This window comes from Danaus plexippus (genome assembly GCF_018135715.1).
Source record: "Danaus plexippus chromosome 16 unlocalized genomic scaffold, MEX_DaPlex mxdp_23, whole genome shotgun sequence".
NCBI classification, from domain to species: domain Eukaryota; kingdom Metazoa; phylum Arthropoda; class Insecta; order Lepidoptera; family Nymphalidae; genus Danaus; species Danaus plexippus.
The window spans coordinates 2,070,288-2,294,238 of record NW_026869851.1 but is presented as its reverse complement, the minus strand read 5'-3'; the positions used below and the strand labels follow the sequence as shown (position 1 = coordinate 2,294,238).

Below are 223,951 nucleotides of genomic sequence, written 5' to 3'. Positions count from 1 at the left end.
TTATTTTCAGGTTATACTCTCTGAAATGTCAAGCAAAGTTAAAAGACATAATAGCGTTAATTATTTTTCTAACTACCTTAAATTAGATAATTTTATATAAAATCTGACAAACATATATGAAGGTATGAGCGGTCATCAAAAGTATTTAAGATAAGAAAATTTATACGTCTATACATTAAATAGTATGTATTCTGCATCATTAAGATTTGTTGGATAAAACTGTCGTTTATTTTCTTAAAATTTTATTAACTTCCAACGGAGATCGTTCCTTCCAAACCACTTCTACACTACATTAGCTTCCTCTTTATGTTGTCCAAGTTTTTCCTCATATTTTTACTTGCATCGCCATTGAAATAAATTGATATGCCTAAAATTATCACAATATACAATTTTGACAGAGTACAATAAAAGCTGATAAGAATCAAAGCATTTGGGAGCACTTTTCTCCAGCTCGTTTGGGATAAATCGAGGGACTACAACCCTTTCCACGAAAATGGGTGTTGTGTATTTTATGCTAACTGAAGTAGTACCTTCATTACATCACTCTCACTAGTTTCCTGCAACTCTATACAATTTCTTTCATTCCATGATTAGTAATTTTTTTAAATTTTTATCGACTGCCCTACTAAGAAAACAATTTATTACAATTAAATACGTCAGTTTAATAATAATTTATAAAATGTTTAGATACTTTTTGTATGTGACTCGCATTTTTATTCACATTTTCACTGATACAGACCTCGTTTCGGTTATTTAGTATCAACCAATTAAGAGATTAGATTTTCGTTGAGTAAAATGTGAAATAACTGGCAGATATAAATCTGAGAAAGATTAATGATGACCTGTGAGGGAGAGTGGGCTCATAGATTTATCACACCAGTGATAAACTATTAGGCTGATATAATTTGTCTTAATAAGAAAATATATATGTATAACATATGAAAATTCTTATCTAAATTTCATAACTCAAAACAAAAAACAATATGTTTGGGTTTAAAAGCAATAGAGTCTTTTTATTATATCTCGTGTAAGCAGATGAATCGTTTAAAAATAAGGATAATGACTGGATACATTCCATAAACAAGCTGATACCAATCCAAATAGTTAAATATGAAACGTGAGGCTGGTTTTGCTGGAATATTTAAAATTTAACATTGATCTTCTCCCATTGGCAAGCCACAGAAGTACCATGCGTGATCTTTATTACAGCTGTACAGATATCTTAATACATACTTTATTTTATCTTTGAGTAATTGAATAACAAAAATCAACATACAAAGTTTACCATTTCTATCATTAGTTGGAATAACAGTGAATCATTAGCAAATAATATTTATAACACGTTATAATTTTTGCGAGTTTAAATTAAACCATTAATACCTTCTTGGTTGAAAAATAAGACATTATAGATGTTTTTTAGATTAAGTTATTTCAGAGTAAATAGTTTCTTATTTATTGTTTATTTTCGCTTAAAACAATATACAGTTTGTTGCAAAAAAAAATGGAATTCCTATTTAACTGCATATATTTGTTCGTTTAGGTTATTCTAAATAAACTAAATAAATCAGAAAAATAACATGCAATAGAGCAAAGTTGGCAACCCTATCACGAGTAAGGCTTTGTTTGTATGAAAACGTGGCTTAACATGACGTGTACCATACGCGTTCCGCTTCTGTTTTGTTTTTTATTACAAACCAATTTAGTATGCAGTTAAATTTTTATAGCGATTACTGTTCTAGTGACTCATAAAGGAAAAATTCTGATATATGTAACTGTCACAGCTAATAAGTAGTTTATAACTAAAATACGATAAAAACTTGTTCTCGCTCTGCAACAAATGCATGACATTAAAAATTCCCAAGATAATGTTTAACGAAAACATTAAATAAACGAATTAATTTTTGGATAATCGTTTTACTCCAGGATTTATTTTAAGGTTGAAACAAAACAAAGTTCAAAGTTTGTTGTTTTTATTACAGAAATATTTTTTTCGCAATTGATTCCAAAAAAGCATTCTCTTTTCTTCGGGCACATTAACCATTTTTAAGTGATGTCCCATATTCAAAGCTCTTATAGGTCTCCTTTCTTCTAACGGCAACCATTTGAATGATCCAAAGATATTATTAACACCTCGAGGTGTTGGGAGCCTACACATGTAAAGTAAAAAAAAATAACAAACTTAATAGACTAATGGCACTGTTTGAATGGTAGAAAATTTCTCAAATATTTACATTTGTTTGTTATTTGTTTCATAAAACGGAGATATAATATCAATAATCTCAGAGAGCATCGTAAAACTATTATATCCCACAACTGTTTTGCTAATGGAAATTACCTCAAAATGTTAAACTTACCCAAATTTGACAAAGTTTCCAAATAGTCTAACAATCCTGCTAATAAACCGTGTTTCATTTACCTTCCCAATTCTATTATAAGTTTCTAATTCCGATTTGCATTTGAATAGGTAGCAGATTTCGTCGCCTGAAGTAGCACCTTTCCATTTCAGATTGGGTACAAATTTTCTCCACCTCATATTCAACGGTCCGTTGAGAGGAAGTCGATACAAGTAAACGCTCCCTTTTGATACTTTGGACTGTAATACAGCTTGCCGAAGCAATGGATATATTGTCTGGTCGGAAATATATTTTGCATACCTTTTGAAACTAACATCCGTTATAGTTCCATTTATGAAATAAAAATTCATGATTTCCTTTCTTATTCTTCTATAGCGCTTGGATCCGTATTCATCACATTCCCCCTCGAACGGCAACAGATATTGAAAATTGTAATTTAAATATTTCAACAGTTTTCTGTTTTTAGAAATGCCGTCCAATTGGAACAGCGATGGAAATGTTGTATATCCGAAAATAACATTTATTTTGCTGACATTTTTTCCTCTATAAACATCAACTGGTGATTTAGTCATAAATGCTCTCTCACCAGAATTATTTTCAACTGTACAACTAAAAGCGTTTATTAATCTCTGTTTATCTCTCACTTCCGTGCTGTCATAGAGTTCGCGAGAGGCTAGTTTTAATTTGGCAGCTGAGGAATTTTTAAGTATATTATACAATTCTTTGCGATTGAACTGATCCCAACTCCCATTAAATTTCCAAAATAATTTGTTGGCAACTTCAAAATTATATGGTCTATAGTCAGCAGGGGATAGCGCACTTCCGTCCATGATTATCGCTCTTTGGAATAAAGTTCCAGCCACTCTCGTCAAAAGCATAGATGCCACGGACGTCGTTGCTTCACCTGAACCCATTATAGTTATTCTTCTGGGATCACCATTAAATATACTAATGTTATCAAGCAACCACTTAAGGGCGAGTAAAATATCTTTGGCTCCCATATTGCCTTCAGCGAAATCATCTTCAGTATTCAGAAAGCCAAATATTGAGGATCGAAAGTTTACGATTACTACTAATACCTCCTCGTCTATAAAAAAGTCCGGGCCATATTGACTGACTGACTCTTGAGGCCACACCAAAATCGGAAAATATTGACTTAGGCTATTTAATATTGGTGTAAAAATTGTTAAGTGTAAACAATTCTCGTTGATAAAAGATGTATCTCTGTATAATTTACTGAATTCATATGTTTTATTTTTATCAAAAGTTTTTAATTCTTTAGGAGCCTAAAATAAAAAAAAAGATAATCAATAACAGTTCCAGCTTGTTTTTTACGACTATACGGGAACTGTTATTAAAATAATATTTTAAATATTGTTCTAGTACCTTAAATCGTAACTCTCCTACGGGCTGTTCAGCGTACGGAATTCTGTAAAATGCCCCGTATTCATTGCTATGATAAATAGTTTTTAGCCTTAACCCAACTATAGTTAAACCGTATTTTTTTATAAAAAATTTCGAACCTAATACTACATTGAGTAATAGAAATATATAGTAACATGACAGATGCATAACTGAATGTCAAACGAGATAACGGTACTCTGAAACGAAAATATTTAAAAAAAGAAACTGTAAACTATTTTCAAACCGTGACTATATTATAAAACAACACTAGCAGTACTCTACAGTTTAGTCGCAAAATATCATACGATGAAAGAAAAGTATTATTAATTAAAACTTTTTATATAACGCTTCATAACAAAATGTTTTCGTACATCAAGTACGTTTGAACATAGAGATAACACATGACCATTCACCTGATGCTTTGTTAGCAATAAATAAACAAACCCAATACGCATCATATTTATTCGTAATTTATACGAAATCCTTTCGGTCATTTATTTGAATGCTAAAATAGAATATGTAAATACTTTATTCATTTTCTATGCACGGTTTATTTTAATGTCGCACGCGGCATAGTGAACGAAAAAATGTTTCATGATTATCAAAAAAATAAACTGTGATATTTGTGAGTGATTTGAAAAAGACTTATACGCGAAATATTTCTAGTAATGCTTTATTTCTAGTAACGCTTAATAACATATAATAAAATGATATATCTCGTAATAAAACTAAATTCAGTAAAGATAATAAATTAATACTTTTCAGATAATTTTTTGTATATCACATGCCGTGTTTTTAGAAACTTTAGTGAAAAGATATCGCTTATACAATAATAATGTATGGACAGTTAAAATTATATTTGTATTTATCGTTATTAGGTTTTGTTTATAATGATGAAGTTAAAACCACACATGGCATTGTATCTGGCACAACTTTCAAAACAATTTACCAGCAGAAAACATATCACGCGTTTATGGGAATACCCTTTGCTGAGCCCCCAATAAAGGATTTAAGATTTGAGGTAAGTTATCGTTTATATATTAGTAAAGATATTATATTATAAAACGCTATATATTTTGTTACAGCCACCACAGCCTATTACGGCGTGGGATGGTACACTTAGTGCCCATAAAATAAAGCCCGCCTGTGTCCAAAATAATTACAATATTCTTAAAGGTCAGCCTATAGGGCAATATGGCGTTGAAGACTGTTTGTATCTTGACATTTACACCCCCTCGATTGACCATAACAAACGACCGGCTGTTGTCTTCTTGTATAATGACCGCTTCATAAACTCTTATAATAAAAGCAAAGATTATGCTCCAGATTTTTTTATTGAAGAAGATATTGTTGTCATAACGATAAGTCATCGTCTTTCAATGTTCGGTTTTCTTTCATTTGAAGACGAGACATTGTCGGGTAACGCTGGCTTAAAAGATATAGTTACGGGTTTGGAATGGGTGTCCCAAAATATACATAACTTTGGAGGAGATTCTGGAAAAATCACTTTACTTGGGGCACAAGGAGGTGCAGCTGCAGTGGATCTTCTTATCCGTTCCAAAGCAAACGTATTATTTCGTTCGGCTATACTTCAGAGTGGTACTTCACTGAGTTCTGAATTCTTACAAGAAAATGTAAGTAAAAGAGCCAAAGAACTGGGTGAGCTGTTGGAAATTCCAACATCGAGTAACAAATATCTTTTAGAGCAACTAAACAAAATTAACACGTTAAATTTATTGCCAATGGAATTAAAAGCGTCTCCTGCCGATTATTATAAAAATAACCAGAGAGGTGTTCTCACCTTCGGGCCAGTAGTTGAGAAGGATTCAAACGGGCTCATAACAGAATACCCCGAAAATTTCTCTGACAAAATAAACATGCCAATTCTGATTGGATCTAACTCTCGGGAGGGTTTACATTCATCTTTAACGTATCTAATGCAACCGCATTTCTTTAATAACGTAGAAAAAGATTTTCATTTCTTAATGCCCCTAAGAGTGAATTTCAAATTCGACCCCAATCATGACAGTTATTATGAAGCCGTTCAAGACATAAAAGATTTCTATTTTACGGAAGGTGAAGTAAAATTAGCGAGTATTTCACAGTACATTACCTACATGAGCGACTTGAAGGCTTACCCCATCAACGTTGCTGCAGAAATTTTCTCCAACATAACCTCGGGACCGGTTTTCTATTATCATTTCGATTACTACAGCAGCTTAAGCGAAAATAAAAACAATATTTTAAAATTGTCATCAACTACAAACGGAATATTCGGAGCGCCCACTGGAGATGAGCTCTGTTATTTATTCAGATGTCCATCTCTGAATGATAAATATATTAATCAAAAAGGCTTAAAATCCAAAACAATCGAAGTACAAAGGAAGATGATAAAACTGTGGGCGAATTTCATTAAATACGGGTACGTTTTAAATTGTTACTTTAAAACACGAAACATAATGTTATTTTAATACCCCGGAGTAAAACGATAGGTCTTATATTTTTGACGTCGATGTGTGCGTCTGTGTCTCTGTATGTGTGTCTCCAATTACTTTATGAATGAGTGCTCAATAATTTTAAAAGATGTTGTCACATAATCTACGTCGCTCCCTCGTAAAAACATTCTTCGACGTTTATTTTTTTTTTTTAATAAATCGTTAATGTTTATTATGCTATGAAAATTTCTTCCAGTAACCCGACACCTGCAAACGACAATCCATTAGGGGACATAGAATGGCCAAGCTACAGCATGGACACCAAGAAATATCTCCATATAAATGAAAATATAATAGTCAAGGACAGTTTATTACGGAACAGATTCCGGTTTTGGGATAAATTTATTGAAAAATGGGGAAAAAAATTAGAGAACTTAAGGTTCAAAAAAGATGAGTTATAACGTATTGTCGCCGATCGATTTTTATTTGTTAATAAAATAATTAAAATTATTAATAAAAATTATTAATGATTCAGTATTAATTATCATAATATAGAAAGAGCAGTTTGAATTCACTATTTTTATATTCTGTTTTATTTAGTAGTCTAATTTATTTATCAAGTTATAAATATATATGAGTCGCTTAGGTCAAAGGTCCTCGAATGAACCCCTACTAAACAAACAGGAGAGCGGGCATCGTAGCTAAAGTTAGGGAAAGCCTGTGTCCACCAATGGACGAACACCCTGATTGATAATGAGGATATAGGTATATAAGATGAGTTATATAGAATATGAGAAGTCAGTAATTACGTCTTACATATAAATAGATATTAAAATAGACTCTATATATATAAATAAAGTTCAGACAGACTTTAAAGTGAGAAAATATTACATACTCGCATATAGGGATCGTATTACGCACATATGTATTTCTAATACAGCTTTTAGAACTATTCAAATAGCAATTTCATCTCATTATATCATCTTCCACTCACAAACATATTGTATATAGTAATATATTTAATGGAATTATCGATCGAACATAAAAGCGAAAATCAACAAAGAATTCCATTTTATTAATTCATTCGCGTTTTGATGATAAAACAAAATGTTCAATATAAAATAGAAATTCTAAGCAATGAAGCAGGACAACTTTCTTAACAAAACATCAAAATACACATTCGAAGACCTATTCCACGCACCGAAACATCTGACCCATTTTAAATTCCATTATAAATAAGTTAACATACAAATAGTTCTTATCACGACCGAAGAATTAAAGACTTACTCAATATTATCAGTTGCTATAATACATTTGTATCTACACTTATTAGTTATCAGAACCGACCGATTAACAATCTAAGGGACACGTCACTGATAACATGTGGACGCTCTAAATGTTTTTTAATCAAAATGTCTATGAATGTTCGTGTTTGTATAATAGTGCTGTTTGTAGTTAATATTGTTAACGGAGATGTGATAGTTGAAACTACATCAGGAAAAGTAGCTGGGAGACAAGTTGATTCAATACTACCTAACGAAAAATATTATTCCTTCCTAGGCATTCCGTACGCAAAACCACCAACGGACAAACTTAGGTTTATGGTAAGTCGTAATGTTTATATATTAAAAAATATTTTTTTTTATATTAAGGTATAATGAGTATGTGTTGCATTCAGTCATGAAATGAAAAATTGCTGGTGCTATGAGCAGTAAATTATGACAAAATCTAGAATTCAATGAGTTAAGTGAATATTCTTACTGATCGCTTGTTTATTTCTTCAGCCCCCAGTTCCACATCCAGCTTGGGACGACATTTTACCAGCAAAAGTAGAAAAAAAACAATGTTCGCAGTTCAATTTGCCGCTAAGAAATTTAAAACAATACGGATATTTCGGAGACGAAAACTGTCTTCATTTGAGTATCCACACTCCAAAAGAACCGAAAGATAATAATTTAGATCTGCCTGTTATAGTTTTTCTTCATAATGATCATTTTAAGATGTCATACAACGGTACAAAAGCCTTTGGACCCGACTTTTTGATGAAAGAGAACGTCATACTAGTAACTATCAGTCACAGGCTAGGATCATTAGGCTTTCTAGCTTTCGAGGACAAATTACTTCCCGGAAATAATGGTATAAAAGACGTTGTACTAGCTCTTAACTGGCTCAAAGATAACATAAGGAATTTTGGTGGAAACCCCTCCAAAGTGACTCTGATGGGACATAAAGGTGGAGCCGTGATTGTGGATATTTTATTACACTCACCAAAAGGAAAGGGTTTATTTAGTGGAGCGATATTACAGAGTGAGACATCATTTAGTTCTATGTACTTCGACGAACACCCGAAGAAACGGGCAATCGAATTATCAAAACACCTAGAACAAAAAGCGACCACCAGTGAATCTCTACTTCAACGACTATCAGATGTTCCCGCTCTGAAGTTAACTGAAGCTGAACTTTATTCTGTACACGCAGATGAGCCTCGATCTATTCAAAGAGGAATCGTTCCCTTCGGACCTGTTGTAGAATTTGAAAACCCTGAATCTATTATTTCTGTACTACCGGAGAGTAATAAAAATGATTTACCCGTCCCAATAATGATCGGATTCAATTCTCGAGAAGGAATCGGTTTATCTTCCCGCTATTTACAAAATCCTAATTATTTAACATACGCAGATAAAGATTTCTTAATGCTGTTTCCTATAAGGGTCGGGTATAGTTTTAAATTACATGATAAAGTATATGAGAAAGCCGTTCAAGAAATAAAAGACTTCTATTTTGACGAAGGTTATGTGAAAGTCACTAAACCTTCCGAATATATAACATACATAGGAGATGTTACAAATTTTTACCACATCGATTACACCGTGCGAGCCTATGCAAATATTTCAAGTAAACCCATATATTACTACATGTTTGATTACAGTGGGGAATTGAATTTTAGAAAGAAATCAATCCTCGAAGATAGCCTGAGTATAGATGGAACATGGGGTGCGTCGGGTGATGACGATTTATGTTACGTGTTCGTATGTCATCCATATAAAAAAGTATATAAAAAAATATTGGGAAGCGATGATTCTGAGGAATTAAAGGTCCTACAAAACATGGTCAAATATATAACAGGCTTTGCAAAGACTGGGTAAGAACAAATACTATTAAAAACGTATTTATGTATGCCTCTTAGTATATAATGTACATAATTTATTTGACAATCATTTTTTCAGAAATCCAACGCCCCCAGGTAGCTCAAACGATTGGAAGCCAGCAACAAAAGAGAATAGACAATGTATGATAATTAGTGACGAACCGAGGATGCAGAACAACATTTATGAAAACAAAGTCACTTTTTGGGATAACTTTATAGAAAAGTATAGACAACTTGCTGTGAATGGAGTTGTTAAAGATGTGCATGAGGAACTGTAGTATATTATTTTGTATAAATACCATACTAACCTTTTAAAAAATAAAAAAATATAATTTTATTTAAAAAAACACATTTTTGTTTAAATGACTGAATCTTGTAGTGTCACTGTCTTTCTGAATTTAATTAAAACTTACATAATTAAGAAAAAAAAAAACAAAAATATACCTGGTCCCAATACTTTTTTTAAATAATTTGACGTTTTTGCAGCAATATAAGTAGGTATAACATTAAAAAAATTTTTGCCCTGGCAATACGATGTTACTGAAATTTAAATACAGATAATTAAAAGCAGGTGTTGCTTTTTGGGCTGAATATAATATTATATGGATTGAAAAATGTTGTTATTATTTAAATATTTTATCAACTCGTTAAATAAACCTTTCAAGACGTTTCAAACTATTAAATATATTTCGTATTAACTGAATGCGGGAACGGTTATCGACTCCATGATATAATGATAACGAAATCGTACTAAGTACTGTTTTATCGCTAACATTATTTATTGGTCGAAATTAAAAAAAGGTGATGCACGATCTTTAATACACGTACGTGTTTTTGTTACAAAATGAATAAACATATAATATATTTCTTTTCACTACTTACGTTCAATTTATGTGCATCCGAAGAATACGAAATCATAGAACTGCAATTAAATCAAGGTATTCTAGCCGGGAAGTTGGATAAAACATTTTTGAAACATAAAGGTTACTTTACATTCAACGGTATACCATTTGCCGAACCACCTTTGGGTGAATTGCGTTTCCAGGTATGTTCCACTTTTTATTTATTGCAATTAATTGAATGGTACAAAAATTACTAGATTTTATTTTTTCTTTACTTCAGCCACCCGTCCCCCACAGAGGTTGGAAAGGTGTTTATGAGGCATTTAATAAAAAACAAACATGCATTCAATTCAATTCCAGGCTGAGAATGGATGACAACTACGGCTTATCTGGTTCCGAGGACTGCCTGTATTTAAATGTATTTACACCTAATGTGAAAGGCTCCTCCCCGGTTGTAGTCTTTGATTACAATGACAATTTCAGAACTGGTTTTAACAGTACGGATACCTATTCACCCGATTTTTTCATTGAAGAGAATGTAGTAGTTGTTCATATAAATCACAGGCTTGGAGTTTTAGGTTATCTAACAACGGAGGACGATGTGATTCCCGCTAACGCTGGCATTAAGGATTTTATAATGGGATTAAAATGGATTAGAGATAATATAAGCCGGTTAGGCGGAGATCCGAAACGTGTAACTCTAATGGGTAGTAGAGGTGGCTCAGTTTTAATTGATATTTTATTAAGAACAGAAAAAGCGAAGAACCTTTTCAGCTCAGCCATATTACAAAGTGGGACGGCGTTAGAAAGTGTTTTCTTTCATAAAAATCCAAGAGAGAAAGCTTTTAGACTCGGCGAAGCACTGAACATTAAGACAAATGATAGTTTAAGATTGCTAGAAGATTTACAACAATTGAATGTCAGCGTCTTGTATGATAAAGAAACGTCAGTTCTTGATCGCGATCAAGTTGACAAAATACAAATGAGTATTCAGCCTTTCGCACCCACTTTAGAGCTGGACACTTCGGATGCAATCGTGACATCGCTACCGGAAGATAGCAAATACTTTAATGATGTCCCGGTTATAATCGGAATGAACTCCAGGGAAGGGTTGGACTTAGCGTCCCATTTCATCATGGAACCCAGACTTTTAAAAGATATAAGCTATGACCTATTATTTTTACTGCCAATCAGAACAAACTTCAGATTTGATAGAAATAGCGATGTACATAAGGAAGCAGCTAAAGAAATATTGGACTTTTATTTCGAAAAGGGTTATTTTTATTACGAAAATATACTAGAATACGTCGTATACTCCGGTGACATGGTACAGCAATATGCTCTGAATAAGGCTGCCAAGGAACTATCAAGAGAATTAGAATCACCTGTCTATTACTACTTATTCGATTTCAGGGGCTCTATAAATGAAAATAGTAATTTTATCGCTTCCAGATCAAGATTCAGTATAGAACATTGGGGAGCCACTGTCGCCGACGAATTATGTTATTTACATCTTTGTAATCGTATAAGAAATAATTATATAGAACTATCAAAACTAGTGAGCGATCAACCCGAGTTCAAAGTTTTAAGAAAAATGGTACGGCTTTGGGCGAATTTCGCTAGAACGAGGTAATCTTGACTTATTATTAGTATAATATATTAGACACGATGTATTTAAAACTCAACTATAACGTAATGTGAACAATCGAATTGATATTGATCGCAAAATATCTTTTTAATACACAAATTATTATAATTATGACTAGAATTTTCAGTATTTTGATTAATAAAAGTGGCTCACTGAAAAATAAAAGTAATCATACAGTCCCATAATGAAATTAATTATTAATTAATTTTGATATAATTAAACAATAATTAATGACCTTCGACCTGATCGTCTGAATGTCAAAAATTACATTGTTAATTACCTTTCGAATTGACCTCTCTTCAAACAAAGATTAGTTTATTTATTTACAAAGTAATATTTTTATTAAACCACCTTAAAGCTTACAATAAAATGACTGTCCATTTATTCCATGCTTAATCGATATTTCAAGTGACTCCTTGCCAATCTATAAGGGAACTTTTAAAGATAATTGTATCAAATCACTCTTTCCAGAGACCCGACCCCTTCGAGCGGGGACGACGTCCTAGGAGATTTTAAATGGCGGCCCATCGTTAAAGAGAATAATGAAACAAATTACCTCCATATAACAAAATCGCTTAATATTAAAACCAATCCCTTGGGCGAGAGAGAAAAGTTCTGGGATAGATTTATAGCTAAGTATTCGAGTTTAGCGGTCGATGGTCTTGTGCTGAAAAAGGAGAGTCGCGACGAGCTTTAGACTATTTAAAATTGTTAACATTTTAAACACGCAGCGTAAAACTGTAGTAGTAATTGTATTTAAAGTTATAAACCTTTTTTATATCAATATTTTGAATTAATATTTAAAAAACATCTCATTTGACGTGAGTTATTTATTCGCGTTAGAATAGTAGTGCATTTATTACCTTAGAATGATCTCCCAACTTTGTATGAACTTTGACAAACTAGTGAAATTACAGCTACATATTAAATGATACGAAACTAGCCAAAGGCTGTAAAGAGATTGTTGAAAACGAATCATTACATTTGTTATAGTGTATCCTACCTAGCAATAGTACACAACCATGCAAAACAAAACAAAATAACCAAAGAGAGAGTAACAACATTATATTTTGCTTTTATTTCGCCTCTTAAAACCACACCTCGTATTTAAATTAGCTCATGTGAACCGTGTTTCTCCTTTAACCACTAAAAACAGCAAGAAGGTATTTGCGAAACACTATTGTAATAAGTATGGACCACGAATAATTATATTTATCTGTTAATTATACAAATTACAGTATTCTCGCGGGTAAAGGAAAAACATGAAACATATGAAAGATCACAACTAGCGACATCTAGTTTTACACATCAACTTTTAAATTGCCTTAGTGATGACAGAGGGCGCTTATAAAAAATATATAAATGATTTTATTTATTTCTTAGGTAACTCCTATTTATTGTATCCAAATAAAATTATTTTAAGTGTAATATATATATTACACATATATATAAATGTATATAAAGTTGACATTGAAAAGTAGTGTGATTATTTGAAAATATAAGAAAATATAAAACGTAATAATACTTTGAAACATAATATTTTGCCCTTGGCATAAAATTTAAGGTAATATGAATCAAAGTTATACAGAGATTGATTGTAGTCACGGTATTAAATATTAAAAGCCTGCTTGCGAAACTTAATTCTTTCTTAAATAATGCTGTATATACATGTAAATGCGTTCATATATGTGTAAATTCAAATCATAATATTTTTCACAGAGAACTGACATGTTGTTCGTAGATTATGTATATCAAATGAGTAGTTTATTTATAGCAATTCTAGAGATATTTCCTGTAATTAAAAAGCAACATAATAACTAATTACATGCACATGGGTTTCTTTTTAATTACCGTTCGTTATATCATTGTATCCTTAGTGTACACTCTACTATATTTATTTATCTGTAGGTACGTAACCAACTTTTATTGACATATATAAAATCCATTCGGTACTAATCTTGTTTAATTAAAAAAACACTATTTTCGGTTTACTTCGGTGTTATTTTATTATTTTAAACTACACACTCCGGATGTCTCAGCTACATTGCAGCAACTGTGATCACGGGCAGACGAGATGAAAGTGTCTGCCCGTGATCACGGCTGCTGTCAAAATATTAGTTTTATTTAAATGAATACTCTCGTAAGTCTTAGATCACATTAACCTTGTTCAATATTTTAACACAGTAGCAATTTTGTGGTAAAACTTTAATTAAGGTTTCAATAGAAAATATAGAATTAAAGATCATTTAACTGAAATAGCCATTTTTCTCATTACACGCATTACGTATACTTACGTTATAAATTCTAAAAACTGCCAATCTTTGTATTAATTTGGGAATTTGAGTTAACAGAAGAAAATTTGTTATTCCTCAATTATTGACATTTCATAACAGTATAAACAAGACATGATAAAGGAAATAAAATATCTAATTACAGATTATATAACGTGATATTAGAATAAAGCTAGTGACAAAATTATTTTAATAAACCTTATTTAATACATTTATTGTCCTAACTCGTCACCAAAACAAAAATAACAATTTAATCGTTTATATCACATGATATGTCTGTATTAAGAAAAAATGATATTTTTTGTTAATTTTCTCTGCCAATTAATTGTATTTATTAAAATAAAACTGATATTTTTCGGATTTACTACGCTTTTATAATTATTTTTAACAACAAACTCCTTACGTTTCGATGACTTAGCAGCAACCGCGGTCACGGACAGACGAGGTGTATTTATATACATATTCATTTGGAACCTTTTAAGTATGATGTAATATGTTTTAGGACTGAATTTCATCCTAACTTCAAGAGGGCGATGTTCTTTTCTATCCTCACTTGTTTTTATTCAGACAACTTGTAGTTGGTGTTGCCCAAAGTCGGTCTTGGTCTTGTTCTTGAATTTTAGCAAGACCAAGACCAAGATTAACTGTTCAAGATTTAAGCAGGAACAAGACTAAGCCTGCGAGACACTTGCTTCAGGGAGTGAGTACAGGGGTTCGGGGTATACGCTGAGAGACCCTAATGAGAGGCAAAATATATATTTATTTATTTTTTTGGAAAATTGGACTTATGCGAATTACGAACATGAGGTACCATAAACAAACGTATATAGCGAATGAAAATATCCATTAAGAGTAAAAAGAGTTCATCCCTAGTTTTGACCATCGGCATTGAGTGTGATAGTGAGCGGTGCTTTGTCGGCATCATCAAAGTGCCGGGCGGCCGGCGGCGGCGGCTTCTATTGCGCATGCAAACAATAGCCGCTGCCGCGGCGCACGCGCAACATTTGACACTGTTTCATTGCCGCCAGAAAGTACAAGTGTTCCAAAGAATAAAATAAGTTTTTGGGTGCTTAGAATAGACACAAATTCATTATGCTGATCTGTTCTGGACGGTTTTAAAACACAAAGTGCTTAAATATGTCATCACTCATCACCCATTTAATAAACATTGTAGACATTTTTTATACATTTCAAACTTATAAAAATTTTCTATTATAGTAATCGAATAATATAAAAAGCGTGCAATAAGATTTATGTCCTGTTAGGAGCCCGAATATAATAATATATGTTTAAATAAATAAATTGAAATAGTGACTGTGGCATCACAATATATTTTTGAAAATATGTATTCATTTACATACATGTAAAAAATATACAGTATTTGAACAACTTTACTTGAGAAGTAAACTCCAGAATAAGTGGACCGGATGGGGTTAATTTAAATTATATACCTATATAAAAGAAGTAATTGACACATAGAAAACAAACAAAACTTAAAAAAAGTACTGGTACATAGAATTTTGAAGAAGAAATATGCAGAAAATATATAGGAAGACAGATAATGTTATTTAAAACACAGTCAAGTTAATGTCATTAATATCTATATGTTTAAACCATATTTAAGTACATTGAAGATTATTAAATGTAAACGTTTATTAACAAACAGACTGGCTCCCGCGGGACACAGTTGATAGCTCAGTTGGTTAGTTAGAGCATCGGCACTGTTGGCTGAGGTCGTGAGTTCAAACCCCAAACGATGTCAGTTGATGTTTTGAATTTCTCATGAAATGTTTAGACATTTATTAATTTGGTTGGTCTTTATCATGGCTATGTTAATTTCTAAAGTAACGTTTAATAAACAGCGACAGGATAATAATTAATTACAAGACTTGCGACACTCTTGCTGCAAGACCAAGACCACAACCAAGACTGGCCAAGTCTCGTCTTTTTCTTGCATTTGGGCAACACTACTTCTACTTTTAAATAAGTTAACTTAACATACGTATATTAAATAAATATACCTTAAGTCTTAAACATCAAATGAATAGTTGTGATTCCTTAAACATTTTTTTATTATTGGAAACAAACATTAATATAGCTAATTTGGTGGGCTAAATCAAGACACAAGGAATAATGATTCACACCTTGTAATACACACCTTGTATTAATACACCCCATGTACAAAGCCAGTCGATTGACAATCGATCATAGATTCTAAACTCTATGCATAATTTCCATCTATCTCGAACTAAGATCATGCTAATACCTACGTTTGCTATTTGGATGCTGTGAGAACCTCTCAAACTTGATCGCCTTCGAAACTTCTGTATTCGATCTTCCTCACAGCGCAAGTTTAATCACGTTTCAATTCTCTTACCGTGAGCTGTTAACGTCACACGACGAATTTAACTTTTTTTTTTATATTACTTTTATACTGTCATAGAATATATATGATTGAAAAACTTAAAACGCTCGGTACTTAGTACAACGATGCAAACGTAGTAAGGATAGGTACTGATTACCAAGTCTCTTCCTATTTGATATCGCCCGACATTTATAACAGTACAGCGAGAAAGCTATGACGTTATACATAAAAATAATGAAGATTTATATATTATCTGTTTAAATGCGTATTTTAGGTTATGTTTAAATAGAATAATGTCTTTTATTTAAATGATTTTTTCCAAGTGACTTTTCACATTTTTTTTAAACGCTTCATTACCGCTTTTCCTTTTCACCTTTGTTGTCACTTAATCATCGTTAATGTTAATATCGTAGTTGTCTGCTTTTAGTGTTTTTTTAATTTTATATATTATGCATATATTGAATTTGCTTTTCTGTACATAATATGTTCATAAAATTTATATCTGCTTATTATATGCGTCTATTATTATAAAACGAATTATTTTCTCTTTTAATTATGACTTTTAGTTGTTAAAATAATACTTGCATATGCATTTCAAAAAAAAATAGTATACTATTTCTTTTTATTATAAAAGTAAAATGCTTTTTATTTAATTCTGAGTTCAGCAAAAGTGATTCTCAAAGCAGAAGCTATGCTTAGCACAATGTTGCACTCATTACATACGAAACGTTTCTCGTTTGCCATTCAATAACCTACCTTAACACAATACCATGCATAAATGGAATTATTAACTCTCCATATATATGTTGTGCAGAAGAGCACTTGATATAATCGTAAGGTTTAGTTAATATGATTAAAATTATGTTTAAACAATATAAAACTTTGACATTGGCAGAATATTCCACGATGCCAATGCGAATGAAGCCACAGCATAAAAAAAAAAAAAAAAAAAAAAAAAAAATAATACTAACTTTTTTATGATCAAATTGCATTGATCGTTTAAATATTAATCATTATATACATAATATATTTTGTAGCTGTGACACATTGCTTTAATATTATGAAAGAAGGAAGCGAAGATGTAGGGCGCAATGTTTCAAATACATCATTTGTAATATGGAAGCAATATATGCAAAAACATTACTTTTCGATTGTGTAGAAAAACGAAATTGCACGCTCACCACAATATGTCATTAGATTATCATAATTTAAATAAAGAGGTTGTTATATTTATAAGATTAATAAAGAGGTATTATATTGCATAGTGCAGCAAACTTGATTATTTGTTGTACCCAAATTAAATGCAACTCTCAACGGGGTCAAGATCTTCATGCAGTTAAAATGAAATACGAAATCCAATTGCAAACTTAAATACATTTGTGTGAAAAATAATGTACAGTTATGTAGCTCACGGATATCAGATTAAGATATATTTTTTTATAGAATCAAAAAAAACGACAGTTTTTTTTTAAGTAAATGAAATCCGAAAAAGTATTTATATTATATACGAAATTGTTATGTAAATTTCTTCATATCTGTTAAAGTATACGAAAATAAAACGATTTTTAATAGCTCAATTATTTGTAAATATGTTTTAATTCACTTATTATTTTACTATTACGTTGACTTCAAATACTGTAATTACTTAAATTTATACATGATAACTAACACGACATTGTTCTGTTTTATGTCATTTAGAAATTGGAAGACTTCGATTGCTACCTTTAAGCTGAAAAGATATAATTAATTTTTTTTAAAACAAACCTATTCATAAAGGTATGTATTTGATTTTGGTAAGTAGACTTGACATTTATGCTTAAAATCGATTACTGTAACCAAATTCAAACTAGGTAGTAGCTGTAGGTTTTATTTGTTTACCTTACCATTTTTCTATAAATAAGAAAAAAAATACTCAAAATGATGACGTTTTAGACAGTAATAAATGAAATTTTCATCAGTTGCTATTAGTACAGATGTGACTGTGACTTATTACTAAGACAAAGTTTAAGTTTAAATTGACCCAACGTAAACTAAAAGTACTGATTGATCATTGTTAAATAGATATCTTAGTAAGCTATAAACTCAAAATCATCGTTAGATAACAAATAGAACAAGAAGATATTTAAAATAAAAAAAAAATAATCACAACATTTTTTTTCTTATTTCTGTGTAGAAATTTAATCTCAGCCTTTTAGTAATTTTCCATTGGAGCTCTCTTATGTCTGAGAATTTCTTAGAGTTTATTTAGAGTTTTTTTTTCCTCATAACTGGTTCTTTGGCTCCACGTGTAAGATACGGTCTAAATGTATGTTTTTGGATCTAACCGATTAATTCTGGAACCGATGGAAAAATACTTATCGATTGATTCCACCATAACCTTAATGTCTCCATCAAGAAAGCGCTCCAAGATATTTCTTTTATTCTCTTCTATTCATATATAAAAGTTATACCTATAAGATTACAGTCTTTTCCAATTATATTTTGTTTCCTCTTCTGCCTCTTTCAAAAAAGTATATTTAATATCTGTGTTATAAATTTGACCTCGACCGGTAATGATCTTAAATTATAAGTGAATCATATTTTTTTTAAACAAGGTTAATTTATGATTCGGATACTAGGATATTAAGAAATGTCTTCCGTATTGTATGCATATAAATATTGTTTTATCAAATATCACTTTTTTATATGTTAGTTTATAGCCTATTACATTTTAGTTTTTATGTATTTTTTTCTTATAAATCAAACAATCATATAATGATATTTATATTTATTTCTCAAATACATTAATTATGATATGATTAAGATGCTTATCCTTTTTTTTACTTAATACCTTTGACATTCAGACGTCACATACATCTATAACTAAAACCACAAGTGATTATTACTTCGTACATATAATTTTCGGAAATAAATTTTTTGTTTGTCTGTATGTTCTTTTTAATTAATTTATATTAATATTAACATAAATTAATTGAAAAGAACATACAGACAAACAAAACATATATATATAGATATACATAACAATATTAATATATTAAATTCAGATACATTTCCGGGGTTTTGCATCGCTTTCAATCTGGAAACATCAATGTGAAGGAGAATTTCAAGGTCTCAAAGATTCTGCCAAACGTGTTCGTGCGAGCAATAACATTCATGACCTTTACTCGACATTGTTAATTATGTTTTTATTTAATCAATATTTATACCCAAAAATAACGGATTCAAGAATTCGACAGCATTTTCCCGACACTTCTAAGAAATCAAGTTTTCCACTCCGCGTTAATCCTAGCAAAAATTAAATTTTAAACACCTGCCTTACAAAACATTACATTAATATCCAAATATATATATATATATAAACCGTAGGAATATGACTTTCCAGTAACTTTGAGTTTTTCATTTATTATTAAAATGTTAATTAACATATTATCTCAACATTCTTAAATTTATAAAAACATTACATGTATTATACATATTGAAATAATTAAAAAGAAATTATAAAAAATGCATTTCGATAATCAACATAATGACAAAGTGTCGCTCATTGTGTTAAATATAATATATTATGTATAGAAATTACAAGTAAACGTACAAATTAATCGAGAATTCATTCGCATTACGTAACAGATTATATAAGGTTGTAGGGTCGACATAAACCGGTGGAACGCGTCGTCCTTATACAGCCAATATTGGAATACAGATCGTATTACGATTAATAAACTGCACTTTGAATAATGTATATTCCTGTGGCATAAATTGAGACAATCCTAAAATTATAAAAAAATATCTCGACTTACCAAGTTTATGTTATAATACTACATTAATAATTAAATTTTTTTTTACCTCTTAATTGTTCCTAAAATTATAGCTTTAGTAATGGAGGTTACTGTAGAAGGTTAAATTTTTTTTCACAAAGGGCATACATACAGCAGTAATAAAAAGTATGTTACTTTTCATTATTATTAGTATATTTTTTTTTGCTTCGGTCTTAATTGATCAGTCCCATCTTTATACAGGTACAAGAAGACATTAAGGACTGTCGATATATTTTAACGGCTATAAAGAATACTTTTGATTAAGTCCAATAATTTTAAGCGACATCTGTGCGGAAAATTTAAAATTAAAAAATATATATTCATTATTATCAAATTAATAAAAATTAAATAAAAGCAGAACCGCATACATAAATACGTTTCATATAGTGGCCTTCGTAAGCGGCTACTGTGTTTAATAAATAAAATTATTATTAGAGTATATGTGACCCCTTTCTATATTTTGAAAAAGATTTTTTTATTCATTCCTTGCTTATTATGTCATCAGCACTTACAAAAATATTTATCAGTTAATCAGAGATTGTTAACAGTATTCGTAATTTACATAAAAATTCGGGGTTGCGTGACTAAATTACTGTTACAGATTGAAGACAGATTAATTATATATATTACATACATATATATCATTTCATTAAGAAAAACATTGAGTGAAGCAATACTTTACAAAGTATTTTAATTTCTTATAATTCTCAGTAGTTGGCAATAATATTTTATTAGACTGGCAACAAAGTTATCTCAAATACCAAATTAATTAGAGTCTAGAAATAGCATTAAAAATGAAATAAAATAACAAGACTTAACACCAAAGTAAAATGTGCTTCATAACCTAGCATCCGTTTACTTGTATACGTATTTATCTTAATATTAATTAATATAAAGTAAAATATTTTTATTTCATTAAATAAAATTAATAGATATGGCAACAAATCATTTATATAAAAGTGTAGAATGTAGATCCTTAAAGTGTAACATAAAAGTGAATATAAACCGTTGAATTGATTGTACGATAGCTGCCTTCAGTTTTTTAATATTAAATCAACTTTGACGTAACGTAACGTATAAATTGTGACCTAACATTAAATATTAACTTTAGTAAAATTCCACAATCTTGTACTCATTTTACTTGACAATGCACTTTCCATTTTTAATATACAATTAAAATTTCTCTTTAATATAATTAGATTGTGTAAAGTACACCATTTACCGTACAATTAACTAAAACGATTAAATCACAAACACAATCATAAATAAGTATTTAATGTTTCGTAATTTATGATTATTTCATCTGATTTCTTACGTTTATTTTTTAATTAATGTAATATAATAATATAAATATAAATTATTTGAAATATATATACATTCAGTTTGCTGAATAATATCAGAAATACTCATTTATTTGTTCATTTTATTAATCCACTTCACATATACATAGTACACACGAAAGATTCCAACTAAAATCGCTAATTGTACGAGTTTAGTTGTAAGAATACTTGAAACAATATGTTCTAAGCCTTAAATCATACGAGGTAACAACAGAGTACAATTCATTCGAATTTTGGGTCCACAGACTAAAAATAAATAACACTTAATAATCAAGGAAAGAAAATATAGAGACTGAATTATATAATTCTTTATTTAAACTAACGTAAATAACTATTATATGCTACATTCACAAATGTGTTTGGAACATACTTAGTCTTTTCAGAAACCACAAAATTTATCGATTTTCCAAGAAATACTCCCTGAAAAGTATTTTTTACTTGTCGCTACTAAGCGCTAAACAGACAGAGTGCATGGGCAGAGCTATATTCACGTAAATATCATCACAGTATACGGCGATTGATTTATAAGTAGATATTCTCATAACATCTACTTCTAACAACGTAATCGTAAGACGTAATTCCACTAACATGCTTGGACTAAATACAAACGGGTGCATGTTACATCTATACTACTAGTAAATGCTACCACGATTCATGTTAACCACGTAATTGGAATAAAACTAATATTTTCGGGTTTACTACGCGTTTTTTTTATTATTTTAAACTATTTTTTTTTTTACATCTCATCTACCCGTCGAGAGGACGGACGAATAATAAAAAAACTCGTAGTAAATCCGAAAATATTAGTTACTTTTATTTAAATTAATACTCGTAAAAAACTTAGATCTCATCAAGTTATCGGAGTTAACTTTAGTAACTGTACATCTTCAGTTTTAAACAATGTTTCATTCAGATGAACAAATATCAGTTTAATTTTAGTACAATTAATTGCCATTATGTATTGTTATTATTTATAAGTATGCGGAGTCCATTTTATGACGATTAATAATATATATTTTTTGCAGAACTCATTTAATGAAAATTTATGTGGGAAACAATGCATGACAATCTTGTAATTATTTTACTAAACACAGTGCACGTTAAATATAGTAAGATCATTATAAAATATTAGAGGAATTCCAACAATAAACAATCAATTTATTTCCAAATATATTTAGAATATTATTCCATTAACTGGAATAATTGTTTTGATCTTATTTATAAATTCACCTGTCCAAAACATAAAATGGCCGTGATACCGACGCCATAAACTCCGGATATCAAATTAAAACATATTTACATTGACCTTTTACAAGTGCACGAACAAAAGGCCGTTTAGTTGCAATGCCAGCGTCGAGCGAACAACACGCGGCTAGTGACGTTCTTGTCATCGACATCGAGTCGGATAACGAAATTATCGATACACCTATAAATATGGATAACCACAACACCATGAACGGAAACGGTTAGTTCAAATTTTTGTTCATTCACTATATTATATTTCTAAGCAACACACTACAAAAAGTACCCACACTCACACACATTTGACAGATTTGTGTAAATTTATTGATAAATAAAGATATGATAACTATTTTTCAATGGAACTACGAGAGCAGGTGTCAGACATTGTATTGTTATTGTATGCGCATGCGCAGTTACGCAGACTTCTCTATTTTAGGTTAACGGAGATTGCAATTAACAACACCTTCGTTAACAAAGCAATGTTCATAACAATGTTTGACAATAAAAATCTAACAATAAGTATATCATATAATACCATTGACAAATACCTAGAAGATTGTTAATGACGACGTTTAATTCGTTGCCTCCACCTTTGTGGTTAAATTCATTAAGTCCGTCGTGTTTCGTTCACTGCTTGTTAAACAAAAAAATATGTTACTGCCCTGTCCGTTCTGTTTGATATAATGTTAAGTAAATATAAAAGTGAGAATTTTGTTGATGAACCTCCTTATATATATTTTCTGTGACATATATTTGTTATCTTTTTGATGTTAATTAATATTTAATATCTGTAATTCTTTATCTGTCTCCATTGAATAGCACAGATATTGACATTATTTAATTATAACATCTTCGGTTGGCCTTGAGCATGGCTGTTTAGTTTGTATCTAGGTTTAATAACAATGGAAAATATACAGTAAGCCTCACAGATAATGTTAAATAGAATATGAAATTATTCACATAGTTATAAGGACATTATCAATACCGGTAGAAAAAAGTAATCTTTTACTTAGTACTCACATTTGTAATATAACATTACTGACAGTTGAATTTATGAATGAAAAACGTCCTAATATTATTTTTATATTGAAGACACAAACTTGTATTAAGAGCACTTAGCATTAGAAGAGCACTTTTTTGTAATATAAACAAAAATTTATAACCTTTTACATAAAAAAATAATAATAATATAATGAGAGAGCTATCTAAAGTATACCAGTTCGTTAATATCCTTAAAATTAATCATAGAGTAAACAGGACTCGGTCAAAAAAATATCCAACTCAAACAATGCGCTCGTAAAATATAGTCTTCACGACATTCTGGTATATACACTATTGTTAACTTTCACGAAATTGATTAGTGCCAACATAAAAGAATAACAACAATTCATGCTTCCGTAGGACAAAATAAATTTCATCGAAACCACGTCCATTTATAAATAAGTTACCTACTAAAATACTAGTAAGCATTAATCGTAAACTTATAAACTATACGGAGTGCTTTAAAATAAACAGTTATTCTAAAACAATTAAAACTATAGAGAATACCATTGATCAGCTGCGCTGTTGGTTGTAGTTTGATATTGTCATTTTACATTTAATAGATATAGAACAAAACTATCTGTTATCTTCTAGTATTCGACAGCATTTACTTGACTAATAAAACTCATAGGCGTAACAATTTAGGCTTTAGAAAATCTTTAGTATTTCAGCAAAAATAAGTATTACAATTTCATCTTCTTTGTAGTCTTCTTCAATACTGAAAGAAAAGGTTCTTAACGCTCTTTCACTATATCTTTCCATAAAATTCGGTTAGTTGCTTCTTTTGAGGCCACTGTTATGGTGAGTCGTGAGAGAAGTAATTTGGTCAAACCAGCGGCTTGGTGTTCACCCAAATAGTTGTTACCATTCGACCTTGGCTACGATTATCAACTTGTCTAGATTGACTAGTTCGCGGCGAGCAATGTGACCAAAGTAGGCAATAATTCTCCGGTAACGTATCGATGAGTCTCTATTTGTTGCTTGTCCTTGGTATCGGAGCATCCCTCTCCAACACCACATTATAATCATGGAATAATTACACTCATTGTATGTTATTAATCCATGAGTATTACAATTTCATAACAGGTAAGATTAATTTCTTTCCAGCCATTTATTTCTAAAGCTTGTTGTCAATGAGGGAGTCGCTCATATAAATCCAGTTTACAGTGTGAACGTTGCCTATATTTTTTTTTTGCTTCAGCTGATTACAAATTAGCTCCAGTTTATAAGTTTTAGGGAAAACGAAAAAAAATGAAATCATTATCAACTATTTTGTGCTTAAACAACTCCTATTCAAAGCTGTTCTTTTGTGTGTAGGCTTATAATAATAGTATATTCGTCTCTAGAAACAGACAGATAAAATTTAGAATTTTCAAATACCTTGATAATTCTTCTCAGTGTAAAAATCTTTATACTTATTTTCTTGCTCCTCTTCACTCGTGTACTAAAAATCATTCTCAAAATTAAAAAAATATGTTGTCCTTCACAAAACGGTCTCCATTTCTAGTTTCGTGCTGTAGACAAATAAATACTGGTAACATTTATAATATTGTAGTAGATATTCCCTAGATGTCTTTATTATTTTACAGGAATTATTGTGTACATTTTTTGTAAATAATTCCCATAAACCGTACCTATCCGATATAAAAAGTTAGTAGGTTTCTGGCGATTTATTTAAGTCCCTATTTTGTTTTTCAGTGTATTTCGTATTTCAGTTCAGAGAACTCTGAAGCTTTTTTAAATCACTTAAAAAATGTTGTTCCATTTGTTCGCAATGAATCAGTGTCCTGTTACGAGAAATATTACTGGTTTTGAGGACGCAAATTTATTTTCAGCTACTGAAAAGCCAGATCACCCTTGCCTTTGTTATATAAGCAATTTTTTGGTTCTCACAAAATGGTTGCTGTTTTAATTCTGATACTACTCAGTACTGCCTTTTCAGATTCTTAAAAATTACAATATTATCGGCACACCAAAACTGTCAGTTTTATTCAACATTATCGCAAAACATACATACTTTTGTTTTTTTAAACGTTCTTATAAAAAAAACACATGGCAAAAAGACTTGGGACATTTTTCTATTTACGTCATAAATGCCTAAAGAAATAAATGCGTTATAAATTATAAAAGTCAACGAGATAAAAACTCAAGCTATAAAAAAAACTTTTTACTCTTAAGATTATATCATAAGGGACTATTATCATCCACAATTTTTACAGTTATATATAAAAAGTTAGGTTTTGTAAAATGAGTTTACAAAATAATATAATTAATAGCGGCGGCCATTTTAAAATATATATTTATCAAATGTTGCTGCAGTTAGAAACAAAAAAATGCTTATTGCTCTTTGTTCGTATATAATAATTTAAAAAAATTGTAGATAATGACAGACTTCAATAAAAAAAAAGAATATTTCCTATAACTTATGTAAAACACAACGTAATTGACGAAGCGGCCTTCACAGGTAGTAAATATTAATAGGAAAATTGTTGTAAAGAGGCGGTAGGTAAAGGTAGTGAAGGTTAATTTTAATATATATATATATATATATATATATATATATATATATATACATGTATATAATAAAATCATATTAGCTTATACATAAACTTATTTATTTTTTTATATAATAATAGATTTTATATATTGTAAATCCTTTTAATGAATGATTACATTCGCATATACATATATCCGTGCTAATTCACAACCGGCTTGATTTCATCTCATAACTTTGTTGAAAACGCTAAAACTATAGTTAAAAACGTCATATTTAAAGTTATACCAAACCATGATTTTTCCTCTCACGTGTAAGAATAGGCAATAATGATTTTATTTATAAACCAAGATAATTTATTTAGTACTTTTGAGGAACAGTATTACCTCTGGTATTATAGGGTTACAAGGACCGCATAACATCATGCTGGCGGCATTTTTTGCCACCGACGAAGTATAAATTAAATAAAAACAAAGTAAAAAAAGATTATGTAAGGTACATACACAATACATACTACTTCCTGCGGCAACCATAACTTGTCCCGCAGATTTTTTAGCATAATGTGATTCTACAGTATGAAAGTTTCATGAAAATCTGTCAGTCGTTTCCGAATTAAATATGCTAAAACAATTCAGTAGCACTGACTCTCATTTTAATTATTATTATTCATATCGGAATTATTATCACTACATCGTCTTTAAAAGAGTGACGTCAGCATAACTGACGTCACAAATCATTTAGATCTTGATTATCGTCAGGGTGTTAGGATATGTATAAATGTTTATTAATCCCGTTTCAAAAAAGACTGAATTCCTTGACAAGTTCTCACCCAACTAACTTAAAGCAAAACTAAAATCATTGCAATATATAAAGACTCTACAACAAAGAAATGTCTGTATTTTTTCAACGTTCATTTTCGCTTTTATTATTCTCTCGTAACTTATGGATATTTTTCTATAGCCTTTGAACTGCTGATTATAACGTAAGGTAAAGCATTAATTTCTAGATAAATATTTTACAGTCGTGATTTAGAGTGCTCTCATAAATTTCCATATTATATTAATATAGAAGTACATATTAAGTATGTTTTTAAGACAATTAATTATCTCGCTCATAAACGGTGCTGGGACATTAATATGTAACCAAAATTATTGTGATTTTTTAAAGAGAACGATAGTTTTAAGGCGAAAAACTCTTTTTTTTTACAATTATTTGATTATACAAGATATAAGTTGAGTTAAATGCAGAATAATATATATATATATATTTATGCACCAACATTTTTTTCTAATGGCTTGTCTAGTCTAGTCTAGTAATCTTTAAAGAATCTTATCATAAAATCCAAAAAATAGTTTTAATAACTTCTTAAAGTGAAGTGCAGTAGGTTGATCTCGTTTAAAACTCATCTCGAGATGTATCTCGCCAGCTGTTACTAACAGCCACACTGGAATTAATGCAGTTTTAACGAGCATGTTATATATTTCTTCTGTATTTTATTTTAGTTAAGAACAGTAAGCAACCTCATCGCAAGTTGATATAAACACACGTTAAAACTACACACTCATACGTTATGAATGTTTAAGCAAACTACTTGATGCAGCAAGCTTAATTTGACACGATTTTTAACATGATATTAATGTACAGTACGAAAATTTAATTAAAATCGGTCAGTCGTTTCCGAATTAGGTATCCTAAAACGGTTTTTTTTGCTTTGCTTTCGTCGTTGCGTAGGAGTGTTTAGGATGGTAGATAAGGAAGATGATGGTGGGGGGGTTGCCCGGGGGGGGATACCGGGAAAATTAGATTTAGGGAGTTTCGTTGCGGACGATGCTATGTCGTCGCGTCCGGGGTCGGAGGTGGGAGCCAAACGTCTCTTTTCGGAGATGTCTGGCTCCGACACTGAGACTGGGGGCGAGATTTTTAGGAGTCCGGGTCCGGTGGGGAGACGAGGCCGCGGTCGTGCCCTAACTAGGGCTCGAAAATATCTCCGCAAGCGGCAAGAGGAGGAGTCGGAGGCCAGCTTCGACTCTTTAATGGAAAAGAAGCTGGTAAGGGGGAGGGACGGAGGAAAGGCAAGGGAGAAAGAGGTCCTTCTGGACCTGGAGACAATGGGGGCAGAGGCGATAATGGTCGAGGCTGAGAAAAGCCTCGACCTTATCAAAGAATTAGTGGGAAAGAGTACCAACCTAAAAGGGGGGTACTCTTCAAAAATAATGAAGGCCTCTGCCCTTCTCAGGGAGGCGCTGGGCGTGCTTGTGACGCGCACGGAGGCGGAAGAGACCCGCCGTCTTAGAGCCGATATTGGTCGGCTCCAGCGAGAGAACGCGGGTCTCAAAGAGGAGGTGCGCGCTCACCGCCTCCAATTTGAGGAGATGCGGAGGGAGAGGGCGGAGGCGACAAAGGTGGCGTCTGAGGGCCCGATCGGCCGGGACCAGATGCAAGCGTTAGAGTCGAATATCGCCAGGTTGGTTGGCAACCTGGTCGATGGACGACTTGCCGCGCTAGAGTCCCGGCTCCCGCGGGAGGAGGTCACCCGCCCTCCCCTGGCGGGTGACAACTCCGCCGTCGCCATAGCTGCCAAAAAGGCTATCCGCCAGGCGGCCATGCAAAGAGGGGCCAAGTCATCGGCCCCTCCAACGGCGTCATTGGCACCGGTAATGGTGTTGTCGGAGGATGACTTCCCTTCTCTTCCTCCACCGTCCTCCAAGGGAAAAGGTAAGGGAAAGGGTAAGGGGAAAGAGGCGATTTGGACAGCGTTCGGTCCATCCACGTCTAGTGGAAGGGCCGAAACGGTGGCAGCGGGTGTTGGGGCCAACGCGGCGGGATGGACGGAGGTGGTCCGCCGCAAGGCCCCCAAGAAGAAGGAGGTGGTGCCGATGACTAAGAAGCCGGCGCCACAGCAGAAGAAGGCGGGCCCTAAAGAGGGCCCGAAAAAAGTGATGCTCCCGCGCTCCCAGGCCGTAGTGCTGAAACTACGCCCTGAGGCAGCGGCCCGAGGGGCGTCGTATCTGTCGGTCCTCCTCAAGGCCGAAAAAGAGGTGGACCGAAAGGAGCTGGGGATAGGGCCCCTGAAGATCCGTGCTACAGCAACGGGGGCCCGTATCATCGAGGTTCCCGGCTCCACCAGTGCGGACAAAGCAGACGCTTTGGCCGCGAAGCTGAAGTCCGCACTGGCAGAGGAGGTGGAGGTTACGAGGCCCGTGAAGTTCACTGACTTGAGAGTCACGGGCCTTAGTGATGCGACGACTGCGGACCGGCTAATAGCCGCGGTCGCGCAGGAGGGGGGCTGCACCGAGGCCCAGGTCAGGGTGCGCAACGTGCGACCTGGGGTTCGCGGCACAGGCTCTGCCCTACTGGAGGTGCCGGCTGTGGCGGCCAAAAAGTTGCTGCAGCTGGGCAGTATATTGGTGGGGTGGAGCCAAGTGCGGCTCTCATATATGGAGGCACGGCCCAAGCACTGCTTTAAGTGCTTGGGAATGGGGCACGTTGCGGCCGCGTGCTCCAGTCCAAAAGACCGCAGCGGCCTGTGCTACCGCTGCGGCAAGGAGGGCCACAAGTCCGCCCAGTGTTCCGCTACACCGCGCTGCGCTGTGTGCGCTGACGCGAGCATGCCGGCGGACCATGTGATGGGGGGTCATTCGTGCCGCCCCCCATCCACCCGTGGGAAACTCCCGGCCCAACCGAAAAGGGTGGGGGTTTCGAGGCAGGCGTCAGGAGCTGAGATGTCCGAGTAATGGCTGGACATCTCAGGTTCCTACAGGCTAACGGCAACCACTGCGCCGGGGCTCAGGATCTCTTCCTGCAGTCCATGGTGGAGTGGGCCGTTGACGTGGCGGTGATGTCGGAGCCGTACTATGTCCCTGCCCAACCTCACTGGGGGGGAGACGCGGACGGCTCCGTCGCTATCGTCACGAGGCCGGGCGCCGTGCCCCCCCTCGCAGTCAAAGCGAGGGGCCACGGGTATGTGGCGGCGGTTCGGGGGGAGATTGCCATAGTTGGGGTATATTTCTCCCCGAACCGCGACCTGCCGGCCTTCGAGAGATTTCTCGACTCTCTCGGGCCGGTGGTAGGGCAGTTAGCGCCTCTCCAGGTGGTTGTGATGGGGGACCTCAACGCCAAGTCCACGGCGTGGGGGAACCCTCACACAACACCCAAAGGGAGGGAACTGGAGGAATGGGCGCTAACTGCCGGACTGTCCCTTCTCAACACGGGGACAGTCCAGACGTGCGTGCGACGGTCGGGAGGTTCAGTGGTGGATATCTCTTTCGCCACTCCGACCATCGCACGCAGAGTGGAGGGATGGAGGGTTGAGGCAGGAGTGGAGACGCTCTCGGACCACCGCTACATACGGTTCGAAGTGTCTTCCACTCCTGCAGGTCGCCGGAGTCCAGCGTCGAGTTCCTCGTCGCCCCGGGAGAGAAGTCGGTTCCCGCGTTGGGCACTGTCAAAGCTAAACCGGGAACTGGCTGAAGAAGCGGCCGTTGTCGGCCGCTGGAGTCTCCCGGAGAGTGCGGAGTTGGGGGTGGATGAAGGGGCTAGTCGCTTCGGAGACGTTCTCCTAAACGTCTGCAGAGCGGCGATGCCCCCCGTAGGACGTCCCCCCCCGCGGGGAGCGGTGTACTGGTGGTCGGAGAATATCTCCAACCTCCGGGTCGCCTGCAACGGGGCCAGGAGGGCATATACCCGGAGTAGGCGACGCCGCCCCCAGGACGAGGAGCGAGATGGCCGGCTGTACAGGATCTACGTCGCGAAAAAGTTGATCCTGCAGCAGGCCATCTGCCGGGCCAAGGAGGCAGCCTGGCTGGAGCTGGTGGAGGGTCTCGATCGAGACCCTTGGGGCCGACCATACAAGCGGGCGCGGAACAAGCTCTGCGCCCAGTCGGCCCCCATAACGGAAGTGCTCCAGCCAGCTGTTCTGAGGAGGATCGTGGGGGAACTCTTCCCCGACGCTCCTGCGGGATTCACTCCCCCCAGAATGGCCCGGCTGACGTTGGAAGAGGGCGACCGCGTTCCGCCCACCGTCACGGAGTCTGAAATGGAGGCGATTCTGACTCGCCTCCAGAGTAAGAAGAGCGCACCGGGTCCGGACGGGGTGCACGGGAGAGTTCTTGCTCTCTCCCTGGTGCACCTCGGGGAAGCCCTCAGGGAGCTGTTCGACCTCTGTCTGAGGTCCGGGCAGTTTCCGAGGGCCTGGAAGGAAGGCCGGCTTTGCCTACTACCAAAAGGCAGCCGGCCTCTGGACTCGGCTTCGGCGGTGCGACCGGTGGTTGTGCTGAACGAGGCGGGGAAGGCCCTGGAGAAGATAATGGCCACCCGTCTCGTTCGGCACCTGGAGGAAGGCTCGGGCCCGGGACTGTCAGAGTCCCAATTTGGGTTCCGAGCCCGTCGGTCGACCGTCGATGCCCTCAAACGCCTGAGGGCGGTGACGGAAGAGGCGGAACGCAGAGGAGAGGTAGTGTTGGCAGTGTCGTTGGACATCGCCAACGCCTTCAACAGCCTCCCACACAGCGCGATACAGGTGGCACTCGAGTACTTCGGAGTGCCCCTGTATCTGAGGAGGCTGATAGGCGACTACCTCTCCCAGAGGAGGGTGGCAGTCGAGAACCGGAGGGGGTCCATAGAGTGGTGGACAGTCGAAAACGGCGTTCCACAGGGTTCGGTCTTGGGACCTGTCCTGTGGAATGTCGGGTATGACTGGGTCCTGCGAAGTCGCCTCCTCCCCGGGATGGGTGTCATTTGCTATGCAGATGACACTCTCGTCTTATCCCGGGGACGGAGCTACAAGGAGGCGGCGCGGCTGGCCGAGGTCGGTACTGATCTCGTGGTCAGCCGCATAGAGAGGTTGGGGCTTCGGGTCAGAATCGACAAGACCGAAGCCCTCCTCTTCCGCGGGACTGGGCGGAAAGGACCCCCGCCGGGTGCCACCCTTCTCATAGGAGGAGGGAGGGTCAGGGTGAGCCCGACCATGAAATATCTGGGGCTCACCCTTGACGGAGGGTGGACCTTCGTGCCCCATTTCAGGGAGTTGGGGCCGAAGGTCATGAGGACGGCAGGTGCGCTGGGGAAATTCCTCCCGAACCTCGGAGGACCCAGCGCAGCTTGCAGGCGGCTATACTCTGGGGTCTGTCGGAGTATAGCCACGTACGGTGCTCCCGTTTGGGCTGATCGACCGATGAGCCGCGGGGTCAAGGCCCTACTGCGCTCAGCGCAAAGGGCACCCGCGGTGAGGGTGATTAGGGGGTACCGTACGGTCTCCTGGGCCGCAGCGACGGCTCTTGCTGGCGATCCGCCCTGGGATCTTGTGGCGTCGGTTCTCGCCGAGGTGTTCTCTTACGTCTCGGGTAGGAGGGCTCTCGGAGAGAACCCTTCGTCAGAGGAGATCCGGGCGGTTCGCCGGCAGGGGGAGTCGCGCCTTATGCGGGAGTGGGGGGAGGACCTGGCGGGCCAGCCGTACGGTAAACGTACAACGGCTGCGCTCCGTCCGGTCCTAGAGCGTTGGATGAGGCGGAAACGCAAACCCCTTACTTTCCGTCTGACGCAGGTTTTCACCGGGCACGGCTGTTTCGGTGACTACTTGTGTCGGGTGGCCAGGAGAGAGCCGGGAGGAGGCTGCCATGAGTGCGGCGCTGCGGTGGACTCAGCCCAGCACACCCTCGAGGTGTGCCCGAGATGGGCTGCGCAGCGCCAAGACCTTGTGGCGGCGCTCGGCGGAGTGGGCTTGTCGCTTTCGAGTGTCGCGGAGAAGATGCTTGAGAGTGACAGGTCCTGGATGGCGGTGTCCTCCTTCTGTGAGACGGTTATGTCCACGAAGGAGGCATCTGAGCGGGAACGGGAGGTTGCGGCTGATGCACCCTCCCTCCGCAGACGACGGACGGGGGCGCGCCGGGGGCGATATCAACGCCTCCTCCAATAGCGCCCCTGCAATCCGGGCTGGGGTCGGGCTGGTAACCCGGCTCCTGTGAAAGCCCGGCGTCGTCGGGGCGGTCCTAATTGCCGGGATCACCCCCTTTCTCCGAGGGAGTAAGTCCGGTCTTTGCCAGGACCGGCCAGTCGCTGGTGTGCCCTGTCGCTGACAGATCCGGGGTGCACCAACATAGCGGCCGATGGCTTTCGCAGTGGTTTTAGTGAGTAGGGACCTGCCCAGGTCGAGTCTCACACATCCTCTCCGGCCCCACCAAGGCCGGTGAGACGGCTCGTAAAAAGAGTTTCCCTGCGTCATCAAAAAAAAAAAAAAAAAAAAAAAAAAAAAAAAAAAAAAAAAAAAAAAAAAAGGTATCCTAAAACAATTCAGTACCACTGCCTCTTTTTTTAACATATTATATTATACATGTCGCAGTTCTTATCACTTGGTCGTTTTTAATTTTTTAACGTCACAGATTTTTCTTCAAATGTTGTCGATTCGCTATAATAACAACAAAATAAAAATACTCTGAAAGGAATTATATCGGTTCGCAACCAGAGGTTCCAGGAAAACTACGAAACTTACTTATATTATAACAAGAATTACATATTAAAGCTTTACCTAAGACGACATGATTGCCCCGATGTTAGGATAGCAATTCCATTCCTTTGCTTGTGTGGTATCAGGAATCTTCTGGTTCACACGGCTTGGTGTTCGTTCCGCGGAGTCAGCGGCATCACTCGTTATACGATGTTTTCCCCGGCGATGTTCATTTATTTTTTAATATATTGCGCGTACGCAACAAAGGCATAAACGAAATAACGTTTTAAATATTTAAACTCATTATCGAATATTTTCAAATCATGAATACGTAAATAATCACGCATAATATATTTACAACATTAAGCCATGGATGAAGTAAATGGTTTATTGTGATAAAAAAATATCAAATATTCACATTGTATTAGGTATTTTTGTAATGAATATAAAAAAATCCTTGATTGTCTTATGATTGAAGTCCAGGCCGTCGCCTACGAGATATTCCATTATATTGACAAAAGAGAAACGACTGCATATAAAGAAAGTCAATTAACTAACAGATTTTTTGCCAATATATTATGAATAAGAAAAGTATCTGAAATTAAATATGTTTTTCTTTCATATAATATCAAATATCCGATAAAGTCATGAAAATAATCCGAAAATATTGTTCGGAAAAACGCGAAATTGTAGTTCAAATAGAGTGATAAATAGAAACATATTTTTTTCTGGTGTGCGTGTTTCTACTAAGAGATTTCAGGTAGATGTATTAGCCTAGTTTTCGCCTATGACTTCGTTCGCGTGGACGTCGGAATAAGACTCGGAGAAAAATGTGTCAAGTGGTAAAAGAATATAATTATTGTAACCAAACAGTAGCGACATCTGTACTCCGCTTCATTCGCTCAGAATCGCTTCTGATTTCGTAGCTTTTTTATCAAAATCTATTCAGTAGGTATGTGTTAAGGAACAACAAACAGTAACTTACTACTTAGATAGGTTTTCACCAATTTCCATATTTGTAAATAAGATTTATATTCATGAAAAAAGTCGTCTGTGTTACGTCTGTACGTAGTCTTTTTTTCTTGATCTTCTGTTTTAAACACGCTTTTATTAGCTTAGGTTGTATGTATGTATGTAACGGAATCTTTGAGCTTAATTTTCGCCGGTTTCTAGAAGTCTGAATAATTTGAAACTTTGCATACGTATCAAGGATCGATGACAATGCAATAATTTGATAACAGCTTTCCATTATCCGTATCAGGACCGCCAGGATTAAGGAATTCTTTGATAGATCCTCTGTAGTGGAGTGAGAGAGATAGAGCTAGTGCGCGGTCTGCGCGTGCCTGCGATTCAATAATAGTTAAAAAAAAAACTAAAAAAAAACTCCATTTTATAGCAAACAAACCAAAAATAGAAAATAATTTTCAATTACAAAGAAATTATATTACAGCAGTAGAAGGTCAAACAATTATTCATAGTTAATCACCTCAAAATAAAATTGCAATAAAATTTAAACATTTTTCATTATAACTCTTATTTTAAATATATAATATATGCAATTTTTTATTACTATATAATAAAAAATACTAATTGTAGTTCATGACGCTTGATGTTCACTTTTTATCTGACCACTGACCTTTATAACCTGGCTTAAGTAACACAGTAATACTAATACAAAGAATTATACATGAAAATAAAAAATAACTAAAAAGGTTTTTTTTTAATAATGTTTAATAAATTTAAAATCTTATTTGAAAACCCGAATATTAATATATATGTAAATAAAATAATATTTCTAACTAATTTCGACTTTTCGTTTAGGTACGATTGTACCAAACATTTGTTTCACCTTCTGCGATATTTTATCTACGAACATGATTAAATTTGCTAGGATCAGAAACAAATCTATTAGTTTAATATAACAACATAAGTACTTATACAGTTACTATTTTGCAATTACCAGAGAGATATTTTTTTATTAATTATTCGATGTTCTGGAAGCCTTAAAGAGTCCCATAGCTCGTATATTCTTCATTACAATTCATAACAGCTTCTATTTGATAAGACCATCACCAAATTAAGAAACGTTCTTGAAATAGCATATAACATTTGATAATCAGTATTTGATAAACGCCAAACACAATGTTTTTTTCTTTTATTTCATTACTAGTTTTGGCCGCGACTTCGTCCGCATTGGATAGTTTTTTTGTTTAGTAGTATGTAAAAACCTGAGCTGTACTTTTTTGTACGTATGTTTGAATTGTGCCGAGATGGGATGAGGCCATACTAAGATTAATTGCCATAGGTTAGGTTAATACATTTTAAGAAGAAGATAGGTTACTGTAATACATTTTTATATACGATGTTTTTTGTTTTTCCTTCCTTGGCAAGAAAAGTAATTTTTCCCATGGGAATGCGTTGTTTTCCCGCGGTCAAAAGTTACTCATGTCCTTTCTCGGGTATCAAAATATCTCCATACCAAATTTCGTGCAAATTATTTCAGTAGTTTAGACGTAATCGAGTAACTGACAGACAGACAGACAGAGTTACTTTCGCATTTATAATATTAGTATGTATATAATAAGAACCATTTTAAAATTGCAGCCTGTTAACGTATTACCCTATAATAATAAAAATGCTCAAAGGGCAACCGTTCTGTAATATTGAAATGCCCAAAGGGCAAGTGTTCTACGATATTAAAATTCACAAAGGCCATTTGTTATTCAAGTGTTTAAGGAGAATTTACGTTTCCACTGTTTTTATAGCAAAATGTTGTAACTTGACTTATAATTAAATATATTTCAGCGATCATTATATAAACAAGATCCAATACAACAAGAAAGACCACATATAACAAGGTGTGGTAAAAAAGCAAACACATACATTTTTCAAACGGAGTTCTGAACGTTAAATTTGTTTTACACATCATAAAGAAAAAATAATCAAAAAAATAATATATTTTGTAATTCTTGTTTCTTAGATTTGTATCCCTTAAGCGATTCGGACGAAGTCGCGGATATCAGCTAGTAGAATAAATTTCACATTGTTAAAGGATACAAACGATAAGAAAAAGAGTGGGGATGAAGGTCATCGGAATAATTATTTTAATTAATATGGTATGTAACATTTGGTCCTTGCTATAACGTTAATTTCCAAAAGACTGAGTAACAACATGAAATCAAAAGAACAGAAGAATCATCCTGGATAATCCAGAAAAAGTCCCAATTACGTAACGTTTACAAAAACCATTTGATATCCCATATAACCAACATATTTACATAAATTATTTTTTGCGCAAGTCGATAAACTTCATTTCTCTTTTTAAACGATTGCACTATAAGAATATCACAGCAAAGTTAATATTTACGATAATATATAATTTAAGATAATATTTTCGACCCCTATAGAGACACAAAATACATCTTACTAAAAAAATATACAATAATTAAAAAAATAATCCACTGATAATAATGATTCAACTAATTAGATATACAAAGAGTAAGTCGTTTAAACTTTAAATAAATGTAACAGTTAGGTGTTAGATGAATCGGTATAAAAAACTATAAAAAACAAAAAGTCTAAGCAATTTTCATTGTTTAGTTTTATTTTTTAACCCCCAGTCTGATACGTACAATTTACAATGAATTTTTAAGAAGAAAAAATTAACAAAAACTGTATCTTCTCGAGATCTAAAATCACTTTTGCAGTTGCCACCAACACGTTTAAACGCGTTAACAAACAGCACAGTTTTAAAACCCTAACCCTTTTTGGCTTCTCCACAGTCGTGTATAAAATTATAGATAAGTGTTGAAATAATCAAAATCTTACCCTCACCTTTTTATCTTTTAATAATCCTATTTTATTTAGTTGTATTTATATTCATTGTCTGTCCTTGTAGCACGAAACGGTTAAACAAAATTCATTAACAAACCTACGACAATTATTATTTGTTTTATAACTTACGTCAATGGAAACCTATCGTTTATGTACTATACTTTTATAAGGATACTATATTCGTTCATATCATTACTTGTTAAGAATATTCTATACATATTAAGAATTTAACTTAATTAATTTATTCAATTTTAATAAAATAAAAAAAAATTAATTATATTTTAATATTCCTACCCGGGATTTACACAGGCGTACGAGTCGCGAGACGAGGCACTAGCCGAAGCACAAGGTGACAGTTTAAACAGTCGCTCGAGAGTGTAGATTACAAACGATTCCAGTCTCAGTAATCTCGTAATAAGAACGGTAATTTAAGTTTAAGTGTTAATCCCGGGATTAATTTCATCAGCTACTATTACCAAAGTACCCCTCTTTTTCTCGAGGATGCCTTCATCATTTACAGATTTCCTTGTCATCGGACTACTATTTGAACTTCGAATTCCCGAACAAAACCGAAACATGAAAATCATTTCATAAAAGACAGGTTTCCATTACTATAATTTACGTCTAAAATTTATATATATGTATATAAACACACTTAAGATATTTTTAATGTTAAGTTAGTTATACTATTAAAAGTATTGAGATGTTGTTAGCCTTATTTAAATACATATATCTATAAAGATAAACTCCACACTACTTTCGATCTTTAACCATCTATACCTACCACATAACAGAAACTCCGAGAAACGATCAATCTGAACTGAACTAAAATAAGGTCCACAGATAAAACATAACATTAAAAGCTGTTAGCATTCTTCATGTGTCCGATATGTAACGTAGTGTTGTGCCACACACGCTTACTTTGCACTCGCAATACGATCACAATCATCTGCCGGCAATAAAAAACGATACTTGATCCATACAAATTGTCTATTAAGTGAAATTGCTAAAGGGACATCTTTGGACGAATTTTATTAAGTCGCTGCCTTACCAGTGCTGAAAATGTATAATATTCAAGGCCATCTTTATATGTAAATAATATTACTGTTTATTATTACTGTTTTTGGTGATTTTCTAAAGTTGTATACAAGTAGATTAGATACATTTTTGTTTAAGATAGTAATATATAGGAGTTTCAATTCACGACTTCATTTTATCTTGGGTTTTTGTTTGTGTAATAAGCAAAATTTTTGTGAAAAATATGAATTATGGATAACTGCTTCGTAGAACGTACAGCTCTAGAGGATTTTTTGCTTTTTTTTGCTCCCAGAGCACACTCGACTTGATTTTTTAAGAGAAAATAGAATCAAATACCGAGACGCCATAATATGGTAATTTGAATAAAACTAAGATTTTCGCATATTACTACTCTGCACTGCGGAGACCTGGTTGTATGCAAGTTTCTGATCCAAATAGCATTTTTAATTTATGTAAAAATAATATCCCAACTTGCACCAGTCAGTCCTTGTCCAATTCGAAGTTTCATCTCAAATATTTTATTTAGCCTATTATTTTTTTCAGATACCTGTTTTACCTTGTACGTTTAATCTGTAGTTTAACAGTAATTTTTAGACAGTTTAGAAGGCCAAATATATTTTAAATATGGCTGTTCAAATAATAACGATAAAGTTGTGTTTTTAGTTTTTTATTAGGTTATTATAGTAATGGTCACTCACTTAAAAACACTAATAATCTATACAGTATACATATCTCTTACTCATTTTTATATCTCTCTCTAAGCGGGAATAAACGTTATGTCTATTGTATGGGAGCCCTTTAAATGTTTAAATGTTTATTACAATTTATAATAAAAGTACAAAAAAAATCAGAGACAATTTTTACAGATAATGTGAAATTTTTATGTATGATGGGATGATGAATGTTCATATTATCTGTGAAAATATCAACTTTCTAACTAGCTATCACGGTTCATGAGATATAGATTGGTGACGGGCGAACAGACAGACGCACCTTTTTTACCCTTTGGTAATAGAACACTTAAGGTTAACTAGCAAACTAAACAATAACTGAACTATAGTTTCGGGTTAAATTATCCATATTTTTTTGTTAATATAATAATAAAAATAAAAATTAATAAATGTCCGAAATATGGCATATGTACCAGTCATCAATAACTCAACCATTATGTAAAGCATTTAATAATCCGCCCTAAAGATTTTTTAATTGCTTTTATAGACTAAGACTTGTTATAAGAATGAATATTAATAATTTTATAAAACTGAATATATCACTTAACAGTTTATTAAACTCTGTTCAGAAGAACTATATACAAATATATTCATTCAATTTGCAAACAATCTGGTACTAAGCTCTAGTTTTTATTATTTATTTAAGTTTATTCTCTTTTTTATTTATGCTAGGATAATTTCCGAACGAATTGTCAAAGTCAATATTTCAAATGACAAATGTCAAAGTCAACTAGTGTCAAGTGACACTGCAGAATAGCGAGTCTTTATTCTTTAGTTCATACTTTCCTAGTAGTTGGTACTGTCGTATGAATGTTGATGTTTGTTCATAAAAATCGTGCAAACAATAATACTAAAAATAAATAAATATAAAAAACTTGTTTGACTAACTTAGTTATTGATAATATTTGCAACAATGACTGTCGGTAAGTGGTTTCAAATTTATTTGAAATGAATTTTAACTTTATCTAGACCAAAGTTTGAATTTTCATAGATACTAATGAAGCGTGTTTTGTAACAAACTATTGATATGTATCTTTAAAACTATAGTTATTAATTAGTAGACATGTAAGAACATTGTGGTTTGACTTAATTTTAATTTACATTATGTTAAAATAGTACGTATTAAGCAATAAAAAGTTTTAAATGTAGGTGGTACTAGATCATCCATTTGTGATGGGCCAACAGGAGCTCAGATTTTAATTGTATCATTTATTATTCAAAACCACAGTTTCTATATTATCAGTAAGTTATTTTTGGATATGTATATATTTACAATGTGTGTTCAACATCCACTTATATCAAAGACAAACAATGAAAGAATCAATATATAAATAATTATATAATGTTTATTTACTTTTCTCCAGTTCAAAAATAAATAAATATTCGACATTATTCGGTAACAAAAAAATAATAAAAAAGCAGTATTAATATATCTGATTAAAAATTTACCACAACTAGTGTTCTTTTTATTAAAAAAAAAAAGAGTTAATAATAAAACATTTGGTCTTAATTTAAACTTTGTTACTACAGTTCTTTGACATCACATACTTATAATGAAATTGGTATTTATTTAATGGTAACACTGATATTTTTAGAGTAATGTACTCTTTTCCCAAATTTTATGTTTTTATCTTTTCATATTATTATTGTCCAAAACCAAAAGATACATCCTATACATATATACCTTATAATATTATAAATGCGAGTCTGTAAGGATTAACGGGTGTTTATTGTTCTTTGACCCAAAAACTACTAAATGGATTTCGATGAATCTTTACAGTAATGCAGGTTAGATATCAGAATGAGATATTGGCTTTAATTTATTGAGGCATTTGTATTGCATATCGAGCATAAAACATACTATTAATGTTACTGACGGTCGGTTAATATACAAGTTTATTATTTTAACACCCTTTATACATTTCTTTCCGAGCCTAAGTCCGTGCAGACAAAATCACAGCCAAAAACTACTCTAGAATAAAATGTGATTTATTTTATCATGTTGTGCTCCACCGCCGTTGATGTCAGAAGGTTAACTACATTCTTGTTCATTTTACAACACATGACATACATATGTTCGATTAAAATAAAATTGTATACTAATTTTAAATGAAAAAGTACATAAAATATATAATTTTGTTTTCCTTATAAATTATCCAATTATTTCTATTGTTATATGATGAATTCAAATCTGACACAAAAATTAAATATTAATTTGAAATATTCAGTGAATTTCATGTATTTTTTTTTATCTATATTTAAAAAAAAAAACTTCTTTGTTTCAGGAACACTATCAAGCAATAAACCCAAAGCCGTCAACATGTCTGAGGTGAGATGGCTTATTATATATGTGTATTCATTATTATTACCATGGTTTTAATTTATCAAACTCGACACAGACGGTATATATGTTTTCATTAATATATCTTCAATAGTATCATAATAACTAATAAGTTGATGAAGGAAATACAGGAAATTTTCTACATTAAGTATGACAATCATAGTAATAGCACAGTGTTGCCATACAGCATTATCATTTTCTTTGAACTTTTAACCCTGTGACCTTGTAATATACTATTGAGTCTGTGTAGAAGAAACATATATATATGTGTGGGTGTGGGTGTGTGTGTATAAATTATTATTACTAGTATCACATCATCAGGTAAAATATTTTAAAACAATTATACATATATATTTATTACAAAAAAAAAAAACTATTATAAAAAAAATAAGAAAAAATATTTTTTAAAAAGAATATATATATGTATATTTCACATTTTTTGGGTTTTAAATGCAATAAATTGTTGTTGATGTTGTTTTTGAATATCGAAAACTAAGCATTCTAAAAAAAAAACTTTATAATCGTTAAATTAATATTGTAGGTGATATTAAATTAATCGAAATTAATTATTTTAAAAGAAAGTAGTTTAAATGATTCTAAAAGAATCCAATAAAATGACTACACACCATTCGTAATATGCTCCAAAATATATTAATACTCTTTAGTGTAAAATTTTATGTTTAAGAAAGTGTAGCAAAATTCCTATAACCGTCATGTACACTTATGATTATTTCACGTTACAACTTTAGGAGTGTTGTTTGCGATGTAACTAGGACCGCTGCTAGCGATGTACCCGCATGGTGCTGGGAAGTTTTGTCTTTTTACCGTGATTTTAAATTAATAATATTCAACAAAAATTAAATTAAACAAATCTTAAACATCTTCTAAAATACAGTCAATTAACTATATATACATTTATATTTAAATTTTAATAAATAAAAAAAACCTCGTACATTAGTTGTCTTTATACTGGCACGAAGGAAGAATTTAATCGAGTAATCATAAAAAAAAAAAAATTACATCATTACTGAAGATGATAATTTTAGATTGCTGGTCCGATAACCAAATACAGAACCTACATAAGGAATCTATGTAGCATATCAAGGAAAAAACCTGCATAGAAATCGGCTTATCTGTTTAAGGACTACGATGCCACGGACACACGCAAAAAAAATGATGTCAACCTTATAACACAGCTCCCTTTGAGTAAAGTCGCTGTTAAAAAAAAATTTTCTCACCTCCAAAGACAACTGTTATTTCAACATGAAATGACTTAATAAGTAATAAGTATAATATTTATATTAAAAATGAAAAAAATACGAATTCCATTCAATGCCTATAATCCTGTAGTTAATTGAGGAGTGTTTTTTTTTTCTTAATTATAGTTTTAAAAGCCGGCATTACCACCTGAAGGTGACCTTTGCCAAGGTAAAAATATATGCAGTAATGTTTATATTTATGAGAAACACAATAATACATAAGAAGAGACAAAATAAAATAAAAAAAAAAACGATAAATATTAAATATAAAATTTAAAGTAAATTTTGCTTGAAATAACTTTTTTACTATACGTATTAGTCTTTAAAAAAATTTTAGTCTACTTGCTCTTTGAATTTTTTTTAAAGAGTTTTTAAATAAGTATTATACAATTACATCTTTAATGGTATTCGATTAAACCTATTCGATAAAATTAAATTTATATGTTAATTTTGTTTACCCTAGTATTGATGAGTCACGTTAGCTGCTGTTGAGAGGCCGAAGAGAAGCCAAAACCTAGTTACAGCTAGGTTTATCAAATCAAATCGACTACTGTACAATAGAAATCTTTGGCTACTGTTTGATTAAAAATCTACTTTAAGTAACACTGTGTATGTAAAAATTTGTAATACTAATTTCATTTGCATTCTCAACCAATGTATTATTTCTTTCGATAGAAACCTACATATGCTATCTTTTTGGTACGCCTATAACTGATAAAAAAGCGAATATATAATATTTAAATGTACCGTGGCGTTGATACTGTCAGTAATAAGTTGTAGTTGGAAACATCTACTAAGAACTATAGTACTAGTCAAATATTATTTTATCATATTAAGTGCTTTTCTTCTTCTTTCGGTTAGTGGTGTTTCCTCATAGATTTCGCCAACATATTAAGTGTTTAAATAATTATAAATCCTGTTGACAATTGGCAGAAATTTTCCTGTGACACTTGTCAAATTTGGTGGCATCTGCATAAAATAAAGATTAAATTTAATTCTATTTTGTATTAACATTCCCAACAACGCATTGGATGACCGTAAAACAGGAAAGAAATGTCCTTGACCCTGGCAACAATATTTGAATTTCAATGTGTTAAAATATTCCGTTAATTTACAATCAATAGTTATAAATTTCAACTATGTATTCTGTTTTATGATAGTTTTAAAAACAGTACATGCATAAAATAACGTAACAGATAGTACAAATACATTAATTACACAAAAAAAAAAAATAATAAAAGTCGTTGGCTTTTTGACAGTAAACTTGTATACAAATGAAAAAAATATTTGACAAATATATAAACGCTACAGATTTTGTTTAATTTCATAATAACCTTATCAAAATACATAAAACTTGGTCATTTATAATAAAAGAACATTAAATTGATAGTGTTGCCATACCTAACATGACTTCTATGTCAGCCATGACAGTAATTTGCAACATTTTATTCATATTCATTGTTTGAAAATATATGACATAAAAATCAATATATAAATATTAATATATCATCAGTTATCGCAATATTACATATATACAATTAAGCATTTATTTTTGAAACCACGTTTTTTTTATTTCATATTATTCGAAATAATGGTATTGGCTATTATTTTTAACATCTTCATTGGCTACTGAATAATACATAAAGTTTTTTACTTTTTGCACAGTCAGTCATTTTAAATCCTTAAGGTTGTCTGGTAGAGAATGCATCTTAGCACTGCCTCACCTTTCGTGCAACATTTGTATCTGTGTGCAAATAAGACGAATAAATAAATATTTTGTCCCCCAAAAATTATTATGAAACCTGATCAAAGAATCTATAATCGATTATACATTATATATATTATCGTTTTATTATAAAAGTTTTCTAGACATATCCATCGCACTTCGTTTACGTCTTCAATTTTATATCCAACGCCATCTTGGAATCTTCTCGAACAATATTTTATGGTTTTTGTACAATGTATCAGAGAAAGTTTCCTTGTGGACTTTCTAGAATAGACATTTGAAACTGCAAATAAACTACTTATAGTACTTGAATATTCTTACTTAATGTGTAGGTTTAACAAGATGTATGAAATACAATAATAAAATTTTATTCTTTTGTAAATCGAACCCCGAAAGAAATATTATAAACTGACAATGTGTAAGTTTAAACTCTGAGGTCATGTTGAAGCGTTTGACATCCAATAATGTACTTTAATGTGAAATGCGATGATTTTTAATGAAAAAAAAAACCTCTTAACTGCTCTGTCTAGTTTAAATGGTAACTTGGGTTAAGCATACAGATAATATAACGCTAAAATAATCGTAATTTTCTTTATTTATTTGTTTTTTTGTGCGCAGGTCGTAAATAAAGCAAGGGATACGTTCGACAGCGGCGTCACCAAGCCCATTGAATGGAGAAGGAAGCAACTGAAAAATCTACTGAGAATGTACGAGGAGAACAGAAACGCGATGGTAGAGGCTCTCGTTAAGGATTTAAGAAGAAGCAAAATGGAAGCTATTCTCCTAGAAGTCGACTATCTCATTAATGACATAAGAAATACTATTTACAACTTGGATAACTGGGTCGCTCCTGTGAAGGTAGGTTTAATTCATATGAAAATACATTACATTGACGTAATTTGAATAAATTTTATATATCACATGTAATTTTTAACCTAATTGCCCGCTTCTGGTCTACAGGACCGTTTATTTTAAGTGTGTACACGGTTATTGACCGATGTTGTTAATTTTTAATCGCGTAAATCGTAATCATTGACCTTGAAGTGTGAGAAAGATAAGTGTTATCATACAATCCACTATATTTTTTTTACGATAAGTCAAGCCTGTGCCATGTCACTGGCAAAAGTTAATATAGGAAACAATGAATTGTTTATTTATTGGGACAATAAAGGTCAGATTCGAGGTCACGTAAATACAGAGATTTTTTTCTACTTATATGCCCACATTAATTATATCACGTGACATTATTGTGAAATTTGTCAACGCGAAATCAGTGTGACAGTTCAGAGCCAATTAGTCTTAGTACTCGCATCATTGAAGCTATCAGTTATGAATTTTGTTCATGCATGAATAGTAATATAAAAATACTCATGCAATGAAACAATTTAATCCTATTGCAAAGTTATTAAATTGTTTTATGAGGGTTTTTTCAAATCATAGGCACATCACTATTTGCATAAGAACAAAAAAATATAATGCATAATAAATAATAAATTAATACGTAAAAAAAAATAATGAAAAACACATAATGCTCGTAAGAGTATTGTATTAATTTCACTAATATGATTTTCGTTACAAAGCAGCCACATAAGAAAAATATATGACCTTATAGTGATGATTCAGTCTTCTATCAATTTTCAATCAAGAAAGTTGATATATTTGTAAAAAAGTTTGCATAAACGGTGGCTGGAAGTGGGTCCCACACAGTTCTTGTTATCGGCGCCTCAGCAGAATTTTTTGGTTTCCTGTAAGGAATTAAAAAATTCACTCTGCTTGAAATCTAGGGGCAATCGATTTTATTTCCATATATATTGTTTAGTTGGACATACATAACTCTCAACGCCTACTGTACACTATACGAGTATGTCTGTTATCGAATAGCTCATAAACCGTGACAAAATTCTTCAGCAATTCGGTAAGAATAATCGCATAATCTTTGAGTAAAAATATGTCTACTTGTAAATAATACTATAACTTATATGCATTTGAAATAGGAAAGTCAATATATTTTCCAATGTCTTAGTTTTTTACATGAAAACTTGAGGATATTTGTGTCTTCCTGAACAACATTCTCGCTGATTTTGTATTTCTTTTATGCTATTTGCTGTAATGAACCTTAAGGGCCGTAAAAATGAAGTGAATGAGTAATATATAGGGTTATCACTTGTAATTATATTTTGAAAATTAGAAAAATATGTACTATACCATCCTTTATTATATCACTAAATAATGACAAGATTGAGAGGTGTTAAGATTTTGGGCACTGTTCTACCTATAAAGTTATTGATAGTTTGCTAAAATCACTCTTTCCAACTTTATATCGTAGTATATACTCTTATCTCTTTATACCTATAAAACGCCCAAAATTATTAAACCCAGTTAAGTGATTTTTCATAAAAAAAATTTAAAACACGGTTTCAGTCACGGCCAAACAAACACCAGTCATCAGTAAAGTTGAGGTTTTTTATATATTATGATGATATTGATTTATTACTTATGAATAATTTTGTATTTACCAAGCAGTACCAACAGCGCGGACTTTGGTCTCTCATTGTTCGACGTAATATAAACACAATACAAGCAACTAACATGAATGTTCTTGAAAACATGTTGTAAATTCCATCCAACTGCATTTACGAGTACATCGATGTCATCAAAAAAAAAAAAATTCAAGCAGTCAATGTTGAACCTATGCGAATAAATTATGTTAAGAAAAAAAACCGGATATCCGTCATTAAAGACTGTGAATAGATAAAAAAAAATTATACAAGAATATTTTAAGGCGACATAAGACATTAATGGTGCTCCCGTTATAATTTTTTATCGCTTAATTGACTGATATCGTTTTGGGTACAGATAAACTATCGATATACATATATTACATCAAATTTTCATACATATTTCGCCCGCGACTTTGCTAATATCTAAAGTTCCGAGAGCTCTAACGCATCTAGATACGAATTTCATTGAAATCATACATGAAATTTGTTTTAAAATACTCAACAATAGTTTAGTCACATACCAAGTAAATAGCTGTTGTTATTAACATGTCTGAGACATTCGATAATTGACAAATCTACTCATATATACATGTACATAAATTAACGATACATTTATCGCACGGCGAGTCAACAAGTAGTTGAATACGAGGCGGATGCATAAATTAAAAAAAACAAGCTCGGTCATATTTTGTATCTGTAAAATGTGCCCTCATCACGATGTAAGGATTGTTTTAATTGTCAGCACAAAGTTTGCATTCAAGAAACAATTGAATTGACATCTAGCTAATAATATTCTAGAAAATAAAATTATAAGCAAACCTGTTCTCAAATGTCGAGGATATGTTATTACCAACTCTGAAGGTCGTAGGAACGCGCGCTGTAAAAATTGACAGTGTTTCATTAAAACATACGCTAGATATAGGTGAACCCGAACTTTGTATTTAATTGCTTATTTGCTTGACAAGTATTAATCGGTAATTTAGGTACATAAATATTTTTATAAATTTTTCTAAAGTGGCATTATTCCTTATGACGTTTTATTACATAAATGTCAAATTTTGACCACAAACTGTCATGATGACGGGTGTTTTTTTTTCTCTTCTTTCTTCAACGTTATATATAATAATCATACAAAATTCTTCTCCAATGTTTTTTTATTAAATAGTTTAAATAGAATCATTGTGTATATTGAAGACTTAAGAATTTTTTTTAATCAGCAATGTATTCTAGAAGTTTCTGTTTTGAAATTGAATAGTTATCGAGCCGTATTGAGAGACAGCCAGCTCACAATTGTACGCACACTACGCATGCACAATCGCACAATAATATGTTCAATGTATATTTGCACAGATAACAGACACAGAAACGCATACAAATAGTGGAGAGCGCCATAAATAGAATAATTATAAAATTATACACAAAATTTATTTTACTCACTTTTCAGGTGAATCCCAAGTCTCTGTACAAAATTGGCTTAATATTAATTTTAGAAGCAAAACCACTTCCTTCCACACAAAATACTATCATGTTATTTAAACTATCGACAAATATTTTCATTCAAATAATATAGAAGAGCACTGAAATATAGTTCGCCATTTTGGATACTGTCCAATGTAGATATAAAAATGATGAAATACTAACCAAATATTGTTAGATCGATCGGGTGTTGATATCCGCTTCAAAATAGAATTAATAAATTTTTGTACAAGAAGCATACTATACTTATAGCTTCCTAAAAAAATACATAGATAATCTCCAAATTAAATAAAAGTAATATCTGTACGTTCAATTTAAGATAGAATTAACAGAATCAGATCTTTTTTGCTACGTGTTGATCCATTAATTCCCGTTGCCACATGCACGAGTACGATATGCCTAATACGTCCCTGTACATATTGATCACAATCCTGATACAAACCGACTGGTTCTTGATTCTTAAGCTGAAATACAGCAGATTGGATGCTGCAGAACAAATTAAAAGATAATCATAAATATTCCAGCCCTCAAAGGGTTTAGTGAATATGCTGGATGATGTAGTCATCTACAACGACCCCTACGGCGTTGTTCTCATCATCGGTGCCTGGAACTATCCTCTCCAACTGCTACTGCTGCCACTAGCTGGTGCTATAGCTGCGGGAAATGCTGTCATCCTCAAGCCCAGTGAGCTGGCGGAGGCCAGCGCTAAGTTCATGGTGGAAACCTTGCCTAAATATGTGGATAGTGTAAGTGTTTGTATAATTTTGTTCTAAATTAGAATGTTTCATGACATCAGTATATTTTAAACGATATTTAGGCAGGCAGGTTTAATAAATGGAAAAAAAAGTATTGTATATATATATTTTTTTACGTGGTCATATTCTTTATATTGTTTGATTAACTTAAAGCTAAATATTTTATAGCATATTTTATTCCTCAGGACGCAATAATTTTAGTGGAAGGAGGTCCGGAGGAAACATCTGAATTATTGAAACAAAGATTCGACTACATCTTCTACACAGGCGGGACTAACGTTGGCAGAATAGTTTATGCAGCAGCTACCAAAAACTTGACTCCTGTCACATTGGAACTGGGAGGGAAGAGGTGAGGGTTGCTACTTGCTTTGACGATAATGTGATATGTTACAAAGGAACGTAAAAAATTTTTCTTTTAACACTTGTAACAGTATAAAACTATTTGTGCATAACTGTTTTTTTACTCCTACGTATTTTCTTGTTAACGGCCAATATAATCTAAGTACATAGAAAGCCAATTTAACATCTACGTCTTGGGAATTTAGCCAAAATTTTGGAATCCACACAAATGCTTAATCGTATTTACAAATAACTATTCGTATAACAGAAAATCGATGCTTATTTGGTTAGTGAATTCGTTAAGGACTAACAGGTTTTGACGTCTGTTACGGCCTTAATAACCGTATTATAGCATTCGAAATATAAGACGTATATTTGAATTTAGTTATCACAAATTACCACATTAGTTAAAAATTTACATAAAAGAATTCATGTCTGATCTAGGATAATAACGTTAACGTTAAACAAATTAAACCCAATAATATTTTTAATACTTACTTGTAAACCAATCTGCATATCACACAAAAAAAATTCCTCTCATGCTCTTGCTCATGCATTTGTTGTTTTAAATCTTACTTATACAAAATCAATACACGATCATACTCTTTGGTTGATTAATTCTTCTTTGTTTATAAACACAATAGTCTATGGCTGTATTTTTTTTGTGTCAACAGCCCTGTGTACATAGATAACACAGTGGATATAGAAGTAACAGCGAAGCGTATCCTCTGGGGTAAGTTCATCAACGCCGGTCAAACCTGTATAGCCCCGGACTACATCCTGTGCTCGAGGACCGTTCAGGACAAGTTTGTGGATGCAGCCAAGAATGTTCTGCGGGAGTTTTATGGGGAAGATCCTCAGAAATCACCGGATCTCTGCAGAATCATTAATAACAGACACTTCAGGTACGGTTTCTATAACATTTTCGACATATTATAAAGACTGAAAATCTGAGAGCCATCCATATACAGTATCAAATTTTTCATCGCTTAATTAGTAAAAAAATTATAATCATTAAGGAATAACTGATGTATATGCAGCGTAAATCATTTTGTTGCGGCTTAAATGATTTTTTTTAACTATCTCTTAACTGATCGTAACACTTAAGATGGTATATTAAATTTAGGATAGCGCAAACTCAAGGGAATCTGGATTCCAAAGACACCGGAGTATAAAGTCCTAAATTAGTACTCGAATTAATCATTAAATGTGTTCCGCAACAGGGTCGATATTCTGATTTGACTAATCTACTTAAATTTCACTATCACGTTATTATCATCAATAAATTTTAAGAATAATGTTCCATAATCCATTATGCCATTACAAAAATGTATGATTCTTGAATAAGAAGTATCAATAATAATAAAATAATATAATAAATAATCATTTGTTACAGTCGTCTGCAAGCATTGATTGATGCTAGCAAGGACAAAGTCGCTATTGGCGGCCGATACGACTCGCAGGACAAATACATTGCTCCAACGATACTAGCGAATGTCACTGCCAGTGACGTCATCATGAAGGACGAGATATTTGGACCTGTACTGCCCATAGTGCCTGTGGAGAACGCCTATGAAGCCATAAAATTCATTAACGAAAGGTAAAATGGCTTCCATCACAATGAGATCTAAGATTTTCGCGAGTTTTATTCATTTAAATGAAACTAATATTTTTCACGCTTCACAATTTTGCGTGTCATCCTTGCGCAGGGGCCATGCAGAATCGTGAAGCGTTCCACATTTTTGAGATTATGTAGTTTTTTAAAATAATAAAATCCGCGTAGTATATCCGAAAAATATTAGTTTCATTTAAATGGTTTCCATACAAATACGTTTAATGACATTCGAGGTAGCCATGATAGGACTAATGAGCCCAAAATATTGGCAAACTTTAAATTATTTCTTATAATATATTTGGTCTCATTAATTTTTTTGCGCACATCTTCGCTACTTCGAATGTCTCCTAATAAACAGCGAACGGGACATAACATTACCCTCACATCATCAAATAATGAGTGAGACACGGTTTTCAGGGAGCATCAGACAATGATTGCTTTGATATACAAAAACCAACCTTATTACATACAGATAAGGCTTTAATTTATGCAAAACATCACAGATTGGCTCAGGTTTCGTTACGAATTGGGAGTGTGAATCGCAACCGAGGTTTGAGAATCGCTTACCATAAAATAACGCTATTACGCGGCGAGTAAATATTAACCTCATCCGGCGAAAAAATCTCAAAACTCAAAAGGTGTTTTCGCCACATATATCAAAGGGACAACCGTTCCAGGGAACATCCGTTAGTTCTATACGTGTTCAGTGTCCAGAGCAACATCCAACAGCTGTTCACACAGCAGACGCGTTCAGGCAGTCTGTGTATCAATGACACTATAATGTTTTATGGCGGTAAGACAGGAAACACGACCTTACTCCACCTTGTAACATCGTAACATTTGAATGGACCCGGTTAACTAACAAGTGTCTAATATAAACCACGTTTGATGTAATATATTTTTTTTTTAATAGATTTCATCAACGAACGAAAAATATTCGGCCATTTTGGGTAACCGATACTGTCAACACTTAAAATTTAATAGTGACATGTGTCAAATCAAAAAAAAAATTTGAATGTCTTTTAATACTAAATGTGAACTTACTTTTCGTGATTTATATTATTATAGCGAAGGTGCTCTGATTGCAATATATGGCAATGGGTTCTGGTATTTTCATGCATTATAAACATTTAAATGGAACTATGTTTTCGGGAAAACGCGTTTCATTATTGATGTGGCAACACTGCTGAATCGGATCGTAATCCTAAATAAATCCGAGAACATAATTTAATTTAAATGACCAGTATGGTGTCGGTTCATAGTAAAGGTGACGGTATTTGTAAATAGTTATGTATATAACGTTATGTTGTATGTAAACGATAATGTGGTGGTGGACGTCTGTAGGGAAAAGCCGTTGGTGTTGTACGCGTTCACTACAGACGAGGAACTCGCTAAACGGATAGCGGAGAACACGAGCAGCGGCGGCATGTGCATTAATGATACTGTCATGCAAATGGGAGGTATGATATGATATGATATAGGATGATATATGATATGATATGATATGATATAGGATTTTATAGGTATTAAATTGTTTACTTTCGTCTACGTCCTACGATGTTTTATATGTAATGTAAACTACTATTTAATCGTAGTAAAAAATAGTTTATTTTACGACTTATGATTTATGTACCGTCGGTGAAACAAAGATAAAGGCATAAAAATCCTGTTCTTGGATGTAATATTACTTTATTAAGTAATATTTTTTTCAAAATACATATTTATACAAACTAAAATGAAAAGTCATGTCTATCGTATTATTTGTAATCTGTGGATTAGGCAAAAAAAACTTTGAACCCAATAATATCATATTTACAGCGTGTTCTTAATTTTTTTAAATATTGATTCGAACTCAATCAACGGTATATCCTCATCAGGACTACCAAGATGGACGTTGTAGTGATTGAAATCTGTTAGTGAGATATCTATATACATATAAAGAATATTCTATTTAAAGCAAAATATTTTAAATATCAGATGAATTTAATAAATAAAAGTTTAAAATATTTCGTTTAGATGAGTTTAGAATTTTAGTTGTGCTAAAAATTATTGAACCGTAAATATTAGAGGTTGCCAGTTCATTCGTTAATTATTTCTTTTAAGGTCCTCTATATATATATATTCCTTTTCATATGGTAATACAAATTTGTTTATATGACTGCTTATACAATTAGTTATAATTTATAATATTACAGTTATTATGTAGTTATAGTTTATGCATTTTAAAATGTTTGTATCTAAAACTAGTATCTAACACTAAACTGGACGCACGCGGATAAAATAACTAGAATGTGTCTTGTTACTTATTTTATATTTCGTTCGTACGTATTTTTATTAATGGCAACTGTCTCCTTTTCCTTAATTATCTGTACTTTTACTGTAGTGCTTGAAACGCTTGTATCTCTTGATCAATTAACATTTTTATTACTTTTTGTAAATTATTATATTAAAGTGAACTTAATGTGTATTATGATAAGGTTTAAATTTCAGTTGATACATTGCCATTTGGCGGTGTCGGTAGTAGTGGCATGGGAGCCTACCACGGTAAGGCCTCATTTGACACCTTCACACATAAAAAGAGCTGCTTGATAAGGAACTTCGCTGCTATTGGTGAAAGACTTGGATCGTAAGTTAATTTCACTGTATTAAAGCTTTAAACTCGTTTATTTAGCAATTTTCTACAGGGCACAAATTAAATCCTGTGTCATAATAAAAAAAATTACATCATTTTATTACAAACCGATAAATAAAATAAATTTTTCTCACAAAATTATATAAAAAATTATTACATCTGTCATCCTAACAAAAAAGATTTAATAGACGAAACAAATTCTATCTACCAGCTACCTCTTTGACTTGACCCAAAGCTAGTGTATATTAGTTATATGACACCTTACACAAGCTATAGTTATAAAGCTCCCTTATTGTGTGTTCACAGAGGCCGCTACCCTCCCTACACGGATGGTAAGCTGAGCTTCATTACAACCCTGATGAGAAAACGCAACGGACCCTCCCTCAAATACCTCCCACACCTGATTGCCTTTGCTCTTGGAGCCGGTGTGGCGTACGGAATAGCCACTTGGCAGAAGGTAAAGAAGTGATTATGGGACAATAACTTAGGTACATACTTCGAAGATCACATAAACTGACCAGTAATTGTTATCAATTATATAAAAGAGATTAGTAGTATAGTGACTTGTGAATATTAAGTCCCGGACATGCAAAAAACAAATTAATGATTCTTTGGAAGAAAACACATAGTGACTCAATAGCACAAATGATGTTACCGAACAGACATTGTAATGTCATAAATCTGAATAATCTCCGATACACCATTAAATGCACATTTAATCATGATTTATATGCACAATATCCACAATAAGCGCAAAAAAATGCTTACGATTTTGTAACAAACAGCATATACAGTTATTTATTTAAGATATTATTGTTATAAAATATTTTTTTAATATATCTCACCATTTAAAATATGTGTTCGTGTTTTATTTTAAAACAACATGTTTGTGAGTACATAATAAATATAACTTTATTAATGATATTGCTGTATTTCATATCGTATTCTTCGTCCCTTAAGATCTATGAAGTAAAAAGATTTAATAAATGTCATTATACTTAAAAACAGATCAAATTTCTGATAAATAGCTTTCTAAACTACTATTACTTGCAACACAGACAGACAGTAAACCGATACTTCTAATTGTTGTAAAAACAAAGAAATTTGAATCTATAAAAGAAGTTTTTTATAACTTCAGGAAGCTATAATTTAATAATTAAATAAAGTAATGACAACAATCTTAATAAAAAAAACTAAATATTTACCTTACCACAAAGTCTAACCTCAATATCGTAATCTATCTTTAAAGTGCTGCCATCTTGTTAAATGCTTTTGACATATTCATTAATACTGCTTTTACTACTCACGTGTAATTTATATAAAGCTATCATCTTGTTTCCATATACATACTAACCTCACAAAATCAACTTCATAAAATTATATTTAAAAAAATCGAATAAAAAAATATTACTTGTTATTTATGTAACTCATTAAATGTTATATATTTTTACAGATGTCGTCGGAGCACCTATAGTTCAAGATCATTTTAATACTTCTCTACTGATACCGAGTATATACGAACATTATTTTAATAGTTAAGACAAATTTTGATCTTATGCAACGCAAACTAAACACTTTCCCAAACAACAGCTCAAAGAACAGCAGACACATTTAGTATTTGTCAAATCAATTTAAAGCACACTGAGAAGCATTTATTTACTTGTTTATTTTTGTATAAAGTCATATTATTTGCATTAATATTAAGGTTTATGGGTCCAAAATATTACCTGTAACTCTTGCCAAGTTTATTTATGTTTATCTATGTTATGACAATGTCATAATATATATTTTTTACGTTATATTTAAATGGTAACTGTTTTAAGTTGAAGTATCAAGAAGTTTTATTAATACGACAAGACCAAATGACATTACTAGAAACAGATGTTTCAGAAATCGGTAAAATATATTGATCTTGTACTATGTACATATGGCTAAATTTCAAATTAATCTATAAATTGCAAATAAGCTAAACATTTCTTGTGTATTGAAACCCCTTCTTTTAAATTATTTACGTGTACATATTACATAATGTACAACACGCGTCGTATAATCTATCTAGTAATGTCATTTGGTAAATATAGTTTGAATAACTGTTAAGTTTTAACTTCTATATTTAAGTTAAATTTTATATTGTAATTTGCAAATTTAAATTAATTTTAAACTATACTTAATAAAATTGGGGAACATGAATACTTTTTTACTTTCTTTGTCCAGACTTTTTCCTTTCTACACTTTAAGGAACAATTTAGCACCATTACCTCGTTTGAAAAAAAAAATAATTCAGAAAACCACTCCCACAATTTTCTCTTAACGATGACAATAATTCCCATTAAAACAAAAAAAAGGTTTTGACAGTACAGGAATGTACTAAATATTGAAAATTTTTATTCTTTAAAACTTGTCTTATGTGACATTTCTTAAATCGAGATAAGATTTTCATTATATTCTGTAATATTCTAAATCATGACTCGTCCATAGGCTTATTGCCCTAGTTTGTCGCACTAACGGCCATATGCTATCTATTTGTTTATATTGAACAACCAGATTAAAATTTCATAGAAATATTTTTATAAACACACACCTCATGCAACTGTATTAAGACTTCTAATGAACAATAGAAACACTTACTTAGTCACAATCCACTAATATTCTTAACACTTAAAGTATTATAATGATTGATTTAATTTATAAGATTAAAATTACATTCCAGTAGTTATAATTAAAGTACCTAAGGGTGCATACAAAATGTCATTCAAATATTTTCTTTTCCATGAGAATAAAAATTAATTAATAAAGCAGAGATCACACTTGACAATTTTATTCCCATGTTATTTTAATTTATGTGGAATTGTATGGTCTTAGGCCTTAGCCTAGCTCTTGAATTTTTATTTTATAAGAAATTCTATTAATAACCAAATGAAACTGAGAAGAGAAGAAAAATGGTTCAAATTTTTGATTCCATTGCATAATATGTCTCTGCTTTTTAATCATTGTAATAGTATAATCAGAAAAAAAGTTATTGAGAGGTGGATACACTGAGTGCAATGAAATTACACAATCAACTGTGGAGTTGGTGATTACTAAAACTGGAATCATTGCAGGAGTCCAAAAAAAAAGGTTCTGAGACAATAAAATTATCATTTCTCTGGAAAATCCATACCTTTATTAAACCAAACTGTAGAGATCATAGACAAGTCATAACACTTAATAGGACATCTATCATTAATAATGCAAAAAGTTCAGAGTGGCAACAAAAAAAAATAAGATCACATATTGAATTATTTTTTAGTATAGAAATTTCCTGTAGACAATTTTAAAATAAATATTCAAGTAAATCATTAGATTATATTTCACCTGCCCTGTTCACATTAATGAATTAATGGCAAAAATAATACAGAAACTGATAAATTTAACTGTCCAAGTATCACATTTGTGTGTCACATACACATTGCTTTAGATCTGGAGAATGACGGGTCTGGTGTGTATATTTTCATTTTAATCATTGAAAAAATCACAATAAACTTGTTAGGAATTTTCTGAATAGAATGTTTTATACACGATCCAGCAAAATTTTCAGAAAAAAATAACCAGAAATTAAGTAGATGTTTACTATAATAGAACTTTAGTAACAGCCTCGATATAAAATAAGATAAGCAAAACTCTGAACCGATATGTAACACGTAAGCCCCGAATAATGTAACAACCACACACCAAAACAAAAAATATAGAACAAAATTATAAAATTCACGTCACACTTTGAAAATAAGTACTGAAAACGGAAATGTAATTTTATTTATTATTTTTCTATCAGATAATTGCGATAAAATGTCGCCGATTGCCGTACTTTGCTCTATGCCACCTGATTTGGTTCCATCTACTTATATATATGTATGATACAGATAAGATGTAAGTTGTAACTAATTATTATTTCACTTATTAGTGTCACATTTAGATGAGCATCTACAAAATAAAAATCCTTTTGCATGTGCCGCGTAATAGAAAGCAATGTTGGAAGTGTTAAAAATTATGACTATATTTTTGTTCAATTTAAATATCGTTATTTAAAAGAACCTGAACGTTATTAAAAACAAATTTATCTTATTTTACAATTGATATTTTTATCAGGCTCTATATTACTATTATTCCATTACGATATTTGTTCTATGACTTCGTTATAAGGACGTTTATTTGTTTTATTTAATATTAAGAAATGTATACTTCATAGAATAGAAAATCTTTTTAAAATTCTATTTATATTAGTATACTTATAGTTCCAGTGAAGACGCTACTAAATAAAGTTAAGTCCAAACAAGTTGCTTAGAAGCCCCAAATCATACAAGACCAGTTAGTAAATTATAATATTTAATTAGTATTTTAAAAAATAGAAAAATTTAATTTCATTAATATTCGAATCGTTTAAAAAAATAAAGATTTATATTTAACATAGTCAAATAATTACGTCATATAGCAAAAATATAGATTATAAAACTTAAATATAGTTATTACCATATGGCAACATAGTTTTATAAAGTATTAAGTAATAAAATTTTGTAGTTACACGATTAAGGTTTGTTTAAAAGAGGTAAGCTTGTTTAAATAATGATTTATAATAAATTGAGAAATACTTTCTTATTAAGGAAAAAAAAAAACTAGACATGACCAAAAACAATTTGTTATGTTGCAATACTGTCCTACGAACGAAACGAAAGTGCTTGTGATGAGCAAAGACGAATAAAAAGTGTCGATAGGTCAATATTCTGCAGAAATTAGCCAGAATCTTCAGGTATCTACAAAATATATTAAATAACCACCCTCGCATGTGAGGGTACTATGTGGTGGTGCTGTTCTTCTTCCGCTAGTTCAGGTGCTTATTCACATTGAGGGCTTGTCTGACTACTCCCTTCCCATATTCCTATACGGCGGCCATATTTATAAGTCATGAAAGGCGTTGACGCTCATCATAATTATTTGCGTTGTATTCTTTTTCAGGACCGATGGCTGCGATACGCAAAAAATTAGTGATTGTTGGTGATGGTGCATGCGGTAAAACATGCCTGTTAATTGTATTTAGCAAAGATCAGTTCCCGGAAGTGTATGTGCCGACAGTGTTCGAAAACTACGTTGCCGACATCGAGGTTGACGGCAAACAGGTGGAATTAGCCTTATGGGATACAGCCGGTCAGGAAGATTACGATCGACTGAGGCCACTCTCGTACCCCGACACCGATGTGATCCTCATGTGCTTCTCGGTGGACTCGCCGGACTCGCTCGAGAACATCCCGGAGAAGTGGACACCCGAGGTGAAACACTTCTGCCCTAATGTGCCTATAATCCTGGTGGGTAACAAGAAGGATCTGCGTAACGACCCGGCCACTATCAACGAGCTGCGCAAGATGAAGCAGGAGCCTGTGAAGCCTCAGGAAGGTCGTGCTATGGCTGAGAAGATCAATGCCTTCGCATACCTCGAGTGCTCTGCTAAAAGCAAGGAGGGTGTGCGCGAAGTGTTCGAGACGGCCACCCGTGCCGCGTTACAAGTCAAGAAGAAGAAGAAGACTAGGTGTTCTCTGCTGTAATTGTGCTGTTGTCGGAAGAACTCTGATTTATGAATGGTTCGCATACTGCCTGATAACTTACGTTTGATACGACTCGAACTCTGCAGCAGTCGCGACGTCGGCCACACAGTGCTTCCTTCCGATACTGAAAGCTGACGCGATGTCGCGGCCCGCGTAGCACGCACACCCACTCAGTATTCGTGTGGCTATACTTTCACAATTGGTACTTGTATATTTTATAGAATATCTATAAAGAGTAAGCGTAATTAATTGCCTTAACAAATGTAGTCGGGGCGAACATGGTTCCTCGTCTTGTTGGATCCACTGGAATTTTTCATGCTATACTGTCCTGTTATATAATCAAGTAGCATTTCTTCAACATAGATTCCTGGACCGTTGTCGTCTCAGCGAGACTTTATTTGTTTAGTTTGGTATTTTGTATTTTAATTTTTTTCAATAAAATAGTTATGTATAAATTATGTAGGAAGTTTATTTGACATGGAGCGCAGGCCCTGTTCTAACTCAGCTAAGTGCCTGTCAGCTAGACTCGTCTTTGAGACATTCAATCTGATTCTAATTGTTTAAGGCAGTTTTATTGTAATCTATTGTTTGTGTGAAATTTTAACTTCCATATGGTTATATTGCATGCTAATATAATTTATTAGTAATTAAAGAACCCCATGTTTTAACTATTCTTTTCTAGACTTTTTGACTTTTATAAAATTTAATACAGCATTTATAAATCAAAGGTATCTAGGATGGGGGCGATATTTAAGTTAAATTCAATCATCTATGTTATGTTTTATTAGTATTGTAAGTACAAAATTATCTTTCAAATATACATGAATTAACATAATTAGACTTCCTTTTATAATTTAAGATATTTTGGATCTATTCCAATTACAAATTTATTAACTAATCAATGGAGCTTTCAATTTAGGCATTCCTTGTCATCTTTATAAGCTGAAGTGGATTGAATCTCCTCTTTGGTGTGGACATGAGCTGTATATGCTTGTTTCTTGTGTAGGTGCGGTAGGGGATGCTTGTGCCACTCGGTAGACATGTCTCTAGCCCCACTAACTCGGGACTCCAGTCTGCATACACCAAAGTATCCACACATGCTAAGAAATCGCCTTCCAATGGTGTAATTATATATAGAACCTCCTTATCCCAATCAACTCCTCGGACAATACCTGCAAGTACATACACATTATTTGCACTACACTATAGAAGTATCTATCATATTAATAATGAACCAGTTACATCATCTCTGACTCATCGGGTGGTTTAACTTGAAACGAGATAACGCAAACTTTGTTTAAATTTTTCTATCTATTTTCAATTATATTGTTATAATCCAATTATGAAATGGAAAATTTTTATTAATACATTTACTCTGCTCATATCAATGTTATCATTGATAATCTCATGCAGTAGGTAATCAAATATTTGACGACTAAATTACTTTATATATGAAAAACTAAATACATACTAACAATAAGACAAATATGATATAATACAGCACAGTCAAAGCAGAATAAACTTGCTAAAAGTGTATTTCTTGTAGAACAATGAAATTCTCTCACCGTATCCATAACATACGAATGGTTTATCGTCTAATGTAAAAACTCTATTGTCGCATTGTCTCAACAGCTGACACAGTGCCACGATTTGTCCATTGATAACTTTTGTAATACGTTCTTTCATTACGATCACATTGGTAGCGACGTTGATATCTTTCAAGTTCACCCTGAAATTTTACTTACATTTAGAAATAAAGTTATAATTACTATGATCGGTAAACAAAGTTATCTAGAGTACTTAATACGTCATGCTACAAATATTTCAGGTATTCGGAACTGTTCTGAGAAAAAGTTATAATGATTCTGCATTAACCGTCAAAAATATGAGTCACTTAGGCAGAGGTAAGCTAGGTAATTTGATTATAGCATCTATATAGATTTATATAAAATACAAAACAGTATCTCGATCATTGATGTTTGTTTCTTAACATGAGTACACAAACACCTGTTGCATTCCGCTAGATTAATGCAAAGCGCTTTACAGCTGTTTTTAAACGTATAAACGCAAGCATACAGGTTGTGTATTTGAAACACTATTCTTCAACATATGTTTAGTATAATACATTACGTTATAAAAGAAAGCATTCTAGTCAAACGATAAAAGGTCGTTATAAAACATGCTTGTTTAATGAGAATCATTTCATTAACTTTCATCGTTCATATTAATTCTTAATAATTTTGAGTTCAGTAACTTCAATAAATGAATGGTGCGAGTGCGTCGTGACATCATTAGCCGCTATGCGTCATGAATTATAAAAGAGGTGACGTGGTGCAAACATCTTCATACAAACATGTTTACTTTTGTATTGGTGGCTACAATGTATTTTATCATCGGCTAACCTTAAAAATATTAAAAACTCTAACCAATATTTAATAAATCGATATAATATTGTGATGCTGTATTAAAGGCTTTTTGGTCTGAATCAAAGATCACCGTGAATTGCAAAAAGACGTTCCATATCTAGGTTTACATAATATAGGTCAAGGTAGCGTATCGTTAGCGGTAAAGTAATTTTAGACGCCGGATTTATAACTTTTTATAGTCTATGAATTACTAATTAATATAAACTTTGGTTAGTCGTATCTACAATTTAGGGTTTAGGCTATAAGTTATTTTTATTATTTTTAATACCTACGTAATATGTTATGTCTTATAAAATATGTAATTTATTTTGTCCAGAACTCGAGAATGACACGGAAATAAGGAGAGTATTAAACTTATTTCTAGTTTTGGCAACGACTTCACTTCCGTTAAAGATTATTTTTGATGTACAACAAAAATAGTCACTAATGCTGGAGCGATGCAAAAACGATTTGTCTTTCAAAATTTTTACCAAAAAAAAATATTGCAGAATTTAAAAATCATTATTTGGTGAACTACAAAGGACGGTGAAAACCTGTTTTCGAATTCGTATTAATAGTTGGAATACTTACTGATAAGGCGTTATTTCAAGCAAACTCTTTACTTTGTGGACAGTTAGTAATTGACCAAAATAGGCCAAGAAATTTAGGTATCTCTCGTCTCTAGGTGATAAAGAGTAGCCATTTTTCAAGAAGCTATCCGCCTCGTCTGCCACTACAAACTTATAATTCAACTGCTCCGGGAAGGTGATGTTGCTGAACAAGGGATCGCTTTCATTATCTTGGAATACAAGTTTTACGTTGGAAGGTCTTAAGAAGCTTTCAAATCTTCGTTTAGAATTCTTGGATTCGTATTGCAGAAGATACGTTGGCTGCGTTAATATTACGATAAGTGTTATGAACTTGAGCCCTAGGAAGTTTGTCATCCCCATTGTGTTGACTATCCACGGCATTTCGGAGTACGGTTTGTGATTGCGGCAGTGTGATAACAATTGCTGCAGTGCTGCAACATAACGCCTCGCATTGTCCATTGTGTTTATCATGCCGATATTAAACATTCTGAAAAAGAAAATGTCTCCACGTATTTTAATGAGTCAATTCAGTTAATTAATTTTATACTCAAATTGTATATTACATATATTTGTATATTATTAAATATAATAATCTTATAGCAGCTTAAATAAGAAAACACTATTAAGCATCATTATGATAGGCTTTTGTTATTATTGAAACGAAGATATATCAAAATAAATTAGGCACTAGCTCAAATAAAATTAGTTCTTTGGAATATTTTATAGAATATCAATGTATACAAACATGTCTGGCTTCTTTAGATGTGTGAAACTTGGCCCTAATAGTGGTTCGGACACGGTAGTAGCTGATATACCACCGGCCACTGTGAACTCGGACTGCCCAGGGTCAAGATCCACAACTAAAACTGGTCCTTGAGAGATTAATTTATTTACTTGGTATCTCAAATATGTAGATTTTCCAGCACCTTTGCCGCCACAAATAATTCCACGGCTATGTTTTTCTGTAAGTAAATAATCAAATAAATAAAATAATCAAATAAATAAATAATAACCACTATAATCATAAATAAAATATTCCATACTCTAGAAAATATATTGTATCAAATATTAAAATTTTTGTACCCTGAGAATATTTAAGTGCCTCTTTCCAACTGGGATGGACTTTGAAGCATCTAGCCGGCCTTATTGAGAATAGAGAACAATTTAAAATATCAGTTGCTTTTGTAAAGAAGGGTTCAATGTTTTTCACAGATCTTACAAACAAGTTTGTTATTTTAAAATTATTTTCTACAAAATCTAAACACTGGTTCACAAGCGGCTTTAAAAGTACGACTCCATCGTGTTCCCCAATAGTAATCACTATTTCTTCAGCCTCTGCGACCGAGAGACCGGCTTCAGTTAATTTCCCGAACAACCCATAGTAATCATTGGGTTCTTCGGTAGTTTTTATACTGTGAGCGTAGCTGTAAAAGGGAGCGTATAATTTACAAGTATCGTCCTTTGGGGTGTAACCGAATATATCAATTGAGCCGTCTAAAACTTTTATTGCAACTTTTCCTTGAACAAACAATTCTGTTGGATGTTTCAATATGATGATGCAGCATTTGTTGCCATAATATATTTTGAATGTATCTATAACCTTGTAGTAATCCTCGTCCGTTGAAGATTCTTTATCGCTCAATGGTTCCGATTGCATGGTATCATCAAAAGGTACATTAGTTGGTATAGGAGTATCCGTTTCTATCGTTTCTGTTGTTGAGTCAAGATTGATTATTTCCTCTATTTCACCAATCTCGTTATCCGATGAAGGTTCAGGAGTCAAACTTCCAATATCTGTCTCAACTTTAGCGTCAACGCTCAAAGATTTATCTATAATAAAATTTGAATACTCATCCGCGGTTACAGATTTTTGTTGGGATGGTATGTTTTTTATAGTTGTATGTTTGTAATCTCCTAAAACATCTGTGAAACTTAGAAGTGGTACATCAACGGCTGAAATAGAAACATATGGAGGAGAAAATTCAGAGGAATCTTTTTCCACAGCTATGGCACAGACAGATGAGTCGTCATCGGAGAATTGTTGAACTTCTTCAGATACTGATGGAATGACGGGACCTTTTACAGATTTACTTTTACTTTCAATGACTTTTGAGACTTTATGCTTCTTAGATTCAATATCATGTTTTCTTTTGAGGTTTTTTTTCTTTTCATTGTTGATTTGAAGTCTTTGAATAATTTTTGCAGCCAGCAAACCATCTGGGTCAAATGGTTCTGAACTGTTTGATTCACTTTCTGACTTAATCAGACTATTTGCATTAGATGCCTCACTGTCTACTAGTGAAAAGACATCATCGGATTCTTCAGTAATAGAATTTTTATCCTTGCTAGCACTAATTTCAGAAGACTTATATGAAGTAACTTTATGTATAGTATTACTGGCACTTCTATCCAAGGAATCATTTTCGTCTACTGTTACACTCTCTACCAACTCCTTCCGAGTTGAATGTTCATCGTCGCCAGAATCGGTCAGATTTAAGTCTGAATATCCACTAACTGATGTAGAATTACTATCATACTCTGTTTTGTCGAGAGCCGATGACTTTATAAGATGAATATCACTTTGTTTATAGCCATGTAACATTTGTTTCAGTTGTTTCTTAACATTTTTTTTTGACTTATTATTTAAAGATGTTGCATTGCTGCAGGCAACGTGTGCTTTTTCGAAAAATTCCATATCAAAATATTTTAATTATATAAATTGGTGTCTGTCGTTTTACTCCAAACCTACTTTACACATTTATTAATATTATTTAGGCAATTCGTATTCAGAAATGATATTTTAATCATTAAGATTTCGGATTATTTGAAATACACGCGTTTTTGACTTTGACAATTATTATCATTTTGGCTGCTTTGACAGTGTAATATCGTTGGGTCAAAATTCCATACAGAAAAAAATATATTTTATATAATCTACAACATTATTTTTTACTACCATTTTTGAAATAAAATATTAAATAGTTCAAGAAGGGTTAAGTAAGCTATTCATTATGTTAATCATAGAAACAACCGAGAAAACAAAGATTTTTCTTAAAAATCTGATTTAGTTGTAAATTCCGACATCGCTCTTTAAAATTAAATAAAACTCAGTTCCTGAATTGGAGAAATCAAATAAATTGTGATGTTTTAATTTGTAATAAGTAACGTTTACTGTAATGTGAAAATTTTCCTAACGAAGATAAATCTTTATTGTGTAATATAAAATTACAAATATATTTTTTATAATTGCCATGAAACAATTTAGAATGTTTAAAAAATTAATAAAAAATAAAATTGCTACAAATCATATAAATTTCTTTCTTAATTTAGAATGGGCTCTTTTGGTTATTTGAATCTGTGGTGACATTTGACTTTCTTCTGTTAAATGACATCTCTAAATAATCAATGTTATTTTCTAAAATATAAATTATCACCTGAAAGCTGTCAAATATTTATTATGTATGTGGTTATAAGTTTATTGATATATTCTTTATTTTTAACTCATTTATTTATACTTTTTGACTTTAGAATATCACAATAAATTTTATTGCAATAGACCCGTCAATATTTCTCCAAGATATTTTAGTAATACAAACTTTTACCGTGTTTTTCAAGTTTTGTTAGCGGCATATGAAGTAAGTGTAAATATATGCTAAGACACTGTTTATAATATTTAACTTGACTCTTATCACATCATTTTAAAATAATTTAATATTTCCTTCCAATAACAAGTACGTAATGGAGTTTCTCTTAAACATGCGTAGGGGGTGGGAAGGAAAGAATCTTTATACTTTTTTTAATACTGTTCATACATAAATTTAAAAAGGGGTGATTCTCAAATATTTATTTATTCCAGAAACTAAATTGTGGAAACTCATTTGCATGTAAAGAAACAAATACATTTGTTACATTAAGAATACTCTAAGACACTATTTTTATACAATAAAAAAATGATATACATTATACACATATTTAATACACTATTTTTATACAATAAATAAAAAAAATGACATACACATAAAGTTGGAGGCAAAAGCTTGTTTTAAATTTTTAATCTTGCTACATATACATAATGAATATGGTTAAACATATAAAAAAAAGAATAAGAAAATATAAAAAAAAATAAAAATATAAGATATTAAACAAAACCTAAACATTATCTTTGTATGTTTAAATTGTGCATCTACACTCTACAGTATATATAAATATATATAAAATTAAAATTTGTAAATATGTATCCAATAATAAGATATCTTTTATAGATTCTCACAATATATAAAAAATAAACCAATACTTCAAAAAAAAAACTCACATAATTACTTAAAATAATATGTATGTATATTTAAATACTAAATTAAAAATAAAATTTTTATAATGTGTATATATTGAAAGCTATGAGGTATGGTTTATTTAATAATAATTAGTGATGCATATTTGTCTTTGCTGTCTCCATATCTTGTGATTGCAGTAACCTCTGCACTTTGACTCTGTTTATAATTGCTGGCTACTAAAACACTGATGTCTTTGCTTGATGTTATTTAATTTCATTCGTATTTTTTTTAATATATGTATATTTTTTTAATAAAATGTTTTTATCTGGTTACAATACTGCCTAAATTCATTTTTATATTCACTAAAATCCTAATCTAAATCTGTTAAGTTATTGTAGATGATTTTTGATTTGACGTATTTATTAATGCCTGAAATTTGTACAATTATATACTTATTTTAAGAAAACAGACGCCTTCAAAAAAGCGCGCGTAATCCTTAAGTATACTTTTCGAGGCATTGAAGTTTGATGCCGCCATTTTAATGGTAAATTGGCGCGTATTAGCCCGCTTTATAAACCACTTCTGATCCGTCATTGTAATTGAACATGTAAGGTCGTGTAAAGAATAAAATAAACAATTTCGTGAAACATCCAGATAGAGAACAGCAACGGGGTTATTTCCTATGGAACCCTAGAAATTGTTAGATAAATATTGAGATATGATACGGACGTACAAACTTTATGATTTATTATTAGTTAAATAAATGAATAGGGAATGCCAACAGTGTATAATGTGTTTTCAATTGTGTGCGTATCTGTGGGTGAGAGGAAAGTGTTGATAAGGTATATTTCTTTCAATAGCACCATTTTATGATATACAATAATTTTTTAGGCTATTTAGTGGAGTGTCGTATACAGTTGGGCAGGTGACTTACATAATCGTAAAATATCGTCAATTTTATTGATCGTCAACAAGTAAATTGAGATTGTGGTTCAATTTAGTTTACACTATTTATATATTTTTTTCTGATTAAATGACAAAAGTTTTTCATAAGTGTTATCATCAGAAGTAAATACATAATTGAAATTTAAATATATCGTAAAATGTTTTAACTTGGGAAAATTTTATTGAAGATAATTGTTGAGGATATAAAGATTGGAGTCGACCATATTAAAACACGATCACAGTTGCGGTAGGTTTTCTTGTGTTTCCTCCTTATGTAAAAATACCATCTTATATAATAAAAGTACAAGATAATTAGTAAAGAGAAGTCAAGAGTGATAAATGTAATTTATCTTTTTTGTTTTACAATGTCGGAGGGCAAATCGTCCTTGTTTCATAATTTAATTAACAAAAGATTTGTCTTTTCTCAATATTATTATTTTAAATTCAGTATTCACTATTAAATTACTAATATACAAAAAAATATTAAACAAGTCATGAGATTACCTACTTTTAATGAAGAAATAATTTTTAATTCTATTTCTTTGCTACCAGTTGTTAATCTTCCGATATTACGAACGATAAAATATTCACAATATTTATAAAATTTTAGAAGAAAAGTTATCATTGAGAAAATATATAATTACGGATAGTAAAATGATTTTTTATTAAATGTGTCAGTACGAATCCGACGACTTGCAAGGGGTTTTATTTTTGATAGTGTACAATAAATATAGAAATTTATAATTTAATAAGTTATGGTTTTTGTAAACTGTGACAAGAAATAGTTAAGCCTAAACCTAGTGGTGTATTCTTGGCTATTCCTGTTAACCTAACAGAAACATTATCTTGGAACATTAATTTCCTCTGCTTTAATAAATTTCAATACGATTGTTTCACCACATGAGTGAAGATTCGAGCAAAAGTTCAAGATAAATTCCATGATTAAGTCAATTAAGCAAATTAGGTTCCGTGTTTATCACATTAACCTATTACAACGTGGGTATCTGATATCGCGTGAGCTAATTACTATACTAATTAACAATAAAAGAATTCAAAACCATTAAACAACATATAAAAACTCTTTGCTTTTTTTTTTAAATTTCGAATCATAAAAAGTCGAAAACCCGTCCCTATTTACCCCGTTTAACTGTAGAGTATTTACTATAACGAGAGTGAAATATTTATTAACATTCACCCGTTCTATATATTATCAAATCAAATTCCATTATCTTTTGTTGTTTAAAGTTTCATACAAGAACCACTAAATATGCCAAGCTCAAAACCGCCGTCGTTTCGATAAAGCCAATTCATAAATAACTCCGATAAGTATTAATGTTTCATAAAATTACTTAATATGTATCTAACTAAAGATAAACTTGTTTATAATTAATATAAATATTTTACTTACTGTTGTTTTTATTGAGACATAACTGGTGAGATTTAATTATTTTATTTTTTTTATCACACGTATAGTTCAAACTTTTAACTATAAAGAGCTTGGTTTGAATGACTTGATAAAACCTCGCTTTCGGTATTTTACAATACTAATTTATAACGTCATGGCAAATTTTCATGAAATATCAAACATTTCATTAACATAAAAAATAATTTAAATTTACGGCGCTGTTTTGAATGTAATAAACTAACTCATTCTGATGGATAGAAATTATTATTTTAAACATTTTATTAGATTTCTTGGTAAATATAGTTTGTTAAGATATTTATAAAAAGTCGCCATATTTTTCTAGGTTGCGTAATGGAACTAGTGTCATTCGCCAAAGAAGCGCTCCAGGGTGCTGCGGAGCATGCAGCTAGCTATCGTTTGGGACAGACCGTGCTGCGGTACATGGATCGGGCGCTATGGGTCGTTGAGAAGAGCGCCAGATGGGCTGTGCCGCCTCCGCGTAGGTTTTATATATATTTTTCATTAATTGGCTGTATGTTTGAGGTTTGAATCATTTGATACAGGCCACTTAATTTTTTTTTCTGAATATTAATAAGAACAGGTTGTTATAGTCTATTGCATATCAGAAATTTTAAAAATATATATTTTTGAAATTCTAGTGGATCAAGACGAACGCCCTCAGGCCGAGCTAATCCGTCCCCTAAACTGGGTTCTTTTTCTGGCGCTGCTGGTCGTGCTGCGAGTTACGAGAGAGTCCATCTCACTAATAAACCTCGCTCTTGGGAAACCACCTCTTAGATCAGCAGACGTTGTAAGCATATTAATAACTATATTATTATAAAGCAATGGATATGGCAATATATCAAATATAAAATTATGTGAAAAATAAATTGACACTATCCAAATCGTGTAAAAAAGTATAATCTTTCGATGTAAAAGAAATGCCGATGGGATCAATGGGATCAAATTTAAATAAAGAACAGAGCAAAATTCGAAAGAGCGGAATTCAAAATCAAACCACAATTTCTTTCAAAGATGGAATACGAATTCAAAACCGAATAATCTGTCAGGCTAACAGTTTAAATATGTACCTAATTCAAATTTCGAACACTCAGGTGAGCTACATCCAGAGTAAGCGTCGTTACCTGCGCACCCTTAAGTATTCCGGCGGGCGCGCTCTCCGCTGTCGGACGTCTCCCGGTGCGCCGCGCTCCTGGGGGGAGAGACTCGTACAGCTGTTACAGAGGACCATGTGCTATCGGAGCTGCGGGGAGCCGCAAGGGGACGGAGACGAAGTCATGGTAACCAAATATTTATATCACTTATTAAGATTTGACATATATTTATATATATGCCATAGTCTATGGTACATATTATTCTAAAATTAAATTTTATTCTTTATATATAAAATATAATTAATAAGAAATTCCTGGAAGTATGTAATCTGGTGCACCGATTTTATTAACTTTTCAATGGAATTTATAACATCAATCTGGCGATGTCTGATGAATCCAGAGAATTATTAGTAATTTATAAAAGGTTTCTGAGAATTTCCGTAACGACTTAAGCCTACTCTATGTCATTAACCTCATACCACAAGGACTTATTTTACACATTCACCTCATCAGGTTACATACTAAGGGCTTCCTTCATAGACTAAGACGCCCAACTTCACGCCAAACCTATATTTTTGTGAAATGCCCTTCACAGAGAACGTAGTATTACAATTTTAATTTCATGAACCTTCTCACAAAATACTCCCAACTTAGGCATAACTAAATAACTGTATGCATTTAGTCGGACACTTGAATCTGTAATAAATAAACAGCACATTTCACTTATATCTTAATGACAAACCACATCTAAAATGTTTATTATTTCTTTGTTTACTGATCCATATTAATTTATATGTTCCAGGTGGTGAAACGCAGTAAGCGTCTCAGACAGGACCCGAACCCTGTACCGTCTGAGACCAGCATGGAGAGGCTCATAGAGAAGATGATGGTGGACATGGAGGACTCGGACGAATCATCGAGTTATACTGTTAGTTATTACACAGAAGTTATTTATTACTTGCAAGTTATTATATGAAAGTTATTTAATTAAAATTTTTTTAATAGTTACTGTACTGTAGAGTATAAATAAGTCTTGAGCTCCACAAAAATGTATGTAATACTAAGGTTCTATACAAATATTACTTCATATATATATATATATTATTATGATGAGTAAAATATATGAATAAACTTATTTTTGACAAATTAAATGTTTCATAGAATAAGGATGTTTTTATCAAAAACATTTTATCAGTGCTACGAGTGTCTTAAATACATTAAGTTTTTGATACCAAAGATTGTATTTAATCTTTTTACTATACATTTTATCTTTAATTTTATATTTTATTATATAATAGCGTTATTTGCTTGATTATTAGACATTTTATTGTCATTTTAAATTTATTTTATTTTAATATCTTTTTGTGTATTTTATATCTCAATTGAATTCCGTAGAATTTAATAATAGAAGGAAGGAAGGAAATATTTAATAATAGAATTAATTTGAACACTCTGTATATATAACATTGTTAATGGAAATTATTTTTTAAGCTCACAAACGTAACGAGCGCGAGAAGCGACAGATCCGACTGCACGGAGTCCGATCAAGACGCACACAAAAACACAAACGCACAAACGGACGATCAAAACAACGGAAACGTATCAACGGAACTTCACGGAACTTCACGGAAGAGAGAGCCCCTAGATGTAACGATAAGGTCGGGACTTAACGGGAACTCCAAAGAGGCGACCATAGATTTCATTCAGAACGAAACAGGCCCGGAGATTGTCGTTCAGAAACATAAGAAATTTGGTGAGATTGTTCATAACATGCCACTAGATGTCGCTGTAAATAAATTTATTTAAAAACAAAATATTACTTATTTTACAGCCAATGGACGAGCACAGAATAATTCTTTCGCTAAAGAAAGGTAAGTCATGATTGTGTTATATATATGTAGAATTGCATATATTAAATGTTATATTTGACAAATAAAATATAAAATAAATATGTATGTAAAAAAATTTAATTTCAGGAATGCAGACGAATCTTGGTCGAACAATGAAAAGTGAATCATATGTTTATATTAATAAGGTACACAAATCTTTAACATACAATTAATAAAGTATTATCGTGTTCAATTAATGTGCGAAATATTGCAAATATACTAAAATATCACCAGTTAGTATGAAGCCAGTTAACAGAGCGTTTAGAGTAACATTTTAAATGACATTTTCTTAGCTTTTTTTTTATATAGCATTGCTATATTTCATGGTATTGTAATATTGTATTAAGTTAAAGTGTTTTTAATCCTACTAAGTATACACATACATGTTAATAGTATGTAAGTTTCATGAAAATTAAAACAATATAATTTTTCATTAAGCAATTGTACTGGCATATTTGAGACACTTAATCATTTGATTATAACCCAAAATTCCCTACATCATTTTGGAAAAGAGCTGATTCTTTTACGGTGCTGGGCCGGTATTAATCAAACATAAATAAAAACTACCACAAGGAAAAAGGCTTTCAAATTTAAAAATTAATCGTGCTTAGAGAAAATTCGTAATGTTGGAACGGAAACAGGAAGTGGTAGAAGTTAATTTTTAAGGGAATTTTAGCGTTTCTTTAAGACGAACTTTATTAACATTACTTACAAGTCACAATTGATTGCCCGCATGCGTTCGAGCACCACGCATTCCCACTCGCTCTGCCTCTTTCTATCCCCCCCCTCAGATGCGTAAAAAATTTAACGCAACCTTGTTAGAAGTCGGTAGATCCATTTACGAGCACACACACATATCGATGATAAATTCATAATACCCACTTTATTTCGTTAAAAAAGGCTATTAATCATAAAGAAATTTACTTCACAGGTAAAGGTGCAGAGGATTCGTGAATTAAAAGCACCAACTGTTACCCATGACATAGGTTATATAATATATAACCGTATATATGACATATAATATATATACACATATATAATTAATATTGGTGCCTGAGACCCATATAAGGTTATTTTATTAAGTTCATCTAAGTTTTTTATCATTCTCTATTAATCACTGAACCGCAAGTGTTTAATTAAGGACACTTATTAAATTAAATTCATTAATAATTATAAGGCAGCTTTGTATTTAGATTTCTTTTAAACTATTATGCATTTTTAAGTTCCTAATCAGTTGTACATTGATCAGCTTTTGAGACGATGGCTGTTTTTTTTTTTTTTTATAAAATAGCAAAGATTTTTTTTTTATCAGCCAATAATTTAATTAATTTTTTATTACATTTTCATCATCCGATTTAATCTTATACTAAATGATTGTCACATTTTTATGTATAAGAATAATTTTGTTACAATCTAATAGGAGTATATCTTTTTTAATATAATATTATGTAAATATCAATGAACAGTGCTAATGTTTTTCGAAATTCAAAAAATTGTTATTTAACTTTAAACGTTAATATTCTTGTAAAGTCCATAAATATTTGGCTGTGTAATCATTAACAAGACTGACCAAAAATTTTTATACTGTTCCTAAATATGCTTGTAACTCAATATTTGGTATTTTTATACCTAGTTTTTATAAAGCACGAGGCGTTTTTTTAATGTTCTAATCAAAATATATTTATATGAAATAAAATAGCTTTTTATTTATCTCATCTGAAAAGTAAACAACAACTATCCTTTATGAAGATTGAATTGAAATTCTGTCATTAAGGCAGTTATTGATGTATAAATATAATTTTATTGATTTTGTTAGTGATAATAATTTTATTATATCTATAGCTCAATGAATAAAGTATGCCAATGAATAGATTTTTTTTAAATCAATATCTGGGTTACTAGTAAACAATACAATACATAAATTAATTTTTTTTATTTATTTTAAGTTTAATTCATTATTATTTAGATTTAAATCCCCCTAACATTAATATTCTAAAAACATAATTTCTTAAAAAAAGAAACGTTATAAAATTAATGGTATAAAAAAAACTGTTTCCGCCCGGGATCGAACCGGGGACCTTGTGCGTGTGAAGCACACGTGATAACCGCTACACTACGGAAACGATGTGAGAGTGAACGTAATAGGCGTACGTAACATTTTTCCTGTATCACATTATTCAGATTAAAAAAAAGATAAAAATTTACAACACTGTCGCGCGGAGTGAATCGCGACCAAGATTCCAATCACGCTTACCATAGCGAGTTGACCAAAATAATCAAAAACTCCGGTCCACTAATTTCAGGTTGCCAGTCGTCAGTCTCGCGGCCATTTCGCCCGCGGATAGTCGCGGTCACGACTCACGTCACCGTGACAGCTTATTGTCGGTGTTCAGTTAGACTAAAATATTTATTTTATTGAAAATAACACAATAATCCAACATCATGGATCCCGAGGCATTCCTAGATTTGGCCAATCAGGTCATAAAACTCAAAATGTACCCGTATTTCGATATAGCGCATTCTTTGCTTTGCGCTTTAGCAGTCCGAGAAGATTTAGGATCTGGTAAGCAATATCTTTTAAATTAAAATGTTACATATTGCATATTTTAAGATATCCGATATAAATTTTCATTATTTTAGCCGTATATCACTTATGGTTCTAAATGAAAGCGCTATAATAAGCCACCTATAGAACTTATAAATAGATTTTTCCTTTCATTTAGACAGACCACATTCATAGGATAATATAAATAGATCAAATCCCCAAATTTTATTGAGCTGACAACTAGAGTATTTTACATTGTAATCACAAGTATTTCATGTAAATATATTTGTAAAATGTGTTTGTAGTCATATTATCAGTTTAAAGATAACTTACTATGACGTGGGTAATCATGGTTGCAGCTTAAAATTGCAAATGTATTTATTATTTATGTCACTGTTTTTACGTATATAGTATATTAAGATTGTATTGTCTATAACGCTGAAAGCTGAAAGCTGTTCTTTAAGAACTCAGAATTTTAGAACTGGCTTCCACAAGATTATTGTAGATGGCGCCCGGAAAAACGTAAATAGGTTATGGGAAATGAATGTTGGAAAAGTAGAAATAGCTAATTTTAATAAATAATTACTTATATGCAATGTTTTGGTATGTCAAATCTGTTGATATTTGTAAGTAAAACGCCAAAAAAATATGTACACATTGGGCTCGTCCGGGATTTGAACCCGGGACCTCTCGCACCCGAAGCGAGAATCATACCCCTAGACCAACGAGCCATGTAGGGAATAATTGAAATTATAAATTACAAATTATACACGAAAATATATCGATTTAAAGTCTTAATAGCTAATAATTAGCAAACTCGCTAAAACATTCAAGTATATTGAAATCGAAAACGTGTTGCAATTTAATGGAATAACGGACTTTATTCAATTTCGACACTTAACTAAGTAAGTTTTTGATAACTTTAAAATTAATTATGAAATCACATTAAACAAGAGCGAGCGAAATAACATTTCATTATTAAACAAAATTTTGGTTCATTGTTCATTTATTGCGACCTACTGCTTGCAATATTTTTTTTTTTTGAAGTGCTTTAAAAAGACTATCTACTATCTGGGTTCTATTTCCAGGTGCTCAAGCGTTCTCTCGTAAACACCCCCTGTCATGCTGGTTGTCAACCATGCTGGTGATATTCTCTGGTGGCATGGTTGTTAACGGCCTTTTGGGGGAACCTATTCTAGCACCACTGAAAAATACGCCCCAACTCGTCATTGGGACTGTAACATGGTAAGTAATTCGACAGAAGTCTTATCACAAGTTCGCACTTTCGAACCACACACGAAAAATATTCAGTTTTATATTAATGAACTGAAAACGTCCAGTATGTATGTAAAATTACTACTAGCGATACTACTGAAGTTATAAATACCAAAAGAGACAGTATTTTTGGACGCAACATCTTTTAAAAAGTTATAAATATCAATACCTACTAATTATATTTCTTTGTTGGTAAATACATAACCTTTACGAGAGTTTCATGTACCTATAGAGTATCAGGGATAGTCTTTTTTACTTCGTCACATTAAAAATCTATAATTTGACTGATTTCCATTCTTGCCTTATATATAAACGTATTAATGGACTGATAATCACATTGTGATTAATATGTTATTCAAACAAGGTATATTTAAAAAGAAATTGTGATTATGTGACGTGTAATAATATGTGTAAAAAAAAATTACATTCCATATAATGAGATCTAAGATTTTCGCGAGTATTCATTTAAATGAAACTCGCGAAAATGAATGAAACGTCGGGATTATGTAGTTTTTAAATAATAAAATCCGCGTAGTAAATCCGAATAATACTAGTTTCATTTACATTCCTTATACTTAGTTTTTTATTAAAAAGCTCATCAACAATATAAACGCAAACATTTATCATAATATTCACAACAACAGTATTGCCGTATCCAGTAGGTCTTATGTCAGATATGTTATTCTAGATTGACAGACAAGTAAAACAATTCAAATGTATACAAATATAAGATTAAAAACTTCGCTAGTTAGTAGACCTATTAGTTTTCAGTAAGTCTTATATGTAAACTCTTAAATTTTACACGAGGACCTCAAGAAAGGGTCGAGGGTTCTCAGGGTTGATAATATCAACAGAACAAAAAGTTGATTTAGGGCTCGTCCGGGATTTGAACCCGGGACCTCTCGCACCCGAAGCGAGAATCATACCCCTAGACCAACGAGCCATGTATGATAACCTGTCAAGTGCTTTGCAGATTATAAATAGGGACGAAAACAAAACTATTTTTTAAATTTAAATAATATTTAGTGTCGTTTCCTTTTCAGGTATATAGTATTTTACACGCCCTTCGAGATAGGTTACAAAGTGGCGAAGTTCCTTCCCGTGAAGATCACTGCCGCAGCCATGAAAGAAATATACCGTGCCAAAAAAGTATACGACGGGGTCTCACACGCTGCAAAGTTGTATCCGAACGCCTATATCATTATGATCATTGTTGGTGAGTTCTAAAATCATTAATATTTTCAAATGTTTAATAAATTACGTAGAAAATAAACAATGTAAAACATAACACTATTTTGATGCCGCAGTCAGGTAACACTAGTATGTTTTATTAATAATTTCCAGGTACTTTAAAGGGCAATGGTGCTGGATTCACTAAGCTGGTAGAGCGTCTCATCCGTGGCGCTTGGACTCCCACCGCCATGGAGACAATGCAACCCAGCTTGTGAGTTGTAAAGCCCCTTGGTATTTTTTTAATAGAATTTATACTCAGCACTTATTTATATAAAACTTTGTGGTTATTTAAATTTAAGGCTTTGCTTCCTGTCTTGTTTCGATTATCGCATTAAGCGACCGTTTTTTAATTAATGATTAGCATAAAACTTGACAGTTGACAGCCGTATTAGACATATAGATAAGATTACTCTCGCCTCCGTTTGTCTTAGACTAAAAACAACATTTACATTAAATCCGTATTTTCTTAAAATTCCGTAACCCTGTTAAGCCAACCGTAAAATTACTCGGTTACATAATTATGTCTTTAACAAAAATGTTTTTTTATAAAAATGGCGGACTTCAGTGAGTGCGTTTTTTTTTTTAAATTTCATTCTAATTCACAATGTCGATAGTTAGTTATAGACTTCTGTTTCGGTTATAAGGTAATAGTTAGTTTTCTTACAACGATATCGCTATCTCTATTTAACTTCAATAATAAACGTAATGAATCTCAATACATTAATTATTATAAATAATTAAAACAGAATTTACACGACTTTATCGTGTATTAAGACCTCACGCACACAACCTCTAACGGTCAGATTTATTTTTATTAATTTATAGTTTTATTTCATTTTCTTAAAAAGAAATAAATGTTAAAATTAATTAATTAATCTAGAGATCTTGGCCAAAAACGTAATGTAATGTACCTGATTTACTTAAATAATACAGCGTTGTTGATTTCCTATTTAATTTACAGTAAAATAGAAAATTATAAATATATATAGAGTTTTTATGAAATCCAAAGACTTATATGTTGGATATTAAAATGGTTAATATTTATATTGTGAAATCTCTAAAACAAGTTTGAAGTCAGAAATGCAGCTCAGTGCGCTTAGTCCTAGTTGCCATCGTACAAACGGTGATGTAATAGTATTTTATTTGTAAATCTTCAGACATTATAATATGTGAGCAACACTTAAAATTTTTAGAACGTGCCAGTTAGAAACATTGATAGTGAAAATTAATTTGAATTTCAATTTTAGAACTCTTTGGTAACCTAATGTAATATATTGCATTAATTTGTTTTTTGTTTTTGTGAATTGTTGTCAAATCTAAAATTGGTTACATATGAAAATGTAACTAACGCGAGTTAGGTTGGTTTAACGAGTTTAAGCGTGGACGTAGCAAACTCAATGATGATCCGCGTGAGGGACGTCCTTTAATAGAGACTACTGAAGATAACATCAGTGCTATGCGACGCATGGTAGAGGAAGATAGGAGATTAACTTATTAGCAGATACGGGCAAGCCTGGGCATTGGTATGAGTCAAGTTCAAAAAAGATTACAGGAACATTTAGGTGTCAGGAAGCCTTGTACCGGATGGATACCCCATACTTTAACCGACGACCAGAAACACCTTCGCATGGACTGGTGTCGCCAAACCGCGGTGACTCAAATGCTGGACTTGACATCGTCACAGGTGATGAAAGCTGGATATATTGTTATGAACCCAAAACCAAAAGACAAACAGTTCAGTGAGTGTTTCCTTTCGAGGATCGGCCAACTAAGGTAAAGAAAGAAGGAAGTCAAGGAAAAAAGATGACAGTGTCATTCTTTGGTGGCAAAGGTCATTTCGCGATAGATGTGCTAGAAGTCGGAAGGACAGTTACTGCAGATTGGTATATCAGTCGCTGTTCGCCTGTTGTCTGGGAAAAAATTCTACAGCAGTTTCCTAGCAGCAGGATCCTCCTTCACCACGACAATGCTCAGCGCCCTCCGCAAAACGGACTGTTGAATATTTGACTATGTCAGGTGTTAAGATGATGAGTCATCCGCCATACAGTCCTGACCTGGCATCTTGCGAATTTTATTTATTCCCAAGAACCAAATATAAAATTCGAGGAATTCGCTTTACGAACCCTGGAGTTGCGGTGAAAGCTTACGAAAATTCCACAGAAAAGACCCCTAGGGAAGAATGGGCCCACTGCTTTTCTCAGTGGTTCCATCGAATGCTACGATGAGTAGGGAGCAATGGATATTACTTCGAAAAACAATAAAACTATTTGCAACTTCTTACATCAGGCCGTTTTTAATTTTCTAAACACTTTTAGTCTTACCTAGGTATTAACTATAAACGTAGGTTATAGAACGATAGACTGAAAACTCTTCGTATGTAGTGTGAGCTCAAACTTGGACTGGGACTAAGCATATAGAAATAAATAAAACATCTTGTTTATTTTTTTGTTCATTATTCGTCTGTGAGCGGAAAGGAAGCATTAATTTTTATATTGCCTTTAACAAAAATAGTTTTTAGTTAATACTTTTGAGCATACATTTAATTCTAGCAAGGTATTTTTAGTGTTATGTTGGAACAAACGATGTGAATTTCTAATTAAATCTAGTTCTTGCTATATTTGTTTGTTTTTTTTTTTTCATTTTCTTTCCTATGTAAGCTATTACTAATACTATACTCCATGTCGAGGAAGTTATGGAAACTACTGGCAAATTGTTTTAACCTTATTAAATAATTTATTGTAATATAAGCTGTCTGTTTCTCTATAAATAAATTAATCCCCTCTCCAGCTACACTAAGGCGTCATTGGTGGCGTCTATCATATTCGTCTTGGATAAGAAGACAGACCTCATCTCAGCCCCGCACGCTCTGGTCTACTTCGGTATTGTTATCTTCTTTGTCTATTTCAAGGTACGTTGAATACTTATAATAATAATTGTCATTCTGTAACCGAATTGTAAAAAAGTCGTATGTCAACTATAAAATCAGATGAAACATAGATAGAAAGATATGAAAGATAGATAGATGAAGTACGTCGTTTCTGGCAAGCTCAACATATTTTGTATAGATAATGGGCATATTATTTAATTTGAACGTTAATAATTATTACAATCCGTGAACTTTTTTTTTATCATTCCATGGCTTCATTCGCATGGCTTGGAATCTTGGAATATATTGTCAATGTCCAAAAAAAAAACAAGTCATTATTTATTTGTTTACATTAAATACTATGACTTATACAGCTTATAGTTTATCCATTGCTTTAGTAATAATCACAGGTCATTAATTCTGTTAAGGCAATGCAATTTTTTTTTTTCGAATAAATGAACAAGGACCACAAGAAAATATTTGGTATGAAATTATTGGTTTAATTTCATTGCCGAGTGACATTCGTAAGAGCATATATACAGAACCAACAAATTAATGAAATGATGTTTAGACTCGTAATGATACCTGTATGGAAAATTTCACTACCTAATAACAATTTTCCCTTTTTCTATGGTCATTGGGCCTAAGACTTAGTGTCGTGTCTCCGAAAAGATTGACATGATATTGTTTTTTCGCAAAATGATCAAATGGACCTGTCACACTTTAAGGACAGCGACAAATTTTGCCGATCACAAGCCAGTAATTGTAATTTGAACCAATAATGTTCTTAACCCCCAGCTGTCATCCATCCTACTTGGCATCCACGATCCGTTCGTTCCGTTCGAGAATCTCTTCTGCGCTCTGTTCATGGGCGGTATTTGGGACTCGCTCGCGAAACTGTTGGGCAAAGGCCAGCCCAAGGAAGATAGCAAAGACGCTAAGAAGACTAATTAGTTTAAACATGTAAGTATTTAAGTGTGCTAGTTGTATCTGTCCACGTATTCTTTATAATTATTAAAAAAAAAATTCTATCCTCCTTGCGTGTTTTAATTTTTTTTTTGCTTTCAGGTCGGCATTAGTCATATAATCAACTGACACCGGCTACAGACTGCGACGTTTAAGCACAAACAAATAAAATAAATAAAAAAAAAAGTAAAACCCTAAAAGCTCAAAAAAAAATGGCACAACGACCAAAGTTACAATTTTTTAACTTTAAGTATAACTAGTCATTAAGTTTTTAAGTTTGACGTTTGAGCAATTATTACTGTGTTTTGTAATGCCCAGTGAGAAATGCTCTGAATTTATAATAATCGATATTATTTTACATTTTTTTTTTATGTATGCCTATTTTTATGTGTTACCTTCCAATTGCCAAAAAATTATTAAGAAATATTAGCTAAGATTGTTGATGTATTACATTTTATTGTATTATTTTTAGTCGTGCAGATGCATAATAAGGTTTTGTTTCTATAGATTTTACGTAATAATGTGTGTTACAATAGTATTCGAACGTTGTACTTAGATATTTGTCTTTTATTATCGAAACGAATGCCGAAACCGACTTCCTTTTTACAAAATACAGAATAAAAATATCAATTTAAGTGATTATTGCTATAAATTTTATAATTTATGAAAAATCTGGCTGAAACGCATGGGTGCTAGCGTCGAGGTACATTTTTTTCTTAAATTTAAAAAGTGTTTTTTTCTATATGACTCCCCCACATTCGGGTGATATTGTCTTCCTGTCTAATTGACGTAATTGTCAAAACAAAAACCGTGATAAAGGAATGAATAAATTGTTTTTATTATATACTCGTTTCATTGACATTCACAAAATGTACTTTTCTTTATTTTAAGACACAAAATAAATATCAATAAATATATGAGCTTATTTTTAAATGTGATTGTTAAACACAATTACTATTATTATAATTATTATTCTTTCGACAACCTTACGGAGCGTTAATTACAAGGATTAACTGGTTGTGCGGCATTTATATAAAAATAGAATTCGATTCTTCCAATTTTCATAATGAAATTTATTACGAAGTAAATAATAAATAATTAAAGGTTTTATGATATTGGCAGAATCGACAAACAATAAAAAAAAAAAAAATTGTCAATGTCAAAATTGTTTTTTGAAAACGCGGTATTTAAATTGCCTTTAATTATTATAAACTTTTTCTTTGTAATTGCAAATAAAACTTGTTCTAACATCTAACGTGGGATACGCGGCCGACACGTTGCGGTGTTACGGTATTCTGGTGAGGTTAGCGAGGTCACTGTCAGTTCGAGTAGAGGCTGCGTCACTCTATCACACCGGACAATTATTTAAGCATCTAAATAACTTTTATTTCAGAAATGTAATTATGTAATATTTAAATGTAAATTTATTAATCAACATAACGACTTATAATTAGAATATTAATAATAACGAATTATAAGAATATTAGCGATCGTTAATAAATTTTACATTAAAAAAGTAAAGCAAAAAGGATTATTCATATATATATACGTATTTAAATTAAATTAACGTATATTACCTAAAGAGCGTATTGATTTATCTTTTATGTAGGTATTACTTATAAAATGTTTTACAATCTATTAAAATCGATAGGTCGGTGTGAATGCGATCTCATTGCAATCCAAGTGAGGCTTGTTCGCCGATGGCATTGTCAGTGTGATGCGCGCGCGCACCTGACGCGCGTCGGACGCTAAAGATATATATTCATTTTACACCAATTCGTTTTACAATAGTGCCAATCGGTTAATGTGTTTAGCGGTAAGTTTAACGGTTTTATGAAAGTGATTTATAACTGTGTTTCACATTTTATATTATAATAATTCATTGATGTTTTTTTTTGTTGATTTGTAACTTATAGTACACGTGTGACTTTCCTTTTCGCATCGTATCGGATGTTCCGCGGATTGTTAAAGATCATTTGATCATTTCAATATGAGTTCTAATTTGAGAATGTTGTTCGAAGCTGACTTTTTTCACCGTCTGATTATAATTCAAAGAGGTTTAATTCAAAACGTCACACCTATAAGACATTAGAGTACATAAATAATTAAATAAAATAAGCGATAATTAAATAACTAAGGAGACAAACACTTCATTTGCTCATTGAAATTATTTTTTGATATAATATTCTTACAACAAACATTTTTGAATATCCTTAATAAAATTACTTTGATAGAAACATCGTTTTTAACGTTTATTTTTTTATGATATGGCTTTAAACGCTTAAGTTACTATGGAGGTTGATTGACCGTCCTGAACCTCGCTAATACTGGACGTAATCGCGCTACATTAACATTCCCAGTCGAGTTGTATGTGATTAAAAAATAAACGCAGATACGTATCATATGTTGATAATTTTTTATATTATTCAGTTGAAATATCTAATAAATTATGTACATTATAGTTATTGGAATCTAACATAGATATAGATTCTGTTTTATTACGATTTTCATTGATTTAAACATCGACTTCTCATTGGATAAATGGACGTCTTAATCTTAATAAAATGAAAGGTTTAACTCTTTAATATAAAATAATATTATAAAGAAAGAAACAAAGTAACCAGTAACAAATACATATAAAAAGTGTAACATTTTGCGAGTTCTTTTTTTCATTGCCAGTAATTTAAACAAAAAAGGTATATTTACATTTAAAAATACAATTATAAAGCTATGAATATGTTTGTATTAAATATAATCAGAAACATCTTAGAATACCTTCATAAATGATTTTAACAAATTGTCATCTGTTATCGTACTTAGTTTCGCGAGATCGAATTCTGAGTAAACTTCAACGCTTCGGTTAGTCATAAAGCTGTTGCCGGATGTTATACAGACATGCAAACATCTGCCTCTAATACACTAACGCTTAATAAGATGTCGGAGAAAATCATTTAAAATATATAATTCTAACTGGGTACCAGCTTCGGCTTCGCAGGGGCTCTTTACATAAAATATTAAATAGCCTATTTCATTTTGAGAATTATTAAACTTATATGATAGTTATCAAATGGTACGCCCGATTTAATTGATTTAAAAAGTAATTTATAAACACTGATGTAAGCCTGAAAACGAAGTAATTTATTTTGATAAGACTTAATACCATATTTATGTAAATAGCTTTCCAATAAACGCTTTAGGAATGCCAATTTATTAGAGTTGTAAAATGGATATAGCATGTTATCCTTAAGGTATAGACATATTCTACCGCCGACTTTTCTGTAGACCTATATACCTAAGATACACAATTCTACCATATATTATTTTGTTATATCTCAAAGACTTTAGACAGCGTTATCGTCAAAAGCTCTCAGACGGCTCATATTTTCTCGACATTTTAAACAAATATCGTTAATGTACACACAAGTAAATACAAAAACTTAACAAATTATATGCTAAAACCTTCCTCGAGAATCACGCTATCGAGTGGTGATAACTGTTTGATAATCAGCGCAGTAGTTTTTCCGTTTATCGCGAACAGACAGACAGACAGACGCGGAGAGGGACTTTGTTTTATAATATGTATTGATATTGAAGAACGATGTCTTAAATGTACACAAACATCTGACAATCCACAGTTGTTTCATAACTTATCCTTGATAACTGTCAATTCACTTTTCGTTGTCACTTACTTTATTGAATACGGCGAAGGTTTTTGCTGTTCATCCTTTAATATTTGTCATATTATTCACTCACTGTTGATGTAATTCTATTTATTTATTGAGGATATATATTTTTTTAAATCCTTCCTCAACACGATTAAGTGAGCATGATTTCATCTTCACTGGAAGATAAAAGCTAAGTCACGTTCGGTGTTCTCATTAAACAATTAAAGAGTTTCAATGAACAAATATTTTTCTTTGAGGAAAACTACTCGAACATAAGGTTAACAGGCAAATATTGTACGTACAAATCAAACTCGCTTTAATTGGTTCGTAGGGCCCTTAGACAAAACCTTGTATAAAAAAGCCTATGATTCACACGAAATATGCTGCAATACAAGGTGTAATAAAAAAATATGTACTTGCAAAAAAACTTTTCGTTTTTAAATTTGGATTTCAATGAAATTATTATCATTAATTCAGCGATAATTAAGCATTTTTAATTAGTATTTAATCATAACAATTTTTAACAAAAAGACTAGGGTGACCATATCTTAAACAAGTACAAGGAAAATTTTGTGTAATAGATATCTAAGTATTTTATGGAGATAAGTCGTACGTGGTAAAAGACTTCCTCTTCACCAAACAGTCTCTAAAATAATAAAATCTTAGTTCCTCAGAATGAATTCAGGTTGCACTAGAATAAATATAATTTAATTGCTTATTGTTTAAAGTAACAATGCAATACCATTGGCAATTCGCGTTACGTACCATAGGAATAATATGGTGCGAATCATCACACAAAACGCCGGATATTGCTTTGAACGATCTTATTTTTTAATAATTCTTAAAAGTTGAACATCATTTTTCATTCATTCATCTCGTGAACGGTGATTTCCTCGCTGTTCAACAGAGGAATTAACAAATGGATTTATTTTTAGAATAACATAACGAAAATGCCACGCTTCAAGACGATCATGGTAACGGGAGGGGCTGGTTACATTGGAAGCCACTGTGTGGTAGATCTGCTTGAGGCGGGTTATGAAGTCGTTGCCATAGACAATTTCGCTAATGCCGTCGGCGACGAGGAAGGTTCTCCGGCGTTACAAAGAGCTGAGGAGATAACTGGCAAGCAGATCACGTTCTACAAAGCCGACCTGTTAGACAAGCAGCAGATAAACAATATATTTGATAAGGTAAATATTTTTTGATTAATTAATGAGATATCATTGATTGTATCTCTTCTATGAATTGTTTTCTTTCGGACGTCAATATTAGTTAGTCATAATCATATCTTTAAATTAATATTTCAGCATATAGTGGATTGTGTTATCCACTTTGCCGCCTTAAAGGCGGTTGGCGAGTCAATGCAACAGCCCCTGCTCTACTACCAGAACAACCTCTTAGGAATGCTAAATTTATTAGAGGTAATGCTAAAAACTAATATAATAAAAATTCAGTAATAATATCTGTAAATATTTTTCATCATTAAAGTTTCAGATTCCACATTATAAAGCATGGTCTACATAATATACCTACAATACATTTCAAACAATATATATAATATTATTAATAATTTTTAACATAGGTCATGCGCTCTCACAACTGCTACCAAATGGTGTTTTCGTCATCCTGTACCGTGTACGGCGAGCCGGAACAGCTCCCTATAACGGAGACACATCACACTGGCAACATTACCAACGTGTACGGCCGGACTAAATACTTCATAGAGGAAATGCTTAAGGACCTCAGTGCGGCCGATGAGGTAAACATATTAGAATGCCTTTACAATGATAATTTTTTAATGAATCATACTTTAGATTTAATAAATATAGTTTTATCAACGTATCCGCTCGCTATAACTTTGTACGTATGTTTGGACTCAAGTTATTCTTCCAAGATATATTGAAGTCGTTTTTAAGTTATACTTAGTTTGGTTCTAAAAGTTAAATATGTGATATAGAGAAATTGTATGATGCTATTTCCATGAAATTATTTAATTATTACTATATATCAAAACATTGAGAACCAACAAAAGAAAAACAATGCTATTATTGAATTTTACGCCAACCTCTCGATATCGTTGAAAGACTTTTTTCGAAATCGGACATATAGTTAACAAAAGAGATATTTTTTTATATTACATCAATTGATTCACATTCAATGGCTATTTTTCACGGCAACGCTTCAAAATCAATAACATTCAAATAAATGTTGTATTACGTAACCGTCAAAAAATCTAATAACTAACATTTGACGCAAGAGATGACAACAAAAACTTTACAAACGAGTGACAGCTTTTGTTACTCAACTTTGTAAATTTTAACGAGCCAAGGCTTCATTTCATTAATTATAATTTTTTCTCGGTAACAATTATTTCAATTTTTTAGTTTATTGAAAGTCAAAGTATATATTTTGATTTGTTTCAAGTAATTAGAATTGTATTTTTAAATACAACAGAATTTTGTGCGCTGTTTATAAAAAATATATATTATAGTGAACATTTTGAATCATATATAATGTTTTATAAATGAATTCTGTTTATTGAATTTATCCAATTTTTTAAAATGTCAAGATATTTTATAACATTTAATCTGTATGTGTCAGAATAATGTCTAGTTTTTATATTACACCTACGAAATTGCAGACATCATTAGTGACATGCATGTGATATCTGTTTAAACTGAGAATTATGCACAGGAACAGTAACTTAGATTCCACACGACACTGGCAGAATATACTGTGCACGTCTTTGCACGGATGAAGGCCATATTATAAAAAAAGACAGTTACTTAATACTTTTATAATAATAGTGTACTCTAATTAACAAATTTTTCGATATAATAACCCCTGTCACGGTCAAGTTTAGTGATGCCATTAGAATTTAGAAGATCTTGGAAACCAGTTATTGTGTGCCAAATATTTAATAAGTTCAAGGACACCATTCTCTTCCGTAACGTTGTCTTACAAATTAATTAAGATTTCTATTTACTCTTCTTATTTGAAGTTTAATGATAAGAAATTATATTATTAAATTTAATAATATTAATTTATTCAGAACTGTTGCCATTGGGTTTTTAAAATCACGTCCATTAAGGACTAATTAATAAAATTTTAGATAGATAATGTAAAGTTCTTTGTGTTACTATCGTTTCTCTTATTAAAAAACGTTAACTGTGCGTGGAGTAACTCCGCGCGGAAGAAGTGTAACTTCGTAATTTTAGAATGAAAACAGGAAGGGGTAGGTTGATTTTTAAGAAATTTTTAGTGTTGCTTTAAAGTTTAAGACAAACTTTATTCAAATTACTTTGAGTTCGAGGGCTACGCATTCCCTCTCTCTGTCTCTTTTTAACCCCCCTCTCCCCCGGAACGTTGACGTTTAACGCAACCTTTAAGATTCACTTCAATAAGGCGCGAGACGGTGCTATTAATCAGCTAAGACATTCTATGAGGAGAAATCTCCAAGGAAGTTTATGATGGATATAGAATCGAGTTTTATAAAGGAATATATATACGCCTTTTTTACTTTGGCATTTAAAAGATAAAAAAAAATAAAGAGTAATTAAAATACCTGATATTATAATTATTTTATAACTATCTTAAAATATTTGAATTTGGACTACATTGGTTTTTGTGACACATATCTCATTTTCCTATTGAATTAAAAAAAAAAAGGTCAAGAAAATCCGACACAGCAAAGGAAGAAACATTTAAATTTATCATCAGTGTGAGCCTTGTTTGACACCTAAACTTATATTTTTGCCACATTTGTTTAGTGTACTTACAAAACGATTCCTACTATGCTAACTTGTGTTATATTCATTAAGATCTTTCTAAAACTTTAATATGAGAAAAATAATACATTGCGATGTCTTTCTCACAAGTTACTGATAAAATACAAAGTAGTTTACGAAAAATATTTTTTAATTTAGATTTTTAAAATTTTCAATCAATTATATTGGTAAATAAAACCATAAATATGACATGAGTCCAAAGAACTATCAACTCGTTTTCCCGCGTTAACTAAATATTAAATTTTGTCAAATAATATAACATATTAAAGAATACACTCATAAAATGTATTTTATATTTAATTTCATTATAAAGGTAGTAACCAAATGAAATCAAGGTAATTACAGTAATAGTAGACTTTATTGATTTATAATGAAAAAATATTGTCTCACATGGCACCAACATATAACCAACTTAACCAGTTATAATTTTTTTTTTCGTTATGGGCATTAATGTAAACCAGTATCCAATTATATTTTAATATGTTTGAGTTTCAAGTCAAAAATATATTTTCAGAAATGGAACATTATCTCTCTAAGGTATTTCAATCCCGTGGGCGCTCATCCTTCCGGTCTAATCGGTGAAGATCCTACCAAAGAGTTCACAAATCTAATGCCTTTTATGGCGCAGGTGGCACTTGGAAAGAAACCTGTGCTCACTATTTTTGGCAATGATTACAATACCCCTGACGGAACTGGTGGGTGTGATTTTGTTATTTTATAAATTAAATAGTTATATCTATAATGAAATTTAAAATAAAAATCTTATCTACACATAATATATATATGAGAGAAGTATTTCAAATATATCTTATTAGGTAATGCTGGATACTTTTTTATAACCAGGTATTCGGGATTACATCCACGTTATGGATTTGGCGGGAGGTCATGTGGCCGCTCTCAATCTCCTGAGTGAAAATCACGTGCGACTCAAGGTAGTGAAAATTAGTATTAACATCGCAAGAAATTATTAAAATGAATGTGTTGAATTCTTGATGAATTGAATTGGTACTAGAATGTTTTTGTTTCAACAGGTATTTAATCTAGGCACTGGTAAGGGCGTATCAGTGAAAGAGCTGGTGAATGTATTCGAACGTGTGACCGGAACAAACATTCCAGTAAAATATGTATCGAGGCGGCTTGGAGATATAACGGCTATGTGGGCGGACGCCACGCTCGCTAAAAACGAACTAGGATGGACGACTAAACGTACCGTTGAGGAGATGTGTAAGTTTATACTTTGACATTGACAGATCGATTTTTCCAATTATTTCTTATGTTAGACTTGTATCCGATCGTCAAATGTCAGTTCAGAATACAAACTACACGGTTGGGCTTTCCAAAGCCATTATTTTGTAAAGAATTGTAAAATAACAATAATACAGAATAAATATGCATATTGAATTCGGCCATGCAAATTGTAACTAAATAATTTTATTGTAAATAAAATATCATACAATAAACTTTTTCGATAAGTAAGAGATATTAACAAACAGAATACAAATGATTTTATATCTCATAAGAAAAAAGTCTAAAGCAGCTTAACATTTTATTACTCATGCAACTAAATAAAATCTCCACAGAAGTATTTTTTCCCGCTTTTTTACCAACATGTAACGTTAATTAATGAGGCTAAGAACTGTGTTTGAAATTATCTCATTCATTATAACAGGTACAGATTTTTGGAGATGGCAAACCATGAATCCTGATGGCTATCCCAAGAAGAATAAAACAACCGTCATTGTAGTCAATGGAAAAAGTTAATTTAATACAATCAACCTCTTTACACATAGCTATGTATTTAATAAATAAGTATTCTATTTAATTATGATTTTTTTCTTTCTCCACGCTTCACCTTTAGTACTATTGATGTATAAAAATATGACTTGCTAAAAAACTAATACGGATTTAAGGAATATTTAGGTACAACATGTAAAAATTTAATATGTCACGTTTCTTCATATAATGATATATGTTGCCATTTCAAAGGCTCTAAACCAATACTAGTTGTTCTAGGCAGAAGGTACCTTGCAAACAACTCCAAAAATTGCGGCTCATCGGTTTTGATAAAATTTGTCAATAATTCTGAAAATTGTTAAATTTATTCAGCATAATTTATGAAATTAAAAAAAACATTTGAAAACCATAAGAAAGTTGGGTTTCATACCTTGTAGAGGTGGTTTATGTGAATGTAAAGCGCTTGGGATACTGGCCACTAAAACATCATCAGGTAATTCTATATTACCAACTTTACCGAGAATAATTCTTTCATATGGTTGTTTTTTACATCCAGATCCGAATACACAAAGAGGTTTTATATTTATTGTTAATTTCAGCCAGTACCATGTAGCTACATACTCCACGCCCCACTGAGGAAAAATCTTATCTTTAACAGCAGTTATATTGCTGGGTGCATTGGTACACCACACAGCAACCAAGCAGTTCTCGGACATGAGCTCCTTAACTGGTATATCAGCGATATCTTCATTGTACATCATTGAATAGCTGGAAAATATACAAGAATTACAATGAGAATTTTTTTTTTTGACTATTTTTATAGTTCAGTAACTTTATTCGATTTTTTTTATTTAACTGTATCTGTTAATGCTGTAAGTGACAGCACTAATGGATGATAATTGATAGGTAGTTTACTGCACAATATGGCTTGGAAACTTGTGTTATTAATTATGTTGACTAATTTCATTATAATGGGGTGTTATCTATGGACACTACATACAGCAGTTCCAGATCCACAACCTCTGTTTCCACTATCATGTGTACGGATTATCAAATGAGAAACTGGAAAAGCTATGTATTTTATTTGCAAATATTTGGAAAGTGACAATGACTTCATATTGTGTGTTAGCTAAATGACAGTTAGATGTTTTATAAACCTTATAAGTTATCCGGTCATCATTATTAATATAAAAATAATACAACTACAGAAGCGTTAAATTACCCGAGCTTTTCATTAGCTCCCTTCAGTCTTCGTATATATTTATTCCACCAAGGAGGGTCAGCTACAATAATGTCATATTTATTACCAATAAGCTTTCTACATTGGTCGCTTACATCTCCACATAAGAATCTAAAAATATATATTAAGATAAAAACTCTATTTATAACAAAGGAATTATTTAAATGATAAAGATATATTTTTATTTAATCACTATACCTACTCTGTTCAGGGATAAGAAAATATTGATCCTTAATTTTGCACTTCAGGGGCTTATCAGAGTTGTTCCCGCCACTGACACCAGCATGATCAAATATAGTTGACTCAAAGTAAGCTTGTGACAGATTTCTTACTGAAGACGTATCACTTACATTGTACTTATCATGAGTTTCCTTAATCATATCCGGTTGTAGCTTGCTAATTAGTTTATTATACATTTGTTTTACTTTGTTTGCCTGAAACAGTTAAATAGTTTGTAAGGACAGAATAATGATAACACTAATAGTGGGGACCATCCCTCCCTCTTGTAAAAATATAAAGAACACATTTTTATTCTATAACTTTTATAAAAAACTCTACACACATTAAAATTCCATCAAATACAAGCAGTAATATTGTATACAAATATATAGACTAAAATTTTGTGTGGCCATGTGATAAGATACTTATTTTTAACTGTAATGAATAAAGGAATTTACTTGGATCTAAAAATTTATTATACTTTTACAGAAAACAAACTATGTTAGTGGAGAAATATTTTAAGAAAAAGATCCGAGTTGGAATTATTACGCTTTTGTTCAAATATTATATTAATCTTTTAAAACGTTTACATAAACTTACATCGTCAATGATTTCTGTACTTATTCGAGGCCTTTTCTTTGAAACTACTTCTTTGCTACTATCACTTTTTATACAAAACAATTTGTTTGTAAGACTAAGATTTCTGGTTTTGTCCGAGTCAAATGAAACGTTTTTGTATATTGTGGAAATAAAATCTCTGTGATCAATAAAATATACATTATCTTCACATAATATCATACTCATGTTTAGTATTCCGAAATCAGAGTATTAGACATTAGTGAGTAACTAAAATCTGAACTCACAAAAAGGTTTGAATCTGATTAACATTTTTTTAACACAGAAAATCAATAACAACTATTTATAAATAAACTATTACGAAGTATACTACGAAGGATAATATTATTATTTCTTTTGTATAAAATATAAGCAATTTAATACCCGCGGTCATCGTCATGGCATTGAATGGTAGTCGGATATAAAAAAATATTTGAAATAATTTTATTTATTATAATTAATTGACGTTTTGGAATAATCGATGTTATCAAAGATAAAAGGTCATTGCTTTTAGACTTCTACGTATTTAATAATTATTAAACGTACAATACACATTTGCGTTATCTGGAATGGCTGCAACAGCTGTCAGTTGTAATGTCAAATCATTATTTACATTTTTCGATGTCAAAGGAGAAGGCCGTAACGTACTGGGGTTATTGTTCTTTAAGTTTATATTAACTCCGGCATCCAGATTTAAATATTATGTTCACATACTGGAAACAGATATCTCGTAATTGGAAATAAATAGAAAGTGTAATAATTCATGAGAATTTATTCATAAAATATTTATTTATAATTAAAAATAATATTTGCGAATATAAAGAAGATTCTTAAACTCGTTTCCAATACCTTGGATCCTTGATTCAAGTTGTAATGGCTGTAAAGATATGTGAGTAATTTCATTATTAACATACTTAAATTTGTAGTGTACTTTTTAAATTCATAGATATTGTCCTTAAAGACATTGCAAATTAATTTTGCTCTGTCTTCCAAGACCTTGTATTCTGGTTGATAGCAACAATAGTATTTTGTATGCCAAGGTAAAAGTTTGCTAATTTGTAATGTTATACTAAACAATTAATCTTTAAATGAGTTCATATATAAGATTTATTTTTTATACATAAAAGAATATTAGATTGATTGTTTTTTTTTTTAAAGCAATGAAAACATTTTTAAATTTTCTTTGTGTGAATTCATTAAAACTCTTTGTTGTAACATTCTTTTAAATTTTAACACATTCTCATTATTATTGGAGCATAAAATTAAATTTATTGAAATTGTATGATAAATATTTTTGTAAACCATTTAATTATTTCTATATGATATTTTTAAATCTTAAAATAAGGAAGTTGTCAAAGCCAATTCTGAGAAGAAGTTTAGTCTATTTCTATATGATATTTTTAAATCTTACAATAAAGAAGTAGTCAAAGCCAATTCTGAGACGAAGTTTAGTCTCAGACTAAACTTCTTATTAAGACTGATTAATGATTACAGTCCATTAGACATATTTATTCCATTTAATAATTATTAAATTTTAAAACAGTTTAATGTCATAAGATTAAAGTTGTTGTATTGACACCGGAGCACACACGAAGCTTTATTTTTATGGAATCCTTGACCTGCATGTTATAATTAAAAATAATACTAATAGCATTTCTGTTTTTAAATTAATTACATATTTAGAGGGAAATATGTTTGCGTACGCTTCTAACGGTGATTTTCTTTTGTATAATATTTTTTTGCATGTTATATTGTACGTATTGGGAGTAAGGTATTTTTTTTTTATTTCTAAAACGAGTTTAACCTTAAAAGTATTAAGTGCAAGGAATAGGTTGCATATGTTTTCCTATCCGTTATTGACACCAGTGATACAGAATATGTTGATGATATAGCTATTATTATCATATAAAATAAATAAATCTGTCTAATTGTTTGTCAATATGCCATGTCGGGTCATGTTATCAAAATAAATAATTAGCTAAATAAATAAAAATATTGTATAAGCATAATGTTCAACAATTCCTGGGTGGATGACGTCATCGCATAAAAATATGATAATTAAATAATGTCAAAATAATAAAGACACTGAAATTTAATTATGATATAAAAAAAAATTAAAGTAAAATCTTCGCGATTAGTTCGTTTTATTCATTATTAGTTTTGCTTGAATCATAATTTCTTTAAAAAAAAATAAACGTTCTTTCTAAATTACGTAAAATACAGATTTTGTATATTGTATACAGATACAAACGTAGCATTCTCATTGACGGGGTATCATAAAAGTTTTATGAAGTTGAGATCGCTACGAATATTGATCAAGGGTTGTATAGCGAGTGTGCGCACCCCTCCACCCCTCGTCGCTACACGGCCTGTCACAGTGGGGCGGTGCGGCAATGCGCTCATGTGGCCACGGACGAGAACCGTTCGGAACTGAACTATTATAAACAGTAATGTCCTATTCGCTGCCTACAATCGTTATCTTATAGCGTACTCTATGTCGTATTATACAGATACGAATTAATACGTCGCGCCACAGCTCCTGTGTTCTCGCAACGGAGATGGCACCGCGAAAATCAATAACACTGCGAGCGGTGTATTGGATCTGAGTCGTGACCCACAGTATATAGATGCAATCGCGTCCGTGTTGTGATTATAATTAACTTTCATGTGTTATCAGAGCTAAGGCGTGATCCCGATGTTCAATCACAAGCTACCGACTGACTTTCCAATGCAAACCCTTCGTAAGAAAACCAGCCCTTGCAAATGTGAGTTACAGTTGTAAGACGCTATTGGTCTGATTCATATTATTCGGTGTATTAGTTAGTACTGTATGCGATCCGGTTAAGGCACCCTCGCTTGAGCTGTATTATTTGAGTTGATTTTGGTTATAACATGCACGGTCCGGCCATGATCACTAACTGTCACCCGCTGCCAGCTGTGAGCTAGTCCCATGTCGTAATTAGTGAACCCTGGTTTTAAACAGAGGGTGTTTTGGTCCGAGGCGTTGGAGCGGTGTCGCGGCGGGAGTAGCTAACTTTTGAGGTTTTGTTGGGAATAATGCAGGTGTGTCATTTCCAGCACCTCCTGCGCCACTTCGGTGAGTACTGAGTAGTCCACATAGCCTCTCACGCTCCACACCACTTGGGTAGATCAGCCACGGCAACCCTCTTATGCTCTAGACGTTTCTTTTTCTGAATATTTTTATATATATATATATATATATATTTTTTTTCTCTAACTACTCAGGTGTGGTAAGTTTGTTGTAAGATTATATATGATGACGTCTTAATACCGTGTTATTGTGTGCTTATTTATAGTTTATGTCGGCCTCTGCTGTACCTTTACCACGAGTTTTACGTATACAGACTAAATACCGAGCGTTTCCAGTTTCATTTATAAATCCTCGCTCATTGCAGGATTAACGAAGCTTTGTGGATTGTAAACTGGAAACGCTAATTATGAAGATGAGTCTTCTGGTAAGCGTGGAGGTCGGAGGAGTCACGCGTAAATCTGTATTATGTGTATTATAGGGAATAATGATATCGGCTTTCACTTTGAATCTGCTAATGATATACTCATCTGAGTAATTCAATTTATCAGAATATCTATTTTCATTCTCGTTATCAGAACTCAGAACGTAACGCCGACATTATCAAAAATATGTACCAACGAAACTTTAATAAATATATTCTTAACGGAGGAGAATTTCGAAACAAATCTTATGTACATAGTAACGAATTCCGCTAGAGATTAATAACAAATAAAAAAATATTTGGAAGTTGGATTCTCTGTTATCTCAATAAAATCGAAACGCAAATAATTACGTCTTGTTAAATTTAATATATTTTAATGTTTGGCAAGATAACTTTTATTTACCGAGATTCCTTTATAATATCAACATGTAAAAAAAAAATTCTACCAAAACGCTGAAAGAATCCGGCTTAAAAATTTATCCAAATTTACAAATCAGCAACGAGCGGACCGTTTGCTTATTATGTTTTCTCAATAAAATACATAATAAATATATACAAATAAAAAAAAATAGTGGCTAGTATTTTCAGCGAATTCAAAAAAAGAATTAAAATCTAAACATAATTATTTCACTGTTAAAGGCAAAATATGAAAGATAATTTTACCTTAGTGTCAGGTCAGGACATTCAAATATTATGTTACAATTTTGATTGTTTTTTTTTTTTATATGGATACAATAGACTAATGTATCGATAATGACATTTATATAAAAATAATCCTGGCGGAAGAATTTTACTGAAAGGAGGTTGATATACGTTTAATTAAATAATGGCTGTTAAACGATACCCTATGCTTACGAAACCCTTTAAATACACCAGCTCTATCCCACTGTAACCTGAACGGGAGTGAATTAATTGATACATATATGTATACAATACATTCTTCTGGATAATATAACAAATCTTTTCATGTATCAACTGTAATAGAATAGAGTTTAGACTAAACAAAACGCTTCCCAAGGAGATTCTTAATTTAAAAACAGGAAATTTAATTAAATAGTAACTGATGCAATGTAAGCAGGGAACCAAATAGGTCGCTCAGTGCACACTTTTATTTCAATTAATAAAACTGTCATTTGGGATCGGTAATGCTAAATATTTTTGTTTGTTATTGTGGTACTGGACTGCGCCGAATTCTCAGTGCATTATTGCTGATACAAAATTATTTTGTTTGTTATTATGGCACCGCTGATTGTTAGTGTTGGAATACTTTCTGCTTCAACAGATAACCTGTTTACATTCTTGAAAATATTTCTTATTTCCATAGTGTTTTGTGTGAGGCCAAAATATACTTAATTGATTAAAAGTAATAGGGTGAATGCTTTTTTGACAGATTGTAAATACGAAGCTATGGTACAGAACTATTGGCATCTTACTAAGAGTCGTAAACTTTAACGCGATTTCAGTGCCAACATTGGGATATTTATGCGCTGAGTTTGCCAGAAATTAATTAACTTATCATCCGGATTATGAACGCTAATACAAAACAAAATAACTTACGCATTCACTACAACGTACAAACAAAATAACATACTTTAATTTTCATTGTGAATTGGTTGAGGTTTTTTCTGTACTTACTATTATATCAAATTGTCCTTATAAACCCGTCAGTATACTAAATTATTCTTATGAATGTTAGGTTTATGACCACGTAATCGTTCGATATCAATTTTATGTTTTTCGTTTCTTAAAGCTAAATACATATGTGTTTGAGAACATGCTAACCCATTCTATAGTCATATATGAACCTCTCGCAGATAAGAACGAGCCGGGTCGATTTCTGGGTGAGGGGGTCTCTTTTCGGGCAAAATTGATCGGAGTTCTCGAGGTACCGGAAGCGAGGGGGGACAGGATGTGCCAGGAAGCGCTGGCTGACCTCAAGATGGCCATCAGAGCCGCCGGGGAGCACAAGCAGAGGATACAAGTACACGTTGCTATCGACGGGCTAAGACTGCGTGATGATAAGACTGGAGTGAGTTTGTTTTATTAAATCCGGAATCCCACCATTGTAAAGGATGATTTCTAGAAGTTCCACGAACTTAATTTAAACTGGAAAGATTTAATGTTAGTGTTAATACATTGTTTTTGTCTGCCCCGCTAGGTATAAGTTAGTCCATTTAATCTTTTTGCAATTCAATATGACCTGGTTTTTTCATTTTTGGATGTTTCCACAAACTCCCATACTCCCAAACCGTATTACGAGACATACTACGGGAGTCTATTAAGTGTGAATTTATAAGGAAGTTACTGCTGTCCCGTAAATATTTTAATCTTGCTGTGAGCTGTGCTGTTCTAAAATATATATACATATATCAACTACAGATAAATTATAGCCTACTGCTCTGAAGGCGAGAGTCCTACATATTTTAATAGCAATGTTTAATTTTCTTTATTATATTTATTTTACAATGATCTCATGAACATAGTTAATGCATTTTGTATTACTATCCCTCTAACCTCTCGGAGCACCGATACATTCAATGTAGGTAATAAATTTAATGTGCGATCAATATTTGTATATTGATTATTGTATATAGTTTTATGGTTTGTAATGTCTCTAAGGAAGTTCTATTGTCTATTACTATTTTGTACCATTTATATGTAATAAGTATATTAACTCAGTCTGTATCCTATTCATTGTCTGGGTACATTAATTTTATTGTAAAATATTGCAATTGGGATGGTCTTCACTGATTAGCAACGCCTGGTTATTTGAGGTGCGGCAAAAATGGCACTCATGGTGTTGTTAAAGTAATCAATACAGAGTGACGCCATAATACTGATTTTGCATTAATTCTTAATGTTTAATGTAACAATTATCAGTTTTTTGTCTCATGGCATAGGACATTTAAAGGATCCCAGAACCGCATTGGGGCAGAAACGCAGCATTCAGTACAAAATCATTGTATAAATATTTTCTCTCCGCAAAAATCTCTTCCAGGATTCTCTGTATCATCACCCAGTCCACAAGATATCCTTCATAGCCCAGGACATGACAGACTCCCGGGCCTTCGGATATATCTTCGGATCACCAGACACTGGACACAGATTCTTCGGCATCAAGACTGATAAAGCTGCTAGTCAAGTATGGAATACTATTATTATTAGACTTCAAAAAAAAACTCACTTTAATTTAGTCTTTCATTCCTTATTTCTTTATAATTATCTATTTTTCCTTTTTCGCGCGTTAAAAAAGATTAACTGAACTTTTTTTTTTTTTAAAGTTATTATTTGAAATAGCCTAACTACCTACCTACTAACGGTAAGTAAAAATAAAGTCGTTGACATTTAACGCTGCCCACCAGTAAAAGCCTACAAAACAATAAACCATGGAAACGTGACCTCGTGTTTCTTACGTATAGATATCACAATTAAAATTAATTAATTCTCGTCATATTAAGAAGTCGTTGTTTTTACAATGTCATTTCAGTTTGTTTAACAAAGTGTGAAACGAAATGACATTGTAACGAGACATTCCATAAATAGAAGGGATATGCCCAATTGTGAGGATAATCTCAATTACAACGGACATATTTATGATCGGGAATAATCTTACTATGCTATTATATTATAAATGCGAAAGTTCTCGGGGAATTGAAATATACTGAACAGATTTTGATGTAACTTCCCAATAATAATAATGTTTGCGCCCCTGAATAACATATATTGGGTAATTTATCCCTTCACTATGTGTAATTTATAGGGAAAAAAATTATAGCAGTCTTATGTAGCATGAACTCGCGTGATAGATCGATCACAGAGGTTAACATTTTTATTATATTGAGTAAAAATTATTCATTTGTCTATGAATACGATGAAGACAATGCGGAAGAAGTCGCGGACAAAACCAGTAAAGAATTTAATACGATTTTTTTATGTTAACATATTTCAGGTAGTTATAGCGATGAGGGATCTCTTTCAAGTGGTTTTCGAATTGAAGAAGAAGGAAGTGGAAATGGCGAAGCAACAGCTCGAGGGGAAGACGGTTAGCAGTCTCGCTAGACATGCCGCCGTCACTGCCACAGATAAAGCCAAGGTGTGGTGAAGAAATTAACAAGAAAACTAGCTTCATAGACATTTTTTCATGGTTTATATGACAAATGTATCAGTCGTTTTCTAGATAAACGGATCAAAATTACTTTATCTGCTCATTGAAGGGCTTAAGATTTTAAAATTCGTTTCTACAAAGACATTTATATCATCGTGGTATGTTATCGATCCATGTTAAGTAAAATATTCATCAAATATGTCTGCAGTGGGCCAAAGTTAGATTTGGGTTCGATAGAAAAGTTAGACTTATGAAGACCTCGTTACGGTTAATCCTAAAAATGTCTCGCTTGAAACGTCTAACACCTTCACGTAAGCGTTGTCTTAATTTTGTACGTAATACAAAATATTTACTCTACAAACGTTACTTGTTTTATTTAGCGAACAGCAACGGCTTTAGTTTCAACGAATTAACTTCACGAACAATAGGATTGAAGAATTCAATCGGCACGACTAAAACAAACAGCTGCATACCACGACCGACCACAGCAGTCGCTCAATGTCGGTCAAAGTAAGATGAGAGACAGGCGGCAAATACGACGGTTGAGATGTTTCTGTAAACAAAAATACGTGAGATTTGAGAATGCGCTCGATGAAAACGAATCTAAAGCAAGTTGTCGTGTAGGTTCCGTCGTGTTTGATTTAAACTATTGCTTGTTTGTAGCTTCGGGTTATCGTTCGCGTCGAGATAGTTTATTTAACAAGGATCGGTTGAAAAAGAACCTTATTCACATTCAGAGCGTTCCATCCGGGGAGAGCGCTAAGACCGAGGGTCCGGAAGGAGGAGTGGCGGAGCTGGTAGACTTGGAGCAAGAACTATGTTCACTAAGACGTGGTCTCACTCAAGTTGAAGGACTCACACCTAGTACAGATCCTTTCGGTGACTCCTTTATTGTACCAGCTCAGGTAAGCTTCACGTGCTTTGTATTTATTTACAATAAATACATGGAAATTCGTGGCATTTGATGGTATCTTAATCGTTATCTCCAGAAGGGCTTACTGCCTCCTCCTCCTCGAGGCCGTGCTCCCCCCCGAGCACCATTTTCCCCCAGCAAGCCGAGCTTCGATCTGACCTCCGACATCGAGCCCAAGATAGACTTACCGGATATGGAAATACCAGAACTGCCTGATCTGAGGGAGCCTAAAACCACCATGGTATGTAATGATAACATCTAATATATAAAAACCTGATGACATTTATCCGTCCAAGACTTAGATGCCAGTTAAAGTACGGATTTAACAGTATGTTTGTTGACGCGAAGATATTTACACGATATAAAGGTAAATTTAATTTACAGTTTTGCGTTTATCATCAGCTATATAACGATCCATATCTCTCACCCATCCCAACAACGCTAGATAGACGCATTAACATTTAATAGGTGACGGTCATTGTAGCGCTAGTAAGCTTTAACACACTCATTGAAGCGCTGTATTAGAGTATATATAGCTCGGAAGCTAATCTAACAGTCTTTGAACCTAACCTAACTTCAGTAGAAAATCTGTGTAGCATAGGTCCGGTGTTGCGTCATGGTATGGTGTGTGTAGTGGTTGTAATGGTGGCTGTTGCAGGTGCGTGGTGGTGGCTACGACGTGTTCACGGACCTCGACCCACTGGGCACCGGACGGAGTAAACCTTACGTTGACAAAAAACTCTTCTTTCAGGAGCTCAAAAATCCACCAAAGAAAGTGCTCAAAGACCTCGTACCGACGACGCATTCCCTTCTATCAGATATCTTGCCGGTAGAGAAATCGGATTACGGGCCGCCCACCACGATGACGTCACTGACTCGTCACTCAGGAGGCACGGTCGCGGTAGCGAAACCGACTCAGCAGACCTTCTCACCGAACTTCTTTACATCGGATCCGTTCGCCGAGACGGATCCCTTTGATAACACGGACCCCTTCTCAGACACGTTCAAGGACGATCCCTTCACCACCATGGCTGAATTCCCTAAGATCAGCACCCTGAGGATGGAGGAGCCGAAGAATAGGGCCAAGGAATCAATACTTGACAAAGACAGTCTGGACGTGGATAAGAACGTGTTCAATGGACCGCTCCAAGTGTCTCTACCGCCGGAACCCACGCCCAAATCCCCGAGACTAACCAGACAGGTACAAGCTTGACCTTAAACGATAACGCGCGTACGGTGGCTTGGCAAGTTTTTATATATCCATATAATATGATAAATACTTAGTTCTATTCTATAGTTCCTAATTAAGAGAAACCAAGCGCATAATAATACGAAAGCTAATCATTAATTGCCATGACTAAAGTGCGTTCTAAATTCCATAAAAGGCATGTAACATATTATTCCTTATAACTACTTACTTATTTACTTACCACGATATAGAACACGGACACAAGCACGATACGCCAGCGACCGACGCCTGGTCGTATTAGTGGTGAGGGTGCATCCCCCCCTCCCCCGCTCCCCCCCAAGAAGACCGACGCTGCCCCCGCCCCGCCCCGGCCCCCCCACGAACATGATGACGACACACCGCCCCTGCCAAAACCCGCTAGGAAGAAGGAACCATTGGTAGGTAACACGTGTATGCAAATATCCATTATCATATACAACCTTCCGTCCTACCCTCATATATTGCCACTTCCCAGAACCATTTAGGATTTTTTCAGTTTATGAGTAGGTAAGATCTAATATTTTGTCTCTTACGAGTGGTATATCCATATATATTTCCGTCTCATTAAACATTGCTGCTACATCTTGACATGTAATCTGTGACAGTAAAATGTTCAATAAAATCTCAAGCATAATTTGTGATAACAGCTCAATGGGTCCGGCTTACTAATAAAACAAACATTAAGGTTCAATATAAATACTATCTATGTGACGGTAGGCTGACCGCAGCACTAAGCCGCGGCAGTCGTCCCTGGCGACGAGCTCGGAGGACGAGTACCTGTCCCCGGCGCCGCCTCCCCTGCCCGCGGCTCGTAGACTTGACATCACACTCAGCCAGCTCTTGACACTCACCATGGACGACCTGGCCGCTCGGTGAACATGTTTCTATATTACATAACCTGTAGTGATGGTTTTACTGGGAATGTAGGTAGGAATAAAAAGTCTGCTAAGAAATGATATTAGAATAGGAAATATTTTTTTTTTATTTCAGTGATGTCATATCAAAAAATTCACTACTAGCTTCGTCACCTAATAAGACCTATTTTGGTTGTATCTGTCAATATTGATGAGTGAATTTTATTTCAATTAATATGTTCTCATGTGTGTTTTTTTTAGTTTTATTTAATACACATTATTAAAGTTTTGTCTTATTTTTGTACAAAAAAGGAACTCGAAAAATCATCCGCCTCAATTAAATATAACAATCTCTTACTTCTCTCACTTCAGTTACATAAATAAGAAAATTTTAGAGGAATTTGGAAAGGAATACCTGTTCCTAAATCCTAAAGAATTGAAAACTATAAAAAATATTCTTCCATTGTGCAATGACTGATTGATTATTATTGATTAATCACTTCTATTTTCCAATATATATATACTAAAAATATCGTCTCATTAATATTTTTGAAATATTACTCTAAATTTTCAGACTTCGGGTTCCAGCTGAAACATTGTCTTCAATGACGCTGCCTCAACTGACTGACTATCTGAGATCATATGTGGCTTCCGAGAACGAGAAGGCTGTGGGTTTTATTTTATTTATTATTAAATTACTAAAATTACATCTATATGTTAGATTGTTGATTGCTTGATTTTCCTCATAGCATATACACGTGGAACCGCTGATGAGACCGGAGAAGGAAAAGGTGATGCCAATAATACCCACGACTGTATCAGAGAAATTAGTAACTCTAGCGCCGGTGAGCCAGTTCAGACCTCAGTTCGAAGACAACTTCGCGCCGTCGGACTCCGCGGACACTTTCGTAGCGAACTTTGACGACTTCGATAAGAAAGCCAATCCAACTTACGACAAATACGCCGCCTTCAGAGAAATACAGGAGCAGGAGCTGAAGGCGAAATCCATATTAGACCCGATAGAACCCGAGAAACAAGAAGATGGTGAACTGACCATCATAGAGAAGCTGATCAAGACCGAGGAACAGAAGATAGAGGAACGTAAGGAACTAGACAAGAGTCCGCTGAAGAGTTTGGACGAACTGACGATAAACTCGTTCAACATGTTCAGGAACACCGTCAGCCCGAAACCCATCGACGCCAAGATAGAAGATATAAAGACGGTCATGAAGAACCTGCAGATAGAACAGCAGAGACGCAGCGTATCACCCAGGGACAACGGGCTGCCGGACACCAAACAAGAGGACACCAGCGACAGGTACGCCGCCTTGAGGGAAATCACCATAACGGAGCCGCCGGAAGACTTCGAATCGATACCACCCGAGGCGCCCAAGGAGAGGAAGAAATCTGACGAGAAGTCCGACGGGTTTGATAACTCAGATTTCTTTGATTGCATCGATAATAGTTCGCTGTCTTTTAACGTGGAGGACGCGTTCAGGAAGAGTCCCATAGTGAAGGAGAAGGAGGAAGAGAAGAAAGTAGAAGAGAAAAAGGAAGATCCTCCGATAGAAGAGATTCCAGTAAGAGATCTACAACCACCAACGAGACTTTCGACGGGTTCCATCAGTGACGTCGCCAGTGGATCCTCGCCGGATACTAAAGGTATTGAAAAATATTTATCTATATATCTTGATTTTACCAAAAACGTGTCTCATTTATAGTTGAAAAATTCAAAACACTAATCAGTACCTAAACCAGTCACCACCACGTCGCCTTTTTCGTGTCATTTTTAATAATTGTACAGAAAAAAGGCGCAACAATTTTTTTTTGATATTTTTTTATAATTCATTATGTATTATTTTGTTAAGATTACATTTCGTTGATTTTCATACACATGTCCCTCGCCGTGGTCTCATATACACTGGGATCTGACGAAGGATAGAAACGATCCCTTCAACAAATAACCTGAAGACGTAAAATCGACTTAAACATTACATAAGAATATTAATATTAAATGGATTTTACCGTATATGTGACGTTTTATGTCTTAAATCTGTTTGTTTTTATAAAATACCTGAAATTAGTGTGGTACGACTTGTAGGTGCGGTGGTGGGGGTGGTGGGTGGTCTCACTAGACTGGGCTGGACGGAAGGCTGGTCCTCTGATTCGCGGGAGTCCGAGCCTCGCCAAAGGAGAAGACGGACACACAATAGAGGACCCTCGGGTATTTAAAACCCTAGTATTATATAATATGGGCCATTAAGACCTACAAGCTGCAAGTCTTGTAGGCTTGTAAGGTCTACAAGCTGCTCTTGTTTGTTGTTAACAAAATCAGTAAGATACATCTGTTGGCTACCATGACATGCTGTAGTATAAACATAGTCACTGCGTCTACTGTAAGATCTTAAAAACCAAGTAAAAATGTAAACGATATGAAATATTTAAAATAACCTTGATAGTACTTGAAAGGTTGCATCTCTCGTGCTGTATGTATTACATAATGATTGTTAGGAAGTTTTATAAGAAAGAATCATAGGTATAGACTATTAAATAAAAAAATTAGCTCCAATAAGTATTGTCTATAATCATAATCAGTGTAATATAACGTCATTTAATGTGAATTGTATTCCTGATATCGTTATTATAATATTACAGTACAGACATCATCATCGTCTCGCGACGTGTCTCCGTGGGACGAGGAGCCGCCGACCAGACTAGCACGACCCCCCTCGCATAGGGACAGGGGAAGGGACTCTAGGTCAGATGTACTGGATCTTATAAAACAAAGAATATCTATAACTATTTATCCCACTACTTCATGCTACATATTACATTCATATAGTTTTCATCTGTAAGCCAGAAAGAAGCCAGTAATTCAATTTAAAAAATATTAAGTTTTTTGTGTGAAATAAATCAAAAAAAAAGAAATGAGATTCTATTGTATAAAAATTGAACTTTTAGTATTGAAGAAGGACCTTGTTTTTAAGATTTATATTATTTATAAAGAAAAAATATTTATGTCTGCTCTTAGTTAGTAAAAGCTTGTATAAGAGGGCAAAAAAATTTTTAATTGGTTCTTATAAGAAAAGGTACCTAAGAAGTGAGCCAACTTTTTGTTGTGTACAGTACAATAGACGAGACATGTCTCTATCTCATTGTAGCGTAACTGAAGAAAAACGAAATAATTACAGGCACAATTCATCCGGTTCAAGAGAGTGTCTCGACTCAGGCAGCGGGAGGGAGAAAGAGAAACGAGACAAACGAGGCAGCAGAGAAAGAGACCTGAACAGAGATGGCAGGGACTCTGCGAGAGATAGGAGAGACTCCGGTAGTGGGAGAGATAGGCGTGACGTCAGCAAAGAAAGAGATCACAGAGACCACAGAGAGGGCAGAGACAGAAGAGATAGACGGAGTAGAGAAAGAGAAAAGGAGTCTTGGAACAGAGAGAGGACTTACAGTAGAGAAAGGGACTACAGGGACTCGAGGAGCAGAGAGAGATCTAAGGACTATAGGGACATGGACAGACATAGGAAGACAAGACATTCGTATGATGACGGAGAGTAAGAGATTCATAGCATCTGTTATGATATAACATACACATTCATTTTAAGCAAATTAACTTTTAAATTAATGAAGTTGAATTTAATATGCTGTGTTATATTATCTGTGACGTTTTCATTATAAATAATTGATACTTCAATATGTGGACTTTAAAATCTTTGTAGTTGACATTCCATTCTTACCTTCATATATCTCCTCACGTTGATATAACTTCTGGTATAGACAAATTCAAGGTTCACTGAAATGCATTCATTATTATTTGATACGCTTAAGCACATGAAGTAAGCAAATTCGCTATTGGAATGATAGTCTCACGTATTTACGAAATTTATCTTGTTTGGTTGGACAAGTCATCCAGGTCCACAAAGATCAGTAATTTTAATATTTTTACTAAACTCACGTTTTTCATAGTTACAGTGACGGATGCGGTTCAGGGAGATCTTCGCCCAGGGAACGGTGGAACGAAAGATGGAGGAGAGATGGTATTACAATTCAGAGTTTAAAAAAATAATATATATGAGATAACAATACAAAAAAAAATGTAAATAATGTTCTTATAAATTTCCTCAAACTAGAATGTGTTGTGTTATTAGTGAACCGTTACATCATGTAGATAAGTCAGTTTAAATTATTATAATATATATATATTTAATATAAGTTTTATTATGACTATTATAGATTTTATTAATTTCTATAACAGAAAGAAACTATGGTTCCTTGGGCTGGAGGGAGACTAGAGGGAGACGGAGGAATGAACTGAGGCAGGCGGAGGACAGCAGTGAGAGGAGGTTGTACTATAATGATGTATCAGAGGACATATATGCTTTGATTATTCAGAGTTATCCCTTTCAATGAAATTGATTATGTTTATTATAACATTAGTCAATATAAGAATATTATTCTTCAGATATGGCTGTACTCTCGGCTGGCCCGGACGACGGTCTGCTGGTGGTACAAGGAGAGAGACGGATAGAGAGATCAGAGATTCCAGGGAATCTCGGGACTCGGGGCGGGATTCTGGACGGGATTCGAGAGACCCGCGGGACTCCGGCAGGGAGTCGGGCCGAGACTCCCGCGATCCACGGGATTCTGGACGGGATTCGGGTCGTGAATCCCGAGACGCCAGGGAACCGGTCCGGGATTCACGGGATCCGAGACGACGGCGCAGGGAGGATGCGAGAACTAGACCACGGGATTACAGGTTCTCGAACGACTTCTCTCCTCGTGAGAGAGAACACCCCTCGCCATTTGATAATGATTTCCAAGATACTCCTGTACCGAGCGTGAAGAAGAAGACTCCTTACGCCACTCTGGAAGGAACCAGGTTACTATTAGATATTATACGATGGCGTACACCGGACTCGGAGGAGTTTATATATTGAATAGACAGTCACAGATACATCTAAAGTTAATGGTTAAACTGTTTATATTCCAGGTTATTATTCGAGGCGGAGGACAGTACGGCGTCCCCTCTATCAGCCGGGTCCCTCCGCCGCGAGGGCGAGTCCCCCGCGGCTCGTTTCCGGTTCGACTCCGACTCGGTCTCCCCGCGGTCCATGTTCGAGGACGACTTCACGCCGCGGGCCCCGTCCATCGCGGAGGAGGACGAGGGGGACCCGGCCCCGCTGCGGACGAGGCCCCCGCGTGACGTCAGGAAGTCCGACTCGGTGGACATCTTCACTCGGGAGTCCGACCCCTTCGAGGGCGACGCGTTCTTCGCTTGCACCGGCTCGGACCGGGTGGCGCGGAGAGAGAACTGGCCGGGCGACTTCCAGGGCTTCGACAACGTGTAATCATACGCACCCACGCTTCAGACCTGCTGTTCTAGATGCGAATACTCACTGTAGCCGTTTTAATATGTTCTCCATATATTAGAGTGTTGTTAAGGATCTCATATTGTGTAATTATATACTGAAACTCCCTAATATTAAGTGATTGTAATCTACTGTGAATTATAAAACTTAGCGAGCCGTGTATTAATTCTGCCCGCGTCTTTTTATTATGCCTTTAGTGAACCTGTGATATATGCTTGTGTTTTGATTTGTTTTTCGCTTTAACAACTGCAGCAGATCGTTAGAGGGTTGTTAAGATTACTGACTTGATTTATAACTACATATTGAAAAAAAAAAACAAAAACCATTCCTTACACTAATCGTCTTTTTATATGTAGCGGTATAAAGCAAAACAACAAAAAAAATATTCTGGGCACAAAGTTTAGATACTCGTGGGTTATTGATCATGTAAATATTTTCTAATGTTGCTTTGTAAATAACATTTCCGTTCAATTAAATACTGTATCAAATATCCAAAAATCAACAAACACCCAGAAATCATATTACTACTGGGATTCCTAATGAAATTAATGAACCCCCGTACATTGTCTTGATAAGAATTCTTATCTATGAAGTAATTCTTGTGTCTTTGATATCATTTATTTATATTTTTTATTATCTGACTTTGTGTATTTAATTTATTTGACTGTTGATATTCTGCTCATATGTAACGGTGAGTGGATATTTCTTTGAATTTTGACATTTTGATACATGTATTTATAAAACCGATATGTTTCTTGTAACCACTATATTTTATTTCTGTGATATAATAAGTATTGGAATTTCATTAAATGTAAAGCAATAAAATTAACTTTTTTGATGGATGATATTTAAACATGTATGTTATGTACCTCACATATTAATAAATGTATTAATGTCTAGCGCTGATGTTATCTGTAGTTTCTCGCTTGTTGGGTTTGCTTTGATTTGTGTGTTACATCAGATTGCCCTATTGATACTCCTCACATCGGAACATGTTTTGTATTTATGTATTTTTGTACATAAATAGTTTTATGTATAATAATGTGCAATTATTACTCCTGAAGAGCAGTACCAAAGGTATTTATGTTATATACCTAACTGTTGTGTAAAATACTTAAAAGTTAATAAACTTATAACAACCTTTTTTGTTTGTTTTTTTTAAATTTGATAAATATATTTTTTAAGCTGTCAAATATTTGAGAGCAAGTAACAAATAGAGACTGAGATGGTGAAAGATATAATATTTGTTATAATGCACGTAGTTTAAATATATATGTATATGAGTAGGATGATTATTTATTTAAATTAAATTTTTTGATCTCTTACAGTAAATGATTTTTGTTTGGAAACATAAACTTTGAAAAGAAAACAATAACTTCTACATGTGTGCAATTAATAAGACTAATTATTAAATATTTCGCTATTTCGTATAGATTTTTTATTTATCTACAAAAATAGTAATGCAATCTCGTAGTACCTAGTTATAAAAGTATAGGATAGGAAATTTTGAGTTTTGCTACCCTCTTTAGTTACACTACGTTAGCACTTACAAATATAAGTCATACCATCTAACTAAAACTAAAAAAGTTAGAAACTTCTCGTTTATGAAACCATTCATACAAATTTTATTATTAAAAAAATATTTAAAAAGGCCATGAAATAATTAAAAGATGCGGAAGTTGAAGAACTTTTTTTTAAACCTGACAATCGCCTTTTAAAAAACGATGATCATAAACAAAATTTATTTATTTTCAATAAAAAAATATTTAATCGAATCATAATATATGTATAATTATTATAATATACATGGAAAATTATTGGGAATAAAAATGAAGTACTTACATATCTATATTAGAATATTTAAAAAAAAATTGATTTTTATCACAGGTGGACGTCCGATAATTTTATTTAAACTATAGTAGTATATTTAAAATATAATAATTTTATATTAAAACATTCTGAGTATTTATATTTGAATAATGTTTAATATCATATAATATTTAATAAGTGTATTTACGTATAGTATAATACGTATTACAAATAAATTTAAAATGATTTTATTTAATCTGTAAGTCAAGCAGAAAAATGTTTTATCAATGTGGCGTCAAAATGTCAAAATAAGTTGCCAAAACTCAAAAGTAAGATGATAGCTCAATAACAGCTGTTTTGAGTGTTATTAATCAGTGGATACGTGGTAAATAATTATTTACATCGGAAGTAGAACTTACTTTTGTTTCGTAGGTCATGATATACTTCAGTAGTTTTAGACTTAATTAAAAAATGAAACAAAGGTGAGTAAGTAGTGCGAGACGTAGATTTGCGACATCGATGTTTACTTGGTGTTAAGATGGTGTTTTCCAGGTCGCGATCTTCACATAGTGGGAATGACTTAATTGAAAATATGAACGGGTATAAAGACGATAACGAATATAAGAATGAAGTTCAACTGTACAGAATAAAACCTCAAGACCACTTCATTGAAGCTCAAGTCCAAGAAGGCGATACGTTACAGGCGATTGCATTACGGTTTTATTGTTCTGTAAGCATCGTTGATTTATAACACACCTTTGTTCTTATATACGTCACCTGACAAGCTTATGTATCAACATAAAAAAATACTACAAAAGAATTGTTATTTGTTTATATTACTAAAACTCTTATATTATTATAATATATATATTTTTATTTATATTTAGAATGAGAATTATATATTCATGAATAATGGTTAGATTTCAGAATTGAAAAGGATTAACAATATTCATAAAGACAATGAAATCCATGCAAGAAGAACCATCAAAGTGCCCGTCACTCCTTACTCTGTGCTCACAGAACTCATACCAGCACAGCAGACGCCTGAGCCCACGCCATCAACATCTAGCCATATATCCACTAGTCTAAATATGAATAATCTCCTTCAGGACCCTGTACAGAACAGATTGTTACCCACAAATTTGGATACCAGTCCAAAGAAAGTAGAATCTAAGGATGGCGACTACTCTATCGATTGTAACACTGTCGTTCTAAACAGTACTCTCACGCCTTTGGTTGTGCCTTATACAGATTCAGAGCAAAACGAAAGTATCTCGGAAGATACAAAACTTTTACCAAACAAACAAAAAGTGCCAGTTGAAGCGGTCGTGGTTAAAGAGTTGACTTCGCACGGTGCAGATTTCGGTTTGAAATGGTTTCATCTGTTGTGTTTCGTTCTGGTCCTAGGATTTGCCGCCCCTTTAATATATGTCATGTTTTATTTGGACAAACCGGAACATTCAGAAGTACCGCCGCTACATCCCACATGATCCATCCCCACAAGCATCATCTGAACAAACGGCTTTAAGTTCCGCCGATATTTTGATACTATTTTTATATATTATATTATACATATTAAATATCTAAGGGACTGATGTGATCTATGAATATGGATATATATATATATTATAAGCAAAAAACTTTTTCTTTCAACAAAAATTTCCACTTTCTGATAAAGCAAGCTATAAAATTTGAATAACAACATTATTATTCACTAACAACTGTTTTGTTTTCGCTATATAAGAGTTTTATTTCCATTTTAAACCAAATAATACGAGACCTTGATATCACTCAGTAAACCTTAAGGAGCAATGTGTATATAGATTTTCGTATTGACAAGTGTGTTATAACACAATCCCCATGACATATCAAAACTTTTAATACATGTCTTATTAACATTTTCCAATACAGTTCAGTTTCAATGTGTTGCCAGATGCCTCAAGTCATCCTGAAGTACATATAATTAGGGATATAGAATAAAAAAAATATAAATATATTCACAAAATAAACCTTTATTTTATACTACATTTGCTTAAAAATAGATCGATGTAACAAATCATCAGTAAATTAAAACATTGCCATTAAACACAATCCTAGTTAAATATCTTTGTATAATTATGATAAATGCATTTCTCTTACATCGTAATAAACTTTCACCGGGTTGTGATCGAACCCGTAAATTGACGGTAAGTTTGTATAAACATCATGCATCCACTACACCGGCGGCGGTCCGCTCGTGAGCCTCCAGAGGTACTTATATATTACCGTTGAGTCTGCGACTTAAATAACTTAAATTACTTTGTGTTATCAGTAATCAAAAGTTTCCCCGGCCGAGGTTCGGATTGCTCTCGTGCACACTGGAAAAAAAAAACGATATATGTAAAACCATGTTCAGTACGGGAGATATTACAATAATATATATATATTAAGGAGTTAGCACAGTGAAGTCGTACATAGATCGAGAGTAGCATGACAAAGGCAGTCTCCTCCGAAGATAACGCACACGCTTTGTAGGCAGATTAGTGATTTCTTGTTACATAATTCAAACAACAAAATCACTAGTCTTCCATACAACACGAGGCCTCGCCAGTTAGTCGGTGGACACTCCTAGAACATTGTTATTCACACGAGTCACACGAAGCATTATTAGTAAGGAAACGGGAAGAGTATAGTGTTACGTAACACGCGTACGTTATCAAACTACCCCCAGCGGTCGAGGATCCGACCGTGACACACTCGCTATAATAATGTACTATATACTAGTAGAAACCAAAGTGTATAAATAATGATTAGTTACTTTATTAAAAATAGTATAATTTTTACCTTTAATAAATATACTCTTGGTCAGAGAGTGTTATATTATTTAAGCTTATTTTTGTTTGGTGCCAGTTCTGGGAACTCTTCAAACATTCTATTGCAAAAAAATGTGTTAGTACTGCAATGTTTTTTAGAAACAAAAATATATATATATGTTCTGTGAACTGGAGCTATGATCTATTGTAAATGTCGCTTACAGTAATAATTGAGATATTTCGATAGGAAAATATAGATAAATATTTAATGGTATTAGTACATTTACTGTATGTGGAAGCATAAACATGATCACTTACAGACAACAGTTAAAAGACATCATGCACAATAAACTTACACCATGAGCAGGTATGTATGTGATTTGAACGCAGTTCAAACGTATGGAAATATATACATATATTTGTGTGCGTGTGTGTTTTTAACACACATATATATATATATATATATATATATATATGTGTTAAAAACGTAAGTATATATATCAAGGTACACTGTGACTGTATTTGTAGGGTTGGGTTGGTTGTAAGGGTTTGTTTATGTATAAGCAGTAATCGAACCGAGATCGTTTGTCTGCTTGTATGTAATATAATGTATCAGTGTGTGTGTGTGTGTGAGAGCATGTGTGTACGTGTGTATGTGTTAGCATGTGTGTACGTGTGTATGTGTGTTAGCATGTCGGTACGTATGTGGTGTGTGAGCATGTGTGTACGTGCGTGTGTGTGAGAGAGTATGTGTGTTCGTGTGTGTGTGTGTGTGTGTGTTGGCGCAGCCTACCTCTGTTGTAGCAGGTACTGCGCCTTCTGTATGCGGGGAGGTGTGCCGGTGATGGTGATGATCCTGTCCGCTGCCCCGGGGAGCGGCTCAGCGATCTCTATGCCGGCGCCGCTCTCCGCACGGATCTTCCGGATGCGGGAACCCGCTTTGCCGATGATGGCGCCCGCGAGCTGGACAAACACACACACTATACGTCACACATGTATAAAATGCTATTACATAGAAGTGCAATCCTTCTGACTAAAAACTTGCTGAATTTTTGACTTTACTTATTTTAAGCGCATCAAAAGTGAGCAATAAAGGCTTATTTAATAAGTAATATAATGTTTACTTTATATTCTAATACTCACGTCTTTGGGGATGGTAACTTGTGTGGTAGTCTCCTGTTGGTTTCCGCCGTTGCTGTTGAAGTTTCCTCCTGATGAGGAGCGGTTGCTGCCGCCGAAGTTACCACCGAAGTTGCCACTGCCAACTCCGCCTCCGCCGCCGCCGCCAAAGTTCCCACGAGGGGGTCCGTTGAAGTTGCCGCGGGGGCCCGGGCCCGAGAAGTCGTTGAATGGTCTCGGGGGCCCGTTGCGACCCATCGGAGGGCCTCCTCTGGGCGGTGGTGGACGGCCTCCTGGACCCATAGGACCTGGGGGCCCTCGCGGAGGCCCCCGCGGTGGTCCTCCCCGGGGCCCTCCTCCACGAGGCCCCTGCCCGCTGCCAAATCCTCCGTATTCATCCGCATAGAAATCATCATAATTATGTGGATCGTAATTCTGCACGGCTCCCTTGATCGGCACCTGTAATATTATTATAGTTTATTACTTAACACCGTACTCGGAGCACGTCATGTTTTTATCCAATGCAGCCATAAAGCCGCGTGTTTGTGTTTTATGTCGTATCAGTATGTGGCAGCTGTGTCCGTCACCTGCCGTGCGCCGCGACCCGTGGGCCGCGTGTTGAACGCTCATACTAAAGCCTACATAGAAATCGTTAACGCTAATTCTCGATCACAAACGCGCTTCGAACGAGTTGAACACGAACAATTCAATAAACATTATGTGTATATATAGAATAATAATAATATTATTCTAATCACCGTAGGAACAGATCACCGTGTTTAATTGAAAACAAAATCAATATCACTCCGGTTTTTTTCTTAAAATACGACAATGTTTTCAATAATAAATCGACACGCTTAAATGTACTGAACAGTTAATTAAACCTTTGCTAAACTGTTTATTGCGGCTAAATTAACCTAATATTCGATAAAATATATATAGAACCAAAGATTTATATATATATATATGTAAATCTTTGGTTCTATATATATATATATATATATATATATAACGCGCTTTCCATACAAGTATCAGCCGGCCCTCACCTGTCTTACTAGATGGAGCACCTCCCTGATGCCGTCAGCCACGGAGGTGGCCGTGCCCACGAGCTGCACAACACGCTCCGTGCTCTGGGGCGCCGTGTTTGAGAAGATCTTCAGTCTGGAGCCCGTTTTCTGACACACAATTATTATAACTATTTAATAACACGTATTTAAACTGCTTCATAGCTTAGGAAGCATCATTATTCCCAAATTATTTAAGAATACGGATAATATTTTATTATTTAAACAAATATGAAACACCAACTGTCTGTATATGTATATTAAATACAAAATAAAATATACAGCGTACGTAAAAACTTATACGACAATAATATTATTTTAATTGAGAAAACCAAATGTCCCCAATATATTAAATATATTATTTTAGATAAAGTAAAATATATTTATACATTGTAACGTTATAATGAAACTTGGTTTAATATTTGAAGTCCCGGCGCGTGCTGTTTATTGTCAGTCATCATTCAAACGATACCGTGTTCAGTTTTGGTTAGTTTTAACTCTATATTTAGTTCGCTTAAAGCTTAAACCGAACCTCGGTAATAATCAATTATTCCAACAATTAAAGAATAATGTAAAATAACATTTCTATTAGAGTTACTAAACAATTTAATTCCGTCAAGTCCAAGGCGCACTTATACTGTGCCTGTATGGAGCTGTTAAGCGTCGTTAGCCTAACACCTGTATGTAACACGGCCCCTTAACGACCACTTTCTTAGTCATCAAATTTATTTACAACCCAATTTTATGAATAAATAATTGTAATCCACCGAAGCCTCCGTCCGTTACATCGGGGATGACGTTTGTGTGTGTACTGCGCATGCGTCGACGGATCGACCCGCGCACGTGGACCACACACACATAGACAGGAACTGACACATACACACACGCGCGCGCACACTACACGCAAACACAACGCTTACGCACTTTTACAACCGATCTAATTTCAGATTGAATTATTAAAAGTTAGAACGCAATAATGTATAAACGTCGTTAGCTGAATCTAAACATAATACAATTTATAATTTAATAATTAATTTTAAACACTCGACGAACTCTGTAATAATATATTTATATTTAATTTTATTTCACAAAACGAACCTCATTAGAAACGATGCAATCTGGGTAAAATCAATGAAACGTAAGCACCAATCACTTTTCATTAAGTCCATAATACAAGTTTTAACTCGCGATTAAACTAAGCGGAAACGAGAGCGATCCAAGTAGCGCGGTGTTAGCTCGACGTCCATGAAAGCGACCACCCCTCTGGACGGCCAGGACAGGAATGAGCTACTTCATCGTAGTGCGTCTTGCAACACCTGACGACCCCCTCCTCCGCCCTTTCGCCCCCACCATCCCTCACATGCCTCACCGGCCGTACTGCACTTGTAGGGCTTGCGTCAACCGTCACCCGCGCCACGCCTACGACCAGCCGCTAAACTACCAACACTACAACTGTTGTCATAAACTTTATTAACTATCATCTAATGACTATTAACTACACATCTTTATTTTTAAAAAAAGGTTATATTTTGACTTTAAATTTTTAAAGTGTCTATATTCACTGTATACTGAGTGTAAAAAAGTTAGACATTGAAACCGTATATGAAAATAATAGAAACTTTACGGTAGAATTAATAATTAATTGGACTCGATAGAATTGTATTGGGCAACATTTTGTTTTATACATGGGTCGATAGTGAGGCTAGTATTTGATGGCACCGAAGCCTTACGGCGTCGGTTCGATCGGAAACGGAAGCGGGCTCGCGTGCCCGCGCGCCTAATTGCCGGTGTCACCGCCACAACTCCTGTAATTACGTCTGCGACATATGCGACCGGTTTGAATTACAACGTACGGCCGGCGTCATGGCCTCCGTACGTCACACGAAGCACGGCTCGACTCCTATGACATATAGGGATTTCCGTAACCGGCATCACTTATAGATCGAGCGATAGGCGAACAAAGCCGTGTCCCTCGGAGCCGCCGCGGCCGGCACAATGAGCGTTCCTCGTATCCAGTTTTATAAACGAGGATGTGGCAAAAACCTTCCCCCATCACGTGCGACGGAGGCCGCGCTTCCGACGGATGAAACCCCACCGACCACGTGTTCCGACACCCTCTTACAACATTCGACTCTCCAACAATACACCTTTAATATAATATTAATTCAAACTTTTCGCTTTGATATTTCTTTGATCGCTCGATCGACTCCGGTACCTGCTAGTGGCATGTGTTTGTTGAGGTCACAGAGAAGCTTTGTCCGAGCTGTGAGTAGTCCAGGTGTTAGCGTTTTTGTCAGCCTTCCGCCGGCTGAACCCCACCTGCCGATATCGTCACAGCTGCCGCCCGCACGCGACTAAACATATGCCTGTATTACCTCTACCACGACGGCCCTTAAATTGTATTTAATGCCTCCAGCGTACACGTAATAACACGTAATATGTATAGCATTCGGTCGGGACCGTTCTTGTCTAAGCGAATCTTAATCCCCGACGAAAACATCGGTATTGATTTAGCAAAACCGGCTGATGTAATAAAAATTGTCTTTAGTACAGCTATAGCGTCTCGCAGACTGAGTCTCGCCGTATGTATAAAAACTAGTTCATGGCAACAAAGAAATCATAAAAATATCACAATTGACGGTATCCTATTGATGATACGGCGTCGCGGAACGTTAAAACCATTCTACCATTATGTTTACTCGCATATATTTCAGGCGTTTTGTCCTCACAGGTAGAGTCCATTGACACGATCGGAATCCGCTACAGAAATATGAACAAAGAACTCGCATTCTTAAAACCCAATCCATTCAGAGGGACAAAAAAACTGCAGATGCTTAGCGGGAATCCTTAGCAAAGATGAAACATCTTAGAGTAAGCGATCGACTAACATGTGAACGTAATTTTTTGTTACAAACAGCTGACTGCGGGTATTATTCAAGTGACATAGCCGAGTATATACAAGCGCTGGAGCTGTATATAGATAGCGATATATTTGTATGAACATTCGGGACAGCCGACAAGTATAATATAATTTAGCAGAACAGTTAAATGTCTGAGCACAACTTGTGGAACACAATACGGCTAGTTGGCGAAGTCGACGCTAGACGTTTTAAAACTTCCCTACATAGTTAGTTGTTGGTAATGGATCGCTGCGATGCAGTCTGCGGAGCTTTCACATTATTTGTTGTTACCAGAAACGTGACGAATTGTAAGGCTTTCAAACTTAATCAAATAGAGAGCGCGGCGACGGACGTATCCGATAGCTCTCGATAAATTGAACCATTTAGATCACTGATCCGTACGACCAAAAACCTAGGACTCTTTTTTCTATCTATTTGGGCCTGAAATAGGACAGCCGTAGGTAGAGTGCCTCTAGAACTTTTATAATTGAATAAGATTGATGTTGTACCGAAACTTTGTTAGGAGCAGATGTGGAGCTACAAAATTAAGTGAAATCTGATAAAAAAAACTAGGTAAATTGTCTAAAACATCCGTCGAATTGTGATAAGACGGGATATGGGAGGCAGCTGCCTTCACATCTGCCCTTCATCCGCAGACGACCGAATATTGAGAGAAAAAAAAAAACACTTCATTATTGCTCGCGCCTCGGCAGATGAGAATCATGGAAAGGCAGCTGTTGCCGTAATTATAAATGAGCTTACGACCCATACGCCGTGCACCTCAGATTGCTCTATATAAATAATAAGAGCAAGATTTAGTTGTCTTCGCGGATATTACGTGAGCAGATTTGTACATATACCCAATTGATTGATTAAATTAATATTTTGCTAATTAAATTCCGTAATGGTAATGAGATTTGAAATTTGAGGGTAGTTAAAAATATTGATTTATATGTACCTACAATTAGTGCTGGCCCGAGATATGGTATAAAATACGTTGCGTATATTACATAAAGTAATGTAATATACGCAACGTATTTTACTATAAACGTTAAGTTTGATGGTATCCATTAAGACCTACCTCTCTGAGCTCCTTGATCTTCGCACCAGCCTTCCCAATGACACAACCGGCCCGGCTCTGATGTATCAACAGACGGACGTCCAAGTCGTCACTACTGCCGCCGTGTTTCGTCCCTGAACCTGGCCCTGATGCCTATAGGAATTATAGAGAGTAAAAAATATATCAAATCATTATAACATTATTTGGCCACTTTTCTTAACAATTGTAGGGATTGATTGAGGTTTGAAGCAAAGAGATTTTCTCGAGAACATAATATGGATGCCGCGCTGTTCATTTCAAACATTTAAATGTAAACTGAGAATACTTTGAATTAAATTTAAGTATACATTTATGATGACAGATAGCACGCTATTAAGTTATATAGATAACGTTTTTGGGTATGCGCCTTCATAAATGTGATTCATAAGTCTAACATGTAATTGGACTTATATCTGCTAAATTACAGTGCAGTCTGACGGCTGCTATATTACAATCGTTCAAAAATAGTTGATATTATTTAATTTTTTTTTAATTGGTTGTTCATTACTATGCTGATACTTACGTCAGCCAGATTGGGCAGGATCTCTTTTACGATTTCCATAATAGTGTCGATATCCGAGGCCGTTATGGAGAGTACTCTGAAACACAAACACTCAGTTATACCACATCAATATGACGGGGGAAGGGGAATATAAAACACATCACAATATTGAAAACGGTTTGTAAATCAACGGTCAGGGAGGTCTTTAATGATATCTCATTGACAAAATGCTGTTACACTTTGGAGATATCGCTGAGAGTACGACAACTTAGGTCCCGAAGTGTGTGGGGGAGGCGGCGGGGGGAGTGGCGGTGGTGGTGATGGGGTGGACGGACGTGACGTCATGGGATCGGGGATGAAGCGGCTGACTGTTGAGTGACCGGCTGTAAGTGAGAAGTTGGCGATAGTTTACCGTTCGGGGCCAGGGCAATCTGGGACTGTTATAGAGGCTTTGTACTGCGACGGGGCGGCGGCAGGCGGCGGCGGCGGGACCGGCAACCGAGAGCGTTGTAGCGGCGCACCGGACGTCTCCATACCACCGTGCGCACAACTACCATTCACAACATACTACTTGCACCAGGCTACTATGTCACGTAAAGTTAGGTTAAGGGTGCAGTTGATAATGGTAGGTCGGTTGGTATGGAGGCGCGCGGTGCGACCCGCTACGTTCACAGACACTTCTCGGGGGCAGTAAGAACCTGTAACTGGCTGCCGGGGGGTTATTGTCTAGCCTACGATCTGGCCGCGTATCCTCGTATCGCATACGATAATTAGTACAAAAAAAAGATTCAAAGACCGGGGGTCAAAGATATTGGTTCCGTTGTATTAAGAGCGGTACATGAGTAAGGTCGGGTGGTACCTGTGACGAAAAAAATGTAATACAATTAAGTATATATGTATGTATATAGTAATAGAATATATTTAATGTTTACTTACACTAACATCTGTAACACCTGGAACTATACCATGGCATTAATTGTAATCTACACAACCTGACAGGCTGACGTCATTATGAAATAATGTTTTGTGTCCTTAATACTACCTGATTGCGGATTCCGTAGTGATTATACTCTTACTATATATATACTCGATTTACTTACGATTAGCATGCTATATAAATACTGACCTCATTCCTCAGCTTGGATATGTTAGCGCCTCCTTTCCCAATAATCGACCCAGCGACCTGGTACATCGAAGAATTTAAACGGTTAATAAAATCTTAAAAACTGTAATATTCGTCTCATAACCTTATCACCAGTTTGAAAAGACAAGCTGAACACAGAGGCTTCCGTCTTACACACACCATAGTAAAGAACAGAAACTGTCAGCCTCTGTGTTTCATTCAACCTACAATTTGGTTGTTTTCAATAGTTAATAGTCTTACTGTGATAGCTACGTCCTAAAACTTAATTTCCATCAAGCATCACGTACGAAGATTTAGTTTGTTTAGTCCGTGTTCAGTTTGTTTCAGACTCGTGGTAGGGGTGCTGATGTTCTACGTACCTTGCTCGGTATGAGGAAGGTGACCTCATCGTCGCTGTGTCGCTGTCTTTTCTGCATGGGACCATCGTCACCGTACGCGTCGCGTTTCATTTTGCCTAAATAATAAAATATATACAATATTATATAGATATGGAAAAAGAAAAAAAAATATATAAAGTAATAACGTAAAATAAAGCTTCGTAAATCCGAGTAACCAATAATCCGACCATGAAATATATGAAATAGTTTCGGGTTTTGCGTTACTGTGTAAATAAAATCCGGGTTTAAATTAAATACTTGATGTTTGAATACAGCTCGTGATGAAAATACGCTTTTTTTTAGCATTAATATATGTTTAATATAAAAATATAAGGCATTTCAATTTAATCTATGAATGAGATAACTGAACTACCGACATATGAATGTTAAAAATTTTCCGTTTGTTTATTGAAACAATTCAATAAAATTAAATCGATGTATGGTATATTAAAAATACAGGGGCAAAGTACAGGTGGTACATATTGGATGCTGGATACAATCCGATTAAGATGTCCTATGCATATATATATATATATATATGCATATATATATATAATAACCTAATTAGAAAGAAATCTTTACAATATTTTGGGTCTCTGCTTTTACAAAACCAAAGAACATGAATAGAAAAAAAAATCTATTCCTCTCTCAATATGTGGAAAGGCCGAGAGAAATCTCATACAATACGTACTACACTCCCTACAATGAGGACCCAAAACCAACAAGTTCAAGTAATTGAACTTACTGAATACCGACTCGGAGCTAACCCTAACTATGTATATATATATATAGAAGATGTACTATTGATATATTTATATATATATATATATATATATCAATAGTACATCTTAATCGGATTGTATCCAGACCGATCTATAGTCAATCATCGGATGCAGGCCGGCGCCACTTCGCCGCTCGGGTATCGATCCCGCTAACATTTGATGAAAACCAACAAACAATTAACACTAGACATCTGCCGCGGATCTCTCTACCTTTGATATTAAGATCATTATTGTAACATATCTCATTAACACATTAAAGAATCCACACTTGCATTCTAGTAATGAAATGTTAGCCGGAATGTGTAACTCGCGTGCTGGCGGTATTTATGCATTATATACATTAAACAGTTTTTATAGCTTCGAATGGATTCTTCACTAATTATAAAGAAATACATATGTATGTATTTATTATGTTATACATTTCATAATACATTATCCTTCGTATCTCGTTGAAAAATTTACGGTTAACGAACATCCAGGTCCTTACTGTATTTCCTTTAAAATGAATTAAAGTATTGTTAAAAAAATAATTTAGAATAGTATTAGAAAATTTATATTAAATATGATGGATCTTTCAGTTTTCAAGTCAGTTCAGAACACAAACTTTGTTTGATTTTAGTCCTTAATTCATTAACATAAAGTATATAAGGAACAAACAAATCAAATGTTATATGTCAAGTAGTCAAATTAAAGCGTAACCTAAGCACTTAATTGAACTTACTTTAAGCTACTATATGAAGTATTTAAACTATTTATCTTGTACACAGAACGCTCACACTATGTAAGATAAACACATGTTTGAGGGTCATTGACACTCAGGTGTGCGAAGGTTGGAAACCAACCACAATCGCTTACTTTAAATGATTTCTAACAATGATGTTACAAAAATTCAATTAAAAACTAAATAATTATAATTGTTATTATATAAAAAAAATATATAAATTTAAGAGAAAAATTATAATAACCATATGTAGGTCATACACGTAACAGACGTAAAAATATATAGATTATCGTATTTTACTATTCTCATATAAATTCTCATATCGTTTATGCTTAGGAGTCATATAAAAATAATTCATCGTTATGTGATAGACGTAAGGTCCAAAAAGTGGAGCACACTGCCGGCGTGGCCCGGCAGGTGTTCGCACAAAGACTTAGCTAGGGAACTTTGAGGAAGAAAAAAAAACCCGCTCCAAATGTCACTACCAGCTGTCTTAAAGACTTACGTTCACCGACGACTGTTTAATACAACAACATATAACTATAATTTAAGGTTACAAATGTATTACACAACCAATGTGAAATATACGAATCAGTCCGAGAGGCAGACGGTATAATTTTAACAATGAACGATAAATAACTTAAGTAATAGGTTATATTTTTTTTAGTATATACAAAAAACTTTTGTGAACTAACAAGAACGAACATCGAAGCTCATACAGCTTTAATAAGGACAAGGTTTTTTATGAAAAAAAAGAGCGGGCAAATACTTACCTGTTCAACCGGGGCGTTTAGGAACGGGCGTTTTGTACCTAGAACAATGGACGACAGATTAAAAAAATATACATAGCTTATATATGAAATATATATAAATATATATAGATAAAATAATAACATACATTATAAATAATATAAGGGGATCGCGTGTTTGAATGGCCGGTGAGTGTTACGAGTCCGCCTAGAGAGGCGTTCGCGTGCGGACTGGCACGGCTCGGGCTGTGCTCGGGCGTTAGTACAACCCCGAGAGACTCTAGGGCGCCGCTGATGGACATGCGCACTCCACAGCGACAACACCCCTGACTCCCATTGTGCCCCGGAAACGAGGACTCAACAAGACAAGCCGCAAGGATATGCCTTCAACATGCACGCTCTTATACACCACCTAAACTAATTACGACTGTTACAGGGAAACTATAAACTAGCGACGAGCCGAGGAGTCCTATGATACTGTTACATCGAACCGAACATTATTGAAAATATTATGAATATAAAAAATATATAAAGGGAGTCAAGAGACTCGAGAGTAGAGCCGTCTCACTGAGATCAAAGTCCTACCCGGTGTAATATGTTCATAAGTTGAATAACTTGCGATCTCTGAAATATGCTCTTTGAAGTTCGTGCCAGCCGCTTACATACAAAGTTACCAAGTAAAATATGTGTTAGTTAACACGCACATGGAAATATTAACTTTAGTTTCAAGGAAACATAACTTAAGAAGGGATTTTTGTATTTTGACAGTAGAAAAGTAGAATTTAATTCTTAATGATAAAAATATTCACATCTTAATTTTCATAATTTATTTTTGCATAACCACGTCCTTTCTCTAGCGGCAATACTACTGACTTAATTAAGAAAGAAAGATCGGGTATTGAAAATTAATTTTTGTAAATGAAAGTCACACTAATTATAACGAATACAACGAAGAAACAGTTTTATCAATATATAAAAATAATGAAATATAACTTCAAAATTTTATCATTCCATAATTACTAATCGGTGTTGACATAATGAAAAAATAAAATGAATAATTAAAATTAAAAAAAAATAATAATAATATGCAATATTATGTAATGGATGTACCATAGACAAGACTGATAGCATGCAAGATGGTCGTTAGCTTAACAATATCCAAGTTTGACAACACTCAACTAATTGACCACGATTAAATCGTGACCAGCGCTGCGAGGGAGACTCCTCAACTGTTATCATGGCATCATCTTCGTATGTTTATATTAGTGACATATATACCGACATATAAATACATTTCACTGTCACATACTAATACATCTCTGGAGTGATCATCATTCATCATATGGGAATTTTTCGTTTTTTTTCTATCGATATATCAATAAATTATTCATAACTGTGCGACAGACGGAGCTACACACGGACGGTTATAATTACCGAACATTATTTCGACTGTAGAGAAAAAAAAAAGGTTGGATACATAATCTTAAAAGCTTTCAACGTATAAAATATCGAACGATTTTTATAGAACACGCACGTCATGTTTGACCAACGACATTACATACGGACACACAATTTGGATATATATATATCGATATAGATAATAAACTATGTCAATAGCTAATAGCCGCGGTCAAGACAATCGTAGCCATGGTAACGAGGCATCAACAAAACAACACAGTTTTGAGAAATAATTTATAAGAACTAAATGTATGTCAATAGTCAATACAAAGGCAATACAAACACAACAGTAGCACATACAAAGCAACGTATGACTTACGATCAAATAACATAATATATTTTTTTAATTAATGTTCATTCTAGCATAATGTTTATTTTTCATATTTATAAAAGAAATTCATATTGAATTCTTTATATCATCAGAGTCAATAGAAAAATCACATCGGTATGTTACATAATTGAACGTTTAAAATTCATAATCAATGAAAGAGTTAATAATTCTTCTGAGATTTATATATATATGTATATATAAATATTTATTAGTGTGTGATATCAAACAGATGTCTTAACAGAGCCTTATAATCTCGCGTATCGGTATCGTGGGAATATCGACAAGTGTTCATACAATTATGCAGTACTGACCTAATTGCGATGGTTGGCTTTCTTTCTGCAGTTTCTCTGTAATTTTAGAAGACTAAGGTTCTAGTATATAATTTAAACGTATCGAGCCATTTAAATATTCATACATCTATGAGAATACGCCAGCCGCGAGACAAGCAGGCGACTCCGCCGTCCTCAACGAGACCCTGACGATGTCGATACGTTTATTGACGGTAAGAATTTTTTTAAATAATTTCTAACGTATAATTAACCGATAACCTGGGTATAATTAACTGTGTATTTGAGCAAATAACATTCTCAAGTATATAATTCTTATAATGAATTATTGAAAATATTCTTTAATTAAATTTAATTAAAGAATATTTTCAATAATTCATTAATTAATTATAGCCGTGTATATTATATTCATTAATTAATTAATTATAGCCGTGTTTTTGATGTAACGATAGTTTTATAAAGTTACAGCTCTTATTGCAACTATTCCTATTATTACAGTTTAAATTGATTATTTACCTGAGAAATTAAAATCTCCTTATGTATTATACGTATAACAAATACTTTCAAAACTATTATAAATATGGAGAAGAAAATATTAAATTTTTTTTTGTATGTACATATACGAGTAGGTAGTAGATAGTAATGGATTTTGGCCATAACATCACGAGATCGTTTAAACCTATCCTTAAGTCAGCTTTACGGTACACGGTCTGGTTCCTGCATAATACTAAAGCTAGTACTATACAAATACTTCGATGAACGCAAATCAACTTCAACACCATTAGGCATGGGTGACAAAAATATATATATAATTCATCAAAGCCGGCACATTCGTACGTGATTGCCACTTGACACAAGGCAATCGCGGTTATTTCACGCTCGGAGACTCTCAGCCGAGGCACCGCCTCGCTTCAGGATTGGATAATGCTCAACGAGACGTGAAAATATTACAGGTTCACTTACAACACATTCAGGATATTAGATACAAAGTCACTCACAGAACAATATCTGCTTGATACAACAACCTAATATTTGGATATATGAAAAAAAAAATATTATTACACTTTAATAAATTTCTAAATATTTCTATGTTTGAATGATATATGTAAAACTTTATATTATTCAGAAATCATGAAAGACCGTTCTATATACTATTTGCATCATGATTGAGGGTGCGTCGAAAAATATTAAATCACGTCAGTTTGAAACGAAGCCGTTAAAAGACAGTGAGAGTATTAAATGTACAGAAAATTTTCTTATAATAAAACCCTAATCCCTCATATTATACATGCATATTTTTTTAGGTCTGTATGAACGTATGAGTGTTAGGCTTTTTCAAACAAAAAAAATAATTAAACGATGATAAATTAAATGCTATAATTAATACCGACATTCATTGTTGTTGCAAAAAGTATCAAGGCATAACTGTTGTATTATGTATTAAGACACGTGACACAGGCTACAGATTTCACTGACAATTGGTTTAACACGCTATAAAATTTATCTCTGAGCCTGGTTCCGTAATCCGTTCGGACGAAGTTATAGCCATAGACTAGTGATGATATTATATCGATAAATCCCGAAATGTACAATTAATTGTACTAAACACAATCATTCCCCCGTGACTGTAACAGTGGCAGTTATGTATCAAGTTTCCTCGTGGGTCTGTACATCATAAATATTTGATGTCAATATCGATCATGCCTTCACCAAGCCGCTGGGTCGACGGCCGGCAACAGTCCAACATCGCCATGATGTGTACCAGTTATTAAATTATTTTAAAGCATTATCAGATATTTATTTGATATAACGTTTGAGGCTTTATTTTTATTTTTTTACAAAATTATATAATTATATCACGAGCGCTTGATCGTAATCATTTACGACAATGATTATTTTATTTCATTCATTCATATTTTCATCTCTATTGATCGATTTAAACTCATCTGTTGTTACCGATACTTAGGCCTCAACTAAAACCAAAATTAATAATTTTGGTTCTTCCAATAAAGCTCTGTATTTATATACTCTATGGAATAGAAAAATAAATTGGTAACCGCAATAATAAGCAGCCAGTTCAAAAATATTACTCTTCCTATCACATACATCACATTCTTCATGACAAAATTCTATTGTGTCGATAAAGATAATATCATATGAAAAAAAAAAATACGAAGAAGGTTCTATATTATAAATTTTCCGTACGCAACAATGTTTGACTCCTATTATATATATAAAAAAAAATACAATTTATTACATACTATCAGTGTACCTAATGTGTTTTCTATTTGCCAAAGTACAGAGCAGACCGATAAATCATGTTACAAACAATATTCTAAATACGTGTCTCGTGTCTACTTAGCGTTCAAATTGCTCTCGTATACTTACCGAGAACTGTATACTAAACATTACTAACAAATAAATTTAAAACGCATAGTATTTATGTTGCTGTTAAATCACAAACAGCAAACAAGTTTATATTTATAAAGTTTTTAAGGAATGGATGGATGGTTATGGTGATGGGTGGATGGATGGATGGATGAATGTTAATAGCACTCATAATCTATATAAGCTGAACGGATATTTGAAGCTATAATCACCGAGCTTATTTTAAATTAATTGAAATGACAGCAGCACAATCTTTGCCCTTTCCTTTTTCCCACCCTTTTCCCAACCTTTCCTCTCTCTCTTCCCCAAATAAGGATGGTAACGCATCGTCTAAATTATTTTGTGGATGTCCATGGGCGATGGTACTACCTCCATCAGGCAGGCCGTCTGCTCGTTTTCCCCCCTTTATCATAAAAAAATAACATATGGAACTAATGTAATCAGGGTTGACACTTATCCACAACTATTGTACGCAAATAGTAAAATGCGTACACATATAAATATATTAATTTATAATGAAGTCTTATATTTCTAAGTACATCACAAGATAATCTTTCTTGAAACAAGAAGGTAACAAAATTTTAATCTTAAAGCAATGTAATTATCGACGTAACTTTTATAAGTCGAGACAGAAAAAAAAATCTTCTAATACTTTAATATTGTACTACTTAATGGATTTCAAAATCATGAATAATTTTTTTTTTGAGGTTAATTATATTATATAATGAGGGTGGTAAAAAAAATAACTAAGTTATATAAATCACCAAGTATTAAAAATATTAACGTGTACCGCCTGATATTGATTTTCGTGTACTGAAAACTGTATATATTTCTTGTGTTAATTAAAATACCACAAGAATTACTATTGTTTCGTATAACAGATGACTTCATTATGTGGTTTTTGGAAATAGAACAGATTTCATGCCTTTTCGAATTACGGACATACTTAACTTAGTCTTAATAATATATATATATATATATATATATATATATAAAAGAACGTGATGTCACACTATTTATTACTCAAGAACGGCTGTACGGTATTGACTGTAAATTCGTAGGGAGGTAGCTAACAATCAGGAGACAGACGTAGATGGACATCATACGAGTGACATAAAATGTCAAAGAGAACCAAAATACTTTCATCTCGTGTACCCGTGATCACGGTTGCTGGAAAGGAACCGAAACCTCGGGATCATGTAGTTAGAAAAATAGTAAAAAAAGCCGCATAGTATCTGAAAACCTTAGTTTAATTTAAACGAGTACACGCGAAAATCTTCGATATCATTAAGAAGAATATAAGTCACTAGAAAACTTGTCATAACAAAGAAAATTCTGGGACTCACTGAGTCTATTTCCAAAATACACACGGACATAGTCGTGGGCAAAAACCAGTTTTCCAATAAACTTCCAAGATGTATAAGATCACAGGTAGCCAAGGAACGTATGAAAAAAAATGCATCGTAACAAAAGATTCCATTTCTCTTGGCCAAGGTATAAGATGTTTACAAAAACCAACATTGATACATCTAGTTTCTACCAAAACGACGGTAACAGTTTTATTTGTTCCCCTTATCGAGTATAAACCTTCCCAGCTTGAGAGTTTTGACTATAGTAACATCATTATCAATATGTCTAAGGACATTCTGTTTTATTAATCACGCCATCAAGAAGGTATTCCGTAGTTGTCACCTAAAGAGATATTCGTTCAGTATGCTAAATATATTCTTCTAGTTCTAGAAAATTATCTCGTTAGGAAAATATTTCATAAAATCAACAGAAACTGGCCACTGGTAACAAAGATATATATAATTATATATAAAACAAGTCTACATATATAGTATAGTGTGTTACCACAATACATATAGTAATCAATGTTTCAGCCTTTTAAGTTTAAATAACCTAGGACAGCAGCCCCATCTGCCAGGCTGATTTGGGAATCTAAACCATCAAGAGAATCAACAAAATGCACACAAAAAAAATCATTCAAATCAGTTCAGCCGTTCAGTGGGGAGTTCAGTGACACACACACATACTGTAGAATTATATGTACATATAACGATATACAATGAACTCTGATAAACTTTTAATTGCGGTTATATGCATGAGAGGTCAGAAAAGCTTTTTCATGGAACTTACAGAATATGATCAAAAAAATATATTGGGATAATTCTTTTCATTTCTACAGACGATGATTGGAATGAACTTTTACTTTTGAGAATCCAAACATATGTTAATAAAAGGAAAGGAAAAAATTAAAACTGTAATGAAAAAAAATAATAAAAAATGTGTGAAACGATTTCAAATTGTAATGAATTTAACAATCGTATCATATATTTTCTAATAATAAATATGTATTATGATAAAAGCTAGTGTCCGATTAGGGTAAAACCTCTATTATCAGCACTGAAGACGCACTGCCCCCATTTCCCAGCAGCCTAATCATACCTGATTAAGGATGTTGTCAGGGAAGAAATGTCGCAAGGGGTGCTAAGAATTAGGCAGGTTACCACAAACAACTGAACTGGGTGACGTATAATGGACGAACTCTGTGGCACGAAGAGTATATACTACTCATAGGGGACCCGATAACTTTCGGAATTAACCACATGTTAGATGAAGAGAGGTCCGAAGAGCCGGAGAAGATACGCTAACACTGCAACCCGGCCACCTGTTCTTCTATAAAGATGGAGATGATCTTTCCCGAGGCGGAGTAGGTTTCCTAATAATAAGGCCCTCTTTGTTAACGTTGTAGGAGTCTCCAGCGTAGCATATCTTCTGATTAAATTATTAAAAAGATTGAAGATAATTCAAGTTTATGCACCCACGTCGACATACGCAGGAAATAGAACGTATGTAAGAAGTCATAACTAAAGCTCACTTCATACATTCACGTATTGAATCATGAATGGGCACTCATGGCTTTGGAGCTTAAAATCATAAGGGCCAAATGTTCGTCAACTTTCTCGAAAAGGAGGGGCAGTTCTTGAAGAACACAGTTTGTCAGAAAAAGCCCCAATGAAATTGGATTTGGCAAGATAGTCTTTATCATAACGAACAAAAAGCATATATTCAGAATGTCTCGGTGATCAATAGGTTTAACAACGGAAGCAATCACGGACTTGTCTCAGGTACTCGAAACATCGAATACAAGCTAAGATGGAGCCGACTGGTGAATTCTACTCTCCGACCAAGGCAATACCAAGCTGTGATTTGGATTGAGCATTTCCAACTCGAGCTCAAAAACCAATACGATGCCCTGAAAACGACTCTGGATATTGATGAGGACCTTGACAAGGTAGTTAGCATAATCAGGGAATTGGCCAATCGATTTTGTAAGAAAAAGAGTGCAGGCCTTGTGTCAAAACTCTCAGAGGAGACATAACATTTAAATGCAAAAATCTCTTTCCCACTTTTTCCTCTTTTCCCTAATCGAGGGTGGCAAAACATCCGCAAATCTATGTTGCGGATATCCATGGGCGAGGATACTACCTCCATCAGGTAGGCCGTCAGCTCGGTTGCCCCCTTTAGCATAAAATAAAAGACGTGAGGCAACTGCAGTATCGGATCAGATGGAGCTCCTCGAGCTTGTAAGCTTGTATTGTTGAGGCATTACAGGTAATTAAAGGCCCAAAACATTCCTGCTAAAGCTTGATAACAACTATCTCACACGACTAAAAACCGAGGATAGATCCGTGCTCCGTGCTCCGAAGCGATCCGTTAAAGCCTGAGTACGCGTCTCAAATCTCACAACCCAGGATTAGGTAATATAAGAATTCAGCTGGGCTGGACATAATTCAGAAAGCCTTATCAGGTCTTCTCGACGCCCATACTAAAAAATCTGAAAATGAAATTTTTCACCACTGCGTCCTGCCTGTACTAACCTACGGTGCCGAAATGTAAACGCTAACGATGAGTCTAATCCATAAGCTACATGGAACAAGCTATGCTTGGAGTCGCGTTGGCTAACCGTTTTCCCAGAGAAACCGTCCACCAACGAACCAAAATAATTAACGTAGCTCTCCGGGCTTGGAAGCTAAAGTGCCAGTGGGCTGGACAAGTATATCGCAGAACCGATAACCGCTGGAGTAATCGTGTTCTGTAGTTGAGACCGCGTATCGGCAAACGTAGCGTGGAACGCCCCCCGGCCAGATGAAGCGTAGGTATGCGTAAAGTGACTGGCACAAAGTGAATGCGTGTTGTAGAAAATCGGACTAAATGGCGCGCTATGAGAGAGGCCCATGTTCAGTAGTGGACTGCGGGAGGCTGATGATGATGATAAAGACGAATAAAAGCTAAGCAATTTCGATACAGAGTTTATTTCCATATGAACTTATCTTGTAAAATAAATATGTGACGCAGGGAATTTTATCTATCGAAAATGGACATTATTGAACAATTACTGGTTTGATGTCTTTGGATGTATAAATTCTTATAGTAATCAAATCCCAACAAAATACTATTGTTAATACTGAATATTGAATGAAAAATAAGAACTAAATTGTACAAACAACAAGAAAATACATATAACGAAACTATATATATTTTAATAAAATATGAGATGACTTAGCAGCTTAAAACCTTCCAGGCTTTTATTTTTATCCCAACCTTCTGTTCGTGAGTGTCAACTTATCTGAAATATTTAGTTTTACTAAAGAAACACGTCCGATATACTGACATAACGTCAAAATATCAGACATTTAAATTCAATTAAAATTATATATATCCTAAATTCGGTAAATAAAAAAAAAAACATATTTTTGATTCTTTTTCTTCATTAAACGCGTCCATTTTAGTTACTTTAGAACATATATATATATATATAATATATATATATATGTTCATCAAAATAAATAGCGTGAATCTATAAATTATGAGGTGACAATTACAGACTTGTCATAAACTGGCGACATCAAAAGGATGCTCGGATATCTGAAATGGATCCTCATTTTATTATAATTAAAAAAAAAATACTGGCTTTTACGTATTTTATCATAAAATTTAACGCTTCTTTTTTTGGCTGACCTTAAAAAGCGAATGGTAATTTAAAATTGGAACTAAAAAAATTACAGCATTTCTGTACTTGATGTACTTGTGCCCGTACTCGATTACCGAAATTGCTATAAAAATCGCTTTCGGTTTAGATTTCATGATAGTATGAAGGGTACATCAAAGTTCGTGATGATTTTATTATATTATAAGTCAATCGTTAGATATGCGACAGTACAGCCCCGGATTAATAAGCGTATTATTAGAAAAAAACTATATAATTATCTCCATAGCGCATAGGAATAAAAATAATAAAAGAAACTAGTATTAATTTAGGGTGAAATGACCATTGGCAAGTAAGTTTTGTTTTTTGCATCTAATACGAAAAATTTATACGTACATATATGTATATATGCTGTCTTTATTTTTGATACTGTATTATATTTTAAAATATTGCAAACGACGAACACGCCCACTCGTCAGTCGTTTGTCGTGCATACATAAACAAAGGGAATTTACAATGATGCATTCAATCGGACAACGAGGTCGTCCTCATGACTTATTAAGACGCGGTGGTTAGCTGGTAAAAATAACCATCGACAGTACCATCGAGCCATCGTATCGTGATGGTAATTGCTAATGATGGTAGGCGTGCCGCACGCTACCGCCGCTAGCCGGGTTGGAGACATCTTCTATTCGACTCTCTCTAGTAATTTTCCCGTCCTTGTATATTTAACCGGCGGTCGTCTGTGGCGCTCTCATGCATATGTCATGAGTGGTTGCCAGGCGACCGTTTGTTGACGGTCTAGCCGCGGGAACACGACAACTGGCCGGCGAGCCACCACCACCACCACCAATAATTATTACACCACATTCGATACCCACCATCGACGGCCCGTCCCTCCGCGGGCCGGACGGTGGGATGAGGTGACAATTAGATTTAAATTTTTCTTCAATATCCACACGTAATGACCGTGTAGCGTATAACATGCATCATGAAATTAAATGGCAGGCCGTTAAGGCAACCACGACTCTAATGTACTCACGCGAACGAGGCATCGTTATATTGTAAAGGGGAATGAGAAAAAATATATTATAAAGACATTCATAGCAAAATATAAATAAAATATTCATATCAATCCGCCAAATCGAATTCAACCAAATTTTTTTCCACTTTTATAATGTAGCTTTTTAGCAATTGTCAGGAAACTTATCAGTCACATTTAATTTAACATATCCAAAAAAAAAAAATATCCAATATTTTACCATTAACTAATACATATTCCCTATAATTATCACAGCCAACATATTTTGTAAATGGAACACTAAAAGCAATGGACTAAAGATTATCTGTATGTTAAATAGTAAATATATCATAAAAATTTATATTTGTATTAAGTATTGTTTAATTTAAATTTTTCTTAAGGTCTTCATTAAATAAATTACTTGACCCTAAATTAACAAAGCTTAGATAGTAATACATTCTGTTCTAACATTTTTTTTGTGTGTTTTGCAGCATTTGGACAATCATATTATTTGCACATTGCTTTATTTAATTATCCTTAAATAAACCTCAACAAGTTTATGCAATAGCAAGATCTATAATCGGATAAATAAAAAATATATTTTGTGGAATAGACTGTTGTATCCTTATAAAAAAAATATTTAAAAATGATTATTATGAAAAAAATTAAAATAACTCATGCATCTGGCGGTTTTAAATCAAGTGTAACTTTTAACAAATCTCAAGTTTATAATTCTCAAAAATAACAGAATTTTTAATTAAAAAGAATATAATATATTGTTATGTTAATATGAGCATTTTGACTAAAAACTAGCAAATATTATCTGAAACAAAATTGTATGCATCTCTTGTTATTGTGTTAGGGCGAGTATTGTTCACTTCAAGCAACAATGTGTATGACTTATTTATAATTAAAAGCTAAATTATATACTTATCTTCTTTAATTTTTATATAAATATAAATACTATTTAATGCTTAATATAAACGAATGGGAAAATTTCCGTAATATAAAATAACTAAATGATTCACAAATATGAATTAATAAAACCAATGACTGCTCCATAAAATTGAAATAAAAAAAAATAACATTAATAATGTTTTATGTGGCAATAATAATTTTTAATCTATGCCAATTAAAATTAATTTAATTATGACAATAAGGACATATCCTAATGCATAGGGGAATATGTGTTAGAATTGGTTTCAAATAAAATATACATGTAAGTATAAATTAAATTTCATCTAAGGTGTAGCCATAAAGCAATGTCCTTAAAGAGTCTCGAGAAGAATTGTTAATGAAATTACTGTAGCAGAACCTAAAGTTAAAAACGGTATTCTCATTTCTGGCAAAATACCAAATAAAACTTAACGCATTACTTTAAGTCTTGCAAAATTAAATGTCACTTTTAAAGTTTACTAACAATTTGTAGTTATAATTTATTACAGTGCAATAAATACTTTTTGATTCATAACTAAAGTTTAAATGACTTCCAGGTTACAATTGTTACCTATGTTTATTAAAATTATGTATCATTATATGATGGTTCGCTTTGAGTTTTTTATTTTAATATAATTATTAAATTTTGATGCTTCTTAGTAACAAAAATTCATATTGATTTCTCAAAAGCAACAAAGGTTTAACAATTGGCTTAAAATCAAATACTAAAGATAAGGTTCTTCAAAGTTTTACATTGTTATATGAAAAATATGATTATTTTTCACAATTAAAGCAATATAAAAATTTTATCAATAAGACTTAATAAAATATGTTACTTTGACCTATTAAAAATATGTGTACTCATTCAATTATAGATCAATAAACCATTAAATAATCTTCAGAATGGTCTATAAAATTAGCCTTATATCAGACTTTTCAATAACATATTTACACATGTAAAATTATTGTTCGAGAATAAAAATAAATTCACGATAATGTTTTACCTATAAAAATAGCAACCAAAGTCGTACCAGAAATAATTAGTAATTATACGATAGCATTTTATGTGAATGCTTTTCCGTTTAATCGTAAAACGACCCTAAAACATTATATGTACATGTTGAAAAAATTGTTTCTGCAGTTATAATACATAACCAAAAAATATTATATTCGTGTATCCACTCAAATTTGTTTAATATAAAACTTTGGGATAAATGCGACCAAAAACTTTATAAACATTGAAAATTATTGATTACAAATAGAGTTCAAAAATAATCGATAAATGACGTGAGTTTTAACAATTAGTAATGCAAAACATAAAAGATATGTTAGTACTTACCGATACAAGCGTATTTTTCGTCCAGGTTATCAATATGTTTCAATTAATTTATGTCTTATATATTTTTCCTTCTCACAGATTGTTTTATTGAACAAATAAAACCAAAAATACATAAAACAATAAAAAATGGCGGGCAATATCAGCATGAGTAAAGCAGTTTGTTTTTTTAATGTTGCCACTTACGGCTATACAAACATATATGGATGTAAGTAAATTTGGATATACATATATATGGTCAATAAAAAGGAACATACATAACTATATTACAGTATTCATGTGAAATTGAAATCGAATAACTGTTATTCCTCTAAATATTTGTTTCTTCATGTACATACATGTGTATCAAATGCATAAAGAATATAAACATTTTTAAATTGTTACTAAGAGACGTAAAATTTATGTATAACAATTTAAATAACACGACTTACAATTTGAATCATAAATTTCTTGATGTATTTAAATATTAAAATAGTTTTATTTGTTTATAGAATTTATAAGGATTTTTATATGAAATATTATAATAATTAAGAGTAATTGTTAAAGCATAATTTTAAAATATACATATTTTAGCGTTAGCTAGCTTGTGTTAACAAGCATGATCTTTATTTACTAGAATAATATGATTATAAAATAAAAAAATGCATTAAAATAAAATTATTTTTATAATTTATGAAGTAGTTTTTAATATACTCAATATTTTATTTTAGTTCAGAGATTCAGGAATTTCATATTAAGTGAAGATAACACTGTCACCTACCGCTTTATAGGTAATCCGCAACCCACCAATGTAATTATACCTAGTTATTGCTTTGTCGGCATGGAAATATGTCATTACAAAATATTGTTTATTTATAACTATACTTCATATGCATGCCTTATTCTTATTTTCAATAACATTTTCTTTATTGACTAATGAGATAAAAAATTTAAGAAATTATAACACACTTGATCAACGTATCCAAAGCCTAAAATTTACCTATGTGTCAACTGCCCTTGTGTCAGGTTATTACATGTCAATCCAATCTTACACAATTGTCAACAAATTGCGATTTTCGAATGTGTTTTTAATTGAATATACATTATTTTTGAGAATTCTTTCTACTGTAGTTTTGCTACTAAACTAGACATGGATGATTTTGTTTAATTATCGGCTTATTAATGAAATCGCAAGTTGTTGATAAGAATTATTAACTCATGTGGTGACCGTGAAATTTATAGCTATGAAAAATGAATAATAGCTCCGATTATATTTACTGGTCTGAACTTCATTGCTCAAAAGATGCACTCACAGATACATATGGGTGGTTCATGCAATTTCTACTGGCTGTTTTAGCGTTTACATGTCTCATAGGTAAGTTTCTCTGTCGTTGTTATTTATATTGCTATAATATTTAGTTTTATTATTATATCGCAAATATCAATTTTGGCCACTTGAATATTGTAGGTCACCTTAAAATATTAAAAATTTGTATATTCTATGATGTCTAACACTGTAATCTAATTAAGCTTTCCAACTTACAATATGATAATTTACTTGTTCTTAATATTCAGTAATGTTATAGGTAAAAGGTTTTGTGAGCCGCGATATGCTAGAAGACCTTGGTTGATTTGGTTTTATGATACATCAAAACAGGGGCTCGGTGCCCTTATCATTCATGCTGCCAATGTCTGGCTCTCGCCGCATCTAACTGGTAATCCATGTACTTGGTAAGACAAAGTTATAAATGTACCCTAAAACTCAATTACATAAAAAAAATATGTAAAAATGAATGGTTAACTCAACACTTCGTCAAGACAAAGAAATCTATATTGTGAGATGTTTTTAATACTGGATGGTTAGCTCTTAAACTGTCAATCACTTGATAAATCAAAATATATGCTATAGATACTGTTATGTGTTTTTGTAGTTGATTTTGATCATATTTTACACTCGGATGTCTTTTTAGGTATATCGTCAATTTTATGTTAGATTCAACACTCGGTTTATTGATAATTTGGGCGGGTATCAGGCTAGCACAGTACTGTGCGAGGATTTATGACATACCACTCATTAACTTTGGAGAGTATGGTAAGTATAAAATACATTAATATAATATGTTGATGTATGTGTATTTATAAAGAGAAAAATCGAGGACATTTGAGATAAAATTCTAAATGCTTAACATTTAAGATATATTTTACAACAACAAACTTTATACAGCTGATATTGACTAAGTTGACTGATCAATTAAATTTTTCAAATAATATTAAAAAAATTTAAAATTCTGCTTTAATTTTGCTACCAAAACTATAGTACAATATGACAAAAGAAAATTTATACTTGTTGCGTAATATATATATTTGTAGACCAAAAGTTTCATTAAGATTATGACAACAGATCTCGAGGCTATATTTTTAATATTGCCACACCATAAAACAATGATTTCAAACCAGGGAAACCTCCAATGTGCTCAGCGTGGATATGCCAGTGTATTCTATATGCTGCTCTGGCAACATTTGCTAAGTCAGTACTGGCTTTGGTATTGCGACTCCCTCCAGTTGTTGCAGTTTTATCAACATTGAGACTATCACCAGTTTCTGACCCAAGATTGGAGCTGGCTGTTGTCATGCTCATTATACCATTCTTTGTTAATGTAAGTTTATATATTCCTGCCAACTACAAACACTTTTTTTTTATAAAATTTATTATTTGAAAATGGAACACATTTAAATAAACCCACGTAAACTTTGTTATGAAAATATTCTGTACTAAAAAAAAGTACATAATTATAAAATAGTATATAGTTTCCAAGTAAAATTTGGTCTTGCAAAAATTATAAAATATAAATGTATATTTTAACAGATTCTAATATTTTGGGTGACCGACAACTTCCTCATGTATCGACCGAGGGGAGTCAGCAGTAAAATAAAGACTAAGGTAATTAATTTCCAGCCCTTGTTTTCTCTGATTTAATAAATTTCCATCAACTATGTTCAATGTTGATTTTTAGGTTAGATATCAGTCAATAAAGAAGGACAAGTCAGGATCCGAAGATGACGAACAGTCTGCCGATGAAAGATTACTTGGTGCGAGCGTATGACCCTACCCTCAGCCCGTTATGCGGGCTTAGATCTACTGTCTTGTCTTTGTCCTAGCTCTTTGCTCATAATTTATACGACTTTAATATATATAAATTCATATAAATATATATGTGTAGTTAAATTTTTTATATCTGATTTGATTTATACAAAATTGAAACCGCTTTTTATATATTTTTGGAACGTCTATAGCATATTATACATAGATAGTTATCGGCAATTAATAATGAGATGCTATTTAGTCACTTTAGTTTGTAACGTCAGGAGTCTCAATGTGTTCTCGAACTTAACATATCTAAGACATATATTTACTCACAGGATTTTTTTATGTAAATCTTTATTCAAATGTAAACGCGATAAATTAATTCAGTTTATTAGAATCTAAATCAGAAATAGATAATTAAAAAAAAAAATGAATCGTCCATTTAGAAATAGGATAAACATTTTAAATATGGAATTGGAATGTTATTTTATGACAAATCAATGGACAAAGGCAATGCAGTGTCGTTGTCATTATTTCTAATATTAGATATCAAAATGTAAAATTATTATGTATCATAAGTCATAATATAATATAATTGTATTTTTAACAGACACATTTCTATGGATATATCTTTGTTTGTATTCAATCATTATCATACTCTTCCTGTACTGCATGTATGAAAGCTTTAAACGGATCTGTTCCATTGAGTCCTATAATATTTAATATACTCTGTGGAGCCATTCACCTTTCGTCTTCTATAATCTGTTTCCATTAATGTTAGGGTGTACAAAATATGCCATTGCTTATAGTGTATCGGATGTATAAAAAAATATTTTTATATGTTTAATTTTTTTATATTAAATTTATTGGATGTTCCTAATATGAGAAGTACTTAGATTCCTTGGTGCCATTCGTATTGACGTTTACTGACATCGAATTAAGACTGAGAGGTCGTGTTTTAATGTTGCACTCTCTTATTGTTAATAATTTTATTCTTATTTGTTATGACGACGAATTAAATTGGACATTCCATTGATGTTTACTGTATCATATTACGTGCTTGTTAACGTTGTATATATTCTTTACCTCGTATGAAGGAGCCATTTAAATATACGTTCTTGTGTGTTGAGAACGCTCAAATAAAGACAGTCCTTGAATTAAATCGTTTTGAGTGAAGCCATACGAGTTTATGTAATGATACTGCAAAGGTTACTATAGGTTCGATTCGGTTCATAACATTCCTCTTCTAGTTTTCATTAATTTCTGTGAACATTTAGTAACGAGATATCCCCTCGTTTGCGGCCGTGGCCTCATTCATATAAAATAAAAAAAAAAATGTTCCCGTTTTCGCGGCTCCATATTCCTTTATTGATTAGGTTTATTTTTGTTTATTATCTACATTTTCATATGAGTGATAAAATCATTGAACGATACCGCATTTATCTTTTAAAATGACGTCATAATATGAAAAGTAATTTTATTATTATTCTATGGAAATATTTTAAAGAGAATGTTCGCATTTATCTTGTTTTTATAGAATTAGGACTGTCTTATATATAAATAAAATTGTCTATATATTAATATATACATCATATACAAAGAATGCTTGCGTAATACGGATCTCCCCAGTGCCTACACAGATTAATATGTAATAAGTTTATTTAAATATAAATAAATATAAGACGAAAAAGATCGTGATTTTAAGAGTTGGTATTTAGAAATCATTTTAGGACTTAATTTTTTTTATTTAATTTTTCTTTATAAATATATTTAGTACGTATGATATTTTTATAATGTAACTATTATGTAAATATTCACGAAAAATCCTTGTTTCAACCCTGGTGTATATATGGACTATGTAAGAAATCTATTGTCGGGTTTTTGTTTGTGCAAATATAATATCGAAGGAGTTTTTATGTTTTTTATTAAAATATTAAGTGACTCTCACGGACTTGGATCGCTTTAATATATTACACATTAAATATTGATATATTTAAATTGATTCCAATCTATTAATACTTAATTACAAAGAGCATTATAATCCTTCAAATCTTATGCGTCAATCGTCTCTACTGCCTATAACTTTATGTAGCTAACGGATTTAATACAAAATGGTTGTTTTAAAAAAGAGACCTCGGCATTGTTGAAGACGCTAATATCACTTCTTTCAATACCTTCCCTGATATTTCAAAATGAATCTTCAATTCTTCTAAATATCCTTCATATTCATATCCTTCAACGGTCCCCACGCACTAAATGGTAGCCGTGCGTAAAAACGTCGTGTTTACACCAAAATTCAAAGAGATTTTATTCACTTTTTAATCATTTTTTGTTTTGTTTTACTTATAAAAAGATCTATATGACAGTCTTAAGTAATTTTTATGTTGCATCCGTCAAAAATGCTGATAGCGCCGATATAGCCTTTAAAATGCCTTTAGCTTGAAGTGAAAACGTGTCAACATCCTCAATTTAAAACACGCATAGAATAACTCTGACAGATTTTGGGAAAATGCAACAAAAACAAATTTAAAAACGTTAATTATCTCTTAAATTAATAACATAATTGAGGAAACCTAAATCAACAGAATATATCACAAGTCTTGTTACGAAAGGTGAAAATAATATATTTTTATTTTAAAAGAATGTAATAAGAACAAGTTAAATATTACGAAAACTAAGAAATAGACATCAAAACTTGTACCGGAAATGAAAATTGAATCTATATACATATGTATGTAATTAGGGGTTGGATGGTCCTTACATAGCTATATACGTTTAATATTAAACTAAGGATATAAAAAATAAATAATAAAATAATTCATTAGTTCTGTAGAATCGTAAATTTTATTTTTACTAATCCGTGTAGTTCTAGTTCTTTTTGTAATGAAATGATAATGGTATCAGTCTATTCGTGTATATATATATAGGTGTATATGAGGATTTCATATACATACGTTTTATATTTGCATCACGACAAAACTACTGAATAGATTGTAATATTACTTTTTAGTTTTATATCTTGTTACTACATTTAAATTTCGCTTTTATTATTATACGAAACATTTACTTTTCTATTAAACAACCATTATAATAAAAATAAAACAAATAAATTATATATAAGATTTATATTTTTAGAACAGTTACAATGCATTTCGTTATCCACCATATTTATTTGTTATCTATGATAGCGTTCTCCTTTTTCTTAATGAGTTCCCGCCGAATATTCTCAGCTTCAACAAGCTTGCGTCTCAGCTGTATCATAATGGCTTTGTTTCTTTTCTGTAATTTTTGTTTTTAGGAATCAGAAAATATGACAACTTATACAAACAAGAAAAAAACTTTCTTACAAAACTGTTTTTTGTGCGTGTGCAAAAAGCTGGTTACATTTTTAATCTGTATGTGGTACATTGCGTATGGGTCATATTCTCGGCAATAACTTACTATTATTTCCTACAGAGATTATCTTAACAAAAAAAACTGAATTTTCAAACTAAACTCTATCTTAAATCTGCTGTGAAATATTTCGTACCTTCAAAACAATAAGACTTAATAAAATCATCCGTAATATTGAATAATCTGTGATTATTGCCGGACAAAAATTTTTTTTATATATATTTTTTCTTTTAGTTTCCTATTTGAATACAACCAATCGTTTTTCCCCCCACTATGCATAACATATTGGCATCAAGATTTATATTAAAATCCCTTTTCGTCCTTAGTTATAGTTATTTCAATAAAACAACAAACAACATATATATTTAATAAGTACCACAAGCACGCTACACTCTTTTTCTATTGCAACGCATTCTTCTTCAATAGCAACAGCTTCTTTAGTTTTCATTTCGTTTCTTTCTAGAATATTCGCTTCTTTTTTTCTTTGCGCTTCCTCAGCCTCGGCTAGTTTTGTTCTTAATTTTTCGTTTTTTGCGTTATGTTGTTTTATCTCTAATAAGTTTTATTCTTAGTTTACATCTACTTGCATTATACTTAAATAGATACAGATATATATTCTTAAATAGGTAGGTTCTGTTTGAAAATATAAGCAAATTTGTTTATTATAGTTTATAATTACCATTAGCAAACAGTTGATCAAAACTTTCCTTGCGGATTTGGATGACCTTACTATAGTTCTCCAGTTTTGCTTTTTCGGATGCAGCACAGATGTCTATCATAGCGATTTGATATTTACTTTGAATGATTTTCTGTTTTAAATCCTATTGTATGTAATACATTAGATATTTTATTTTATTATACAGCTTTATGAAATAATTATTTTAAAAACTCGTACTTCTATTTGAAGACTTAATGATTCTGATTCCAAAGACAGTAGGGAAATTTGTTCGGAAAGCGATTGTTGTTCATTGCGTAAAGTGAATTCTTTCCTTTCGTTTGCCAATTTACGTCTTTTTGCTTTAAATTTGTTTCATTAGTTATTACATAATTTGTCATAAATTCGTACTTACGTGAAATAAATATAAGTAGTTTCCTAAGAACAAACCTGAATTTAATTTTAATTTTAGAATACTTATATCCATATTTTCTGTCATTTTTTTCGCAAAAAGTTCGAATCTTGCTTCAAAGAATTCAAATTGCATACTGAATTGGCGCCAAAATTTTAAATCAATGTTGCCATAGGAATAAAATTTCAACAAAGATATTTTATTTAAAAAAATTAAGTAATGGATAATTTGAATTAAAAAACAAGAATTTATATTATTAAAAATAATAGAATTTCATAAGCTTTCCATAATATTTTGGTGAGAAATTATTCTATATTTTATAATCTGTTTAATATTATCTATTAATTGTCATATTGCGGCATTGCGGCGACTGGCGTGTTGCATGTTTCTTGAATGTTCTTTTTCTGTGATTGAATACATATAAAATGTAATCTCATTAATATCTGTTTTGTAATAGTTTCATTATAATCTAAGTAAATGTGTAAATCATCGAAAATGGTTTCAAGCAGTACGAGGGTGATTCAAGTCACCAACATCGCCCCTCAAGCTACAAAAGACCAAATGCAAACCTTATTTGGTTATTTAGGAAAAATTGATGATATAAGATTGTACCCAACAATAAGAGACGTATCATGTCCGGTACAGTCTCGTATATGTTATGTGAAATATTATGATTCGGCGACAGTCAATGTCGCCCAGCATATGACAAATACGGTGTTTATAGATCGTGCTTTAATCGTGATTCCCATGCAGTCAGGAGAGATTCCTGACGAGCACAGAGCTCTAGAGATGTCAAGCAACGGAACTTTAGTGCCGGGTCTTAGTACAGTTGAACCACGATTACCAGCTCACGTGATCAACACTTTGGAAGGCGCACCACCAAACCAGGTCATTCAAACATACGATCCTAACATAGCAGCAGCGGGATTACCACCGTACCCGCCGCTTCCAGCCATTTATGACTCGAGGAAAATAGAAGAAATAAGAAGAACACTTTTACTTATAGATGTGGGCGAACTAACATCCCAACAACTCATTGATCATTTTTGTCAAGCTGGCGAAGTCAGCTACGTGCGATTTTGTGAACGGGAAGTTGACAACTTAAAGTATGCGCTGATAGAAATGACAGAACAAGAAAGCATATCAAAGGCTCTTCAGCTTAATGGAGTCGCATTAAATGGCCAAGTCATTAAGGTAATTCAGCATTACTCTAATATTATATTAACAATTCTCACATTTGTTGGAACAGTGTAAATATGCCCTTTATTTTGTAATGTCCAGGGCGACGAGTGCTGAGTCATGACACAAGTCAGGGTTTCCTAGTCCGGCAGGATCTGCTCAAGACACTAATAATTATGAACTTTTATTTTCACATTGTCCCATATATTTTTACTCAGTTCTGATATTCTATTTTCATTCTACATTAGTAGGGATCTGGAATGTTACAGATCTACACTCGAGTCTCCATATTAGAGAATCAGCAGCATTTAAGGCCGCATCTGCATTAACATTGCAGATGTTACATTTGTGTAAGTTGCAACTTGAAAGTGCATCTCTTTATAGGAGCAGGATGCAGTTCAGAAACTACAGTGTGTAGACATCTCTCATTGGGGTAGCCATTCAAAGAAAAATATTTCTAAACATACAAGTATCAACACAGTTATAAAATATGAAATAATATTTATCTAATACAAGAACATGTCATATAGAGTTGATTCAAGATTAAATTTAATGGTCTATGTTTGTGAAACGAATGTATCGTAATGATATATTAAATTACTAATTTCTTATGTAGGTCCATCATTCTACGGTGGCTATATCAAAGCCTCAGGCTAAGAGCAATGAGGCAGCTCAAAGGGAGATCGAAGAGGCCATGTGCAGAGTTAAGGAAGCCCAGAACTTGATATCGGCTGCCATCGACCCCGTTATTGGATTGTTGTCTAAAGACAAAAGGTTTGTTGAAGGGTTATAATCAATATAATCATATATAATGTTCCGTTTTAATTAAAACAGCTTGTACTTATTTTTATCTCAAATTTGTCTTCTTTCAATCCCTATTTTTGCATATAAGTATATGTCAATAAAATATAACCTATCCATACAATGTGTTTTCACTATTGTTGTTTTTTTTTATATATTTTAGTAAACTGTAAGTACTAATAATGTGTACAGGTACTGTGCTGATCATTACTCATTCACTCCAACATATTAATCATTACCAACTTTGTGAATGAATGATTGTATTTGATTTCCAGGACTCGTTCCCGGTCCCGGTCCCGCCGCCGCTCCCGGTCCCGGTCTCGTCGTTCCCGGTCCCGTCACCGCTCCAAGCGATCCCGCTCACGGTCCAGACATCGCTCCCGGAGATCACGCTCGAGGCACCGACACCGCACTAGGTGATATATACATACACACTATTTACTCGCCACGAGTGAGGTGGTGTAATCAGATCTAAGACTTACGCTAGTATTCGTTTAAATGAAACTCATTTCGGGTTGCTACGCGTATTTTATTATTGAAACAACGAACCACAGATGCACACATCTCGCCTGCTAATGATCACGGTTGCTGCGAAATAACCGAAATTTCGGGGGTATGTAGATTTAAAAAAAAAAACACGCGTAGTATGATCCGAAAAATATTAGTTTTATATATATTTTTCTTGTACATATATGTTTTGGTCTTATTTTACACCAAGCCACTGTAACCTTGGTCACTAGTATGCATTGTCTCATACAGAGCGTATCCAAACCAGTAACAGAGTGTTATGAATGAAGGACTGGAAATGTGAGCATACACAATGTGAATGTACAATCACATACAAAAGTTTTAAGCAAATTTTAAGTTTTATGTATAGAAGAAAATTAACCTGGTATTGAGAGTTCATTAGTAGAGAACAACGTCGATAGTTGGTTATAGTAATTATTTATTTGAAAAACAATTTTCTTATAACTTTCTGTGCAATTTATGCAATGACTGACTTTACCCGCAGACGGGATGTACCTTATTTACTATCAATCATTAAAAAGCACACAATATGAAATTAATTATTCATATTAAACTTAAGAAGATTTAAAATGATTTTCAGTGAGCACAAAAACTTTGATTCCATCCACAGTTACTATCATCAAACCCCCAGTAACAGGGTTTCCTGGTTACAAGGACTACCGACTATATTAAATACCTAAAACCAATGTCTTGTAAGAACAATGACTAGTGTGTTATATCAGATGACGATGGCTTAATATTAACTTATCATTTTATGTCTTGGTTAAGGCTGAAGTACTCTGGTACATATATATATATATATATATATAGGTTTAAAGAATATTTATTTCTCATTAAAAATATACAGTCACTTACATGAGAAATTAATAAATAAAATAATAATAATAATGTGGGTAGTATACAAAAGTGTTCAGGAGGCTTGATTCGCATAGGAATGTACATGAAAAATTATACAACTTATTTAAAATGAATTTAGTATATGGTATTTGACCCTGTTCTTAAAAATATTTATATACATTTGAAATCTGAATTGAAATTAAAAATAACTTTTGTACTGCAATATTTTAAAAGGAATTATTGAATTATTTTCTATTGTTCTTCTGGACGATCTTTAAGGCTTTAATTCAATTTGACACAGAAAGACTTAGATAATAGAAAAAAATTAGGAAATCGATGGCGGTAGATGATAAATAACAAGGACCAACTGACAGACATTCACACCTCGTCTGCCCGTGATCACAAAGCGCACGTAGTATATCCGAATAATATTAGTTTCATTTAAATAAAAAAAATTAAAGTCGCCGATCCTCTTTAATTCAGGAGCTATCTAGTCCGGCGCTCTTTACAATCAGATATATATATATATTGAATGCTAGGTGTTGCCCGCGGCTTTGACCGCACGTTACAGAGACGCTTAATCATCATATTGAAGTTTTACCCGATCTCTGGATGTCCCCTTCATCAGATTCTGACTTGTGACAATGTTGTTACGATGAAAAGTATAATTTTGAAAATCATCTTTAAAATTAAGACTGGGACATATATTAGTTTAAATTGAGAACATTCTAGCTTTTTGAGGTCAGTTCGAAATAAGCCTTAGTTACTCCTTATGACATTAACTATCTGTGAAGTATAATTCTCGTCAATATCGGTCCAGTCGTTCTAGAGATAAGCTTGAACGAAGAGACAGACCTCAAAACTGTAAATATTGTTCTGGACGCGTAGGTATTATTTCGTTTCTAATAGCTTAATTTGATTATGAAGTTATAATGATCACAGGCGGGCCACATTTTTTGTCAATTGTTATAATTATTTTATACCTACAGCCATTGATTTGTTAAGCGAATTGAATACAACAACCAGAATTTAATACATCAATATCTCGTGTGCAGGTCTCGTTCCCGTCACCGAAGCTCACGGCGCTCCAGGTCCAGATCCAGACACCGCAGCTCGAGATCCAAACGAGAGAAGTCGAAAGAACGCGATAGAAAAGACAAGAAAGACATCAGTGATAAGGAAAAGAGAGACAATGATAAGACGAAGTCACCGCAGAAAGACGTGGGTAGGGACGGAAAAGACGAGCTCAAGATTGACATCAGCGAGGTTGATACGAACGGCAGCTCGTATGAACATAAATCTAAAGCCTCCACGCCCGCTGATGATAAAGAAAAGACGACAGAGGTCGACAAAGACAAGTCGCCGAGGAAAAAGGAAAGGTCCCGCTCCAAGGAAAGGAAGAGGGAACGGTCGCGGTCGAAACGAAGGTCGCGATCACGATCAAGAAGGAAACGCTCGAGGTCACGTAAAAGATCGAGGTCCAGGGACAGAAAGAAATCCCGCTCCAGAGAGAGGAAGAAGTCGAGGTCGCGGGACAGAAAACGGTCCAGGTCCAGGGACAGGAAGCGGACGAAGTCGAGGGAGAGGAAGAGGTCGCGGTCCAAAGATAGGAAAAGATCGCGCTCCAAGGATAGGAAGCGTTCGCGGTCACCCAGCAGGCGCTCCAAGAGCCGGTCCCATAGAGATTCCAAAACGCCTCACGAGAGGAAGTCACGTGACCACTCGCCGCTACCACCAATAATGGAAAAGACTCCACACAAAACTATAGACGTGACAGATGAAAAGAATTCCCCAGACAATATGGACATTTCAAATTCCCCATAAACAATAATCATTAGCTGACCTCTGAAACCGATTTTGATAATCATAATTAAGATTTTCTTACCTCGATAATTTTTGTTCTTAGCGTCTTACACAAATTTTCATTTTCGTAAACTATTTTACAATAATTAATTATTAAGATAGTAATAAATTAAATGACGTAATGATTGTTTTGATTTCTTCCCCAGAATAAAGTGACTTTTAATATATGACTGACTAAGTGATGTATTGCCACTATTATGAAATATTGTGAAATACAAACTGGCACTGCATTTAAGCAGAACTAACTCTCGCTAGCGACTTTGTCCGCGATAACTTTTGGTTATTGTTCCAAACAAAATTTATCGCGAACTAATTTGTTTTTACTTATAATATAAATGAGATCAGGGTTCTCCCCGACATTGGACATTTAATCAACAATACAAGGAGATGTCTCCGCTCACAAATTCTAGTTATTGTAAGGGTAACTACAATCCAAACGTAAATATCATCAAAAATGTATTAAGATCGATTAACTTCTATTTTATTACATCTGTTTCCATTGAGCTAGAAAAACAGGAAATTGATAAGATTACTGATATACAGACATACCTCTGTACAATGATATATACAAGTGTATGAAAAGTTACTATGTTTTAGCTTAACATTATGAAATATTGTGCAATTGTAATATAATATAAGACGACACAGTGTTGCGTACAGTATTCATTACTGCGGTGCTTAGCTCGACCTGAAAATTATTTTTTTTATAAAGAAGAAAAGAAACAATATGGACGGTACTTTGTTGCTCAGCGTACAAGGAACTTATACAGGTGAGGAAGTGTTTAATGTTTTTTCTAGAGAAAGATCTAGAGGTTGCTCTAAAGGAGGATCCAGGGGACGTTTTAGAGGAAGGTCCAGAGGACGTTCTAGAGGACGGTCCAGAGGACGTTCCAGAGGACGGTCCAGAGGACGTTCTAGAGGAGGGTCCAGAGGACGTTCTAGAGGAGGGTCCAGAGGACGTTCTAGAGGAGGGTCCAGAGGACGTTCTAGAGGAGGGTCCAGAGGACGTTCTAGAGGAGGGTCCAGAGGACGTTCTAGAGGAGGGTCCAGAGGACGTTCTAGAGGAGGGTCCAGAGGACTTTCTAGAGGAGGGTCCAGAGGACGTTCTAGAGGAGGGTCCAGAGGACGCTCTAGAGAAGGAGAAAGAGGACGCTGGATACTGATATCGCAAGTTCATTCAAAGGATCAATTTCGTGTCGATAATGAATTTCGAGATCAATGTTGCCAGTCCCAACAATCTGCAGAAAACGGCGATGATTCTTTTGTGAAATCTAATTCAGTATAAATTGTTAAACCAATTATCCAAGATAACAATATATTGAGGCCATTTCCGGTACTATCAAGATAATATGCTTTACTTTACTTAGGCTAATAATGAAAACTAATACTGAAATAATGAGTTCTTAATTAGGTAAGCACGCGATCAGAAGCAAAAATTTTGAAGGACGTTTTTAATGCCGTTGGTGTTTAAGTATGATAATACAAACGACCTTAAGTGATGGTTCCACGATTTTTATCAACAAAATTTTATGTGTATATTTTTAAATTGTTGATTTGGTACACTAACAATTTTAAATAGCATCATTTTCTAATTCGAATCGCATAAATCACCGCAATAATGGAATAGGTATGTCTTGTATCGTACTTTTAAATGAAATATCAAAGCGTAAAATTATTTGTTATCTCTGTTTACTAGAAACATGGCAAGTTCTTTGGCGTTTTATGAAAATGTGGATGTAAGTGAATTATTTATTTGAACTTTTAGTGCAGTATAAAACTATTTAATTTTCAGGGTTACATCTCGATATGGCTTTACGTGAACTATTTTGTGCCGGGAAGATTAAAACTTCACACGGAATTATACGAAATAGATGCAAATATTTTGAAGAAAATCGTTGATCATTCGGCGTACGAACCCGAGCTTGCGGAAGTTCTAGAAGGTTCTAGAAGGTGGCTTACGGAAGGTCCAAGGAGATGGCTTCAGAAAAGCGAAATGCCCTTCCCTGGTTACTGCAGGTCTCCGGCCAGTGGGAAGTGTTTACCAGTTTTATGCAACTGTAAAAAGCTCGAGGAAATATGGGAGAAGATTAAGAATCGTCTACCATACGCAGAAAATAAATAAATAGGTTATTTTATTTATATCTAGATAGGCAGTAGGTTACGAATAACAAATAATGCATATGAGACATAAAATAAAACAATTTTTGAAGTAATATTTCTTTTACTTGCTTTTTTCTTGTTTATTTAAATACTAAATATGCTTCGCGAAGAATAAATATATACAAAAATGTTTACATTTCCACTTACAACTGAGCTCATGATCTGAAATCAAAACCTCACTCCTCCAGCCCACAAGTCGATAAGAATTCTCTACAAATCCTAATAATTTAAGAAAAGAATGTAAAAAATATGTCCAGATCTTCCAGCTTTCACTAACTGGAACATGAGATCAGCATGTCTTACAAAACATTTAATCTAACATTTAATTCCTGTGTTATTATTTTAAAATTAAACAATTATTAAATCTTTTTTATCATGACCTAAAGATTTATACGGTACAGAGAATAATATTTATAATATTATCTTCCTTTATATAAGCTGAAAGCGCTGTATAGCTTGTTGGTTTGAATTAATATCGCGTAAGATGCGGTAGTACGTCGTGCATAGCGTATCGCCACGTCCAGCGACGAGCGAGCGCTTCAAAGCGGCTGCGTTCTCTAACGTACATGTCACCCAATGCCGGTTCCATGCACACCTGTCACAATGGTCAATATTTAATTTTATTTATTGACTCGCATTTCTATTTACATTTTTCTTTTCTTAGTAGCAGGATTCTAGGTTACAAAAATAAATAAATTAAAAAATACAGAGAGCCTTAAAGATTATTTGTTTCAGAAAGAGGGTTATAAAAACGTAAGTTTAAAAAAATTATAGCTGTTGCTTCTCTATAAAAACTACTTAATGAGCCCCAGTTACACATTTCCGGAAGGTCAGACTTCTACATTGGAAATATTCTACTCTTAAAAAATATACTTCATTCCTTTTTAATATTTATTCCGTGTATTAACAAAAAAAGGCCCCATGTAAAACAAAACATGAACTTGTTGACTAAATAACAACATGTACATTCGTTAGTTTATAAATTTGAATGAGTAATATATTTTAGCAATAGGAAAACTATTTGTCATATTTCTTTGTACTATTGACGTTATATACTATGAAGGTAACGAGAGAAAAAAAATTGAGTTAGGTGATGACGTCACTCACCGCAGTATAAGGATCCGTCAGCAGACTCTGTATGGAGATGAGGACTTTAGAGAGAGTGAGGGCCAGTGACCAGTTGTGATGAACCGAGTCGATACCAACATCCCCATGACGAGACACATTGGGATGTAAGATACGAGTCAGGAACCGAACCACAGGCGGACCCATGGGGTAGCTGTGTGTAAAATCATCATGATCACTTGTCAGAAATCAGTTTTATTGACTATTATGAGGTTCCCCAAAACTAATAAACTATAAAAAGCTTAAAAATTAAGTTTGTATATTATTTGTAACATACATAGCATTGCCTCTATATATAATGTGATGTTTGAATTGAAATTCACATAGAATATTAAGACTGTTTCATTCACCAATCCAGGCCAGGTCAAAAGAGCATTATGGAAAATAAATTGAAAATCTATATTCTGAGTGTTACATATTCAAATCCTGGTCTTGTGTATATTTTATTATATATTAGCTATTGGAAGCAAAATTCAAGTTTATTTTTCAATGTTTTTATATCTCAGTGAACTCACGAGTAAGGGACTTGTATGTAAAGATAGAAGACTCCTCCCTCGTATGGTGACCCCACAGGTCCAGTCACACTGGCCTGCCAGTGACAACACTTGGGGTCTAGCGGAGTAGCAGCGATGCCCTCTGGGGGATCATTACGGAGCATCTGATGAAAAAAGTATTATTTAGTAAAATGAGGCTCTTGTTTTCCTTACGTGTAAGTAAAACAATCTATTATAAGTGGTTTATCTAACGCAGCTTTGTTTAAGATTTATAGATTAGAGTACATTCTTAAAAGCAATAATTTAAAAAAAACTAAAGAAAACAAAAAAAATCTCAGTTATATTTAAAAATTATGTATAGTTTTGTATATAAAGAAAAAATTTATATGACACAAAAATATCCGACCGAATATAGCACATATATGTATTACATTATTCAATACACAAATCCATACAGAATAAGACCCAGATTACACCTGGAAGCTAAGTAATAACTGTTACCTTAAGCTCGATCTTAAGCCTGTTTCTCCTCCAAGCACTCTCATCGCCAGCGGGCTGAGCCTGAACGAACATCTGGACGAGACAGTTACGGCAGAAGCAGGACTCCACCAATGATTGGTACTTCTGGATAGTTATAGTTTGTTAAATACAGCTGATACATCCATTTCTCTTACAAAATTTTGAAATATTAAATTCAAATAATTATTATCCAAGAACTACCCATAACGCGTTTATAGTTCGGTGTGATGTAAAAATGGTTGGTGGGTTTTAAGATCAGAAACCTCTTTCTTCATTGATAAACATGATATCACATTGTTACAGCCAAATAAATTTCAAAAACATGTTAAAATTAGTTAAAGTGGTCAGATCGACATAAAACCTTTTAGTTTGTAAAAAAAATAACCAGATTAAGCACATCCAGTAACTAACAATAAAACTGGTCCGATGAAACTGGTGACTGTGTGAATTCAATTCTTAGTTGTAAATGAAGCATTGTGATGAAGATGCTGATAACTAAATTATGTAAGTAACACAAAATACCTTGTGCCAATCAATGTTGGCCAACAGTGGCCTGAAGAGCGGCCAGCGAGTGGCTGCGAAGGCTGCCCAGCGAGGCGGCGGCACTCTAGCCACCACCAGGCGGCGCCACCTCACACACACACACGAGCACGCACACAAGGACAGGTCGTCCAGGTAACGGAAGATGCATAGCAACACTGAGGGTAGATCAATAAACCTATAAGTTTTTTTAATATACCGGTTATATACAAATTATTGTTTATATGTACTTTAACAATAAATTAATTACGGTAGTACTATGAATTTTATTGTATATTGAAGGTACAAAAAATATCTCTGCTATTGTTATATATTTCATAGCAGTCTATTTGATTACTTTTACAGAATTATATATGAAACATTAGATTAACCTTTTGCATTTACAAGAAGACAAATTTGTGTTTCCGACATCGGGGCCATCCAAAAAGTACGTCACACGAATTTTAGGACTTTTGAACCCCTCCCCGTCCTTGTCACAGGTTGTCACATTTTTAAACGTCCCCCTCCTATGGTGACGTCACATATTCTTTAAATTTGTGTATGTACTTATAAATGATCGTGAGAAAAGAGCTATTATCATATTTTACTTATTTTTATTAAATAGTTATCTAATAAAATCAACATATAGTCCAAGTGCCTTACTACAACGTCGCTGTAGGAGTTAAATAACGTAGCAAGAGATATTATCTTATAGCGAGAACGCTAATGTGTTAATAAATATAGATCAAGTTCCTAAATTTTTTAAATTTTCAATTCACGTCCAAAATTTGGGTGTTAGTTTTTAAAATTTTAAAATCTGACGTCACAATATTATTGAGCCCCCCACGCCCCTTGTCACACGATGTCCACTTCGGTGATACCCCCTTTCCCCATTAACGTGTGACGTACTTTATGGATGGCCACATTCCAAAACCAAAATTGATGTTAAAATAAATAAAACATATTATGTAATGAAAATATTTTGAATTCTTTGAGGTATCACTCAATAATTATTAATAGATAGTGTTTTCAATATAAATTTATATACCTTCAGCTGGTAGATGCTCTACCAAACCAGGAGCCAAGTTATCTGGTGGCCGAGGTGTTGAAAGAGCCTGCAGTGACAGCGCTAGGCTGGGTGGCTGTGGTGGAGGACCATGACCAACCAAGTCCTCAATACCTACACATAATATGATATATATTGTTACAAGTGCGCCATCTGTGCCTTACTTATTGTAATATACAAGAATCCTTAGAATTCTTTTTTGAGTGATAATAATTGATTATAATACTGAACCATTATAGTTTTGTAATGGCAACATTTAAGTATCACCTTGAATGTGATAGATAATAAACATTAATGAAGCAACTATGTAGCCATGTTGCCTATGTCTTAAGTAAGCAAAACCAATTACTTTATAATCAGATTATGGCTTCATACAAATCTAATTGCAGTCAATTTAATAGTAACATTAGTTGCATGTATAAACATCACCTTCTCGGTGAGCAGATGATGGGCCAGAGCCACTGCCTCCGCTGCCACTGCCACTAGCTCCGGGCCCTGAATTACTAGCTCGACTCTCATCCTCTGGACTCGTTTCACTGTCTAATGAGTTCTATAACAGTTTTATTGGTAATTTATTTTGTGAAATGTACTTTTAATGCAATACACTATTGATATTTGTTAAAGTGAAATATCATAAGAATTTCCAGTGTAATGGAAAATGCTGGGAAATTGATGCAATTATTAACATTTAAAATGTATCCATTTTTAACCACATAAAATTAATTATACTTTTTAATTATAAAAAACAGAATATTTTTATATTTATTTATAACTTCAACCATTTATAACTCACTCTGTAATACCACCATGCTGGTAATGGGCAAGCTTTGTTCACTCTCCGTTCGGAACTATAGTTCAAATCTGAGGGCTCGTCATTCCCTGAGTCTCCATCATCAGTTTTTTCACTGCAAAAGTATGAACTTGGCAAATGTGAAGGGAAGTCGGGAAACAAAAACGCATGACAAGTTATGCAAACTGGTTCTCCAAAACTCGGCCCATAATATCCATTGCATACATAACAGCTGGAGTTCTGCAATATACAGGTAATGTAAGGGTTCGTATCGCAACTACTAATCATAGAGTCCAATGTAGTAACGCACATTAAATTCAAACTCCAAAGGTTGTTCTGTCGGAGACGCAGGAACCAATTTGTCACCGTTATCTTCTAACCTTTTAATAAAATTAAGAAACTCTGGGGCTATTACAGACATTTTACCGATGTAGTAATAGATCCAAAGTTAGCACTAAAAGTGTAAAACAATGTTTCTACTTTTCTTCAAAACACTTCAAACTATACATGTCATTGTCATTAACAAATAGGACAATTCGTTTGTAGATACAGAATTTTAATTGACATAAAATGTCAGATTTATTTTTTATATGGCAACTTTAAAATATGTTTGAGATGCGACTTTACTTTTTTTTCGATTTAAAACAATTTTTCTTGAAACAATTCTACATCATTTTTATTAACTTTGGAAGAGTGAAACAAAAATGCTATAAAATTATTACGAAAATTTAAAACCAACACTGTTTTAGTTAGTGTCATTAGTAGAAATAGCAGTAATAACGGATTGTAATAATAAATTTTTAGTGATAGAATTCACATTCAGTATCATAAGTGAAATTACGGCAAGATATATTTTTTAAACTCGTTAAGGATATATTTATAACGAATCATAGGTACCTTTTATATGTAATGTCAAAATAAAATTCATAAATAATTTCGCACTTTGGAACATTGAATTTTTATAGTTATAAAAAATTACTGACGCCTATCCAGAATAACGTGATATAATATGAGGTGGGATATTTAATTTTTTTTTGTCATTAAGTTTAAAATGAAAGTAGACAAAATTTACCAGCCTTTTTCACTTTAAGTAATAAATAGGACATAAGTAAATGAAACACAAAATTTAGTTCTTAAAATTATTGTTATTTCTGCACACCTTTTAAGATATTTCACTGATCTTGTTGTATTTTTTTAATAATCAGATGCAACAGTGTTAAGGAGTTTTCTTGAATACTTTTGCATGTTTTCTTACATTTCTAAAACAGAAGCAAATAAAAGAAAGAAACCCTTAAAAATTAATACTCACTAAAATTATGATAATTTCGTACAAATTACGTGAAAATACAATTTTTTTTTGTGCTTTTACAAAAATACACATGATATTGTCATCTAAAATGTATGAATTGCTATATGAATAATTACTTAAATAATTTCACATACAAAATAAATGTTTTAACTTAGTAATTAATATGTAAATCAACACAAATCCTCAGATTCCTTAAGAATTAAAAAAAAATCACCATAGCTACCGAAGATTCAACTTTTAAGATAAGCCGTGCCATATAGCTGTGGGATGCTTGTCACAATTAATGGATTAAATCTCTGATTAAAAGATGCAATAATTTCTAAACGATTGTATAAAATAATAATAGTAAACATACATCTGTCGTCGCCTACAATGATGTTAAACAAAAGCAGAAAATGTCTACTTATTGCTCGTTCCTTATCCGTTTTATAACACACAAACTTACCAACTCAAATAACTTTAACATACCATATCTGAATACTGTATCAACCTTTTTAGAAGAAACTTTTTTTCTTAATTAAAAAAAAGGACATGATAATTAACGACAATACAGATAAAACAACGTAACTGATTAACGAAACAGATTTTACTATTTTTTTTTTCATTATAATTATCAAATAAGAAACGAATCTCTAAATTGTGTATAATAATAACTGTAAGAATAAAAATTGTGGTGGGATTATAATGGAAATTATATTCTATATTAACTCAGAACATACGATTGAAACCGTACGGCGTGACCCACACTATCGTTACATATTAAAAATATTTGTGACGTAGCCGCGGGGTCAAATAATCGTCAGTAGTTCAAATACCGATACGAAGGTAACAGTAGAATCTGCTATATTTAATAGGATCAAGTACTAAAACTAGACTGTTTGTTTAAAAAAAAACTCAAATTGATTTCACGTTGACTGGATAATTAATAGATCTTTGGCTTGACAAATGTCAGAAAAAACCTGTTGACTTAAATGTATACAATCACCAGTATGGATATTTTAAAGAGCGCAAAAGCACTCTCACTATGCGATTATGGTAGAAAATGTGAAATTAACGAAACAAAAAGTCGTTTTTGTCATTGCCATAAATCTACAGCCAAACCAATAGTATTATTTTCCTTATTTCGTCTAAGTCTATATTACATTAAGATTTATTACTAGTTTGTAAGTCCCTTCGAACATGTTTCATTAAACTAAGCTATAAATTTTATCAGTTATTTAACTGAGTTTCAACATGTGTATTAATATTGAAAATAGTCCAGATACGAATTATATCACTTGTGTAGCAAACAGACGCTTCCTCGGGTTACATCTAACACTTTCACCATTGTGCCCTACGAGTTATCCCTTACTTTACTACATGTCATCAACACACACATTTCCATACAGATTTCAGCACTTGGACTCTCAAAACTACAGAAACTAACAGTTTATCTACAAATAACTCAATTTGACATCCTATCTAAATGGGACGTACAAGTTTGTTACACTGTCACAGATCACAATATTAAAGGGTCGCAAGGCATTTCCTCTCAAAATCTTCGCGGCCGGGGGCATAGCCCCCACTACCGCACTCAGTAAGGTGAATAATAACCGCCTCGCCTGAAACCTCTGCAAATAAGGTGTGCCATTAGAAACAACACTTCATTAACATATATACGAGCACTAGCATATACATATATAGAAAGTACATATTATCATACACAGCGATATAATAATATGTTTATAGTCCTGTTCGAAACAAGAGAGGTATATAAAAAACATGAAAGTCTACCATGCAACAAAGCTCCAAGGAGAGAAGGTAGGATATAGCATTAAAAATACATAAATGTCCATCATAAACTTTATTCAATACAGTTCCAGTATTATATTCCTTTTATTTTATATAAATATAATAATTTTTTTTTCTCAGCATTCATGTACCATCACTTTATATAAAACTACATACTGACTTTCAACATAAGAGATGCCACGGTGTTTGAAGACCATAAAAACTATGCATTATGAAGTGAAGTGTAAGTAAGTGTACAGGAAATATGTGCATCGGAATGAAAAAAAAAATTATAATCAAGGATTCTATACAAAAAAAGGTGTCATCTCTTATGGCACAGACGGAAACATTCTCAGTAAACTACAACAGCATCTACAAACATGACATCCGAAGTAACAATTTAATCTGCCTTCTCCACTTTAGTGTTGTCTCAATTACCAATGTACATATATTCTGATAAACATCTAATAGCTGCTACGATTCTATTTAAAGAAAAAAATTCCAGCACAACCTCCCTTAGACATGCAAAAATTTTGTTCCAAATATGTAGGTATATATAAAAAAAAATAATGAAAAGTCAATCACTTTTGTACTACAAATTCATATCAAGTGTCATGCCATGCCTAAGTATCAGCTACAATGCTAGTACATGTTTGTAAAATAAACATATATGAGGCCAGATTATTAAAATTAAGAAAAATGTATATCTTAGAAACGTTAAATGGATGTTTCGTGACAGAATATATTGAATCAAATCTTTTGTTTGAATGCAAAATGTCTATTCCATATAAACAATGCAGGTACTTCATCAATTTATTAACATTACTGTTAAAAGAAGCTCAGTAGCCCAACCACAGTTATGAATCGTCACACTATGTACGTAGAATTATCACTTTGGCATTCTTAAACAATAATATACCATAAACACAAAACGTTACGTAGCGACTGTATCTAGACTGGATATCAGGAAAAGTCTTGTAATAATAAACCTACCACGACATTACGAGCGGTTATTGATGAATGAAAAACTTTAAACGCTCCGTATGTAGTGACGATGCAGGCTTGTGATTATGTTACTGATATCGAATAATCGGTACATGTGATAAGTAATAAATGCAACACTATCGTGGAGCGGTGTCGTGTATGCGGTAGTTAGTATGGGTAGTACCTGCCACGGCGCATGGGCCGGTAGCCGGAGAAGTACGGCGTGAACCCGCCGCGGTAGGATCGGCCGCGACCTCTCGCGCCGCGGGGTGGACGGTTGGTTGTCGACAGGCCTGGCTTGTTGGTACGCTTCGGCATCACCTGAAAAATACACACAACAGTATTAATATTAGTTTCTAAAACTAAACTAATGAATAACGTATTTGACGTAACCTTCTGTCTGTATTATATAACATTTATCAAACGCATCGATTACTTTGTTACCTTTATAACGTACAGACAAGATGAATAATCTAGTTTTATTAAGAATTTAAGAAAAATATTTCAAATCGTTCAATACACAATTAAACGTTTGCAATTTGATTAATTCCTCACAAATCGATTTATGAAAAAAATCCCGCCAAAACATGTATCTGTCATTTGATTGCAAGCAAATTTAAATACATACATAGTTTAAAAACTTTGTTAGTTAATATTGTTTAAAAATATTTCAGTTATTCTAGTAAAAAATTTAGTTCATATTTTTCTTAACGAAATATGCAAATGGTTTAAGAATTAAGAGAGAAATATGTATATACAATAGATATGGTAATCTACCGGTGGTGGCGTCTACAGTCTGTGGCGTCATACTAAATATTTTGAGTACATCACTGTCAAGGTTACTAGAAAAGTTTTTCCTTTCTACCAATTCGCAAGAGCTACAGTATTTGTAAATTGTCACCGTTTAAAAAAAAAATGGTCGTAGGATAACGGTCAAAATTACTAAGAAACTAGTAACTAATTTAATCTAGTAGTTGTAAGTTGTATTAATAGTTTATATTTATACAAAAAAATATTTATATCACAGAGCTTTTGTCAATTACAGCATGCGAATCTTCGAGCGTGTATACGCGGGATATTTTATTGATTCCCGCCACTAGTGCGGGCATGTCAGCTTAATTGGCAAATCGACTGGGAAACGATACAACGGAAGCCGCAGCTTTAATTCCGCTTATATCGATTCATTTATATTTCTATACATTTTATTTATATCATATAATTATTTTTTCTTCTTATTTTATAAGTATAAAGACTTGGACACAATATCAATGAAGAACTTTAACTAAGAAGAGTTTAATTGACTGATGCAATAATTACAATCACTGTGAGTTTTGATTAATCAAATAAAATGTGGACATAACAGTTCTTCATTAACATACCAATATTGATCTAGCAAAGTGTAAGGATATTCAAATTCAAACTGAAATCGATCCATATATAGTCGGACAATTCATGCCATTATTAAGGATAGTGACATTGTACTTCCATCAAATACAGCAAGAGATTTTATCTCAGCACTTACTTCGTTTGATCCTATATGTTCCAGTTTAAATAATATAAAACATATATAAGCATAATTTAATTAAATTTAGCCAATAGATTTCTGTACTGTTCACAGTAGCACCAACTTTATAATGACAGCTTGGTATTCTTAAAAAAATTATATTTAAAGCTCGCAGCTGTGTCAGAGTTTGTATGATATTCAATATTGGATGAGTTCAGAGTAACAGAATATTCTATTGAGTAAAGATTACTAAGTAAATATAAAATATATATTACCTTTATCTGCCTGCCTCTAAACAGTGACTCGTCCATTGCCATGGCGGTCTGAACGCTATCTTTGTCTCCAAATTCAATATAAGCAAATCCTTTTGGATGTCCATCAAACTTATTACATAATATTGTCACCCTGAAAGTATACCATATTTAGCTTACATTTTAACAATGGCAATATAGTAAGTTTTTACTGCAATACAGTAATATACGTCTGCCTTTACTTATCAAAACCACTTCTGTATGTCTTAGGAAATAACATTTTTATTAATGACATTAGTAACTAAATAGACATTTTATAAACAAAAATATTGCAAATCGTGTTCGGTTTTATAATAACTGTCTCAAATAAAATATATAACCTGAGACTATTGATATATCCCTAGAATATACACACACTCGGGCTTCGTGAACTTAGAAGATGATGGTACATAAAGATATTCTACTCAACAGAATCACATATTTTATAATTGTAAAACAACATTGAAACTCATATATCAAACCAAGGATCCGGTTTGGGAATCCATAGGTATGATTACAAATCAATATTGAAATCGCAATGAAACAAGGTCCAGTTTGAGAATCACTGACTAAGTTTTCGATATGTTTTATATATACCTATTATGAAAGAGGTGCAATATTTACCTATTAATAGACCCACAGCCATGGAAGTGCTGCTCCAGCTCCTCGGCTGTAGCACCATAATCCACATTGCCAATATAAACTGACCTATTGTCAGTCTCAATTTTTTCTTCAAGTGACATGTTTAGGGGACTCGCTGGGTAAAGAAAGTTAATGTTAAGTAAAATTTACAAATTCACTAATGAGTAATCAGAAAAGTTTAAAAACTCCATGAATTGACATATGATACTGTAAATAAACATGAGTGCTAGTGAATATTATACAATGTGAAAATACAGGACTAAAAATTTGTTTGTAAACTATTCGTAACAAAGTTATTTTCTTATTATTGCACTATGGACCTGGCACCTGCACGGTGAATCCATGGATGTTAACAAGTTTTGTCTCCTCAATATGTATATATGATAACTTACTGAGTCCCGGCGGGCTTCCTAAGCTCATCTGTTTGTCCACCTCTGTATGCATCTGTTTAAGTTTCTCTGCCTCCTCTTCCATTTCTCTAACCCTGGCCTTAATCGCGGCCAGGTCCGGTACGTCTGTACCTGAAGCTTCATCACCCTGGAGTACATAAATAAGTTTAGAAATTACCTGTCATCAATTTATTTACGAATTTGTGGGGATTTTTTATTATATATTTATAATACTTGTAAAACTGTATTTTAATTTTAGAATTAATTGGTAGATTTGGCTTTAAAATATTAAGAATTTGCTGTAAAGCGTACAATATATTAACACAGATACGATACGGATAATAGTTTAGTATTAAGTGTATGTCATATATTTCTGTTGTTATTATTATTAAGTTTGTTTGCACATGGTATATTAATATTTCAATCACGAATCAAAAGAATGCATCAGTACTTACGCCTAGGCTGTTGTCGGTCATGTTTAATGAACCGTTGGTTCCGTCTAGATGGTTGTTGTCAATCGAGTCTAAATAATCGTCATTATCTGCCATATCAACTCACTCACTTTTATAAAAAAAATATTAAAACTTAAAATCAAACACCACACACACGCGATCTGAAATAATGATGATTATATCTATATATCACACAATTACTATAACTAGTAAAATTAGAAGCTATCTGACGTACCGGTAACCAATTTAGAAAGTTCTAAATGACCTAGTTTGAAAATATTATTGGCGTCATGTAGTTAACAGTTTTAAAATTCACTTAAAATATTATTATTTAGGAAACATCTTATAATCAATTTGATATTTACAGATTTGTTTTTAAGCGAAAAATAAAATCTTAACGCCAAACAACTACTTGTCAAATAATGACACAGATGACAACTTTTGTTAAAGATACCAGTGGGTTATATTTGTTTATGGTTTCCCGTTATCAGCCTTTACACAATGAAGGTATTTAAAAAATATTCTACAATATAACGCATATAGTGACAAATGTTAGATAAATTTTAATAAATTTGAAATCTCTTAAATCTGATACTTGTTTTTAAAATTAAGACTTGCTTAAAATATGATCGAATACAATAATTTTTATTATACTTCACTTAGTTTGGTAGCAAGTACCATTATTTAAAAAAAAGGCTAATGCTCAGTAATATTATTAAATATATTCTCATTTTTCAGCCTTTCGTTGTCCTTTAATTGGAGATAATTATGATATAAAAAATTATACTTAGATATTTGTCTATATTAGATTTGATTAAATTTATATGTCAACAGTGAAGTGTAAACTGACAGTAACTTTTTGCTTCTTCAATCTTTAATGCAAAACAGCAGAGTTGAATGAATATGAACGATAGTGGCATTATGATGTTATTATATTATTAAGTGCAGTATAATAAATATAAATTAATATTGCTGCTACAAACACTTCCTTGAATGATGTTATGCTGTAAAGTGTGATGTTAAAACCCAGAGTTTTGACAGTATTTATAGCGGTAAGATGTTTAATATATGAAATTGTATAACTGAGAATCTTTTTATTATATTTTTATATACATTTATGTCAACAGGTATTTGTGTGCGTCAGCTGGCTTCACGTTATATACTTAAGTAGGAAATTATCTGAATTGTAATAATGCCTTTGACCGCCGATGTTGCTGCACAGCAAGTCCAGGTAAACAACAAAATCATATGAAAAGATTTAATGTGCGAAACAAACATTGTACTGTGATCATTTATTCCAGGAACGTCTAAGAACATTGCACAGACTAATCTATGACATAGAGGCAGAAAGAAGTCGTAATGAGCAGTGTATCGAATCAATTTTAAGAGTTGAAAAAGCTGCAGAATCTTCATCCTCTGCCGAGGATTCTTCAAGTTCTTCTCAACAGGTTAAGCTATGGTTCTCGCTAAATTTAATTAATTGGAACCAATAAAACTACTTTTACTTTATTGATTTTGAATAAGTTGCACAAAATCTTAGTCAACCTAAAGCATTCTTTTCATGTCATCTCTGTGTTATATCTTTTGAGAGTGTGTATGTGTGTTTGTTCATTACATCCCAGAAACTACCAAACAGAAAACATCCACATTTAATTGAATAGTCTGTAATGTTTTACAGCACAGTAAAGAGTAAAGTTACGGGCAAACATTAGTTTAACAGTGATATTAACATGTATATTAACAGAAATACCTAACTACTTAACAGATGCAGCTCAAGAATTTGTATAAAGCTGGTTTGACAGCGGCCGAACAAGAAGAGAGGGTTCTTCGGGCGGCTCTATCAAGAATATATGAAATAAGAGCTATCAAAAATGAGAGGAGGATCCAGGTTTGTAGTAGTAATACAAATATTATTTTGATGGCTAAATCATATTTGGAAAAATCCTACCAAATATATAATAGCCATACAAATAAAGAGTATTTATTTGTGTAAATTCTACAAAATTAATGTGATAGTATGGGCTACGAAAGGTTATTATTAGCAAAGTTGTGGCAAGATTGACAAATTGATACAGACACTCGCGCACACACACACACACACACATATATATATATATATATATATATATATATATATATATACATATATACATATATACATATACTTATTGTTTAATTTATTATCTTATTTTGTTATATACATTTCAATGATATATTTGTACTGCAGGCTCGACACGCTGGTAATAAAGAGACTATAGGCTGTGGAGCCCTGATGAAGATGTTATTAAGTGCTGCCCAGACTTTGCCCCTTCATGTAGGACGTGTGGGTGAGCGTGCGCCTCCGCTTTGTGGGGCTGTGCCCGCGGACTCAGGGCACGTGGCGCGTGCAGGGGACGCCGTCGCCGCCCTAGTCAGGGTCTCCGAGAAAGAGGAGAATTGGATCCTGGCCGAGGTTGTTATACATATATGGAATTTACAATACTGTATTGACTGCTGTTTGAATGGAATCTTTTATATCGTACTTAAGTCTTTTTGACAATCGCAAAGCTGCCGGGCCAAGTTGATGTCCTCACAATGGTTTAAAATATAGATTAGGTGTCCCCATGTTAAGAAAACTCCTCATAACTTTCATCTACCAATGGTCATAACATATACAGTATATACTCACAAGCTGTATGTATGGCCACGTAACGACGTAATTTCCTAGTAGCTATAACGTCACAAGGGATATTCTTTGTTAATTTGAAGTTATTCGTATATGATCAGTAGAAGTGTTCGTTGGCAGGTTGTGAGTTGGCTACCGGCTCAGGGTAAATACGAGGTGGACGATATAGACGAGGAGCAGAAGAATCGGCATGTTCTGAGCAAACGACGAGTAGTGCCTCTGCCCCTGATGAGGGCGGACCCCCGGACGGACGAGGGCGCTCTGTTCCCTAAGGGCGCGGTAGTGATGGCGCTGTACCCTCAGACCACGTGTTTCTATCGCGCCGTAGTGAACCGCCTACCCTCCTCGGCCGCTGACCCGTATGAGGTTCTGTTCGAGGTTAGTATGCTGTTAGGAATATATATTTGGCAAGTTTATATGTATATTGTGAATTCATATACCTCATAACAGTAGCTCTCGGATTTAAAAAAAAAATATAATCAAACATATTAATAATATCCAGTAATAGTTATAACAGCTAGCACTTAGTTAATAGTTTTTTATTACTTTGTCTACTACATACATTATTGGTGATAAAATTTTTATGTCTCTGATAAAAAAACTAAAACAAACGTAGCTATTATTAATATCTGATAAAAATTCCTCTGTCTGTCGCAGGATTCCTCGTACGCTGACGGATACTCGCCAGCCGAGCGCGTGGCGCAGAGATACGTCATCGCGATCAAAGAGGGCAAGGTACACAGACGGAGCCGTTTAAATTTATACACAGTTGGGCTTCATACTAATATGTTTAAATATGAACGAAAACTGAGAACGCTCCGTGTGATCTGATCTCGTAGAGGTCATACAGGTTCAAACTGACTGACTGATATTAAAAGAGTATTCAAGTATAACAGAAAGTTGGAAGTAACTTATACTATATAGTTAACTGTTAAATACGGACATTAAATAGTCACATTGGGTAACGACTGTTTAACCGACCTCCATAATTCTCTGACTAAAATCGTAGCGATTTTTCATTGTGTACTAACATTGCGGATGTTTGTCGCTCTGTCGTGTAAATTATGCTCAACGGATTTTGATAAAGCTTTAAAATAATGTAGTTTGGTCATGAGAATAATATCTGCTGTGATGTATTGGTTAATGTGTGTACTATTTGCTTCAATTCCTCATAACGGCTGTATGTAGATTGTAGTATGGAGTGTGTAATTCTTGACAACAGATGTCGCTGACGATAGTTAACGTATCTACTTATTGAGTACACATTATTTGTTTGTCTATGAATACAATGCAAATGGTATGCGGACAAAATTTTATCATTCAACAACAAAACAACGGAATTCTCATTATTTTTCTCATATATGTATTTTGTTAAGGGTCGCGCCAGCTGACAGTCTCGCTCGGCCCCGCCCTCGGCGCGCTCCTCGCCGCTCTCCACCGACTCGCTACATTGAATATCCGTCTGTGGACCTTCAAGACCTGCAACACCTCCAACACCTGCAACTTTAGCTCCCAGCAACCTGCATTACCTGGTCTTTTGGACCTCATTGGTCACTTACACACATATATATGATATTTTACATTTTCGCCAGTATATTTGTATAAAAAGCTATGTTTTTCGGATATTGCTTTGTGTATTTTATTGTGAAAATGATTTAAGCCATCGCGATATCAGGCTTTCGTAATCTCGTGATGAAAGTGTAGCTTTTTGTTTTATAATATAAAGTAATAAAATAAAATACACGAGTAGAATCCAAGAAACATAGTTTTATTGATATATATATATATATATATATATATATATATATATATATATAACTGTCTATATATATATATTTAATTTAACCCCCTATTTGTCGTGAGAGAAGACATTGGACCAGAGCTATATACAACTTATTTTGATGGAGCCGACTTCGTGCAGTCGATAATTTTAGTAACAAACGTAACTTTACTATAACTATGATATTTTATTCTGGAAGTAATCGTTAGTTTTGATCAATATTAAATAATGATATTTTTACTGTATACAAAAAATGTTGCTGTACATGATGCATTGTGTATATGTTAGGTCTTAATGCTAATTTAGTTTGAAAGAACGTCCTTGAATATACAAAAATGAGTGAAGTAATAATCTACTCGCTGTCGTCGTCAAAATTTTTAGTTTCTGAAGTGGTTTTGGAGACGAGGAAAAAGTTAGGTCGCCTGGAGCCAGGTCTTGCAAATAGAATCGCTTGCTATAGCGCTCGCAGCTTGATTTACTGCACCAATCAGACAAGACGACTCCTTCATTTTTAATTCCTTCTGTGACCGACATCACACTTTTTATTTGATATTCTCGGAGTTTTAACAAATTTCCACTTTGGAAATCCTCTCTTTGTCCGTAACGAAAATGTGGAAGTAAAAGATAAAGATATGTGACCTCGTTTAGTGCCTGTACTAATGCTGATTTGTTTTTTTTTTATCACTTACCAAAAACCCGTGATCGGTCTCAAAGAAAATTCAAATGAGTTGAGAGTTGAATGGGTCCACGGGATTTTACACATTTTCCAAGAAATTATTCCTCGTTGCTTTAAACAGTTTACGGGAACTGACTGTTAATTTAGCCAGAGGACTGATGTGATTTAAAATAATTGATAATTTATTATTATTGTAGCATAGTCTTGCAAAAATAACAGCATTCTATAAACATTCGTATCAAAAAACCTTAGATTAACAGTCTACTGTCACCGATATCAACATGGACGTGTTTTCGAGAATTAAATTATTTATTTAACATTCATCGGAACGCTTTGCTACATTTATCGATTCAATTTTCACAAATACCTTCAATATTTTATTTGTTAATTGAGATCTTCAATAAATTCTTAAGGATTTTTTCTAAAAGGCAAATTACAAGGTTTAATCACATCAAAATCATACTTAGCGTTTAAAAATTTTGTGCTCGGAAACATCAACCGTTTTATTTCTACGTTTATGAAAATCCGTGGTTGGGGTTGGATAGTGAAAGTGCAATGGAAGATTATTAAAAATTCTTCGCAGACTTGTCCAAATGGCAGCAGGTGAATGGAATATATTTTCGGAGACTGCAAAAAATTATGGGATTGTTCTCGAGAGCCACCCTAATGAAAGGCCTTGATTTCTGTGCACTAACTGTGATAATTTTCACTGAAATCCTTGTGGATAAGAAGTTTATCAGCTTTGACTTCATTTATAATCAACTCTATCTCCTTTCACTCTCGTATCAGATAACCGATACGATAATCCTCCTCATTGCAATATAACTAGGACTCCCATCGTTCATCCGAACATGCTACAGTGCAATTAACTGTTCCAGAACGTTCTGTGGGGACATTAATGACTGATGCGATTTAATTTGCAACAATACCGTCGGATAGATAGAATCTTGAGCCCGGAATGAATCATGTAACTTAAGGATTTTTAAATTATAAATATAGTTAACCGTAATTATCATTAATTGTCATTAATAACTAATGTTTCGCTAATTATAGTTTTTATTAATATGCAAAACTTTCATTTTCGCTACTCGCCTTTAAATAACCCTTCCATATTATTGTTTAATTCGCGTCACATGTTTCAGGCATATCAACACTCGAAGCCAAAGGTGATATTGTTGTTGGTCACCTTTTGTCGTAGGTCAATACATAATATTTCGTTTTCGCTAGTGCGGTGTAACAAGAGGCGCCATCCATGCCGCACTAATTAAAAGCTTGCGGGCAAACAATTGTGAGTAATGTTAATAAAGATTGTCTTAAAGAAACATTAAATATAAGGAATTTCCTTCCTGTTTTCATCCCAACATTACGAAGTTTCACTTCTTCAGCACGGAGGGACTCCACGAACAATTAGTAATTTTTTATCTGTATCTCACCTTAACCCATTATTTTTTTTTTGGAAAATCAGATATTTTATTAATTTATAATTTCGAAATTAAATTCAAAGCCAACGTCTAATAGGTTCAAGGTAATGAACATGAATAAACCTTAATTATCAATCACCCTGATAATGTCGTACAGTTGCTGAAATACATCATCAAACGCCGCCAAACATCACATCAACATTTGACAGAATAAAACAAACATATTTAAATATTTTATATTATACTAGCAAGTAAAATCTACATAGAATGCGTGAAGCATTGTTATGTCCGAAATATACAATCATTTAATTTTGATTGAGGTTTAAAAAGAAAAAAAAAATTGATTATAACTTTTCTGATCATCGCTTACAGACTAAAAATAATATATGAATGGAAGCAAACAATACAGACGCGGACCGGAGCGCGGCCCGCGGAAATAAACAGGAACTCCGCGCCGGGCGACTCGCGCCCGAGATAAATATTTAAAATCATTTCGTTACAATAGATTAAACGGTCGTGTTCGCTTGGTGTAAAACATATCTCTATATACATGACTCCGCGACGCTTACCTACACCGGCGCCGACGCGTCCCGGCGCGATATACACCAAACACGAGAATCTCGACACACGACATACTTATTAAATACACGGACGAGCTCGCCGCGGACGCCCGGCCGTCAGCGACGTATGAGATCAATATAGTTTTCAGTTTGTGTCAATCCGAGTCTCCGATACCGAAGCTGTTCCGCTGCAAGCATCACGGCTGTGACCCAGCGGCGTACCGAAGCTACAGAGATAGCACCAATAAGAGCGCGCCGAATAGAGGCCCGCGTTGTGACGATAGTTCTCCACCGCAATTGATTTTCAATAATTTTGTCATAAGTCAAGTGAAAAATATAAAATACAACGGAAAGATACACCTAGAGAGCTACAAGCATTTTTTGGTACTACAATAAATATGACTGGAATTCATGTCCCGCTCGTGTATGGCGCGGCGACTACACTGAAACAGAAATAAATAATGGTCGGTACATTTATATTTTATTCAAAATAACAAAACTCATAGAATTATAAAGATTAAATTAATATAAACTGATTAAAGAATATTTTAAACACTCGGACGTAACTTCCTTGACAGTTTACACGTATATTTGGCAAAGTTAAAACTGTTTCTTCCTTACTTGTTTTTGATAATCTCTTAAATATATTAACTGTTACATTTCTCACTAGATGGCAGCACTTGTTGTAACATGGACGCTTGGATATTTATAACCATTGAACACAAACTACTGAATCGATTTTAATGAAATTCTACAATAGCAAAGTTCGGACATTATAATGTACACTTAAGGTAGACTTATCCCGCAATTTCGTGTATTTTTCGCTAGAATTTGCATAAAAGTATTAGTTGTCACTGTGAATGCTGCCTGTTAAATAACTTTTCTGTGTAACTAACGTACTGGATAGTGGACCATATTCTAAACAGCCTGTCGGTCGCTAACTAGACCCTGTAGCTTGCGCGCGACCCCCGGCGCCGCACACCGAGCTCTTTTGACCACGTCGCCAGCCTCGCCGTCCACAGCCCGCTTCACCCCTCCCACCTCGCAGGACACCATAGTGTTAATGGCCTGGAGATCCTGTGGAAAAAATATATATTTTGAAATATTTAACTAAAACAATAGCATTAAACCCACTGCTGATATATATACAATTATAAATTAAATATGCATACAGTGATATATATATAATCGAAAAAATTATCTTCCTTGTTAATTGTACCAGGTTGATTGAAATTACAACCTTATAGAGTCAGAACATGCTGGGCAATGATATATTTTGCTGAAGAACTTATATTTTAGAAATAATGACATTGCATAACAAACATTTGTTTGTTTAAAAGATGTCTGGTACAAGAATTTTTGAGTGGCCTCATGTATTACGAAGCCATTACAAACAACTTCCTACAAAACAGTCGCATAAAGCTACAAAGCTTTGACAGTAAATAGCTATCATAGTATTCTATAGATGACGTATGTTTTATTTAGAAACCTGAATGTCCGAAACAAAATGGCGGTTCGGTTATATTAGTTTAAATCGACAATCTATGAATATGTTGATGCATCGTGAAGTTACAGTCTATATCAACTAAATGCAAATTATTAAACTGAATGCCGCTTCATATCACACTGAAGCCCGAGCTCGGCAGATACGACCGCTGAAGATTAATACAGTATAGTATATATTATATAGCGGGAGTGTTGTGTAGTTGTAGGTGACCTTGGCGGGGCTGCGGCTGAACCTGTAGGTGAGGTGGTGGTGGTGGTGAGGCGGGGTGGTGAGCGGCTTCACGTATAACTGGTGGCGCTCCGACACTCGCTGGCCGCCGGGAGACCAGCCCGAGCGGCCCGAGCGTCCGGCGCGACCAGCCGGCAGCGGAGATAGGCTGCAGCCCTGGAACATATATGTAGAATCGTTACTATCGCTTTTATATAAAAATTTGAATTAATTAAATGAAATATGCCCTTACATCTTTATGTTTCCCAGTGAACCGTAGCGCGAAATTCTGCATGCATTTAACATATACTTTATTGTAAAAATTTATAAGATCTCCTCTCTCCGGTGATTCTGTAACAATAATATTTTTATAAGTAAGACATTCTATTAGAGATAATTATAATCATCATCATCATCAGCCTATCGGTGCTCACTGATGAGTATAGCCTCTTCTCACATGGAGAAGGTTAGAGCATTAATCACCACACTTATTCAAAGCGGATTGGCGATTCAAACTTATGATTTGAAATTATAAGCCCAGGTTAGGTTTCCTCACGATGCTTTTCCTTCACCGCTCATCAGTGGTGTCTAAATACTCTTATAAAGTGCATATGACTCGGAAAAAATCCCATTGGTACCTTTGCCAGGTTTGGAACCGCTTCCTAAGGCACGAAAGGCGGGCCTCTAACCACAAGGCCACCACAACTTTATATAAAGGTTTAAATTGTAATGACTACCTTCATCGTTTCCTTTGTTAATAAGAACTGATCTATAAACATGATTGTCCGCCAGAGGTCTCTGTCTGTAACAGCGCATGATGTCCGCGAATGTTCTCTCAACTTGATTGCTGGGCGCGTTGGAAACCTGTTCAAATGTCCATCATCAACAAACTATATGTATTATATGTAATAAAAATGTTTTTTTTTTTATTTTAACGATTTAGTGTCATAATGAGATAAAAAAAGATGATATTTCCAGTCGCCATTAAATTCTTTATCTTATTATCCTAGAGTGTAAAATAAAGTTCAGGAGCAAGGAAATTTGTAGATATGATGATATTTAACAGTAATTTGGTAATATCTAATGCGTATGCACGGTGTAGAAAACAGTGTATGCACGTCATGCACACCTTGCATATGACGTAGACGGCACACATGAGTATCTGGTCGAGATGCCTGTCCCTCATGAGCTGTGTCTGGTTCATGACGGAGTGCTCCACACAGGTCCATATCTTCCTCTTGAGCTCGTCGTCTGTCAACTTCAACCTCGTGCACAAATCATTCATCCTGATCACAGCCAGGCTGTAGAACTGTGGATTGTTGATAAAGTTAGCAATCCTATAATTTTTTAATCAGCTGTAGTAAAACATATCTCAGTTTTGTTTTTCTTTGTACCAAATTATCTTATGTGGGTTAAATTTACGAGATATATTTACTAAGAGACATTATGGAATGCTTGGTAATATTATTACTTGTGTGTATGCAGTAACGCTCTACTCAGATACTGGGACAATACATATCTATAATCTATAGTTTTTATGATTATCTTAGAAAATATATGAAGATCTTTATAATTTCCAATGTTGACTATATAAATGAGTATATGTAATATATAATGAGTATATATAATGATTTTAGTATTAATACTTCCAATATGTAAACAATGGATAATTAATTGAAATCCTTACTAGAAACAGATAATGTATTAAATGATATAAACAATGCTTTTAACAAGGCAAACAAAATTTCATAGAATATACTATATAGTTATAAAAACTTTAAACTATCTGATTATATAGTATGTTGTTTATGTTCTACCTTCCTGAAGAAAAGTATTAATGAGTTATTTGCTTTCTTGGGTGTTGTGTTGGGTGTGGTCTCCGCTGTTGACACAATCGGCACTTGTTGTGGCTCCTGCTTAACGTTGTTATTTGTTTGAACTGAAATCAGATAGCAGATAGATTATATATATATACAAAACGATTGAAATATATTATTAAATATTAAGTTATGTACTAAATACCTAGCAGTGATTGTCCAGGTTTGATGTTATCCTTAAAAAGCTGTTTCTTCGCTTGATCTGCCATCGGTGTTAAATACCTATCTATGGCCGCTGATATCGGAGATTGTAAACCACCTGTCGACAAGAAATTATTTAGTCGTTTAAAATATTACCATAATATATAATATTTTTATAAGTATTTTAGAACATATACTCTGTATATGTGTAAGTTATGTAATTTTTTATAGCCTTAGAAATTTATTGTTGTAGAAACTCGTTGCGAAAAATAAAAATAAACCCTGCGAATGTTTAAAACATAAAATAATATCTACATAACTCAAGAATCAGACGTAAACAGAAAAAAGATACTTTTAAAACAAGAACTTCATACTTTCATAATACTTAGAATATATATATATATATATAATACATACTGGCATTCCTTCTGTTGGGTGAATCTTGCGCGTATACTTCAATGGCGGCCGGTATGGGATTCTTGCTCAGCTGATCCCAGAGCGGACTGTCAGATGTCCATACTAATGATTCTAAGACTTGCTCTTCAACCTGCAAATTATTAAAAATATCCATTTAAATAAATAAATATTTATGTTACAAAATTTGTTTATGATTCTGTGAACATTAGAAAGTTCAATTCAAATCACATATAAAGCTTTCTTGGTTTGGGTGTTATTCAGTCAGAGACATACATACACATAATAAGATTTGACACACTCACATATTACATCAATACATTGAGACAATGAACTTTTGACAGTGTCTTAAATAATGATGAATGTTTAAATTTTGCAGTATTCTTAGAAGAGTTACACACAAAGGTGTACACTCAGTTGTACTGTTTGCTTATAGCAACATTTTCCTATAAAATTTTTCCATAAATAAATTATATACAAAATATATACCCCAACGTCATTATACTATTATGTAATATCTCACCGCATTGAGATGTTTGATGACATCCCGGCTCAGTTTCTGCACCACGGCCTGCACCACCAGCTCAATGATCTTGTAGAAGTGGAACGCACTGAGACCATATATCTGAAGGACCCTCGGGAAACGAAGGGAATGCACTCCATAGGCATGTAGGACTACCTCCGTACAACAAGCGTACACCGTCAATTGGAACGTCTCCTGGGACAGAAGAATCTGGAATGTTATACAAAAAATACATTATAACGATGAATTGGATTTTCAAACCAAATCAACTAGTTGTACCCGCGACATCTCATACAATGAATTTTATTATCGCTATTTATATAGGGTTTTCCATTAAGGGCGCTTGATCTTTGAAATGCAAAAAAAAATACATGCAGGAAAGATATTTGCGAAATTTTTTTTTTATTTGGAAGGTCTATCGACCCCATTATGTATGGAATATGACATCATTCAAATGACCGCCACGGCTTCGGTTGGTGGCGCGCACACGAAAGGTCCAATTTTCGATGACTCTGGCGCACAAATCGGGCTGTATTTGATCGATGGCGTGGCGTATGTTGACTTTGAGGGCATCGGTGGTTTGCGGCTTGTTGGCATAGACCTGCGACTTAAGAAAACCCCACAAGAAAAAGTCCAGCGGGGTCAAATCGCACGATCTCGGTGGCCAGTTCACGTCGCCTCCGCGCGAGATGACCATGTCCAGAAATTGCTCATGCAGAACTTCCATCGTAGCGTGTGCTGTGTGGCACGTAGCGCCGTCCTGTTGAAACCACATGTTGTCCAGATCTATATTCTCGATTTCAGGCCAAAAGAAGTTGGTTATCATCGACCGGTATCGCTCACCATTGACGGTGACGGCCACACCATTATCGTTTTCGAAAAAATACGGACCAATCACGCCTCCGGCCCAAAATCCGCACCAAACAGTCACTTTCTGCGGGTGCATTGCCACTTGGTGAACCTCGTGTGGATTGGTCTCGTCCCAAATACGGCAATTTTGCTTGTTGACATAGCCATTCATCCAAAAATGCGCCTCGTCGCTGAAGATGATTTTTTTGCCAAAATCGGCGTCAACTTCCAACTGCTCTAATGCCCAGTCAGCGAACACACGGCGCTGTCTATGGTCATTAACCTTGAGCTCTTGGGTCAGCTGGATCTTGTACGGGTGCAGGCTCAAGTCACAACGCAAAATTCGCCAAGTTGTCGTCTGCGAAAGGCCGAGTTCCTGTGCGCGACGCCGAATTGACTGCCGCGGGTTTTCGAGGACACTGTCGCGCACAGCGGCGATATTCTCGGCAGATCTCGCGTTACGTTGACGCACGGGAACCGGCTGATTGTTAACTGACCCGGTTGACTCGAATTTGTCCACCAATCGACGGATAGTCGACTCGGCAGGACGATCATCGCGACCGTAAAACGGGCGAAGTGCGCGGAACGTTGCTCGAACTGAAGACCCATTTTCATAAAACAATTTTATGATTTGCACGTGCTGCTCGACACTGTAACCTGCCATGGTGGTTTGGGAGGACGGAATGAATATAACACACTGCATTTGACAGCTGTCACTCAAACAACATGGCCGCAATCAGCTGTCAAAGTTCAAGCGTCCCTATTGGAAAACCCCATATTAACAAAAAATATTTTTTATAAATTAAAGCAGCCTAAGTCACTCCTTATCACATCAACTATATGCCAGTGTGAGTCCTTTTGACATCGGGTTGGACGTTTTAGAAATTAACAGAAACAAACAGATAGAAATCAACTAAAAAAATATTGTGGTGTATATATGGCGTATACATTAATGTGCATTAAGTATAAAGCACTTATTTTTTACCAAAAGACATCAAAATTTTATTTATCAATATTTATATGTCATTTCTTAATTGTTGTTAGTTTTTAACTTGAACAATCTTTAATTGGTCAATTATTACATGTGGCAACATTTATAAGGCAGCATTACTTTTATACGGCTTGAGTGTTAAAGTTATGAGCTATTAATACTATGTACCTGTAATGACAACTGCGGTTTCTTCCTGTGCTCCTCCGTTATGATGTGTTCAAACACTTTATAGTACAGGCATGTAACCATGTTGCACCTGAACGCTATGGTCTCCTTACTGCAGTTACACTCCGACAGACTCTCCGAGAACTTCTCCATCCATCCATTACAGGGTTGCACCACATTCTTCACTATAGTCACTTTATCCACACCGCAGTCGCTGGAGAATTTTATAGTTTATTATTTAATTGAATGATAACAGTCTATTTTCCGGTTAGAAAATCATTAAACTTAGCACACGTTTGCATAGCTTAAGTAAGTATAGAACGTTACCAGCCTACTATTCTTAACTTATATCGATACTGGATAATTTTTGTTACATTGAAAACTTGTTGTAGGTGTACTTACAGTTTTATGTGAGCATAGTATAATTAAATTTATATGGTACTGCATATGATACAACTCACGCGAAAAATCTTAATAAGGTGGGTGAGGGCTTGGGTCGTGCTTGTCTCAGCAGGGCAGCCAGTCGAGCTAGACTGTTGGTGGCCTCTGATACTGGTGTCAGCTCCTCACGACGCGCCAAGTAACGTCTGCCCGTTAGGGGTGTGTCAGGACATGCTCGAGAACTCTACACAATTATAACACATACATATAAATAAAGCTGGATTAAACACATACAATATGGAAATTATCATACATAAAATTTTATATGTAATAATATAAGATCTTCAAGAAATGTTCTCAAAAAAATACATTAAATTTAATAAACACAAGGCACCATAATAACAGAATTTATATTAATTGATACATTGATAGTAAATTCAAGGTTGTGATGGATATTAGACAATCATTAACTCCACTCATATATTACAGAAACCTGGTCTTATAATTTCAAATTATAAGATTGAAATCGCCAACCCGTTTGACCAAGTGTGGTGATTAATGCTCTAGCCTTCTCCATGTGAGAAGAGGCTTCTACTCAGCAATAGGCTCCTATATATATATATAGGCTGATGATGATATATTACAGAGGGTATAAATGTTATTGTAAACTGATTCCTGTTTACTTACAGGTCCAAATGATGCTATGACTTGTGATATCTCATCCCCCGAAACCTTATTCTTTGTCCCAATCTGTTCATTGGCATGCTCCCCTGAAATCACCATATTTTTACAATGAATTCCTCCGGAACTTTATAATAAATTCGGTATAATATACCTTCATCATTAACAAAATATGACAAAATTGTGTTCAAACTAAAAAATCTAGCCATTTTATTGCTGAATGCTACATGTCAATATTGTCATTAGACAGCCAGAATATTACATGATATATAAAAACTTTTTACATACCTATAAAAGAAGGTTGCGTTACTTACACTATTTATAATTCAAAATATGTGCAGATTTGGCTGTACACTTTGAACTAGGAGATGGGCATAGGATACTTTTCATACCATTTGACCAAAAAAGGATATAATTAACTGAATGTATTCCAAAATCTGCTTTTTTTTGGCCTTTAAGGCGGAATAGAGTTCTCCTATCAGCTATACATTTCTAATTCTAAAACTGACGCGGACGAAGTCGCGGGCGATAGCTACCATAGTATAAAATAATAGTGAATTTGAACAAACAACTCACCCAAAAATATCCTCTCATCAAATTCGCCAACACTTAATACATAGGTTTCATATAAATTGTTCAGTGATTTTAGATTTGCATCAAAATTACCGATGTCAAGTAAACCTGTCAGTTGATCATTGTTACCTTTAAGAATCTATAAAAACAAAAAGTAGGTAATATTCTTATGTAACATATATATTCTAAGTATTTTCATACAGATGTTTTTATTAAATGCTTAATTCATATAAATTTCAACTTACTCCTTTGTCAAAAAACGTCTTTATCACAGGTCTCCAACTGTACTCCTTCATAGTTGCGGCTTCAACCGCCAATCCCTCCTTGATCTCACACAGCACTGATATAATACAGGGTGGCTTTTTTGGTAATTCAAAATCATCTTTAAGCCAATCTGACGGTAAGCCTAAAAATGAACAAATTAATAAAATATGGTAGGGATGAGTGAGAAATCTTATCATTCATCAAAGAAAATTTTTTTATTAAAATATAACAGCCACATAAGCTTCATAAAAAAACAGTATAATAATGATCTCTAAGATTTTCTCATATATTCATTTAAATGAAACTGAGTTTTCCAGATACTATGCACGTTTTTGTTATCTTATAACTACATAATCCCGATGTTTCGGTTCCTATACACTATACACCAACCGTGATTACTAGCAGACAGGATGAAATAATCATCATGATTACCCTTAATCTACATAAGATGCGAAATAATAGAAATTGCAAATTCGAAAAACTTTGTTTCTTTTAAAAGCATAATGACTGAATATTACAAATAAATAGTATTCTAAGTCCGTACCTTTGAAAGCAGGATTTATAACATCATAGCGTCTAGCCATGAAGGCATTAGCAAACACAAAGTCAAGACATGACAATAAAACATGATACATATCAACAAGATCATCGGCCGAGTTGTGGAACTCTCCCTTCACACACACATATAAACACCAGCTGAACTCAAATAAAGCATTTGTTGTACATGGTTGTAACCTGAAAAGAAGTTTTATATATTACTTAACATCTTTGTTAAATTGGCTGAATACTAAATACTGAATACTACTAGGAACTTTTTGTAATATATAATGTTGTTTGTATGAAAAATTATTTCTACTTACTTTTGTTTCTTGCTTTTAGTGTTGCTTTTAACTGGTTCATTTGTTAAACCAGAGAATATTTCTTGAAATATTGGTTGAAATTTTCTAAAAAGTACAGTGGATACTGCAAATTTACGTTCTAATCTAGTTATCCTATCTTTAAAATCTGTTGACATTGAAGCCATTTCCATCCAGTTCTTGATTTTGTTGAAAAATTGGATAAGGCTGAAATATGCAAAAATAAATTGTTAGTTCTGTGTAAAAGTGTCGTGGTACTACAATATGTATTAAATTGTATGTTCAGACTGTACCTTATGTTACATAGTCTAAGAAGTCTGGTGAGGCTGACACAGTTGCCCTCAACAGCCTTTCCTGATTGCACTGTCGGCGTGATAGAAGTACGACACGCGACGTATAGAGCGCACGCCATCCAGTGCAGCTCATCACCCTGCAAGTTATTATTGAAGATTTCATTTGCATTACTATACTGATTAGAACTGCGCCACAGAAATCTAGAGATTTAAAACTATTTTATCACGAAAAACTATTATAACTAAAGAGCTAGGCATGGATCGTAAATTTTTTTTAAATTCGAAATGATAATCCATTTATACTCACGTCCAATGTATAATTTTGTTTAATCTCCGAATATGATTCCTTTGATTTTTTCGCCGCACCTGGATCAACATTTAATTGTGAGCACAGATTGTCCATAGTGGCCACCCAATTTTCTTCACTTTCTTCTGGTTTAGCCATTTTAATAAAACAATGATTTTTTAAGACAATATATTAAAAATAAAACAAAATACACAACTTCGGCCGTAAAGTTATACTGATTTTGTCAATTTCTGACAGCTCGAAGCTCCTTGGCGGGAAGATATCCAACACACACATTCACAAAACAATTGACGTAGATTTTAGATATTAAGTATTGCCTTTATAAAATAAAGGTATTTATTTACAGCAGGCTTTTTAACAAAGAAATATTTCATTTGACGTACCGCTTTTGAAATGAATAAATTTTAACAAAATTCTATGTTTTTTTAGTTTATTATTGTATTTAAAACATTAAATACTTCTTATTATTAAAATAACATTAAAAAAGGAACACTTATGTTTATCTTTTTTCATTACTTATTTTTTTTATCATATAATCAAAATACCTGTAGAATCTCTTTAACTAATTTCAATGAACTTATCACTGGCTATTAGAAGAATTGAGTTGATAGAGGAATTAACAAGTAAAATTTATCTATAAGGTTTACTTATCTTTTTAGTAACATATCTAATACTAATTACTTATCGATTATAGAACTATCTTTTGCTGAAGAATAAGCTCTATTTCTCTTCAAATGCTAATATGTGTCTGATGAAGAATTTAGAACTTATATTAAAAGTGTACATTATTATTAATACAGACATACGCTTTAATAATTATTATAGTCATCATAACTAAAACTAACCAAATAACTAACCTTGAATGACTAAAATTGATGCAAATTATTTCTTATTTTTAATGAAAGATTCACTTAGAAAAATATTCACGGACGGAACTTTTTTTTTGCTTTCTCAATATCATGAGACTGTGAGACAGAATATTTTTACAGTATATTATTTAAAAATATGTGTCTGTAATATTTTTTGGATTAAATTTCTAGACCCTATACACTATAAAAGTTTGTGTATATAAAATTCATAGGTATGACATATTAAACAGTATGTAAATTGTCTATTTGAGAATATCATACTATATTTTTGTTATTTTGTTCAAGTGCATATAAAATATTATATGTATATATACGAATAATTCTTTTTTTGGCAGCCCAATATTATATAAGCTTCATCTCATAGAATGTGACATAAGCTAAAAAAATTACTTACTTACATTACAATAAAGACACAAAAATGTTGCGGCGATTCTATCATAGTACCTGTGTGTTAAATAATTTAAAAAAACAAGGCCTTAAACTTTCTAAAATGTTAAACCCTAAAAGTAAAAAGTGGCGTATCATGTTACTAATTAATAATAAAATTGTAAAAGATAATTATATAGAAATATTTAACAAAGGTTATTTTTTTCAGGCGATGGTATCCAAATGAATCGTTGGAAGTTAATATGCCTAGTGTTAAAAGTTTAACTAAAGTTAAAAACGAACCTGGGAAACGTGGAGTGAGACGGATAGCAATGCTTAATAAATTGTTTATGAAAAATATTACGGATATTTTATCCACAGGCACAGTGTCTTTAAAAGTAGTCGGACAAGGAATAGAAATATCAAAGGCAAGTTATACAATATTAAAATTCCTTATCAACATAACATTATAATACATAATATGAAATTATTCATATTAAAATTTCTACATTTGAAATATTAGTTACGTTAAACATAGCAACTTGTTGTAAATCACATCCTAGTTTTATCCTGGTGATCCCCGTTTCATATTGCTCAATAGATTATACACTTATTTCCTCTCCTGGAAAAGGTATATAAATATTTTTAATGAAAGTATTAAAATTAATTACATATATAAAAGTCTTAATCACATTTTCTTATAATTTTATTCTCTTAAAATTACAAAATTGTTTTTATCTATATTTGTTACAAAGGCGCCGCTAATTTCGGAATAATTAATGTAGCTTTTTTTATTGAATATTTTTTTACATTCAAATATAGTTAAATGTTATTTTTAGGTGAAAATAATGCCAAATCTCCAATCAATAAATGTTTTCTGGGTGTGTAAGGGTGATGCTTCAGATGTACAAACAGAAGCCCTGCTCCATTCCATTGCGGGTCCTCTCCGACATGAGTTGTCAACACTGAGGTTGATGGGAGAGGTGCCATACATTTTTTTTGTTAAAGGTTTGTACAATTCATATATAGTACATATTTCATTCATGTAATTATTTTGTTAGTGAAAATTTATCTAAAAGGAAATTTTTATGCATTATTAAGTAATTAGCTGTAAACAAAATTATCTATTCCTTGTTATTACTGCAACCTAAATGTATGCATATTTTTTATAAATTTTTATTAGCTATTAATTTGGGTCTCTGCTTGAATTTTGTTCATCATTGTGTTCCTAGGAAAAGTTTATAACAGAGATTTCAGTCAACTATTGGCAACATCTGTGTCAGGACTACAAAAATATATGGTAATTACTTATAGTTTTCCAAAGTCACACAATTGGAAATTTTCACCAAAATTTTTTAATCAATTTTATGGTGAATTGTAACAAAAATCTATATATATATCCCAAAATTGAACATTAACGTTATTAGTAGAATATTATTTTTTATAAAGCGATCTATACAATATGTAGATATGTATTGAAACAGGATACTGTTTTTTTTTTTAAACAAACACTGTTGTAGACAGGCAAGAATCCCAAACTGTAGACCTTGATAGAAGACTCGCTGTAGCTGATTACGGAGATGATTACACTCCAACGGAAATAGGACATTTACTAAGAACAGACTTCACTCTAAACACAAAACTATCACCTGAAGTCAAGGTATATATATTATTATTATCACATACATTTAAAATGTTAATAGTTAATTTTTTTGATAAGTAAATAGTTTTATAATATGAAACTAAGGGTTTTTTTTACATTGAAATAGAAAAAGTTTTTATGAGATTTTATGTCCATGAAAATCTTTGTTCAGGCTAAAATAAAGCAGCTAGAGGAGAAAATATATGATTCCGAAGATCCAATACCAGAAATGACTCATAATGTGTACGGATTGGATCATGCCAAGATACTGAATCGTCTTCTTGGAGCGAGAAGGATGACCAGGGACGCTTGGGACAGTATTAAAGCTGAGGCTCCCAGTATAACATACAGAGCGGAACCAAAGACCTCTAATATTGATATCGGCAGACAAAAGAAAGATATATCAGAATTTCTTCTCCAACGACAGGTATGTTTTGATTTTATTACACAAGTTAAGTTCTATTATGTTTTTTTAATCTTCATAAAATATTTTTATTTTATTCCCATAAATGAAATTGAAGTGCTTGAAAAATTAAATGTCAGTTGTTTTTAATACTTGCAACACATTTGGACTACTTTTGATGTTCCTATACCTTTGATTTTAAAGTGCCCGCTGACTACTGAGGTTGGTTAATAAGTTACTAAAATTTCTTTGATCTGGAATTATATTTTTATTTGCCACATCAAGAAAAATTCAATTATGATTACACATTATATCAATATTTCGGCCCAACTAAGCACCAATGGACTTTAAATAAGCTGATTCAAATCGTAGCTTACTTAACCTAGTGAACTAAATTTGAACTGCCATTCAGAGCTTTGCTTTTTTTGTCATTGTTATAGGCTTACTCATTTTATCGATTTTCAGTCTATAAAAGTAGGTCTACAACATAACTCATAGAATTTAAATTGGCACGGTTGATTGTGAAATTTTACAATTATTACAGACCTTACTGTATTTTTATGTTGCTTATTACTTGTATATATATATCATATTTTTTTTATTTAAACTCTTTTACATGTTACTATTTTATAAAAAAAAATCTATTAATTTATAATAAGATGTCAACATAAGTTGTAAAAAGATTTACAAAAAAAAAAAAAAGAAATCACAGAGTATCCTTTTTCAAGAACTGCATGTAAAGGAAATTTTTATTACTCTATATAATAAGTGCAGGTAAAGAAATGATATTCACAAATAATCTAAATTAATCCATTTCAGTACAAACTATAATTTTTGAATAGAAATTATAATATTTAATCAGTGATTTTCTCAAAAACTTTGCTTAATCAAAAATAGTCTTATGTTATGAAGTAGTGAAGTGGTATATGTGATCTGGCTCAAATAGTGGATATAAGATTTCATGAAATAGTGCACAGGTTAGATTTTATTCTATAACAGAATTTCATCTAAATTAGAGCATTTTCAATGTGTTCAACAAAAATTAACATACAATATAGTACATTTATAGTTTTACTTACTCATAAGTCTTATGATTCGGTACAAAATTTATTCAATTTCAGTACTATAGTCATAGTGTAGTCATATTATTTTATACATTCACAATTCTATAAAAAAAATAAGTAAACACTCTTTGCTAAAATACTTTTTAGTCTGTATCAATGTTATAAGTATTTTTTATATAATTAATACTGCTGTAATATTGACATAAAATAAAATAAGATAGCCTTCATAATAATTAAACTAAATAGCGTCTACCGAGATATCTCGAGGGACCGCAGGATACTTCATTCTATGCCACTTGGTCGTTATTAAAAAGGTTCTCGAGCAACTAAATTGATTGTCCAAGTAAGTGACTAAGTGCTCAGTGGAGCTCGCGAACATTTAGTATGTTTGGAACACAGCCAGTAGCGATTCACGAAATTAAATTTCAAATAGATTCAAGCGATTAAAAGTCTAAGCTATAGATTTAATTTATTTTTTATAATGTCTTGTAACGATAAGGCTCAAAAGGACTCGTATCCAGAGCCGTAAAAACATTAATAAAAAAGAAAAAATCTCTAATGTCAAAAAATAACTTTTTTATTTCTTCATATGGCAGACTATTCGTTATGCCAGTGTCATAATTGTATTGTATTTTATTGTAGAAACTTTATATAAATATATGTAATCTTTTAGTGTAGTTATGTGGAATATATAAGTAGAAAACATTAATTAAAGAAATTAAGTACCTACGATTAATTTCAAAAAGGAAGTAATATGTTTTAATGAAGGGTTATTCAAGTTATAAATCACTTTTAAAATTAATAGGCATAATTAATTTTTTTTTTGTCCTTAACATAAATAATATAAAATTAAATTATAATATATATCCGATATATCTCATATAAATCCGATGATTCGACGTTAATTTAATTTAAGCTATGTATAGTAAATCATTGACTTACGACATATTAATGAGTTCGGCAGTTATTACGTAACAAACACACAGACATGCATTCTACAGCTTTTTTGTTTCTGGCTCTCAAGTTTATTGGCCCATCGGCTGTCCTTGATTGTGGTTATTGCGTTTTGTTTACAGCCACTGTTGTGGAAAATTGTTACTCACCAATATGATAAGATGTTTAAAATAAATAAGTCTCAAGTAAACATATATGTACATACGCTATTTGATTTTGCTCGATATAAAGCGGCAAATTTAATATTTGTATTGAAATGAAACCATGATTCATATTGTTATTATTACGTGATTCTAAAAAAATATATATATTTTTCATTAATTAATGATCTGACTATTATCTAATATAAACTTTTTTTACTTCTAATCAATGGTTTATATATATATATATTGAAATATTTTTTAATCTGTTCTCGATACTTCTAGTAATTTTATGAATTATCGTGTTAATATACGTATTATATAAATTATTTTTAAGTCCTCTACATCTGAGTTCCGTTAGAATTTATTTAACAAAGATTATGAATTAATGTACAATAAAAATAATGTAATTTAAAGTACGGTGAAGTTTAAATTTTAACGGTTACACTTCACGTACGCCTCACTTTTTATACTGTTTTGTGACATAAAATGGCTGTCATTCTTATGTAGATTTTTTTTTCTTTTACCGCGTTTAACACGAATCATAGACAGCCAAAGCTGTATAACAAAAATATATTCATAAAATTATTAAAATAAATGTTTAATTAAAACAAAAGATAAGACATGGCGAATACAATCTCGCATAAGAATTTTCATGTGCCCATTTTTAAAGGAGGCTTTGGCAGACGTATCTATGAGAGTCGAGCCTTGTTTTTTTTTTGTCCCAATTTCCGAGTGTTCAATGTATTGTCCTCGTGTTATATGAAGCCGCGTGAAATATTCGTCTTTTTATTTCCTACTTCCATCGACCCGGTTTCGTGCGGGCTTTAAACGAAACAAATGTCGCTTTGACAAATTTTTTATTTTTTTATTATCATTAAATATATTTAAAAGTAATATCAAAGAAATGCGAGCAATACGTTATTATGCATTTAATCTTATATATACATCGGTATTATTTAAATATTATGGTTGTTTTTTGTCGAAACACATTAACAATAATTTAATGGTTTGTTAGTGAAGCCCATACCTAAAATGTCTATGATATGATATGTACGTGACTATTATGTATTGGGTTTTTTAAATCATTGATCTGTCATTGCTCGTCGGTATAACGCCGGCTTTGACATGCACCACAGTTTTACTTCCATTTAATGCATGTTTAGTTTAACTCATTGGAATTATTAACAGAATAAGGAGAATTTTGATTTATGGTAAACAAGTATGGGTGATATTTGATTTTGACTATGACACTTAAATAATATGTCGTCTATATGCTTTTCTATAGAGTGCTTATAGAATAGGAGCTCTATGAAAAATCAACGAAAGCCATCTCAAACAATACTTAGAATGATTAAAAACAAAAGAAGAAATTTATAGAAAAATGAGATTCTATGAAATGCACACAGTATTGAGAAAAAAATATTATTCCTAATTATTATTTAAATTAGCAATAGCAACAATTAATATAATTGATGATTAAAATAATTCATTAAATCGCCCGGGACCAAATATTTTCTCTACTCGTTTCCAAACGTAAAAAGATCAAATTGTCTATTGTCAATCAAAACATACTTTCGTATTATAAAATAAATAAAAACAGTAATATGTTTACAGATACAACAAAATAAGCTTTACAAAAAAATGAGGAGTGACCAAAAGAATGTAGAAATAGCGACCACTGAAGAAGAACAGGTCTATTTTGAAGAAGACTACTATGAAGACGAAGAAGACATCTACGAGTTTGAAGAAGACGATAGAAGAAATTAATATCTATATATATTATAGTAAATAAATGTAGTACAAATTATACATGGTTTTATTTTGATTATACGAAGTCATTCAGTACATTAAACTATAAACGCGTTTTCATAATATACGAAGTCTGTGCACTCATATACGAACTCTGTTATAATTGTATGAGAATTAATATTGGCAGAATAAACCAATTGAACGCACTAGTATACTACGTGCAATGCAAAAAAAAAATTGTATAATTTTTATAAAATTCTGAAATTAATTGCATTTCAATCGCCAAGTACATATTTTTTGATTTACGATAAAATTAGGTTGATTTCCACTAAATGGATGAAAATGTACATTTAGTAATTAAAGATATATTATCAATCTAATTGTAAGCTTTAATAAATAGATAAAATCAATAATATAAATACCTTAGAACAGCATCCCGTAGTTATCATTTGTGGCAAGGCATTTTTAACATGTTATTTTTCGCTTGACATTTTTTTATTAATATGTCAAATTAACAAAACTATCGCTTCGATGTATATTAACATAATTTAATTCGGCTCCAGTGCGAATGAAGTCATAGCATAAAAAAAAGATATAGTTGAGTTCCTTTCATTTGACAGCTCGCGTGTCGCTGTTAAAAACATTACAATGTATCACTTCAAGGATTACTCATTATACTTTATAGAATAGAATATACCTACGCTTACAGATTCATCGCCATAATTCCTAGGTTATGGATGTAATAAATTTTGTAAATCACATCTCAACAGGTCCCTTTAGTTTTGTCTAGTCTTTGAAAGAAAGTAGAAATAATACGACTTGAAAAATATATCCAGTAACACAATGTCTAGATTATTCTTTGTACTCCTGTACTTATCGCAGACTGAAGGGTATTAACCCCCAAGTTTTGCGGATAGCTAATCAATTTATACCGTCTAGTGTATTTTATTATTAATTTTTTGGTAATTTTGTTATAAAATAGACTAAGTTGATACACTTTTTAATTTTGTAAAATAATAAGAGAGGGATAGTAATACATATTTCAATAATCATCAAAATGAGTACAAATATATTGTAAAATAACCGATGGCCCAATTAGGTTTTAAACATTTAAATTATAATTTAAGTTCTATAATCTGTTTAAGGGCTATTGATATTTTTTGGTTGGGCAGAATCCCTTCGATGTCTCCGTACCCGTATCCGACAATCAGACGAAACTCAAATGAATAATGGAATAATAGCCGGCAACAATCAGTATCAAATTGGAAGTTATAAGGGATCATTCACTAAGACGTTATAATGAAAGCATAAATGTATTTCAATTACAATTGAAATTAATACCCCGATTGTATTATTTATTTATAATCTGTGCTTTAATATTTTTTCATAGAATCGTCTAGACTCTAGACGTTAGTGATTTGCGTTCTGCCAATATTGATTAGATTTTCAGCTACGCCTACAATGTGCGTAGTGTGTTCGTATACTACATAGTCCACGTAAACGTATCTATGTACTTAATATTTTTTTACATATAGAAATAAATACATATATGTATTTTAAAATGTCATTTACTTACGCACGTAATCAATTAGCAAAGTCATTTTAGAGTATTTGGTGAGATAATTAAAAATCAGCATTCTTTTTTTCTATATTTATAGTTTTTTTTTTTTTTGGTGTCCATAAATAATTTTGATAACAAAACGAGTTCTACTGGATTACAAAGTATTTTGAAAGCGTTTAGGCCTACTGCGACAAAAAACTAGTGATAGTAATCATTGAAATATGTCGTATTTAATATAGATTCTTCACTAATGAAGGTGAAGTGTTAACGGTTTTTAATATCGGTGCCGTAATTTATTTAAAATTTTTACATTTACGTTCCGTGATACAAGTAAAAAAGCAATATCCCTGTTTATAACAACTAAACCTGTTAAATGATCAACAAGTTGCAAGATATCCATTTATAGAAACGCAAGAGGCCTGGCTATTAATTTATAGGGGAGTATGAAAACTGAGCTTACGATATCCGATATCGCAATGAACCCTGAAAATATTATTGAATGCGATTCAAATATTATTTGAAAACCCTTAAACGCTGCGTTTAATTCATTGCCAAGTCACGTCTGCGGTGTAGTGCTTTAATTTCTAAAACCCAAAGAATAACAGGGACGTGGGCGTCTTAGTCACGGGTTTTTATATCGTCTATGGAGTAATAAAGTTAATCCAGGTCCTGTGTAGTGCAATATCGAGCGAAGTTGGTGCGGCGGGACGCGGGGTGGCGCGGCGGCGGCCACCTGTTCGCCGCCCCCGCGCCCCTCGCCCCCCGCCGCCCGTGAGCACCCTCCTCCCCCCGGCCCCGGCCCCCGCCCGCCGCCACCCCGAGCCCGCGGCCAGCTGCGCGCGCGAGCCCTTCCCACCACTCATTCGTTTCGCGACGCGTCGTCTCGCCGGCCGGCTTCCGTCTGATTCGATCGGGTTCATTCTCATCGCGTTTCTCCTATTGCTCGATCGTCTCCTCGCTCATATCAAACATGACGGAAAGCACTGACGCCCCCGCGGCCGCGGCGCCCGAGAAGACCCCCACCGAGAACGGGACCACCGAAACCCCGCCAGAGGAGACCCCGGAAAAGGCTACCGAAGAAAAAGAAAAGGAGACACCCCCGCCGAAGGAGATGCGCGCTGTTGTACTCACCGGCTTCGGTGGTCTTAAAACGGTCAAGATTTTAAAGAAACCTGAGCCTACGGTGGGCGAGGGAGAGGTCCTTATCCGCGTTAAGGCATGGTGAGTATTTTTTGTAACTATTTGAGGCGGTATGAATCGTCGAGTATAGGTTTTCAATAAGGTAGATTGTTTTATTCTTCTCAAATTTAGAGTTATTGAAGAATCCTAATCTTTACTTTCTACAACGTGGGTAGATCATAAAGTGTAGAAATCTTGTTGGAAATTGCATCAATTTATTTTGAGTTACAATTAAGCATTTACTCACTTTTCCTTTTCAATATAATAAATTTCACGGGCGATGAGTCGAACCTACTTACCTAATGCCGGTCGCACCGTACGATTTAATCCAGCGTATCGTTTGCGCGTCTCGACCGTTTCACAAACATCTGCCTACCGCGCCGTCTTCCCCAGGTTTTGTATCCGATTGAAATTTCTGCACGTACTCGCCTCCATCGCCGGCACCCGAATCGGATTAGCATTCTAAAGAGTGCGTGCTTATAAAAAAATCATTTTAAAATAATATCCCGCAAAATCTTGAAAGCCGCTTCAATATATGTAACTTGTGAGTTATAACAGAAGTTAGAAAATCTAAATCCGTGTGATAAAGATACGGGCTCATTGTTTGATTGAATAAATTGAAGTTTGTCACCGGACGCCTTGAGGCGAGTTCACGCGAAAGGGAGTTTAAATGACTTATATTGTTCTTTGTTCGTTTTTATCGCTCCAATGCTTCAGATAATGCGAAGACAAGTCCCGCCGGCTACTCACGACTCATGACTTATCTGCCACCGTTGTCGTTTATGTTAACTGGCATAGAAACACTAACAAAGCGCGCACTTGACTCGGGCCATTCATCAATTGGTAAAGTAGCCCTTCATAATAATGTTATAACCTTCACGATCGTTGAAGTCTATCTTAATAGACGACTAAGTTAGATTTAAGTATGGTCGAATGTCATGGGGAATCAGAGGGAGGCAATCGTTATTGGACTCGTAGGTGTAAGTGTAAGGCGAAGCGCATCCTCTCGCTAAATATAGCTCGCTTATCGCCGACTTACTATGTAAATGACCGCGACACATACAACAGCTGCCGCGAAAATATAAACACTGCTACATAAATTGACTGCTATTCAAGCGGCACTGGACGCTGGTTTGATGATTATACTTGTACACAACACGGTTTAGATCTTAAACGTTTTTATGTTATATAGGTTCTGTTTTTTCTCATGCATACCTAGATGCAAATAACGCATATTTCTAGTTGGATAAAATAAAAAAAAGATACCTACCTCATTTATGTCAGAGATCGTCGTTTCTGAATTGTAAAAAATAAGTTATGAACTTACACGAAACTTGTAGTAAAATGTATAAATAAATAAAACTGTGTAATATTTTTAACTTCTATTTGCATAGGGTTCCACTAATCCATAGCCAACCAAAATAATGTTAACTCAATATTTTGACGTCCTTAATGGATTTGAGTAAAGATAAACAAAATAGTAGATAAAGTAAGTGGAATTCACGTCTAATTTTACGGGAAGCGATTTTTACGCAAGCGTAATACGTACAAGGGATCTTAAAATAGATGTAATGTAAACTTTAGAGATATATTTACATGGAACTATCAGCCATTTTCGGTTGCTCACAAGGGTTCCTTAGTTGATAGCCCTATTAAATGAATGTCGGCGAGAGTTATAAAACTGAATTCAACTCTACGGTACAGTATTGAGAGCAGATGCCCCGCGGCCGCTGCTCTTAAACTTTTTGTTGCATATGAAGAAGGGATCGTTCACACGAATAACACACCATTATATTCAATTGGGTCAAGTCGGTGTCAGAATCGTCTTCCGAGAACAATCCGTACAGCTAACGCCCTTGTACATGTGGCTTTCTCTCGGAATCTAATTAATAAAATAATGGAAGACATTACGACCGTTTCCTTTGTGTTACATTTATAGTTATTAGTATTGCTCATATTTTCAAAGAAACCGATTGATTTTATTATCGATGTATAATCTCTTATCGATGATTCCACAGCCGTCATGATGTCATTAGCTCGGTACAGTTTTGCACCAAAATTACGTGTTAATTGCTCACATCCTTCCCTTTGTTGATTTATCAATTTGAAGTCTAAAAATACATCTGCCCTTTGAGAACTGCTCCCGAGTTGTATAGAGTTGACTGCAGCATTGTGCATTTTAATGGACTTCGTAGCCACATAAGATGGGAGAGATGAATTTGTTTATTACCCTCTTCCTTATTGAGAATGTCTGAACGAGATAGCTCTTTTCCTATGACTCAGTAGAAAGTAATGCACTTGAACCAACTTGATTGAAACACTAAGCCAAGTCTTTACCCCCCTTAAAACGGTGAGTGGGTGTACTCATATCTTTTTTGCGCGACTTCAGTTTGTAATAACTATTATCATTAAAGATTCACTGTCTGACTTTAACTAAATGTCTTGACTTCTGAAGAATTTACCGATTAACTCAAGGTCAATAAAATATTTTTGAGTTCAGATTGAAGCTGCAGGTGTTTCATACCCTGGAATTATGGTCGGCAATAACGTCGTTTCTTTTTTGTTTTTGAAGTGGTACTTATATGTAAATAAGTTCATATCGTCTGTAGCAGCTCGCTGTATTGCTATCACAATTGAATTTATGTGGGGGAATTAATTTCATTTGCAAAACAATGGTGTGAACATTAAGACTGGGCGTGCGTCACTAGCTTATTTTCGATACGTATGTTTAAAACTCGCTGATGAGTCAGGAAGATAAGTTAGTTAAGTTATCGATATTGACTCATTAATGAAAGTTATTAAGATTTGCACAGATATTAAATTTTTTATGTAATGATAAAAGACAAAGTCGGGTCATATGTCATAGCTTTTTAAAAAGTTATTGTCATAAACGTTCGCTGTTGTTAGTCTCTCGAATAATTATTTTCTTTGTTGTCACCAGCGGTATGTTTAAGACATTTGGTTTAGGACATGTGGCGACTATAAAGAGAAATCCTTGATCGTAACAGATGCTGGTGGCGGGTCGTGTTGCGCTCCTACTGTCGCCGACGGGCACATTGTTCTCCAAGTCAATGAACTTGCCAAAATGTTTAACCTCAGACTCTATACATAATCGATTCAACTCCCACTGTATATGGAGGCGAGCCCATCGCATTCTCTTAATCCTCGTTTTTTTAACTCAATATACACATTATAATTGACAAATCTTCTAAATTCGGAGCCGTGTGCGTTTCTCGGAATGTCGAGCGATGTTTCATGAGTGCGCGGACATGAAATTATCGATTTGATTACGTGTCCGGTAGAACCATCGATTTAGGACAGTAATATGTAGTTTTGAGTTCTGTCATGTTATAGATTACTATTTTTCGATTGCTGGTTAGATAGATTTGGAATAACCCATGAGTTGGTTCGCAAAAGGGGTGTGGTTGCGTCGTGTCGGCTGGCGCGCGTCGGCTCCCTGTTAGGGGGTGAGGGTTGCCTTCGCGAGTGCTCCTGTAATGTCTGGCGGGGTTGAGGGGAAGGAGGGTATGAGCGGGGGAGGGCGAGGCCGGGGGGCGACGGGGAGCAGATCAATACGACGCGTCCCCAACTCCCGGTTCCAGCGACCAATCTCCGCAGGCCCTGAGTCTTTCGACGCCGATACTTTTTTATAGGTATCATTAAATATATACATCCATAACTGGTACACATGAAATATTTCTCGTATCATACTTATTTTTAAGGTCCTGCCGTCTTTATATTTTTTCGTTCAAGTCTAGGTTCAATGCAGACATTTAAGTCCAACATCATTATAGTTATAACATTTATAACTATAACATATTCTCATTTTATCTTGGAATAATGTCTATCATTGTAATGATGCGGTACACAAACTGCTTGTTTAAAATGTCTCCTATTTAAGCTGTATTTTTGGAGTCGAATAAAAAAAGCTCAAGCCATATGTTAGTGATGAATGACTGTATATTCTGTTGTATTTCACACGTGTTCTTCCGGTTTTTGTTATTTAATAGTCTAAACTTGAAAATCAAACCACTTTTTTTGGAACGTCTCAGTCGAGGTTGTGACATAAAATATAGTTCTGGATTGTGTTCTCGCTATCATTAATCAACGGATCAGATTCCGTAATTTATCATCGGACGTATCTGAACATAATTTTAGCTTTTAATATTGAAATAAATCGCAATCAAGTTTGTATATTAGCAAAGTCGAAGCTGTAGCACGAATGTGTATTCTCTGCATTAGAGCCGTATTTTTTTTATATTATCTTTGTTATGGTGATGTTGGAATTAATTTTTTTTATCCATTCATTTGAGTCACGCGTCCGTTTCGATTAAGTTGAATCGCCTAATTCAAGGTTAGGGTGGAAATTTTGGGGTGAACTCGTCGCCACACCAACATGTAGGTACTCCCTTCTTTTATTCGGTAGGATTTTGTCGATGTTTCCTTCGCATATTTTCGATTACATTGCAAAAAGTACGCTACAAATACGATCAAGTGCTATATATTATGCTTATATGAGAGTTCTAAGTAGATTGTATGCAAAAAAAATTCCTAGTCACGAGTAATGTTAAAATTTATTCATAGTGTAGTCGAACGTTTACGTGTTTAGAGTGTGAATTCCGGTGTTCGTTGTGGGTCTATATATAGTTTCGATGTTCGCCCTTACATGAGCGGTTTGCACGTGCCCTAACATTTGGGACTGTCTCCCGAGGCCAGAAAGGGACGGTCAATGTGATACAACACGCAACATTTGGGACCCGTATATGCCCTTTTCTCGCCCGCATCCCACCTTCTGCTGTCCCCATGTGGTTTGTTTAATAAGTCGTTTAAAAGTTTTGTTTGTATATTTGATATCATAACGAGAATGTTCCTTAATTATAAATCGTGACAGGAATACAAATTCCAATAGTACCGTTAACGATTTCTTAGTGATAATTGAAAATTTTGGCGAATTATGCTTTATCGGACTGTCTATCTTAATGTCAGCCTTCAGGTGGAACATAAAAAGAAATTCTTATCATTATAGCCCTTATCCTGTTTTAACTTCTAAGTATCGATAAGGTTTCGGAATTTTCGTATGAGTATTGACAGAAGATAATGTTGTTTGTAATATTGAATATACAAACATAAAAGTCTAAGACTATTATTAATTATCTGTAAAACTTACTAAAGGATACGTGTGTTACTTAAATATGGCGTCCGTGTTTATATTAAACACAGGAAACTAGACATATTTGATAATCTTGATATGAGACCTAACTGGTATGAAGTGAATGTTGTAACTGTAAAACTAATATCATATTTACAATGAAAATATATAATTCAAGTAGATATCATGAAATCAAATAATCATCTTAAACGTGCCTCAAAATTCGTATACATTTATGGGCACAACAAAAAAGATGGCCCGAAAATTCACTAAGTAGACGTAAAAAGTGGCATACTCCGGCTTTTGTATCGAAGGGCACTGGTTACTCGAATCTTCTAGAACGCTTATTATCAGAAGTACATTGCTTTTGAAAGCGATAATTGACGGACAGTAAATCGATTTCTTGTCTGAATTACATCCGACATTAAATGTTTATAACGTTTTATTACTTGTTACGTTCCGATAGACATTATTTAATATTACATATTGATCAGTGCTGATTATAATTAAGTCGTTTTGAATATTATGTATAGATAATATAATGTTTGTGAATGAAGAGGGTTATGGCTGGATAAGTTTAATGCATGTTTAAATTTATGGTCTATGGTCACCCCAATGTATCCAACCAGCTGTAGAATGAGGACTCACTTCCTGAGAGGACAATTAACGCTGACATTATTATTAATCGCTGTGTAAGTAAAGGCTTTCACGAACACACCACAGAGCAAGGATCTACGGACCAACAATAAAATTCCTTGTAGGCAAAGATTTTCTGTATGAATATATATATATATATATATATATATATATATATATATATATATATATAATTTCTTTGAACTATTTGTTTATATTTTAACAATAAACTTCGTACGATACGATCTTATATGAAGTAGGCCATAGCTTTTCATGTCGATTTAAAAAGTATTTTATTTGTTGATAAATCCTAACGATAATTTGCTTTTTGGTTGTTAGTCACGTATTATTTTAAAGTGTATTATATATATTATGATTTCGGCCATAAATTAAAACAGAAATAAATTTAGCAATGTAACATCGATAGAGTCACTTAACAATAGTTTAATTTAAAAAAAAAGCAAAAATTTTCATACCTTTGTACCCGGCTGACAGCTTCACAAAGTTTCATAAAATTAAATAGGAAACCGGTAATTGCTATTTAAGATTACATTTAAGTAAAATGATTTTTATTAAATTGATTTGATAAAGTATCATACTATCATGTAGTGTTGCAAAACCGATATGATCTTAATGTTGACAATTAAAGCGCGAAAGCCAAAAAACCGATAGAATAAATTCGGTCAGATAAAATCGTTGGTCACTACATCATTAAATACTAACTACCCTAAATACTTTAAGAATAGTACTGTGGCATAGTCACGCCACTTTGACATAGTATTTTAAAAATTCCTCAACGCACGCGATGTAGTTTTGACGTAAATGTCATTTGCCGAGAGCGTTATTTCAATATAACCAAACACGAAACTCAGTTATGTTAAACGCTCAGTTTTTAAGCCTGTATAAAAATCACGCTTCAGGATATTATAACATATTAATAGAATATAAAACAGCGATAATTGATGCCACAGTTTCCTGTGTCTATTCATCGTACGTTCGTAATACGTAGGTTAGTTCACCAACTATCGGATACGTACGGAATACAAATGATTCAAAATGCACGCGAATGTGGAAATTCCATTCTATGCGGTTTTGTGTGTGTGGAACGTGAAATAGACTTATTTTTATTCATAAATCATAATATTGGTCGTACTGACCGCAACGTCTCACGTTGCGTATAATCATTTCATATTGACTCATTACTAATTTATGGCGCGTAGCTGTCGGTGTTGTATGCACAAAGATTAAATTCGATTTAAAAGACACTGATCGGATTCATTCAGCCGCGTTCATCACTAAAGTTGTATTGAGGTTCTATATTTATAATATCCTTAAATATAATCAAAATTATTTAAGAGGATTTTATCTCTATGTTTTTGACGAGGCTAATTAAAGTATTGCGATGAGGAAATTTTAATCATATTACCGATGGCATTTTTAGTTCTCTATTAAGTTTGAAGATCAAATTGGATCCAATTAGTGGGATTACTGACAGTTGAGTCAGTCATTTTTGCTAGGAGCATATGAGTCTTCACATTAACAGTTAATTATCATACGTATATAATAAAAAGAGAACTTAATAGAATTACATAGTTAAATATTTAATAACTAAAAGTATGAATACATTTATAAAATGCACAAACTTCAAAACACGCGAATAACATCTTATAATATTTAATATAACGTAAATAAAATACGATTATATTTTTTATTTCGTGCAAAATAAAGTGAATTTATTATCTATATACTCTCGAATAACGACGTCGTAGTTGGATACAGTTAAGGACTTTCCCGAGTATAAGCACGTCCGCGGTATGAAACATGAGCGCCGAACGGAAGAAGTTTGTAGTGATGTGGCGGCACAGACCGAATTACAATCATATAAAAACTTTTTATATCAATACTTAATACTTATTTCATTTGAATTGTCATAGACAAGTAGCTGTCTGTGTGACTGTCAAGTCAATAAGATAAATTCTAGCTATGAAAAGACGTGAAGTGCACGTCTTTGCACGGATGGAGGCCACATTTAAAACAACCAACCAATTAAAAAGACGTGAATGTTTTTAAGGATGTATCAATGCCAAATTCACTTACAATGTTGGATTTTCATGATAAAATGACTGTTATTTACAAAGATATTATGTGATATTGAAAAAATATAATCGTGATTGTCACAATAATTGATATCCAGGAAGGCATGTGGGTACAATATAAAAGTGCTTATTAGTGCCATGACAATAAAATGTTGATTTTTTAAAGTAACAGTGGTTATGTTTGATGTCGCTTTTGGTCGCGTGTTAGTAATGCTTCACGGCGGCGCCGGAGCCCGGTGTATGACGTGGCGTCGCGACGCCCGGCGGCTGACTAAGTCCAACCCTTGTCTGATTAATTTTTCAACCCCGCCAGGCCGTTGGCTCATTCATTTGTGAGTATCAGACGGGGGCGTCGGTGACGAGAATAATCTATTCATAATTATTCGTCGCGTATCATTCGGCTTTGCTTAATAAACCGGAAAGTTATTCGGAATGCGTGAATAGAATTTCTACATAATTCATAAATCGCATTATAGTTCCACTTACGCTCTTGTAGGGTTGTAATCGCTTTACTGTAAAACACTAGAGGAATTTGCAATAAGAATTTTATACTTTAAGATTTCTAGTGTCTTAATCCTTGTGTGACTTATCAACATCTTAAACTATACAGCCAATTTAATAAATACATAAGCTCTCAGTAAGACTAGTGACGTTCGACATGTTTATGTAACACAAAAGAGTTTTTATGTTAAAATTCACAAACTATAGATAAAAAAATATAGTTCATTTTAATGCACCCACTGGCCTATAGTAGTTGTATAACGTACATGGCGATTAACAAAGAAATTTAAAATTAATCTGTTCCACGATTCAAATAATACTTAATTTCTTACCTGAGTCTATTACATCTATGTGTGTAAGAGGGAGCCGTTTAAATCGTTGAACAAACGCTCAGGTAGCGTGCGTAGAAAATTCAATGTGAGAATAGGTGGAGATAATCTTGGCTTAACATTCCTGTCCCTGCTGAGTCCTAAACGATCCAATTGACGATAAGTCTCAGTTTCAAACTGCACTTCCCGAGACTAATTGAACCAATAAAAAGTATGCGGGCGCGAATAGTACGTTGCATTAGTATGACGAAGCCCTTTCTTAGGGTCCCACGTTACTGATTAATTATTTACAATTACCTACTGCTGCATTAATGTTACTGTCTGAGGGGAGACGTGGCTGCCCCGGCCGTCCCCTCGAGTGAATCAAGCGAACAACAAAACAATGTAAACATTAGCCCCCGGCCGTGATTCATTCATTTCGGATAAAGGTCATTTTAATAGGAAGCTATCATTTTGGAATCAAGTGTGAATCATACGTTCAATTATTATTTTGCGTGACTTGTTTTATGATTTTATTTTATTATAGATTCTCAATATAATATAATATTATTTTTTTATATTCATAAACAAATATGTAATAATATATACGAAAGTATTTAAAATACATAGTTTATTTTATTTCGTTTACATCATTGTATATAAATTTTATGCCAGAAATAGGCTGAATAAAGCAGTGCTTGCTTTATGGAAAATATTATAATATATTTTGTAATAATATGTTTCATCGTAGTTGTTAATTGAACGCATACTGTTATAAAATTAAAGAGAAATCTCGATCGCGTACAATTTTAGAATAGGAAGAGTCTCGTTATCTTATATTCCGTGTTAGTTTTCTGTTCATGCGAGACCACCCACCGTACAGGATTTAGATTCATTCACTCGCGTCTCAAACTATCTCATTTAATTATATTCTGTTTCCGAACGCAGCCTTTCATATTGTTTTTTTTTTATATACATAATATATAACGACTCCAAAAAAAATTTTGTGAAAGATGTATGTTAATAATTTCATATGAAGTTTTGTATAATTTTTGACTCGGAATGACAATCCCTAATAAAGTTAAAACCTTTATGCTAATAATCTTCATATTATATTCATTTTTATACATATTCGCCTTAAGTTTGTAACAATGACATTTTTGAAATAGTCTTACAAATTCTCGGAACGTATAAGTCAAGTCGCTTTGTAGGTAAACAATATAACGACGTCAGATTTCCATTGTACAAGTTGTCTGTCTGATGAGTGTAGGTATAGACAGATGAAAAATATAGTATCGATGCCACCGGTGGGGGGAAACAATCGCGAATATCGATTACTTCGACGCACCCAGTTTGTACGCACGGCACGTAACTACAAACAACAATTACATGTATTTGCGTCCGATTGCAATGTATATTAAGTAATTATGAATCATAAACACTCACCGGTTCTCGTTGAATCGTATACGAATTGATTCTAAATTTAAAAAAAAAATCGATGATTTTTAATATAGTGTTGTACAAGCAGGTATCGGTTCTCATCGATAACCGATGATTGATATATAGAAGTTTTTTTAATATTCAAATGTATATTCTTTATGCCGGTCGTGTTCTGGCGCGTGATACAAATAACTACCGCATACCTTTGCCTCAATATAATAATTAGGATCTCCGTTTTATTAAAATGTAACGGGTGCTATATAAATACGATGATTCACTGTTAGTATTGTAGTTTACTCGTGTTCGGAATAATTAAAATATGTTTTTATAGTTTTTAGTGCCTACTTAACCTTCTAATTTTTTTTTATCTATAGCGGCCTGAACTTCCAAGACCTGATCGTTCGTCAGGGAGCTATTGATTCTCCTCCCAAGACGCCGTTCATCCTAGGCTTTGAGTGCGCAGGAGAGATCGAACAAGTCGGAGAAGGAGTAACCGATTTTAAGGTACTTGAATTAAAGTAATACAAATCTATTAAAAATTCCTTTTCTGTATTTATGAAGTGTAAAAAGATCGCACTTGGTTTACGTTCAACAAGTAGACTTATTTTCCAGATGACTTGATATAATAAGTAGGTATAACACCTAAGCGTATTACTTACAGTACAAGATGTTTGCCTCACATACTTGACAGCTAACAATGACATATCTCTGTGTCATTTCCCAGATGACAAGTATGTCATTTTATGTCACACTCACTTTACATATAAGGTTGTGTGAAATATCATTGTTAAAATGACATTATTCACTATCATCGGGTGGCAATTATAAATAGCTTTATAATAAATATACAATGCCATATATAAATATAACCATTGTTATGCCATAAAGTCATACCGTTCAAGGTTTTATTAACTCTATTATTAAAAATGCGTTCATTATTCTCACCGCGTTTATTGACATTGTTAAAGATGAATGTTTTGTGCCGGAGCGTTTTGAATAAAAGTAAATTATACCAAGTTTCGTCTATGGTTCTATTGACCTGCCTAATTTGATTGAGATGTCCCGCCCCAGACGAATATTTTTTTACCGACGCTCGTCATGTTTTTTTTTTATATTAACACGTGTATGAATTTAGTAACATATTGTTCAGATAAATCTCTTTTGATAGATTGGCAAGTGAAATGAAAGCTATATCTGTTAGTGGAATGATAAAAAACGGCGCAACAAGCAATAGATGAACACAGGACGTAACCGTTACTATTATTAATTATAGTAATTAAAAGTAAATTTGCAGTCCATTGACTTACTTTCATGGATAAAGGAAGGATGTTGTATTTTATGTTAATGTACCATTAAGTTGACTAACTTCGTAAGCCTAAACTGAATGTGAATGCGAGGAGATCTTTTTATACCCACAATACATATGAAAATGCTAATACTTAACTGTACACCACAGATAATATATTAGTATTTTTTATGATTTATATACAAAGGAGGTTTCATGTTAGGGTTTTTTTTTTTACAAATAAACTTAATTGTTAGGATATTTTCTGTAAAAAAAAATATTATTTGTACACAATTGCGTAAAGACAAATTTTTTAGGTATCTATTTTCAAATAAATATCTATCGTAAATTTTTGTTATTATCATCGTAACTAAGGTTGGAGATCAAGTGGTAGCTCTGCCGGAGTACAAGGCCTGGGCTGAGCTGGTGGCTGTACCCGCCCAGTATGTGTACGTGTTACCCGAGGGTATGTCGGCCTTGGACGCTGTCGCCATCACCACCAACTACGTGGTTGCCTACCTACTGCTCTTCGAAATGGCCAATCTGACACCCGGCAAGAGCCTACTCGTTCACTCCGCTGGGGGTGGCGTTGTAAGTAACTTTAGATACTATATATATCTATTATAACATAACTATATAACAACTAAAATGAAATTTGTTATAAACTGTTCTGTCAAATCACACTGTTCTGATACGAAGACTCATCGTATTGATCGTTATTCGTTAGTATAGCAATAATTCATCATTATATATATATAATTACGCGAAGCCCATAAAACATGTCGCGTTTGTAGAGATTCCCGTTGGTTTTTATTAATTCTAGAGTTTCAGTTACATTAACTATATAGGATTGCACAATACGAATGAAGCCTTCGAAGCACGACTGCGGAATCTGCAGTTGCGAATTGAAATACGTCTTTTATTCCGTTATAGCACAGATAATAAAAAAATACTACGCTCTCTTTGTAGCGTTCGTTTTATAACAGAAAATAGAATATTAATAGAAAAAATGCTTTATTTTATAAAGAATAGAAACTATTATTTAAATAAACCTTAAAAACGATTCGTATAATGTGAAATCTTTGGTCTTTATAAATAATAAGGGAAAAATAAAATCCCGTCGCACTTGAAATGCACAAATAAATGATGTTTGCTAAATATAATCTTGTGCCATCGACCCTGGGAACTGTTTAATATTTACTCGGCATATAAATCGTATGGGTGAAGGAGTTTCGGTTAAAAAATATATATGTTTAATGTCTAATTGCACTGAATTGGGTGAGAAAATCCTAGTGCGCTCTGGAATGTTCTCCGCTTCCGCCATTACGTCATTAATTATGATGGTCAGTGAACCGTAATTTGAGTTTTGTGTATGATAGCCGTTGCTTAATTGTATCAACATATATGAAATTGTTTTCCTAAATTATACGTACGCGGCTCAAAACTAATTTGATTCAAACAATGTTTCACGCTGATGTTATTATTGCTTTCATTATTCCGTTGAAGCTGAACTTCATTATCGTGAGCATTTATTATTGTGATAATTATTAAATTATCTGACATTGGATGAATATAATTATTCATTTGCATGTATTAAATTTAAAAAAAAAAACTGTTTGTAATCAGGGCCAGGCGGTGGCTCAGTTAGCGAAGACGGTTGAAAACGTGACCGTATACGGCGTCTGCTCCAAGAGCAAGCACGAGGCTCTCAAGGCCAACAACAACAACATCGACCACCTGCTGGAGAGAGGCAGCGACTACACAAGCGAAGTCAGGAAGTAAGTATAGCATTCTGTACATCATTTAACCTTTATATATATATAGATTAATTATTATTCCAAATTTAAATATGGAACGCTTTACAATTCTGCTTTACATTCAGCCAAAAAATCCTCGATCGATTTGAATACCAATTCTATCATTGTATATTCATTTGTAAATCTTTTAAAGCTTATAGTAACAACAAGAAGATTTTATATAAATCTAAGGTATAAAGATTTCAATATATATTTATAATATGACAATCAATGTTAAGAAGAAAAGCCGCGAAGATAAATATTTGCAATAATCGTGGACGTTAATTAATTGCATTCCACTGAACAGCGTTAACGTTTACATTTCCGATATGTTCCTTTGTGAATCACGTCTTTAAAAGTGTAATATGGATATATTTGGTGTAAGAAAATTCTGAAAATCATATCGCCATTAAGAATAATGTCAGATCCTTTTAGTATAATTATTATTACTTGGATGAGATATGAAGTTTTGAAAGCAAAATTTCTTTGGTTTTTTGTCTGTGAATAAATAGTCTTTGGTAACTTTTTTTTGTCAATCCTCTTTCTAGTAAAAGTTTTACGATTCATTAAATTGTGTGCAAACAAATTGATGTTGAATGAGCGCTCGTAATATTTTTATTACGTCTTTTACGTTTTACGGCTATTCTATCGGACACGAGTGGCGATGAATTTAAAATTGCTCAAAAATTGTACGGAAATAGAACGTCTTACATTTCAAAAATATTGCGCTGTGTATCGGAACTAATAATATCAATTGTTATTCAAATAGTAACAAAAAAAATACTGAATAATTCATTACTGTATCAATTTAATATTTTATTTTCTAACAAGTCATATCCATTTGTTGCAAGAGGTATGTATGTAAAAAAAAAGGTTTTATTGTTTTAAAGAAAGTATCGTTCAAAGAGGTTTTAATATTAAATGATAATTAATTAACAATCAGAGGTTTTAAAAATAAATTCCTTAATAGCATCAACGGAATATGTGCAAGACGTCCAACAAATTCCATTGGATAATAAACCAATTGTTCTACATCCCAGCTCTGTTAATTGGTTGTAATTAGTGTTACATATTTCTCTGTACCACCCATATCGCTCACAGCTCTCGTGTGATACAAACAAGCCAGTGTAAAATGAACCGTGGCTCTGCTTAATGTCTTCGAATAGGGCTGTCAGTTATATAGTATTGTTTATATTATTTTTTGTTTCTAAACGTTCATGAGCAATGTTTTTATACTCTTAAGATTTCTTTGAACTAATCACTCTTTTAAATTTTCTACAAACTTAAATTTTAAGGTATTGACTGTGATTTAATATATTTATTTTTAACCTTCTTAATAATTGTCATCATTGTTGCTAGTATGAAAAATACTTATAAACTAGAGATGAAACGTTTTTGATATGATGTACAAATAAAATTTCGATTTATTTAGTAAAATATATGTACCTAAATTCCATCTAACACTTGTGTCCAATTAATATAGATCTATACTTAAAGAGCCCTTAAGAGTCCTGTGGGAAGACAGTTTTGATAAAGTCAAGGTCTAATTACGTTGGCGACCATCTAATTGATCCATTTATATCACAGGGTAGAACTAACTCGACGCATTTATCCTCTTAAATAGACAAATATAAAAATATCTTGCGCTATGTTCATTATAAACAACTAGATGTATGTGAGTACGTTAAGCAAGAAGCAGGCGTAGTATCGTTCATTACTACAGAGTACAGATACACACTTAGGACTAGTTTGAGTCTGTCAAATTAAATACAGATAGTTCCTAGTTTTTCCATTCGTGTATCTTCTCAGACTATATGTTTTTCTTTTTTTTTTTTTGACGACGCGAACTGTTATTAAGGATACGCAATATAAGTGTGTAGCAGACATTAAATAATGCGTTTTACTACTGTATTCATACGTCTATGAATATAAAGTGCTGTTGGACATTCAGCCAATCACATATTCACTTGCAAAACATCAATATGATATTGAGTCTCGTCTGAATCGATTTCGTGGTTTACTAACTTTAAAGTTTTATAGGTAACTTATATGTGTAATCGATTTTGATTTATTATTACCGAGAATATGTTTATTTCATTCGGTTTAAGAATGTTTATGGAATAAAAAAAATGATCAATCGATTATTTTGTACACCACTCACCTTTCTGTCTCCATGATTATACCAAGCAATCAAAATGGTGGAGTGACAGATGTCATTATTTATTATTGCCAATTGCATAATATAATTAAATTTAGGCATTTGATAAATTGTAATCTTTTCTAACAGGTCATCCCCTGATGGCGTGGACATTGTTCTTGATTGTCTGTGCGGCGAGGAGTGCAACCGCGGCTACTCCCTCCTCAAGCCCATGGGACGCTACATTCTTTATGGTACGTTGTAAATATAGAACAAGTCATAATGTTCTAAGTAGTGGAAACAATCTTTCACTTTTTACGACCCAGCATTCGGGATGTAAAAACGATATGACTTAGAACCCGATATACGCGGCCGATTTTAAAGCGCTCGTAAAGAGAATCGAATAAAAAACAATATGGCCACTCATATCTGCTTACGGGTTGTTGACGTTTTTGTGTCGGATTTTTAAAACTTCGGTTAAATGTCTACAAACGGTTCTGTTAAAAGCATTGTATAAATGTTTAACTTTTATATGACAGGCTCATCCAACATCGTGACCGGCGAGACTAAGAGCTTCTTCAGCGCGGCGCGTGCTGTGAGTATTTAATGATTCTCTCATCTGATTAACTGGAATGTGTCTATGTCTTAGCTTAAACCGTCAAAATAAACTCATTTTAAGATCTTCACTGCACCAAAAGAATGAGTGCGACTAGAGTTTAATTAGCAGTATAGTATGAAATATTTAAAAAAAACGCAACTCCTTTAAAAAAAAAATATTGATGTATCCTTCCCAAATATTTTCAATACCATTCTGTCATTCAAGATATACTTACAATATGATCCAGCCGCTCCCTAGTTTGCGTTTCTGACACCTGTCAATTGGTCATGACTGGTGACGTCACACTGACTAATGGCACCCATTAACTATCTCATGAAGAATGAATGAGACTGACTCTATTAATAAATGTATGGTACACTGACCAATGACTCCGTCCGCAGTGGTGGCAGGTGGACAAGGTGTCTCCTATCAAGTTGTTCGATGAGAACAAGAGCCTCGCGGGCTTGAACCTGCGGCACCTGCTGTTCCAGCACGCCCGGGGCGACACCGTCCGCCGCGCCGTGGACAGAGTGTTCGCGCTCTGGAAGCAGGGCCAGGTCAAGCCCCTGGTCGACTCCACCTGGGCCCTGGAAGACGTTAGTTGATCACATCTGGTTTTTTTATATAACTTCATCTGTTCGTGTAAGGTTATACCGGGATCTTTATTATTATATTTATCAGTGAATCACTGATAATTGTTATTTTTGTTTTATGTTGGACAATGGTTGCTATAAAACAGTTTATTCTTTTCGAAGGTATCATTATTATACGGATTGTAATTTATACGGATATTTCCCTTTATCATCAGGTCGGTGAGGCTATGCAGAAGATGCACGACCGCAAGAACATCGGCAAGCTGGTCCTAGATCCTTCCTTGGAGCCGAAGCCGAAGCCGGCGACACCGGCCAAGGGGAAATCCGGAAAGGAGAAGAAACCAGCCAAGGAGAGCTCCGAGGAGAAGAAGGACAAGGAGTCCAAGGAAGAAGAGAAGAAGAACGAGAACGGTGACAAGAACGGTGAGGAGGTCACTAACGGTAGTGACGAAGGTCAGTCTCGATACAACTATGACCAGGCATGCGATTAGTAGACCTCGGATACAGAGATAGCGCTTATGCTTACGCTTACACGGACAAGCTGTTAGTATATCATATTATTTGCATATACGCGACAAGACGTTATTATTATTATGTTGCCAACTTGGGAGGTCTAAAGTTTTTAGGTAACGCAGCCAAAACGCACATTACTGGCTTCGATGAAGCCCGCCGTCATCGGAGCTGACAGTCTTTAGACGCACCGCGCAAGCCGCTTGTTTGAACGCTTATTATTTTACTCTTAACATAAGTTTGTATCGTCGAACTAAATACGGACAGTTTACAGTTATGATTTCGTAAACCCTAATTGACAGTGTGATGATTTATGAATGTAAAACTGAATATTTTTCGTATTCAGTTCGACTATTCGAACACGCGGTAAGGGTTTTATATTTTATATGATCGTATTATAATTTATTTATATAATTCGTTTTACAAGACCACGAACCATCCGTCTAAAGGCTGTTCTGAATGTACGTTTAGTAATTTGGTCATATGTTCGAGGTTCGACTGCTTGTTAAACAATTAAATCGGCGTTATATAAGTTTTATTTAATGTTACAAACGAATTTTTTTCTATTGCTTAAGCTTGCAAACGATATTTAAATTTTATATTATATCTTCTAGTATAAAGTGTAAAAATTCCTGTTAATACGTTACTCTATATAATCAAAGTGACAGATGACAGGTACAATAATAATAATAATGATTACATTTTCCAGAGTCGAAGGAAAAGGAGAAAGAGAAGGAGAAGGAATCTAGCTGAATGGTTTCCCCGGAGACCTGGACCTCTAAGACCACCGTCAACTGATTATTTTATAATATATTCTGACCGCCTCGTCTCGGCGTCTCGCTGTGTTGCCTCGTTAATTTACTTCGTTCATAAGTCTGAGTGGTCCGCCGCCGCGCGTCGGACGCGACCACGTTTACTTTAGTTTATATATTATCATTATTTTTTTTACATCTATCATCACATATTATAGTGTTATTTACGAGCGTATTTTTTTAATGATTACAATTTTTTTTAATGCATTATTTTATTATATTTTTTTTAATCTGGCCTAATTTAAGTTTCCGAACTGTCGAGTCTTATAGTTTAATGTTAAGACTATTTTAGGATGAGATATTTTAGTCTGCGGTTATTTTGAATGGCTATTGTATATCTAAGGTGCAGAGATGCTTAATCTTTATGTATGTTAAGCTTTAATATTTTATTAGTAAATGTTTAAAATTTTCGGCCCCGGAGACCCACACCCGCCCTCCCGTCGCGGGTCACTCACTCACTCGATCGATCATTCACTCACTCTTTCGCCGCACTTTTGGTAATACAAACGAAACCCTTTGTGTGATATTTTGTAATAGGCATGCTAGATTTTTTACGATGCCTTTATATATTATTTTTACTTTGAGCTTAAAAGTCAGTTGAGTGTTTTATAATTATATTTTTTATACTTAGACGTTTTGTACATTATTTTCTAGTTAAGAAAAATAACAAAAAAAAAATTAAATAAATATGTTCTTCAGCTGTCTACAGCGTCGGTAAATTCTCGATCGGACGAAAGTTTTTTCTCAAATTTGATATGAGGTCATATTTTTATAGAAACTAAACTAAACTCGGATCTCTGGTGACACGAACCTATCTTTACACTCTTTTATCACATATCTAAACACACCTTAACACTGTATATTAGATTAACGTTTTGATAACAATATTCACATAGTTTTCTTTATACCTAGCATATATTAAAGGACCCTTGAGTTTTAATGTTGTAAGTGACTATCCGCCATATTATGTACAGTGTGGATATAGCCTATGTATAACGTACCCAGTACTAATGAACATTGTATCTGTATTACATATCAAGAGCATATTGTCATATATATCTGAAAGGCTGAAGTAGTCCGGCAGTACCGGAATAAAACGAGGCTCTGGTTTCCGTATAATTGCATACGATCAGCTCAATAAATACCTGCCATTGTCGACGCTGACGCAAACATGTTCGATGTGACGCGGAAACTGACATGTAGAATATTTTATACGTTTTTACCTTTCCAATTTTTCGATAATGTTTTGCACGAGCATAATTTGCGTTGGCGCGTAATTTGATGTCCGACCTTCGTATCACTAAAAGTGTTTAGTCGATTGCCGCTGAGACTCCCGCGTGTAGTGTGCTCGCGGCGCCGTGTCCGTGTCGCTTGTAAGTTGTATCACAGTGGCTTGGTGCTAGTTTATTGTACGCGGACACAGCTCGCTTCAGTGTTCTCGGACCAATATCTTAATGCTTAGTCTTCATCGATATCTTTGTCGCTTTATGTGTCAAATATGTGCGAATTTCTTAATGTTAACGTATATGATTAAATTTAATAAATTATTGTGTATCGACTATACCTGTGTAACGGTTTAGATTAATTTGGATTCTCTTTTATATATAGCTGACGACGTCGATGTCCGTCCTGACTGTCGCCGCGCTGTCAGTGAATGTGTCCAAATTGTTGTAGGTTTAGTAACTTTTTGAATCCAGTATTTATTGCGGGGGGACGCCATTGTTGGCGTTTGACAGGCGACAGCGTCAGTTGGCGCGGATATCGGTTGACGTATTACACATTTATTTTTGTAAGGGCGGGCCAGTGTGATATCTATAGTATGAAATGGATAAATAAATATGTATGATCTGTAAAAATGCTTAAATGAGTCTTTTATTTAATATCCCAACTCACTTATTTCAGGACACAAAACATGCCACTAGATTAATTTGGTTTAATATTAAAAAAAAAATGGAAATTAAAAAATTAGAATTTTTCGCATATAACATAACTTGTCACTAAAAACATGAAAATCCATTAAATAAATAATAGTTTTAAAAAAACTAAAAATAACACGCTTTTATAGCTAATCGAATTAAAATTAAAAAACAATTTTTAACTACAAAGAAATTATATTCCAGTAGTAGAAGATCAAACATTCATAGTTAATCACCTTAAAATAAAATTATAATAAAATATAAGTTGTTAACAGAATAATTTAATTCAGAGTAAATAGCATGGGGTGCTTGATATTTAATATTGCAATCATTCTAGTGGCAACTATCTACGAGAGGAAAAATATGAAATGTAGTCAAATGCATTTATTATTAATTTTTTAGTTCAATTAATTTTAAAAGCGTGTTTTTTTAAAACTATTATTTAACTTAATGAGATCTAAGATTTTCGCGAGTTTTATTCATTTAAATGAAACTTAGTGTCATACACATCTCGTCTGCCCGTGATCACGGTTGCTGAAAAGTAACCGAAACGTCGGGAGTATGTAGTTTTTAACAAAAATAAATCACGAGTAGTTAATCCGAAAAATACTAGTTTCATTTAAATATTATAATAATTATTTAAATGAAACTAATATATTTCCGATATACTACGCGGATTCGGAATCGATGGCAGTAGATGATAAATAACAAGGACCGACTGACAGACATTCATATCTCGTCTGCCCGTGATCACGGTTGCTGAAAAGTAACCGAAACGTCGGGATTATGTAGTTTTAAAATAATAAAATCCGCGTAGAATATCCCAAATATATTAGTTTCATTTAAATGAATAAAACTCGCGAAAGTCTTAGATCTTACTATTATTTAACTGCAGACATGCGCAGACCGCGCACTAGCTCTATCTCTCTCACTCCACTACAGAGGATCTATCAAAGAATTCCTTAATCCTGGCGGTCCTGATACGGATAATGGAAAGCTGTTATCAAATTATTGCACTGTCATCGGTCCTTGATACGTATGCAAAGTTTCAAATTATTCAGACTTCTAGAAACCGGTGAAAATTAAGCTCAAAGATTCCGTTACATACATACATACATACAACCTAAGCTAATAAAAGCGTGTTAATGAAATTCGCAGTTAATCCCATCCTAATTAAAAGGCAAAAAATATCCGAAAACTTGTTTTATAAGCAATTTTTTGTTAGCGTATTCCAGATTTGTCTTTCGCGGTTTCAAAATATGAAATTACATATTTCTATTTCTACTAGAATCGAATAAAACTTTTGTTATGCATGTAATTAATAAAATAATTTACGTTATCTGAATATTAAATTCTAAAATTGTATAAATACACCGATGACGTGAAAAAATAAAACAAATTCATAATTTAAACTTTAATCAAAATAAACACCATAGACAACGACATTGGCGAATATGTGACAATTTTCAAAGTTGTGAGCGGCGAAGGCGTCACGCTCGTGGTCCCAAAGGAACGAATGAAACACGTTCACACTCTGCTGACGACGCTGGCCTATTGACACCGCCACTATGATTCTGTATCTAAAAAAAAATACATATTAAATAATAAATAATTAATTATATGCCTTACCTAAATTTTTGCTGGATTATGACTTAATTGTATTCGAATTTTCGTTTGATTATTTTTTTTTAAATAATTTTTAAATAACTTAAATCCTAATTCCTTCGAATCTTGGTGTTCAGAACCGGTGACGGAGGGCGGTTTTCCATTTTGTAGAAAATCTTTACTCAAAAGACTTAGTACAAGTTTATTGCTACCAAAACCCTTAACAGTAACTGTCGAGAACTGTACAGCAAAAATTCTACCACTGTAACTCCAACTAACTAACAGCGATCCATGTAGAATAAATTCAATACGATTATGGTTGGACTTATCTGATAAATTCTGTTCTACAATTGCACCTCATGCCTTACTGACATTATTAACATCAATAAAATGAGTAATTTGAAAACAATTGTCACATTCTTAATACTACTAATAAACGAATATATATGAATATTAACATTTTAAATATGACGAGAGATGGTATGGCTATATTAACAAGAGAAATGTTTTGATTTGAAAATTAATTCCCAGCTACTTATCTAGAAAATTATCGGGCACAATATGACAGACTTATATTTGTATAGTCTGAGTTAGTAAAGAAAAACAGTGTATGGAAACCTGAATACTTAGAGAGAAATTCTAAGGTATGCAACCTAGCAACCCAGATCGCGAGCTAGTGAATTAAGCTTCAATACATAATGATCAATTCGTTTCAATGTTACTATTATTTATACCGTAATCATTATGGAACATGTACTTTAATATAATATAAACATAATGAATCCATGCCATGCCTTAAATTAAAAAAAAAAACGCGCGTACAAATAAATAAATATCCATTATTTAGAATTCTCAAATCAAATTAGTTTGAAGTCGTATGATTATAATATAACTTAATAAACGAAGTATTTTAATTACGATGTTTCTTGTCATGAGATAAAATAAGAATATTTTCATATACTTTATCAAACTATAAGAAAGCATACGAAAAAACGATTTACGAATTTTAATGTGACAATAGGAACGTATGAAATAAAAATAATTTTAATAATAATAATTAAATGAATCAAGTTACCTACTTTTAAAGATACTATGTTTTGCGGATATACCTAGCGGTTTTATTATTTTATTTAAAATTTTCTCTACGTTTCGGTTCTTACCGCAAGCGTGGTCATGGGCAGACGAGATGAAAGTGTCTACTACCTAAGTCTTATCATTTATCATCTACCACCAATGATATATTAATTTTTAGCGTACTTCTACTCTGGATGCACGCAGAATGCGCTTATTCTATCTTGAGTCTGGCAGTGTGCTCCCGGACGCGGGATTTTATATTTTAGTCTAACATTTGGCTGCATCTGGGTCCTTTGAAGGGTGAATTCTATATACAAGTGGATGGTGTTGTCAGTGGTTCACCGGTTGTCGCTGATATATTTAAGGAGATCTTCGACGTGCGAGAACTCGGCTCTGTTCCAAACAAACCCTTGATATATAAACCGTATGTATATGACACCTTCACAATATTACAGAAAAATAATACATCTGTTTTTCTCAATCACCTTAATTTTATCAATACCAAAATACAATTCAATATAGAATTAAAGGCAGTTAACTCTTTAGCTATTCTCGATATATATGTCATTGGGAATCTTCTGAATACTCGATATATACTGGTTATAGAAAATCCACACATAGGGATAATTACCTCAATGGAAAATTGCAGCATCACCTCAGCCAATCAGCTACTGCTGGCAATTCTTTATTTCAGAGAGCCCAACACAATTGTGATGATGAACATCGAGAGGCCAAGCTGCTGCGTGTAGAGCATGCTCTTACCACCAACAAACTGTCCCTACCTCGCTAGAGTAAGGATCTGCTACATTACCATATGTGAACGGAGCTGCTGACGGAATAGGCAACTTCTTGAAGAAGATTTCAGTTAAAAATATATATAAACCACATAAAAAAGTGAGCCAGTCCTTGAGACCTATTAATAGTACAAATCTTTGAAAAAGAAGCGGATGTAGAATAACTTGATTGTGGTTGTGGTTTTTTATATATCGGACAAACGAGCAAGAACATCGGTACAAAAGCTAAAGAGCATATCTTAGCTATTGAAGATAGGTTTGCGTCAAAGACAGCAGTGTGTGAATACACTGTGGACAAAGCAAACTCGTGAAAACAGGAACATATTAAGATTAATCCGCGCGGCTAGTGAAATTAAAAATAATCTAATTTCAACAGTGAATAAGGTTGGCGAATATCTACCCTCTGCGAACTCCTCATCCAAAATATAAAATCCCATGCCCCATGTTAAATGACAAATAACAAGACTTAGATACTTAGGTACACTTTCATCTAGTCTGCCGGTGATCACGATTGTTGTAATCGAAACTTTGGGAAATATAAGATAAATGAAACTAATATTTTTCGGATAAACTACGCGTGATCTATTTTTGTAAAAAAACTACATACTCCCGACGTTTCGGTTACTTTTCAGCAACCATGATCACAAATCTCGTCTGCCCGTGATCACGGTTGCTTATCCGAAAAATATTAGTTTCATTTAAATTAATAAAACTCGCGAAAATCTTAGATCTCATTAAATATAAAATAAGATAATAAAAGCGCGTAGTATATCAGTTTAAATATGGTTTCTTTTTAAATATGTACTCGCGAAAGTCTTATATATCATTAAGTTAATTTAAGCAATATGTGTAATTGGGTACCTTGAAGTCAATTTTACGATTATTCATGTTTTATTTGCAGGGTTTGCTGGCACGTTTTCTATAGCACAAACAATAGCAACAGGATAACAGTGAGACGCCAGCAATCAAAGGCAAAATGTACATCATATTGATCAATTTTATTAATTATAGGAACATAATTTTTAATTTTCCTCTCATTTGTACGGAAAGGTGTTTTTGTTGAAAAAAATATTTACAGAGTATTGTCACCTGTCATAATTATCTTCTTTAATCGCTGCTTTAATGTTGTCAGCCAAAGTGATACACAAGTCTGGTATAATTTTTTCACTATATTCAACCTCTTCCAATTCCGAGTTAACGATGCGTCGCAGTATTTTTTCGACGTTTTCTGAATTAAATCTCTTTCTTGGATTTAGTTGATAAGTCGGTTGATATATTCGCACCTGTTTCGAACTAGGTTTATTTACTGCAGACATGTTTGTTTAATCAATAATATTGTTAAGAACCTGCCTTTCTAAAACACTGTACATAATAAATGAACATTATAGAATTCTATTAATTAAAATTTAAAACTCTATCACTTTAATAATCGCTTTTTTTTCGTTTCTAAGAATAAGGCGATGAATAATATTTAACAGTCGTTTCAAATAACTTTTATAACGAAGACAGCTTTTTCTAACCCGTGTTTATGAATGTAATTGCTTTTAAAAATATTTTTAATGATCAGCTAGATTAAGTTATAAAACATTAAATTTACCAGTTTTTGTTTTGCACTTGCTTGTCGACCTAAAATAATACCACTCATTCGTAATGATGATGATCTTCGATATTCTCTAGACATAATAACTTATTTTTTAATGATATAAATAATAGAATATTGCCTTAGTAAAATTATTATTTTAATTAAACAATCCAAGGAAGCCTCCGAGTTTTCCAATGTCAACAATCTTATCTGGTTTAAAATTTATGCTTTCCCATCACCTGTGAAAATATACAGTATTTTCTAATTTCAAGGTACATAACTTTTAGACCACTAAATTATCTCTAAGTTGATCAAATTCATAATTGTATTTTTTTAAAATATTGTTATAAAAAAAATTTAAGAAAATCGAATTTTTCTTATTTGATAATATATATTTTATCCATATAGAAGGTTAAGAATTTAAAAAATCGTAAATATAAAAGTAAACGTAAAATTTAAATAAAAATGTTTTAAATATTAAGGTAAGAAATTTTTCTGTAGGCCATTCGACATTATTATTTCTCATGACGAATGAAAATTATTTGACATGTTCTGTCAGACTGTCAGCTGTCATTATCAGTATCAAAACGAACTTTACAGTGAAAGTTTGTCTACCTATGTGATTAGTGATACGGTGCAAGACTTTGTTTTGCGGTAAAATACCAAATCGGCGCCAGAAAAAGTCCATAATAAAATAACCAATTTTTATAAATTTAATACCTTTACGTATATTAGGAAGTTAGATAAAAATGTACTCAGTAATTTTTATCTCTTGTCGCGGTAAGACTTAATTATCGTTTTATTTTGAAATGTGGTTTTTATCACTTATTTGAGGTTTTTGTTCTTGAGCAAGTATTATTGTATTAAAAAAAATTCAAATTGGTTTACGTGCACCTCAAATATTTAAATATCTTTGAACTATTTATTTAGAATAATAGCGGATTCTTCATATTATAATTCGTTTAGGATCTGTATCTACTTAATATTTATCTAAGTGAAATATGAATAATCAAGCCACTATAGACGTTTTTTTCAAAAATCAAAGAAAAAGAAAGAGTTTACACTTGAGGATTAAACCAAAATCTTCAAGGATGAGTGTTGAAAATCTGGATATGTCTGCACCAATTGAGATAAGTGATGATGAAGGGACTATTACTGACAGGAGCAATAATAGTATGAATACTACAACATTGAACTGTTCTGATACTTCGGGAGACACTGAACCTTATTCACTAGACAGCTTCATTCAAACACCCTCAAAAGCCATAAATACAACAGAAACACCCACAAAAGTGTCTCCTTCTCGTTCCTTATCAACACCAAAATATTTTTCTCCCTCTAAAAAACGCTGCATTTCATTAAAAACAAGCCCAGGAAAAGTGAAGAGAAATTTAAATTATGCCTTAAAAGATGCTATTATGGTAAAAGCAGATAATGAAAATGAATTTTACAACTACACAGAAGGCTTAGATGACAACAGTAAATATATAAACATATTAATATATCAAATATAATATTAAATTATTTTACTTAACGCTTCATAAATAATGTTTTAGCTAAATTTCTGCTAACAATCATACACAACTATTTACAAGGCAACTCCTTGAGGCCACTTTTAGATGAGAAGTCTGCGGAGTTACTAAAAAGAAGTCTTAGTGTGATGAAACCAGGAATGAGAATTGTTTGTAGACTGTTCTGGCGGCACGGTGTCTGGTACAGACTGGATAATATTAAAAAGATTGCTGAAGGTAAATCAAATGTGGAAGGTTCAGCAATTCACGAGGTTCTGAATTCATTGATAGAACAAGGTTTTTTAGATACCCTCGACCCTAATGGTAAGAATATTTTATATATTTTTAAGAATTTGCTATAACCATATTAAAATTACTAATTTAAGCTACGAGTGTAACAGTATAAGGATAGATTAATTGTTATCGCCAACAGATCATCGAGATGTCTTAACTTATGATGAGCTCGTGGATTTATTGAAAGCTGACGAGTTGAAGGATATATGCAAATGGTTCAAACTAAAAGTTAGTAAGAAAGAGGAAGCCAAGCATGCATTGAGAAAGTTTTGCAAACAAAAAGTTAACATCAAGAGCTTCTTTGTTGGCGGAGGTGGCAGTGCTAATGAAAATAGAGTTATGAAAGCGTGAGTTTTAGAAATTTCCAGAAAATTCTCTCAGTATAAACTGATGTGATCAATCTGTTTTCGTAACTATTGCTCGTTTCCGATCAATTATGGATCCAGCTTGGTCCTAATCTATCTACTATTGAGATTGTTTTATTAGAAAAATATTACACAACAATTTCACAACCATCAATTGATTTAATTAATAATTATATTTATTTCAGTTTGAAAACAAAAGTGGGTTGTTGTTATAAACTGACAGATCTGGCGAGGATAACTCTAAAGGAGCTTTACATTTTAATGTTCCTGGGCATGGATTACAGCATAATACGTGAGAATCAGTTGGAATTGACATTACTCAATGAGAAGACTAATAGAGAGACATACCCCCTACCTAGATGCATGGTGACCGACAATGCTAGTGTTGTATTCAAAGACAGGCAAGAATTTGAAGGGTGAGGAACATTTATATTTTTGACTTAGAGTTAGGATTGATGTTATAGACAATATATATATTCTATAGGCTGTTTAATTTGTGCGTAAATCTATTCAGCTTCACATTACTTATATACTTATTAATTACACTTGAGCATTTAACCTCATATATTCTACTTAACAAAAAAAAAAATATAACAAAAAAAAAAATATATATATATAGCTGAATGGATTTACATGCAAATTAAACATCCTATACAATAAAGATGATTGAAAAAAATTAATAAAATTATTCTTTATATATACATACATGCAAAGTATTTTTAATAAAAATATATATTTCCCCTTATAGATAACAGTTTTATTGAGTGCAATAGTTTAATTTTTTCTCTATCTCGCATTTTTGTTACATCAAAAAGGTTATATATGATCTCTTATAAGTATTTAATAGTTTTTTTAGCGATCTTTTTTCATTAAAGAAGGTTGCATATAATATTTCAGGTATCTTCGTGCGCATGACATTTACGAAGAGTTCCTCGCAACGGTCGAAACTGTACCAAAGTGCGGGATAGTCAAGCGTGTTTATGACCTGCACAACGCCATCACGGAAGAACAAATGGAAAGGTGGGATCCTACCTATGTTGTGTGTATAAAAGTATGTGGTTATGTATGCACGTTTGTTCCTCTTTCACGCAAAAACCACTCCACGGATTTCGATTAAGCGTTACCGTTACGCAGCTTAGATGTCAGAATGAGGCATAGGATATAATTTATCCCATAATTCCGTGCATTTTTACGTGATAACGGCATAAAGATTATAATTAGTAAGAAGTCACGTGACACAGTACAGATGTCCCTGCTGGTTCATTATATGCATATCTTTTTCTATTGTATTAGTACATGTTATCTCTCTGAGGTGTACGGGGATGAAGTCGCGGGAAAAAACTAGTATTATTTGAACTGTTTATTTATTATATATAAAACAATGTGTTTAATATGGTTACATATGTGTCGTGGTGAGCGAGGTATAATTTTAGCGTAATATAAAACACTTAAGTCAACGCACTTCTTATATATCATAATTATATCAAAACAAATAGTAGGTATGCCAGTTTCAAGTTAGTCTAGTTTCCAATATGGCTCGAACGCATTTAATAAATTCGCTTGTAATCTTTGGTGGGAACACAATTATCATCCAAATGTCATTATCGTGGCAGTGCTGCCACCGCTCGTTGATAAGTTTGCGCGTGTACACTTAGTGCAACAAAAAGTGGTCACATTTGATGCTTATCGATAACAAGAACTCGTAACTGTAACAACAACAGGGGATCCGATTTAAGTGCTCCCAAGTGTACTCGGGACCGAACATGTCACATGTGAGACCTAAAAATCGCATTCCGCGCATCCATCGTCTCCTGCTAAATACGGGCCGGCGACTATACTCATGGCGGCCATGAACATATAGTGACAATAAAAATGACATTTACAAAGAAATATTGGAAAATTAAAACATTAATTCTGTCCGCAGTTACACCAACAAATCTCAATGGCTACTTCGGTTCACTCCACCGTATGTATACGTAAAAGTATTAGAAGAAGGCATACAGTATTTAAAGAAAGATAAAGTAAACGAAAATTTAGATCTAGCTGTCAAGATATTGACCTTACTCATAAAACAGAACACATTCAGACAGCACAAAAAAGCCGGTTGGTATTCTGAAAAGGCGCTTATTGTTGATAAACTATTGTTATGGCCCGACGAGGTAAGACATCGATCGATTTACGTAATAAACTAAAACTGTTAACAGTTGCCAGTCTAAAGAATTTATTTATTTAACAATTATTATATGGCAAGGATTGTATAGAAACTTTTTTGTTAACGTTGCAGGCTGCTTCAATACTTTTGGAAGGTTTCGAAGCTGGTTTGCCAGAGGAGTCCTTGGAAGTTTTAAAAGTACGAGCCAAACTGCTTGTACAGAGGAAGACTAATTGTGTAACCGACAGCCTTAAGGGGAAGCTACAGAAATATATAGATTGCAACGATGTAGTGGAGAAGAACATAAGAGCCAACCATATTTATAAAGTGCCCATGTGGTATGTTACTACTTTCTTAACATATAACACAAAATAGTATATTAAATCTAAGAAATAACATTTCAAAAATATTGTAATGATCAGAATGACTTTATTTAAAAACAATTTTAAGGATGGCAACATTTATAATCATATTAATTAATGTGTGTAATCCTGTCTTAGTATTTTTTATACTGTCATTGATGTTAACACTGGTCGGGGTGATATTCCATTTTTAAAATTAAGTTAATATTTTTAAAATTCCATTTTTAAATTAAGTTCATGGTCATAGGATTGGGTTTTCTAGTGTTTTTTCTTTAGCCATTTATATATCATTTCAGTTCACCCGGAAGAGGGAAGATTAAATTTGAAACCCGTACAGAGAGGGGAGTGAATATACAAGATGCTGAGGAATATTGTATTGACTATTACATTAACGGAGGGAAATATACACATGGTAATGATATATAGGTGGAATTTAATATTAGTGTGTAACAAAATACTTAAAAACAGCAGTAAAATGTGATATGGTTTATAACATCTACATATATCAATAAATTTATTGTACCAGAGATATTCTTAGATATTTAAGGGAGATATTATTGCTATCAAATTGCCCATACTTTTAGCCAGGTTTATTGCTATAATGCTATATTTGCTATAAACGCCACACTTGGATATGCTTGTTCATTAAGTTGTTCTATATTTGTAACCGATAGCAATTAATCGGGTAGAGGTGGAGAGGAACGCTCTTAAATGATTCTGTTCTTGGAATGTTGTATAGTTTTTGTATTCTACAAAATGGAAAACCACTTCAAATCATTATCAATCCTAAAATTTGGGCTCATTATAAGCAAAGAGGTTTATTTAATCACTCTCATGATATATGAAGTGCCCTTTCATCTCTATAATATTTTTCCAGGTGGTCACTGGGAAGGTCGTATTTTAATGACTATATTTTTCCTTCTATTCTGGGACATTATTTACAACTCGATACAAGGACTTAGAGGCATCTTCCTCTCCCACTACCAAGTTTTCCCACTTGATATGTTCACAGATAGTTTCTATAGAAATAGAAAGACCTTGATAGACGAAAAATTAAAAGAAATTAAGGAATCAACAATAGAAGACTTGATTGAAAAGATGGAGTCGGTGTGGAACAGTAGGCCAGAAAGTCAGTATTAATAAGTTTATTTTATTATATATATATATTAATCATGGATGTGGTTGTAATAAACAATATTTAGGCATTTTAAATTTTACCTGTCTAATATCAGTGAATTATGGTGTTTTTGAGAAAAATTTGTGATAGTATATACACATACATATAAATATTGTTCATTAGCATTACAATGTAGCGTTGAGATTGCTGTCTTACATACAAATACATTTCTATATAATTTTAAATCTGTATCAAATTCCAGATGAGTTATCAGGCATCAATCGTTCAATTACATGGGCTCAGGTTGCGGGTGTGTGTACGTGTCTTGGGACAGGAAGAATATCCTCACTGGTGAGGAGGTTGGCTCTCACCGGGGGACGGACACAGAGCGGAGTACCAGATCTCACTATGTGGAACGAATTGACTAGAGAGGTTATTGTATTCACTCATTAGATTGATGATATAGCAAGCAAGACAATTCTTGGATGCTTCGCTTTATATAAGATATAGCAACAACAAATAGTGGATTGGCTCTTTGAGAACCGTTCAACTTATGACAGCATTTGTAGGTCTAATATAGAGAAACATTGACATCACTTGTCACAAGAAATACAGTGCAATGAATATAATACCAATTTCATTATTGATGAAAAAATTTATATCAAATAGTTTATATATTACCAAGCACATTGCAAAATATGCAATAAAATGAATATCATTAATATAGAACCTAATTAATTATTTTTTTAATCACAGATAACATTCGTAGAAGTGAAAACTGACACAGACAAGCCATCAATCAAGCAGATACTGTGGATGCATTACATGAAGCAACACGGTGTTGATACGGAGTTCTGTTACGTTGGAGTCAACACAACGAGATGCAAGGCGAGGAACAGAGACTGATGACTGGAAAAATAATTGTTCATGGGTGGTGGACTCACTCCGCGCGGAACAAGTGAGACTTTGTAATGTTGGAATAATACAGGAAGGGGTATAAGTTAATTTTTAAGGAAATTTTAGTGTGTCTTTAAGACAAACTTTATTAACATTACTTACAAGTCACAACTGATTGCCCGCATGCGTTAGTTACAAGTCACTATTGATTGCCTCTCGCTCTGTCTCTTTTTATCCCCCCCACCCCACGAGCATTAACCGTTTAACGCAACCTTGTTGAAACTGGGATAAGAAGTTTCACTTCAACAATACAAATTACCCATAAACTAAATATTTATTACATTGAAAGAAGCTGTTAATATGAGCAATCTATAGTTTATATATATAATACCTTTCATTAATGTTTTAAGTTATAGAAGTACAATACCCACTAATTACTTAGGACTTGTAAATAATTTGCCTTCAATTTTATAAAACTGACAGACATATTTAAACATAAACCTTATGTTGTAGAAATTAAGTATACTTTTGTTCGTCTTTGAGTAAATCAGATAGTTTTATACCAAATTATAACCGAGAATCATTTGTTATTAAAAGTGTGCATGAGTTTTTAAGTACTTGAACACAGTAAAGTAATTTTTAAATACTTTAATGCGATGGGATTTGTCCAATGTTAAACATTTGAATTCCTTATTTTCTAAGACTATTTTTACAGTAATCATGTCTACTTTTGTAGATAATGAGATCTAAGATTTTCGCGAGTATTCATTTAAATGAAACTAGTGTTATTCGGATTTACTACGCGGATTTTATTATTTAAAAACTACATAATCCCGACGATTCGGTTACTTTGCAGCAACCGTGATCACGGGCAGACGAGGTGTACTTTTGTAGATATTGTTACTTCTGTTTATTATTAAAATTTCAAAACAAAAAATAGCAATTTATCTGGTAACTAACCTTTGACAGCATATTTTTATTTGAATATATATTAAAAAGTAATGTGATTGACCTTTTTTTTAAAAGCTTTTAATCTATTTTATTCTTAGTTCAAAACTTGTTATTTTAGCTTTAATTCGCATTTGCTATAAATACGTATATTTTGTGAATTTAACTAACATTTAGTTTAATTTTAATTTTTTTTTTAGTATTAATGTTAGTTTAAGCATTTTTTTGTCTTAAGTGAATAACAAGCGAAAAATCAAGTACAAGAATTTAAGGTGCTACTTTTAAAATATTAAATGTAAGTCTTCGCTGGGAGAATCTTTAAGGTTAAAGAAATTCGATTGTGAGATCATAACCAAATTATAATTAAACTATACATACTATACTTGTAATAATGTAAGTGGTTTATCATAGTTTTATATTTTACTGTTAAGAAATAAACTTTTTTCTTATTATACTTTGTATAATTATAACCTTGCATGTGTCATCTGTCTCATACGTGCATAGTATCGACGTTTAATATATTGTAACAAAAAATAAGAGGAGCTGTATTGACTAAGGGGCGAGTTGGCGGCGGGCGAGGTGTGGAGTGGTGTGATGTATCGAGGAGGGGAGAGGTGTGGTGAGGAGAGATTATATAAAGAGCCTTTTTGGATGTAATTGGGCATTACTTTGTGAAATTGGAAATAAACAAGTGATTTACCAAGAAGTCGTACTGTTTTAATTATTTTCTTTGAAAAGTCAGTTGTGTTTTGTAATTAAAGTAATAATATCTATATTATAAATATTGAGTCCGGTGACTTTGTATATATATTTTATATTTAAAGATAAAACCTTATAACCTAAATATGTTCTTTAATTTTACCAATTCTAATATCGAAACAAGGTTTTTAGATAATTTAAAAATGATGTAATTTAATGGCCTCTCATTTCTGACATTGCATGACGCATCTACATCATTGTTATTATTTGTGTCTCCAGTAAGTAGCAATAAGTTTAAATATGTATTTAAAAAAAAAGTTAAGTAATTACAGTATATATGGCATTAATGTGGTAATATGCTTAATATAATATTACTACATTTTCTACCAAATTAATGACGTTACTTCAATGCAACAATATTTAAATATTAGAACTTTGGGGTAAATTATCAAGATTGAATAATTAACAAATAATCTCTCTGAACGTACTTTACCTATGAATACCTCTTAGTCAAACATAAAATTTAAAGCAAACAATACGGAAAATAATTTTAAAACCAATAAAATCATATAAAAAAAAAACTATCTTCATTACAAAAATAGTATAAAAGCTATCCAGTTAATAATTATTTTAAATTAATTTTCTATAGAGCAACACTTAAACGATTCAAATTTCAAAATACAATTCTACTAACTATTTTATCTTTAGTAGACCGAGTTAATAACCATTAATGAATTACATAAGTTTATTGCTGTTTAAAAAGAC

At 33.4% G+C, this 223,951-nt stretch overlaps 26 protein-coding genes, 1 long non-coding RNA gene and 4 other non-coding genes across 52 annotated transcripts; 17 read left to right on the top strand and 14 right to left on the bottom strand.

Annotated features, from left to right (window-relative positions):
* Positions 1 to 2,023: 2,023 nt before the first annotated feature.
* On the bottom strand, positions 2,024 to 4,415 carry LOC116771895 (carboxylic ester hydrolase-like). The gene is made up of 3 exons (XM_061528069.1): positions 3,741 to 4,415; positions 2,417 to 3,640; positions 2,024 to 2,147 (listed from the first exon to the last, which is right to left on the bottom strand). Exons 1-3 carry the CDS (start codon positions 3,924 to 3,926, stop codon positions 2,124 to 2,126), a joined length of 1,434 nt encoding a protein of 477 aa, XP_061384053.1. The 5' UTR covers positions 3,927 to 4,415; the 3' UTR covers positions 2,024 to 2,123.
* A 53-nt stretch (positions 4,416 to 4,468) lies between these two features.
* On the top strand, positions 4,469 to 6,702 carry LOC116772219 (juvenile hormone esterase-like). Its single transcript, XM_032664331.2, has 3 exons — positions 4,469 to 4,779; positions 4,844 to 6,180; positions 6,450 to 6,702. Exons 1-3 carry the CDS (start codon positions 4,594 to 4,596, stop codon positions 6,652 to 6,654), a joined length of 1,728 nt encoding a protein of 575 aa, XP_032520222.2. The 5' UTR covers positions 4,469 to 4,593; the 3' UTR covers positions 6,655 to 6,702.
* Positions 6,703 to 7,533: 831 nt separating this feature from the next.
* Positions 7,534 to 9,688, top strand: LOC116772197 (esterase E4-like). Its single transcript, XM_032664301.2, has 3 exons — positions 7,534 to 7,797; positions 7,978 to 9,335; positions 9,421 to 9,688. Exons 1-3 carry the CDS (start codon positions 7,606 to 7,608, stop codon positions 9,617 to 9,619), a joined length of 1,749 nt encoding a protein of 582 aa, XP_032520192.2. The 5' UTR covers positions 7,534 to 7,605; the 3' UTR covers positions 9,620 to 9,688.
* Positions 9,689 to 10,121: 433 nt separating this feature from the next.
* On the top strand, positions 10,122 to 14,015 carry LOC116772205 (venom carboxylesterase-6-like). Its single transcript, XM_032664313.2, has 3 exons — positions 10,122 to 10,386; positions 10,464 to 11,812; positions 12,303 to 14,015. The coding sequence occupies exons 1-3, from the start codon at positions 10,186 to 10,188 to the stop codon at positions 12,526 to 12,528; spliced, it is 1,776 nt and encodes a 591-aa protein (XP_032520204.2). The 5' UTR covers positions 10,122 to 10,185; the 3' UTR covers positions 12,529 to 14,015.
* An 8,092-nt stretch (positions 14,016 to 22,107) lies between these two features.
* Positions 22,108 to 56,297, top strand: LOC116771697 (aldehyde dehydrogenase, dimeric NADP-preferring). Of its 4 annotated transcripts, none has more exons than XM_032663615.2 (12): positions 22,108 to 22,133; positions 22,959 to 23,107; positions 41,749 to 41,792; positions 45,408 to 45,647; positions 49,291 to 49,512; positions 49,707 to 49,870; positions 50,535 to 50,765; positions 51,257 to 51,460; positions 52,820 to 52,935; positions 53,966 to 54,101; positions 54,414 to 54,564; positions 55,561 to 56,297. In XM_032663615.2, the coding sequence occupies exons 1-12, from the start codon at positions 22,114 to 22,116 to the stop codon at positions 55,579 to 55,581; spliced, it is 1,698 nt and encodes a 565-aa protein (XP_032519506.2). In that variant the 5' UTR covers positions 22,108 to 22,113; the 3' UTR covers positions 55,582 to 56,297. The 4 variants fall into 4 exon arrangements, 3 of the variants coding, with proteins under 3 accessions (XP_032519506.2, XP_032519507.2, XP_032519509.2); XM_032663616.2 differs by lacking the exon at positions 52,820 to 52,935 and adding an exon at positions 52,153 to 52,268; XR_009753672.1 differs by lacking the exons at positions 54,414 to 54,564; positions 55,561 to 56,297 and adding an exon at positions 52,153 to 52,268.
* LOC133320242 (uncharacterized) lies at positions 44,442 to 48,885 on the bottom strand. Its single transcript, XR_009753673.1, has 4 exons — positions 48,728 to 48,885; positions 48,110 to 48,167; positions 46,395 to 46,534; positions 44,442 to 44,807 (listed from the first exon to the last, which is right to left on the bottom strand). It is a non-coding gene; the product is annotated as an uncharacterized LOC133320242 (long non-coding RNA).
* LOC133320304 (U6 spliceosomal RNA) lies at positions 51,525 to 51,628 on the bottom strand. Its single transcript, XR_009753699.1, has one exon. It is a non-coding gene; the product is annotated as a U6 spliceosomal RNA (small nuclear RNA).
* Positions 56,298 to 58,608: 2,311 nt separating the features above from the next.
* Positions 58,609 to 60,138, top strand: LOC116771675 (ras-like GTP-binding protein Rho1). Of its 3 annotated transcripts, none has more exons than XM_061528016.1 (2): positions 58,609 to 58,689; positions 59,097 to 60,138. In XM_061528016.1, exon 2 carries the CDS (start codon positions 59,102 to 59,104, stop codon positions 59,678 to 59,680), a length of 579 nt encoding a protein of 192 aa, XP_061384000.1. In that variant the 5' UTR covers positions 58,609 to 58,689; positions 59,097 to 59,101; the 3' UTR covers positions 59,681 to 60,138. The 3 variants fall into 3 exon arrangements, with proteins under 3 accessions (XP_061384000.1, XP_032519470.1, XP_032519469.1); XM_032663579.2 differs by lacking the exon at positions 58,609 to 58,689 and adding an exon at positions 58,731 to 58,890; XM_032663578.2 differs by lacking the exon at positions 58,609 to 58,689 and adding an exon at positions 58,784 to 58,971.
* A 310-nt stretch (positions 60,139 to 60,448) lies between these two features.
* LOC116771674 (polynucleotide 5'-hydroxyl-kinase NOL9) lies at positions 60,449 to 65,522 on the bottom strand. Its single transcript, XM_032663577.2, has 5 exons — positions 63,759 to 65,522; positions 63,421 to 63,637; positions 62,677 to 63,162; positions 61,246 to 61,409; positions 60,449 to 60,852 (listed from the first exon to the last, which is right to left on the bottom strand). Exons 1-5 carry the CDS (start codon positions 65,368 to 65,370, stop codon positions 60,596 to 60,598), a joined length of 2,736 nt encoding a protein of 911 aa, XP_032519468.2. The 5' UTR covers positions 65,371 to 65,522; the 3' UTR covers positions 60,449 to 60,595.
* Positions 65,523 to 66,156: 634 nt separating this feature from the next.
* On the top strand, positions 66,157 to 73,996 carry LOC116772080 (uncharacterized). 3 transcript variants are annotated; one of them, XM_061528132.1, is made up of 9 exons: positions 66,157 to 66,310; positions 69,640 to 69,795; positions 69,956 to 70,107; positions 70,412 to 70,597; positions 71,214 to 71,339; positions 71,903 to 72,164; positions 72,243 to 72,282; positions 72,388 to 72,446; positions 73,232 to 73,996. In XM_061528132.1, exons 2-8 carry the CDS (start codon positions 69,648 to 69,650, stop codon positions 72,422 to 72,424), a joined length of 951 nt encoding a protein of 316 aa, XP_061384116.1. In that variant the 5' UTR covers positions 66,157 to 66,310; positions 69,640 to 69,647; the 3' UTR covers positions 72,425 to 72,446; positions 73,232 to 73,996. The 3 variants fall into 3 exon arrangements, with proteins under 3 accessions (XP_061384116.1, XP_061384115.1, XP_061384117.1); XM_061528131.1 differs by lacking the exon at positions 66,157 to 66,310 and adding an exon at positions 67,488 to 67,788; XM_061528133.1 differs by lacking the exon at positions 66,157 to 66,310 and adding an exon at positions 68,117 to 68,138.
* A 354-nt stretch (positions 73,997 to 74,350) lies between these two features.
* On the bottom strand, positions 74,351 to 74,423 carry Trnav-cac (transfer RNA valine (anticodon CAC)). Its single transcript has one exon. It is a non-coding gene; the product is annotated as a tRNA-Val (tRNA).
* Positions 74,424 to 74,614: 191 nt separating this feature from the next.
* Positions 74,615 to 82,027, top strand: LOC116771906 (trimeric intracellular cation channel type 1B.1). The gene is made up of 7 exons (XM_032663902.2): positions 74,615 to 74,863; positions 75,934 to 76,090; positions 77,164 to 77,336; positions 77,465 to 77,564; positions 80,141 to 80,261; positions 81,018 to 81,182; positions 81,288 to 82,027. The coding sequence occupies exons 1-6, from the start codon at positions 74,743 to 74,745 to the stop codon at positions 81,171 to 81,173; spliced, it is 828 nt and encodes a 275-aa protein (XP_032519793.2). The 5' UTR covers positions 74,615 to 74,742; the 3' UTR covers positions 81,174 to 81,182; positions 81,288 to 82,027.
* Positions 75,505 to 75,576, bottom strand: Trnap-cgg (transfer RNA proline (anticodon CGG)). The gene has a single exon. It is a non-coding gene; the product is annotated as a tRNA-Pro (tRNA).
* Trnap-cgg (transfer RNA proline (anticodon CGG)) lies at positions 76,992 to 77,063 on the bottom strand. Its single transcript has one exon. It is a non-coding gene; the product is annotated as a tRNA-Pro (tRNA).
* An 818-nt stretch (positions 82,028 to 82,845) lies between the features above and the next one.
* On the top strand, positions 82,846 to 90,460 carry LOC116772035 (UDP-glucose 4-epimerase-like). Its single transcript, XM_032664058.2, has 8 exons — positions 82,846 to 83,001; positions 85,786 to 86,040; positions 86,158 to 86,271; positions 86,433 to 86,609; positions 89,153 to 89,333; positions 89,482 to 89,570; positions 89,670 to 89,862; positions 90,308 to 90,460. The coding sequence occupies exons 1-8, from the start codon at positions 82,990 to 82,992 to the stop codon at positions 90,397 to 90,399; spliced, it is 1,113 nt and encodes a 370-aa protein (XP_032519949.2). The 5' UTR covers positions 82,846 to 82,989; the 3' UTR covers positions 90,400 to 90,460.
* On the bottom strand, positions 90,280 to 92,824 carry LOC116772036 (N(6)-adenine-specific methyltransferase METTL4). The gene is made up of 5 exons (XM_032664059.2): positions 92,432 to 92,824; positions 91,811 to 92,046; positions 91,595 to 91,723; positions 90,803 to 91,140; positions 90,280 to 90,720 (listed from the first exon to the last, which is right to left on the bottom strand). The coding sequence occupies exons 1-5, from the start codon at positions 92,633 to 92,635 to the stop codon at positions 90,584 to 90,586; spliced, it is 1,044 nt and encodes a 347-aa protein (XP_032519950.2). The 5' UTR covers positions 92,636 to 92,824; the 3' UTR covers positions 90,280 to 90,583.
* A 254-nt stretch (positions 92,825 to 93,078) lies between these two features.
* Positions 93,079 to 109,538, top strand: LOC116771959 (protein disabled). Of its 8 annotated transcripts, none has more exons than XM_061528165.1 (19): positions 93,079 to 93,335; positions 95,430 to 95,543; positions 97,734 to 97,948; positions 98,918 to 99,061; positions 99,869 to 100,012; positions 100,762 to 100,929; positions 101,014 to 101,178; positions 101,596 to 102,138; positions 102,378 to 102,563; positions 102,883 to 103,037; positions 103,594 to 103,687; positions 103,769 to 104,681; positions 105,121 to 105,243; positions 105,675 to 105,777; positions 106,211 to 106,579; positions 106,992 to 107,062; positions 107,281 to 107,368; positions 107,488 to 107,904; positions 108,016 to 109,538. In XM_061528165.1, exons 2-19 carry the CDS (start codon positions 95,504 to 95,506, stop codon positions 108,371 to 108,373), a joined length of 4,296 nt encoding a protein of 1,431 aa, XP_061384149.1. In that variant the 5' UTR covers positions 93,079 to 93,335; positions 95,430 to 95,503; the 3' UTR covers positions 108,374 to 109,538. The 8 variants fall into 8 exon arrangements, with proteins under 8 accessions (XP_061384149.1, XP_061384147.1, XP_061384145.1 ...); XM_061528163.1 differs by lacking the exon at positions 95,430 to 95,543 and adding an exon at positions 95,124 to 95,211; XM_061528161.1 differs by lacking the exon at positions 95,430 to 95,543 and adding an exon at positions 95,124 to 95,211 and having other exon boundaries at positions 97,713 to 97,948.
* A 951-nt stretch (positions 109,539 to 110,489) lies between these two features.
* On the top strand, positions 110,490 to 112,508 carry LOC116772215 (lysM and putative peptidoglycan-binding domain-containing protein 3). Of its 3 annotated transcripts, none has more exons than XM_032664327.2 (3): positions 110,490 to 110,588; positions 110,756 to 110,933; positions 111,124 to 112,508. In XM_032664327.2, the coding sequence occupies exons 2-3, from the start codon at positions 110,796 to 110,798 to the stop codon at positions 111,691 to 111,693; spliced, it is 708 nt and encodes a 235-aa protein (XP_032520218.2). In that variant the 5' UTR covers positions 110,490 to 110,588; positions 110,756 to 110,795; the 3' UTR covers positions 111,694 to 112,508. The 3 variants fall into 3 exon arrangements, with proteins under 3 accessions (XP_032520218.2, XP_032520216.2, XP_032520217.2); XM_032664325.2 differs by having other exon boundaries at positions 110,506 to 110,685; positions 110,742 to 110,933; XM_032664326.2 differs by having other exon boundaries at positions 110,508 to 110,685.
* Positions 112,196 to 136,345, bottom strand: LOC116772214 (heterogeneous nuclear ribonucleoprotein K). 3 transcript variants are annotated; one of them, XM_032664323.2, is made up of 11 exons: positions 136,206 to 136,345; positions 123,477 to 123,514; positions 121,183 to 121,277; positions 120,806 to 120,862; positions 120,092 to 120,135; positions 119,701 to 119,776; positions 119,160 to 119,291; positions 115,161 to 115,289; positions 114,139 to 114,573; positions 113,789 to 113,958; positions 112,196 to 112,560 (listed from the first exon to the last, which is right to left on the bottom strand). In XM_032664323.2, the coding sequence occupies exons 3-11, from the start codon at positions 121,270 to 121,272 to the stop codon at positions 112,518 to 112,520; spliced, it is 1,176 nt and encodes a 391-aa protein (XP_032520214.1). In that variant the 5' UTR covers positions 121,273 to 121,277; positions 123,477 to 123,514; positions 136,206 to 136,345; the 3' UTR covers positions 112,196 to 112,517. The 3 variants fall into 3 exon arrangements, with proteins under 3 accessions (XP_032520214.1, XP_061384209.1, XP_061384211.1); XM_061528225.1 differs by lacking the exon at positions 136,206 to 136,345 and adding an exon at positions 123,602 to 123,747; XM_061528227.1 differs by lacking the exons at positions 120,092 to 120,135; positions 123,477 to 123,514; positions 136,206 to 136,345 and having other exon boundaries at positions 121,183 to 121,266.
* Positions 136,319 to 141,178, top strand: LOC116772217 (store-operated calcium entry regulator STIMATE-like). Of its 2 annotated transcripts, XM_032664328.2 has the most exons (8): positions 136,319 to 136,410; positions 136,913 to 136,972; positions 137,424 to 137,556; positions 137,768 to 137,912; positions 138,152 to 138,273; positions 138,639 to 138,838; positions 139,048 to 139,122; positions 139,196 to 141,178. In XM_032664328.2, the coding sequence occupies exons 3-8, from the start codon at positions 137,433 to 137,435 to the stop codon at positions 139,283 to 139,285; spliced, it is 756 nt and encodes a 251-aa protein (XP_032520219.2). In that variant the 5' UTR covers positions 136,319 to 136,410; positions 136,913 to 136,972; positions 137,424 to 137,432; the 3' UTR covers positions 139,286 to 141,178. The 2 variants fall into 2 exon arrangements, with proteins under 2 accessions (XP_032520219.2, XP_061384212.1); XM_061528228.1 differs by lacking the exon at positions 136,913 to 136,972 and having other exon boundaries at positions 136,320 to 136,410.
* Positions 141,179 to 142,424: 1,246 nt separating this feature from the next.
* On the bottom strand, positions 142,425 to 143,813 carry LOC116771971 (uncharacterized). Its single transcript, XM_061528234.1, has 5 exons — positions 143,765 to 143,813; positions 143,555 to 143,676; positions 143,330 to 143,480; positions 143,036 to 143,211; positions 142,425 to 142,545 (listed from the first exon to the last, which is right to left on the bottom strand). The coding sequence occupies exons 1-5, from the start codon at positions 143,811 to 143,813 to the stop codon at positions 142,435 to 142,437; spliced, it is 609 nt and encodes a 202-aa protein (XP_061384218.1). The 3' UTR covers positions 142,425 to 142,434.
* A 270-nt stretch (positions 143,814 to 144,083) lies between these two features.
* On the top strand, positions 144,084 to 149,056 carry LOC116771853 (probable splicing factor, arginine/serine-rich 7). The gene is made up of 4 exons (XM_032663836.2): positions 144,084 to 144,920; positions 145,522 to 145,679; positions 145,982 to 146,122; positions 148,127 to 149,056. The coding sequence occupies exons 1-4, from the start codon at positions 144,204 to 144,206 to the stop codon at positions 148,893 to 148,895; spliced, it is 1,785 nt and encodes a 594-aa protein (XP_032519727.2). The 5' UTR covers positions 144,084 to 144,203; the 3' UTR covers positions 148,896 to 149,056.
* A 1,513-nt stretch (positions 149,057 to 150,569) lies between these two features.
* LOC116771857 (uncharacterized) lies at positions 150,570 to 151,147 on the top strand. The gene is made up of 2 exons (XM_032663840.2): positions 150,570 to 150,670; positions 150,727 to 151,147. The coding sequence occupies exons 1-2, from the start codon at positions 150,635 to 150,637 to the stop codon at positions 151,054 to 151,056; spliced, it is 366 nt and encodes a 121-aa protein (XP_032519731.2). The 5' UTR covers positions 150,570 to 150,634; the 3' UTR covers positions 151,057 to 151,147.
* On the bottom strand, positions 151,136 to 156,130 carry LOC116771855 (uncharacterized). The gene is made up of 9 exons (XM_032663838.2): positions 155,918 to 156,130; positions 155,611 to 155,847; positions 155,247 to 155,367; positions 154,800 to 154,931; positions 153,755 to 153,930; positions 153,215 to 153,337; positions 152,735 to 152,877; positions 152,202 to 152,373; positions 151,136 to 151,689 (listed from the first exon to the last, which is right to left on the bottom strand). Exons 1-9 carry the CDS (start codon positions 156,026 to 156,028, stop codon positions 151,564 to 151,566), a joined length of 1,341 nt encoding a protein of 446 aa, XP_032519729.1. The 5' UTR covers positions 156,029 to 156,130; the 3' UTR covers positions 151,136 to 151,563.
* Positions 156,131 to 156,732: 602 nt separating this feature from the next.
* Positions 156,733 to 163,376, bottom strand: LOC116771865 (polyadenylate-binding protein 2). Its single transcript, XM_032663854.2, has 7 exons — positions 163,183 to 163,376; positions 162,951 to 163,108; positions 162,499 to 162,643; positions 162,089 to 162,221; positions 161,450 to 161,579; positions 159,855 to 159,991; positions 156,733 to 158,526 (listed from the first exon to the last, which is right to left on the bottom strand). The coding sequence occupies exons 2-7, from the start codon at positions 163,041 to 163,043 to the stop codon at positions 158,490 to 158,492; spliced, it is 675 nt and encodes a 224-aa protein (XP_032519745.1). The 5' UTR covers positions 163,044 to 163,108; positions 163,183 to 163,376; the 3' UTR covers positions 156,733 to 158,489.
* A 410-nt stretch (positions 163,377 to 163,786) lies between these two features.
* Positions 163,787 to 169,431, top strand: LOC116771960 (SAGA-associated factor 29). The gene is made up of 8 exons (XM_061528077.1): positions 163,787 to 163,999; positions 164,075 to 164,178; positions 164,249 to 164,395; positions 164,713 to 164,835; positions 165,175 to 165,399; positions 165,733 to 165,990; positions 166,270 to 166,347; positions 166,989 to 169,431. The coding sequence occupies exons 2-8, from the start codon at positions 164,140 to 164,142 to the stop codon at positions 167,001 to 167,003; spliced, it is 885 nt and encodes a 294-aa protein (XP_061384061.1). The 5' UTR covers positions 163,787 to 163,999; positions 164,075 to 164,139; the 3' UTR covers positions 167,004 to 169,431.
* Positions 169,432 to 169,713: 282 nt separating this feature from the next.
* LOC116771722 (retinoblastoma-like protein 2) lies at positions 169,714 to 180,446 on the bottom strand. The gene is made up of 19 exons (XM_061528074.1): positions 180,080 to 180,446; positions 179,773 to 179,909; positions 179,483 to 179,686; positions 179,167 to 179,357; positions 178,604 to 178,764; positions 178,362 to 178,497; positions 177,792 to 177,874; positions 177,185 to 177,348; positions 176,727 to 176,937; positions 174,719 to 174,928; positions 174,199 to 174,328; positions 173,786 to 173,899; positions 173,581 to 173,702; positions 172,893 to 173,072; positions 172,501 to 172,627; positions 172,017 to 172,114; positions 171,767 to 171,940; positions 170,950 to 171,126; positions 169,714 to 170,492 (listed from the first exon to the last, which is right to left on the bottom strand). The coding sequence occupies exons 1-18, from the start codon at positions 180,215 to 180,217 to the stop codon at positions 170,968 to 170,970; spliced, it is 2,739 nt and encodes a 912-aa protein (XP_061384058.1). The 5' UTR covers positions 180,218 to 180,446; the 3' UTR covers positions 169,714 to 170,492; positions 170,950 to 170,967.
* Positions 180,447 to 181,208: 762 nt separating this feature from the next.
* Positions 181,209 to 187,327, top strand: LOC116772068 (putative ribosome-binding factor A, mitochondrial). The gene is made up of 6 exons (XM_032664101.2): positions 181,209 to 181,461; positions 181,544 to 181,742; positions 182,154 to 182,322; positions 182,835 to 182,974; positions 183,129 to 183,383; positions 187,135 to 187,327. Exons 1-6 carry the CDS (start codon positions 181,367 to 181,369, stop codon positions 187,285 to 187,287), a joined length of 1,011 nt encoding a protein of 336 aa, XP_032519992.2. The 5' UTR covers positions 181,209 to 181,366; the 3' UTR covers positions 187,288 to 187,327.
* A 2,355-nt stretch (positions 187,328 to 189,682) lies between these two features.
* On the top strand, positions 189,683 to 209,734 carry LOC116771656 (synaptic vesicle membrane protein VAT-1 homolog-like). Of its 2 annotated transcripts, none has more exons than XM_061528075.1 (9): positions 189,683 to 190,051; positions 200,514 to 200,643; positions 201,800 to 202,015; positions 203,051 to 203,202; positions 205,508 to 205,611; positions 205,897 to 205,952; positions 206,357 to 206,551; positions 206,764 to 207,001; positions 207,768 to 209,734. In XM_061528075.1, the coding sequence occupies exons 1-9, from the start codon at positions 189,801 to 189,803 to the stop codon at positions 207,809 to 207,811; spliced, it is 1,386 nt and encodes a 461-aa protein (XP_061384059.1). In that variant the 5' UTR covers positions 189,683 to 189,800; the 3' UTR covers positions 207,812 to 209,734. The 2 variants fall into 2 exon arrangements, with proteins under 2 accessions (XP_061384059.1, XP_061384060.1); XM_061528076.1 differs by having other exon boundaries at positions 189,684 to 190,051; positions 206,764 to 206,971.
* Positions 209,735 to 211,185: 1,451 nt separating this feature from the next.
* On the bottom strand, positions 211,186 to 215,059 carry LOC133320254 (dynein light chain Tctex-type 5-like). Its single transcript, XM_061528112.1, has 3 exons — positions 214,857 to 215,059; positions 214,349 to 214,542; positions 211,186 to 211,366 (listed from the first exon to the last, which is right to left on the bottom strand). The coding sequence occupies exons 1-3, from the start codon at positions 214,938 to 214,940 to the stop codon at positions 211,201 to 211,203; spliced, it is 444 nt and encodes a 147-aa protein (XP_061384096.1). The 5' UTR covers positions 214,941 to 215,059; the 3' UTR covers positions 211,186 to 211,200.
* A 350-nt stretch (positions 215,060 to 215,409) lies between these two features.
* LOC116771922 (fanconi-associated nuclease 1-like) lies at positions 215,410 to 221,582 on the top strand. Of its 2 annotated transcripts, XM_061528129.1 has the most exons (12): positions 215,410 to 215,621; positions 215,808 to 216,320; positions 216,398 to 216,676; positions 216,786 to 216,993; positions 217,197 to 217,427; positions 217,909 to 218,031; positions 218,936 to 219,170; positions 219,296 to 219,501; positions 219,822 to 219,937; positions 220,403 to 220,654; positions 220,905 to 221,074; positions 221,399 to 221,582. In XM_061528129.1, exons 2-12 carry the CDS (start codon positions 215,843 to 215,845, stop codon positions 221,546 to 221,548), a joined length of 2,448 nt encoding a protein of 815 aa, XP_061384113.1. In that variant the 5' UTR covers positions 215,410 to 215,621; positions 215,808 to 215,842; the 3' UTR covers positions 221,549 to 221,582. The 2 variants fall into 2 exon arrangements, with proteins under 2 accessions (XP_061384113.1, XP_032519813.2); XM_032663922.2 differs by having other exon boundaries at positions 215,410 to 216,320.
* The last annotated feature ends 2,369 nt before the right edge of the window (positions 221,583 to 223,951 follow it).

Coding starts and splice junctions, on each gene's coding strand:
- LOC116771697 (XM_032663615.2), top strand. CDS start 22,114: ATGGGCAGAGCTATATTCAC. Junction 50,766..51,256: donor ATTAATAACAGACACTTCAG/GTACGGTTTCTA, acceptor CATTTGTTACAG/TCGTCTGCAAGCATTGATTG. Junction 54,102..54,413: donor ATTGGTGAAAGACTTGGATC/GTAAGTTAATTT, acceptor GTGTGTTCACAG/AGGCCGCTACCCTCCCTACA.
- LOC116771722 (XM_061528074.1), bottom strand. CDS start 180,217: ATGGCTAAACCAGAAGAAAGTGAAGAAAATTGGGTGGCCACTATGGAC. Junction 177,349..177,791: donor TCATAGCATCATTTGGACCT/GTAAGTAAACAG, acceptor ATAATTGTGTAG/AGTTCTCGAGCATGTCCTGA. Junction 173,073..173,580: donor TAATACTTTTCTTCAGGAAG/GTAGAACATAAA, acceptor AACAATCCACAG/TTCTACAGCCTGGCTGTGAT.
- LOC116772214 (XM_032664323.2), bottom strand. CDS start 121,272: ATGAAACGCGACGCGTACGGTGACGATGGTCCCATGCAGAAAAGACAG. Junction 119,292..119,700: donor TCCTGCCCAATCTGGCTGAC/GTAAGTATCAGC, acceptor TAATTCCTATAG/GCATCAGGGCCAGGTTCAGG. Junction 114,574..115,160: donor TGCTCCATCTAGTAAGACAG/GTGAGGGCCGGC, acceptor ATAATATTACAG/GTGCCGATCAAGGGAGCCGT.
- LOC116771853 (XM_032663836.2), top strand. CDS start 144,204: ATGTGTAAATCATCGAAAATGGTTTCAAGCAGTACGAGGGTGATTCAA. Junction 144,921..145,521: donor TAAATGGCCAAGTCATTAAG/GTAATTCAGCAT, acceptor TTTCTTATGTAG/GTCCATCATTCTACGGTGGC. Junction 146,123..148,126: donor AGGCACCGACACCGCACTAG/GTGATATATACA, acceptor TCTCGTGTGCAG/GTCTCGTTCCCGTCACCGAA.
- LOC133320254 (XM_061528112.1), bottom strand. CDS start 214,940: ATGTCTAGAGAATATCGAAGATCATCATCATTACGAATGAGTGGTATT. Junction 214,543..214,856: donor CAAGTGCAAAACAAAAACTG/GTAAATTTAATG, acceptor AGTTCGAAACAG/GTGCGAATATATCAACCGAC. Junction 211,367..214,348: donor AAAGAAGATAATTATGACAG/GTGACAATACTC, acceptor ATTTTTTTTTAG/ATACAGAATCATAGTGGCGG.
- LOC116772035 (XM_032664058.2), top strand. Junction 86,041..86,157: donor TAAACAATATATTTGATAAG/GTAAATATTTTT, acceptor TTAATATTTCAG/CATATAGTGGATTGTGTTAT. Junction 86,272..86,432: donor GAATGCTAAATTTATTAGAG/GTAATGCTAAAA, acceptor TTTTTAACATAG/GTCATGCGCTCTCACAACTG.
- LOC116771971 (XM_061528234.1), bottom strand. CDS start 143,813: ATGACAGAAAATATGGATATAAGTATTCTAAAATTAAAATTAAATTCA. Junction 143,212..143,329: donor GTTTGCTAATGGTAATTATA/AACTATAATAAA, acceptor AAAACTTATTAG/AGATAAAACAACATAACGCA. Junction 142,546..143,035: donor AAGAGTGTAGCGTGCTTGTG/GTACTTATTAAA, acceptor CAAAAATTACAG/AAAAGAAACAAAGCCATTAT.
- LOC116772219 (XM_032664331.2), top strand. CDS start 4,594: ATGTATGGACAGTTAAAATTATATTTGTATTTATCGTTATTAGGTTTT. Junction 4,780..4,843: donor TAAAGGATTTAAGATTTGAG/GTAAGTTATCGT, acceptor ATTTTGTTACAG/CCACCACAGCCTATTACGGC. Junction 6,181..6,449: donor GCGAATTTCATTAAATACGG/GTACGTTTTAAA, acceptor AATTTCTTCCAG/TAACCCGACACCTGCAAACG.
- LOC116771857 (XM_032663840.2), top strand. CDS start 150,635: ATGGCAAGTTCTTTGGCGTTTTATGAAAATGTGGAT. Junction 150,671..150,726: donor CGTTTTATGAAAATGTGGAT/GTAAGTGAATTA, acceptor TTTAATTTTCAG/GGTTACATCTCGATATGGCT.
- LOC116772215 (XM_032664325.2), top strand. CDS start 110,742: ATGGTGTTTTCCAGGTCGCGATCTTCACATAGTGGGAATGACTTAATT. Junction 110,934..111,123: donor CATTACGGTTTTATTGTTCT/GTAAGCATCGTT, acceptor AATAATGGTTAG/ATTTCAGAATTGAAAAGGAT.
- LOC116772197 (XM_032664301.2), top strand. CDS start 7,606: ATGTCTATGAATGTTCGTGTTTGTATAATAGTGCTGTTTGTAGTTAAT. Junction 7,798..7,977: donor CGGACAAACTTAGGTTTATG/GTAAGTCGTAAT, acceptor TTATTTCTTCAG/CCCCCAGTTCCACATCCAGC. Junction 9,336..9,420: donor ACAGGCTTTGCAAAGACTGG/GTAAGAACAAAT, acceptor TCATTTTTTCAG/AAATCCAACGCCCCCAGGTA.
- LOC116771922 (XM_061528129.1), top strand. CDS start 215,843: ATGAATAATCAAGCCACTATAGACGTTTTTTTCAAAAATCAAAGAAAA. Junction 218,032..218,935: donor ACGGAAGAACAAATGGAAAG/GTGGGATCCTAC, acceptor TTCTGTCCGCAG/TTACACCAACAAATCTCAAT. Junction 219,938..220,402: donor CGGAGGGAAATATACACATG/GTAATGATATAT, acceptor ATATTTTTCCAG/GTGGTCACTGGGAAGGTCGT.
- LOC116772205 (XM_032664313.2), top strand. CDS start 10,186: ATGAATAAACATATAATATATTTCTTTTCACTACTTACGTTCAATTTA. Junction 10,387..10,463: donor TGGGTGAATTGCGTTTCCAG/GTATGTTCCACT, acceptor TCTTTACTTCAG/CCACCCGTCCCCCACAGAGG. Junction 11,813..12,302: donor GCGAATTTCGCTAGAACGAG/GTAATCTTGACT, acceptor CACTCTTTCCAG/AGACCCGACCCCTTCGAGCG.
- LOC116771675 (XM_032663578.2), top strand. CDS start 58,938: ATGTGGTGGTGCTGTTCTTCTTCCGCTAGTTCAG. Junction 58,972..59,096: donor TTCTTCTTCCGCTAGTTCAG/GTGCTTATTCAC, acceptor ATTCTTTTTCAG/GACCGATGGCTGCGATACGC.
- LOC116771865 (XM_032663854.2), bottom strand. CDS start 163,043: ATGGCAGATAATGACGATTATTTAGACTCGATTGACAACAACCATCTA. Junction 161,580..162,088: donor GGCTGTGGGTCTATTAATAG/GTAAATATTGCA, acceptor GTATACTTTCAG/GGTGACAATATTATGTAATA. Junction 159,992..161,449: donor TTAGAGGCAGGCAGATAAAG/GTAATATATATT, acceptor TGTATTTTTCAG/GTGATGCCGAAGCGTACCAA.
- LOC116772080 (XM_061528132.1), top strand. CDS start 69,648: ATGGAACTAGTGTCATTCGCCAAAGAAGCGCTCCAGGGTGCTGCGGAG. Junction 71,340..71,902: donor ACGAATCATCGAGTTATACT/GTTAGTTATTAC, acceptor TTATTTTTTAAG/CTCACAAACGTAACGAGCGC. Junction 72,283..72,387: donor AATTCTTTCGCTAAAGAAAG/GTAAGTCATGAT, acceptor ATTTAATTTCAG/GAATGCAGACGAATCTTGGT.
- LOC116771906 (XM_032663902.2), top strand. CDS start 74,743: ATGGATCCCGAGGCATTCCTAGATTTGGCCAATCAGGTCATAAAACTC. Junction 77,337..77,464: donor TATCATTATGATCATTGTTG/GTGAGTTCTAAA, acceptor AATAATTTCCAG/GTACTTTAAAGGGCAATGGT. Junction 77,565..80,140: donor GAGACAATGCAACCCAGCTT/GTGAGTTGTAAA, acceptor TCCCCTCTCCAG/CTACACTAAGGCGTCATTGG.
- LOC116771656 (XM_061528075.1), top strand. CDS start 189,801: ATGACGGAAAGCACTGACGCCCCCGCGGCCGCGGCGCCCGAGAAGACC. Junction 203,203..205,507: donor TACACAAGCGAAGTCAGGAA/GTAAGTATAGCA, acceptor CTTTTCTAACAG/GTCATCCCCTGATGGCGTGG. Junction 205,612..205,896: donor GGGACGCTACATTCTTTATG/GTACGTTGTAAA, acceptor TTTATATGACAG/GCTCATCCAACATCGTGACC.
- LOC116771959 (XM_061528161.1), top strand. CDS start 95,142: ATGTTCAATCACAAGCTACCGACTGACTTTCCAATGCAAACCCTTCGT. Junction 104,682..105,120: donor ATCCTCGCCGGATACTAAAG/GTATTGAAAAAT, acceptor TACGACTTGTAG/GTGCGGTGGTGGGGGTGGTG. Junction 107,063..107,280: donor CGAAAGATGGAGGAGAGATG/GTATTACAATTC, acceptor TTTCTATAACAG/AAAGAAACTATGGTTCCTTG.
- LOC116772217 (XM_032664328.2), top strand. CDS start 137,433: ATGAATAATAGCTCCGATTATATTTACTGGTCTGAACTTCATTGCTCA. Junction 138,274..138,638: donor CATTAACTTTGGAGAGTATG/GTAAGTATAAAA, acceptor ATTTCAAACCAG/GGAAACCTCCAATGTGCTCA. Junction 138,839..139,047: donor TTATACCATTCTTTGTTAAT/GTAAGTTTATAT, acceptor ATATTTTAACAG/ATTCTAATATTTTGGGTGAC.
- LOC116771674 (XM_032663577.2), bottom strand. CDS start 65,370: ATGGAATTTTTCGAAAAAGCACACGTTGCCTGCAGCAATGCAACATCT. Junction 63,163..63,420: donor CATCTAAAGAAGCCAGACAT/GTTTGTATACAT, acceptor TTTCTTTTTCAG/AATGTTTAATATCGGCATGA. Junction 61,410..62,676: donor CTTGAAATAACGCCTTATCA/GTAAGTATTCCA, acceptor GTAAAATTTCAG/GGTGAACTTGAAAGATATCA.
- LOC116771960 (XM_061528077.1), top strand. CDS start 164,140: ATGCCTTTGACCGCCGATGTTGCTGCACAGCAAGTCCAG. Junction 164,836..165,174: donor AAAATGAGAGGAGGATCCAG/GTTTGTAGTAGT, acceptor TTTGTACTGCAG/GCTCGACACGCTGGTAATAA. Junction 165,400..165,732: donor AGAATTGGATCCTGGCCGAG/GTTGTTATACAT, acceptor GTTCGTTGGCAG/GTTGTGAGTTGGCTACCGGC.
- LOC116771895 (XM_061528069.1), bottom strand. CDS start 3,926: ATGCATCTGTCATGTTACTATATATTTCTATTACTCAATGTAGTATTA. Junction 3,641..3,740: donor TAGGAGAGTTACGATTTAAG/GTACTAGAACAA, acceptor TTTTTATTTTAG/GCTCCTAAAGAATTAAAAAC. Junction 2,148..2,416: donor CTTATAATAGAATTGGGAAG/GTAAATGAAACA, acceptor TTACATGTGTAG/GCTCCCAACACCTCGAGGTG.
- LOC116771855 (XM_032663838.2), bottom strand. CDS start 156,028: ATGTCTGTAATAGCCCCAGAGTTTCTTAATTTTATTAAAAGGTTAGAA. Junction 155,368..155,610: donor CAGCATGGTGGTATTACAGA/GTGAGTTATAAA, acceptor AAACTGTTATAG/AACTCATTAGACAGTGAAAC. Junction 152,374..152,734: donor TACATACAAGTCCCTTACTC/GTGAGTTCACTG, acceptor TTTTACACACAG/CTACCCCATGGGTCCGCCTG.
- LOC116772036 (XM_032664059.2), bottom strand. CDS start 92,635: ATGAGTATGATATTATGTGAAGATAATGTATATTTTATTGATCACAGA. Junction 91,141..91,594: donor GGAGCTAATGAAAAGCTCGG/GTAATTTAACGC, acceptor TATATTTTCCAG/CTATTCAATGATGTACAATG. Junction 90,721..90,802: donor ACATAAACCACCTCTACAAG/GTATGAAACCCA, acceptor AACAATTTTCAG/AATTATTGACAAATTTTATC.
- LOC116772068 (XM_032664101.2), top strand. CDS start 181,367: ATGTTGCGGCGATTCTATCATAGTACCTGTGTGTTAAATAATTTAAAA. Junction 182,323..182,834: donor ATACATTTTTTTTGTTAAAG/GTTTGTACAATT, acceptor ACACTGTTGTAG/ACAGGCAAGAATCCCAAACT. Junction 183,384..187,134: donor AATTTCTTCTCCAACGACAG/GTATGTTTTGAT, acceptor ATATGTTTACAG/ATACAACAAAATAAGCTTTA.